Source organism: Argiope bruennichi, chromosome 10 (assembly GCF_947563725.1).
Source record: "Argiope bruennichi chromosome 10, qqArgBrue1.1, whole genome shotgun sequence".
Classification (NCBI taxonomy): domain Eukaryota; kingdom Metazoa; phylum Arthropoda; class Arachnida; order Araneae; family Araneidae; genus Argiope; species Argiope bruennichi.
Window position 1 is genome coordinate 3,974,779 of NC_079160.1, and position 253,408 is coordinate 4,228,186.

General features: G+C 30.6%; 4 protein-coding genes across 8 annotated transcripts; 2 read left to right on the forward strand and 2 right to left on the reverse strand.

Moving 5' to 3' along the window:
- Window positions 1-2,038: 2,038 nt before the first annotated feature.
- On the forward strand, window positions 2,039-6,798 carry LOC129987656 (uncharacterized). Its single transcript, XM_056095613.1, has 5 exons — window positions 2,039-2,364; window positions 2,454-2,584; window positions 2,661-2,832; window positions 4,734-4,947; window positions 5,491-6,798. Exons 1-5 carry the CDS (start codon window positions 2,311-2,313, stop codon window positions 5,592-5,594), a joined length of 675 nt encoding a protein of 224 aa, XP_055951588.1. The 5' UTR covers window positions 2,039-2,310; the 3' UTR covers window positions 5,595-6,798.
- Window positions 6,799-7,270: 472 nt separating this feature from the next.
- Window positions 7,271-53,091, reverse strand: LOC129988337 (YEATS domain-containing protein 2-like). The gene is made up of 18 exons (XM_056096539.1): window positions 52,818-53,091; window positions 50,824-50,923; window positions 45,069-45,166; window positions 43,805-43,888; window positions 41,032-41,223; window positions 39,941-40,035; window positions 35,721-35,885; window positions 34,466-34,577; window positions 33,317-33,361; window positions 25,180-26,000; window positions 21,938-22,014; window positions 19,217-19,296; window positions 14,956-15,100; window positions 14,830-14,865; window positions 14,122-14,342; window positions 13,369-13,443; window positions 12,200-12,273; window positions 7,271-9,698 (listed from the first exon to the last, which is right to left on the reverse strand). The coding sequence occupies exons 2-18, from the start codon at window positions 50,915-50,917 to the stop codon at window positions 9,581-9,583; spliced, it is 2,532 nt and encodes an 843-aa protein (XP_055952514.1). The 5' UTR covers window positions 50,918-50,923; window positions 52,818-53,091; the 3' UTR covers window positions 7,271-9,580.
- Window positions 53,092-53,395: 304 nt separating this feature from the next.
- LOC129988353 (uncharacterized) lies at window positions 53,396-77,147 on the forward strand. Of its 4 annotated transcripts, none has more exons than XM_056096558.1 (6): window positions 53,396-53,456; window positions 57,193-57,352; window positions 62,495-62,774; window positions 70,312-70,496; window positions 75,088-75,294; window positions 77,008-77,147. In XM_056096558.1, exons 2-6 carry the CDS (start codon window positions 57,215-57,217, stop codon window positions 77,038-77,040), a joined length of 843 nt encoding a protein of 280 aa, XP_055952533.1. In that variant the 5' UTR covers window positions 53,396-53,456; window positions 57,193-57,214; the 3' UTR covers window positions 77,041-77,147. The 4 variants fall into 4 exon arrangements, 3 of the variants coding, with proteins under 3 accessions (XP_055952533.1, XP_055952534.1, XP_055952532.1); XR_008785645.1 differs by lacking the exon at window positions 53,396-53,456 and adding an exon at window positions 53,864-53,982 and having other exon boundaries at window positions 75,131-75,294; XM_056096557.1 differs by lacking the exon at window positions 53,396-53,456 and adding an exon at window positions 53,865-53,982.
- Window positions 77,148-77,788: 641 nt separating this feature from the next.
- Window positions 77,789-236,475, reverse strand: LOC129988352 (laminin subunit alpha-1-like). Of its 2 annotated transcripts, XM_056096555.1 has the most exons (65): window positions 236,350-236,475; window positions 201,542-201,671; window positions 196,562-196,745; window positions 194,112-194,354; window positions 193,889-193,948; window positions 193,382-193,498; window positions 191,500-191,589; window positions 190,398-190,515; window positions 187,811-187,929; window positions 186,814-186,975; window positions 182,845-182,889; window positions 176,774-176,926; window positions 174,589-174,729; window positions 172,166-172,321; window positions 170,822-170,923; window positions 169,778-169,992; window positions 166,989-167,100; window positions 165,695-165,808; window positions 164,931-165,157; window positions 163,405-163,613; window positions 161,747-161,853; window positions 159,856-160,033; window positions 158,607-158,713; window positions 156,865-157,048; window positions 155,248-155,387; window positions 152,429-152,656; window positions 151,419-151,559; window positions 149,407-149,577; window positions 148,251-148,430; window positions 146,743-146,867; window positions 146,535-146,643; window positions 142,984-143,124; window positions 142,073-142,185; window positions 141,850-141,933; window positions 139,692-139,885; window positions 136,589-136,731; window positions 136,311-136,418; window positions 136,102-136,213; window positions 133,706-133,856; window positions 130,523-130,721; window positions 129,066-129,182; window positions 127,210-127,370; window positions 126,164-126,302; window positions 123,557-123,665; window positions 123,047-123,163; window positions 121,542-121,718; window positions 119,053-119,207; window positions 115,882-116,037; window positions 114,254-114,405; window positions 107,939-108,095; window positions 106,721-106,842; window positions 105,497-105,665; window positions 104,047-104,194; window positions 103,355-103,478; window positions 102,504-102,624; window positions 101,489-101,656; window positions 98,174-98,313; window positions 96,521-96,709; window positions 89,210-89,422; window positions 86,670-86,859; window positions 85,988-86,110; window positions 84,751-84,886; window positions 81,650-81,783; window positions 81,095-81,314; window positions 77,789-77,922 (listed from the first exon to the last, which is right to left on the reverse strand). In XM_056096555.1, exons 1-65 carry the CDS (start codon window positions 236,435-236,437, stop codon window positions 77,789-77,791), a joined length of 9,471 nt encoding a protein of 3,156 aa, XP_055952530.1. In that variant the 5' UTR covers window positions 236,438-236,475. The 2 variants fall into 2 exon arrangements, with proteins under 2 accessions (XP_055952530.1, XP_055952531.1); XM_056096556.1 differs by lacking the exon at window positions 182,845-182,889.
- Window positions 236,476-253,408: the final 16,933 nt, after the last annotated feature.

Sequence of the window (253,408 nt, forward strand, 5' to 3'; positions counted from 1 at the left end):
TTTATGTTCATTTTGTATAGTATACCATACATACAAATTTATAAAAATATACTACCAGCTATAAAATAATTTTTAACTTAGTTTTATTAAACAACTTTTATTACATGATTTTTTTATTTATTTTTTGATGTTTTTTATAGCATAAAGAAGCTACCTATATACATTTTATTTGCTTTTCTTCAAAAAAGCAATCTTGCCACAATAAGGGTTAATAAATATCATACATACTGAATTGAACGATTTAACAAAATATTAATAAATATCATACATACTGAAATGAATGATTGAAAATGATGAATCAAAAAAATTTAATAAGAACTAATCATTTGTAAATTGCAAATAACTACCTTGCAACGTTTTATGAATGAAAAAGTGCTTTAAGAGGTCCTCTTTCGACTTAAAAACATTATTACATACATTACAAGGATATGTTTTAGAACAAATATGTTTAGTAAGACCTTCTTTACTTCTGAATTGTTCATCACATTTATTACATGTATAAATGTACAATCTGTGTGATTTGAAATGCTCCTGCAATGAATGAACATTATGGAAATTCTTTGAACAAACACCTCATGTTGTATGATTTTGAAACAAATGACGTTCACAGTGTCTTCGTAGAGCACTTTCATTAGCACATATTTCTTGGCACACATTACATTCAACATACTTTCTCTCTAAGCTATTATAATCAATAAAACTTTCAAACTGATACTTTTTTTTAAGTGATTTACTAACAAGATCATTACCATCATTGTTCTTTTTAAAAGATTTACATGGTAGTTCATCATCATCAGTTCTTGAGGGCTTTTTGTGACTCTCATCATATATTTTTAATTCCATGGTATCAAAGCATTTCTCAAAACAGATCTTACCATAAATACTTTCATACATCTATCAATGTTTAATAGCTGTGATACTAACTCAACACTATGAGAACATTATTCTTTGCTGAAAATGACAAACATTATGTTAACCTTTGATTCCAAAATAAAAAATAGAAAAGTATAAAATAACATTTATAAATTGAAAACAGTTTTTTTTTTTTTTTTTTTGCTTTCAATAAAACTTCTATATTCTTGTTTCAGTAAGAATATATCAAATGTACGATCGTTGAATATATATATAATATTTCAATATATACGATTGTAGAATTCGTAAAACTAAAATTCGTTTTTCTGTGTCAAGTAATTTTGGGAGAATTTTTTTCTCCTTTATTTTGGTGTAATAATTCTTGCTCATGGAATAAGTCTTTACAATATTGACAAATTATATTATTTCATCCCACAAAGGAAAAAAAAAAAAAAAACTAGCTTTTTACAAGCAGCAGACGGGTAAGCATTACCATAAACCTGGGCCTGCTATTCAATGATTTTTGAGTAAAAAATTAAGTTAATTAATATAAATTTCACTTTTCAACGTAACCAAATTCTGCATACTCTCGTTAATAATTTCAATGCTTAGGCGGAGGAGTAGGAGGGTTGTTTTTATTTCAAAGGCGATGCGATCAATTCATTTTTATATCATAGTAATTTGAATATTTTTGCTTTATAACTAAACTAGGTGACTTCTTGTACAAGGAAATCTTTTTCTCACTCATGCATTTTAATATTGATATCATTATTGGCAGAAAAACGACATTTCTTTTTAAGAGACGGATCTATTGATTCTTCTATGAGTGATAGGTGAAATGGGAAAGAGAGAGAAGAAGAAGAAAAAAAAAGTAGAATTTTGCTTTGAAATGGCGATTTTTTTCTATTAGAAAAATTTTCTTATTAATTTTAATGAATTTTTGCTCCAAATATTATTACTAGTTTCGGGACGGATGGTACTGCTACAAAACGAAATTTTTAAAATCAATTATTCTCCAAATTTAATATTAGATCAACGCAATTAAGATATAATTATTAATAAATAAGTTATGAACTCAACAATGATATTGCTTTAGTCTTTTGAAAACCAAATTTCCACTCCCATTTCGATAAAGTTCACTATATTCTCTGCCGATAGCGGTCAACTAATCACATCTCATTGTTTGCACACAAGTAGCACGAGCCAATAAACTTCAACTTCAATTTCATTGTTTGCAAACAATTTTTATTTTATATATGTTAGGATGCTAATTGGGATGACAGCTTTTGTTGCTAAAAATCCCTTAACCCTTTCATTCAAACAAACAAACAAATAGGATGCGATTCTGGAGCATACGCCGGAGAACACACCTTAATACCTTTCTATTAGGATGCTAGCGTTGTCATCATTTAAAATTGTTTCGTAAGGAAGATGAAATGTTAAAATATTCATCTAAAAATGGCACAAATGAATTCAGAAGAGCTGGAAACTGGCGCTTTGCAGGAAAATAAAGTAAGCTTGCATTAAAATTGTTATGACCTACATGTTATTTATATAGAAAACAAATATAGGATATATGGAATCTGCTTTTATATGTTTAGTTTCCATCGGCTGAAGAAGAAATTGACAAAAAGTTTGTTAGCCAAGCAGTTGCATTTGTTATAGGACACACTCGTAATGGTTTTGTTGCTCTTTGTGCCAGTGTAGCAACTTTGTTGAAGGAGCAAGCAAAGTAATTGTATTTGTGAATTTTTGTTATTCATTTAAAAAAATGCCCATTTTAACAATTTTTTTTATCTTTTTTTTAGACTAAAATCTGAAAATGAGTCGCTGAAGCAGCAGATCAATCAGCTGCAACATAAATTAGAATCTGAAAGGTTTGATTTACAAAAGAAATACATTTTGTCAGACCATAATGAATGCAAATTACCGTCATTCAACGAGCAATTCCCATTTGATTTGTCTAAAATGAAGAGAAAAGTAAGACACCCTCTTCTGTATTTCATATGAATCAACAGTAATTTAGTGTGTATATAGTTGTATAAACACTGCATATTTTAATTACAAAAAATTGCTTTGTTAATTGATTTGATTAGTTAAAATTCATTATTTTAATATCTTGTTGATCTGTGGTGGATTTAGGTCTTTTGCAGTTCTAGACAATTCACATTATAAGGGGTTGAATTAATAAACTAGTCAATTTAATTTAAGGAATTTCCAGATTTTTAATTTAATCATGTCAACAATTCATTTTGGGTTAATTTTTTATTAACTTTGAGCAAATGTATTTTTTATTATTTATGTCTGTGATGCATCCATGTTTGTATAAATAGATGTTTGGCATTTATAAATATTTTAATAATTAAATAAAAAAAAATAAAGACTTGAATATATCTAATTAATAATATATTAATACCCTTATATTTTATTATCAATTAAATTTATATTTTTTATAAATTTATTTAAAAATATTAATTTAATAAATATATTTCACTTTACTTTATTTTTCCTTTTTAAATATTCAATATCTTAGTAAATTAAAAAATTTGTACTGGAGCAAAATTTTGCTTTTAGAATATATATATGTATATATATATTAGAATGTATATATGAATATATATATTAGAATATATATATATGTAACATATTTTGTTTGAAGCAGAATGTAGGTTGAATACATAAAATCTATTTTTAATTTCGTTTTATTCTCTCCCGGCAGTTTTGATACAAGAAGGCACTGCGCCGCACAAAAGCAGAAGTAAGAAAGAGCGCAAAAGAAATGATCACTAGTCTTATATAACATAGGATTTCTGGCCACATGCCGATGGAATACATATGTTGACCTTTGACAAGGGCAACAGAAGTACCACTTTCATTTGATACGTAGTACTGATGGCGCATTATTTTTATCGGGATTAATTAAACCGAAAGTGGAATTAGATCACGAAATAAGAGAATATTTTTAGAATGAAGTTACTATGGGCTAAATTAAGATAAAATCTTGGAAATTAATTAAATTGAAATTAGAAGTAAAATATCATTATATATATATATATATATATATATATAATGATATTTTAAAATCTGATTTCCTAATTAATTTCCAGTTTTATCTTAATTTTGCCCATATCATATTAATTTTAAAATATTCTCTTATTTCCTGATCCCATTCCACTTTTTCTGTTTAATTAATTCAACATAAGCTTCGTAAAAATGTTTTTGTTAACAGTTGCCATGCTCTGAGTGAAGGGATAAAAAAATTGCTGACCTAAACAAATTCCTCTAAAAGATCCCTATGATTCCTGCCTGGGTCGATGTGTGTCGAGAAATCCCTATCAAAATCTTATAGTATATAAGCACTGGGAAAAATATTCTCCCTTTCTTTTATGCTAATCTGTTCCTGTATCGCGCTGTGAACGGACGTGCTTTGTACATAAATCATGCTGCCCGGGATGAAATAAAAAGTTAAAAATTCAGAGTGTGTCTTCCCTGTCTTCCGCCACAACTCTGCTTCAAATAATATGTTTACACACACATATATATATATAATAAAAAATAAATGTGGCCAGTTAAAAAATTTCATACATATTTTTTGTGTCAAAAATTAAGATATATACATATATGGCATTATAACCGTCAGCATAAGTTAGAAATATTCAAGCTATGGGTTCTGTGTTACAAGGAAAGGCTAAACAAGTTATAACAATCTTAAAAAAAAAAAAAAAAAAAAAATCTTTGTAAGATTTTCATTATTAATTTTTGATTCTGGTTTGTTAAATTTTGCTTATATTAAAATTATATCAATATTGAGTTAACAAACAAGAAAAATTTATTTGTTTTCAAACAATAATAATAATTAAAAAAAAATGTGTTATCTTTAGGGCGTCCAAGGAAGAGGTTACAAGGCTTTAAGTGGCTGCATTTGTAATAGCTGTGCAAACATTCTAGAAAATACCGATATACTTATTGCTCCCTTAAAGAAAGGTGAACGAGTTATCATCTCTGGAGAAATCAGTGGAACTGTCTGCTATGTTGGACACGTAGAATCATTATCATTTCCAGAAATTTTCATAGGATTGTATCTCGATGAAGCAGGTTTGTATTTTCTTAAGGCGGGGGATTCTGATATAATTCAATGAGTTGATATGTTTTATTTTTAAAATACATCTAAGTTTCATTAGTATATTAAGACAACTGTTCTATTCAAATAAATTGATAATTCGATAGTATGTAGTTACAGAAAATTGAACCATATTCTATTTAGTAAACTTTAAAAGCGCTATTTAAAACTGTGCCTAATATGAGCACTTTGTGTTCGTAGTAGTGGAATTGTGATAAGTTCTAACTTAATTTTACAGAGATTGAATAATTGATTAAGCAAAAATGTTGCCTTAGATTTTTTTTATCCCATAACATTTTGTGAAAACTACAGCTTAAACTATATTATTTTAAAATTTATTGAATAACTATATAAAATAGGAATAATGTGCTTGTATATCTACCAATCTGTTCAAACAATAAAAAGAATATTTATAAAAATATAACTTTTGTGTGGGGATCTTCAAATGGTTTATGAATTATTCAAATGTTTTTATTCTATTTTACATCAAATTTGGTATATTTTTTTTTATTTTTCAGTGGGTGATACAAATGGATGTGTTGGAAAAAAGAGGTACTTCTCTGTCCCTTACGGTTATGGTATGTTTGCACCTCTATGGAATGTCTGCTGTATCATAGAATAATGTTAGAATTCATAATTTTTTTTTCCTAAATTAGTTGTACATATATATAGATACTAACCTGAACAAATGTATATCTCTGTGTTAATCTATATTTTGTAAATATTAATTTATGGATATAATTGTATATTTACATGAAAAAAAGATAAACTTTATTTCATAAAAATGATGCACTGATGAGTATTATAGTATTTAAGTTTTCTGCTGCATTATAAATGTATGAATATTGTTATAGTTTAACTTTTATGACGTACTTTATCATTAGTAAGGACGATAAGCAAAAGCCAGTTGACGAGATTTATGTGCGAAAATATTATTTTCCTTTAAGCTTCACAGAATCTTTTTCATTATTAAATAATTTATTAGGATTTCATCCAATTTAGTCAGTTCTTAGTTGATGGTAGATTTATTGTGAATGAAAGTAAAAAAATATAAGCACTGAGGACTGAAGATGACCATAGATACCATCTTTAAATTACCGAAAGAGTAGAAAATAATTCTGTTTTAAAAATGTTAAATATTCTGTGTTAAAAATTCCTGTTTCAAGGTTACTAGTAACCTTACAGTACAAAAATGTACCTATATATTCTATAAAAAAAATTATGTTTGAAACCAAATCAGCAAAAAGTCAACTATTCTGCAATTTTAGTAATATTATTAGCAAAGCTTCTTATTACTAGTAAGCTCATTTTGATTGCAAATATTTTACATTGTTTGTCCAAAATGATATAAAAGTATTATACAAAGAATATTTTTTCACTTATTGCCATTTTTATAATGCAGCAAACATATCAAACTGAAAGAAGAATGCTGTTAAAGCTGAGCCTAATTTTGTGTGGGTTGCGAAAGATGCATCATAAGTACATATATATACATATAATATTAATAATTTCCTCTTTATTCTTGACATTTTCTTCCCTGTGACTATTTTATATCGGAAGAATCACAAGGCTGCGCTGGCAAGGTCTCGGCTTCGGAATCAGAGGGTTTCAAGTGCAAGACACGATTGTGTAAGCGGATCTCATGCACATTCATTCCATCTGGGCAAACATCCTCCCTCTGGTGTAGTGAGGAAGTCTGGAGAGGGGGTGCTGGCTCAGGTTTCATAATTTTAAACTGCTGTCATCTAACAGCGGTTCAAAATTATGAGGTTTGTCCCACAATAGCCCTAGTGTTGCTTTAAAATGGGACGTTAATGTACTAAATAAAGACATCAGAAGAATCATCTTTTGCCAAGGTTATTTTTCAAATCAGTATGAGTATCTATAATTTTGCCACTTGTAAGAAACGTCCCATTATATCTATTTTAAACTTGCTATAAGTATAAAATTTCTAAAGCATTTTTAAAACCAGAATATAAATATTCATAGAATTTAGATTGTAAGCATAACATTTTTCAACTTAAAGCAAAGTTTAATATTCACCTCTAAGATTGTGGTTTTATTTATTTAAGTTAACATTCTATTATAAAATTTCTATTATGGAAAAACAATTATTTACCATATTAATTGCACAGTTAAATCATGAATCCAGCATAAGAATTAAAAAAAATTTTCTTTCAACAGCAGAATAATACATTAAATAATATTTTGTAAAATTTCAAAATTCTTCATACGTTTCTTTTAGAAAAGTGACATCCATTTGAAAGAAACAAAAGAAGACTAATTAAGTATTTTTGTTTATTAATACAAGGTTGTATTCAAAAAATGCCTGTTACAACTTTACATTCATCTTTCACTACAAACTTACAATCAGTCTAAAACTTGTATGTACACTATATGTTACAAACATCTGCCAAAAAAAAAAAAAAAAAGTCTCCCTGATGATGTACAACTCAAATATGTACATTTTCAAATGACAGAGTTGAGATTCAGGAAGCACAAAACATAAATGCACTGATATAATACAGTGAAAATTTTGTACACTTTTAGTCATTATCAGAAATGGGAAAAAGAAATTTTCAATATTTAAATTAACTAAAAATTTTAAAACCTATTTTAAAAGTATTGGGTACTGAGGGAGAAGAAAAAAAGACAGGGGGGAAAAGCATTTTATTTGCATAGTCCAAACGATGAGTGTAAAAATATAAAGCTTATCTAAATTTTTCTCCAGGTTCTTGTCAAATGCATTAATTTTGATGTTTAAACACACTAATGTGCTACACATTTCCTGCATAAATAAATATGATGAGAAATAAAGCATATCTGTAAGAAGTGGATTAGACATAGTGGTAAAGCTTGCTGTATAAATTTAAATTATTCAAATTTCAATTGTAGTGTGATTTATATAATTCACTCAATGCAAGTAAACTATAAAATTACTATTGATTCATTTCTCTATTGGTATAATTTTTGTATTTGATTTGTTAGTACTTTAATAATTAATATAATTAAAATAAAAAGCAATGAGTCCAATGAAATTTTTGTCATAACAAATGAAACTATCTGTGAATTTTAAATTTAGCAATAGAATTTACCTCAATGAATTACTTTAATACTAATTAACTATAGCAATTTAAATTAAAAAGGAAAGAAAGCATAATTTTGTTCCTAAAATATATGAAGCAAATGGGTTCAAAACCCATAAGAACTGATAATTTATTAAATCATGTAGCAGTTATTAACACAGATCAGATATAGAAAATTAGATCTGCATGTTTCATGAATTTGAAACAATAACTAAATTAATTATTTCAAATAATAATTAAATATACTAAAAAGTAATAATTATTACACATTTCATACTATGACTTATAATGATAAAAAAAAACACATTCGTTATTATAACGATAAAAAATGATAATAAAGGTACTCGCAGAATATTGGAACTAAAATTTGTATTTAATCTGATTTCAAAGACAATTCAAATAAAGCTGTTTTTCTTCCATTTTAATGAATATAAAATGATCAAAATTTTGCATTCTTCATTCATAATTGCGCACAATATATTTTACAGGTCCCCAGATTTAAAAAATTATTTACTTTGACACAGTGAGAAAAAACATTGCAAAAATTTTTTCAGTTTCTTTTGAATTTCATTTTTCTAAAGAATCAAAATATCTGTTTGATCAGAATATTAATATTTTCTTGAAATATCCTTTTTCATATCATTTGATTAAGCTTTTGCAAGTCATATCTACATATAAATACAGCAAACAGCAGTCAAATTTATTATAAATATAATACTTAGCATTGCATCTAAAATTAATGTGCATTTACATAAATTATTTTCACATCCAACACATACTGCAGAAATATGACAATGAATATTTATTGCTTAGTTGCAACTGATCAAACAGATGCAGCATAACACATTTGTTAAAGGAAGACAATTGTGTAATCAAAATTCGAAATAATTCAACAATAACAAACATCATTATGTATTTTCATTAAGAAACTACAAAGGAAAATTATTAATATTTTTAGTAGCAATTAGCACCACTATGTATGTAGGTGACTGCCTTTAGCATTTATAAGGTTAAAATAAGTGAATTTGTTTGGCACCAAAAAAAAAAAAAAAAGAATATCACAGAAAAGTAATCACATGGTTTAAACAACCATAAAGTGAGGGAAAACACAATAATATAGTCTTAAGAATTAAATTTAAAAGAGGGGAATTTTCATCATATATCAGAAAAGTGGAATTATATACAGATGGTTGAATGATTGCTCAAATCATTTAAAGTTATGAAAATTCCCCACTTTATAATTTCTTGCAAAATGCAGATTGAAATTTATAGCTCAAAGTAAACACAATTATTATGGAAGATTTATACTTATTTCAGATTATAGTGAGCAATATTATGCTGTTTCTTTCATTTGTATAATAGAAAGACAGCAGGAAAAGGTCTTATTCATAAAATGCATATTCATACTGATCTATTTTGTACTTTTAACTTCTGATGCATCACACAAGACTGTAAAAGGTTAAGTTAGTTGAAGTGATATATAAAAAAAAATGCTAATAACATAAATAATGTTCAGTATTAGTCAAGTATCGCCTTTAGCTTCTTTAGGAACTCCTAAATAACTGTTGGTCAGGAAATCAAACTGCGGAGTGTCTTTGATAGCAGAATACACATCTGACACTGTTATTTCTTCTGGACACCTGAAATAATACAACTGATGAGTAATGTAAGAAAATTTTACTTTTCATTATATTTCATTAAAAAGTGTTCTTTTTACAAAGGAAATAATATATATATTTAATATTATATATATATTATACAAAATTTTTACTATACAAAAGCTATTCCTTTTTAACCTATAAAATGATGTTAAAATAATTTTTATGCAATAATATCTTTGATGTTATGATGAAAACACATTAAAATTCCATTTTTAAAATTAAACTTCAAATTAAAAGTTTGAGAAATCCATTCTTAGAGTGCCATAAAAATAATTTGCCAAACTTCATGCTCCTAACTTCAATGGCTTTATGCTAGGCATTGCTCAGGACAACACTTTATATATAAAGAAAGATTTTATTGAGGAAAAATATTTCTATAAAAATTATAAAAAGAAAAAAAACGTTAAAAAAACACTCTTTTTTTAAAAATTTCTTTAAAAACATTTAAGCACCATTATGCAGCAGTTTCTTTTTTTCTTAATCAAAACAAATTTAGCAAGATTAGTCCAACAAATAAAAATGTTCAAATGGATAGGGACATACAAAAAAAAATACCGAGAAAATATAACGATCATTGAAAATTTAAAGCTTCAAGTTAAAATTTCATCCTACGAGATTTTACACGATTGACAAACGTAATTACATACCACATTTAATTATGATTCAATATAGTACAGTTGAATACCTATAGTAGGTTTTCCAAGCAATTGCTCCGAAACGACATATTAATGAGAATGATCGAATATGTTGCTGTTTTCAAAGCAGCCTTTACCAAGTTCAATAAACCATTTTGGCGCATCAAATTTATCCTGCTACTTTCATATTTTCTGTTGATCGGATCATATTGCATATTCTTCTTTAACAACACATAAAAGTTTAAATATATACATACCAGGCATAACTTCAATAAATTCTGCAACTTCTAAAACATTAAAAATTGAAATTCAAAATTTTTTAGATTCGCAATAAGTATAACACATTATGTATTTTGTATTGCCCTTTCCAGATAACTATTCCAGTATTTTAATAAATGGTAGTGCTCATTGTTGAGCACTACCATTTATTAAAGAAAAAGGGAGAAAAAAAGTTGGAAAGTCATTAAGGGTCATCTTAATATGTGCTGGAACCCCTGGAATACTTCTTTGAATTCTTCCCTTTTGTTGGTTTCCTTTTTTGATACATCCGGTAAATAAGCCTTTATGGCCATGATTTCGAATGATCATATTCAACTTATGGGAAACAAAACAAAACGCTTTCTTCGTCTTCATGAGAAAATTAAGCACTTTTTAAGAAGCACTTTTCACAACACTACGCATCCTGTCATTTAAAAACTACTATTTATTTTTTAAAGAATTTCTCTAAATTTCAAAATGTATCTTCTAACGTATAGGAAATTTCCCTAAATGGCATTATGTCCAATTTTTAATAATTTTTCTAGAAAGAAAAAAAAAAAAAAAAAAAAAAAAGATTCATAAAAATTTAAATAAAAGGACTTTTTTAGATTTATTTTATCTTGTAGTTATCTTAATCAGAATTTTTTTAAACATGATTTCAAAGAAATCTATTAAAATATATACCTTAAATTCATTTGAGCATTAAGAGATTAAAAGTTTTTTAATTTATGTCAGTTTAAATAACTGATAAGTCTGTCTTCAGTTTAAGCAAAACATCTGAGAAGCCAACCAATTGTGAAATACAATCAGTGATTAAGTTTTTGATGGCAAGGAATTGTTTCAGCAATGGAAATTTATCGGCAAATAACTGAAATGTATGGTCCCAATTCGCTGAGTGATAACAAAGGGTAAGTAGGTTAGAGCATTTATGGGCAGACAAACTATTTATGATAAACCAACTGTCTACATCAAGAAGATTTGGTCAACGCTGTGGATGAAAAGATTCTGGAAGATTGGCGATCCAGAATTTCAATTCTATCATTGGAATTCCCAATGTGAATAGAACAATTTTGCACAAATTGTCTATAAAAATTTGAAATTTTGTAAACTGTGTGCATGTTAAGTTCCCAAGATGCAGACTGAAGAACACCAAATGAAAAGAATGGCTTTTTTTGGAGTGGGGGGGGGGAGGCTGACATCATTAGTAAAGTGATAAACAAGAGACATAGCCTTCTGATGTCTGACCCAAAATCTGATTGGGTCTTTTGGATGGGAACAGATTTACCACCCACCATAGAGTCCAGACTTGACGCAAGATATTTTAATTTGTTCTGCTACTTAAAGCAGTTCCTCGGCAGCAAGAAATTCACCATGCATGAGAAGATGAAAGAAACATTTAAGTTAGGCATGTAGAAATTTGCAGAACATTATCAGAAATGTTTAAACAAATATGGAAACAATGCAAATAAATAAAATAAACGTAGAAAAAGGAGTTGGGGGGGGGAATCTGCAATGGATTATGTTTTATAAGAAATCAAATCTTACTTTCCAAATAATCAACATATCACTAAAATAAATTACACTTACAACTGGCCCCCCATTCTGTTGTATCCAGCATTTACAGATGATCTTATTATATCTGCTGCAAGCTCTCGACAAGCCTAAAAAATAAAAAAAATTGTAAAACATTTTAAAACTTTTGTACCAAAAATATAATTAATAAAAACAGGCCTAAAATCACACTTTTAATAATAAGTACTAAAAACAAAACTTTGATTTAAATAATTCTTCACTTTTTAGTCTTAATAATTTATAAAAAATATTAAAGAACCCTATTGTTCAGATAACCCTGAAGATTCGTTTTTCATCAAAGGCACTGTTGCCTGACAGAAGTCAAAAGAAATTAAAATCAATTAATTAATTGACCACATACCTTCCAACATCAGTTGCATGGTCACCGATAGCAATTCCTACCACTGTATAACATATAATGAAGTATCGACAAATTATTAAAGAATAGATATTTCCAAAGAAATTTAATTAATTATAACAAATATTTTCAAACATTATTCAAAATTATTTAACAAACATTTATTATTGGTTAAATATATAAATGAATTTTTTTAAATTTATTTATTCATGTGGCAGATAAAAATAAATGATAAAACTTTACTTTTGATGAAACCGGATAGCTGCTTACAAAAATTTTAAATCCCACAACACAATTTTGTTGATCAAAAAAATTAACACTGTTTTTGTTAGAGATTAAAAAAATTTTTTCATAGAATAACAAACTCTCAAATATCAAAACAGTTTGTGGTATGAGGAGTGATTCCAGTTTTTGCATTCATGCTGGAACAAGATTCCATTTTCTTAAAAAAATAACCATGCTAAAAACTCTTTCATTATTGACATTTCTGTGAACAAGGATTTGGGAAGAAGACATTTTTGACATTTGTTATAATAATCCATATTTTTTTACTATATATCTGTAACTCTGTAAGTTTCACCTAATTTCTATAGCTGTTGGAGAGTATGTATTATGTAATTCTAAAATATCAAAATAATGTTTTATTCTGAGAAAACACTAAAGCACAAATTTTTAAAACTGGCACATCAGAAAATGTGTGAAAAATTGATTAAAAATTTTTATCTTTACAAACAGGTCAATTTGAAAAAAAAAAAAAAAAAAAAAAAGTTAAATGAGTCAATTTGAATCAAAGAGAGCAACTATTTTAGATTATAGATATACTTACTGCTAATATCATTTCTTCAATAGTTGGCATGAATATAGATGGTTCCATTTCTATAGGCTTAATGTTCACTCCCATCTGTAAATGCAACAGAAAATCATTACATAGAAAATTAAATCATAGTTATACTATATGAAGGATGATTCAATAAAAAGATACAATGAATTAATTTTCCAAAATTTCTAAGCTTCAAAACAAATTTACTTGAATATTATTGGAGGAATTTATAAATATTTGTTTCAATTTTAAATTTTTATTTAAAATTTTAAAAAAATTGTTGCTGATCCTTTTACAATTAAGTCCTGGTCCTTGACCTCAGCAATGTCTACAAAATTTCTAAAACTGTTAAATGTAGCAATATATTGAATTGATTCTAACACATTTTTGCACAACAAATCTCACATTTTAAAATGCAAAAATCAAGATGACTAATGATCCTGTGGGGGAAAAAAAAATCTTTCAGATAAAAATCATTAATGTCTTGAGAAACTTAAGTATTTAGTTTAATAATTAGTTTCAGTATAATAAGACTATATCCACAAATAATAATAAAAAAAAAAGACTTTATTTATTTTGGCTTATAGCATGTAAAAGCAATTCTTACTAGGAGAACCTAACATTTCCCTAACCCAGACAATTCTTTCAGATAAAAAAAGATTGATTTTTGTAATCTGTTAGCAACAGAAATTTTCCAATCAAAATTTAGTTTTTTTTTTTTTTTTTTAATGATTTATCATTTGTACCAAAAATATTCACCTGTGATGATACTTCTTTCACAAAAGCAGCTGCTGGATGGATATAGGATATACGAGTCAGGGGTAAATGATTTTGGTTATTTTTAAGTATTGAAGAATCTGCCTTGGTATCTTCAAGAATATCGATTTCTAAATCATCTTCAGTTGAATCTAATTTTGTGTGATCTTCATGTAAACTACAAAATAAATCATTGGCATTGCTTACAGAACATAGCTCAACACCTGCAAGAAAATAAATAAATAAATAAACATGTATGGCACTTTTATAAAAGTAATGAAAACTTCTGATCCGAAACATCATAGCCTGAAAATATTATAAAGCATTATTTATTTTATCAAATATATTTTTAAAATATTTTGTAGCTGAAATCAAATTTAGAAATTCAGAATAAGATATCAAAATAAAACAAAATGCCAAATACTTCTATTAAATTGGAAACAGAAATATAAAAGCAAGTTTTGAAAATTAAATATTTCTGAAGCATAAATTAATAATTCTTTGAATTAAAGATTATATTGGGAAGGCCAACCAATTATCAAATAGATTACTGATTGTTTTAATACAGAATGAATGACAAAAGCTACAATACAAGGCATTAAATAATACATTAAAAAATTTCTTAAAATTAAGAAGAAAGAAATTGCATGGAAATTAAATCAATGTTATTCAAAAGTTACACAATCACATTTTAGAAATAATGAATTATACCTGACCACTTTGGTTCTGGTAGGAGAGTCATCTTTTCTAGAAAAACAAAATTTTAAATTCAGAAATCTTATAAAAAATAAGGTTAAATATTCTTTTTTAAAATGATTCAAATAAAAAAAGAATTACCAGACACCATTGGTACAAAGCCATTTTTTCGACACCAAGTCATAATGACATGCCTTGGCCACACACTTTCTTCTGTAGCGTAAGGAAATTTATTTTTCTTAAGAATGTTCAAGATGGCTGTTCGCACCAAACCAGCTCTCTTCCACTAAAAATCATATTGAAGGTAAAATAAATCATGCAACAATAACTAGCTATATTTGGAATAAATAGAATTAAATGATTTCTCAAACTTTCAAACAGATTCTTAAATGAGATCCTTTAAGAATGCTGCTTCAAATCCTAATATGTCAGAATTTTCAGAGTTAATAAAATTAAAGAAATTTTGTAAATAACCTTGGTTTAAAATATTTCTCAAACAAATGCTAACAGCTCAGCTTCACTTATTTATCATCAATATTATTTCATATGCTTTCATTATTTTTCTATGAACTATTTCACTAAGTGAAGTTAATTTTTATTCAAATTCACACTATTCCATATAATATTTTTTGAAATATAAAAAAGAATACTATTGCTTCATTTTGAAATCTGCAACAAACTTTGAGGTTACTCTTGTTATAAAGATATGCTTCCACCATTAAAGTATATTCTGAAAAACTGAATGTTTCCTTTAAGCAAATTGCATTTCAGAAACAAAAATTATCTTTTTCAAGCAATGGTTTTTTTAAAGACTACTATTACATTGTTTACTCTATTGGAAAAATATACAGTACTGTGTTAGGGTTCAGACGTAGCAAAACTGCAAAAAAGCAACCTGGTTACAACGGAGAGGATAGATCACCAATTACCACTACGGGCGGTCGAAATTGGAAAGGTTATTTCCTACAATCACCTTTAAAAGAAGGGGAAAGCATCTTCTAGCTTTTCTCATAGAATGCCCGTATTCAAAGTAACTTGTCTGAGTTTGGGCTCCCGAAACTTAAAGGTTAAATATTCTTCAGAGTAATAATTGTTGAAAAATTTTTGGAATTTGCACCAGAAAAAAAATTGATTGATAGATGGCTTCTGAACTGCAGAAGAGTCTATAAGACAAGTTTCAAGATACAAAATCATGCTCCTTCTGTATGTTTCCAGGAAGAAATAGATAATATGACAGAACCAATAAAAACAGATTTGTATAGTAATATGCTATACATCTCTTAGTCTCTGATTATTTAATTATTTCATCAGCAGAAATGTCCAAGAAATCAAAATGCATGCCAAATGGAGTACAAGCAGTAAAAATTGATAGGAATTTAATTTTTAGAAACAATTCAGATTGTTTTGGGAAGATATTTCAACCAACAATAATTATTAAAAAATTAATTTCTCAGAAATTATATATTCTGATTATTTATGATCATTGAAATAAAAATGATAACTAATTTCAGATACCAAATATTTCTATAATTTTGTTATTAGAAATGAATGACATACAAATATTAAGTATTAAAAATCAAAGTTTTGAGATTTAAAAGATATTTTTAAAAGCTGTATCTGTGCCCCAATATGTTTAAAAAATAATAAATCATAACAAATGTAAAATATGTATCTTAAATATTCCTACTGATAAAGAATTTAATATTCAACATTCTTAGTGTCATCAAAAATGCTACTAAATACGTGAATTTACATTAACGACGACGTGAATTACACAATGTGAATTTACATGTACACGACCACGAGATTCTCCCTTCCCATCCCATGGTATCATATATGAGATGAACTTTTCCCTCTCCAGGGGTTCACAATCACGTAGGCATGATTTCAATTTGGAATGTTTTGTTAAAATTTTTAAATAGCATTAGATGGCAGTTAAAGGCTATTATAATTTCAAAAAATGTTTCACAGGACACAGACCTTCAATATGCTCATTTGGCTCCGAGTTCTTTTATTTGATCTGGGTACTGAAACATATAAACAATTACACTTTTTCAGTTCGCTCAAGAGGTTTGGGCATTTAAAGGACCTTGACTGACTGCGCTCTGGATTTACATTTATATTTTGACTAAGATGGATAAAATATTAACTATTGGTTTATGTAGGTGTAGATTTATTGTTCACATTTGGGATTTGCTAGATAGTTTTTATCTATTTTTTATATATAGATATTTCGGGTCAGTTTTATTTTAGTCACTATGGTAAAAAGAGCAAAATATTTAAATGGGGGTAAAATTTCTAAATTGATGACTGAACCAGAGAGTGAAACAGAGAAAAATTATTTTTTGAATATAAGCAGTAGAGAATCTAACTATTCAGATGACAATGAAATAATTATTATGGTGATAATAGTGCAGATAATTTAAATACCTATGATTTGCAAAAACACATCAAAGAATTACCATCCCTGGAATTTTCTAGAAATAGAGTTATCCACATAAATAGTTCGGGACCAGTTGAAGAAGAATTATACTTTTTTAAATTTGCTTTTCAAGGATGAAATTATAGTTGATGAAACAAACAAATTTTTGAAAAATCTAAAACAGAGCCAAGTTTATCAAAATCACCAGAACCCAAATGCATTACAGAAGTGACGGGAAATGAAATAAGAGTTTGTTTATAATAATGAGTATAATTAAGAAATCTACAATTAAAATGTATTCTTCTTCAAATCCATTACTTTGCACTCCTTTTTTTTTAGTTCTGCCATGTCAAGAAATACGTTTTTGGAAATTTTGAAATGTCTGCACTTTTTGTCAAAACCAGATGCAAAAAAAACCCAAAAAAACTTGAAAAGGTAAACCTTGTTCTGGAAAAATAGATAAAAAATTTCAGAACTCTTTATATTCCTGGAAGGTAAAGAAGTTCGTTCTTTGGTAAGGAAGACTTGGCTTCCATCAGTACATTCCTTCCAAACGATCTCAGTACGGCATAAAAATTTATAAATTATGCGCTTCTAATTCTGGGTACATTTGGAATTGTCTTGTCTACACTGGCAAAGACACTGAGCTGATGGAATCCGGTGCACTTTATGGATAATGTGTTACAAAAACTTTGTCGGCCAATTTAGAAAATAGAGGATGTAATGTATACTTTGGTAGATTTTTTGTTTCTCCCAAACTGGCCATTCATCTTTTGCAGAAAAGAAGAAAACAAATATCTGTGGCACTGTGCAAAAAAACAGAAATGGTACGCCAACAAATTTTCCTGATCATATTCAAAAGGATTCTATTTCAGTGTTTCAGAAGGAGGATATTAATGTGATAGGATTCAAAAATAAAAGGATAGAAGTTATCATGCTGAGAACATTTCAAAGAAAGGGACTACTTCCTACGGGGGGGGGGGGGGGGGGGGCAAAAAAAAAACGGGACAGGATGTAAAGAAACCACATAGCGTAGTTCATTGCAATAAGCACATGAGAGGAGTTGATACCGGAGATTGTCATTACTCAGCTTTTTGAAAAGCTATAAAGTGAGGTTGCTGGATATGGTTGCTTTGAGGTTTTTGGATATGGCATTATTAAATTTAAACATACTATTCTGCAAACAAAAAGGCAAAAAAATTTCATCTCTGTAATTTCAAACATATATTGTTCAGCAAGTAATCCAAAGATACAAGGAAACTAATCCCACAAAAGTGCAAACTGTGTCACGAGTTGACAATTGTTTACGATTAATTGGATGTCATTTTCCGAAATTATATTTAGATAAAAATGGTAAAAATTCAAAAAGACAGTGTGTAATATGCAAAAAAAGTTGCTTAAAGGAAGGAGCGGGGGAAACGAAATTTATTTTATTATGAATGAAAAACTTGCTAATAGGGCTTTGTCCCAAACAACGTTTTGAAATGTATCATAAACTTTAACAATTTTAAAGACAATTAAGTAATTTTTTATATTAAGTTTTTCCATGTTTTGAATATTTGCATGCAAATGCATGTCATTTTCTGAAAGTATATATTATACATAACATTTTTTAATATTAAATTGTTATTTTAATAAAAACGTTTCTTTATTTCATTTTCTGTTATATTTCGCAACTGCTTTTTTCAATATTGCAACAATTTTATTACAGAATATTCAACTATTAACAATGATAATAAACTGTAAATTTCAGCACATTTAACTGCTGAAATGATTTTATATGAATTTTTAAATAAAATTAGGCTTAACGGAAAAAATTGCCCGATCCTATGGGTACATACACTCTTGGAATGTACGGGCCTGGTGAATGCTTCTTTCTCCACCTGCCAGTCCTGAACAGGTTAAAGCATTTTAAAACAAACTTTTTAAATTGCATAAAAATTATTTTAAGATTTCATTCAAAAGAAGAATTTGCAATACCTCACAAGCACGTTGTTTACCAATAGTCCACCTTAGAAACTCATCCATTGAAGATGCACAAAATGGATATAAACTTCGATCTAAAAAAAAACAAAAAAAACCTAAGAAATAGTTTAAGGAATGTGACTACATTCAGGATGAATTTTTTGAAAAACATAATTATATTTTTGAATTAATTTAAGTGACAAAATCTCTTAAAACCTGGAATATATTATATATATATATTTCTAAAGAGGTATAAAACTAAAATCTTCTAGTTCAGATATTTATTAAGTGATATGCTTAAAATTTTGCAGACAGGAAGAAATATATTATCTAGTTCCTGAACTAAAAAGTAAGACGTATTTCTATCTACAATTTAAATATTGGGATTCAAACATGAAATTTTAATAAATAACATGGCATATTTTTTCACAATGTTAAGTATTAAAAAAATTATAAAATACTTGCAAATGAATAGATTAATTATTCTATAGATCAGGAATTGCAGATCATATTGAGAAATTGTTGTACCAAATTTAAACAAAAAAATTAAAATTTCAGAAAATAGTATTTAATTATGTAAAATAGCATTAAAACATATGTAAATGCAAATATAAAAATGCAAGTAACAATCCAAAAAATAGATTTAGAAAAAAATTCTAAAGGTTTTGTAAAGAAACTTATTCAAATATTTAAAAAAAATTCATAATTCCACAAAAACGATTTTTTAACGTAGTTGCCTACTTTAAACCAATTTCTTCTTAAATTTAAATGATTTAAGATCATTTACAGGAATGAATTTTTAAAAGCTTATTTTTCTACTTCAAATCACAAATATTCTAGGATATTACTAATTCCATATGAAATATCTCAAAGGACAATTAAAAAAATAAATTATTGGCTGTAACAGGAAATTTGAATTTCATATTATTATTAGTTTTGAGTAATATACAAAATATAGTAGCTATAGATTAGTTGCATCTAACATATTTCTTATCTCAGCTTATTATTGTAAACATCAAACAAATATTTTTAATCAAAACTGAAATTTTTTTATTTAATATTCGTGATACAAACTTTAGTAATATCCTGCTTCTTGAAGCAACATACAGACTATTCTGTGGCATTGCAAAAAGAAAATCTATACAAATAAATCTGAATATCAAATCTTTTCTTGCCTCCAGAAATCCAAGCAACCCAATAGATTTACCACACATTTAAGTCACAAATATTATGAACTATACGAAAAAAAATTCTGTTATTTATTAATTAAAAGCTATGTTTATGTGCATTATTATATAAACAAACAACAAAGCAACAATAAGATTTGTTTAATAAAATAAATTTAAAATGTCCAAAAGAAGGGGAAAGAGAGATATTGAAATAAGATTTTTTTTTTTTTTTTTACTTTATTTGTATTTAAAAATGTTTCTTTAATTTGAAAATTGTTTTGAGAATTTCTAATGCTTGAAATTGACCCAAAACTTGATTACATACTTTTAATGATAAATTCAGATTAAAATAATCAGTTAAAAATGGCTGTTATCATATTCCATACTCTAAACATACATTTAAGAACAACCACATATGTTAACTAAATTAGTATTCTTCAAAAATGCAGTTTATAAACTATTATTTTTACAAGTTTATGCAATTATATATTATTGAAAATTATATTATATAAAAGATAAATTAACATTTAGTACATATCACTTAACATATAATTAAGTACCTACCAGATAATAGAGATTCTGTATTCTATAATATTTTGTATTGGAATAAAGTTGATAAAAATAAGAGCATCTTATGTAAATTTTGTATAATATTTATAGTTTGCATTAAAAATATGATATATAGTTAAAAAGTGTTTATTTCTGGATATATTTTGGTGTTTGAGTGTGTCATTAATAAATTAAATCGACTGTAGAATAATTAAAACTTTTTTTAAAGATCCGGTTAAGATTAAATCAAGTTAATTTAAAATTAAACTATCTTGCATGGAAATTATGTCAAAAAGAAGGAGTTTTTTCTAGCTTTTTTATTAAATGTTTCCTTTCTTAGTATTGTTCTATTAAAAAGACAGTTTCTCTTAACTTTTCCAATAATAATAATCTGTTCTTAAATGAGATCTTACATTTGACACTCATTCCAAAATGTAACATTGAAAGGCATATGACTGGTATTTTCAATAGCAACATATTTTAATTTTGTGAACCTTCTTATTCTAAAGATGAATATTTACATATAAATATATTTTTATCTACAATAATTATTCTAATATTTAAAAGCATGTTAAAATTTGTTTGCAACTTGGAGCTCCATTGATCAAAGTTGATTAAATGATTCATAGGAAATACGAGTTTTTATTTCTCTGGCCTTTCAAAATATTTCCAATTGAGAATAACTAGACTGTGATATCATGACAGCACAATTGAATCAACTTATTACTGACAGTTACTAACAATTTTACTTTACATTCTCATTTGATCTTTAAAATAAATAAAAATGAGAGTTTGCTAACTGTTATTCATATAGATATTACAACAAAAGAATTGTCTTTTTGTGTTCCATGATACACAATGAAATTTAAAAGTTTGATTTCTTTCCAATAATTGGTGCAAAAAAGCTTGATTCATTATTGTAAATATTCTGTTCACATTTTAAACTGATCCACAAATTAAAACAGCTACCAAACTGGAAATATTTTATTAGATGATTATTATATCAACAATAACTTACCAATATTTTTCTTCACAAGAGGTATTGCTTTGCATACTCTCTTCAATAAATCCACAAATGACTTATAGTATTCAATCCTAAAATAAAACAAAAAGAAATAATGCTCAATTATTAAATTTCTAAGATAGCAAACCACAATGTTTTTAATAAATTAGACCTAACCATAGAGTAACAGTTTAGTCAGATAGATAGTTGCAATTATTGATTAATTCTTAAAAATGTATGTTTTTATGTTTTGAAAATTTTAACAGTATCAATATTCAGTAAAAATGTGTCAATCAAGTTTCAAGGAAATAGCCTTCTAAATGTTGCAAGTTATTTCCAAGCTTCAAACAAAACTAATTTAGAAGTTTTCAATGAAACACTGGAACTAAAACCAAACAATTTTCATTTAGTTTTTGAGATTATCATAAAGAAACTGATAAAAACCTCAAGTGGCAATTTTCAAAGTTTAGACATCTGTCCACTAATTCTCCAATAATTTCTTATCAAAAATCTAATAAATAAGTATGCAAAAGTTACAAGTGCATTCAAATATTTAAAATAAAAATATAAAATATGTTTTATATTCTAATGCACTAAATAATTACTCTGAATATAAGAAATCATTAAATAATAAAAGGTATTTTAGACTGCCAATCTTTCAATTGTTTTTTTTACTTTTGTTCCCAAAGTAATTTTTTTTTAAAGAAAAACATTTGATAATTTAGATAGAGAAGTTGCATTCATAACAATAAATGAAGTTAACATTTTCAACTTAAATAAGACTTGCCTAAAATTCTCTAAATTATAATTATTATTAATAATAACATTGATTCTACACTGATATTTGATCTACAAATATCTTTCCAGATACTTAATCAAAATTCAACCTAGATATAAAGAGCTAAGGGAACTTATTACATCATTCTAAAATTAGTCTTTCAAAATATGAGTGGATATTTGAAATCATATTGTTGAAAGGAATATTATTTTGTCACTTTTGAAATATCATTTAAAATACTATACAAAGTTTCAAGTTATTATAGATAACCGCTATCAATGCATGTAATTCAAATGATACTCATTTCTATTACAAAAAAGAAAAAAAAAGGCACTTCGAAATAAAAAAATTTTTGCAAGAACATAGAACAATTTAAATATTTATAAATATATATAACTACAAATTTGTAAGGAAGACAATATTATACAGATAGCTCTAATGAAAGAATGAATCAAAAACCTTCTGGCCTTGGTAAAAAACTAGCCAAATTTGGTGACAAAAAGGATTCCAGAGTTTATAGGAATTTTGGAAATAGCTCCAATAATTTTCTATGGCCTATCTCAGAAACTATTAACAGCCAGGAGACAGAGCTGAAGTCAGTCGAGTATTGAATTGTATGCCCAGTTGTCCCTCAAGTATTGAGCTGTTTGGTTACTATTGTGTTTGTATAGAATAAATTGCTATTGATGCCTTTGGTCAAATTCATCAAACCCTTCGATTTTCAGATGCTGGAACTTTCCTCAATATTTGGTCTCAAAGTGTGGCGGCGTAATCTATAGTATATGATGTTGATGAGGTCTCAGGTGAAGATGACTGAAAACATCAATGTGGTTACTTTGCTTAATATATGGAAGAAAATTTAAAGAGATCTATGCGAGAGCCCTAATCGACGGAATCAAGGATCCTGTTGACAGATGTATAGTTAAAATAAAGGAAGATATACAAGGAGAGAAAGAAAAGATTACAGGAGTTCATGCAAAGAACAGTAGTACTGAGAAAAGACTGAAAGAAAAAGAACTCTCGAAGTTAAATCAGATGACTTCTTTTGGAATGCATGTCTGGAATTTGCATATTCCAAACCAACTGTAAACATGTGATGGACAATCATCATGAACTGTCTTCAAGATTCAGTTCGAAGTCATAAGCATCCAAAAAGTTGGACAGATATGATGAAAGGACATTAATTAATCTCTCTTCGAAGAACAGCAGCGGAAATTCTACTAGGAATTCTAACTGGTAAGCTGATGGATTTAGCCACAACTGAGAAAACTCTACAGTTTTAATTCACAGACAGTCATTTTCACAGTTCTACAAAACTAAGTTGAAGATGAGGAGAAAGTTTTCAAGAATTAGCCACTGATTTAGAATGTCTATTGAGTCGAGTCCATTTTGAGTTCCCTCTGCATGTTTATAAAAGCCTGTCGGCTAAATATTTCATTGTTACTATTAGAGACAGAGATATACACCTCTGAGCAAGACTGATGGAAGTAAAAGATTTGAAATGAGCCCTAGCTTACAGCATGAAATATATCTATTCTGAAGTCACCTACACAAGCAAAATCTACAAAGACAATGCTGGTATTTTATTTTATTTAGTTTGGAATGGAATGCATTGTCCAGATTTGCACAGATTCTTATGGAAAAATCACTTTACTTAACTAAAATTATGCATTATGAGTGAGATTAAAGAACAAATTAGGCTTGATAAGCTAAGTTCCACAGTACAAATCTACCCACAAATGAATGCTGTAACAGAAAATGGCATTTTAGATTAATTTCATATTTTTAATACTGATAATGTCTAAATATTTTAATAGCTTTAAAACCAAAACATACTAATCAATGAGTAATTTGAATAAATCTAGCAATAATAATTATAAATAAAAGATTTATCAATGCATATAATTGGACATTAAAAAATAAGGTCTAAAAATAAGCATTATATAACAATTTAAATGCAATAACAGTAAAATAAAATCTCAAAGTAAACAATACAATTAACATTAACATGTTCAAAGTTTGCTTTTAATAAAGATAGAATCTTTTTTTAAATTTTTAATATTAAATACGTTCTTCAATAATAAATCAATAATCAAAGAAGGGCCTAACAAATCCATTTATTTATGATTAATGAAGATACAGAAGTATGGAATATTTAACATAATTGCATTTTATATAATAATTAAACTAGATCCATACATTATTTAGGTTCGACTTAAATTTAATCAAAATAAATTCGAAATATTATGAAATTTTGCATTATGTTGATAGAAAATTCAAGGGAATCAAGAATAAAAAAATTAAAACATAAATTCATATTAACAATGTTTGAAATAATTTAATAATTATAAGTATATTGTGAAATTATATTAAGTAACAATATTGCAAAAAGAAACTTATTTTGAATTATTTTCACACATAGAACGTCTGATTGTATCAGATATTCAGTGTGTGAAACTCAATAAATAATATTACTTACTTAATATTATTGAGTTCTTCATCCCAAAAAACACCAGGCTTTAATTTTTGAGAAGAATCTGTACTGTTACTATCATTTGAGAAACCAAGACCACTTTGACAGGCAACTTCAGCAGACATTTTGACATCTGTGCATTGTATTTTTTTTTCTGCCATGGCAATGAGAAGCAGTTGGTTTTGGCCACTGTCCTGATTAGGAACAACTTTCAAGAAATAAGAAGGAACAGATGTTTTAGAATTCATCAGTTTATCAGGAGTTGTCTGGACAGTTGATGTTTTTCCTGATAACTTTCGAGACTTAATGCAAACCAAAGAGGACTGCGGAACTATAAGTACTCGGCCTTCTTTATCTCTACATTTTAAATAAGCAGTATTTACACCATTTGAGACAAAATTATTTACAGGTTTCAAGTCTGTATCAGTATTCCTTGAAAGAGTCACGATAGGAACAACTGGTTTAGGGATAGTAGTTCTATCTGGAATATCATTTGTCTCTCCATCAAATAAGCTTCCATTTGAAAGAGCAGAATTTGAAGTAATATCTGGGCTATTTTCTTTTGGTAATTTTTTATTTGAAATATTTTGCACAGGGGGAGGAGACATCAAGCTGTCTGTACCAGAAACATCAACACTATTTTCAGATTCAACATCGGGTTCTGCTTTGATTGCAATAGTTGAATCAGCATTTAATTCATTATAAGATACATGATTTTGCTGCAAATTATAAGATGATTGCAAACTTGAGTTTGATAGAATGGTAGATAGACTGGCACAAGGATTGCTTCCACTGGCATCTGCTTTAAACAGTTGCAAATCTACAACCTAAAAAAATATCAGAACATTAACAAGAACAAGAATTTTTTCCACCTTGCATAACACGAACAAACCATGATGTGGATGTAGACATTTTTAAAAGAATTGCAGTCATTCCTAAAAAATAATTCTATTCTTTACATGGTATTTTAAAAACTAAATAGTTTCTTGCAGTAGTAGTACTGCTATTACTAAACAACTCTAAATTTTATAATGCAATTTTAAAATATTCCAATTGATGAATATTCTGGAATGTAGACTGTGAATTTGTAAATCTCCATAATTTTCTTTTTCTTGATTGTTGTAAGTTTATCAGTATTACATAAACATGAAACAGAGGATGCTTCTACACAAAATAAGAAATTTATTCACTTTTTTTTGTTAGTTTTTACTCATGCAGACAAGTTTCAAGATCTATGAACATGGATAGCATTAATGAGTGTAGTTCAGATCAAAATAGATTGCACAAGTGTAAATGTGTACATTTACACATAAACATTAAACTGAATTTATTGTATGCTATTTTATAATTGAAAATAAATATGCCAAAATTCATTCAAACAATCATACCCTATTACTTCTTTCATGATTTATGATAGGAATGGAGATATTTTTCTATCTTTAAAAATGTACCCTAGCACTTGCTTAATATATAAAATTATGCAAAAATGCCAAGATACACTGATATCATTAATTTGAATAATTATGCATATTAAATATATCTCTACTTTTCATTCCTTCATTAAGGTAGAAAATATTCTTGTAAAAACTTGTATTTCAGTCGGAGAAATTCTCTGCTCAAGCATAAAGATTAAAATTTTATATAAATTGTACACATGATATGAATCTGTATAAATTATATATTAAAAAAATCTGGACTAAAAGTTTAAAAAATAAAGAAAGATTGTAAGAATAAATTAGTTTAATCTATTATATATTCTGCATAATACAGGATGCACTATAAATTCATGCAAACTTCAAAAAATCATAATAAAAAATAATGCTAAAAAAAATTCGCTTTGTAGGAATGTGTTCAGAGAGACTTTAGAATGTTTTTCCCATTAAAAATGATTCAAAAAATAATGGATAGATGGCACTCACACATCAAATTGAGAAGATTTGTGCAAATAATAATAATAATAAAAACACAGTATTTTATTTTACAGAAAAACATGCTCAACATGACCACCACCAAAATGTATTGAGCAAGTGAGGCATGTAACTATGCCTATTACAACTGACTGTAGCATGTCAGCATTGATGCTACCAACGGCAAGAAACATTGAATGACATCTTTCAATTGAACCAAAGTGGCAGGCAGCCCTGATAGACAAGAAAATTCAGGTATTCCCGTGACTAAAAGTCTGTTGAAGTTTGGTCTGGTGAAAGTGAGGGCCAATTAATCTTATATCCTCAGCTTATTCACTTGGTCCATAGTGAAAATGCCTTGGTGAACATCTCGATGGAACGAGCAACGCGAGAAGGGACACCATCTTGCATGAAGGTAATGCGCATCTTTGCTGCAAAGCTGGCATGACATAGTCTCATAAGATACTTTTCTGCAATTGTGGAACAGGTTTTTCAGCAAGATACAGGACATGCTCTTCAAAAAAAAAAAAAAGAAAAAAAAAAGGCTCAAAATGAAGGACGCAGTGAAACCACACCAAACAGTCACCAATAGAGAATATAATACTATCAATAGAGAATATTCAGTTGTGTACTTACAAGAGTTTGATGTCATCCAGGTACGTCCGTTTTACTTATTGATGACACCATCCAATGATAAAAAGGGCTTCATCTGTTCACATGATGTTCAGTGACCATTGTGGGTCACATTCCATTTGTGCAAGCACGCATGTTGCACAAGCTTGTCTTTCATTGAAATCTGCTGGCAATATTGGTGGAGTGCCTGTTTAAGATTCTGTACAGAATGCATTGGATCAATGTTTCCGGAATCCCCATTATTCTCTCAGTTTCAAGTGCATTGCTATTCTCTGTTGATGTCTTGACTGCTAAATTTCACACACTACTGGTGAGCAATAATGAATGATCAGCCACTTCGAGGATGATCCTCCAAATTCCCTGTTTCTTCAAAATGGAGAGCTAAATTCAATATCTCATTCAATGAAACAAGACTTTTTTCATCCCGACTCTTTTTACCGCTAGGAACTTTCGCAATGCTTTTAGTCGTGGATTCACCATTTTTATAAAAAAAAGTTTAATTAGTACTTAATCTAGTAATGATAGCATGCTGCTGAGATTGAATGATGGACCTATTTCTAGCCTTGTGTATTGTACCTATCCTGATTTGCATAAACTGTCTCGATACAATGTGTTAACGCCATTTATCGATCATTTTTTAACCATTTCTTAATGAGAAAAAAAATTCAAAGACTTTGTTAATATATTCCTGCAAATCGCAATATTTCATCTGAGATTATTTCTTTAAATTATGATATTTGAAGTTTGCATGAACTTATGGTACACCCTGTATTAATGGAACAGCTAAGAGGATGTCAATTTTGTAGAAGTTGTAACTGATTAAGTGTCTCAGTTTCATTCTTTGTTTGGCTTTGATATGTCACATTTCAAAACTTCACAAGGACTATCAGGAGATCATAATCGATGACAACACTAGAACTGTTTACCTCATTTTCTAAACTTCTACTTCAAATTAACAATATAAATTTTTAATTCCACTAGACCCAAAACACACTGGTATTTTTGTCAGAATTAAATTTTAAATGCAAGATTCTGCCTAAAAGATATTTTAATTCTGCAGAGAAACAATATAATTTCAAAACAAATACCATGAGAAAGCAGTGAGCTATCTAGAGAAATATTGTATTTCAAACTCTATTCATGATCAGTGTAGCCAGTATTTTTGCTGTTTGATTTTTTTCTGTTCTTTCAAGAAGATTAGAATGATTTTATTTCCTTGTTCTTAGGTATTGCACAGTACATTCTTAACAGTATGCTAAAAAAGGTGTTCTACTCTATCTTACTAAAATCAATGTAGAATAAAAATTTAATGTTTAGGAAACAAAACAAAAAGATGTGCTCATACAGATGGATTTTTCTCAGAATTGGTAATTCAGATTTATTCACGAAAGATGCAATACAAAATTACATGCATATTGTCCGATTGCATTAAAGGAAATATATTATTTCCTTTTAGTGTAATCTTCCTACTTACACTGTTTATTAAGACTCAAATCAAGACAATAATAATACCAGGAGCAGAAAAGTTATCATTTAGGAAACACAAAATTAAAAGCAGAACAACAAAATATTGGCAGTAATAGTATGCACTCTTAAACTAAGAAGGAAATGTATTATTTCAAAATAAAAGAAATTATGCAATGACAGTACAATTGGATTAACTTTTAGATCACCAAACATAGTAAAAAATCACATGGCACATGGGCACATAGAATGATTAACCAATTTATATTATACAAAGAAAAGTGGAAATTTGCATCTTATTTTTACATTTTTTTTTTATTACATGAAAACAATTATTTCCATTAAATGTTTAAAAAGGTTTAGAAAGATGAAATTGATGAATTCTGTAAATTTTTATCAATTTCATGAACTTTCTGTTTGCAGATATGGAAATTCTCTGCATTAATGCCCAAGAAACAGAAGTAGTTGATTTTACCTAATTAGGAATGATATGAAAGATGGAGAGAGGATATTTATTTTCTATTTAATAATGTAATAAATTCTGAATCTTAGAAAGAGTAGCAATTCCGGGTTAACTGCAAAAATAAACCAACAAAAGCATGAATAAGTACAATTTTTTTTTTTTTTTTTACTAAATGTGAATTTACTACAGTGTGAATCAAAATGAAAAGGGGAGTAAAAAAATATGCAGAAAACACATGTGATGGTACAAAAAAAAGTTTAATAAACAAATAAGAAAACATGCTAATATTATTTATTCATCAAAAAGTGATAGTCATGGATTGCTGAAACGAACAATATATGAAATAATATAAGAAAAATTTTAATATTTTTTATATTATTTCCAGAAACTGAAAAATAACAAAAAAAAATGCATATATATGCTTAACATATACTATATCAAATAACAAATTTAAATTAATTTAATGCATTTAGTATTATTTTAATTTCAGAAGTTTTTTTACTTAATGTAAGAAGCTCTTTAAAGATATGCAGATTAAAAAAAAAAGAAAAAAAAAGAAAAGAAAAGTTTAACAACTTTAAAGATTTTATAATTTAACAAATGATTTGTATTGTTTTCCAATACTCAGAGAGAAAAAGAAACACACATGCAAAAAATCTTTCATGAAAATATAAGTTATATGTCCGATACTATCTAATTCAATAAAAAATTTGCAAGGAAATACAAAAATTAATTAATTTTTGTAACAAATATATTTATTTACAATAAATTAGTCTCAGACTATAATGCTAGGTAATATTTTATATCTAATTTAAAATAATTTGGGATATTATCATACTTTCACAACTCGAAGTATGATCGACTTGACATTCAAAGATGAAACTAGCTGGACTGATCCTCTAAAAGTTACTCATTTACTCCTTTAGAAAGTGTAATTCACTCCTTCCCCCACAAATATTCAGACTCCTGCACATAAGTATTATCTGCTTTGCAGATATGGAAAAAAAAAGGGGGGGGTATGTGTTTTGGTACATAATATATATTTGTAAGACTGGTAGGTATTGAATCCCTAGAAGAATTTGGCTCAAAATTTGATATTTATCAATCTTTTCAACACTAAGTAAGTCAGCATACCAGATGTTATCCATCTAGCTCAAGACAATTTGGAGCTATTGTATTTACCTATTTCCAGACTGACAGACTTCCTGGGTAAATTTTGTACAAAATTTAATAGAATACAAATTTGGTTAGACCACATACAAAATTCATCCATCTAGCTTAAAGCATGTTTGAGGTAACATGTTCACAAGCAAACCAACATAATTCCAAAAATATGTTTTCAGACTCGGGAAAGTCACAAAGGCATTTTCTGGATTCAGGGCTAAAGATTTATAAAAATCTCAAAATAAAATTTGTCTGATGACTACAATACATTTTCTTTGCACACTTTGTACATGAAAAAGAGTAAATAAATAGGATTGCCACTCAAATCTAAAAATCCTTGTACATATATGCAACATACAAGAAAATGCGAGAATAGCGATTATGTTTTAGTTATAATGGCATATAGTTTTAAGGAATGGAAAAAGCAAGGAAAGGAAAAAATGATTTAGCATTATTTGAAATAATAACATATAAAAAAAAATTTATATTTGTATACAAAAAAATAAACAACTTATCTTTATTTATTATCTATAATTCAGCAAGACAAAATTTATATTTTAAAGAAGGCGGGGGGGGGGGGGTATATTACCTCTCATCCTCTTTAATTTTAAATCACATAAAATTAAGGATTCAGTCAAAATAAAACACAAAACATTTTTCTTATCATGGCACAAATAATTTATTGATCGTTTAACAAAAAGCATTACAAAGTAAGATTTCTTTAAAATTTATTTTTGTTAATCCCAAGTAATTGGGCATGAATTTCTGCAGAATTTTCAGCCACCAGTTTCATGGAGCTAATAAACCTAATCCATAACAAATAAGGTACAGCATTTCTATACAACCTAACATAAATTTGTTAACTATTTCACTTTCAATGAATATACGTGAAAATATTTCTGATATATTATTGAATGAATTAAGGGTGAATGTGATGCAATCATTTTTAATGCTCATAAAAACTGCTTTAAATTATTGTTTTTGAATTTGATGTGCTATTTTTTTTTTTTTTAATATTAAGTCTAATATCAATGATGACTATTTTGAACTGGCACACAGTTTTGAATCTTTAGAGATCAGTATTCTTCAGATAGGAAAAAAAAAAAAAAAAAAACTAAGAAACTTAAAATCCCCTATATTTTCCCATTTTTCAAATTTCCCTGATTTTTTCCAGATGATTTTTAAAATTTCTGAGTTTTCGTGGTTGCATAGCAACTCTTCAACCATTTTTAGGATAAAATCACCATTTTAATGAATAAAAGGAAAACTTGAATTTAAAAAAAATATATTAACAGACCTATTTGCTATGTTTACATTTATTAAAACTTGCTTTAAATTATCATTATTTGCTTATCTTGAATTATATACATTTGAATTGTTCAAAAGATTATATCTGAGGATTTTTTATTCTATAAGATTATTTAAAGGATGACAAATTTTGGCAAATTCAATGAAAATTCAAAAATTAATTGAAAAATTTGAATAAAGTGCAAATACAAATATACAAAATATCTTCCCAAAGTTGAAAATTACAATAGCCATGACTTTTCCTGCTGGACTAGAATGCCCTCCCTTGTATGTATTCCATAGTAATGTGTTTTGTTGTGGCGGAGAAGTATTAAAATTATGATTCGTTCTCAATGATTATGCAATGTAGAAGTTTGCTTCTTTTTGCAGTATTGAATTGTTGCAGAATGTAGAAGAAGCACAACCACCAATATTAAGTGTGGCAATCAAAAATTGAGGCACCTTCCTTACACACATTTTTTGGTATTGTAAGTGTTCATATATAATGGAAAGTACATTTGCATATGAAATGCCCGCATACTTGAATAATTTAACTATTAAAAAAAAATCAAGCATAAAATTTAGCTGTTTTATGTTTCACATGACAATGTTCCCAAATGAGTAACTCAATAATGACATACATTTTCAAAAATGAAGGAAGTTGCAAGTTGCTTGAGATGATCATCATTTGTGATATCTATGTGACATTTGTGATCAGCTGTGATCTGTGTGACAGCTGTGATATTGAATACTTGATATAAACAGCAACAATTTTAAAATGACTTTCAGTGCAATTCACGTTTTACCCATAAGAAGAATATAAGAAATCTTATTCCCAATTTTGTGTATAAACACAGGTCCTGCACAATTACATGCAGTTCTACAAACATATTTGCTGGAAAATATAACCACTTATTTTTCATTCAAAGTTTTTTCAGTAACTCTGTGAAATCACTACAATCTATTTACAATGCATCACTAATTGCTGACAAAAACTAATTATTTGATCATGTTATATACGCGTGTTCATTTATTTAACACAAAAAAAATTCTTTGATGTAAAAAAAAAATGTTTAAAAATATTTTTCAAAAGGTTTTATTGATACATTTATCAAATATTCATAATAATCTTAGATAACATATATGAAATAGTCTATTTTTACAAAGAAATCAAATATTATATATATATATATATATATATATATATATATACACATATACTTACAGTTTCATTTCCAAGAGTTTGTAGACCAGTGAATGTCTTGTCCAACTGCAATTTTAAAAAAAGTATTTACTGATATATTTACAATGCATTCATTTACTCACAGATCTACTTTACATGAATCAAATTGTAGCAAAAAAAGTATAATTCTTTCAAGCAACTCAAATCTTTATGGATATTTTTTTTTTTTATTTAGCATGATTGATGCAAAAATAAATTCTAATTTTAGCAAAATAATATTGTTCATAATAAATACAAATATTCAGTAAAATAAAATTCACTAATTTTCACACATTTTCGTACATTAAGCATATATTTTGGATGGACACTGACAAAACTTTAATCACGGATAGATATCTAAACCTAGTAAGCCAGAACTCACAAGTGAAGCATTAAGGAATAATATGTATGGATGAAAGAGAGAGAGAGAAAAAAAAAGTTTCTTACAATGTACTCTATTTATCAACCCTTAAAGTTTGTTCTATTAATTCTCATTCACTGAATATAATTGACAAATTGAAATGGGTTCTTTTACTGAAAAAATTTACAAAAAATTATAAGTAGAGATCTAATTTTCAAAATGTATTCACATTACTTAAAAAAATATATTTATTATTCAATATAACCTCATACCAATTCTTTATTTCATATAAAAAATTTTTAAAAAAATTATTTATATATAAAAGCAAAATTTTTAATTAAATTATATCATAACCACACAAATAAATGAAAAAAAAAAATTTTTTTTAGCAATACTTTCAAATTTGCAAATATATACAATGATTGTTACACTGTTTTGTTTTGCATAAGAACACATACTTTCTATACAAATGTTAAGTAATAAAAAGATTAAGAATAAAATTGTTTCTTTACACAGAAACATAGTTTTTAATTATTACAAATTAACTATACAATCAATTGACATGTCATCTTCACTAAAACTTTCCAAGTATTTCACAGTATTTATCAGAAATGAGTAATACACTATTCAGTGTTTGGCATTCAGTAGCGTTTATTTTTATTTAATAATCACACTACTCCTATAAAATGGAAATATTATTGATAATTTAAATATTTTTATTGGTTTCCGAATTTCCATTCAAATTGTTATAACTAATCCACTTTCCAAATACAACTTAAGGTGGTCTTTACCTTTAAAGTATGCTGTATATCAACAGGTTTGTTACGAGGATCGTGAAAAAATATTTGAACTCGAACTTCAAATTCACCCCAGCCTCTCTTTATGAGATGAAATGGCGGACTACTAAAAGAGAAAATTGAAAAGTTTCAACAAAAGTTTGTCTGTTTTTTAATAAAATAAAACCAATCAGAAATCTACACACAAACACACACAAAAAAAAAAGAGCAATTTTATTCATTCTACTTATGAAAAAAAAAAAAAAAAAAAATTCAGAAATGTCATGAGCAACAAAAAAAAATCCATGATTCTCTCTGATTTCCTAGAATTCCATGACCAATCACAGTTGTTGACTATCTGTATAATGAAACAAGAAATCAACCAACAATGAATTTTAAAATTAACCCCCCTTGATAAATTTTAAAAAAATTTACAGATGATACAAGAATAAAACTGGTATACTTAATTACAAAGTATGCCATTAACTGTCTTTTAAGATAACAACAGATATCAGAAATAATAATAATTTAGACTTTTATGATTTTCTAGTTCATTATATTCCAACTTTATCACAAAAGAATTTACAAAATAAATATAATCATCTTGAAATAAAATTAAAAAAATTTCCTGAATAAGAAGTTATGAAATAACTTTAATCAAAATAAGTTATTTATGAACTCTTCTATTAGCAAATTAAAAAACAGAAGTCATTTTATTTTATTTTAATTCTCTCAATATTCCATTTTTATAAATATGAAACCCAAATTAAATACAAATGTGCAAAAATTAGAACCTACTTGATGTTAATAAATAGAAAATTATCAAATATTAAAAACAAAACAACTGGAAAAGTCACAAATAATAAAACTATTTAATTAACAATGGTTCATAAAAATTTTGAATATATTTTCATGACAAAAATTGTTTTAAGATTATCTGCATACATTTTGATTAATACATATATAATCTCTTTAATATAATAGATATTTTAAAATAATTATGAAAAGGAAACTCAATATTCTTATGAATTAAAATAAAGCTAAAATCATACAGGAGAAAGTTCGGAATTTAGAGTAATAATTGTTCTGAGCGTTACAATGCAATTCCAAAATTCAGAATGTCAAACTGCAACATCATGAGAAACTTTTTTTTAAAAAAAGGAAAACTAGTCAATAAGACAATTATAAAATAAAGTTTGATAACTACTACATCAAATTTGAAAGTTGTAATTATAATATCAAGTTCAATACTCAGTAATTTCCAACTAACCAGATTTCAACAATATCGTTAGGTCTGTAACTGGAATGTAGGAAAAATCTAACTTTCTTCACAAAACTTTCAATGGTGGGGCCATTTTTATCTCCTCTGACATAAATCATCCATTTATGTGTTATATGTTGATCACTCTCATCCCGCATCCACACTGGAATGAATCTGAAAATGAAATGATTTTGAGCACAGACCTTTATGCGTTCAAGCAATGTTGCAATAACTTGTTCATTAATAAAATAATAATAAAAAATTAAAGAGAATTTGAAATTTAAAATATAGCATGTCCACTATATGTTTCTTCATAACTTTAAAAATTTAGTTGATATGCTAATCGAAACTGTTCTATGCTCCCAAAATTACCTATATAAAATGGCTACTCCTCAAAGAAAATAATAAAAAAAATCATGGTTTACTGAAACAAAACTAAATAACACTCTCAAGGAAACTACAAATATGAGAAACATTTAATGTCAGACTCATAACAACATGACCAAAATATCAAACTCCATCCCATTGTGTAAGTTAGTGCTAAATGACAAAGTGCTAGACAAATAATGGTGCACATATAGAATGATACAATGCACAATAGTGCACAATGAAAAGAGGGAAAATTTCAATATTTACTCTATGTTTTGATAATTTATGTATACACATCTATTCATTCAAGAAATTCTTGAAAGTGTAAATAGAGTTAGTAGACATCTTGTATATTTCTATTAAAAGTTATTCTCAAAATGGCCATCATAATTGCTATTTGAATTTCCCTGATATTTACAGGTTTTTAAAGAAATTTCCATGACTTTTTTCGAATGTATCTAATATCATCAGAATGATGTTCCTTTTTCATATTATTGCACAATATGTTCTTAACTAAATTTGAAAAATTGTTCTATTCTTTTAACTAAAATCAATGTTAAAAAAAAAATTATCAGAAGAAGAAACATTTTTACTTATTGTCAGATAAGTTTTAATTATGTAAAATCTTTTTTGCAAATATATTAACCAACACTAGAAGATACATGTCCATCTAGACTGATTTTTAGCCAACCAGTTATATCTCAGAACTGTTTGTTAAATTTGTTTATGAAAAATGCAGTACTAAAACATATACACACTGGCAGACTGCTTAAGAATATAATGATTTGTTTTTTTCCAGTGGATTCTTCCCTACCCATACTGTTTACCAATACAAAAATCAGGACTAAACTTGGCAAATTAAGAAAAATTCTTTAATTATATTAAAATTGCAATGACTTTTAGCCCACCAACTATAATTAAAATAGACTTCACCTTAAAATAGATAAAAGTGGTAAATTGGTCCTTATTTTTTTTCTTTACTCATAAAAAGAAAAATGTTTCAGAGGTATAAAATTCAAAAGGGTAGCATGAATGAACTTTGTAAATGTTTGTGGCAGTCAATTTCATATACATCAAAACATATAAGGGGAAAAAAAAAAAAAAAAACCAAGTAGAGAAGACAAGGAAAAGAAGCAAAAGTTGAATATTATTTGAAATAATAGTATATTAAAAGGTTTCTATTTACATACAGAACATTAAACAACATATCTTTATTTATTATTTAGAATTCGGGAAGACAAAATTCATACATTAAGGAGGGGGGAGGGAAGATATATTATCTCTCATCCTCTTTAATTGTAAGTCACAGAAAATTAAGGACTTGAGTGAAATAAAACACAACATTTTTGTTATCATTAAATGATTAAATCTTTCTTAAATTAAATTATCATTAAAATGATTCCTTTAATCATTTAATAAAAAAAAAATTTTTTTTTTTTTCCCCTTCATTTACTCATTTTTTATTTCAAGTATTTGAGTATCAATTTCTGCAGATTTTTCAGTTTCAACAAATCAGTTTTTGTACACCTAATGCACACTATTTAGCTATTTCTATTTCAATGAACATATGTGAACATTTTTCAGATATCACATTGAATTCATTAAAGAAAGAATGTGACGCAACAAGTTTTAATGCTCATAAAAATTCAGCTTTAAATGATTGTTCTTGAATTAAAAAGTTTTAAATCGGTTTATTTTTTGGATGCTTTCAGATTTGACATGTTATTCATTTTAGATACTAAGTCCAGCATAAATGATAACTCTTTTGAACTGCTGGGCAGTCTTGTATGTTTCTCCCTTTAAGCATGCCCACTAACCTGCTACCTGTTTTCCCATATTACTTAGGCTTATTATCTTCTTACAAAGCGAGTAGTACGTCACAAATTGATTTTGTGGTACTTCTCGAAAAGGGCAGATTTTTTTTTTATCTGTTCCAATTCATATTACAAACGGATTTTGATGAGCTCATTGATTTAAAAATAGTTTGTAATCTTCTAATCTTGTAATCTCTGAATACGCTCACAGTTTCTTAAATAATAAACAAACCATTCAATAAACTCAAGTACGGTAGACAAAACACCACCGACTGCTTCTGCAAATTGAGTGCTGCTAAATCCCACCACAAAGTATCTTCTATTCTTTCACCCAAAAGTTGTGTGCATCCTTATTAGCTGCAATTCAGGAATCTCATAGAAAAAGAACTGCCTTGCAAATTGAAACTAGCATGATCTAGACAGAAAAAAAAGGAGAGAGTGAAAAGGGGTGAATTTCTGCATTACACAATTGCTAATAGTATTGTTTAGTTTTTGGAAGCTACGACTACGATCTTTTACTCGTGCAGTCTAGAAATTGGCATTTTTTGGATAGGGTGGGAGGACTAAGAAAAATAAAATTCCCTGTTTTTATGAAAATGTTCAAGTTTCTCTGCATTTTCCCAGTTTTTTAGATGACTTTTTAATCACCTGTTCTCTCGATGATGTGGAAACTCTGATATTACCAAATCAGATCCTAGGAAACAAAGGATAATGGAAATTTATTTAAAAATTAAAAATATTTATGTGGAAGCAAAATCGTATTAAAATATTAATCGTCGTTTCGCAACAAGTTGCAAGTACAAATTATTTATATGTTTGAATTGGCAGGAAGTCTGGGACAATATTCCATTCAGTTTGAAATATATATTGAATTTAAAATCAAGGTGCATTAAAATGTTGTTGCGAAATTTAGCTCCAATGAAAGATCTGTCTGAACTCAGTTAAGTGTAATCGAATTGCAACACAAATAAGAGGAGAAAAAATTCTTTTTGTAAGGAGTAAAATAAATTTAATATTCATATTTCTAATAAGAAAGATGGGAGAATTTTAACAACTTATCAGGGAGTCATGAGTATTGATATGAAATAATGAATTTCTAAATTGGTACAATGGCTGTAGAGGAATTCAATTGATGTTTTACTACCTACAAATGTAAGTAAAGTAGTTTTATCAATTTCTCTAGAAAATGGAGAATGGTGAAGGATAGAAGATCATTAAAGACATACCTAGAAAGTGTGAGTTTCCATATAAAATAATTTTTTAAAAAATATATTAATCTGTTAGTTCAGGTTTTGATTTTGCTAACAATCATCATGTCACGGGTACTGCTAGCATTATAAAAAGAAATATAATCAAAATAATTTTAAATTAACAAATGATGAAGAATACAAACTATGAAGTGATTAAGAAGAAATATAAAATAAGAATAACAATTTTTTTAATACAAGAAACCTTTTTTTTTACTTTAATATGTATTACAACACTTGAACATAGTAGTGCTATAAGGAACCATTTATCATTCTAATAATTTTGGCTTTATTATTGAAATGTACAACTTAGACATATGCAATTTTCCAATCTGAATTGAAGCAATTGCAATCCAATGCCTACTGCAGAATACTTTAATGCAATAATTAAAGATGGGAAAACATAACATTAGAGTTTTGTTATACTCTGCGAAAAAAGCTGTAGCTCAGTGTCCTGATTTGTAGTTGGAATCTTATTGCAGAACTGTGTCCAACTATCAGTATTCAAAGAACTCATGCAGAGCAGAAAATTTGAAATTAATATCCATCTGGATTATGCTTGAATATGATACTGAGTAAATTATGTATAGAGACCGGAATTATTTACCCATCTCCTAGTTCCATTTGTATTCTTTATTTCCTGAGATTTTGAGAAATATTTCACCAAAATTTAGAATTCCTATATCATTCTATCTTTGTCTCTCTCTTTTATCATGCTCAGCACAGAGTAATTTTGACTAACCACTTAGTATAATTGATACATGAAACAATCAAATTGATAGAATGAAACAGTACATACTTGGAAATATTTCCAATAATTATTTTTACTTTGATACGAGGGGCTCGAGAGGAAATGTCTTTACTTGGGGATAAATAAGATTTTATCGCTTCAGCCTGAAAGAGGAATGAAAAATATTCCAATAATCACACCACTATAGTGAACAATTATATAGAAATTTTTTAAATGAATAAAGTTTCTAGAACAGCATATAAACATAACTATATAAATTAATTTATGGTATTAACAGAATATATGAATATGAATATTCTATAAGAAAAAATATGGTCAATCCACAATGGATATCAATGTAGTAGTACTTTCAAAAATTTCAAACTTCAATAAAAAATATTATAATGATTTCTTACAGAAGTTAGAAGTTAATACTAAATACAATGAGAAAATTTATCTTTATAATACCAAGAAGCAGTAAAGACAAATAACATAACTTTTAACAGAATATTAAAATAAATAACAAAACACTTTTTTTAATTTTATTCTTACAGCAAGCACACTTCTTATCAAATTACAGACTTTGAAGCCATTAACAAAAACTAAAGCTTTTTTTTTTAAAGAAAATTTCATTTATGTTCAGAAACATGTGGATGATCTTGAGAGGTACAGCAATCACTTAATTAAATGAATCTCAATTTTTCAGACCAAGTATTCATTTTAAACCCTATTAAGTAAATGTGAGATAAATCTTTATTGAAATCAGTTTTAAATATGTATATTTTTGTTCATGCATCAAAATTAAGAATTCTCTTTCCTTTAAATCATTTTTCTCTTTTTTATTTATAATTCATTTTACTAAATATTACAGAATTTTAAAAAATTTCATGTACTCTCATGTTTACGCCATTTACAGAATGGTATGGAATTATAACTGACTGCTTCGTTCATTATCACCTGACAAGCAAGACATCTTATTTGAATTGATATTATGAATTTTGTGATGCATTATCAGTGTAATTTTAGTGAGAATACAAAATTTCAAAAGCATAATCAAGAAATAAACATATATACATATTCCATTTTTGCAAATCATTAAAAGTCAGGTTAAATAATAGGATGTAATGAAAAAGAAAACACACAGAAAAATAATAACCTACCTTTTTAGTAACTTGGTTTGAAACAGGTGATTTATAACTTGAAAGTATTTCAGAAGTGCTTCCTTGACTATCTGCACTGTTAAAATTCCCTTCCACCATAACATTGTTCAAATATTTAGGAGATTTTCCCAGATATTTTTTAGATGTAGGATGAATAGAAGGAAAAATATTTTCAGATGATGAAGAAGATGTCTATAAAAAAAAAAGGATTATTTTTAATACAAAAAGAAGCACACACCCCCCCCCCAACACACACACAAAAAAAACTTTCCTACTTATGTTACTGCTTACTGAAAATACTCAGTAAAAGAAGTATCAGATGTTCTTCAATGGTCAATTGAGGCTAAAAAAGCCTTAAAAATCAGAAATAAACTCATCAGAATGCTGACTCTACCTATTCCAGATGTCAGTTTTGGCTGTACACAAATAAGTCAGCAACTGCAGTACGATTGTGTTTGCTGCAAGATGATGATGCTAGAAACGATTTGTTACAGTTTTCTTTAGTAAAAAACTCTCTTACCCATATGTAAGGACTGAGAGAATTTTTTTTGTGTTTTAGAGGAATTAAAGAAAGTTAAAACTTTGGTATTTGCAAACATTTCTGGATTTAAGGTAAATTTGTTTTTTTTAAAATTAGTTTATTTGCTATTTCCAACAATAAATTATATAATTGATCTGAATTTCAAATCATTTTAATTATTTTGAAAGTAAAATTCAGGTTGTTTCAGGTCACAACCACTTAACTAGTAGTATCCCTGAAGGAAAAACTTTGTCAAGATGGAACCTACTCTGCACTAATATAATCTAACAACCAGAAAGATCTACAACATGGAAATGCTAATGCCTTACCCAAACTAACTATAGATTATGTAAATTGCAATACTGTATGTTAATTGATAATATTATACTTATGATTTTAAATATGACATGATTTTCTAATGTTAGTATTAGATGTTTCACAGGAATGAATTAACCAAAAGGCACAAAAGAGAGAATCGAAAAAGCAACAAGAAACAATGCATGAAGAAGAAACATGAAAAAAAAAATGAATTAAATATTCTAAGTACAAAAAAAAAAAAAAAAAAAAAAAACTATAATCCAATTGAGTTTTTAATTCATTTCAAAATATTTATAAAAATAAGAAATCAACAGTATATGATTTTCCGAAAAGCATTTTAAGAAGTATATTGCTCAGGATAAATTTAAATGCATATACAACAGCAAATTTGTGGGAAACGTCAATATTTTATTGTAAACATACCTCATTAAGATATTTTAGCAAACATTTCTTTGATATTCAATGAAACTTTGTGGCATATCTCACACATATTATTGCTTTTTTTTTATATGTCTTTCATAAACATGACTCAATAGGCATTCTAAAATTTGCTAATAAGCATCAGTCACTTTGCTGAAACAAACAGCTTCATTCTGAGTACAAAATTCAAATGAGAAGGATATGTTTGAGGCCTGGAATCTCATCCCCCCCCCCTCCCCATTAATATTTCTCTGCAATTTGGCAAATATTTCCCTTTCACATTTCTTTGACACTAGCTTTTCCCCTCAGACAGCTGAGCTCCCCCCCCTTTTTTTTGTTAGAAACATTTTCTTTAATTACTGTTCTGAAGTTTTTTGTTGGAGATTTAATGATTTAAAGAGAGTTCTTTCAATTTTCTCTTTAAAATAGTCCTTTATATAAAATTAAACTGCAGAATTTTTAAAAAGAGAGAGAGAAAGATGAGAAATTCAAAAAAAGTGAATCTGTGAATATCATATACATTCCAGATTTCATAAAGCAAGGGTTTTTTTTTTTTATGTGTATGCCATTAACTTTTTTTATGGTAAATTTTTTGTAGTGCACTTTTATAAATAATATTGTATATATAAAAATTTGCTAAATTGAATTGTAAATAATTTTTTTCGTCATTATGAGATTGTCTATGGAAAAAAGTCATATATTCTTAAGAGTTCTAGCCTCAGTTATTATATATTTGTATATGTATACTTTGTATTTATATATATGTGTATGCTTTTATTCAATCCTTCATTTTTTTTAAAGTTTAATATCAGGTATCTACAACTGTCGCTAAGACAAAACATAAGTTTCTTTTTTTTAGGGGGTAGGGTAAGCCTTGATGACTTATCCATCGAACCACTAAGCCACTCTCAAAGTCAATGGCAAATCATATTAAATAATTTTTGTAAACAGTTTCTGCGAATTAGTTTTGATTGGAGATAAAATATGACATGATTGGTAATATTTGCATTTTTTTTAAATATATTTTTTTCAATAAAAGTGTAGTAGAATTTTTAAAGTATTGAGAGATTTGTGTTCAGTTATTTGATAGCAATTTTTCTTAGAGGATCAACAAACCTAATTAATTAGATTAAATGAAAGAAAGAATAAGGAAGTTATGACTTGGGAACTAATTATTCCTGAATCAAAAGGATAAATTATGTGAGAACAAATTATTAAACAATCCAATGTTGTTTTAGCAAGCCAACAATATTGTTAAGGGTTAAGGGAGGACTAAGGGATAAATAAATTACAATATTAAACTATAAAATAATGAATGATTCTTTCACCTATTATATTACATGCTTAGTTTTAAAGAATTTGATGTCAACTCTTTTTCTGACATTTTCAACAGCAAATAAACAAAAAGAAAACATAAGTAGTTTTCAGAATTCCTGCCACAGAGTGAAAAAGAATGAAAGTTTTAAATATGCATTTCATTCTAATTGAATATTATAATTATAAAAGGAATGATACCTGCTCTTGCCCAACATTGGCATAATATTTTGTAATAGCACAAGCCCGCAAACGATCCAAAGTGGAGCGTGCTTCATATAAATACTAAAAGCAAAACAGGAATATTAAAACAAATATAGACTATAATAAATTAATAAAATTAAAGTTTTTTTTATTAATGAATAAAATATAACAAATAAATGATTTAAATTCTTTTATCGTTTAAAAAAACATTTAATAACATTTCAGTTTATTAGTAGTCTTTCAAACAATTCATTTTTTATTAAAGATTTCAGACTGAATCCATATTTAACATCATACTCCATACTTTCTTCCAAAAATTTCCTTCATTTGTTCAAAATTATATCAGCATAAATTTTATCACGTAATTTATATGAATAAAAGTGAAAAATCAGGAATAGTTTGAACAATATAACAATTGAAAATACTACATAAATTTTCTACAAATTTTGTTCACAAATGGAAGAAAAGATTTTGTTATGATTCACTACTCAAACAAAATCTGATTGTCAAGCAGACATCTAATAGCATTTCACCATTAAAATTGAAATTCTTTAACTTGCTAACACTCCACTTGAATTTCAGCAAAAAATTCAGAAAATTTTTATTAAATTATGTTAAAAACATTAAGATTAAGATTACCATAATGCAAAATTAAATTTCGTAAAAAAAATAATAATAAGCCCCTGGAGGCTAGTAAAATATTACTTAATTTTTTTTTTTTTTTATAAATATATGAACTGTTTATTGTTAAATAATCAGAAAAATTGTCCTATAAACTGCATCGTTTTTTCTCTTCTTTGCACCCAGACAAAATTTTTCATCGTTTAAACAATTTTAAAACTCCTGCTGCATAACCAGAGCTAGGAACCTAATATTATGTAATCAGCACTAATCTCAAGGGAATAAAAAAAGAGAGAGAGAGAGAGAGAAATAAAACTTTCTGAACATTTGAGATGAGGGTTTTTAGGAGAAAAAGGAAAGAAAAACCTGAAATGACATGTTTTGGAAACTTGCGATTTTTAGCAGATATAGCAGCTTAACATTGGACGGTTAAAGTTATTTCCTTAACCTGTATGACATATCAAAATACCTTAGTGTTTATAAAATGCATGCTTATTATTCTTAAATACCTATATGTTTAGTGGTGATTATGAATAATTGGATTAATCATTTTTTCTATAATATATATATTCACAATTTTTTCTGATTAGAATATGCACTATTAAACTAATAGTACAAAATATAAATAAAATATACATACATCATCCAAGCAATCTAGTTCAGCACCTTTAGAATTAATTTCTTGATTAAAATTTGCAGTTATAATTCCCTCAATTTTCTTTTTTGTGTGCAGCCGTCCTAAAACACAGTCCATAAAAGAAAAAAAATTTAGTTCAGATTTGATCAAAATGAAAATTAAACTTCCATGCTGATTTCCTAATTAATTAAAAGATTCAATGAAAAATAATAGGAATTATATTTTTTAACCAAATATACAATTTTGGATTTCACATAATATAAAACAAATAGAATTTCTGACACACCAATTATTCTTTACTTTAAGTCTTTATTCCTAATTTAAAAAAAAAAAAAAAAGTGGACTGACATGCTACTAATATCTAAACTGCCCTGGCATTGTGTGCATGGCCTGTTTCAAAATGTTAATTGCCTAGGATATCTAAATATTTTTCAAAATATTTTCAACTGTAATATTTTGCTAGATACTTGAACCAAATTGATTTTAAGTATGGTATATCCTGGATCATGCCAATGTATTAAATAAAGGAAGGTTTTGTTGTATTAAAGGCTACAGAGAAAATTTGTAGCTGTGGTACAAAGAGCATTTGAAAGTAAATTCCCTTAAGACATTGCAAGCAATTAAAAGCTTAAAGTGGGAAATTCATCATTCAATAAAAGGAATTCTAATAAGTTAGAAATGAAAATATAGAAAAATAACTTACATATTTATTTTTTAATTAAGGAATACAAAGGTTAAGTTGCAAAAACATGTTATAGGTAATTTCCCAAACTATCTGGATAGGGTAGGAAAATGCATAAAAGTATTATCTATCCATTTGATAAGACTACATATCTTAATGAATTTATTGAAGCACATAGTGAAACTAAATATAAAATAGCTAAGTATGTAAAAACAGAAAAATATAACCATCATAAAAAATACATAGATGAAATCAATAGCTCATGTCCTTTTATATAATCAAAGCATGCCAAGAAAGAAGATTGCTAATAAGGACAATGTAAGGAAGTAAACACAACTAAAGATTAACAAACTAAATCTGTTTTAAATTTTTATAGATAATTGGTACACTGTTTTTAGTTTAATTTGTATAAACTACATTTGCTCTATTTGCTGATTGATTTTTGAACTTTCATGCACCATCAGAATCCACCCGACAAGAGTTTGCAAGAGCATGATGACAAATGTTTCGGAGAGCCTCACAACACTATATGTTTTTGCAAAAGGAAAATTCTTTTTTTTTAAATCCAAATATTAATAGGCATCTCACATCCATCAATCCATGCTTTGAATCTTACTACATTCACTGATAACTAGAACCAATTTCTTGTTCTAGTCATAAATGAAATAGTCATTTTGAAAATTATCACAAAATTTAAGACATCATATGGTTTTTAAAAAATAAATTCAGAAAATTTCTCAAGCTGACTGAAAATGATGTTCTCGATTGATGAAAGACTTATAAGTGCCTTCCCAAGACATTATTGATTGCATTGATTTATTTAATAAAATCAAAGTAAGTTTTGTTTCCAGGATCACAGAAAAAAAATGCAACAATTCTTTTTAAAAAATTATTTATATTTAAACTTTGTTATGGTCTTAATATTTATCATGTCTATTGAAAGACCTTTATCAAGATTGAAAATATTAAACAACTTATAATCCAGCATTAATCAAAAACAATTTACTTCTTCACAGATTTTAATTAATGATGTAAATTAGACAAAAACATAAAAATATTATCAATGAATTTGCTGTAAAATGTGTAAGAAAATAAAACAAAAATATCATTGTTCATTTCTAATTCAATCACATAACTCATTTCAACCAAATTCTAATTATTTGCATATCAAATTCTATTTTATAACTTCATGATTCGCTTATCTTTATTTTTTATTCATTAATGATTATTTTTAGGACTAAAATGGTAATTTATTAAAAACATTTTCATGAATTCCTGTAGACATTACACTAATTTGAGCAATGTAATAAATAATAAAGTACAAAAAAAAAAAAAGTTTAATTGTTTCAAGGCACAACAAATCAACTTTGTACAAAAACCCAGTTTTGTTCAGCCCAAGCTGAGAGCCATGATGGCTGTAATTATAACACACAGCTCCAACAAAAATTAAAACAAATCCACTGCATCTGAAGAGGACACCAGATTTTATTATGTATGATTTTACTAACAGATCTAAAGTTGTGACGAATTGAAATTCAAAAATTCAAAAAAGAAAAAGAAAAAAAAAAAAAAAAAAAACCAGCATGGTGATGCAAAGAAAGAAATTTTATTAATGAAATTCTCTTATTTCTACATTTAAAAAAATAATAAGTAATCCACTCTCCTTTCATTTTAATACAGAAATAAAAATGTACACAATTTCTGACAAAGTCTAAGAAGGCAAAATGGAGACTAAAGTAAGCAAATAGTGAAAAAGCTAAAGTAAAAAATTTTTATTATTCCATTTATTAAATTGTATACATTTTTATGATTTTTCAATACTCATCAAGAATCTCCCTTAATGGATTACAATAAAATTTTGAAAAGTAAATTGAAATTCTCTTTAAAAATCATTTAAATTATTAAATAATAACATGCCATTAATCTAGTGGAGAATTGGCAGTGCAACAACTCTTTTCCATATTTTGTCACAACAGCAACAAATGAGGGACATTATCTTGTGGATGCAAACCACTATTTTTTTCCTATTAGCTCAAAAGCAGTTCCTATTATTACCACAGTGCAACACGTATTATAATATTTCTTTGTGATGCTGGGGGGGGGGACAATCTTATTGTGTGGCTCAATGTGAGATTGCTACCCTTGTCCCTTATAATCATGACTTGGTATCATCAAATTTCTATGTATCTAGATGACTCTACTTCATGATTTGGAAATACTAAATTAATTTAAACAAGTATGAAACCTACTATTCAACAAATAGGCCCCATATTTGTTTTGATTAATTCTACTACAAAACCTAATATAAAAAAAGGTTTAAAATACTTGGTTTTAAAATCAAATATTTTCAAACAAGTATGAAAACTACTGCTAAAAGGTTCATTCCAAAAGGACCAAAAAGCACAATTCACCAATGCAAATTAATGAAAAGCTTTACAAAAATGAAATTCTGCAAGTAGAAACATTGACCCCTATAACTTCATCTATACTAATTTTTATTTCCTGATGTTGCTAAGAAACTATAACCTCTTCAGTCCTGAGGTACACATATGTGTACCTTTAATTTTTTTCATTTTTCTTATCCAATAAAGTAAAATTTTGTCGAAATAATGAACGCAGTTCAACATTTAGGAATGTAGCTTCCATTTTGCATCAATAAAAAGCACTACAGTTCGATATTTTTTTCATATCCATCGCTATTAATTAGACATAAAAAAACACAACAAATATAAGTACATTTTTTAATATTTATTATTAAAATAAAGGCTTGTATATTTTTTTTATAAAATACTAAGTGTCTGGTTAAAGTCATTACCAAATTATATCTTGTTATCTATAATAGAATCAGTGAAAATACAAATTTTACTAAGGCACACATATGTGTACCTCAGACATTTTTCGCTTCCATTTCCTGACTGCTTGCGATCCATTGCGCTGTTTATTCTTTAAGCGTTTGTTTTCAAATTGTCATTTCTTGCACTTGAATATATTGTATATTTTTTAATAATAAATAATTCTTATGTTCTGTAATGTATTAAGATATAAATTTTAAAATATTTATTTTTTAACTTGAGTAAGAAATTTAATTTTATAGCTGTCTTGTAGTCAGTAATTGATATTTCAATCCGGCATTATGTATAGAATATACGGAATTTTATAAGCTAATAATAATTTTTTTTCACATCAAGTGGCTTTAACTCAAAAGGAGGTTACTAAACTTTTAGACAAAAGTGATTTTAGGGGAAGCCAAAGAATTTCTCATGTATCGAAAATTATGGAACCTGACAATGGGATGAATGGGTCACAGATAATAGTCAAATGTGCCTTGTCAAGTAGAAAGATAATAAATCCGTGACTCTATTATCCACATGTATAGGTAATGAGCCAATTGGAATAGGCAGAAGACAGTCAAAATAATGGAAACAAGAAGCTAATACAAAATAATCTGCTATAGTAAAAGCATATAATATGGGAGGCATCGATCATTATTTTGCATATTACCAGTATGCAGTAATTACAAAAAATGACCAATGCAAGCATCACACATTTTGTAGATTTAGTAGTTGTCAATTGCTTGATATACTATAAAATGGTGGCAAAGGGATAAACAGAGCTATTAGGAATGAAGCCGAAAATGCTATGAACTTAATGCAATTTTGAATGCATACAATCCGGTCCCTGTTGAAATATGAGGGAATTCTCATCATCAGCAAGAAAAGAAATCAAGAACAAGTAAAAAATCATCTTTGATTGAAAACAAATTAATAGAAGAAGGGTCATCAAATGATGGAAATGCAACCAAAAGACCATTGGAGATTTCATTACCACCATCTGGTGAAAATACCTCTAAAAGAGCAAGAAAAATTGTCACTTCCCAATTAAAAAGAAATGACTAGATATGTCAAACCATCTACAACATTATATGGACGATAAGTATGAATCAAAATGTAGGTATCTAGGATGTAAATCTAGAGCAGTCAAGTGCTCAAAATGCAGTATCTACTTATGTAATATTTTTAAAAAAATGAAATTTCATTCAAAATATGGTTTAATAGATTATTAATATAATAAATTTTGTATTTTTTCATTTATAAGGCCTTAGAATAGGAAAAGATAGCTATTAAATAACCAGGAAAATTAAATAATTTTTTTTGTTATTGTGGATGCTTTAACTTGCTTAAGACCTGAGGTATACATATGAGTACCTTAATATTATGAGACTTAAAATTGTTTGATCAACAAATATTTTTTTCCCCACTTGAGATGTAACAAAGGTGAAAGATCTAGAAACCAAATTTTTAAACCAGCTTAAAAAATTCAGGACTGAAGAGGATAATGGATGATTAATATGCAGACATTTCACCACATAACAGTGAGGAGCCAAGTAACGAACATCAAGTTGATCATACTAATACAAGACTGCACAGGCATCAATGCAGAAGAACGGCTAATTGTTGAAATGGTATCATAATATGCAATAGACCCAAATTAGTGTCATCTATTATTATTTATTTTGGCAACTGATATATTATCTGGATGAGAAATAGCTTTAAGAACATATTGTAAATATGGAAAAAAGATGCAATTATTTGGGCAACTGACATATCCGAATGAGAAATTATTTTAAGAACATATTGCAAATATGAGAAAAAGGTGTAATAACTAAATTCAAGAATTTTACAAATATACTTCTGAAGTCATCAAAACATAAATAACTGTAGCACAGTGAGGTCAAATAGATCAGCAAATGGATCATATATTGTGTGATATTTCTCAAAAAATGCTGTTTCCATGCACAAAATATCTTTTCTCTACCATGACAAACTGCCATGAAATTTGTCACACTTTTTTAGTTACAGGTCAAACACAAATTTTTGAAACAATAAAAATTTTAATGTAAAATTTTTTTTGAATACCAGCTATATTTGCAAGAATATATCAAGATCATTTAAACGAGAAAGTGTACTTCAGAAAAATAAAGAGATGAAATTCAAAGTAAAAAAAATAATTACCACAAATAATAAATTCTGACCAAAATATAAGCAAATAAATGAAAATTCTGTTTAAAAAACATACCACTATCTTCCATCAATTTAATTCTTTTTTCTTGAAATGAAGCTGGTATAGCTTCATACTCTGGATCTTGGAGATATGCATTTTTAGCTGCCATATTTTACTGTGAAAAGCACATAAAAATACAATTCTGTTAATGAATAAGTTTGATTATATGTTTAAAAAGTAATTATAATAAGTAAAAAAAAATCATTTGTAAAATGTTTGCTAACAAGATCACAAAAATTCTCATAACAGAATACCAAAATCTAAAATATAATAAATCAAATAAAAACCTTACCAATAACAAAATTCTAAAATAATTAAATGTTCAATGTAAAAACTCATTTTCACATACATCAAGAACCATATATGATAGAAAATTTTTTAAGATCTAATGATATTAAAATATTAAATTAAGATTTTATTTACAATTCAACTTCAATTAAATCTGTTTTCAATTTTAATATTTGCTTCTTTATAAAAAAAAATGAAGCAGAGCAGTAATAATTAATATAAAACAAAATGAAAATGTATAAAAAAAATATTTTAATTCTAGAGTGTAACAGTTATAAATAAAACTCCTAATAAGCCATGGAATTGAATGGTGTGCCAATCCAGAGAAAACAAAATGACTGAAAAAAGATAAAAATCAACAGGAAAATACTAATAATTTTTTATAGCAATAGATATATAAATATAGTTATGATTTAATAAAAAATAGATAGCAGGTTAAAATTAAAGAATATGGTATGGATTTATTACCAAAGTCAATAAAACATTCAAAAATTTGCCAAATATCAATTACAGATTACAGTTAGGTTTACTACATTTGGCAAGTCACCACCATTAAAAAAATTATAGCTTGGCATTCATATCAAATTCTTTAATCAGATCAATATATGTATTTAGAAATTGGATTAAAAGAGTATTAATTTGTTTTTGTTATTTGGTATTAAAACAGAATTTCATGATTAAAATTTATTTTACAACATTTTAAAAATAATCTGATACTTCCTATGAATACAAATACATCTAGTTGTCAGAATTAAATTATGAATGATATTTTTCATCAACCTATAATCTTGATTATTTATGTAATAAAGTTCAGATCATTCCTGTCAACATAAATTCATTCCCTTCTCAGAATTAGAAGTATGAATGATATGTCTTTAATAGTAACATTTGTATTTCTGAGCTAAGCATAAATTAGTGATATGATCTTTTCAATCATTTGAAATATACCTAGATCTTAAAATTTGAGTTTTCAAAAATATCTTTAAATTTTCATGAGAAATCCCTAATTTATCACATGCATCTCATCAATCATACTAAATCAGCACTGTTTAGTTCAAGATTCTATGCAGTTTTGTCTTTTTTTAAAAATGCTGCCAGGAATTATTTAAACAGAATTCTGACGTGAGTATTTGCACTTACAGGTACTTTTACTTAGAAAAATGTGGGTGATATTTTTATTTTATATGTCTGAACAAAACTCAGATATTTGAAATATAAGAAAGTTGTTGAATATGTAAATTTCAAACTTCCCATTCCTCCAATACTTTTTAATTAGCATATCGAATTAAATACACATTAATCAAAAATTAATATAAAAATCTAATGAATTTTCTAATATTTCACTATGTTGCTGCAATGAAAACCTTTAAACAAAAGAAAAATTTTAACAGGAAAACTTATTGGGTGAAAACGCACGCCACGACTACAACATCGGCAGCTAAAATTAATCAAATTATTGTACAAACACAAGAAAGGTATAGAAAGTAAACACAAGGAGATAACAGAATTTTATGAAAATTACAAATAAGATTAAATAGAAAACAAAATGGAAAATGCTAGTCATCTGACTATTGAAAGTTTTATTTGTTACAATAAAGTTTTCAGACCTATTCGAACCACACAAGAGCATGCATAAAATTATAGACCATGCAATGTGTATAAATGGTTAAGCGAAAGCTTTAACCTTGCAGAAATGTTAATATTGTAAATATATAACTAACCTGATGATCAAAACAGTTGAGTAAATGGGCCTAATTTACATAAGTCCATTCAAATTTCATTACTAATGTTTACTATGGAGATACCGGTTCTTTTATTTACACTATTTTGTTGGATTGGTATTTTTAGCACTGAGAAAAAAGTACAAAAAATTATTGAATAATTTTATTTAAAATATATTAATTGTATAAAATATCCTTTGTAGAACAGGAAAAAAAATACACAAAAAAAAAACTGGTGTATTCATTTTTGTTCACAAAACTTATAACATAAGGAATCCGCCATGTTTCAATTAAAACTAAATACAACTCAACTCTCACCAGAAATCTCTCTTTTTTTCTTTTTTTTTTTTTTTCTTTTCCTTGCTCATTTATTTGTATAAGTTAACATACCAGAGCAAGAGGGAACTTAATTTGTTTGTGCTTTCAAGAGCCTGATTGGAAAATTACTTCTGAAATTATATTTAAATATTATTATTTTTAGATACTACCTATAAGGAAATGTTTTTCAGACAGCTTTGTTAACAAATAAATAAAAAGCACCTCAATGAATGAAGAAGTGAAATAATTTTTTTATATCTGTTTACAACTTTGGCCGGTTGTGCCGCATTGTTACAGTTTAATTAGTTTTCTTTTTTACGGGTAAGTTTCCCAAAATATATTTTTCACGATGACGATTTTAATTTTCATTTTTTTTCCATAACGTCTTATATACTGTTTAGTAATCAATCATGTTATATTAAGTAATTGTAACGTAGTTGTGTCTTTGTCAACTTCACTCTTGAAATGACAATTTTTTCTTTCTTTCTTTCCCGTAAATGCGCAGGATTTGGTGGAAAGGGGTGTTTGAATGAAAATAAATATTATTAGATAATTCAAAGGCTATTCAAAATGTATATTATCTTTTTTTTTTTTTTTTTCATTCCTCTACACATATAAATATTTACGTAAGCAAGAGAAAGGCGATGGGAGACTGACCGGCTTTGTCTTGAAATTATACAGGGGTTTAGTTAGCGCATATTGCACATCAAAATTGTAAATAATATTCTTTAAAAATTCTTTACATTTTTTAGGAAGTTATTTATCGCCGCCAAGCATGAATGTTGGTACGAATTCGTCTAATCAACATTCATTACTATTTGATGATGAGAGCTTTGACTATGATTTGGTAGGGTTTTTTTCTTTTACAACACTAACGTAAAAAAACGTAACGTACTAAAAAAATGTATAATTAATTTAAGTTGTTTCTAAAATAAATATTTTTATTCCTAAACTATCATTAATTATGTGCTATTAATTCATTGTGTCGTTACTTTATAACAAAAAAAAAAACGCTTTTTTTTGTTGTTGTTAACTAAGTTAAAGATATATAAATCGTCTGAAAAGTCAAGGATAGTTTAAATACATAAAATACTAGATGCATATCTCTTTTTAAAAGTTCAATGGACGAAATAGCAAGGAGTAGGAAAAAGCAAGCAAAAGTTATTTTTGAAATCAGATAAAATATAAACAGAATACTACAGGTTTGATGAAATCTGTAGTACTCTGACTGCTGTACTTCACACGAGCATATAGAAGTGCAAGTTTGAAAACTCGTTTACAAGAAACATGTTATTTGAATCTGTTCTTTCTTCTGAATCAACTTTTATGAACAGTATTAAAATTTTTGATAAGAATAAACCTTCTTTGCCAATATATGTTTTCTTATGAAATTATATGAATGTTGATATGGGATTTTTAAAAATATTTGGTACTGCTGTTACTATTATTTTTAATATGCATATGTACACTTGGTGATTTTCAGATTAGGCCAAGATCAGTAAACTCCCTTATAATAATGCAACCATCTGTGCAATGCATGTTGGTTGTTTGACTGTAATACTTGGGAGCTTAAAAATAAACATGTACATCAGAAATATAAAAAAAAAAACAATCAAACTTTGGTCATTGTTTGGCCAAAGGCTGGTTTATATCCAAAGAATTTTCTTATGGCTTACTAAATGGAAATATTGAATTATTAGAATCAAATTCATAGTGGTAATAATGTTGTTACATGTTTTAGATTTATTTTTATAATTTTGCATTATGATTTCAGAATGTGATATTTTTTTACTTTAATGTATTGTATTTTCAAATTGTGTGGTTTCCACTGTTCTTGAATTTTTATTATTTGAGGCTCTGGAAAAAGTGTTTGATATTTGTTTGGTTCTTGAAAAATAAACCAAATACCTCTCCATTATCTTTTCGAAGAAATGAGAAAGCCAGTTTGTGACATTACAAACTCATTTGAATTGTTAGAAAATTTTATATCAAGTTTAGACATATAGTTACTTTTACAAATTAGTATGGATGGTCCAAATGTAAATTTAAAATTTTAAAAATATGTCAAAAAAGAAATTCTATGCAAAAATGGCTGTAAAATTTTATGTTTAGGTACTTATGGATTACACATAATCCACTGAGCATTTCAGTTTGTATTTTAATCTACTGAATGAAAGGTAAATATTATTTTAAGAGTAATATATGGAATATATAAAGATAGTCCAGCTAGATATGCTGATTTACTGGAAGTTACTGGCTCTTAATTTTCATTGAAACTTTATTCTTTCCACTGGGTAGAGAATATCAGTGTTTGCAAAAGTACTCTAAAGGTGTTTGACAAAGAAATACATAGATTTCAATTAAAAATAAAAACCTTTTCTAAAATTAAATTCTTTATTTTCTGAATTTGCTACGAATGATAATATTATAAATGCTTGTCTGGATAAATTTATTCTGAAGTTAGCTTCTTTTATATTACTAATATACTTCAACTGTTTCTTACATCTGAGTCAATTCTGACATCTGAATCAATGGTGCCTTTCTTATATAAAAATCTTTTCATTTTTGTTAATCAGCTAATGAAAAACATAGTTAAAAGAAGCATAATCATAGAAGCAAAAACATTACATACTTATTTTTCATAGAATTTTATGATCCTAAAAATCTGAGGCTGAAAAAATAACATTGGAAAAATGACAGCAAGTTACTTGATTACTAGTGGAGTTACTAAAACTGAAGAAAATGAGGCTTTTTTTTATATTTGTTTAGAATATTATAGGAATTATATGTTGAAATGCATGTCGAAAAATTTTACTGCATCTTGTTTAAATTTACATTTATTGAAGAACCTTTCTTTTTCCACTCATTAAAAATATGGAGCATTGTTATTCTATTATAAATAGCACATGAGTTGTGTTCGGCCGTTTTCTTTTATATTATATATATGTACAGGGAAAACGCAAAGTATTTTTTTTTTTTCGAGATTTCGATGGCAACCCTTATGTATCTTATTATCAGTTTCTTTATTCATATACTCTACACCTTTACTACAAAATACACTACAGCATGACTAAGTGAACATCAACCAAACAAAAAATTTATATCTTTAGTGTTTCACCCCTGTCTTTTACCAATTTTTTCAAACAAAATAATTTTTTGGTTTAATGAGTAAAATCAATAGTAGAATATATTTGCAGAAATTTTTCCAAGATAATTTGAATGAATTGTCTGAATTAAATAGATATTTCCAATAACGTTTAAAGGTATGTGTTTATTAACTGCACATCATTAACAGATATTGGTTATAAAGCCTGCAATTGCCCATATGGGGTTAATAAATACTAAAGTATCCATTTAAATTACAAAATCTTTTATCTAAAGTTTTAAAGTATTTAAATTCACCTTCAACATCTCTTGAAGGATAATTTAGTTCATTTCAGATTTTCAATAACATTCAAATGAACATTTAGATAATATTATTCTTTATAACTGTTAGAAGTAGGCATAATATTCCCAATGTTATTATTAAAGAAAAGTTGGAAATTTAAACTTTATTGAGGTAAGCTGCACATCAAAATTTAGGTTTAAAAAAAGAAAAAATTCTATATAAACTACAGACATTGATAAAAATAAAATGAATTTGTTTTTTTTTTTGTTTTTTTGTTTTTTTTTCCCCCCTTCTAGTTTTCATTTTTTTTTTTTTTTTTTTTTTTTTTTCCCCTTAGAAATTTTCCTAGCTTTCTATTTCTGGATTCTCTCATTACTTTCTAAGTTTTGTAATGATTTATGGCACAACAATCAGCCTTAATTACAATACCAACAATTTTTCTATTGTATTAGACAAGTTAAAAAATTTTTAAATTTAAAGTGGCAGCATTCATAACAAGAATTTACATTTTTTGCTTTTCCCTTCCCAGTAGTGAGATTCTTGCCATGTCCCTGGCAGCTTCAGAACTTTCTTTATCCTGTTTATGTATAAAATTTGTGAAACATTTATTGAATAGTTTAGATTTCTATGACATACAAACTATTTACATAGATTGATTAATTTTTTCAGACGATACTTGAAGCAAGTCTAGATGTCTGCTGGAAGAGGCAGAGGTTTTGCTATTAGCACGTCTCAAGACACAGAACTTCGAAGACCTGGTGAAGCAGGTCTGAAACAGAGATTTGGTAGTTGTTCAATGTCCAATGGTCAAGTATCTGAAGCTCATAAGGTCCATAATTCTATATTGTTTTCTCTTAAAGACACTACATATTAATCTTTTAATTAATAGTGGAAGTATATGGGTTTACAAAAGATTTAGCTTTTATCATTTGTTTTAAAAAATTTATGTCTGTATTTAATGTTATTTTATGCCAGGAATATATTTTTGTTCTATTTCAAGTAAATTTTTATTCAAGATTTAAATAATACAATTATTATTGTAATTTATAACTTAAAAAACATTTTCTATGTATGAATTTTTTTTTATTATTATTATTAAAAATAATTCAAAGGAGGAAATTTTAGCTTTCAGTTGCAAGAAATATATGAAAACTTTCCTAGTCTTCAGTATTCTGTAATAATTTGTTTTTTATGATGAATATACTTTTTTTTTTTTTCATTTTTGTATTTTATGTTTCTTATTTTACTTTTGATGTCTTACTTAGAAATTTTTATTTTTATTATTATTATTTAGAATACATTCTGTACTGTAGTGAGACAAAACTGAAACAAAAAGCATTAGGATGCTTGAAAGATACAGGATGCCTGAAAAGTATAGCTACCTTTTTAAAAATGAATTAAAACTAAACTAACAATGATTTTCAGTCATAGTTTTGTCTTATGTTTCGTAAAGAAAAGAAAAAAAAGGAAGTTTTTTTTTTTTAATGAAATCTTAAATGTAGATACCACCACGTTTAATGTTTTCAAACATTCTTGTTTCAAAACAGCTTCATTGCAAGAATGATTGCAAGTTGTAGCATGATTTATCTAATTACAGCATAAATTTTGAACTATATGCAATTGAAGTCCGCTGGGAAGATCAACAATTTCAAAGTGGCATGAAAGATTTATGACAACAGGTAGTGTTTTATCAAAACCAAAATCTAGTTGTCTTTGCATAGGCTATAATGACATTACATGAATTAAAGAATGCTTTCATTATAGTTTTCGTAAATCAATTTGTCACACATTCCAGCTATTACAAATACCAAGATTAATTGTGAGTGATGTAGTGCATAAAAAGTTATAGCTTTATATGTATAAACTTCAGTTGTTGTATGAATTACAACCTGATAAGCCTCATTGTTGAATATTTGCAGAAGAAATGTTACAAAAAAAAAAAAAGGAAAGATGGTGGAAATTTGCTACAACATATAATGTTTTCAGATGGGGTGGTGTTTCACTGTCAGGTTATTGTTAACTCGCATAACATTTGTATATGGAAGTAGAAAATTCTGATGCTGTGCTGCAGGAAGCAAGACACAACGCTAAAGTAAATGTGCAATTTCTTATACTGTATGATCAAATTGTTGGGCCCTTTTTCTTTTTCAAAATATCTGACAATTACCTTGATATGCTTGAAATTTTCACATTTTCTCAAGTAGAGGATTTGCAACCCATTATCTCCCAAAACACCACAACCCTGAAGTTTGGAATTGCAAAATGTTTTAGATGAAATGTTTTCAGGCAGTGGATGGAAAGAGAAAGTACGATACAGTAGGCTATCTAGGTCTCCAAACATAACGCCTTTGAATGACTTCTTATGGGGATATGTGAAAAACATAGTTTTCCAATCTCCAATTAGTGACACTGATGAAAGTTGAAGTTGAAAAGTTGAATTCCAGTGATCATTCAAAATGTCGATCCTGTTTTACATCATAGAACATGGCTAGAAATCTAGTACTCGATGTTCTGTGCTCAGACAATGGTGTGCAGAATGAAAATTGCAATAAATAAATAAAAATACTTTTGATGTTTTCTTTATGGAACATAAGAAAAAACCCTAAATGAATATTTTTATTTATTTGTAACTAATTTTTGAAAGTGTAGTGTTTAGTAGTAGGGTTTTAATTTTAGTTTTTGTCATTTTTTCTAAAATAAGTTCCGAAAGTATTACAATTAAATGAAGTCTTGATATCCTGAAAATGATCCCTTGATCAGCCTGCTAATGGTACCCAAAGCACATACCTCGTCTGTTCCTAATTACTCTTTTTTTTTTACAGATAATACATATTCTATGACAATATGTTCCATCCACACCCTTTTTTTTTTTTCTTTCGTCCTATGACCTAGTGCATGTATGCTGCATATAGCTAACCAATGGAATTTTATTTCCTGCTTATTGATTATGTTAAGATATTTTATTTCTCTAGCTTATTGCATTTTGTCATGGCCAAATGCTAAATTTATTTTCATTGATGTCCCCCCCCCCCTTCCTTTGAATTTGAAATTTATGAGTTAGAAAATAAATATTTTGTAAGAAATGGCAGTTAAGAAGATATATAAAAACTTCCTCTTTTTTTTTTGTTAGAAAAATATGTCAAAGATAAATAATAAAGATGGTATATAATAGAGAAACTAGTTACATTTCAGATGAGAATTAAATGGACTTTAATCCTTGATAAGTACTATATTAAAAAAGGTTTTTTTTTCACATTAAAAAATGAATAGATGAAGTTCTGTATCCTGAAATACTAAAATAAAATATTTTACAGCTGAAAATTTTTTCCTGCCTTTAATTTCCTCACTATGCCCTTAAGGGAATATTCTCTGAAGCCCTCCCATGACTGCTGCTGCCAATTGTTACCTTTCATTTATACTGGGAGCATGAATGTCATTTTCTGGCCCATTTTCTTCAAAAATCTAGAAATTATGTGCAGCTGTAATAGTAACAGTAAATTTTCCTGTGATAGTAAAATTAAATATTATCTTCTTTGAAAGCTTCATAAGAAGCTGGAGGTTCCCACATTCCATCAATAAAATTTTCCTAGATTTTCTAGATTAGATTTCTCTAGATTTTTTTAATGTTGCCACAACATGTATTTATAATTTATTGAATTCTGACAAAGTAGCCAGATCCAAAACCCCATTAACAGACTCTAAATTCAATAGAACCACTTGAAATACCCCCCCCCCAACAACACATTATAAATTATAGGAACTACTACATAGAAAAGCACTGCCAACTTTCCCTTTGATGCATATAGCAATAGATATATGTTATACACAATGAGATAGATTTTCAAAAAGTAACAGGAAATGGAAAACTGAAAGGAACATTCAAATATTTTGAGAAAACAAAGGAAATTTTCTTCAAAAAGGAAAGAATAAAAAATGAACTTAGGCATATGCTGGGAAATTATAAAAAATAAGAATAGTTTCATTTTAACAATTCCAGTTGAAAAATTCAAGTCTATGACTCTTTAAAAAGTTCTTTTATAGAAGATACATTAAAAAATTATATGAATAAACAAATCGAAATAATTCATTAGTGTTCAGGGAAAACTAAAAACAACTGATCCACATATTTATGTGCTGCCCTCTATTGGCCGATTAACCTTAAGCGGGTGGTGGAACAAATTTACCCCATTTTTTTAAAAAATTTTAATACTTAATAAGGAAATTTACATTTTTGATTAATGAATTAATTTTAAATGTATCCATTGAATCTTAAAAATTTCTTTTGCAGTATATATTTATTTATACGGCCATTTTCTTTCACTACAAATTAAAAAGAATTTGATGGTCTGGAGAGATATGAATTTAAAATTATTTTTAAAATATTCTAATTTTAAATGAAATTAATTTTTTAAATATAAAAAATTTTCAAATATTTGTTAAAATAATTTTTGTAAAGGAAAAACACCATCGTTTGTTTTCAAAAAAAGATCATACAGAAACTATTCCACCCACCCTCTAATTGCAACGACAAAAGCACAAATTCATTTACACTTATTTGTGTGTTATATACAAATATTATAGTTAATGCAACAAAAACAGTTCAGTCTTCAATAGGCTACAACCACAATGCTCTAGCTCACTTGCAGATTGCAAGATAAACTCTAGATATTATGTGATAATTTACCTCAGATTCTTGGCTGGTTCAGTAATTTCATCATGATCAGAAAAAATACCAATTGCACCCCAGAGTTATTCTATGAAAGTACAGCAGTAATTCCTCCCATTAGTGATTACAGTCAAGTAGTTATTGCATTCTCAAAAGACTCCCGCATTTCCCAAAAAAGAGAAGTTTTACGACATCAAGTTCATTGCCAAAACTTTTGCGAAGAACCCAAAATTATTTTAGTTTACATAATTCATATCTTTGAATATTGTTAACTTTAATGTTAACTGTTTATTAAATATTATTTACTTTTATTCAAAATATATATTTTTTCAAAAATCTCTCAAAAACTTATCATCAGAGCTTTTACTTATAGTGAATATTGTGAAAGTAATTTATTCAGTTACTCTAACCTTAACCAAATTCCTTTTATTTTGAGGGTCATTTATTTTCTGCCTTGCATATCTTTATCTATAATATTTGTAAATATAAATATTATTATTTTAAGCCTAATACTTGAAATATCAAGTAAAATATCATTCTTTGTATCAAACTAGCTAATTTTACTGAATTAGTAAAAGCCAGTTAAACATTTTTCGATTGTTGAAAGGTAAAAAAAAGGTAAACAACTTTGTGAAATGTCATGATACATAAACTGCTTTTAAGTAATTACTTTTTATTTTGATAATTAAAATACATGGGTGTGCCATTCATGTTTATCCCAGTCGCATCTAGATTTATTTATATTTATGTAGGGTTTTTTCTCTGAGTAATTTTTTCAGAATTTTGAAATAGTTCAATCAGCCCTGGAAAGCTTCATAATCCTAAATATTATTATGTTGTTGTTTTGTTTATGGTGCTTAGTCGGTGTACAGTCTATTTTGGAATTGATCATTCAAATTTGATAAGGAAGATTGCCTTCTCCATTGCTCTGTATATTCTATTCATTTTTACTAATTCATGAAATATGTGTCAATTCATGTTACCATTCTGAAGACAACTTTGAATGATGGTTAGTCAGACAAGTTTGAACGGAACAGAAGAGAAGTCGTGAACACATCATACCGTCTATTTTGTGAAATTGTATTCGTTTGCTATTTGCATCCTCCTTACCAAATTTGAAAATTTAATCCAGAATTGCTCTGTATTTGTTGTTGTTGTTATTACTCATCATGGTATCTTTTTTATTTAAATATAACAGCCGAATTCTGTAATTAAATGAGATACATTAATATTTTCTAAATCATTATCCTTAAAATATTGTGTAAATTATTTATCTAGCTAACTTTGTACTTTTTAATTAATCAGATTTCTGAAAATCCATATGCTGAACTCTGTAATAAAATGGGACAGATTAATATGTCAACTCTTGATGAAGAATTACCACAATGTGCAACACAAATAAAGACACTATGTGACACAGCTGAGAAGTTTGAAAAGTGTGTTGAGGACATCTTTCAGTTCGCACTAAAAAGTAAATGGAATGCTCATGCTGTCGCAATTTTCTGTAATAATCATGGTGATATTCAAGTTGAACAATCCAAATTCCGCAATTTAATATTACGAAAGCTGCAACAACTATATAAAGGTAGGTTTTAGATTTAATTTTGCACAGTTATTGTTTCCTTAACCTTTTTGTTTACTAGCTGATATAACTGTTGTACCAGTTATGATATAAGATTTCCTTCCCCCAAGTAAACTTTCAACAGTATTCTAATTGTCCCATAAAATCATTTTGCTATTGTGTCATATCACATAGGGTCAGGGGATTTCAACCAGCAGAAACTCAAAATCAGTGTTGACACTGTTGCATTTTGACTTTTTTCACAAAAGAAGCAATTTTAAGATGTATAGAATGAGTAAGCTTAATTTCATTCAGGAATTATGCTACACCAAATCATATTGCTTTTTTTTTAATACACATTCCATTAACTTTCATATCAATAATACTAATCGTTAAGAGCGAATGGTGATCTATATCGAGAATTTGTGCAGGTTAAAACTGTATGATGTTGATTTCAGAAAAAAGAAATGAAAACCTTTCAGAAATAAATCAATTTACTTTTCATTATAATAAGGTGAAAAATATATTATGTTGAAAAGTAGTAATTTGTATACAAATTACCGATTATTCCCACAAATTAATGTATAACTGATAATCAACCCTTGAATATCAAATTCTAAGTAAACAATATTCAATTTTACTTTGTTGAATTATATTTTTAAAATATGATGATTATTTGCATTTTAGAAAATTTTTTGGATGGAAAAATATGCTTTTAAATTCTAAGTATCTTTTTCGAAAAAGCGATACATGTTATAAAAAATTGAAATTTAATAAATTTTAATAGCATTTTAGATTAAAATAAAGATAAGATATCTGGACTAAACATTTATTATCAAAAAATTGCTTAAAAATTGGACCACGGCAATCTAACAACATATCGATAGAAGTTTGCAAAACATACTGGCGAGCAGTGAAACAAATTACGCACTGATATCAAAAAGAACAATATCGGCAACCACAACCAGAATTGGCGAAATATCTCCCAAATACAACACTCCTTTCTGATATTTAGGCCAATTTCAAAACATCAGAAAATTAAACAAAAATATACATCACAAAAAGGAAAACACAATGTATATGGAACAATTAATTATCAAAAGCATTTTTTTTCCGACAAACACAGATTTTAACAGTCAGTCAGTTTAGCTTTTAAACTAAATTCTTCACTAGTCCAAGTCCATCACACAAGTTCATAAACTAAATACTTGTGGGAGGTTTAATCATGTCAGCAGTTTGTTCTGATGATGGAATATATCCCATTTTCAAAATGCCTCGTTTAACCTTCTCCCTAATTGAGTGAAAACATACATCAGTGTGCTTGGACCTTCGGTGGTTTTGAGGATTCTGGATAAGTTTTATGGCATTTTGGTTGGCTACAAATAGAGTGGGAGTGCCATCATATTCAATTAACTCCTTAAAAAGTAACTTGAGCCAAACGAGCTCATTAGCTGCTTCATCGGCTGCACAGCATATTCTGCTTCAGTTGATGAAATTGCAAAAGAATGTTGCAATCGAGACCACCAAGTTATTGCTGCACCTGAGTTTACTGCAACCATACCAGATGTTGAACGTCTGGTCTTTTCATCACCGGCATTAATCAGCATTTCTGAAAACAGAAAATTCAGTTTGCACAAGTGACTTATATAGAAGACCAACATTGCTTGTGCCATGTAGATACCTATAAATTCTTTTTACATGTTTCCAGTCATCTTTTGTAGGTTTGCATAAATCTCTTGATGTCATGGCAACAGCAAAGTCAATATCTGCTCTAGTAGCCACTGTAAGATATTGTAAATAACCTACAGCCTCTCTGCAGTGAACATCAACCATGGTTGGATCTCCTTCCTGAGATTTAGCCACATCACATGGTGTATAAAAGAATTTTCTTAACTGAATCTTTGCATTATCTTTTCAGTATATAAATGTTGGGAAATAAATATGTCACCATCATCTTCCTTTTGGTTAATTTGTACTCCTAAAAATCAACCAAAGGGACCATCAGTAATTTTAAATTCTTTTTTTGTGTTACAAATTAGTTTTTCTATTTCCAAAATATTTGATATAGCTACAAGGCCATCATCTACATACAAGGCAACAATCGGTATAAATGAATTCTTTCTCCTTGTAAATAAACACGGATCAGCATGTGACTGTTGAAATTTCAGTCTTTGAATTGCTTGAACAAAGCGTCTATTCCAACATCGTGGAGATTGCTTCATACCATAAATGGAGTGAACTAACTTCATATTGAACTTTGAATACATGACCATAAGCATCATCAAAGCCCTCTGGCTGTTTCATGTAGATCTCCTTGTCAAAAAAAAAAAAAAAAAAAAAAAAAACATACAGAAAAGCTGTCTTAACTTCAAGTTTATGTAAGTAGAATTTTTTACGAGGAAGCAACACTGAGTATAATGTGCAAGGTGTCAAATCTGGCTACTGGTGTAAACAATTAATCATGGTCAGAACCAGGTTTTTGAGAAAAACCTCTTGTTACAAGCCGTGGTTTGGCTTTATAAGGGGAACCATCAGTATTTGTTTTTATTCTATACACTAATTTATTATCAAGTATACGTTGATTTTCTGGAAGTCCTGTAAGCTCCTAAGTTCCATTTTTTTCATAAAACTGCAGTTCTTCTATCATGGCTCTTTCCCACAGCTTGGATTCAGGTGATCTCATTGCTTCACTGTAACTAACAGGAGTCTCAATATCAGTAAGAGTACTCACAAAAAGTACATATATTTCTGACAGAAACTATGACATGTTATGCTTTTGTTCAGGGTAGCGTCTTACAGGAGCAGGTTCCTCTATGCATTCCTCTTCATCACTCACTTGAGTTCTTCCATTTTCTTCCTCAGGACTTATATCATTGAAATCATTAACCTCAACAACTTCTTTCCACTTTATTTTTAGAAGGTATAAATACTTTATATCCATCATAAGCTTCATAACCAGCGAACAATCCTTCCACAGACTTTTTATCCCATTTTCGGCGTCTTTGTTTTGGCTCATGCACATAGCATTTTGTGCCAAATATTCTTAAGCATTTTATGTTAAAATTTCCAGATTTTCTGTGCCATAATTCACAAGGAGTTTTGTTTTCTACTGGAGTGGGACCTGTGTGATTTAAAATATAGACAGCTGTATTACAAGCTTCCGCCCATAACTTCTTTGGCAATTCCTTTTGGTGAACCATAGTGTAAGCAGCTTCAACAATGGTGCGGTTCTCCCTTTCAGTGTGTCGCGTGGATCCGCGATCATTGACGAAGCGAGTAACAACTCAACTCCGTATTGGAATGTAAAAACTTGGAATTAAAAACTTGAAAAACAGAAAAATGTTGTAATCAGCAGCTGAAAAGATTCTGAACTATTTTCTTTCGGAAATGCAGTCATTTAAATTTAATATGTATATAGAATAACTTGTCTTGTCGTGGAAATAAATGTTATAGTGTATTTTTTCAAGGAGAGTAGTTTTTCAATCACCGTAAAAGAACCCGTGTACCAGAGGCGAGTACACGACACAGTGGCTCCATTTTGTTCCAGTGTTTCAAGCATTGCTACACGTAAATCAATATTTCGATCATTCAAAATCGTTTTCACTGAGTGATTAATAATCTCGGTACTTTTGTCTAACTTGGCGACGGCGCTTGTTACTTGGATTGAATCTGCAAAGCTATACTTTCAAACAATTTTTGTTCCACTTGTTGGTCGAAAGCGCATAATCTTTCCGTTAAAAGTTTGATAGAACGATCTTTCAGTGGTATTCCGTTCCATACTGTCTTAAAAGCGATATATTCCTGCGGTAGCATTGAAATTTTACGAAATAACATTGCTTCGAGAACAGCACAGTTGAGAATGCGTTTCAACTTGTCATTTGCTTCAGTGAAAATATTTTGACATCGGCTTATGAATGATGCGATATTTTCACCTGTTTTCCATTCTAGGTGGAAAAAATCAGTCCACAAGCGGTCGAGTCGATGCGTCGATGACTTGTCATAAATAGCGACTTTTTCATATGCATCTCTTGTCATCGAGCACGTTTTGATATAATCAAAATTTATGTCATCTAGTGACTGGGAAAGAAACAACAATGCCTTTTCATCGGCCAATTCGAACTTTTTCGCTTCTTGTAAAGCAATATCATCGGCTTATCCTTCCGCCATTTTCGGCAAAGTTATATTTCCTGTAAAATAGCTCAATAAATCATGTGTAATAATCAGTTAATGTCCCCGTTGAAGAGATAACTAAAGAATTACACAATCAAGATGTGACTCATGTGCGCCAAATTACGATTCGGCGAGACGGGCAACTTTTGAGCTCCAAGCATTTTACTCTAACATTCAGAAGTCCAAAATTACCAGAATGCATCAAAGCCGGATATATGAATTTACTTGTCCACCCTTACATACCAAACCCTCTGTGCTGTTTTCAATGTCAACGATTCAGACATTCTAAATCAAACTGCCGCGGTACTATTACTTGCGCCCGATGTGCAGAGAAAGATCACGGCACCCGAAAAATGCGGTGGAGATCACACTGCTTTCTCTCGTTCATGTCCCCGTTGACAATTAGAAAAACAAATTGTTGCAGTAAAATTTAAAGAAAATATTTCTTACCCAGAGACAAGACGTAAGTTTTTAGCTCAAACCCCTGCTCCAGATACCAGTTATGTCCCCGCTGTTACAACAAAATCTTCACCTACTGCTATTTCTACAAATCGTTCAAAAAATTTGAAACAATCCAACCAAGAACAGTCTTCCTGTTCTGATTCTATTTGAAATAGTGCACCTGAATCAAGTAAAACTCAGAGATGTAAATCAAAATCTCAATCCTTCTTGGCGCTAAGGCTTTCTAAACGGGGCTTATCACAGAAAGATTTAGTAACGAAATTAAAAAAAAAAAAAAAAAAAAAACTACCGTCAAAGACTCAACTGCTATGGGACTAGCCAGTAAGGGTCTTGTCCATCAGGACTTACAGTCAATATTTAGTGACTCTTCTAAAAATCATGAGCTCATCTTCTTCCATCCATCAGAGGAAGAGGATGGAGACTTAAAAATGAGTTGCGATATTGCAGCAACTCCATCTTCTTCTACTAATCCTTTTATTAAAACATTTTCTTGATGGGTACCTTCCTTTTGTGGAACTGTCGCGGTATAAGATCCAAATTGCAAGACATTAAACTTCTTATTAATAATTTTCATCCTGTTTGTATAGGACTTCAAGAAACATTCTTATCGTCCAACATCCCTCTTAAATTGAGAGGTTATAATATCGTCCGAAAGGATACCGCCTCTGAAACCAATGATTCAGGAGGTGTCTGTATCCTTACATCTAATCTATATCCGAGCACCCCTCTTACTTTACACACTTTGCAAGCTGTGGCTGTGCAAGTTCATGTTCGAACTTTAGTCACAGTTTGTCGCGTCTATTTATCATCACATGAGATGATTAACCAATATGATCTTGATACCCTTATAGACCAGCTGCCTACGCTCTTTTTGTTAAGTGGTGGTTTCAACAGCTATAGTACTTTATGGGGTTCGGATATCACAAATTCTCGTGGGCGACAGATTGAACGGTTAATATCTGATAACTGTCTCTGTTTACTCAATAATGACAAGAAAACCCACTTTCACGAGCCCACACGTTCCTTCCATAGCCATGATCTGACCATCTGTTCTTCTACCCTGTTACCAACACTTAATTTCACTGCTGGAAATGATTTATATAACAGTGATCACTTCCCCTTAATAATCTCCTATGTGGATAGCGGTGGTGCGACTCAATTTTCAACCGCATTATTTATTCCATAGGGCAGATTGGGATAAATTCACGCAGCTAGCAGACGCCAATGAGAATATGATCAATACTGGAGACATTAACAGGGGTGTTTGTGCTCCGGGGAAACCCCGGAATTCCGGGGATTTTGAACTTCGATACCCGGAAATTCCGGGGATCGTCGTTCAAAAGGAAGTAGGAATAATAATGAATTATTTATTTTGATCTGGGTAATTTTGTTTGCTTTGAAAGCAGAAAACGCAAGGTCAGTGTGTGTGGTGAAAACTTTTCCTTTCTTTCTCCAAAGGCAGTGATAATGCGTGAAAAGGGGGAAAACTTCTTTTTTGTGCTTTCCTTATTGCGAGTTATGACTCATTCCCCCGGTTCTCGGACATTCTCTTCTGGATTCTTTTCGGCAAGTAGGCGCGGCAGAAAAAAAAAGGGAGACTTCGTTCGACCAGATGTGCGATCACGTGACCTGGGTTCAAAGGTCTTAATTTTGCAAAAAAAAGTAATTCATTGAGCTTTTATAATTAGGTTATTCAATACTTCATAATTGTAATTTTTCATTTCTCCCCCCCCCCCTTCTCGAAACTCCAAAATGTCGGTAGTAAGTCCGTAAAAGTTTCAGGGGATTTTTTGGGGTCCCACAAACACCCCTGCATTAAGGAAGCAGTATTTGCCTTGGAAATACTAACTGCTTTATAGCATCTTCAGAATAAGGGATTCAACATAATTTTTTTGTTTTGTTCCGAGTCATGTGGGAATTTATGGCAACAAAGTGGCTGATTATGCAACAAAATCTGCTTCTTCTCTTTTATCACATGAATTGCCATATGCTGATGCCAAGAATTTGCTAATTATATATATTTTTTTTTCTACTTCGCAGGCAAATTGGGATCTGCAGATCCATAATAAATTATATTCGATCAAACTTTCCATTGGATTCTGGCCTGTTCTTCTTATATGAGAGATCAATGTCAAATTGACTCTCTTCCATATAGGACATACACGTTTCACTCTTAAGCACCTCATTTTTGTAAAAAGCGGGCCCGTATGTCCCACTTGTCATACTAATTTTACTTTTAACCACATTCTGATTGAATGTCCTTTTAATTCCCATCGTCAGAACTTTTTTAATTGTTTGTCTGTAACCTTGTATGATTTGATGGATGAAATACACCATCCAAACCTTTTTAATTTCTTGGAAGCTATTTGTTTATTTCCTTATATTTGACAACTTGCTTTTTTAAACAATTTTGCCAAGTTTATTAAGTTTTAGTACACATTTAGAAACTGCTGTTTCAGCTTTTTATATCATTGATTCTAACTTTTAACCATACTCATGGCACAATTTAGCCAAATATGATTCTTGCGCCAAAAAAATCCCAAAGAACCAAACTTGTTTTACAAAGGCTTTTGGTTTAACAATTTTCTTTGGCAGGGAGAATGATTTGTATAGCGATATTCTGGTTTTTCTTTTCATTAAGAAAAAAGAATAAGGGGATAAAAAATTATTTGCTTGAAATTAAAGCAAGAGAAAGTTAAATTCATTTTATAGTAGTACAAATAAACATATTTTAGGTAAGAGTTGTTTATTTGGATAAGAATAATCCTATTCTTTATTCATGTTAAAGATTTTGTTTATAAATCCATTTTATTTTATTTACTCGGGACCCTTGAGACCTCCCCTTTCTGCATCAATACTCTTCAAAACCTATATGATACTGAATAGTACCTATTTGTATTTCATATTCTTGTTCTTTTTTTTCTTTCAGAAAGAATTAAAGCGTATCTAGAGAAGGAAAAGTTTCTCATGGATGCCACTTTTTCTTGTGAAATATTTTACCATGTACTAGTTGGTGGTGTTTGTTTGACCAAGCTGGCTCCTCCAATTGTAGATTATTTGGGAATGTTGGTAGATGGAGCCTCTGAAAAGGAGATAGAAGTTTTTGTGGAACAGGTATATCAAAATCTTGATCTTAAGCTAATATATTTTTTAACTCTTTTATGTTATTTGACTTGCCATGTTTTTAAAGATGGAATTTTACTATCAATTTTTTTCTCACTTAATGATGATATTGAAATGTTGTACACTTCTGTGTCTTTAATGACAATAAGCAATTTCTGTTGATTAGATACAACTTAATATATAAATATTCTAATTAAATAAATTTGAAATTAATTGCTATGATCTTGAAACTTAATGCACAAATAAATATTACTGAGACAAATGCTTTACTTTAAATTCATTCCTCTAAGCTAATTTTTTCTTGGTAAAGGGATTTAATTTTCCTCAATGAGTTTCTGTCTTATATCTTCAAATGAGCAATTCTTATATATATATATATTGTGTGTGTTAGAAATGGCTCTAACAATTTGGATCAAATTTTATATTTAGATAAGGTTTTACTTTTTAAGTTTATATAGATGACTTTCATGAAAAAATATGATTTCACCCCCCATACAAAAAATATTATAACTAACTGTAGGAATATGTTTATTCAACTTCCTCTTTGAAGTGCAAGAGTGCAGTATAGTGGTCAGAACGACATGGCTGACCCGTGTATTCCGGGTCCTAGGCTCAAGTCACACTTTTTGGTTTATTGTTTACTTATGTACTTAAACTTAAAAAACAAAAATATTAAATGTATCTATATAGGTGTCCTTACTGAAAAAAACAAGATTTTACACACACACACACACACAAAAAAAAGGTTTTTTTTTTGTGTTTTTTTAGCTAATTATTTGAGCCTTTTTTTAATATTTGCTATCATGTTGACAATGTCATATAGTGCCATCATGGACCCAATTTCACAATTGTAAAACTGAGTGTAAGTTCAAAAATATAAGTAATGATAGATAAACTGTAAAATGAATACTGTAATATAGCATATTGTTTCGAATACCATGTTAAATCAAGTGTATTAACGATTTTTTTTTTAAATTTTAAATAACCAGTTCATAATTAGTTAAAACTAAGAAATATTCATATGTAATCAGTATGTGATTCATATATACATATATTCTCCAAAAAAAAACAAAAAAAAAAAAACTGCTGGACTAAATTTGGCCTTTCTTGTACTTTCCTTTTATATGGAAAGAGCAGAATCTTATGATAAATTATAGTTTTCAAATGGAACATATTAAACTAGGTGGTTTATTTTTTCTCATTACTGCCTTTTAGAAAAGTATACTTTGATCTAATGAAATGAACAATTCAAAAAAATTATATAATTGCACAAATTCCTTTAATTATCTGAAATATAAAACAAATTGCCTTTAAGTACAAAGCATTTTTTAATCTTAGTTTCATAAAAATTACCGATTATCCTAGTGACTTCCAAAAACTGCCAAAGCTAATAATTTTATCAGTTATTATAATTTTCAAAAGAATGATACTTAATGTTGGCAGTTGTAACTTAGAGAAAAATAAATAAAATAATATTTTTTCATTGAACTAAATGGCAGCATTAAAAGCTTACTATATAAGAAAAACTAGCTTAACTAAACTGGCACTATTTATTTTCAGAAAACCTCCCTTAGGTTTCAAAATAACTGTGAGTAAAATTAAACATCCATTTAGTAATTAGCATTATATAGTTAACTATAATAATATATTATGACTTTTATTGTGTGTTTAACATTCTTGTATTTCTAAATAAGTGTATCTAGCAATTTAATTGTGTGTGACATTAATTAAGTTCCTGCATGATGTTTCATTGTGTTTATCTTCCCTTTAGTAACATACAAATTTATTAAATGATGTCAGAATTTGCTACTGAAAGTTATTTGAAATAAGAACTCTTGAAGTATTTTTTTAAACATGCCTTGTTAAAAATAATCCTACTTCTCCTTACCTTTCTCATGAGTTAGTGATCACAAATGAAAATTTGTTGATTTTTACTTGTTGTGTTTTTTATTAAATAAACCTGCAGAAATTTTTATGAATAGCTGTAGAGATTTTCAATGACTTTGGATTATATAATGTGCAGGAAAAGAATTTCGAAATAATTAAGCAAAAATTCAATTGAAATTGAATGAGACTGTATGTCTTACTTGTTTCTCAATTATTTATAAGGCAAGCATGAACTTTTTGATTTGTATTTAAATTAAAACTCAAAGTTTGTAAACTGCTGTTTCATACTTTAATAGTAATGAAAAATGTTATTAATTTTAAGCATTTAAAGTCAAAACTGTAACACACAAGCATAAATTTAAGTTAAACGATAAATTTTCATATACAAAAAAAATATATGAAATAAAGAAAGCTATTTCTAATTATGAAAATCCAACATGTTACATAAGTGAATTGCCAGATAAAACCAAAAAGGAATTCAATAAAAATTATAATTCATAATTGTAAGATTTGTTAAGGAAGTGCTCTTAAATGTAAACTTGATACTGATACCAAGAGAAATATTATTACTAAGTCAGAATTGCATAAAGCTTGTGTACTGCTTCAAAAAGCCCCCTTATGGTATTGAAAACTTTTAATAATAGTTATATCTAGTACTTTGTGAGATATAAATCAATTGCTTCATAGAAAATAAATCAACAACTTAAGTCGGGTTGTTTTTTCTTGCTGATATTTTACATTTATTATTGCAAACAATATATTAATGGGGGGTGCAAAAATTGCATTTGTCCTGACAAACGTAAAACATAAACCATCAAAATTAGGAGCATGAAATTTGGGAAGTTATTTTTGAGATGGTAGATGCCCACTAAGAACGAATTTTTTAAATTTTAATTAGAAGTTTAATTAAAAAATAAAAACAATTTTAGCATGTTTTTGCCATAACATCAAAGCATATGACATGAAAGCTATTTTTTCATTGTTTTGAAAGGTATTTTTTAAACCAATTTTGTTTGAATGAATGCATCCACCACCCCCAACTTTAACAAAACTTTAATGAAATAACCTGAATTATCCAAGTTCCATTGTATTGTGATTATAACATTCGAATGGTATCATCAATGTAATTAAAATGTTTGAGTAATTTAATAAATGGCCACAAGGTATGAATATAATGAAGAATTAAAATATACTATTTGATATTAATGATACCATTCAATCATCAAGTGTGTTAAAACTAATATTCTGTTTTTCAAGGGCTTTATGAGTTGTGAATACTGTTTTTTCAGAGATTCTGAAATACACAAAATTTAATTGTAATTTCAAAAAAAAAAAAAAAAATCTTTTCTGAATATTTTAAAAGTAAATTCAAAACATTTCACACATGTTTAAGTGTTATGCAGAGTATGTCCAATATTGCATTTCACATTATTTTAGTGAAGTAAAGATAGATGTAAATAAATAAATTACATTAAATTAATGGAACTATAAGTTGTATAATATCCAAATCTCTTCAGCTTTCAGAACTTTATCCTTAATTATTTTACTTTAAAGTGACTAGCTTTTACTTTGTACTTTAGAATTCACTTGTTAATTGTTTAAAATTTCAAATTAATTATATACTATTATCAATTATAGTTGAAAACTATTGTTATAATATTTGAAGTAATATTTTGAACTTTGATTTCAAAACTGAAATGATAACAGTAAAAATTTATTTTAATCAAAAATTCTAATTAGGGGAACTTGATTTAAAAAATTATGCAGTATCAGAAAATAATTTTTAAATTTAAAAAGGCATTAAGGGTTTATTTAAAAAAATTAAAGTAATACATAATAAATAACCAATGAATAATTGTAATTATTAAATAATTTCAATAAATAAAAATTCTTATAAATGGTATCCATCACTTATATATATGATTGTACAATAAAAAAATACAATTTATATGTAAAATGTTATTTTAAAAAATGAATAAGGTTTCCTTTTGTTTTTTGGAATGAATACATTATACAACGTAAGTCCTTGAATAGAGTAAAGGTTGTTAAAATTGATAACTTTACTATCATAGATAATGCATTAATGAAAGAAATTTAGAAACAAGAATTGAGATATTTTAATTTTGACTTAGAATGAGCCTAAATAAATTTGATTTATATGATATTTCAATGTATTTTATTAGAAAATTTAAAGCATAAAAGAATTTTCATTAAAAAAATGCTTTAAAAAAACACCTATTGTATTGATTTATTTAACATGCTTTCTTGAATTGTAGTTCATTTATGTTAAGTGTTGGCATTCTTACTGAATGAGAATACTATATATATTTCTAATAATTTTATTAATTTCTAAGTTCCCATTTATAATATTTAATTAAGTAAATATAAAAATTATTTGGCACAATTAATTTTGTAAGAAAAAACCAAGTTAATAAGTACCAAAAAAAACTAGTATTTTTATTTTCAATAATAAAATTCTTGTTAAAAATGGAATTTGGAATGTTAGAGTATTTTATATTAAAAAAAAATTTAAAAATTTCTTTTTTTTTTTTTTTTTTTTTTTTTTTTGAAAATATATTTACTTGAACATTGGCATTCTATGAAATATCTATATGCATTTGTTTTACATCTTTTAAAATTATTGCTTAAAAGTGGTTTAATTCAAAATATCAGGTATGTATTATTCTTTTTTTAGTTTCCAAAGTGTTACATGCATCTGAAAGCAAATCATTCTGTAGGCATCGATACACTCATTGGAAAAATACGGAAACAGATTGTCTGCCAATCCACTGCTATTCCTGTGAGAGCAATGCTGCTTGAAATATTTGAACTCATATTAACAGATTGGAAACCTCTCAATGAAACTGCCAAACATTTTTATGAATCTTTATCAAAGCCAATAGTAAGGATCTGTCATTGAAGCTATTTTATAAATATAGTTACTTTATATTGTTTTCCTTTGAATCTCATTTTTGCATGTATTTGGAGATTTTTATGTAAAAATATCTTGTTACTGAAATTTTTTGTTTTGGAATTTTTTTTTTTTTTTTTTTTTTGTCAACAATATTCTTTCTTAACACAGTTTTGTCACAAAAGAGAAACAAATCTCTCCCCCAACAAATTGCCTTGTGTTCTTAACTTGTACTATAAACTATAAAACAATGTAATCTATTTTGATAATGTATTGCTCTCTGTGATCAACCAGAATTTTATTTAAATCATTTGATGTAAGATCCTCAAAGAAAATAACTTATGCCAAAAACTAAATATGTATATTAATGTATTAAAATTAAATATCTGAATGTATGATAAGTAAAAGAATCTACTAGAATAGAGGGTTTTTTTTTTTTTTTTTTTTTTTTTTTCTTCCATAAACTAGAGCTTATATTTCTACTTCAGGTCATTCTTTTTAGCTTATCCTTTATCATGAGTTTTTCACTTACAAACTCGTTTCACAATACTAAAATGTGATATATGAACACATAAATATTGGTTTGCTTCTTTTTATTGGAAAGAATATCAATAGACTTACAAATTTAATAAGAGTATGGAATTTTTTAAATTTCAAAAATTGATCTTTTAGACTCACACATAAAGAACAGGGATATATTCATATATTAATAATAATAATGCTCTCTGGTTAAAAGTAATCTCAAAAATAAACATTATTAGCAAATGTAATGAGCATATGGACAATTTGTGTTATGAGAATATCAGTAGCAACGATTATTCTGAAATATTTATTTACTTGAGTGGTATGCATTGTTATAATGTATTTCTAGAAATACATATAAAATTGAAAATAATTTGTCCAATCTGAATCAACACATTCTTCTAAATTATATACAATATATGTTTTACCACTAACAAAAAATCTAGAATAATTGGAAATTACAAATTTTGCCAATCAAAAATGAGAAGTTAAAAATCCATAAACTTAGAGATTAATTTATTCATTCCAAAAAATGGAAAAAAGGTGCAATATTTTGCAATTCTTTAAAATAGATTTCTAATTTAGCATATATCTTGAGAGAAATTCGGTTATATTTAAGCTAAATTTCAGGTGTCAATTTGTCTTTTTATATTTATTAAAAAAAATTTTTTTTTTAATTTAAAGTTTTTTATGACAATAAGATTCATTTAATTAGGGTTGCATTAACTTCTTACTAAAAGTATCATTACAGCCATGACAGAATTTTTATCCTAGTAATACATATTTTTTTTCTTAGACATGTCAAAAGAAAATATTTTTGCTCAAATCTTGATTTGAATTATTCCATTCTGGTAACTAAGCGCAAGATCCCTTTCTCAATTAGAACAAATGATGACCATAATTATGAGTATTCTGAGTAGAATGTCAAACTTAAAAATTCTTATACACTCTATTATATAGGAGCAATGTTCTACAAATTTTGTTTCGATGAACGTATGTAATTTAAGATTATAATTACCTTCGAAATTGAGTAATTTTTCAATGAATACAAAAAATATTTCTATTTAAATAGATTCACCTTTATATAAAAATATATCACAAAATTGATTTTTTTTTTGGTTTTTTTTTTTTTACATTTGATTATTTTTTTTAATATTTTTTAAACAACTTTTTTATTTCTAGGCAAATTCATTTTCATGCTTTGAAAACTCCTGACTATAAATTACTACGCACAAGTGATATAAGGTATCTTATTTTGTATACAAATTTGCGAGACCACTCATTTAGTGTTCTCTATTGAATTATAAATTGCATATTTGTAACAATGAAGATTATTGCATGCCAAATACTTTCTTTATCTAAAAGTATGGTTCACATATTGAAATATTTCTTCTATAGATTATAAGTTATTGCAAAATTAATAGAATATGTATCCTGATGATAAAGAGAAGCATGATTTAAAAGATTATTTCTTTTGAAATTTGGTCTCTCCAGGAGTTCTTGAAAATATACTCAATTCATTGGTAGCTGTTCCTCAAGACAAATTTTGGCTTTAATGACTTTATAAGAATTCAGTTAATTTGATTAGCTACTCTTTTTTATTTTATTATTATTTTGCAATAAAGTTCCAATTATTAACAATAACCACACATTTTATATTATTTACGATAGAAACTTAAATGAACATTTGCATTTGATAAAGTCAATTCATTATTGTGTTATTTAATGCTTTCAGCCTGATACAATAGGTTACTTGCTTTTCTATTTAATCCATTAATTTATACATTATAGGACATGAATTCCCCTGCCCCCAAACTCCTTTAGGAACTAAATGCAAAAAAGCATAAAATTCTCCTCAATAAGTTTTGTGTGGGTGTATGTATTAGGAATCTACATAAATGTTACATTTTGCAAATATTGTTAATAAATAATATAAATAAAGTTTCCATCATGTAAAAGTTCTTCATAGTTGCGGACATTCATGCCGCACAATATTCTCAAATTCTGAATGAATCTTCAGTCCAAATCCATTTAAAGTCATTCCTTTGATGCAACCTGAGAAATAATCAACTTCTTCTCTATGGTGTAGATACTCTTCTAAGGAGGGGAAAAACAGCTTTTTAAAACATTATTTTAATTCATACAGAACAATTTTTTTTAATATTTGCTTTATCATTTGTTATTGTGAAAACTACAAACCAATTTTTCTTGAATTCTCTGTTGCTGATATGAAATAAAAACTTATTTTTGAATATATATGTACATACATACAAACAGGGTGTCTCAAAAACCTTGACTGCGGTTTTTATTCCTTAAATATTGATTGTAGACATATACTGTAAATTACAAAGTTGCATAAAAAAAGGTGCAAAATGTTATGAAATCGATTAAAATTTTCAATGGATTAAACTTCAAAAAATACAAAATTTAAATTTTTATACAGATCCCATACAAAAAAATTCCCCGCAAGTAAAATGTGTCCCATCCTAATGGTCCATCCAAAATTTCAGAATTTTATTATGAAAATTCTCAAAGATATGTGAAAACAAAGTTGGACAAGAATCAATCACAAATTAAAATGCATCATAAGAAAATTAAAATGCATCATAAGAAAATTAAATATGCTTCATATCTTTAGTTTTAAATACAAATTTTAAAATCTATGCTTCCTGAAAAATGCTTTGTCATGAATTACAGAATATAACTTAAAAATAGCACAGTCAGTGAACTTGTAAAAAATCTTATGCAATCATTCCTTTATGTAATCTTTTCTTTAAGTTATTATTTCTACAAATTTTTAATACCTTTTAATAAATAATTATTTTACTATTTATTTGTTCAAGCATTACTTTCTTTGTTAATTTGTGTACGAACCCTAAAACACGAACATCCGATATGATTTTGTTTCTTTGCAAACTCATATCCAGGCATTGAAAAGTGGTTTAAGTCAGCATTTATGTAGTTTCATATCTTTGAGACTTTTTGTGATAAAATGCTGAAATTTCGTACATGACTTTATTAAAGAATGTGGCACATTTTATTCACTGGGAATTTTTTTGTATTGGGTCTGTATAAAAATTTAAATTTTGTATTTTTTAAAATTTAATCCAAAAGAAAACTTTGATTTCATAGCAATTTGCAACTTTGTAATTTACAGTATATGTCTACGATCAATATTTAAAGGATAAAAGCTGTGGTCAAGGGTTTTGAGACACCCTGTATATAATATGCAAGTGTAAAAAATTTGAAAAATTGAGCACATCAAAAAATAATTGTGAATTTTCAAAAGTGTAAGAATTATTAAAACAGGGGTGTGGGGAGGGGGAAATGGAGAATTTTTCAAAAATGCAGTTCCCATGTAATAGTTCTCCATGATTTCATAATACTGGAAAGAATACTTTCATAATAAAGGTTCCCACATTGTCTATTTGATTTTCATAATACTGGAACTGAATATGCATTTTTGACATGTTTTCCTTTTAAAGTTTGAATTCAAATCATGATATGTATTTATAATTTATGTGACAAAAAAACATGTCAAATTCTGTTTACCTAAGAAACTCAGTTATTGCCTTCACATGGTATACAGAATCACAAATATACACATAGACAGTTAGCCTGTCAATAGGTTTTGTTCAAAGTGAAGATTCACATGAGGCATTTTTTAAACATTTTACATTCTCTATATTAAAATCCTCTTAATTTTTTTTTTTTTTTTTTTTTACAATTTATTTTATGCAGTATTGGCAAAAGATATATTTACATGCATTATATCAGTAGCATAATAAAATAAAGAGTCTTGGCAAGTGTTTCATGTAAAGCACTAAGAAAGCAAAACTCAGCACTGTTATTAAATATATTTCATTTTTGAAGTGCTTAGTCACTCTTTATAAAACACTGTTTATTGATTTGACTGAATATCATAATCTAGAAGAAATAAAGTAACGATGTTGTATTTATTTGTTAACTTAATTTTTTACTGTTAACATTTTCCAATTTATTTTGGTCTTCAATTTGGTCATATTTTGGGTAGTCAAAATGGTGGGTTATAATTTAATTTTGATATATTTGGCATGACATTATACACAGCCCTTAGCCTTTTGCTATTTTGTCATCCATTTATGCATATAAGGTTTTTACTAGTGATTTTCCATTACAAATTTAAGATGTATCAATAAAAAATGAATTATCATTTACATTATTCAAAAGTAAGACTATTGTCAATATTTTTAGTTTTCACTTTTTATAATGTTTGATGTCTGGTGTTGAATGGATCTGCATTTAAAAGTTCAAAAATCAATGTATAAAAGTGAGATGCAATTGAAAGAAAACTGTGATATACTTGCAGACTTATATATTTTTCTCAAAGGCAACACAATATGGAAATGCAAAACAAGTGAAAAAGATTCAGAACTTTTTTTAATACTTGATGAACATTTTGATGCAATAAACATTTTTTAAAGTCAGTTTTACCAAAAAAGGGCATTTACCAACTCATTTGATAGTACTGAAATGACAGATGACAATTAGTCATTATTTGCCTTTTGATTAGCACTTATACCATGATAAATCAAGCCTTCCATTATTAATACATAATTTTGTTTCCATTATTAATGCATATAAATAATCTTAACAGAAAATGTTGTGAAATCTCCATAAGCTGGAATCTACCTTATGGTGATTTATTTTCCCCCATATTTTGAAATCAGACCCACAGGTCAGAGATTTGAGTCACTGGTGATTACATTGAAGAAGGAAGAAGCAGTTATAAACTTCTAAAACTGTTAACATATTGGATCAACTGTATATGACTTAAAGGGGAGTATTTCATATTGGTTTCTATATCTAATATGCCAATATACCTTATTTTCATTCGTATTAAAAAATTTTGCCAGAAATGAAAAGGAAATTCAAACAGTTTTCCTTACAAGTAAATAATATTTGCCACATCAATGCAATAGGTGAATGCTTTCCATAATAAACAAGTTTAAAGTAGTTAATGTAATAGCCTTCAGTCCTGATTCTCAAGTTCAATAAGATGGTAGCAGAGATATGTGTTATCCTTCACAAACCCTTAAAGAATTCAAAACAATGGGTTTCAGGGTTTAAAAAATACAACAGGCCGAGTTTACATATACAACTTCAAGAGAACTAATGTAAAAAAGATCATATGGAGTTGAACTCTACGTAATGTATTTTATGAATAATAAATGTATTATATGAGGACCATTGAAAAAAGAACAAAAATACACACACATAAAGTACTCACCTGGTTTTCCTCCTATATATATTTCAGCAAAGCTCAAATTTGCTGGAATATTTTGAATTTTCTCCTCAAAAGGTTTTGAACTGTCCACATGCAGGACAAAAGAGTTTTTGATGAAATTCATTCTGACATTATGCCATTTGTAATCGCAAGTGGAATCTGATGCAAGTTTATGCGAAACCTCCAGATTTAAGTTGTCTTCGTCATACATCTTAGCAATAACCTAGAACAATGAAAATAAAAATTTTGTAAAAATAAATGTGATGCATAAAGTGGCAGCAGATGAATTTTGAAATATTATAATATATATGATCATAAAATATAATTAGAAATGCTTCTTTATATAAATCATTGTATAAATAGCTTATTTTCTTATGTCTAATGGAGCATAATGAAATCATATTTGCTCCCAATTTCAAGTCATAATCAAGCATCCACAAATGTGGGAGGACTGAAAGAAAAAAACTGTCTCTAAAAGAATTAAAATAATAGAAGAAAAGGAATAATTTCATTTAAGATTATTTTTCTTAGTAAAACAAATGACAGTCATCGACTTACCGCCCCGTCTTTCAATGATAATTCAAACCATATTCCGGTAAATTTAGAAAAAATACTGAATATAATTCCATTATAGTGAAAAGTTCTAAATTGAAAACCTAAATCTAATTTTTCTCCTAAATGGAAAGAAGCATCTGTAAAAAAAGAAACAAAAAGTAAATAAATAAATTTACTAAAAACATATTGGTGTAGTAAAACACAAATTTTATTTATTTTAATTGTTTCTCAAATTCACTACCAGATTTCACAACTCATCTGTGTAGATTTAGAATTTAATTAAATTAATCGATTAATTGATAGTTAAGTTCAGAAATTATTAAAATAGTATATTATCATCGATAATAAATATCAGCATGCATTTTCAGAAACAGCACATTCTAATAAAGATCAATTAATATATCCCAAATATTGCATGAAAATAAGACTTGAAAGATATTTTTATAGTATAACATTTATAAAAACATTGGAGAATTAATAAATAACATTAATGGTAATGGAAAATGCTAAATTCAAGAACTTCCATGCAAATCATTCCATTCTAATTTACTAATGGAAATTAATTTTCATTCATTGTAGATATTTTTAAATTTTTCATATAGAACAATATATAAAGTAACACATTTTTTCTCTGAATTTTGAAGTATCTCTACTTTTACTTTTACTACTTTTTTGTCCAAAAAACTTTTTTTTTTTTTTAAATTTTGTCTCTAGTTGAACATGGAAAATTGAAAGGCATAAACAAGCAACATGAAACACTCAGTACTGAATCAAATCCATGTGACATGGCAACTAATAAATATCACAACTGACATAAACAAATTTGGCATGTGGTCTTACCATCAGTATTGTAAATCTGTATAAATCGTTGAACAAAAAGACACTCAAATTTATACTCATTTTTCTTTATAAATCACAATGCACACCATCCTGTAGAAGTAAGCAAGAATGCAAAGGAAACGCTGAGCAGCATTTCTTCAGTGCAGTATATTTCTGTTTTATCTTTTAATACCAGAAGATATCTAGATGTTATCTTGTTAAAAATATTTGATATAATTGTCACAGATTAACTAGCAGAAAATCTCGTGCACATTGACTGTGCTTAGGAACGAAATTATTTGCATTACACATTAAATGTAAATATATAATAACATTAGTAGTTTTGTTTCCTTATAAAGGGATGTTCACAAACATTCAAATCAAAATAATCACTAAAATGGAATTGAAACAAATAGTGATCCACTAACAGGAAATATATATATATAAATAATAAAAAGTAATGTTTATTCATGATTAGATTTATTGGCACACCGATAAATCTAAATCACTCAATTTCACATTAAATAAAATCTATCAATTGCTAGATATTGAAATATAAATTGAGATTTGTGCAGATAAAAAGAACATGAGTAATTTTAAACTCCGTCCAACGTTACAACGTCGACGGTTATATTACATCTTATGCCCATTAAAGTCCCTTCCCACCTTTTAACTGCTATTATATTCATAAAAGTGGTGTCTAGGTATAGTAAAATAGCCACACACTGCTGAATGAAACTGCCTACAGCACCATCTAGTGGCAAATTGCGGAGATAGCATTCTTGTCTCGGGGGGGGGGGGGACGAGGTAGAGAAAAAAGGTGGTTTACAGATGTAGAGCGTCATCGATGTAGTTCGAAAAGACCCCTTGTGGACAATAATGGGAAGAATAGAATGGTTAAAATGGGCATTTATTTTTTCATGATTCCCTACACTATAAAGTGACAAAACGACCCGAGAAAAAAAATTAGTTTAAACATCTGAAAGATATATTGTTATAACTTCTCCCCGTCAGTTGCAAGGTGCATTTGGATTGTCATTTCAATTTCACATTGCACACGTTGCAACATAGAGGGTGACACGCCGGCATAAGCGTCCGTAATGCATCGTTTACTGTACTGCAGTGTTTGCGGAGGGGTCGCATACACTTGTTTCAGTTAGTGGAGTCAGATCAGGTGAACGTAGAAACCAGGTGTAGGACGCAACCGAGTCCTTTTAATCTCAAGCGATGCCACATTTGGTGGCGTGTTTTGCTCGAAAGCTAATCATTCCTCCTTCCATTCAAGCTTCGTTACGTCACAGTGTAGGAAATCACGAAAATACAAATGTGCGTTTTAACAGTTTTATTCTTTACATTAATGTCCACAAAATGTCTTTCCATACTAAATCGATGACGCTCTACATCCTTTGTATATCACCTTTTTTTTTTTTTTTTTTTTTTTTTCTATTTCGTGTTTTTGAGATAGGAATGCTAACTCCACAGTTTTCTACCAGGTAGCGCCGAAGGCAATTTCATTCACTAGCGCATAGCTATTTTACTACACCTAGATACCACTTTTATGAATTTAACAGCGGCCGTTCCGAAGTTAAGAGAGTGGCAAGAGACTTTAGCGGGCATTTTGTAGGTTATGATACTAAGACAATTTTTAATTGCTTTAAATTATGTCTATCTCTGGGAAAATACAAGAAATCAAATTGGGCTAGTTATATGAATCTTGACTTTTCTAATGCTAATAAACCGGGAATATTCATCCTTCAAACTTTCCTCCAAAAATACGGCGTGTTTCAAATGACACTTAATCGCATAGAGAAAGGAACGGAATTTGCACTTTGGGAAAATAATTTTCCCATTGCTTGATTTGGTTCAAAATTTAAAATTTCTCTATATTTTTGGTGATTACTATTCGATCGTATTCATGCAGTTAGCTTAAATTTTTATGTAACCTTGTTTAAAGGCTCACGGGTGGGCAGGCACATTTCCCGCACACTGATTTCGTCCAAAATTCGACAATAATCAACAATTTTAGCGTTAAGACCACATTTCAAATTTCGTCAGATTTTAGCTTTATGAACTCATGAGGCAGAATTCCAAAAGCGTTTTTTTTTTTTTTTTTTTTTTTTTTTGGATTTGAGATTCTAAATGACCTACAGATTTCTAAGCAGAATGTTTTGATGATTACAACACTTTCTCTTTGCATTTATATGCAAGATGCCCGCTTTCTCTCATGAATAATAAATATAATTTATTGTGAAGACAAATGAACAAAATAAAACAGTTTAATTTACCTTGTAAGATGGATCCTGTTCCAGTAAAATAATTTCCGAATTCCACGTGATTAGCGCATGAGATATCAGATGGAATTTTCTTATCTATTGCATTAAGTTTCAGATTTCGGAAGCACCCCTTGAAACTTTCTTGGAGCTATAAATACATTTATTATATATAATTTTATTATTTATACATAATATGAAATAAAATAGAATTAAGTTTAATTCTCAGAGGGGGGTCTTTAAACATTACAGTAGACTCCCGATTATCCGCGGGCGGGTTATCCGCGGTGCGGATTATCCGCGCCTGCCGCACAAAGTTTTTTTTTTTTTTTGACTTCTTGTTTCAAAAAGGTGCAGTTTTACAGTTATGCTTTTGTAATTACATAATACATTACAGTATTAAAACAGTGCATATGTATTAATTTTTCTGTGTATCCTTGACGCCTCTCGTAAGTACAAAGAACTTTTCTGTTTTCATTAACAAAATGCATTTTAGGTTAGTTTTGAATGATATACTAAAATATTAAGCGTTAGTTAAACATTTCCTGCTGTTTATTTTACGTTTTATTGTACATAAAATGATTTTTCAAAGTTGGAATAACTGTTTTCTCTTTTGCAATACCCGTTTTTAGCTTTTTTTTCGGATTATCCGCGATTTTTGTTATCCGCGGCGGCCGCGCCACCCAATTCCGCGGATAATCGGGAGTGTACTGTATTTTCTGTTTTTCCACAGCTCAATGTCCATTTCCTTTTTCTCCAAAAAATGGCATGAGCAAATTAGAAATAACTCGATTTAAGTAGTTGACTATGCGCTTTCGAAAGTGGCAAATTACAGCACCATGTCACTACTCATCAAATGCATCACAATTTTACAAGCGGAAGAAAAAAAAAAATGTCTTGAAATCAATAATGACTTTTTTCCATGCATCTGATATAAATGTCATGATTCCACTAGATTAAAAAAAAAAAAAACATTCGTTATTATTTGTTCTTACATCCTCTTGTAAAATTCGGAAAATTAAGATGCTGCTGCATATTGAACGATGTTATTCTATTTCCTTTCCTTATTTCTGTTTTTTCAACAAATTTACATACATTTAGTACGAAAGTCGTTGTAATGTCATTTATGCAATTTTTTATTAAGAGAAATTTCTGCCTACTTCTACTCGTCTATTTGAGATCGAAAGTCAGCAACCCACTCGTCAGAGCCATATTACAATTTAATGCCATTTATAATTGAGATGTTCGATACCTCATGAAGTGCACCTCCAATGTCCAGGGTCTTGAATGACAGTCGCTTCGGCACGCTCAAGAGAAAGCTCTTCTGTTTATCTAGAAACACCGTCACGTGTCTTCCATTCTTTAATAAGTTTATCTGAAATCCAACATCTATAATTATTGAAGGAAAGCAAATGCGCAAAATGCAGAGTAATATTTTCAACAACAAACACATTCTTTTCATAAAACAATTTTTATAAATACTGTCCTAGTAGATTAATTTCTACTATTGTCTTTAGTTTATTAATATAAATATTATAATAGATAAATATTATTGATAAGATATATATTTTCTTTCTAAATTCTTTAGCGGGTGGATACATATGGATTCAAAATTTAATGACTAAACTAATAATTAAATTCTAAAAATATAAAAAACGTTCTATTGTTTTCGGTAACATGTAAATTTACTTAATTTTAAAACTAGTAAATCGGGTAAGATAAAAAAATCCATTATAAAATTATATCTTTATACACGTAAAAAAAGTAAATTAAAACAGTATTACAAGAAAAATTGAATTCAGATATTACAGAATTTTCAATGCATATTAAAACATTATATATATTGATTATCTATAGTGAATCATAAAAATAACGAATTTTAATAGCTGATATCAAAAATAAATTTAATTAAAGAAATACGGATTATGCCTTACCTCATGCCATTTACCAATAGGCAATACAGTATTTCTCTTCTCTAATTTCTTTTCTTTCCTATGCAGGTAATACAGATTTAACAAACCTTTTTCTAAAAATAAAGACAGCTGCAATTTTTTCGGATTGTTGGAGAGAGAAATTATGTTCCCAGCTCGGTAAAAAGTTCTGTATTCGAGGGACATGTTGAAGCTGAAATGCGTAAGGAAATTTCATTATTTGAATTTTTAAAAACAACCCTTTTTTATATATAAAACGTGTATTTCCTCCGTCTAAATTTAATTGTCGGATTCGCTTTTCCCTATAAGTTAAGGGGAAAAAAAATAATGCGGAAATTGGATGACTCGGCTGATATAGATAATGGACATTCATATTTAAATGAACAACATTATGCATGATTAGCAAATTTTTCGAAACAAATCATGATTATTGAATGATGCACTACCAGTTAAATATTTAAATATGACAGTTTTTCTGTAGTAAATAAATTTGCATTTTTGAAATAAATGTCTTCATCTAACGGCACGATTAGTCCTTCTAAATGTCAAAATAAACAAATCTCTGAAACTTTTGCAGGCAGCGATGTGAAACTTTGTGCGCACATAGATGAATATAAGATAAACATTTTACTAACTCACACTTTTACACTATGGAAATATGGAATTTAATTTGTTTCTAAGTATTAATTACCACAAAAGTCAGTGTTTTCATACAACTGTTTATCTTATTTTTTGGAACCTTTGAAAGTAAAAGCCTAGATGCAATAATTAGGGAAATTAAAGTTTGTTAGACCTTTTTGGAATATTCTTATTATGTGTGTGTGTGTACTTTAATTATGGCCTAATAGCTAATTTTTAAGCTAATAGCATATACTTATGAATGGAAAAATGCTTTAAATATTTTAAGCTGCATGTCAATAAATACAATCATATAAGAAAGAAATGCTAGTATTACGAGGGCAATTCAGAAACTAACCTCCGGTTGATTGAAAAAAATACACCAAGTTAAGTAAAAATATTTTAATATATACATCTTACAACTACATCTTTGCACTATTTTTCGACATAGTCTCCATAACGATTGAGGCACTTATCGTATCTCTTCACAAGCTTTGAAATTCCTTCTGCATAAAAATCACCCGCTTGTGCCTTGAGCCAGCCTGTGACCGCATCTTTGAGCTCTTCGTCGTCATCAAACCGCTGGGACCCGAGCCATTTCTTCATACTCATGAAGAGGTGATAATCGCTTGGCGCCAGATCTGGGCTGTAAGGTGGATGGTTGAAAACGTCCCACTTGAAGGACTCAAGAAGGGCTGTTGTTCTGCGAGCAGAGTGAGGACGGGCGTTATCGTGCAAAAAAACGATACCGGAAGTCAGCATACCACGGCGTTTGTTCTGTATAGCCCGTCGTAATGTTTTTAGTGTTTCACAGTACACGTCTTGATTAATGGTCGTCCCACGTTCCATGAATTCAACCAACAACACCCCTTTGGCATCCCAAAACACCGTTGCCATCAGTTTTCTGGCAGAAAAATCTTGCCGGGCTTTTTTTGGTTTGGTAGGCGAATCTGAATGTGCCCACATCTTTGATTGTTCTTTTGTCTCAGGGTTCACGTACTTAATCCAGGTTTCGTCACCGGTCACGATTCTGTTTAACAATGGTTCTCCTTCGTCCTCATAACGTGACAGAAAGTCTAATGCAGAGGCCATTCTTTGACTTTTGTGGTGGTCGGTAAGAATTTTGGGCACCCATCGTGCACAGAACTTACGGTAACCCAATCTTGCTGTCACTATCTCGTACAAAAGAGTCTTAGTAATCTGTGGAAAATCAGTAGACTACTCCGCCATTGTGAAACGTCGATTTTCACGAACTTTTGCATCAACTGTCTGAACGAGTTCGTCAGTCACCAAGGATGGTCTACCACTCCTCTCTTCATCATGAACGTTTTCTCGTCCACTTTTAAATAAACGTACCCATTCACGGACAACTCCTTCACTCATAACTTTTGGTCCGTACACGGCACAAAGCTCACGATGAATAGCTGCTGCAGAGTATCCTTTGGCTGTAAAAAACCTTATAACAGCACGCACTTCACATTTGGCGGGATTTTCTATTGCAGCACACATTTCAAACTGCCACAAAAACTAAACTAGCGCAGGTACGATGTTCACTCGACTACGGCTTGATGCCGACTGACCTGCTGAGCGTGTGAATGCACAGATGGCGCGCTACTCCCCCCACTACCCGCACTGTGACCAATCGGAGGTTAATTTCTGAATTGCCCTCGTACATTCGACAAAAGACGAGAAGAATAAAGATGCATACAGGGAGAAAAGATATATATTAAGAATAACCATTTACATATTACCACCCATACATCCATTTAAAATATCTAGGTATTTGAAGTGAAAAGGGGGGAAGGACCATAAACGACAGGAACGTTAATGCGAGCTAATCATATTTGAAGTAAATGTCAGCCACTCTATATTCAAACTGCTTTAAATGAAGCTTATACCGTAAATAAATATTCCAAATTGATTACGTGTTAGGGACATCTTTCTTAATTAGGCGAAGTTCAACCGGCTTTTCACGCTGCAGATAAACAGCACTGTCTTCCATTTGCACGTAAGTTGAGCAACTATCGCCTGGGGGTGACGGCGCCATTTTTTGGAAAAACTCCTCGGACACGCTCTGGAGATCTGGTTGTCCAAAATCGACTCCTTTATGACTCACTTGTTCGTCGAACCTCAACAATCTGAAAGGAAAGAATAAAAGCACGGATTTCAAACATAGAAAGCACTTTCCCAGATAGATGACAGAGTTTTTAAATCCTTTTATTCAGCTCTATTTATTTCATGTTTGCACTGATGGTGTTTTGTAATCAATTTTTCACTTACTTCCTGATGTACAAAGTTCTCAAATTTTGCACAAGTGTGCGCTCAAAAAAATGTTTTTAAATAGAAAAGAATAAAAATAATGACAGTCTTTAAAAATAGGCTTCTATTAACATTCAAAATATTGAATAAACTCTCAAGATACCATGAACAATACTATAAAGAATTTAAATATGTGTGTGTGCAATGATTTAATTTAAATCCTAATTATTAAATCCAAATTTCTATTTTAAATTAGTCCACATTGTTTTTTCTTTTTAAAAATTTATCACTTCCTGATCTAAATCTGATTATTTTTAATTTTATTATTTATAATATGTGCTCTGAAACATTACTGACGCTTTTGTTTACCACCCACCGAGTGTAGGGTATTTACAGATACCTGAGATTCCCTTTCCTAAATCGGCACATGTTCAAAGAAATCTTTAAAATAACTCTCTTCGTAAAATCACTAAAGGGAAAATTTTCTGTCAATTTTCTCTTGTGTTCAGGTCCGAACGAACACATTCCCATGTACAAAACTTGTCCTCCCGTAGGAAAATAAATCGAAACTCGTTCCAAGTATCTTTTCGGCCACGCATCTGCCAAAATTATGCTATATATACATAAAATGAAACTTCAGTAGGAGAAGTAATATCTTTAATTAAAACCATTTTATTTATCCGTTTCTTCTAAATTTAGCAGAATTCATTTGATATTACTCAGTGATTCCAACAAGCCGAAAGAGGGAAAAAGAAGACCGCGCGAAAGCATTCAGAATTGATACTATTTAAACAGGGAGTTTAGCAAAGTCTCAGTTGAGCAAGCACTGATTTTAACCACGTGTTTTTCCACTTTATATCGTAGTTTAATATTGGACAGTTAAAGTTACAAAAATTAGAACTCGGTAAGCATAGAAAAGCTAGATCTCAGCGAAACTCAGAAATTAAACTGAAATCTAAATTGAAGTGGTTAGAAAATAATTAATTTTAAGAATACGTATAAAATGAATTTATTATATGAATGCGATTAAAACTCCAATTCACTTCTAGATTTCTATCAGAGTCTTAATGTTTTTTTGTTTTTTTTTAACTCGCTACTTATTTACATGTTTTTAAAGATTCTTTTGTAATTTAATTTATTTAGCTCATAATTTTCTAGGTGAATTATTTTTCCGAAAACAGCATTGAAACTGAAATTAGATAATGAGTTCTACATTGAAAACAGATATGTAATATATTCAATGTTTATTTTTCAAACCAGCAGGGGTCTACTCTCCTCGCTTCGATCTACCAATACATCTACATTAAATGGTGCATTTTCTGTTAAGATTCGTACTGCAGGGAACAGAATCGTGTATACATATTGAATCTCTTCCTTCAAATCGTTTGAGTCAAAAATGTGGAACAAAACTAAAGTTTCGGTACCAAGACGATAGAGCATACCTTTGGTACCTTATTATGCTTGTTCACACATACTAGAATGGATGCAACAGACTTCTTAGTTATAACAGAATGAATTTGCTGACAAACTTTCGATATATTAGTTTCGAAATATGATACAGATTTGCAGGTATGATATTAAAGCATATGCATCTAGTTTGTTGCGTTTTCGAGTTATGTTCGCATCCACAACAATGGGTAAACAGACAAACTCCAAGTCAGAACTTTGATAAGATCTGCAAATTTGCTTGAAACGTCACATAATAAATATCGTGCTTGCACTTCTGATTTATCTTCACAGACAGAGATAATCCAAACAATGCATTTTATGGATGTCTGAAAAGGGGAGGGGATTCAAAAGAATGTCAAATTTTTCGATGATTATAATACTTTTCTTTTGCATACTTAGTATGTCAGAAAGAAATGACTGGAAGTGATCTTCCCGAAATTTCTCTTTGCTTTCTAAAAAAAATTTCATCCCGTTTGAGCTCAAAAATTGTGGATGTTGAGCTACACCGTGAAGGCTGATTGCTCACATTTCATGACAGTTTTGTGATTCGCAGTAGAATGAAGAAAGCCAAATGTACATTTTGGAAGCTCACTTTTTCCCCCTCTTTGACCGACTGAAATCAAAATATGACTCGGAACTACAATGTTAGTAGAAGATCACGTGGCAAACATTCATTTAATTAAATCTGAGCTATCGCTTTTATATTCATGCGAAAATACCTACCAACACAGAGTCAAAGCATTTTATGGATTTTGATTCAAAATTTGAAGTATCTACACTTAAGATACTGAAATTATCAGCAAAATTCCAAATCAATCTTCTCGAAACCTTCTCGCATACCCCTAAGAAAAGTGTTACTTTCCTTCTCCAGTCGGCACAATAACTGTGAAACTTGAGGTAATCCGTGAACGTCTCAAGTAGTTTTAAGAGTTCGATTTTGTACTTCATAGGATAATAAAGAAATCAAGTTGGTCAATTCGAGTTTCAGACATTTTTTTGTCTACCTATTAGAACTGAAATTTGACAGAGAACTATAATTTTAGTAATAATTTCACAAACCAAATTTCATTTATATAAGCCACTGCATTTTTTTTAAAGTTATGTTCAACTGCATAGACCGACAGCCAATCAAACCGTTGAACAGACTTAGTTCAAATTTAAGATACAGGTCTGCACTTCCTATGCTAAAATTGTGTATTGTTATGAATTTTGTGTAATTAGATGTAAATTTTGATGTAAACTTTGTAAACAGTTTAATTGTATAAAAATTATTTGTAATGGAATCGCGCGTCAGCGAGAAAAGACTATTCTAAGGGGATTTCCAACAGAAGATCGCCACATTTGACTAACTTGGCGATGTAGGTGTTGGTGACATAATGAAGTTGCTAAAGGTTTTTACTACAAACTAAAATGTGCAGTGGAAGCCGAGAAATAAAGATTTGTTCCTAGGGAACATTGGAGAAATTTCCACGCTTGCCCGGAACGTCCGCGCAGTTTCTGCGTTTGCCCCGCCCACTTTTGAGGGACGCTATATAAGGCGCGGCGTGGGTGGAATTCCAAAATGAATAGGGAAAATAAATTACTTATTTACACAGCCTATTTGCGTCCAGTACTCACGTATGCCTGCCCAGTGTGGGGGAATGCTGCCAAAAGTAACTTCAAATTATTAGATCAACAACAAAATCAAATAATTAAAAATATCTGTAAAGCACCCAGATTCTTTTCCAACTCCGAAATTTATGAAGCAATTGATTATCCCCCACTCAAAAAATTCGTTAAAAAATAGCCACTAACTTTTATAATAACCTTGCAAATAGAGATAATGAAGCAATAGAACTAATCCCTAAATATGACCCCAATCCGCTAATTGAAAGACCCAAAAACGTACTCCTTTAAATCCATAACCATTTCGCTAACAATCCTAACCCTTTAACATTACCTGTTCAAATAAATGCAAACAGACAATGCCCATGGCGCCATCTAGTGCTATAAAAACCACCCTGTAACGTACCCCATACTAGATTCATATCGTAAAGTCCCGTTTACCTTCGGCAGCATACCCACTCCACCAGTAACAACCACTAGCATTACGCCTTCCAATAATCCACGTCAACACAGCCAATCAGAACCCTAGCTTCACCCAGAACCACAATTTTCACCCAGAACCACAATTTCCACAACCAAAGGAAATTTCTCCAATAATTCAACAAACTCATGGTAATATAATAAAAGTAAAGCTCTATCAGTCACATCAATAAGGGGATAGTCCTTCTCCAAGGACGGGAGCCCCGACAAGCCTATCATCGAACGAGAAGTCAGTTCAGACTTTTGGTAGTTAAGTTCGAAAGACAAATCAATGACTGCCAAGATAAAATACAAAAGGCAAAACCTTGCATTAAACGAGACTGCGTAGTACATAATGGAAATGAAAACCTATGCACATATATCCAAAACAGCCAAAAAAGGATCCAACATTATAAAGAAATATCGATAACCTTTGTCGACACACTAGAACAGATGAAAGAAAATAACCTAGAACATACCACCCAATATATCGACGACTTCGCAAAACTAAATGAAATCCAGACAGACATCGAAAAAATAGAAGAGAAACTCCTTGATCTAGGCCCATGCTCGAACCCACATTGCAATAAACACATACCCTCAGAAAAAGATGGTGCTATGGAAACCGAGAAACTTTTTCAAATTATTGATAAAAGGAAAAACTCAACAGAAAACATCGATATCACCACAAGCAATAAATTCCTATTCCTGGAAAAAGACACCCCCCCCCGAGAAATTAAAGAAATACCACCAATACTGCAAAAGTTCACAGAAGACTACAACAACTGGTTTTGTAGAAAATCTTCAAAAAATAGCACTGACAACAGATACAACAACGGATTCATAAGAATTACCCCTGGAACAGAGGATGAAAGAAATCAAATAATAGAGCTACTCAGCGCAAAGAAAAAAGAATTTATCATCTGTGAAGACCCCTCAAACAGACCTATCAAAATCATTATTAAAGGACTCCCCGGAAACATGTGCAAGGTAGAGTTGAAAAACGAGATAGAATCACTGGGCTATAAAATTGGAAAAGTTTCACAGTTTAAAAATTTCAGAATGCAGACCATGTACCCTATCTTCCTGATGAAAATCATGAAAATAGGTAACTTTCAGAATCTACACAATTTAAGCCACCTGTCGTATATGAGGATCAGAATAGAGACTTACAGAAAGCCTGCAAAAGCAACGATATTTTATAGGTATAGGTGTTCAAAATTCTTCCACAGCGTGCGGAATTGCAGATGCAATCCGCGCTGCATTAAATGCAATGGAAACCATCCAACGAATGAATGCCAGAAGGAGAAAAATGGAAAAACCCGTCGGTATGAACTGCGGAAAGATAGGACACCTAGCTTCTTGGTAAGGGTGCCCTGCCTATCCATCGACAATCCCCACCACAAGACCCAGAAGAAGTTATGCTGAAGCCTCAGAAAATCACAGGAAGTAGATCCGTGCCTGCTGCAACTCCGAAATGAGCAAAACAGACCCAGACAAAAAGACAGCCCATGTGAAAACGCACCAATTTCAGCAGTAAATATACCTTACTCTCCAGTATCACTTAGTTGAAAGAAATCGCTGAAGCATTTAAAGAAATAAAGAAAATAATAGAAGAATTCCCTAGTTTATTAAAAGCAGCTGCTAAACTTAAAGAAACAAGCTCCAAAGAAAAATGGAAACTCATCCTCTTAAATGCTCTTCTGGACTAAGTCCCAACTCATCCGCCCACCTACCAAAAGCAAGCTCCCGATTCGCCCTCCAAGAATAATTGGTCGTACCGGAAATAATACCGGTACGAGTAGGTACGAGTACCGGATTGAATAGTGTTAATTCGCCGTGTATTTGTAGTTTGTGTTGTGTGTATTTAATACACGTTTTGTAGACAATAAAGTCTGCATCTTCGCATCGTTCTTGACAGAATTTTCGTAACAGTATTAAATATTTTCCTGCTAGTTATTCTTGTAATTATAGTGTCACCGTGCCATGAATACATAACACACTCCTGCGGGTGGAGTTTGTTCAAAATTTGGTAGGGATCTACAAATTCAAATACGTCCTGAAAATTGCATTTGATGTTTCTTCCATCGACCTCGAAATGTTTTCGAGTCATCATGTTCACAGACATAATTATAAAAATGGATTTTTTCTGGAATGTTTGAAACTGAAGATTTATCAAAATCTCAAGTTCAATTTTATGTATAATACAATACTTTCATTTTGTATACTTTCAATACGAGAAATTAAAAATAAGAAATGTTACAAAACTGACTTTGAAAATTTTATTAATTATCCAAACAGATTCCAACATTTTTTTTTTTTTTTTTTTTTTTTTTTTTTGCATTTTTTCTAATAAAGGTAAAATTTCTGGGTTTTGGGTAAGGCTACCAATGTTAAGAATTCAGTTAACCACGTGGTCTTCCTGGGCGGAGCTAGCTGCCAAATATCACGTGGTCTCCTTGTTGATGTTAGTATTTTTTTTTTCCCAATAGAAGCGAACTTGACTCTTGTACTAGGGGGAGTGATCTCGGCTCTCTCTCTCCCGAGAAATTTTATGCGTAGTTCTTTCTCTAGGCCTATTACACTTTGGCGTAATCATGTGCCTTTTGTTGTTGATGTTACTAATAAACCACATAAAAGACGATATGTGTCCAAGTCATTTCGCCCAGACCACAATCTTCACTATCAAATAAATTATTGTGTAATCATGAAATGCAGTAATTTGCAACGAATGCCTATATTCAAGCATTAGCAAACAATAGTTACAAAATATTGATCTTTGGAGCGAATTTAGCTACTTTACAGAATCTATCCTGTGATCATTGACTTTTTTTAAGCAATTAATCCCTAATATTTAGTAATAGGCAGTCAAAAAGTCACATACCAAATTTCGTATATTCAAGTCATTGCGGTTTAGAATTATCGCGTTTACAATCTCGTAAAAGTACAGACAGTCAAGCCCTTGAGGCATCTGGTTCCAAATCTGATATGTATCTACACAATTATTGTTAAAACTGTGTACCAATTTCATCCATCCAGCTTTTCGTTTTGAAATTATCGTGTTAACTTAAGTTTAGAAAGTTTTTTTTTTTTTTTTTTTTTTTTTTGGATAGCCGAACAGACTTCCTGTGAATGGATTTCGCTCAATATTTGATAGAAATTTACAAATTTGACGTAAAGGCCATATACCAAATTTCATCCATGAAGCTCAAAGTTTTTTTCAGTTATGTTCACAAATACAGAGAGACAGGCAGATATAATGCAAAAAAATTGCTGTTCGGACTCGGAAAGATCTGAAATGGGCAAATTCATGGGGAAAATGTGATGTTTTTTTTTTTTTTTTTTTTTTTTAGAGATTACAATGTTTTTTCTATACTTCGGATACAAGAAAGTAAAAACAGTTATAGTTTTTAATGTCATCAAAACTTCTTATGCCACAATAGGGAATCGTTAATTCTACTCACTTATCATTGAAAACTGCATCTTGGATTATACCAACAAATGGCTGTTGGGTTGCTGTGATACCACTCACATCGATGCCTCTTTTAACTCCTCCAAAGAAGAGGCCGCCCTTCTGAGGACTAGGGATCTCCGCGGTGGCACGTGGTAGAAGAATATCGGCTTCTTTTTGATCATCCAATCTCAGTATCAAACTAAAAAATCACAAGTATCTGTTTTTATATTCAATGGGTAAAATCTTACCTTCATAAATTACTAAAATATGCTTCATTTGAGTCTTTAGAAAGAATTTATAGTAAATACGTATTTTCACAAAATGCTGCAAGAGTTTTATTTAAATATTTAAAAGATATTGCAAACTATCATGCAAAAACTGCTTCTGTATTCAAATTAATCCTGAAATCTTTTACGACTGACTAAAAGTAAATTTTCGACACAGAAACTTTCGAAAAGTAAACATTGAGAAAACAAGACTTTTTTTTTTTTTTTTCAAATTCCATCTTGAAGATTATTGTCCTAAAATGGAAGTTTTTAAAGCTATTCGTGATTCAGTAAGAAAATGATGGATTATTTATGAAAAATATTATTAAGTTGCGAATAAATCGAAGTCTATCGTACAATATATTATACACAGACACCATGAGCCCTTTTCCCTTTTTTCAAATTTTTGAGGGAAAATAGTGATTCGGAAGAGCTCCGATAAAACGCCGATTGCATAAAAGAAATATTATGCATAAAGTAATTCACGAATAAGTGCACTTCAAATCGCATCTCACTTAAGATTGATTACAACATTAAAGTGGCACTTCAAACGGCGAGAAACTGTTATTAATAAAGTAAGTTATAATGAACTTAACTATTCTGAGAAGCGATTCTTTTTAATAATATGGAAAAATTTAATATCCATAGGTCAACTAGTCGAGTTATGGTCTGTAGAAAATCAAATCAATAGATTTTATCTAAAAAATCATGTATGATTGTCGGACGCAATGGCGGTGGCAACATGATGTATAGAGTATGTGAGTGATGATGGTGTCGACAATTTATGTTTTATAGAAGGAATTACTGATTCATGTACGTATCTTGACATTCTAAAGGAAGACACTCAATCAGGGCAAAAATTGAATTCTGAATGTCATTTCCAATAAGATAACGATCCTAAATGCGCTATACAGGTACTGTTTATCCTGATGCCTCTATAATGTTAAACAGTAGCTTCATAGTCTATTTTAGTCCCTTGATTAAACTCCATCGAAAATATATATTAAGAAATCGGCCATGAACTTAAAAGAATATGACATTCAGAACAAGATGGAAATAAAAAATGCTCTCTTAGGACATTTGGAACAACATTTTCTCTGAAACAACAAAAATGTTTTTGAAAGTTATGTAAATTATGCGATATCATTATCAGAACGTTTTGGCACGTTTTGAGCAATAGATGCTCAATGCGAGAGAGCTTTAAATTAAAAAAAATATAATTAAAATATTCAGCAAATATTAAATAATTCAGCAAACATTAAGAAGATTATTCGATTTCTAAACGCATAAAAAAAGCAGATCACACATCCGCTGATTAATTATTCGAATAGACAAATATCTTGATTCCGCGTGCATTTAATGACTAAGTCTTTCTGATAAGAAGAATCGGACCTTACCTCCTGTTTTTCCTAATGATATTTACTGTATGGAAAGAGTTTCTAGTGATCGTACGATCGGATGTCATTTGTATTTCGCCGCTTCCGCTGTTAAACATCACCACGATACGCTGGTCTTTAAGAGCCACTGAATAATAATTCTGAAAAAGAAAATACAAAATTTCTTCTTTAAAATAGATTATCTAGAGATTGAATGAGAGGCAAAAAGCCTCAGTAGATAAAGACATTGTACCTACTTGAGCGTGTGTAAGTAGAGGTGTAAGAAAAGCGTTGAAGCATAAGATGAAGCATATCCTGTTATCTTATAGCATCGTTAACAAGTGCTTCACGAGAACGCTATTAACCGATAGGCTTGCCGAAGGAATAAATGTACAGCCAATTACGGTAAAAAAAATCTGCAAATTATCTATACTGGTGCAGTTCCGGTGGATCGTTACTTATCGGACAATCCGAATATATATAAGAGCATTCTCCTTTCAACTATCTCATATACTAATATGGCACATTACGTACTTCACTCTGGGTGCAATTTGGGCTGTCTTCCTTGCACTCATCAAAATTTGATACAAGGCTAATGGTAAGACCACATACCAAATTTCATTAGTCCAAACCTCTGAATTTTCGAGTATTTGCTTTCAAGCATTCATAAATAAACAGGTCAGCAGACGCTCAACCCTTCGTTATATACGCTTCGTTTCATTCATCCATCCATCTACTGGCGTTTTCTGAATGATCATACTCACATGGATCAGCAAGCAAACTTCCCACAGACAGATTTCACTCTATATTCGATAGAATGCTGCGTATTTGGTGAAAAGACGCATATCAAATTTCACGTATGCAAGTAACTGCGTTTTTGAAGGAATCGCGTTCACAGATGGACATGATTACACAAACGGATTTTTTCGGACTCTAGAAAGGTTTAAAATGTTGTGATAAATTTTAAAAATCTCAAGACCTATTATTTTGAAAATTAAAATACTTTCTCTCTGCAAATTTTGCATATATAAACAATTTTTAAAAAATGAATAAATAAAAATTTTATTGTTGTGATATCAAAATGTCATATATTAAAAATCACAAACCAAAACATATGAAACACTGATGAAACTATCAGCAACATAACGGATTTTTGTAGGAACATGCAACAATTTGCGAGCAGATATATCCAGAGACGGATGCAGACTTAATACTAATTTTTGGGAGGGGGTGGGGCTTGCTCAAGAATATAGTCTTGGGAACGAAAATTTTTGGAAATGTTTTGTGGTCAATAAAAAGCACCAAATCGACCGGGTATTTGAGATTAACTATTATTATTATACCCATTATCTTAAATGCATAGTTAGAGCTGATATTTTGAAACTTAAGTTAATTAATGCAGTACAGAATAAAAGGAAGTACTGATTGAAAAAGAAGAAAGAATTTGTTGAGAAAATGTTTTAAAGGAGTTTTTAAAAATTATTAGAATTTCTTAATTTAAATTATCCATAAAACTTAATGTATTTTTGAAGGGTTCCTAATAAATTTGTTTAACATCTTAAACAAATTTTTTAAAAAAACCCAAGTTAATAAACTTGTCTTTATATTCGGAAAATAAGAATCTATAAGGCAACAATCATAACGATCAATTATTGATATTTAACAAGTTTGTACAGGCTTGTTCATTCTAAAAAAGAATTTAGTTAATAACAAAGTAAACAAATGTACAAATCTATTCCAACTTTCAATATAAATTCTTTGTACTCCTTGGTTTAGCGAATCTAAGAATAAGTTTTTAGATCCAGTACAATTTCTAGATGTACATATATGAAGGAAATCATGTGACTCTTTCTTCATTTAGAAGTCAAGTCCTCAGCAGTCGAAAGAAAGAAAAAACTGTGTTCCGTGTGAGTTGCATAGTCTGAAAGTGCCGCAATAATACATAGAATTTTGTAATGGTCGTATACATAATTTCATAATTTCCAAAAAGGAAACTAGAAGTTTTTCTTAGTTAATAAGGATTCGCTTCCACTTTTGAGCCCATAATGTAAATTCGTTGGAGACAGAATATTCGACGAAGTCTTGTTAAGTATTTCCTTCAAGCAGCTTCATTTTCTGTGCGAGAAGACTGAAGTTGAAACAGATCCATAAGCTCTGAAGAAAGTCTCTTTTATAGGTCTTTGATGACATGATCAAAGATTGGTATATCTCTTAAAATGTTGTTCACAAGACTCAGAAGAATTGATTTGACGGTTTATTAGCACGAATACAATCGTCTTTAAATCAATACACAACTTTTCAGCCACTTGATGTATTTTCTCGCTTTTCTTCAAATACATTTATTGTTAGAATTTGGTATCTTGTTTTGCCTCGGTACCCATTTTCAAATCAAGTGTTGGTGTTAGAAGGGGGCAACTAGGTGACACGGTTATTACTAAAATACAGGTAAAACAACTGAGGCGAGAACTTCAGATGGCATTTTTCTTTCTGTCCTGCAATATAGAAACTTCTACTAAAGAGTTATGAAACTTAGTATTCAATTCTTCTTGGAAATGAAGATGCTCCTTATGCCTCTTGACCCAACGAGTATCACAAATGCTTTGAATAGAAGAATCTTCTTAGAAACATTATGTATCTCCAGCGTTATCAAAAACCACAAATTTTTTCAGACCCATTTCTGCACCTTTGAAAGAATTCAAAATGAATTATTAAAAATGTGATTGTTGCACAGACAATTCTGGAACGATACCATTTGTTTCTGAAATCATTACTAAGCAATTGCCAACCTCAAAATCTCTATCAAGATGTCTATAATAAAGATGATCAAGATGTCTATGATCTTTTATAGACACATCCTCTTGACTCGACTTTATAGAAGGTATTACATCTCAAAACATAGACTTCACACCAAAGTCTCCGATGGCAAATGGACGATCCCTTAATGAAATTGAGCATTTGTCGAATTTTTAAGAGGACTGGATATATAAGGCCACATATACAGACAAAATAAGAATTATAAAAATAAACCAATTTGTTTCATTCTTTTACTTAAAGCATTTCAATTAAGGATTTTTTAAAAAATCAAACATTAATACATAGCCCGATCACCTGTTCAAATGTAATTAACACTACTGCAACATTTCTTCCAAACTACAAAATATTGTCAAAGGTTTTGAGATACTAATCATGACCCCCCCCCTCCTATTTCCGCTCTGGATGTAGCTAACTTATAATTTACATCAATAAAATATTTTGGCAAACTCGATTATGATATTTTGATACAGGAGTGATGAGAAGACGTTATTTCATGAAAAGAGCAAGATAAATTATAAATACCTGTTGCTGATCTTGTTTCACTCCCGGCTGTCCTTTGAAGGTAGACACAAGTAAGAGTCCATCACTTTGGCTAGTCAAAAAGGAGAAGGTGATGCTGGAGTTTCGTGGCAGAACTTGGCCATTCAACTCCAAGTAGCCTTCGCCTTTGAAAGTGGCGACTTTTAGAGGCTGCAAGCATCCATATGCGATTAATCAATTGTGTATTCATCGCAATATACAAAAGGTTTTTTTAAACACACTGTTATAAGGATATCCGATTTTTTTTTTATCTTTATTATTTCTACTTTTCAATCTTTAATTTATAATTCATTATAACAAATATTATGAAGTCGTGAAATCCATTTTTCACAAATTCACTACCATCAATGGTATGGATTCAAATTTAATTTAATAAATCTACTAATATATTATTAAGATATGAAAATATTAAAAAAAGTGTGCATAAAACCGAAAGCACAAAAACTGTGCAGAATTACAAAACTAACACATCAGTCGTCACTAAACAAGCAACAGAACCTTTCTCAATTTTCGAAATTCCGTATGAGAAAGAAGAAAGCGAATTTTTAGCGCTCAAAAATATACGACGCGATATAATATTAACTTTTTTTCCACACCAGACATGACCATTTAATTTTATGTTCACACCAGGCACAAAAAAAAAAATCAGAATTGGTCGCTGACTACTTCACTTTCTTCTACCGCTGTAATGTTTGAAAAAATATATAGAACATTTTTTCTGCTTAGCGACCAAATGTTAAATCAGTAACAAAATTTTACTAGCAGCTATTTTTAAACAAAACAAAAAAAGTGTATGAGGTATTTAAAAAGCGTTAAAACTGCAAAAAACCCAAATACAAATTTTTTTTTAAAGCAGGATTGTCTTTCCTTTGACTGTCTGTATTTTAACTCAAAATTGCACTTATATTTGTTTCATATAGAACGGTTTCGTATTCTTAAGCTAACCAAAAATTTTATTGCGAACTAAGGGAATCCTTAGAACAAACGATTTACTTACCCTATTGGAGCAGCCAATGTTCATTCCATAGAAACTACTTTTAAATAAATCGATTGGAGTGGAATCTATCTGCAAGTCTTTCATGCAACCAAAGAAGTTGGAAAATGTGACATCAGGCCAACTAATGTAAACAGAAAATATATCAAGGAATTTAATAATTTTACAGAAAAAATATTCATTAAAAGTATTATACCGGAAAGAGAGGAAAAATCGAGTTAGTCCAATCGTAATCAGAAATAAAACTGAACGATATTTTAAAATATAACAAAAGGATGGGGAACTCGATTTACATTTTTAACTTATGGAATTGGGAAACGATATTTTTAAAATTATTTATGATAATATTCTATTTAGAGAGTTAAAAAATTGAAAGAATCGATATCCCCATTCAAAATTCATTCAGACTTTTATTCATAAGATTACTGTTGACAGAAGACGAATAACATTTTATATTTTTCATTTATAATAATAATAATAATAATAAAAACAGTTCTTCACGTTTTTACAAGTTTACCAAAAAAAGGATTTTCAAAAAAAATTTTTTTTAGTGGTTGAAATATAATAATAATAAAATTATTAATTCTTTTTTCTCAGATTCACTAATTGTATGCATTATTAGATTAACGGAAAATTAAGTTCTAAAAATATTAATCGAAAATTAGTATTTTTAATTCTCAATTAATATATTTTTAAAAACGCTTTAAAATATTAATACAGTTAAACAGAAATGCCTTCGTACACAATTTCTCAGAGGTCCCTGCTATCCTGAAGCGAGTGAAAAAATCAATTTCGAAATCTCATCTTAACAAATATAAAAAAAGTAAGATAAATGTGTGCAAAAAGATGATTACCTCTCTTTGGTAAAGTTGGGTGGAACACCGCCATAGTACATGTAACTATCTCTGAATTCTAAAGATGATGAGGAACTCTTCGAAAATTCTTTAAGCAGTTCCTCTTCTTCCACCAATAATTGAGCTGCAATTATATGAAGAAATGTATAAAAAATATATACTAAAAGGTTCCTTTTAAAAATATCATTTATATCAAGGTACATTCAAACTTATTGAAAACCAGTCACTTTTGCTGCCATCTGGTTCGGTTGTCGTATTCATTCATCTCTCAATTTTTTTTTCTACAACCTGCAACTTATCTTTGGTTAGGAGAAAGCATTCATTTCTACAACTGATATTGGATATTACGTAGAGTTTTAGTACCAGGACACTTCTTCAGATAGCGTCAAGAAAAAAAAAAAAAAAAAAAAAAACATCCATGCATTAATACCATAGCTGAAGTAGTGATAAGCAAGGAGATGTGAAGCCTGCTTCGATTAAGTAGAGGAGAAGAAACTGGAATGGGAAGAATTTTAAGGAAGCTTAAGAGAGAGGCTTCACTTTGTAACAGCGTGAGCATAGAACACGCAAGCATCACTGGTTGGCTGACAGAGCTGAATGAATGCTATTGAATATGAGCGGCAAGTCACTTTTATAAATAAAAGTATATTCAAGAAAAGTGTATTCATGATATAAACTAGAATAAGAGAAACCTTCAGAATCTTCTGTAGCCGCTTCGACTCGGATCCACCGGCCAGTGTTGTACTTCTTTTTAGTTTCCAAGCGAATGTGAGTTCTGCTATCAAATTTTAACTGATAAACCACTTTACCGCCTTTTAGCTCTAATGATATCATCTGTCCCTGAAAATAAAATAAAATATATGTAATGGTAATTTTAATTCAATGAGCCACTTGCAAAATAAAAAAATAAAAAAAAGTAAGAAAGAAAAGAATTTGAACCTCTGATTCAAAACATTGCAATAAAATATTTTTTAGATTTGATTTATCTGTCTAGGCTTCATCTGACTTGATTTTATCAGCTGTTGCATTATATGTGTGACGATTTTTACATCACACAATTTATAGAAAGAATGCCAGCTTAAACATTATCATTAAAAGGTTGCACCATTTATTTTATAGCCATCATTTCTAAATTATGTTTATAAATTCATAAAAAAAATTTATAAAATGCAAGAGCTCACATACAATTTGAAACAGAAATTTTAAGTATTAAATATTCTTAAAATACAAATTTTAATTTTGAAAAGCATATTTATTTATTAAATTAAAATAGCATAAAAATGTTGAAAAAATCTATTAAAATTAAAGAAAAAATAAGAATAACACTGAAATGTTTACATTTTTATTTATTTAATCTTATTTTAAGGCAGGGAAAAAATGAGATAATATATTTCAAAATAAATGACAAAAAACATTAAAATTTCGATTACTTTTGAATTAAAATTTTTCATTGTGAATACCCATTACTCAAGAAAAAATTACTTATTTAATTTGGAGGTTCTAGATCTGTAATGCACATAACCAGTGATTCGATCTTTCTTGCACCATGCAATTTTCGATTACTTTTGAAATTAATCGATTAATTTTTCAAATTGCAAGCGAGTCTAAAAACCTTATCAGGTAATAAAATAAAACTTTTACTACACTGCAAACGGTTTCAGCATCTAAATTTAACAAAACATACATCTGTTAAGATTCAGTTCGTCAAATGAGTGTTTATTTTAATTCAATGTATTAATAAACATAAGAATAAAGAGCAAACATGCATAATACTCATAAAACAACACTTTTTCGTCTATTCTATACGTTGCTGAGTCGATACTGTTAATTCACTTCTTAATAAATTAAAATAAAAAACTTCTTAAAAACGCAGTTTTATTCGTTTACTGAAAAGTAGATATTTCTAAAAAATTTGATTTTTATCCATTTTTCTGTCTTAATTCATAGGCCATTATTATTCAAAATATAGTATCTTGAAATAATATTTTTCTGAACTCGCCATCCGGTTATGCCATTTGTGATGAATCAAAATTTGTTTAAATTTTACATTAATTAATCGCTAAGTTTCGAAAATATTAAGACAGCAAACACATCGTGAGGATACAAATGAAAGAAAAAAGAATTCATGAAATCATTCATTACCCTTTCTTTATTAGAAAAGAGGAACAACAGCGCATCTTCGTTCAATGTCTTGAAACTTACAACAGAGTACAGATCGTTCTTTTTATAAAATGGCACTTGTGGAACTAGACTTGCATAACTGGAACCACCTTGGAATTCGAAGGCACTTGTATCAATATCTTCAGTAGCTCTAAAATGATTTTTTATTAGTAAAAAAAAAAAAAAAAAAAAAAATGAAAATCTTTTATACGAAATTTACGAAAAGCAAGTCAAAAAAGACTGAGAATACATTTATTACTTTGAAATAGAAAGGATTTCTAAACGAGCATTGTAACACGCTAATAAAAAACGGAACACACATGGTCACAAGAACCATTACAATCATAAATCATTGCATCAAGAGGCATCTTATGTATGATGTTTTATGGAGCAGTTATTTAAATTTCCATAACTCAACCAGTTTGAGTCGCAAAAGAATACACTTTTTTTTATTTAAAATATTAGTGTCGCAATTATTAAATATGATTCATAGGACAGAGGGTCTACATAAAAATTTAAAATTCATAATTCATTTGAAATTTCATTGACTCAAACTATATAAAATATAATTATTTACTTCATTTAGACTATCTTTTTATGAGATGTATATACCTATTAATAAAGGAAATAATTAGAGTGGATATTTTGTATATATTAAACCATGTTTGCTTCAACTGAATAACCGAATTAATAATACAGCTATTTTAAAAGGTCGTAAGAAACTTTTTCTTGTTTTTATTTTCTTAGAAAATATCACATTGCGTATTTATTTCAATTCCTACAGGCACGTGCAGAAAATTACACTTTTCTGCAAACTTCTTTAACTTTAAACTCTCATTGCAGATCAGTTTGCAATGAGAGTTTAGTCGAGTTCACTCTATTAAAAGTAAATTCTTCATTATTATAAGTAAAGGTTTTTGTTACACTTCGCACATGAGAAAATAAAATAGTTCTTTTAAAGACCATTCAGTACATCTCTTAGTTGTCAACTGAATTTCTAATAAACATTTATTTAAAATCTTTGCACCAAAAATTGACCGATACCAGGTAAAAAATTTAAGATTTAACTTAAATATCGAAAATCTTATTATGACAGAATTCCCATGACGTATAAACTGCCATTGATATGTAGCATCACAAGGAAACACAATAAGTCGAATTATAATTCTATTTTGACATGATATGTTTTACATCTATGATACATACCCCTCTTTGCAACCATCGCAACCTACATTGGTCAAGAAATTCCACAACCCTACAGGCCTTCCATCAAACAAAACTTCGTACAAACATCCGGAGAAGGAAGACGTGCGGATTTCACTGGGAGCCTTAAATAAATAAAAAATTTTGAATGAAAAAAGTTGCATGAAATTATACAGAATGATATGGAAGTCATGGATAAAACTTTAAAGGGTAGCAAAATACACTTCGACTAACATTTTTTTTTTTTTTTTTTTTTTTTTGTACGCGGTTGCATGAACGAAAGGAACGCGTTGAAGGGTAAAGGCAAGGAATCATCACAAAAGAAAACATTTTTTTTCTTCTAATAGCACAGTCGACAAGTTTACAGATATTACTCGTAATTTTGCCCACTTAACAATGATGCAAACCTGAAAGCATCGACGGAATACTCGGCATATATTTTTTGGATGGGTTCCGTTAAAGACTTCTTGTTCTAACTATCCAAGTCCATGAATCATAATCATGCAGGGGAAGAGGAATAATTTCTATCATTCAAAGAGACTATAGAAGGATACCTACCATCAGAGAGAAGTTTGACCCTAGTAAATCTATGCATCCATGTCACGCCCATGGAGTAATGCCAATCAAATTTTCGTTTTCAAAACTTATGAATTTTTTTACGAATTTGGTATGGAAATTACTAGACTAAAAGATTAGAAGATTGGCTATCCAGCCCAAACTAATAGACTTTCATTTCATTTTTAATTGCGCTAATTGAATTGGTAGCTCACTGAATGCGAGTGAAAGGTAAACTTCAGATGCATGGAGGGGTGGTGGTTTTGTGTTGCATTCTTGCAAAGGAATTCATTCACCCATCGGGAGGGGATTTGACATGGAGTGAAGCATGCATGCGGCCAGTTTATGTTTCTTTCGTGAGTATTTCTTAAGCCAGTAATTCATTTTGGTTATTAGTGTATAAATTGAAGAGAAGCAGCAGTTGTAATTGGTGCTACTAGTTAATAATTTATGTTTCCTTTCATATTCATTTCATGTTCTTGTGTCTCAACAGTTTATATGTACCCACACATTCTTACACAGAAGGTATTTGTAGCAATGCATGTTACCATCCATTAAGTAATCGCCCATGCGTTCAGATACACCCTGTATAAACAGTTATATCATTAATTCAAATCATGATGAATTAATATAACGAACAATAAATTATTTTTGAGTAAATCTTACCAGGAAGTTATCCGGGAATCCACCAATAAAAAAGTTGGAAGACGAATCCAAGTCCATTTTCGTGTAACCTGCAGGAGAGGCGCCAGTCACTTCGAAAGGATCCGGTCTCTGTCCGTCTGGAGTTCGTTTCACGCTCAGAGTACCGATGTTGCCAATCCTGTAAAATTGTTTCATTTTATTATGAAGAAAGATCTCAAACATTGGGTCAAGATCTCAAACTAAAGGAAAAGAAATCTTTTGCGTCATTGTGTCGAATCATAATGGATAATATGATTGCCAAAAGAATGCAGAGTACCGGATTTTTTTTTTAAGTCGGCCGCATGCAGAAAAAAAAAAGAAAATGTTTTTCATTAAGGCAAACAAAGTGAAAATAACTTTTTCGTCGAAGAACCCTTATTCGTCAAGTAGTTACCGTGAAATAAAAAACTTAATGCTCAACAGTATTGCAACAGACTATGAAGTATAGAAGTCTCAACAAACAAGTTACAAAAAAGAGCAGAGGCAAGTTTTGGAAAACGATATTTTAGACAATAGTAAAACAAATGAGGCTAAAAATATATTCTCGAAATTGCAAACAAAATTTTAATGAGAAGATCTCAAATATCCTGTTCAGATTTGCAGAAGTAAACAGCAGACACTGATCTGCTGTTTACTTCTGACAAGAATATGCATGGAATAACATGGAAGACTGGATCCATCAGCAGTTCTAGAGTTTCTACACTGAGACCATCCACTCTTCTCAGATTTAAAGAAATGATTTCCAAAATCAAAGAATTAAGGTCAAAGGCATTTTTGTGTAAATGCCACATTATCCATTAACTTGTATTAAAATAAACATTAGAAATTGCATAATCCTGTTTACATTAGGGCTCATCTATTAGGATGAATATTTAGCACACATTTTCAAGCAACCGCAAATTTAAAATATTGAGTCGTAAGAAGTCATACATTTCGCATAGAGAAGTGACATGAATTCTACTTTATAAATCTACTGCAATAATAATAATAAAAAAAAAATCAGAAATGTTATATTTAAAATGTATAAGACTAGAACTCGTTTACATATTTTCATGATTTGTATAAACATCTGATAATGTCCAGTATTTGATTTCATAATATTGCTTGAAAACAAATGAATTTTTAAGGAAATAAGAATTTTAACTTTATTGATTTTCCAAATTAGCAAATGCAACCGAGCAAAAAATTTATATTAAAATTTATTTTCGCGGTACAATGACAGCTGCAAAATCTGTGAGATGTTGCGAACGGCCTTTAAAGACAAATCAAATGTTTATCAGAAATCTGAAGGGTATGAAATGTTTGTTTTTTAATGTCCGTCACAGATGAATCACGCTCTGGTAGACCCTTCTTTCCATCTCATCATCAAATCTGAAAATTGGTGCTTAGTGATTGTCGTTTGATGATTAAAAAATATTATTATATTAATAATATATTGTTATTATTATATTATTATTGATATTATTATACAAATTCCTAAATCGAAAACTACCAGAATTGTAGCGAAATAGCTCCTAAGTTTTATCCTACAATACAAACGTCGTTGTCGCCCCATCATTGTTCGTGAATAATTGAAAAGAAATATTAACAAATGCTGCTTCACAACCGCCATACTCATATTCATCAGATACAGAATTTTAAGATTTTTTAAAACTTTATTTGCGAAATTAAAACTGTTTCTCTGGGTTCCTCGTATAGAGTCTGCTGAAGCAATAAAAAAAATCATGGCGAATCCAAAAGGTGTTAATGAAAACAAGTTCAAAGTATATTTTGAAAAGCGGGAAAATCTTGGGAAAAAACCATTATAATCGGAGAAAATTGCTTTGTAAGAGAGGGTATGTAATTTTCCCGACATATCGATAAAGTTTCTTTAATGATAAAATTCCCGATATTTTTTTTAATCTTAGTAATACATTAAAAATATTTTTAATAATTTCGATATAATTAGCAAACATTTATTTTACGATTAAAAGGCATATATGTGGCAGTTATTTTTAATATTACTTAAGTTCAGTGAAATTGGATGTTTACCCATCAAAGACCTCCAGAGATCCTTATATGCACGAATATGATGTCAACCAAAAATATAAACGAATATTTAAATCAGAGAAACCTGTTAACTCTGATTACAGCAAAGCACTCACTAATCTTTAGTTTTCTTTCTTTCTTTTTTTTTTTAAGAGTACAACATTATTATGACATTGCATTAGGGTAGAAAGAACCATTGTTTTGTATTACGTGATTTTTTTTCATTTCAAAAATTGAAGAGAATGGATGTGAAATTTTATTTATTTGAAATAAGCGATTTTATTTAGCAGAAACTTTTTATTTAGACGTCGCAACTTAGAATAGAAACAGATTATTATAGCCTGTGGCAATGCTAAGAATGTATTTGGAATTGAAAAGAATATCCAGACAAAGGCGGGTTTAGCAAGGGGACAATTGCCGACCCCCCCCCTTCCGTCGGCGAGGGATTGAGAGTTTCTTCTGCAAAAATCTTCATCATTCCCGTATAGTTATGGAGAGCTGCACCTTCTCGAATATAATAAATTAAAAATTACCTTAAAATTAATATGTTGTAAACAGTCGAAATATCCCTGTTACAGTTAAAGCAGCTTGACTATATTTGGCAAAATAATCGATAAGGTGGCAGGTCAATAAAATGCCGCATTTTGTGGACAATTTTGGATCGGCTGATAATGAAAGCAACGCGATGGATATCGAAGAAATTAAATCTGCAGATTTTTAGGCTTTTGATTGAAATATCGTTCATAAAGCTTATAATTTGCATTATTTTTGGAAGCATATCTGACAAGGTGAATAAGGTATAGTATTCCGCCGACAAATTCTGGACTGCCGACTATGTACTAAATGCGACGGAAGTCCGCAGATTCTTAGACATCTGATTAAAATGTCGTTCATTCAGTTTATAATTTATACTGTGTTTTGCTGAATAACCGATAAGGTGACAGGTGAATGAGATATCGCATTTTGCCAAAAAGTTTTGATCGGGCGACGAAGAACTCATGCCATGAATGCCGAACGATGTTAAGTCCGCAGATTTTTTGTCATCTGATTCAAATGCCGTTCATTCAGCTTATAATTTGCTCCATATTTAGCAGAATAATCAATAAGCTGATAAATGAATAAAAAGTCGCATTTTTGTTGACTAATCTTTGACTTTCGGCTAAGGTGTTATCATAGGTTAAGAGAAAAAATAGTACTTACTTTTATATTATACAAATACTTTCATATTATACAGGAACCGGGCGATAGATTTGTTTTTCCTAATTCAGAATTCAATAAATAATAGTTCTACAATTAATCGTAATTTTTTTCCAACTAATTGTTACTTCCACGGTAACGAACTGGTAAATTTATTTTATTTATTTCACTACGAGATTTCTCCGACTAAAATCTATTTAATGATTGGATTAAATAATAAAATACTCTTTTCTCTGGACACTCTTGTGCAATATGCTTGTTAAGAAGAGTTATTTTTTGCTGGAATAAGTAAATTCTATAAATATGAATTAAATTTATTTAAATTAAAATATCTGCTTTTTGTAAGCTAATTTACAGGCTGCAATTATTGCACTAAAGAAATATTACCGACTTCAGTTGACAAAAAATAAATCTATGTGGTATGGTAGCTTTTCAGCTGCACTAAAAGAGCTTATCCATGTATGCACTAAATTTATTAAATAAATTACTATTTAAATTCTTTAGATTCTGCATTCAGTATTGCAGCTATGTTACGAGAGAATGCATTTTTAAAAAATTTCATTTTTTCTTTCAATAACTTTTCACAGCAAAATCTCTATAATTCCGGGTACTTCTAAATTTTTAATGGACTTAGGATAAAGATGCTTTGATAAAATGATGATTAAAATAGTTATTCATAGAATATTCATATATAACACATTAACCCCTTCACATACGAATTTACTTAACTTCGTATTTAGATGTGACATCTTATTTGTGACAGTTATTATTATTTTAATCCCTAGAATAATATAAGGGCATTTGAGATAATGATACGTTTCCAATTGACTTTTGCATTTTAAATTATTTAATATTTTCTCTTAATTGCAAATTAAAAATTTAGCAATTCGATGCCCAATTCAGATTTGTCATTGTATGCTAAGGAATTAAGAAAAAAGAATGCATGCAACCGAGAGGCTAAAATTCATTTTTTGGAAAGAATATTAGCTTGCAATAACTTAGAGGAAAAAAGTATTTAGCCATTAGAATACGTGCTTAAAAGTGAAGATGGAGAGTTCATACTTATGATCAATTGTTTTTTAATAAAATGCATTGATTTTTAAATTCTCGTTTACATAGCATAGAAAAAGTATAATAATCGACAAAAAAAATTCGAACTCGAGCTTTTGACGAATTTCCACGTTTTAGACCTCCCCGAATTCGTAAAACACACTTTTAAAAAATATCTGTGACAAAGATAATTGAAAAACACTTTGGGCTGGACGGCTGAAATTTGTTACATGGTCTTTACATCCAACTTTGCAGATTTCTATTAAATTTTGTGTAAATTCTGCTCAGGGGAAGCCTCTCTATCCGGTTGTTCGAATGTAAGCTAACACGATAATTACAAAACGAAGGATGCTAGATCAGTAAAATTCGGCACATAAATTCAAAATATGCAGCCTAAATTCCTGTCAAATTTTAAGCCAAATCCAAAATTGATTGTTTATCGATCTGTTCAGTAAAAATGCTAAATTCACACCAAAGGTTATTATTTCGTAACTATTGTACACGAATGCCATGTAAGGCGTTCTATGGCATGCAAGTTTATTAGAGAATGTGTGAGAAAGTTTTGGGAAAACCACTTCCACTGGTTTTATTCCTAAATATATATTGAAAAACAAATACATGAGAAACCTAATAATTATAGTCCATTTTTTACTAGTACATTTTTCATATCTACATTAAATGGTAATTTTGCATTTATATTTACAAAATATTTTCTCCAACCATTTTAAGAAACAACATCTTTCTATCTTTTCAACGATCTATTATTCGTGTCGGAACTATAGTAAATCTTTGTTGTGCGCGAGTGCGCTTATTCGCCTCAGATTCGAAATACATCTGAATTCCTGCTCGTTTTTGCAATTCTTAAAAAAATGATTTTAGGTAAGGACTATTTTTTTAATTTATTATTTTGGATTTCTAAAACCTTTCTTTTATAAAACTTTTTGAATTTAATTTCTACATTTATCTTATATAGCTTCCGTGGTAACATTTGTGCATTTAACATGATATGGCATTCTGGCAGAAACTGTGTTTCTATCTATATAATACAATTTAGAATGAAATAGTTATATTTTTTTCCAAAATTAGATCTCAAAGCGAGCAAATATCAAGAGTATCATTAAAAAAAGTAGACTAAAATATTGACTATCTTTTGATGGTCAGTGAAAGAAAGTAAGAACAATAAGATAACTTAATAAATTTTTGATAATGAAAGAATGGGTTAGTAAATGAATAAAAAAAGCTAAATAATAATAAATTTTCTTTAATTAAATGCAAAAATTAATTATTATGAGTTATTTCGAAGCCAAATTAGAGAAATTGTGCTTGCCCCCCTGTCAGATTTGTCTTGCCCCCCCCCCCTCCGTCGGCTAATCTCTGCCGCTGCCCCTGTGTCCAGTATGACGACCCAAAAATGGGCAATTTTTCCACATCAACGGGTAATATGCCCATTAAGGAAGTGCCTCCGTTACATTTTGAAAATTGGGAAGCAAATTATTACACGGTGATCGTTTAAATGGCCATAAGACTGCCGAAGACCTGAGTAACAACAAAGCTAATTCTTCAAAAGTGTAGCTGTAGACATATCTCACGATAGGGAAACCTCTGGCTTATCTTTTGATTGAGGAACAAAACATGAATCATATCATAGTCAAGAGCTGCTGAATCGTGTGAAGGCAACTTATATCAGGTAATAACTCACCAAATTTCATCTTATGGAATTTATTTGTTCTAAAAACTGGAATTTACTTTGAAAAGGAAGCGATTTGAAATATAAGGGAAAGACTTAAGAGCGAACTTGTAAAAGGTTTCTAAAAATCATTCCAACTGCGTTGGATGTGGTGTAAAAAAATGGAAAAGATGAATATTTTAAAGGAAAAAAAATTATAAATAGAAGGTGTTTTAAGCAAAAATTGTTGATTCAGTTCAAAATTTTGGCAGACCTTTTCAAGCATTTCAATTTTTTGGGCAGAGATTAATACCCATCTTCTGTTTCATTGACACTGTCATGAATGTTAAACTCACCTGTTGGCTTCAATTTTAAACCATTGTTCCTTCTTGGAAAGTTCATCATTCGTTTCTATTTCCTTGGGGTGTGTAATGGTGTGAGTGCCCCCACCAACATTCCATAAAAATCTTATTCTTCGGTTGACCATTTCTAATGCCATAAAATCTTCCTGTAATTATAAGGCAGCATAACAATATAGAAGGAAAATGCACTATAATTTTATGTAGCATAATGTTAAATTCTTAGAATTTTCAATCTTTTTTATCTGATACATAATGTTTAATTCCTTCCTAATATCGACTACACATATTAAATTCATAAGTAGTTCTAATCTATTTAACAGATTTACATTTTTCTCACTAATTTTATGAACAATAAGTGAAATTTTAACGAAAATTCCATGATAATTAAATAAATAATTAATCTTCTATTAGTAACAACTTTATTTCTACACATAGAAAAGATTATGGTTAAAACATTAAAATACGATATTTCCGCAAAATTAATTTTTTTAGAGATAATTTGCCAAATTTACAAACTGAAAAACAACTGAACGAAATGGAGCAGTTATTGGCTAGCTTAGCGGTAAATAAAATGCTACAAACTTGATGACAGAATCATCCAGCATATTTTGACCTTAATGTTTCCATTCCTACAGTAAGAAAATATTTTAAATATTTCTATTCATTTCATTTTTTTTTTCTTTTTTTTTACCGTATAAGTAGCGACCCAAAATGTTTAGTTACATTTAACATTATTCTTTAAATTTCTACGAAAAATGTAGCAGTTTTTAAAAATCGTTAATTCTTTAATGCAAAAGTAGTAATAATATTGTAAAATAATTGTGTGTAATAATTGTAATAATAAAGTGTTAAAATGTTTCGTAAAATAATGTTTTTAAACAAAAAATTTTAAGTGAATTAAAGGAAAATGATTTCCTTTGTATGAGCTTTGGTCTTCCATCAAATGCAAATATTTACCAGCTCAGATAAATTGACGAGCAGCATTAATAAATAAGACAATGTTGGCATATTCTAGTTTTTCGCAAAATCTCGTTTGATATCTTGTCTTGGCCAGGAGAAGTCAAATTTGTTTTCACGTTCTCGAATATAACGTTTACAGAAAACATTTACTACTGCAACATTTACAGCATCAGAATGGACATTTAATCTTTGCTATGATACTTCACATTTTTCTCAAAAATATTGAAACTTTACATCAGTTTTAATGGCAATGAATTAAATAATTATTTTCTATGTTAATGAAACATTTTCATGCCAAGCAAAGCTGAGCATATTAGTTCGTATGGAGTGGAATTCATTAAATACGAAACAAAGCGATTAATAAGGGCATCACTTTTCTCATCAAGGGTATCTGATTAAATTTGAAAATTGTTTTGAATCCATTTTATGAATTTCTGTGCTCAATATTTCGAATGTACAATAGCATTTGGACAATCTCGGGCACTTATCTTCTTCAGAGGGACGGTTTTAGAATAAAAATTATTTAAAATAATTATGAAAATCATCCTATTGGAAGTTTCATTCTAAATGAAAAAAAATATAATAAAGAAATAGAAATCAATGCGCTGTTCGTAGTTATAAACAAATAGAGCTGATTGTACCATTCAAAGAAAATATCTTACCTCTTTGGCGCTTCCGATGAAAAATAATAGACTGTCCTTTGCATTTGATTTTGTGGCAAAATTTAAAATAATATTGTTTGTTGTTGAAGGCTCCACAGCAGGACTGTATGAACGAATACAATTACCATTCACATCAGAAGTCAAACCAACTCTTATCTAAAAAATGAAATAAGAAATAGGTATTGAATGGATTTCGTAAAAACTGATTTTAAATTTTATTAGTGCATTTAAAAATAGAATACTTAAAAAAATTATTTTCCATTTTTTAGTATTTAGGATTGTAATTCTTTATTATAAATAGAATGGAATCTTAACGCCACTCTAGGAAATAAAATATCAGTTATCTTAACGTCTTCAGGGGTATTGATACATATGCGTAAGTTTAATTTTTCTTAAAATTAAAGTTATTCTAAGTGTAATTCTGATCTAATTTTATAAGTGAAAAATATTAAAATGTGTTGGATAAAGTTCTGAACCAGTTCCTTTTCTTCTCATCTCCTTAAATTGTTGCTAATATAAAATAAGAATAATATAATGAAATAAAAAAATAAGACATCATATTTTTTTTTAAAAAAATTCGCCGTTGAAGAAGTTACTTGACAATTAATTTTTCCAAAGATTATTTAAGATGTTCAGTAATTAAATCTCGAAGAGCACAAAAACACGTGCAAAAGAATACGAAAGGTATTACACATATTTCTAAGCCTTTACAGTTTTAGTGCGTGGTAATTACTTCTGGAATGTGGTGGAATGTGTTTTCGTGTGTCTTCCACGACTATTTTTTCCTGCAGTTAATAACAAAATGAGTGCTTATGAAAACATCAATTAAATAATTATTTGTATTGTTATTTAAACTTAATTTTTTTATTCGTTCTGAAACCCTTAAAAAATATCTATGAAAGGTTTGTTTCGTATTTATATTGTATCTAAAACATCTATGTAATGAAAGGCAAAGAATGCATTTTAGATAAGCGATGTCACATTTAAAAGTTCTGTACAACTGTACTATACTATTCAAGCTATTTAAAAATAAAATGGCGCCACAACTTGTTACACTTCCGGCATGGCTAGTTATTACAGTGTAAAAGTTTTCTCCAAGTTAAGTTTTAATTATATGTTTTCTTTTTAAAGTTGATATGAGGAATTATAACATAAAATATACACTGCTAGTAATAGTAGTGATTCTAATCAATATCATGTTCTAATATAACTAAGGTGGTAGGGGGTACATTCACACACGAAATATTTCACGAAAAAACGGAAGAAGTTATTATTCATTGTGAAAGGCGGCTAGTTAATATCGAATTAACTAGTCAACATTTCAAAGTTTCTTTAGAAAAATGTAAACTGCTAGTAATAGTAGTAATTCTAATCAATGTCATGTTCTAAAATAATTAATTTAAGGGTAATTAATTAAATAAATAAATACAAATAATTTTATTGCAAAAATATTTTTGGAGATGCTGCATATATGTCATATTAATAAATTGTTTTTATTTCAGATCAAGAATCAGTTGCATCTAACGTTGTGTACCACGGACAAATGGGAGTCGAATATTCAAGAGTACACAGATCATGCTCAAAAATATATGATGCTTCTTCGACTAAAGAAGTATAGACATTGGTGTGTCAATACTCAGCTAAAAATCTTAGTCACCCGGAGTGAAAGTTAAAGTTCTTCAAGTGACTGACTGTCAGTTTTGCTAACGGATAAATCTCGTCTTCTTACTCAGTGCAGGTGGACAGTAGCGCAACAAGCTCTAATAGGCACAGTATAGACAAGTCTTTACAATCTTTCCGATGGCTTTGGTAGATTCAAGTTACTTACAACAATGAAGAGACTATGTTGGCAAAGGCTCAGAAATCAAGAAAGATAATTGCCAAACAGGTTGAAACTGTAACGTAAGAGGGGCACTTTGTTAAGAATGGTTCCTATTGTTAATGGCACCTCAATTCTTTTTTTTTTTTTTCAGGAAAAATTTTAAATATTACTTTCTTACAAATGCACCTAAATAAAAGTAGGCTCAGCGAGTAAATTTATATATATATATATATATATATATATATATATATATATATATATATATATATATATATATATATATATATATATATATATATATATATATATATATTTGGGGAATGAGATACCAAAGAGAAGCATGCCCCACTTCTAGACAAACGTCAGTGTCATTTCGACACGCTATCATAAGAACATGGAAGAACAAAGCGTTGTGAAAGATGTGCAAAGCAGTGATACAAAACAACACTGCAACATATTGTAAGGAAAAGAGCATAGATTATATTAAATAAGCGAAGGAAAGAGTCTGCTTAGCAGGTGCCTTTGGACAAAGAGGACGACGATGACTTGACTAAAACTTTATGAGTCTTTCTCAAACATAAGCATAGCTTCAATGCCACAATTTGGAATGACCTCACAACCAAAGAGCTACCAAATGTTATATATAGAAAAACTGCAGTTAAGATAATAATTATGATTATTGATCAACTGAATGGCTTATTAAATCAAGTGCAATATGTACAAGTTCATAAACTTATTGCTATTAAATAAAAATTACAAAAAAAAATATGCTATGTTTGTTTTTATTGCAAATGTATGTAACAAATAACTTCATATAGTTTAACAACATGCCTCATGGTAGGGCAAGTTGTTACAATATACATATATGTATAAAGCTGTTAACAATGTTGTTCTCTAAGCGTTGTTTTTAAAAATAAGTTATGGATCTTCAATAATTAGAGTAAATTTTAAAGATTGTTTCGTAAAAGTGCTTGTAAAAGATTTTTTTAAAAAAAATCTTGGATAAAATGGATAACAGCTAGCGCCGGTCTCGCTTTGGATTGCATTTAGCATACATATTACCCTTATTAATTACATATCTGTCTTGCTGACTATTCCAACTGATCAATCCGGATGCACATTCTCTCGTTTGCAGAGCAGTTGCAGTGTGAAGTGCAAACGGATCTTACTTTTTGAATCACTCACGCAAGTTAATGCTCTGGCATTTCCTGGCTCTAGTCCGCCAGGAAAGAGATGAAAAAATCATTGACAAAATTTCATCTCAACACATATATACTAAATAAAGTTAAATAAAAGCGCAATAATAAACGAAAAAACAAAATGTTATGATGAATTTGTTATGCACATACGCTGGAAGCTTTCTGTCGTGCCAAGAGAATCTTGTCCTTTAGTTCTTTCAAATTCAACTTCGTCATGTCGTGCAATTTTCGGACCCGCTTTGCCTTGGCGTCTGCGCTGTCGGCCAACCTGGATGCTTCTCGCGTGTCATCTCTTGCTTGCTGAACTATGATATTGAATTAGATGTGCTAAATGTATCAAACATAACAACACATATAAAATTAAACACATTCACAATATTTATAATTGATATTTTTGCAATATGCGAGGTGTTTCAGCACCAGTTTACAAATGTCTCGGGGAGAATTTCCGAATCCTCTAGAGGTGCACCTAACAAAATAAGTCAGTACTATTGAATGACACTGGTCGCAAGCTATGAAGAATGGTGACGATTTAATGCGATTAATATTAGCTCAATTTTAGTTAAATTATAGATATTTTAGATGAAGTATATTGCATTATGCAACATTTTGATAGTTGTGTCATTTAATTAATAGGTATGTCGGCGAGGAAAATGGCACTGGTCGCAAGCTATGAAGAATGGTGACGATTTAATGCGATTAATATTAGCTCAATTTTAGTTAAATTATAGATATTTTAGATGAAGTATATTGCATTATGCAACATTTTGATAGTTGTGTCATTTAATTAATAGGTATGTCGGCGAGGAAAATGGCACTGGTCGCAAGCTATGAAGAATGGTGACGATTTAATGCGATTAATATTAGCTCAATTTTAGTTAAATTATAGATATTTTAGATGAAGTATATTGCATTATGCAACATTTTGATAGTTGTGTCATTTAATTAATAGGTATGTCGGCGAGGAAAATGGCACTAGTCGCAAGCTATGAAGAATGGTGACGATTTAATGCGATTAATATTAGCTCAATTTTAGTTAAATTATAGATATTTTAGATGAAGTATATTGCATTATGCAACATTTTGATAGTTGTGTCATTTAATTAATAGGTATGTCGGCGAGGAAAATGGCACTGGTCGCAAGCTATGAAGAATGGTGACGATTTAATACGATTAATATTAGCTCAATTTTAGTTAAATTATAGATATTTTAGATGAAGTATATTGCATTATGCAACATTTTGATAGTTGTGTCATTTAATTAATAGGTATGTCGGCGAGGAAAATCTTCCGGACCAGACGGCAAGGTACACAGATGAAGAAATATATTTAAAGTACCTTTTCTTATTAATCTAATAAGAAAGCAGAATGTGTGTGTGTCGGCGCTCTCAGAAGCCAGACCGTTTGAACTATAGCTTCAAATGTGCCACATGTATATGTAGGAGAGTGGGAATGTGCTCTCCTCCGTGCAGTTTTTCTTGAAATATTAATTAAAATTTAAGCTGAATTGTGACATTTTTCGGTGATAATTTCCGAAAATATGATCGCAAAAAAGTAAATTTTACGCCATTTCTAAATTTAAAAGATACTTTTTATTATATCAATTTAATAATCGTATAAATTTTTCCTGCATTTTAGAAATGTTTTAAAATTTCTTTTACCCGAAGTCCAACCGCTGTCATTGTTTCGTTAACTATCTGATTGTGTAAATTTCTTCCCACTGTTGAAAGACACTGAACAAGATTTCTATTCAATATCTGGATAGTTTATGAGACGTATAAAAAAAGAAGTTACAATATCGTGAAATTTAGATGGTAGATGAACTGGATATTTATGTTTAATGATGCCATTATGTCACGTGACTGATCTCTATTAGAGCGGTACCAAAAAAAAAAAAAAAAAGATCACATCGAAAGGACAATTTAAATGATACGTGCTTCTCAAAAACTCTTCAGTTTTCACACAACATGCTTATATCAGATTACAGTGTGCAAAATTCATTACATTTTCATGCTTTTATTTTCCTTCAAGTTTTAATATCTTTGCAGATAGGGGTTCCAAATTACTTTTTCGTTTTCAGTAATTTACGACATCCAAATCGGCATTTTATCTACATGAAAACAACAACAACTTATGAATGTGCTTTCATTTAAAGTTATAGTTGAAACATCATTAGTTCATTTTTTTCATAAATTTTTTGCAGTTTCCAACAATTTTAGGGCATTCTATATTTTAGCGATTTTCACCTTCTAAACGTCGTTTGGGACCCTTTGTTGTATCTGGATTTTTTTATCCATTAGATGCCTAATGTCACTTCTCTGAATTTGTCGGTCGAATTCGGCAACACCCTGTATACCACTAACATATTGTTTTTCATAATCCGTAAAGTTTCCTTCCATAACTAAAAATTTATTGCGCACACAAAAGAGAAGCAATATTTCATTTTAAATCACAATGCAGTTTTTTTGCCATGCAAAATGTCCGAGAAAGAATGCAAGAAATTTCTTACAGGATTATACAGGTTAATAATATGCATAATTATCTATATAAAAGATGACGAGGTTAGTTTAAAATATATTAAAAAGTTACTTAAGCATCACTTCAATATAATTTAAAGTCATTGAATCGTTCACACTTACTTATCCTAGTCAAATTTTCCAATCCACCTACAGTCCCAGCCCGAATCGATTCGAATTTCGGGATGAGATCATCGTCCAATCTTTGCAGAAGTACATCAGCTCTAGCATTAGCGTCTTTGGCTTGCGCTTCGGCTCTTCTTACGGTCCCGGCTGCATCTTCGAGAATATTTTTCACGCCTGGAATTTCAGAATGAAAGTGAAATTTGCGCGACTTAAAAAAAAAACGTTATTTTCATGCAGTGATGCCAGACTGATAGTAATATTCTGTTTAATAATGTCTATTAATAGATTAGCATAGTAAACATACTTTATTTTCATATCGCCTGTTTGTTTATAGCAAAGTGTTAAACAGCCGAAAACCTTCTTTATTTAAGTCCATCATGTTTCTCCACCTGAGTCCGAAAATAAGCCTCGATATGATTTCGAAAGTTTCGATGTTTGAATTATAAGCATCATTTCCAAAATAAGCATGGTGAATATCATCCACTTTCTGGACGCTACAGTTATTATCGAAGGGCATCATGACCCTGATCTCTGCTTGCGCGCAGCATTTCAAACCTTCCGTGTTTATAAATATTGTAATAGCTAAGTAAATGTAATGGAACAAATCAGAACTTGAACAATTACACTTGACAAAAGTGAGTATTACCCTAATATTTTTATAATTCCCGGATTAGAATACATCAACTGTGGATGGGAAAGAGTATCTAATTGCTTGCCGAGGCTGACATTACAGTACGGTACCACGGTTAAACATTATATCAGAAGAATTCAAAGTTCGATGGATAGCTCCTTTCAACGATTGCTTTGCAGTTGTTACTGCTCCAGAAAATCTCAATAACGGGTAAAGACGCTTTCTTCGACACGAAGGCACGATACACAGGTAACAAAGCTTAGACCAAGTATATACAAAATGGCACTTGCAGTAAACAACAGTACAAAACAGAACATCGCTATTAAAGAACGATAACAGCACAAAGCACTCAGAGAAAAACTCAACAGAGCGAAATCTTTCTCGAAAGGATGGAGTTTTCACTCGATTGCTCACATCTCTCGACTTATCTGCTTCTCTTACTGATTCAGCACCGACTCCCTCTGACAACTCTGTCTCTCGGCATTTTACAACTCCCGTGAGAGGGCAAAGAAACTTTCAGAATAATTATTCGAAATCAAGTCCTAATGAAGCTACCGTCATGATTCTGGAATATTTTGATTGCTTTATTTTGTCGCCAAGTTTATTGCTAAAGCCAGGAGTCACCCGGCATCCATTCAGCAGTCATTAGTACGCTGAAAAACTATCTTCCTTGTCAGGAGACTTAATTTGTAGGGAAGTAACATTACTAATTTGTAACAATATTATAAAAAATAGGATCTTTTGGTGAAAAAATTAACTAGATTAAAAATTAAAAAGAAAGAATTAAATAAGTCTTCTTTTCTGCGAGATATAGCACCTGAAAAGCTAATCAAAAAATTAAGCAGATTGAGAATTAGCCTGTGAATGATACCTTTTGGTAAAGCATCCAGCTCTCTGTTAATGATGTCATTGTTTCGTTTTCCAAACGCCAGATCTTCTGAGAGATCGTCCAGGGCATTCTTTCGCTGCCGCATTGTTTCCTCCAGTTCTGAGAATAAAACAAAAATGATTCATAAACAAAGAAACAAACCTAATAAAAACGGATTGTTTTTTAAAAACCTTTTTGAATTTCGTTATTTTCTACTTTTAATACTTATAATGTATATGCTATGAATATTATATTAAAAGAATATGCATTATAGCATATAATACATTTAATTACATACACTAGTATGGAACATTGAAATTAATTAACTGAAATTTAAGTAACGAAAGCATTACAATTATGTATCGATATCGAGAATGGCTGAGTGCACAAAATTTCAAAATTCTAATGCAACATGAAATGAACGAAAGATCAACTCCAAAATTTCATTTTTAGAAACACGATTGGAAAAAAATAAGTACAGTTCTATTAAAGTACGTAAAAGCTATTCATTACCGGGAACTTTCTCGTCGTTTAATTTTTGAGCTTCAGCAAGCAGCTCGAGACTCCTCGCTCTGGCCTTCTCCGCTCGTTCGGTCAAAGCCTCTCCAACCCCTGGATAAGCCTGCAAAAAAATATATCACATTCTGATTCAAACAAATACAAGGTGTTAACCGACATTGCCAAGAATGAACATATTACGTGTAATCGTAGCTTCGTAGTGCATTTACATTAAAAAACTAATTTTCAATGGAGTTTCTTTGATTTGAAACTTTTTCGATCAAAGTTTTCGGAAATTCAAATTTTTCTAGAATTCCTTGAATTTTCAATTAGAATAATTTTCAAATTTATAATTTAACTCTTCATAATATTTTAGATTTTGGTTTCTTTATTATGATTCTTTCTTTTGAAATTTGAAAATATTAAAATTTGTTGTCATTTCTGAATATTTTCGTTCTTTTAATAATTTTGTGATTGATGTCCTCAGCATAACGATAAGTGAATAAATTCATTTACTCGAGGAATTTACTGCTGAAAAAAAAAAAATCTTTTTTTTTAAACGTTGATTTTGCTATTCTATTGATTACAATCACTTCAAAAATCGATAGTTTTACAGTTTTATCGTATAATTATTGTATTCAAGGTGCTCTATACTGTTCATTAAGTCATAGGCTGACTACTATGATCCGCCCAAAGGCACACGGAAAAACTTAAATGACCGGACCGCAGCGACAGCAACACTGGCGGGAATTGTGGTTGAGTCCTAAGAGCCATCACCGGCCACGGTACAACTCTTCCCTAAGGAAGTACGTCTTGTCATCAATGGGAGGAGCCAGACCTTACCTTTTCGTGTACCCACAGTGGTGTCGAGAACCAACCATCATGCCGGAAGCTTCACATCCTCAATGACGAGGTGCCTCCCCTGGAGATATATTGTTCGTTAATCAAAATTTCTTTTTATAATTCAACACTTAGACAATCTAGCCCCTCATGCAGAACAGCGACTTTCTCACTTTAATCGTAACATTCACAATCTCATTGAACGTGAGGGATTATGAACGTGAACATTCATAATTCCTCCATAACACGCCAATGGAATTAGTGCCAATCTAAAATCGGCAATTGAAAAAAAAAATGATAAGTTTTAGCATGGTCTTGAAATAACATCCAACTCATATTAATATTCGTTTCTATCGCGCCAGTTGGGTCGGGCGCTCATTGAATGCAGATTCAGAAATTGAAATTTATTAAAGAGTGTGCCTGAAAGTTCCGGGGAGACTACTCCCGCTGGTTTATGTTTTGAAGTTATCAACTTCAATTATATTTTAACAGCTAGACTAGTTCCGAATTTCATCCATCTAGCTCAAAACGTTTGATTTACCGTGTTTACTGACAAACAAACGGCCACACTGCCAAAAAATAATTTTTTCAAATTTAGAGAGGTTTTAAATAGTGGCATTTAGTTCAACATTTAATCATTATTTTGATTTCTTTATTCGAACCCTGACCAAGGACAGAAGCCGTTCGAATAGGAAGCAGAAGGTAAGAAAGTTGACATGAAGGACCAGATAAAATAAATAAACGAAAGAATAGAATGGCACGGAGTGAAATCGTGATGAATGTCTGGTTGTAAAGGGTCAAAACAAGTCACTGTATGCTGGTTTCAGTGACCTGCGCTCTAATTAACTAACGAAAGTTGCGTTAAAAAAACCCCATGAACATTGGCGCAGTGTTTGAGAAATAAAAAAAATTACTCTTTGCAGTATATCTTAAATGTAAATATATAGACGTTCCGTTGCTTTGTAATGGGATCATCTGTATTCATAATACTTATAAACACTCAAATCAAAACGAATCACTAAATTCCGTTTGAAACAAATAGTAATCCATTAACAGAAGAAAAACAAATGCAATGGCGAATAAAAAAAATTTTTTTAATGATAAAAGGAACAGAAATGCAAAATGATAACAATTGCAGACCTTCGTTATTTATTCATGCTCAGGCTCATTCGCAAACACAAACTTATTTAAACAAACAAAAACAAATGAATCGCAGCTTCTAGAGCCTAAACAGAAGTTGGAATTCGCATCCAATGACCTCGCAGATCAAAAGGAAGGATTTTTTTTTTTTTTTTTTTTTTTTTTTTAACTTCGCGCAACATTATAGAAGGCGGTGGACAATTACATCACAGGACATTTTCCAAATAATTTGAAACATTTCATGAAATAAACTTATGTTTTGTTTCAAAAAGCACTTCCATAAACGTACTTATGTTTCATTGGAGCTTTTATTAACCATAGAATGTTTATCTGCTCGAGTACTGTATTAAACCATTTATCACAATTATTAATAATTATTGCTTCATTTGCTCAAATTAATATTTATTTATCAATTGTTCATTCATTTTTAGAAATAAATCATAACTGCTCATTCATCTATCAGATTTTTTACAGCAATAATCCATTTTAAATCAAGTCGCCCTCCCCATTCAAATATTTCGATGAAACGAATTTTGATCGCTTTCTAAATTTCGAACAAACCACTGCACTTATTACAGCACCGTATATTTTAGCAAAACGACACATCATCTCAAAAACTAGGAAGATCGAAAGGCGAGTTACTTGTTGGTAGGCATTCTCAGCTGCGGTCTCAGCTTCCCGGGCTGCTTTTTCTGCCGCCAGAATGGCGTCCACAATATTCTGATAGGCTAAGGCGGCCTGAAGAGGAATGTCGGAAAGCTCTTTCGTCGCTCGAAATAAGCTAAATGAAAGAGAATCAGAATGCAGAGTTAGAAAAAAGAATGTTTCGTGAATAACACATTTTTTCCAATCAAGTTTTATGTCATGCGATTCAAGATAGATTTTGTACATAATTTGTCTTCAATATAATATGTTTTTATAAACGGTCATTTGTTATTTTTATTTAGTGTTAGGATAATCAATATTTTTTCTTTACACGTTCTCTCTCAGAAAGAGCACTTTATTTATCCTAACCGAAAAGCCGTTAGAATGATTCATATTTTTAAAAACTCAACAAAAGTGCCAGCAGCACTCGTTGCATCGAAGTCAATTGAGCAAATGTTTCAAATATTCAGAGTCTTCTTTCATAGAGACAGTATTCGATTGGAACAGAAGGAAGTTGGCTTCCATCACGTCTTGAAACTTGTTTAGAGGAATAACTATGATTTCGAGTACTTTCACTCAGCAATTTTATAAAGTTACGTTCTAATTCTATAAAAATGACGTTACGAAATCGTACTTTCGTAGATATTTCATACTCAAATATATACTCATTTCATGTATACTCATTATAAAAATAATAATTACACATTTCTCTTTTATAATAATTACTATTTCATTTACAAGTATAATTATTTTTTAAATGAAACTGTAAAAACGTGCATATTTCTATATTCCATTTCCCATATATATTTAAAAGAAAATGTCACCCTATTTCCTAAATAGAACAAGTTGTTTGTTGCTACTTTGTGTTCAGATGAATTTGTCTGCAATGCAGTGTAATAAATAAGAAATAAAAGACTAACAAGCAGTAAATAACTAAAAATAGAAAGAATTTATACTTTTAATTAAACTATTTAAAGCACATATTTTTTTTTAAAAAAATAGTATGCTCTTAATTTGCCTCCATTTTGAATTTAGATACTCACTTTGCTAAATGATTGCTTTGTCTCTCCAGTTCATCAGCATGTTTTTGAGCAGGAATGACGTACTTTTCCTTATACAAAGGATTCAATCGAGCTAAAATAGCTCGGTGTTCATCCAGTTTCTCAGTTGCATTTTCAAGGTCTCTTAAAAGTCTTGGTAAGAACTGCAAAGAGTTATTATTAAACAAGGTGCGCAATTACAAACTGTTGCAAAAATCAAGCGTTTTAAGCACCTTAGCTAAAAAATGAAGCAATTTTGCGCATGCACAGCTTCGAATATCTTCTACATTATAACAATGTATTGTATTTATTGAAAAAAATACTTAAAAATTTTAATACAAATTTTTAAATTTTGCCATTTATTTCTACATTTGCCCAACATCTGAAATTGTAAAATAAAATATACTTTTTGGTTTCACAAAAAATGAAATAAAAATAAATGACAATGCAAATTTTCATTCCAAAAACTCTAACCAACTTTTATAAAATTAACAATAAAAGTTTGATCTTTTCAATATTGTTTTAAAAATTTAAAAATTACCAGTTAATTTGAATGGATGCACCATTTCTGTAAATATCGAACAATGATGTAAAAACATGACATGATCAAAAAATTTTAAAAGGGAACAAATAATTTTTTATCATATTTATGTAAAAAATGAATCAAAAATTAAAGAATGCTTTTAAGAGATTAAGTTAATATTTAATCCTGTATTAAAATGCTTCACAAAACTAAATATAATCCACGGTCATTTTTATTTGATTTATACTAATTTCTTAAATTTCAATAAATATGGGATTAATTAATGAATTCATATAAACTAATTGCAGAATCTACTGTTAAAAAAAATAACTTTTCATATTTTATTCCAAGTAACTAACATGATATGGCGAATTCTAAAAATGTTTACAACTTTGTTTAAAGATCGAATCTCATCAATTAATGAGGATGTCACCATTATCTTTAAATAATAATTGATACAAGAATTGAAAATTCTGAAAATTTGATTTATAAGGTATTAGATGCCATCTATTTATATTTATATAATGTTGCAAACATTAAAAATTTATATAACCGGTAAATTAAACACATCTTTGATAAATATGAGTTAAAAGATTAATTGCTCAAGATAATGGGAAGGGGATTTGTAATCGGCCCTGATTCTTAGGTAAGTAAATTACACAAACGAACCACAATCAATCAACTGCCAATTTCTTATTAGTTCCGTATAGAGAAGTGCAGAATTCTGAGTAGCATTTGACTCGTTAAAAGATTCCATTGGGAAAAAAAAAAAAAAAATGCCAAAGCAGAAAATAGCACCAACTGTGGAATAATAATAATTTTGAAGCGAAATATCTTTTCATAGCAAGGATTCATCGCGAGCTGTACGCTTTATTAAAGGCGTCGAAAAACAAGTGTCGTAACACATTAGTTTCCTGTGCGGTTTAGGTGCATACTCTCATCTTTTTTACATCTTCCAAGCAGCCAGGGATATGTACCGACTGATCATGAAATTTCATTTCCCTTCAATGCTCCTCGATGCTGTGACAAGGTGGTTTTATTCCTTGGTTCTTGTGAAAACATTTCATATTCTGTCAATAGTGGCAACAATTGAATGACGATTGTGGTGATAAATAATGTAGCGTTTATTTTCAATTGTGTATGATAAAAGTTTATTAACAAGCATCTGCCACTGCTTTTGAACTGTTCTCATACTCTTTAAGAAATTGAAATAAAATAGTCACATTAAAATACAACTGAGCACTGCTGATATTAAATTTTGATACATATGTGACTGAAAGTATTTAAAAGTTTCTACAATGTTAAATGTATCAGAAAACAGATTTAAAAATCTTACCTCAAATTTAACAGCGCCATCAATAATCGCAGCTTTAGCAAGAGTCAATAATTCATCAGCTTCTTTCAATGTTAGGTTGGCACTATCCACGATGCCGCCGATCTCACTGATTATTGCCTATCAAATTATATTGAAGTTAATGTAGTGAGCATAATTTTCAGTGATTTTGTTTAAGTAAAACTTTAAAAAATTAAAACATTGGATATTCGATACGCTAAAAACAAGCTTGGATATATAGGATGATACAGAACGCAACATACAATCTTTTAAGGGATGTAGAAAGCACAAAAACAAACTAGAATCGTTTAAGAATGCATAAAAAAAATGCAGGCCGTATAAACCAGAGAATACCCGAAGATGCAGAAACGATAAACTAATAATAGGTGAAAAACATTGATTTTGCGAAACTTTACATTTAGACAATGGTAGATTATTAGCAAAGTAGCTGCCTACGACCACTGAGTTAAGGGGGGGGGGGAGGTAGAGTTATATGGATTTAAAAATGCTTTTGCACTGTAAACAGATTTGTAAAAAATGAAAATGCTATGAATTATAAAGCAATTGGCCAATAATATATGCGTACATTGAATTATTAAATTAGTAAATAGTTATTAAATTAAAAAAAAACAACTGCTTATTTATTTTTAATCCATGAGAATACATTGAATATTTATTTAAGTGGTTAAATTATATTCTTTTTTAAGAAGTTTATTTCCATGTCATATTTAATTATAATTTATTATTTCCTTTAACTTTATCGTAATAATTAAATGCTTTTATTTGTAAATTAGGAAGTTAATATGTAATAATTACATTTAATTTTTCAAGAATCTTATCACAGAAGTCATTTTTTTTATAATATACATATTAAAAAAATAAAAAGTTACAAAAGTTTACAAACTTTTAGACTAAAATAAAAAATAAAATTAGACTAAAATAAATCATTAAGTAGTTGATTAAAAAAATTGTTGATATGCAAAATTAAATGGACCGATTCTTTAAAAATGGAGTTTCGAAACGTGTGCTGCCTAGCGCCGCAAAATACTTAAATCAGCCACTTTAATTGGGCAAAGCGTGCACATAACCGATTGCACAATATCTGTTTAAAGTTTCACAATTACGCGCAAGTATTAAAGTGACGGAGCATGAAAAAGAAGCATCTGGACATTTGCAGTGGAGATTCTTGTGAAGAGGGCATTCGTTACGGCACTCCACCCCAACACCGTGCACGAAGCACATCGTTGGCTGTGAAGAGGGCAGTCAGCTATCTCAGCATTCGTAATCTCTAGGTAATATTGAGATCCAAATGCGAAGATGGTTAACAGCGCCCTCCAGCTCATCCGGTCAGTGTATCTGTATATACTGCTCGATCCAGTTTTAAGATATGTGTTAAATTTTGAAACGTCTTTAAACAGTCAGCTAAAACACAGGTACATTTAAAAAACTGATTTACTCACTTGCACTTCTTTCTCCCTCGCCCTACCAATCTGTAAGGTTTGTAAAGACCGTTCAACAGGTTTGCGCACATTCTCATCTATTTTCTTGATCAAATCAGACAACAGTTTGTCTAAACGGTCAATCTTTTGCTTGAGATCATCCACATGAGCACGATCCAGTGTCAGCTTTTTCAGATTGTTCAGCAGGTTTTGGGCTTTTCTAGATATCAATGCAACAACAACAACAACAAAAAATGTTGTTATAACATACAGTTATTTTGAAGAGAATGCAGTCTTACCGATAAGCAATAACTTGTTTAATTTAACCTGCAGCATACTTTTTTAATGAATTGAAAATTAATTTATTACGTAATTATATACATCTATATCAAAATAGTTTTCTTCCCTTATTTTTGAATTATTATTTCCGAACCATTCAAAAATTGCATTCATTACTAAATTTATAATTTTGTTCATGCCGATTCAAATTACCCAGACTTCTCATCTAATTCACCAATTTGGCTTGTAAACCATTGGTTTAGTATTTCAGAAACTTATAAGATCATTAGTTAGCATCCGCTACGGCATCGAAAAAACGACGTGAAGTACAATAACTGCAATTTGGAAATGTGCAAATACCACCATATTAACTAGTCTATGATTTCATCCCCTCCAAAAATCTTTTCGCACAAAGACTAGATTTTTAATGATAAAATTCTTGCGAAAGGGTAAGATTTATTAAATTAAGAATTAAAAAACTCATATTAGGCTTAACATATTTTTGGGATTCGCACATTTTTTTTTCATATTTTTATTTCATTCATTTTCACGTTCTATAAAATAAAAACCACTATATAATAATTTCACATTAATTTTTGTCGGAAATTTACAATTACTCAGCATGACAATCAACTATTCAAATGGAAGAGAATTTCAACGCAAACCCTCATTTTACTTCATGGAGTTAAGCTGTATTTACAGCCTGTTTTAAAGCAACAATAGGGCTACTTTGTGATTGACCTCGTAATTTTGAACTGCGGTCAGATAACGAGGAATCGGATCTCGTCTCGACTTCTGAACCGGAGGGTACCTTACCATCAGGCTACCACGCCTTCTCTTTGCTTCATGGAAATGAGTTCTATAATATTAGAACTATAAAATTAGGCTTAAATGAAGAAATCAATGAATGCCTCGAGCAGTAACATTTGATATTAATATACTAATAAAATGAATAAGCCCATGAGACATCTTAAATATTTTGTCACTTTAACATTGTTTGCTTTTGACTCTTCTTTTACAACTACCCAGTAGAATTGCTTGCTAACTTAAAACTCTTATTATTTTTATTCCATTTTAATCGATTATGTTTTGATTTGCGGAAATTATTCACACTAATTTCGATTCCCACTAATTGTTCAGATTAGAATCTATAGGGATATGCGTGCCACAAATTAAAAACTTCTAAGTTAGTGAATCAAATTGGAATATGTTGCTGCTTATGGCACTTGTCAGAGACAAATTTTAAACCGAGTTTTAGCGTCTCTTGTTTCAGTAGCGCCATCTAGGGCCAAGAGTATGTCTTAGTTACTCATACGTCACAGCCTTTCCATTCAAACATTTCATTCACATATCGTAATTTAGACCTGAAACAGAGAATGAACATTTCTGATTCAGTACTCTCAGTGGTATCGTCTCGACTAGGAGGACTTTTCGGCTACGACAAATTTATACGCGCACCTGCCAACATGTACACGGAGAGTCTTCGGCCGGTGGGATTCGAACTCACAACCCAAGGGATGCAAATCCAATGCCCTACCAACCAGGCTCTCTCTGCCCAGAATGGAAACATAAACTACATCAGCCTTGAACTAGGGATGAAAGATTGATAAAGTATCAAAATGCATTGATCATTCCCGCAAATGCAGTACAATTTTTCGTGTTTTTAATAAAATCTTTTTCTTTTCTATTTTTATTCATTTATTTTCTTTTATAAACCGATTTTTGCTTAGCACCTATTATTTCCTTTAAATTTGAATCATAATTTTTCCTAAATATTTTTGACGTTAAAATTTAAGAAAATCTCTGAAATCCGTCATGTATTGGATCTGACACCAATCGGATTATAGAGGAGCTTATAGAACATCACTGAACTATATATTGATACAACTTCCTTCACATGGCAAACGAGCCAACAATATGTCGGGAAGAAAAATATGACGCTAAGGTGTTGAATAGGAGCGTATTAAACAAGTACAATTCAAGTATTGAAGGGATGAAGGAAAGAATGGCTCATCACCAAATGGTGTGTTCCAACAGGTGGGGCGTCGAGGGTTGCATTAGAGTCTATTGTACCATAGATAAGAGGCTAAAGAAGATGTTTTTATCGAAGGACGCGGTGAGAAAAATCAAACTATAAAACAAAAATGAACTAGTTCTTTCACTATTACTTTTTAATTACGAATTATTATTTTTAATATGATTCCTGAAACTTGTTTATTTTATTTTGATTATTTACTTTCCTTTATACTTTAATTTTTAATGCCAGTTTTATGTTTTTAATTATTAAAAACATAAAATTGGCAATTATGCCAATTTTATCTTTTTATTTGCTGCCTAGTGATACATACTTTCATCCTGAGAAGAGATTAAAATGTAAATGAAAATTTAGAAAAAGATATATAAATAAATAAACAAGAACTACCATTGAACTAAAAAATTACAGAAAATATTTCGAATGAAGGTATGAAGAATTCATCAGTATATTTTGTAAGAGAGTCTTATGAGGAAACTGGAGGACTCTTTCGGAAATATTTGAAAGCTCGTCAGAATTTACTCATAAATCACCCCCCCCCCCACACTACCGATCAGTCTTAAATCAGTAGACGGATATACTTAAGATATCTGTTCTGTTTTAAAATGCATCGGATAAGCAACCCTTTCTCCCTTCCGATAAGCTTTATATTCATATATGTCCGAAACCGTCATTCACGGACTCTGCCACGGTGGTTTTGCAAAATCTTTAAAAAAAAATGCGCGCAAGCAAGTCAGTCAGATAAGCTGAACATAACATTTTGAATTCTGAATTTGAAGCTGAATTTCCAACATTTACCAGCTAATAAAAAAATGCCAATTAAAAAGGTCAAATTCATGAGTTACAATTCAAATTTTTAAAAGTCTTTGAATAAAAAAAATTGCATCTTTCACCTTAATTCTCGTTCGGCACGTTCCTTATCCGGTCCAAAATCGCGAGATTTTATTTCTTGAAGCAATCTCTCGGCTTCTTGCAGCATGCGTTGCACAGACACAGCCGGTCCAGTGGGATCCAGCCCATGAGTGGCCAATTCAGCGACTAAATCTACAGGGGCAGAAAACAGAAATTTTACCTCATGTGCTCAATCAATAACGTATGCTTTCTTATAGAGAAGCACATGTACATCCACTTTATCCCATAGGACGATCCACAATTCGGCGTAAAAAATCACATACTAAAATTCATGCATAAAAAAAGATAAATCTACAACACTTTTTATTCCAAATTCAACACAGAGCTACGATTTTAGCGATAAAATAATATGGTAAATTTCATTCGTTTAGCTTGCTGTGTTTTCAATTACCGTGTTCACGTCAACATACCAAATTTCATCCATCCGATTTTTTGCATTTTAATCGCGTTCAAGCTCAGCAGAAAGTCATAATTCCAAAAAAAATTTTTCCACGGTTTAGAGAAGAACTATATAACGCTAATGCACGTGGCACAGAAATAGCTCTCATTACTTATTGTTGAATGGCAACAATCTAATGTAAACAAATAATCGTACTCATTTCAGAATGCTTCATTGAAAATTTTTACAACTTCATTTCAACACTTCGCTTTAATGGTGGAAAATATTATGAGAAACTTTCTGGAGAGAATTTGCCAAAATTTCCATTAAGTCAAAGGAAAGAAGACGTAAAAGCAGTCAAGACATAAGATTCAAATTGGAAGCTTAATTGAGTGCAAAAATACGCTTAGTCATTGCTGCAAGGGTAATGGCGATGATTTAACTTTGGAAATGGATGACCATGTCTTCCAAAATAGTTATCATAAAAAATCGAATAAGTCTTAAAAAGTTGTAATGGAATTAAAAATTCAGCCATCATAGCATTCAATTGCGTGCTTTTGCCAATAGTTAACCGAGCGGTTGGAGTTTCACTCGCCCTTTTATTTCATAACGTATACACTTTTTAATTTGCAGTTAACATGATTCATTTGAATACGTGATTTTAGTCGTAACAAATAAAAAAAAAAGTGAATTTCTTTTCAAATTATATGTGCATTCTATATGAATAATTTAACAGTCTAAAAAGCCAATAATCTGGGCGGACAAGAGAGTCGCGAAAGGCTGGTAGTTACACTTGACTTCACTTTTTTATAATTTTATAATATTATTTTGAAATTGAACTGCTTTGTTTATTCTTTTGAGGCGGAAACTTTATAATCCAATTTTACCTTTTATCTAATTTTTACTATATAAAATTTTAAAAATACATTTCATGATTAATAAAGTTAACAAAACTCAAAATAACACAACACAGCCCAGATTCAGAAATGTCTAAAGCAAGGAAATTCTTCAAAATATCAAAATCAAATTTTTGGCAATTACAGTAGTTTTTTTTTTCTTTTCCTTTTTGGTTGCTTCTTGTAAGAGGATAAATAACATCTCTCAGAAAAGATAATTTTAGAAAGATCGAAAAAAAATGTTCTAATCCTTACTCGCCATTTCTTTCCTCTTTCTTGGATTAAAAAAAAACTGCAAACAATAATGATATTTTATATGGTGTTATGCTTTTGCCCAACTGATTTTAATTGTATTCTGAATTGAATTGAATATAAAAAATAAACTAGTGGAAGTGGTCTTTCAGAAACTTTATAGTATATTCTCTAATAAAGGTACCTTTTGTATCGACGAACAACAGTTACGAAACAGCCTATTAGAGTGCAATCTTTTGGTGATTCATCACGAATATGCTGTTGGTACACAAATACTAGATAATCGAATGTGTAATTCAATCAATTAAAACCAAAATTTGGCAAGGGCCTACAATTATAGTAACAAATTTAAACTGACTAATAATTTTATTTGTCATTATATGCCAATGAAATTACAAACTGAGGTCAACTATTCGGATTGTTTTGATTCAAAATTTGATACGGATTTATATTTTAGATGCTCCATTTGTATACCAAGTTTCATTTATCTAGCTATTTGCGTTTCCTAGTTATCGAGTTCTCTTGCTTTCAGACAAACGGGCGCATTTCCTCTCAATGGATTTCGTTCAAAATCTGATGGACACTTAGAAATTTAGAGTATAATCCATTAACCAAATTTCATCCACCAAGTTCAAATCATTTTTTGAGTTATTCACACAAACAGACATGTTCCAAAAATATGTTTTCAGATTCAGGGGTTTTTGAAACGTGAGGATAAACAAGAATCCTTTGAAGATTCTAATACTTTCGGTTTACATACTTCAAATATGCGAAAATAAAAAGCAATGATAATGAAATTCTGTACTAGTGATAAACTTTCTAACATTACAAAAAATATAAAAACAATTACCTTTAAGATTCTGCCATATCTTATTCAATTCATTTAACAATTTTTTAGCCTCTTCAAAAGTATCTTTGGAATCTCCAGACACTCCGGTCGCCTTCGTCACGTAGTCTTTGGCCTAATGGCATCACAAATATTAAGTTAATGCAATGCAAATTATTTAAATAAAACATCTTTATTTCTCGAGATGAATTCGTATGAAAGATGAGCATTACCCTCACTAAAAGCATGTCGACCTTAGCTTCGAGATCTAAATAAAATGTGAATTTATCCACAAGTTCTTTTCCTTTCGTGACATTTCCTTGATAATCTTCCACAAGAGGCTGAAAAAGATAAAGAAGCTATAAATTATGTGAATAAAAAAAAAATATGAAGCTACAAATGAGATTCGAATCTTTCAGAAATAATAATTATAAAGCTACAAGTAAAACTCGATTGCATCGGGTTCTATGTGAACAAAAGCAACAAATGAGAATCAAATGCATCCATTTACCTTCAATCTCATTTCTTCCTTCAAAATTCGGTCCAAATAGCCCCACGGCAGTTTTGGCAAGTCGGTCAAGTTGGTACCATCAATACGAAGTTTCATCTCATAAAGTTCTTTTAACAAGATTCCAGTACATTCATCTTCACACGCTATTGGTTTGGGAATTCGGAATAAAGAATGAATGACGTGCAAAAATAAATTTCTGAGAATAAAAACACTGACACACCGTAAAAAAGCGCACAGAATTCAAACTATTGCTCCAAATGTCCACTCCACTGTCGAATCTTGGTTCAAAAAAGAGATAAACCACTTGGCACTAACCGTTCAATAAAATGGTCTGAATTTTAATGAAATTTCATTTCCATTTTCGGATACTTACAGGCAAATGACAATTAGCAATTAGCACGGTCTATCTTAGTTTCAGTAAAAATCTGCATTCGTTGTTCAGTTAATATGAAGGTTGACTCTTAAGTTTAAATTTTTTAGCTAAAAATTAATTCTTGTAACAGATTTATCTAAATTAACTTTATGAAAAGTATTTAGCATTAAATTAATTCTCTTTTTTGAGCCTTACGATTCATTGATTGTAGCTTAAGAAAGACCAAATAAAAAATTAGTGTGTACTATTTCTACAATAGTAATATACAACTTAATTTGGCAAATAATAAAAATCTCTTTTATATCAATGCATATATCAGATCTTTAATAACTATTGGCGTATCTCTAACTTTATCTATTGGCGATCTACAGAACAGAACATTGAACTTATCGAATTTCAAAACTTAGCTCAGATTTTGAATGCTAATATCTCATACATATTTTCAGCTTTTCCTTATTTAAGGATTAATGGAAGAAAATTAATGAATCCAAACCGTTTTACTTACGGACAATGAAGAATTAAATTAATTAGGAAAATTTGCTAATATATCATTTATTATAAGTAAAAATAAAGCTAAAATAATCAAAAGTATTCGATACTGTGATATTAATTATTTACCTTAAACTACAGCGTCAGTTTGATCAAATCTGACAAACGAAAGAGGATAACAGGAGAGCCCAAGAGGATCATAAAACACTACAGCAACCCCGTCCCATCTCCAACTGTTTGCAAATTATGGCGAATAAATTTATTTTGCTCAAAATCGTGAAAAAAAAAATCCCAATTAAAATTTTTTTTGGCATATCCTTATCCAAAGTAAGCACAGGTTTCGAAAGAACAGTTGAAAACCCTTAAGAAGATACCTGTTTCAAGAAGTAATAAGTGCTGAAACGTTAGCGAAATTCAAAATCAAAATATAACTAACATTTTTCATTCTGAATTCCGAAAAACCATCGACTTTAGAATGAGACCACTATAAACCATATTTGCCAAGTAAATCCAATTACGAATAAAGGAAAAAGTATGCAAATCTGTTGTTTAATGAACGGAGCTGCAGGTGTGTTGTAATCTATCTGCGGGAGCATCTCGCACACAGGTACAAAAGGCAAGACAATTCATTGATTACATCATTAGCTTGTCAACTTCTTAGATGTTTGTTACTATTATTGTTTCAACATTTCAAGACGTGGCTTCAGCACGACCGAATTTTTTTTCACATTGTGCCTATTACTACTTGCCTCTTAACGGATATGTCTTGTTTTACAAACGAAAAGTACACAGTATTCAGTTTTTGGAAAATCTGACAAATTGCAACTTGCAGGTTTTTTTCGGAATTCAAAATTCAAAATTTTGGCGATATTTCGATTCTGAATTTCGCTAACGTTTTCGCACTTATTACTCGGCTGTAAATTCATGTTTTAAAAATTTAATATATTATCACTGATTATAAAATTACTTGATGATTAAAACTGATGCAAATGCAAATAATAATAATTACACGTAAAGCTGTTTAAGGGTTGTTTTTTTTATGTTGAAGTATTAAATGAGAAAGGTTTTATATTGTGGTAATTGTAAAAACTGCTTGGTAATCTTCTATGTAATTCAAAAGAATGTGTAAAACATTCGTTAATTTGTTCTGATCGAGTTGATCAATCAGTTAATTTGTCAAGATTTCCGAACATTTTTGTTTTTGGTATTTCAACATTTACCATTTCTAGTCTTCATTTATTATCTTGTTAAAAGATTTTCTTCAAGTTCTGGAAACAAGGGCAGTAGTAGTGTTTCGAAGATCTCTAAAGTAGTGGGCTGAAGGAATTCCGATATTCTTGCAACATTATAGTTATATCATTGATTATATGAATACTAAGAGAATACACTGAAAAAAAGTTATAACTTCATTGTCTTTATATTTCATTAATTATCTATACACTCATTTCCAACCGAAATCTGCTATTACAGAAAGTCATGCAATAATAATTATAATAATAATAATTAATATTACAGCTCATTGTTTATATATCTCTTAGATCAACACCATCTATTTGCCATTACAATTTTGAAAAGTTACAGCATAATATATCACAAATAAACAAAATTTATTCAACAATATCCATAATCCACCCAACTGCTGAGTGTAGAGATTCATGACTTTTCGTGAAGCACTAAATCTGACAGGTGAGTGGATTTTGGATAAGCAAAATGTATCAACCCTAGAATGCATGAACTATTAATTTTTCCACAGAAAATATGTTTTGTATAACTACATATAATTAAAAAAAAAACTAAAAAATTGTAAAGTTTTTTTTTGGGGGGGGGGCGGGTGCCTTTAAAAAAATTAAAATGTGTCAGATGAATACATTATGAATTAAACAATATCCCAGTGACACAAATTGTATTATAATAATTTGGCTCTTAAAGCAAGTCTCTTTAAACCAATATATCCATATATCCAATATAAACCAATATATATGTTTTAAATGAAAAAAATGGTATTTTTATTGGTGAAACTATTTATACAACAACCATCTTGGTATTTCCCCAAGTTTCCAATTTAAATCTAATTCTAGTACCGCTATTGCCATATTTCGGTCTTTTTTTTACAAATGTTTATTTGTAAAAAGCATTTAAAAAAAGGATTTCCAAACACTCAAGCTTGATCTTTGGAACATTCACGTGAATTTTGAAACAAAAGTGTTGCACTGAATAGTTATTAAAAATGACAAATCTTACATTTGCATCCATATTCTGTCAAAATAAAGCCGTGGCTGCAGACAGTGCAATCTCGCCCGCCTACGCCTTCGTTGCACTGGCACTGTCCAGTTAAGGCATTGCAGTCCCGACTTTTGGAGCCGTAGGGATTACAATTGCACGGCGAGCATCTGCCTCCTTCATGCGAGAGGTCGCCATAGAAACCGGCATCACACCTGGAAAGACGAGCAGATATAAACATACAATTAGATAAACACACTAATCCAGTGAATTAGAGAGCGTCAACATTTTATCGGATGTCCTTCAGGTCGAATTGCAGCGCGTATCAGCTTACTTATAGTTCTACAAGACGCTGCATTCAGCATGATATAACATAATAGACAATCAATTTTGCAAGAAGTAGCAGAATTGATTCATGGCAGCTTTGTGTAGTCACAAAACACAAGTGCACGTCTTTTGTTTGTAATCACAGTTTTGGATACGATTCAGCACGATGGCTTAACCTTCAAGTTCATGCGACTTCAAATTTCGGAAGAACTTATAAAAACTTTAAGTTCTGAAGAATCTTCTCGTAATATTAAAGTATGAGTTAATAATACAATTTCACGTTCGATATTTATGAAAGTGACTTTCCTACAATCATTATTTAACAACTTATGCAGACAATACCATTCTTCTCACGCAACATTAAAAAAAAAAAAAAAAAAAAAAAAAAGGAAAAACATCACGGCACGATGTTTCCAATGAAAGCTCTGCCTCGTTTTTTAGAAACAGAAAGTTAATCCGATGAACGTGCCTCTTTTCTCCAGAAAAATATTAATGTGGGTTTTGGCCAAAATACCGAATTTACAGCTAATCATGTTCCCTTAAGTAGACGGATATAAATGTCTGTTGTTATTGATATCCTTTATCAACTAAACTGAACTTGCCCTGTCTACAATATTGAATATCGATAGTTTCTCGATGAAGTAAACTACTGATCAGACGCAACTGCGCAAGTCGGGTAAGGCTAGTCATGATGTATGATTATCTGAGATTCTATACCAACAACTAATGTTAGAAAGTTGCACATTTTCCAAAACGAACTGATGCACGCGGCTAACGCTTTCTGTGAGACGGACCTCAAAATTGTATTCAAATAGTTTGTTTCAGAATTTATTAGGAAAAAATTTATTTTTTTCAATAATAAAAAAAAAAAAAAAATACCACACATTCGTACATAGATCAACTTACGGTCTTGATCTCTCCTGAAGACGGGAAAGAATGAGATAGGCTAGATATGCTTTTTGATAACTTCTCGTCTATAAAATAAATGAAATTCAATTCATTTTACCGATATGGTGGATAAAAGTTTCTCAAAATGTTGACTGTTTTAGCTGTACATGTTACTGACGTTCCTACATTGGATAATTCTACCAAAATTTTATCTAAACAACAAATCTATTCGTAAAAGAAAGGCATTACAATAATATTCCTTCCCCCCAAAACTATATAATAAATTTCAATACTATTTTACATAATTGTAGGTACAGTTCGTATCGTGCTCAAGGAGTTAAAATAATCACTTAAATTTGTTTTCTTCTCAAAGTTAAAATTTAAATTTTCCTCTATTTCAAATTCCTATGTGGAGGTGAATATGAAAACTTTTCCCATCGCGAAACTCCGTAAATTAAATTCCGTTGCAATTTCTGCCGGACGCGGCATTGAAGTCCAGAGAACAAAGCAGGGAAAATTGAATTTACGCATTTGAAAGCAGGTAGTGACTAATAAACAACGTCAGCTTATTTATGACAATGCTAAATGGCGTTTATAAGTGATATACAGCAGAATACACAAAATGGACACATTATAATTCAGTTAATTCAATCCTGTGAAATGTAATTAGAACATTTTCCATTTTTCTATTATTTAAAATAAATTTTACGTAATATAATAATTTATTAAGAAAATTATTTATTTGAAACGCCTCAGATTTGAAGAAAGAATCTTTAACAATGAACATTTAAATTACAAATGACTTATTACACGCTAAACAGAATGCTAATAGAAAATTAAAGAGGCCATAAATTTTTTTTTGAATCATCGATAAATTATATCAAAACAAAAATATTCCAGTTAGCCACATTTCACTGTAGTAATGATCTTCTAAAATGCTTTCAAAGGAAAGTTCATTTCTTACTTCTCACAGTGCCTGCCGGTGTATCCCGGTTGACAGTTAACGCATACATAATCTACAGCATCAGGAACACACGTGTCACTGAAGCTAAAAGAACAAAAATAAAATTTCGAAATGAAGCGAATTAAAAAAAGTTTTAGAAAAACACACTTTTATTCATTTACTGAAATGTAGAAATTTTGAATAGCTAAGCGCATATCTAAGCATGAAGACAGATTCTTCGCACCTGTTTGTTGGATGAGGACAAGCACAAGGCCTGCAGGGTCCTCGAGTCGGATCGCCATAGAATCCCTTCATGCATTGATCACAGTGATCCCCCATCGTGTTTCCACCACAATTCTAAAAAGAAAACAAGTTTATATTCATGCAGGAATCATAATACAATTATGAATGAGCACGAAACCACCCTCAAGCTTCAGTATTTATGAACACAATTTGAGGAATCAAAATTGCTGCAAAACAAATCAGTGCAAATATCACTGACGAGAGAGTAAAGGTATGTTTAATACTCGACAGAATGCCTAAATGCTAACTAAATACCTAAATGCAGTACTAAATAATGCGAAAGTAAACGCATTCTTTAAAAAATATTTATCATATTTTTCACGTAAAAAAACACCCACTTTTGCACAAAACATTACGGAGGCAAAATTCCCTCATCGTCCACATATTTTATAGTTAAATCCTAATAAAAATATCGACTTCACCAAAAAAATTTAAATCCCAGAAAATAACAAGATATACAGAACTGCACTTCAACACAAGCGAGAGGCAATTTTTTTTTCATGCATTATAGATTTTTTTTTAATTCTAAAGCACATAAATAAAACGACTGAAAATATATTTACATTCAATAGAAATGGTACTCACTAAAATTAAAATAATATTTTGAACAAAAAAATGAATGGACACGAAATCACACTTCACAATAATTGTAATTGTGAATAAAATTTGAAGAATGTATATTCACTAATTAAGATTTCTATGAAGGAGAAAATATTTACAAATGTTCACTTGTATTTGCAATGATAACAACGTATATCTTTTCTTTAATTAATTTTATAGCAGAAGCAAAATTCTTTTTCATATAAAATAAATGGAAAAAATAGAAAAAAATGGTGGGTTGAAGTAACATACTATGCAGACGCCGGTTTCTTTATCGCAAATATTCGTATGATTGTTGCAGGAGCAGGGTTCGGCCCATCCGACCAGGTCCAAGATATCTTTGCTGTTCAGAAAATTGGGTTTGCGTCTTCTGTAATATCCGGGGGCGGGATCCTACGATTAAATATTCAATGATTTTATCCAACAAAACTGCTTTGTATCCAAATTTTAAAAAAATAAATCATTAGACTTGTCATATCAGACACTTATAAGACAAATAACATATACACTATAAATTTGAGCACACTTTCATATACTAATTTAAGTTGTTTTACAGGAAAAGCTTAGTAAACCATGGAATCTAAAAAAATTCACGAAAACTCAGGGTGGCAAGCATTTCTGCTGTTTCAATTTCCCTGACTTTACCAGAGTTTTTATGAAATTTCTCTGACATTTTTCGGTTGTTTCTAATATCTTCAGAACGATGTCGCTTTATTTTATTCTCTTTAGTTATCGTACAATATATTCTTAACTGAATTTGAAAAATTGTTTTATTCTTTTAACTAAAATCAATGTAAAAAAAATTAATTAATGCTCAGAGGCGGGAAAAACATTTTCGTATATTCAATTTCAGATAAGTTTCAATTGTGTAAAACCCTTACTTTTTTTTTTTTTTCAAATATATCAACTAACACTAGAAAATACATGCCCAGCTAGATCGACTTTTGGCCAACCAGTTATATCTCAGAACTGTTTATCAAATTTACTCACAAAAGAAATGCAGTAGAAAAGTACAGGATGACCAAGAAATAACAGTAGGTGTTCGGAGCCCTGTAGCGTGCTATGTACTGGCTGAAAGATAACAGAATTTGGTCACCATACACATTAAAGTATGCGGTTTTGATTTATCAAAAAAAAAAAAAATAGTACCAAAACACGCTAATAGGGAAAGTTCTGGCGCTGCAAGCGCATAATGTATGGAAAAAGAATGCATAACTGCCAATGGAAACAGTAAATACCAACACACCAAATACCAAAGAAAAACGTTAGCAACTTACAAATTTGGCTCAAGGTGATGATGCTCCAATAATTGCATTGCACGACGGTGGCTCGCAGCATATCGACATTTATTCGTCTGACATGTAATATTCTTTGATCTTTTAAAGTAGGAATGTCAGGAACATGTCCTTGATACACAACGCCTTTCAAGTAGCCTCACAGCCAGAAATTGCCAAGATTCAGATCAGTGATATCAGTTAATCGGTGTTATCTTATACGGATAAAATTTCAGGATCTTACACAATATCTTCTTCACCGTCGAGAACGGGATATCTGTCGTGATATTGAACGTGCACTGCTGGTAGCCTGCTTATTAGCTCTCACCTGATCCATAACGGCAGTTGCAACTTCTTCAACTTGTTCCTGCTTGATACCTTTATGTCTTCGACCTGGTTGCACACCAAGAAATCGTATTGTTTCAAATCTTTCAACCGTTCTTCGTAAGTTAGTTATGGTTATCGGTCCTCTACACAACTGTTTTAACCGCCGATATTCACGAAGAGCAGCACTGGCATTTTCATCTCGCTGATAAAACAATTTGTCTAATAAGGCGTGTTCAGGTAGTGACAACGCAATCGACGGGAGAATTCTTGCAGAATGACTTAAATTCCCGCAACCTTTCCTTTTATCTTCGATATCATGCCACAAAGTACCCGTATAAAAAAATTACATAATAAAGTTTTCGATTGCAGCGCCAGGATTTCCTCTATCAGCGTGTTTTTGTACTAATTTTTTTTGATAAATCAAAACTGCATACTTTAATGTGTATAGTCGCCAAATTTTGTTGCATTTCGTCCAGTACATAACATTCTACACCTCCTGTTATTTCTTGATCACCCTGTAAATGCACATTGATGGAGTGCTCAAGAATGAAATGATTTGTTTCCTTCCAGTGGGATCTCCCCTATCCCTGTTTACCAACATGCCAACAAAACTGAACAATAATTTTACTAACAGAAAAAAAAATTCATTTATAAATAAAAAATGAAATATCTGCATGAAAATAAGAAAACATTTTTCAATGAAATCAAAATTGCATTCACTTTTAGCTCACCAACTATCATAAAAAATTCGTTTACACGCTGGCTCAATGCTTAACCCTTAAAATAGAGAAAAAAGTGGAAAATTGGGCCTTTTAATTTTTTTTTCTTTATTGCACAAAAAGAAAAATGTTTTAGAAGTATAAAGTTCGAAAAAGATAGTATGAATGTATTTTGTAAATTTTTGTGGCAAACAGTTTCATATACATCAAACAAACCGTATAAAAAATTCTGCCCTTCCCTTTTTTAAATTTTTTTTTTTAAATTACAAGAGACATGTGTACCTGTAATGCATGAAACAAACTAATTTCTCATGTTTAATATTATTTTTAAATTTTAGAGTATTTTGTTAAAGGTATCGGGAATTTTAAACGAACATAAAAATTAATTTTAAAAAATTAAGAAAATATTAGTAATAACGCTCATTTCATGTTATCAATAGCATCATTCATTTGAAGAATTTAAAAATCCGCGTTCATAATATTTTTTAAAAAAATGTTTTACGGAAATAATAGCAATAATGTCCGATACTTCATAATTCAAAAACATCTCCGAGAAGATGGAAAAAATTATTGTTGTAAAATACTTATTTAATTAAAATAAACAAATGAACTGTTTGGGAATTACAATAATGAATAAATATTTTACAACCAGTCTTGAATATTAATACCCAAAATTCATACTTCGCTTTCATAACACGTGATATGATCGATTTGACATTAGAAGGAAGAAATGGAGGGGGGGGGGTTATAGCTCCATACATATCTTTTTAAATAAAAGAGACCCATTAAAGCTTAAAATCATAACAGTTACAGGAACTGTTCTTTGGTAAAACTGCCTTTTTCCTTAGTACACAAAATTATTTTCGATAATTATGTCGATAACTTGTCGTCCTGAAAAAAAAAAAAAAAAAAAAGCAAACAAAAATTTCGGTGAAAATATTATATATTTATATGTATATGCAATAAATTAGAAATAGTGTATCATAATATCGATAATTTTCGGAAAAAAAAATCGATTTTTCAAAAATATTGGAATTTTTTGTTCGATAAATAAAAAATCAGCCAGCCCTACTAGGCATATATCCAAAGCCCAGGGGACTAGTGAATCTTTGCATGAAAATAATGAATACAGATATGAGAAATTATTACATACTAAAGTTATTTCTAGCATTTCCTATATCAAATAAATAATATAAAAAAGGCTATAACTTAAAGCTGTCTTTCTTAGAAAATAATTATATTATAAGAAATAATTCTTTTCTAACCAGATGATGTATCCTGCATTGTACAGGATAAAAAGTATTTTCAAGTCTATGTGCTTATAACTTTTTAAATTTAATAAAAACGATTTTTCTATGTTATTCTTTAGAGTCGCATGAATTCGGACAACAAATGAAGAAATCACTTCTTTTTATTTCCATAAATGAATCAACGGGCAAGAGTTGATTCATTTAACGGGAATTCAAAAACGCTTAAATCTCACCTGACATGAAGTGCCGACATATTCTCGAGGACAACGACACATTTCAATTCCTTTTGCGGGAATATTTGCGTAGGTGGATGATGCAACGTCTAAAGTCACGTTATGCAACCTAAGAGAAAGGAAATTTCTTGAACATTATAGAAGTATGTTTATGACATGAAATTTTTATTTGAATGCTCGAATAGAAGGAACATCCTTGAGATTATACCTGGCATACTTGACATCAGGTCCATCAGTACCTCGAATCAGGATGTACTGCAAATTTTGCAAAGCGACCATCAGCATACTTTTCGTCACTATGGCAAGCGGGTTGTCCATCACTTTCCATTCTTCCTAAAATGCAACGGTTCGCTCAAAATTTAAAATTAGAGTGAATATTAATTTTATTCATATAACTCAAATTTAATACAATTTTTAATACTCATATAAGTACATAGAAACAGGGTTATTTTTTAAAAAAAGGAAATATATGAATGTATCTTCACGCATACTCTGTCAAATAAATAGGGGTTCCAAGAATGCGATGATAATCAGCAATATGCGCAGCTAACTCGCTTCCATGGGAAAGGGGCACGACTGCAGGGAACTCAAAATCAAAGAGCTGGTGAAACCTCGGGGAAAGGTTCAGAAAGTTAAGTACCTTTAGGGCTGTTTGACGCGAAGAACCACTGAACAAAATTATATACCCAGACACAGACTGCGTAAAGCACTTTTACTCAATTTTAAATTACTTTGAAATTCTCAGCTAACTCAAGTTAGTTGAGAGTGGTAAAATATTTTTTGAAATGTTGACGTTTCTGTCTCAGGCAACTCATGCATTTGTTTCTTTGCAATAAGAAATGGCATACTACGAAAATTTCAATTGCAAAACTTTGCAGAACTTTATTTGATTTTGTCAATTCAAGGCTTAAGTGGATAGGACCATTTAGTTGTTGATTAGGAAAATATTTATATTCCATTATTTTCAGTGAACATGAATTTCGTTTCCTGAAATGGTTGGCAAAAGCAAAGGAAAATTCTCTTGATAGTTTATGTATGCGTGACTTCTGCCAACACTCTATTGTTTCTTCAAAAAGCTCCATCTAACCTGGATTTGTAAGTCGCTTTTGAAAAATTATACCTTTTGCCTTGAAAGAAACAATGTTTTCCAAGTCGGTAAATTATTAGTCTGGAACCACGGAAAGAACAACAATAATGCCAGGCCACGATGATAAGGCGATTCAGTGCCATGACCACTGCTGAAGGAAAATGCCTGAAAACGAAACATTTCGGGACTGAAAAAGTCGAGTGCAAATGTCAATGATTGGACTTAAGTTTCAGATCACTATGATAGATCACTCTTCCCAATTACCATATTTTGTCTCCTGTACTTTTTTTCTTTTCTGTCCGAGTGTTTCTTAAAATGTTAAAACTCCGTACAATTGGAAGTGGTCATATGAAGATGATGTAACGTGACATGATGAGCCATTTGAAGAGATTGACTTCCTAGGGGCATTTACAGCAATAAAAATTGGGAATAGGCCCTCGTGTTTTTTCCCCGATGAGGAGTATTTTGAAGGAGAAATAATCGAATCAATTTAAGTCTTTTAAAAGAATGGTTATTGGGCCGAATACATAATATATATATATATATATATATATATATATATATATATATATATATATATATATATATATATACACAAAATGAAATTTAAAAAAAAAAGAATACTTTACCTCATGGATACTAATTCTGTGATTGCTTTCCGATTTTGGAGTGCTGCCAGCATGATACAACACTATTCTGTGATTTCCTTGAATTATAACGAGAGGATACTTTTCCAGAAGTTTGTCGGGAAACTTTGAAGAGCCTCGACTTTCCACATTGAAATTTAGATAACCGTTGTAGGATAAAACCTAGCAAAAAGCAAGTAAAGATAATTAATCAACTAAAACATTAGACAATATACAAATGCGGACATATTTAAAGAGAATATATACAGACGGTTAAACCCAAACCAAGATTATATGGGAAAAAAATACATTAAAAAAATATTAGATAGCAACAAGAGAACTTTCTGTCAAAGAAAAATGCAGTTTCGCATTTTTCGAAAAGCAATCATAAAATGAGAAAAGGAAAACTCAATACTTCTTCGAATAACAATCAACTAATGAAGTCGTAACAATATCTAAAAATCAATAAAATCTGCTATAAATAAAATATTTAGCTATAAATTACTGCTGCGTATTGTTCCTTTTCTGTAACAAAAGTTATGGATTTATTCCGTTTTTGCACTGCGTCAAATTACTGTGATTATCTGAGTTGTTGTTGTTAAACAGAAAACTTTTACATGAATAAAATAGGCATTGTGTACCTGACTAGGAGGATATCGACAAAAATAAAAAACAACCACCATGTGAATTTTAACTTAAAAAAATTAAAATTAAATTGGAAACAGTTACAACATTTTGAATTTCTCAGATGAAACATAGATTAAATTTCGTGCGTATTAATTAATGTGGCACTTGTAAGTATTACGGATACAACTACTCGAAGTTTCAATATATAAAGATGCACATTATACATAAGACATCCTATAAATCGTGCATAATAAATTACATATTTTAATTTTAAATACATTAAAAAAATTTCATGAAGTCAAAGTTAGATATCGAAGGAATTAATGTAAGAATATAATGTAATAGTTAAATAAATTTAGTTTAATTCAATCACTCTAATATTCTGTTAGGCAGCAACGCGTGGATAATTCTAAGACAGACCTATGAATCGCAATTGGACGGCGAGGCAAATTCCCTCTCCAATCAAAATTTTTACGCCGTAAAGAAAAAATAACATAAAAGTTTAAACAATAAAAATCAATAATTTTTGTACCTTATCTCCCAGATGCTCTTTAGGTACGCTCCAGTACATGGGCTTATCCAAAACGAAAGGTATTCCAATTCTCTTCGCAGTCAACTCTTCTGGAAAAATTTGAAATCCAAGACGAGTCGGAATTTCGGTAGTTCCAACTTCCATGAATATGTCTCGAGAAGGCAATAATATCTAAAAAAAAAAAAAGTATCGTTTTAACGAGAGAGAAAAAGGCTTCATGTATATACAAATGTTTTTTCTAATGATTTTTTACCAAAGCTTACAAATGTTTACGAATATCGATGAATTCGAAATAATTATAAAATTTTATATGCCATGAAAACAGTGGTGTTATGACAAAGGGTGGGGGTGAGGGGACAAGGAAGACATGGTTGTCAACCTTGGATACCCTTAATGAAACAAAACATTTCTATATGTGCGCCATTTTTTAAAGTCATGGCCAACAGGTGAAAAAAGTACATTTTACAGAGGACGCCATTTACCGTTGCTAAGTCTCCAATGCAGGAGATGCAAAAATAATATCCTGTTCGAAACGACACTTACTATTGCTACTCCAGTAATTGAAGCAGTAATAGATCTTTAGACGACGCAAAAACAGCAGAAATTTGGAAACTTGTAATTAGCAAATTCCAAAACCAGATGTATTTTATTGTTCTTATTTAATCCTTACACTTGATATTTTTAAATGCAAATATTTTATCAAAATGAAATAACAAATCATTTCACTGCAGGAAAGCTAGTTCCAACATCACGTGTATATAAAAATAACCAGAAATTAAATTCAAAAGCGATTTTACATACATTGGCAAAATAAAATTACAAAACTTTTTTAATAAAAATAAAACACTCTAATACAAAGTTTTCTAGAACTCTTCTATCATAGAAAGTTCAAGAAATTAAGCATCCGAACAATACAATCGGAGTAAAAAAAATTAAACACACTAATCAGCAATTCTGAAAAAAAAAATCCCAAATTCTGAAATTAAAATGATATTTTGAATTAAAAAGATACTAAAACAAAACCATTTCATTTTGAATAAATTCATGAGCTTTGTAAATCAAGTGAATGCACAAAATAAACCACTCTAAAATTACCGCAAAAAAAGACAAACTTTCAAAATTAATGAAGTTACTTGGTAGTTGCTTACTTTGACTATTTTATATTTCGATCTTATTGATCCTTTATATTCTTCGTGATGTCTTTCTTTTATTTCAAAGCTATAACGACCGCAAGTTTATGCAGTTGAACGTCGCCAGGGGCCGGAAATATTTTTGAATTAACTAAAAACACTTGTTTACGTTCATCAATCACACACAAAAAATATGTTACGGGCCAATAATCGGTAGCATCACACACATGTTGTGCTAATTATTGTTCAGTGAATAATCGAAATCGGCCTAAACTGCAACAACTTTGAATTTACCGAATACCGCTTTATTCACTTGCGTTTCCACATCAATTTGGAATAAAAGAGTTAATTAAGAAATAGCCAAAAAGAATATTTTATTTGGAATAATTTTTAAGGTATGACTATGGTCTTATAAAAAAACTTCTCTATAAGGTCATTTAAAAATTACGGGAAGATCTATTAAGAATAACTTAGAAATTTTAATGCGTTGTCAATGTTTGCCCCTCCCTTTGAGAACTATTCAGCTGTGAAGCATTTTATTTTTTGCATATTCTCATATGTAATATACTTCTATTAATTTTAATAACAGCATTAATTTTAAGAGTAAACAGATCAGATTAAACTAATCACAGATTAAACTAATTGTTGAAACAAACAGTTTTCAAACTAGCATACTATATCGAAAAATTCCATTCATATATATATATATATATATATATTTTAATAAATTCCGAAATAAGTTTGATTTTGAGATCGGTATCATTGATCTTATATCTTATGTTCAAGGAGTATTTATTACATGATCAATTGTTTATATTAGAAGGCCAATAATTTACAGTTAATAAGATAAACATCTTAATCAGATAAAGTAAAAGTTCTCACCTGAGTCCAGTACATTGGAGATTGGTTACAAACTCTAGTTTTTCCAAAACAGAAACATTCATGGCAACCCTTCTTCGATTCCCTGCTGAGGCCAAAGGCACCATCCACACACTTGTCACACTTCTGTCCAGTAACTAGCTCCTAAAACATTAAATAGCAAAAGAAAAGCAACCTTTAAGAAATGTTACATAATTTAACAATGATTTTTTTTTAATTTTTTGTTCCTGTAATTGAGACTATGTGTTAATCCAAAACGCAACAAGCCTCTGTTCCCGTAACCATGATGGCTATTTACCGGTTGTCAGAATATATATGTTATATTCTCATCATACTTACTTACATACATCTTAAATACAAATACGTTTTGTATCAAGTTTCATAGCAAAGTAAAAAAAAAATTGACTTCGAATTTGGAAACGACTTTCACCAATTACGCTGATACTGCGTGCATGTGAGTTGCTTGATTCTCAAAAAAAGCAACATAAGCTGAACCCCAATTATTCGGGGGTGGGTATAATGTTAAGTGTCAAAAATGAAAGCGTATTCAGGTCTCCATTCATAGTTTGATCAACGGTTTTTTCTGAACGCAAAGTTTGCAGCATTTACAGTTTCCAATACCTTATGCTTGTTAAGCTTATATTTTCACGAATTAAAGTTAAATTCTTTCTATATCTGATATCTTTTTTTTAGTTTAATTTCTAAGCTTCACACTATCATCCAAATTTCGACGCATCTGAATTGACCCAACTCCATTAAATTAAGATAGCCAGAGTTCCATTGTACTTACGTAAACAAAAATTGGTATTTGATTTTGATATCAAAATTGTATGCTTGTATCGAACTTTGAGCCTAGTTGGGCAAAAGAGAGATGACCGAACTCCATATTCAATTTTCATCTCTATACTGAGAAGTAAAAATAAACGCCATATTGAATCAGTACACAGCAAAGTCAAGAGAAGAATATTTCAACTGGATTTATAAAAAGTAATTAAATAAATAGATTCCCTTACCTTGCACGGACAATCTCCTCTTTCATTGCACTGGCAAATGTTGTTGCGGCAGTGAGTTTCGACGCTGCCTTCCAAATTGCAATCGCACTTGTGACAGTTGGGAAAGCTGTAAAAGCCCATGCGGCACTGATCACAGTGCCTACCTTCGAATCCTTCCAGGCAAATGCAGTTCCCAGTGTCTGGATCGCAGTTCTGCTGTGGAGAGCCTTTTCGATTGCAGTCGCAGGGCTGGGGGAATTCACAATAATACATTGCAAGCTTCATCACAAACAGTTCAAATACAAAAAAGAGTCATAAAAGAAGCATCCTGTATTTCAGTTTAATCACAACCATGGATTTATAAATTATTATAACATAAAGATTTAAATCATGGTCTTAAATTTTTTTCATTGTGCAAGATACACACACAATGATAACTATAAACTATAATATATATAACTATAAATGCAAGTAAAAATATTGCCTTAATCGTCCAATTAGCCTTTTTCTTCGAAATTAAGATCTAAGCGAAGGTGAGAAAACTCGGCTCGGACAGATGTCAATAAATTTTTAATAGCGTGTATTTGTAAGCACCGTGTGATTTTAAAAATAGAACTGAGAGAGCCTATACGTTAACTGATTTTAGATTTTAGGCAATTTAAGTTGCAATATTACATTTTATTTTCTCACCATTTTTCTTTTTTTTAATGTTTTTTTTTTTTTTGAGTAAGTTTATCAACAGTTACGAAAAGATTTTAAATGTCATTTGGAAACATATAGTATCTAATGGAAACTAATGGGAATTATCAACACTACTTGCCCCAAAAGCAATCTGGAAAGGAGAAATAAATCCTTTTAAAAATGGTAATAAAGACACATCAAATATATTTCAATACTAGACTTAATATGAACTAGAATTAAGTTTTTATACGTCTTCATACATCTCAAATAAATAAAGGTTAAAGATATTTGGAACATTGCACTTTTTCCCATAAAGGGCAATTTTTTCTTAAAGAAACATTGCATATGTTTTCATACATCTAAAAAAAAAAAAAATTATTGGGACAATTTTCATATAGAAAAATGGCGTATTTGACGATTAAATATTCATGGAGAAAGTAATTCTTTTGCTTGTAAATTAGTATCCATAGTCAATGATGAATGTTAATTGAATACCCCAAAAATGCATATAAAAATTTAGAAGTTACTCTGGTATTGTTTGATATCTCGAGCTCATACATGAAAATTGTATACCACTATATCTTATATATAGAAACTGTCCTACAGCGTGTTATTAGCAAGAGTAATTTACATTGCCACAATAGTCAAGTTCCAAGATTACCAGATGGTGTATGGGTCTTTTACACACAGGAACATATTGTTTCTGTGCATAGGCTCGTATTGCATCATCGTAACCAATATTTTCAGACCCACTTCGCCATAGGTAATGCATACTTTTTCAATCAGTTCAACTTTTATTATGCTCATTAAAAATCTGAACACACAAATATTGATTTTTTTCCCTCATTCACTGACTTATAATAGATCAAGTCATTACAACAGAAACGTAAAAGCGAGAAAAAAAAGGGGGTCATAATTCGAAAGCAGTCTTCTTTTCGCATGTGCAAGAGAGGGGTCAACAACGCTGCGCGCAGTTGCTCATTACACGGTAAAGGAAATCAGAAAATTGTAGCAGTTCACTCGACCGTTAGATAAATCGAAAAAGAAAATCACGCTAAATGTGAAGTTTCTAAAGTATTTGATTACTGCAAGCAGGAAAACTTGTAATTCAGATTTTTCATCCAATGTTTACCATTTGTTCAGATACATGAAACAGTGACTAGCATCACACCACTTCGACGATAATAATGTGCTATTATAAGATATCTTCACTCCACGGTAATAAATTTTCCTTAAAAAAGTTTGAAATTGTAAAAAGTTACGAGAAATGCTTCGATCTGTGTATGACGATTATGCTGGAAATTAATGCAATGTTGCATTTTTCAGACCGCATAATAAAAGCTCTGTATTAATGAAACTATATCAAGAGCCACTAAATGGGGCATATTTTCAGAATGGTCCTGGTAATTCATCAGTTCTGTTGCGCTATTGTTTATCAAAAAGGGATATTTAAAAAAATAAAAAAAATCTTATTTCTTTAAATATAAAATTGTAATAAATGGAACTTCCATTTTAATGCAATCGTTTTGATAATCAACAACAACAAAAAAAAAAAAAAAAAAAATGAGCAAGGCACAACAGCTAAAAAAGTTTAAAACACTGAACTTCAATTTCTGTCAGATATGTGGAAATTTTTAAATGTTATTTATTTGAATTTGGCTTATTCGAAATTGATGGAGACAATAAGAATTCAATTCTTCCAAAAATTCCAATTCGATAAACTGGTTTTAAGATAAGAACAGAGAGAGAGAAAAGTAATTATAAACTAGAATAACGATAATGATCTACTTTTAATATTTTACAACTTTAATAAAAATATTTGAAATATAAATGAGCAGTTAGTAATTTCAATAAATAAAAAGATGGTAGTTATAACAGTTTTAACACATTTGAAAATATTAATTTCAAACAAACAATTTTTCGAATTCAGAAACATATATTTTTGTTTTGGTTTTTGACTTATCTAAAAAAAATTTGAATTCAAAATGGTACTTTAAAATAATGTTAATATGGAATTCAAGTGCCTAAGAAAGAAAGAAATTAAATATGTTCGAATCAATAAAGTTCCGCAACATCTTCGAATGATGTGATAATCAACAAAATTTTCGCTATCAGATAAAATGTTTGGAAAAATGAAAGTAATGCAGTTAGTTTCTTACAGTGCAGCCTCTGATACGATCATATCCCCAAGCATTGCGAACACACTTTTGACACCTGTTTCCGGTGGTGTAAGGAGGGCAGACACAGCGGCCATTTCTTGGATCGCAAATGTGGCCAGGCTTGTTGCAGGGGTCGCATGCTAAAAATATTCAAAAGGAATCAATGCGGAGAAAAAATTCACGCAGAAAAATAATTATGAAGTTTAAATTGCATTTTCTAAGACAGTCAACAAATAATTACATCACTAATAATTTATTAAAACATGTTAAATAATACATTGTGATAATATATAAGACAGACTGACTCATCACGAAACCACCAAATACAGAAACTTGAAGTATGACAAATGGTTATTTCTTAGGTACCAGGTGCTCATTAAAAAGTTTAATTAGTTGAAAATTAATCTAAATTTTAAAGTTTTTCAATTCTCAAATGTTAATGTCTCGTGCATATTATTGCATCAAACTGATTTTTATGCTATCTTAATATTAATCTATCTTTCTTAATATCTTAATATTATCTATCTTTCAATATTTATTTTAAATTCAATTTGCAAGAATGCTTTTATTGCATTGTGTTAATATTTTAAATAAAAACATTGTTATTTGCAGCGATGTTTTTATTTTATGATCAAACCAATTTTATTGTTTCCTCAAATCTCTCGCTCGCTTGGCCTTGCCACAATTTAAGTTATTCTTTCGGCATGGGCCCTAAAGATTAATTTTCAGTTTTGCTTTTATTTCATTGTGTATATGGAACTTTTAATGTGCACACACAGTAATATACTTTTTAACCAGCAGAACAAGTTTCTCAGCAAGTTCAGCACATACTCTCTTATAAGGATCTTATACTCCTCCCCCTGCATAAAACTATGCTACCCTTGGGTACCTTGCATGACATTGGTGAACGATAATCACGAAATATAGACTTTTGGAACAAATCTAGTATTTTTACTGAATCTATCGCAAAAATATGCATTTTGGACGCCATTTTGATGATCAAAATTTGGCACTAAACTACACTTTAATTACAAGATAACATACCAAATTTCATTGATTTAAGTCGTTGCGATTATAAATTAGTACATTTACGTGTGCACGAAAGTCCAGACCGACAGAACTGATTCAAAACTTGAAAGAAATCTACATTTTAAATGCTATTACCTGTGCAGTAAATTTTATCTACCCGGCTCTTTTCGTTAGTAGTTATCGAGTTCAAAGGCACTTGAACAGACAGACTTTCTATGAATGGATTTCTTTCAAAATTTGATAGAAAACTACGAAAACTTGATAGTAAGTCAATATACTAAATTTCATCCGTTTAGCTCAACGTAATTTTAAGATATCGCGTTCACAGACAAACCCTCAAAATGCCAAAACTGGCTGAAGGGAAATATGTTTAATATAATATGTACTCCTAGCCTCACCTGAAAATGACATACATTATTTCATGTCTATCTTCAAGCAGCTATTTTTTAACTCCTTGTCTTAATTAAGTAAATCTCCATTGTGTCAACGTGCAAAATCAGAGCTCGACTCATGCGCCTATCTCCTGTATCAAGTCAAGTTACCATGGTACAAATGAAAGCATTGCTCTAAAAAAGCACTGGTTCTTACCTCTACAACCTTGAGGAGAAAACATGAAATAACCAGGTTGACACTGGTCACAAAATCTTCCTCCAATGCCTGGTTTGCAGGTGCACTGGCCAGTGTTTTTGTCGCAAACTGAAGCTGTAGATCCAGTTCTGTTGCACTGGCACTGTTCACAACCGTTGCCAGATTGCAAATTCCAGTATCCATCCTATAAGACATTAAGTATTTTTAAAAAAACCTCTAAATTTTTAATTTAAACAGAATTTGAATGAAGGACTCGTTGTTCAAGCTACATTGTAGTGAGGAGAGAGACTTTTTCCAGCTTTCACCTCTAGAGGGTAGTGCATACCCGAAGAGGAAATGTTGCAACCATCGAGAGTAGTCTCCTCAAAACTTCCACGCACACTCCCTAATAAAGGTGAATTTGTGATTTAGACACGTTTTTTCCCAAACCGATTGAAACCAAAACCCGACAAAGAATTGCGACTGCAATCACAAAATCGTATGCTAAGGGGATAAATTCAAGTACTTGCATTTTTGAGCTATCGCTTTTACATGCTTCTTAAAATACAAGTCGACAGACGGTCTGACACAGCCTTGTTGGATTTGGCTCACAATTTTATAAGTGCCTAAAATGTAGATGTTAAATCTGTGTACCGAATTTCATCCAACTAGCCCTCTCGCTTTGGAGTTATCATGTTAACTCATATTCAAACAGCAGGACGGGCACATTTATTTTGATTAGATTTTACTCAAAATTTGATCGAAATCTACAAATCTGTTGTGAAGGCCTTATACCAAATTTCAGCCATCTAGCTCAAAGCAATTTTAAATTATCTTGGTCACAGACAGGACGTAATTTTCAAAAACATATTTTTTTTCGCACTCAAGGAGGTCTAAAACGCGGTGGTTCGTCGAAATTTCAATTTTGAATTTTTCGATGATTTCAGTATTTGTATACGAGAAAGTGTTTTGTGGTGTTGAATTCTTTGAACATTGGCGTCTCCCGAACAAAATCATCCAATTTTTACTGGTAGGAAATGTAGTGGGAACAGACGTATTAAGAATGAATATTTAAATCGTTGCACCATAAGAAAATTGTACTGCATGAAATACAATCTGCAATACATATCCGACTGCTAAGGCAGTTATTTGCGAGCAGTCAGCACCACGCAAATCTGACTACTCCTCACCAAACTCGGAAACTTTAAATGAGGAAACAAGTCAGATCTGCGTGGCGTGGGGCAGACAGTTGGATATCTAATCTTCCGAAATTACCGCTATTTCGCGCCATTTGGAATGGGTGTTATCGGCTTGTTGCGGAAATGCTGTGAGGACATTAAGTGTGAAGGAGAGGCTCCACACTATACTTCAATGTCATATTCACGTGCGAGGAAATAATACGACACGGAGTATTCATGAATATGTGGCGAAAGCGGATGAGTTAAAAAATATAATGAGGGTGGAGTAATTGTGAATGAACGGCCGTAGTGTCGATTCCAATATCTTTTGCCGAAGAAAAGTGGACCACTGCGAATTTAATCCACTGAACAATACCACCTGCTTTTATTCAGCTCTTCGAAACACAGATTTTTTGACATACACATTCGTCCACAGGAAACTATCTCTAAGAAATCTGAGGCAATGCCGCTAGAATTAAAGTTCTAATTTTTTTTTTTTTTTTTTGGGGGGGGGGGTGGCTCATAAAATAAAAATAACTTATTCAAGCATAAAAATCTTTAATATTAATTAGCGAGTATACGTACTTCACATCTATCACAAGTTCTTCCAACAACATGTGGTTTGCACGCGCACTGTCCCGTGCTTTCATCACACTGAACGCTCAATGAACCAAACCGATCACATCTGCATTCTACGTAAAAGAGAAAAGAAGTTTTTAAACTCACCCATTTGTAAGTGAAATCGAATATATATATATATATATATATATATATATATATATATATATTATTATTATTATTGAGATTCACTTGTTTTCTACTTTTTAATCCTCAATTCATAATTCATTATTATAAATATTATGGATTCACTTTCGGATGCATCAAGTGAATGGAATCAGAATTTAATTAAAATGAGTCGATTCACTGACAGTGAGAGTCAGAAAATAGTACAATACAGTACTGTTATAGAGCTATTCACTGTTTCAAAACCCTAGCACAAAGGTTCTGAACTGGGGCATAAAGCGTAACAATGAGAGGTATGCGAAGATAATATTGATAATAGTAGAAAATACGAAGCGTAAGGAATTAATGTTAAAAAAAGAAATAACGGTATTTGGATTCACTGAAAAAAACAACAACAGATCTTAAAGGAGATGAAAGAAAAATAATAAGAAATCGGTGTTTAAGTAAAAAATAAATAAATAAAAAATAATAATTAAATTAAATTCCGTTAATGAACATGAAATGTATAGAAATCATACTGTTGTTTATTCATAAAAAAAAATGTTGTCCTGAAACTAACGCGACTGCAGATATATCACCTGTCTGCATTTGAACTTTATTTAATGAAACTGAAATCCATAAAGAAAGCTCAAGGCTTACATTGGAAGCGTCTTCTTTTCACTAATCAATCATGAATCATTGCTCACTTCCATTACAAGTTATTACGAAATTATTTCAATGCTATTTTCAGTTTGTATTGAATTAGTAGAATATTTTTTGAATGAAATAAAATTCAACATGAATAATAGATCCTCCAAATAATGTTAAATTAATTCAAGTCTTTGAATCTTAATTAATCTAAGCACTTAATATTCTTTGGGTGGAAAGGTGGTTCCGAGATGTGCGAGAATAAAAGAAGCAAAAAGGATTAAGGAAAATAAAAAATATTGGGAACCGCTATTCCAGTATATCAAGAATTAAGTGAAGTTTGATTTCGAAATGCAATCGATAAAAAGATTAAAACAAAAATCTAGGAATTTGAATTATACGTAAAAAGGAGAGATTCATCTACAAACATTTGCAAACTTTTCAATAGAAAATCTGAACGAACCACGACAGCCTTGCTGAGAAAAGCCGTAGTATCCTTCCAAACAGGAATCGCAAGTGATTCCGAACACCCCCGGCTTGCAGTTGCAGTGTCCAGTGGTCGGGTCACATATTTCCGACCTCGAGCCAATCCTATTGCATACACAAGGTTCACAGCCAGCTTCTAAATTGCCAAATCCATCCTAAAATTTGTAAAACTCAAATAAGTAAATTTAATTTTCATTACACTTGCAAACATATTAATCTACAGAATGAATCAGAACTCATGGCAGAAGTTCCAAGGACAATAAATATATATAGGAATATTTTCTACAAGGAATACTTTTTATGAGCGAATGGGTGGGTGCCAAGAATTCATAAAAGCACACATGAAAGCACACATGAAAGAAAACGCAAATTGTTTCTTGGCATCAAATACTTCTTCGCAGCAAGGGTTACAATAATTGCTTCGAATTGCCGCCATCGGTTTTGATACGAACTTACAGAGGTGGTGTTAGCAGAGGGGCAATTGTCTCGCCCCCTGTCATCAAACACTTGCCCTCCTGTCGGAGAGTCTTTACTATTTCAGGAAGGTTGTGGAGAGATACAATAATTTTCAGATATAATAATTTAAAAACTACCTTAAAATTAATATGTTGTAAATACCCAAGTAATAGTTGAAGCGGTTTGACTATATTTTGCAGAATAATAGATACAGTGGCAAATCAATAACATGCCGCATTTTTGATCGGACGACTATGACTATGAACGCAATGCAATGGATGTGGAAGAACTTAAATTCGTAATTTTCAGGTTTTTGATTGAATCTATGCTGCAATTGGTGATTGCAGTTTCGGGCTGCATAGACATTGCTCATTTCTGATGTTATGCCACTTGCGCTGGTACAGGATAATCATAATCAACGCGTTCAGTATAGAATTAAAAGCAACATCACTACGTACCCATGTGATTAATTAGATTTACCCGCGTTTTCAATATTAATTATTTTTTACACCATTTAAATTTAAACTTAAAAACTCTAGGTCTAGCGGATTTTGGGCTTTTACACGCTCCGCAAAATTTAATTACCGTAACTGTCTAATATTGATCTAACCATGTGAAAACATTAGTAAAATTAGCAATTTTATATGGTTTCTGTTTCAAAATATGGGAAAATTCTGAAAGCGAGTGCATAAAAATTTAAGCTAATTGCCAACCATCTGTTATTGTTCTTGGTGATAGCACTCCTCTTTACTTCTTGTTCATGGAAGAATAATGTCTCCAAAATTTCTACAAATTGCTAAAAAGAGAATGTAAGAGATATGTCTCAATTGACAATTCTCATCCTTAAAATACAATGCCAATAACACTTTAATACAATCGAGATTATGAGAAATCGACTAATAGCGGGAAAAGATAATTTATATTTTCGCCGCCAGAGGCTAAAGCAGAAAATTAGAAAGTTTATAAAATCTTAGTCAATGAAATGTAACATTCTTTTATATAGGTTACTTTTTGAAGGGGGGGGAGGGTTACTTAATTGCTCAATTCAATCTGCAGCTTCGTTTTTATCTAATTACGAAAATGGGAACTCTTTTCTTTGTAAGTGGATTCCCCTCAGTCTGACAGCATGTATACGAAATGGCCTTGCTTTTGTCCAGAAGTAAATAGAGCACTAAATACCTTTACTGTCATTATCGCATGTCAACACACACAAAAATATTTTTGCGGTATATTTTATCAACCCTTTGAACTTTGTGTATGAGTTCAGAGACACTCTGAATACAATGCATACATCTAAAGACTCTTAAGAAATATTTAAATTTAACTATAATATATATTTTGGAAAATTTTAATTATAAATAATAATAAATCTTCTTGGTTAAAAAAATGTGCCCTTTGAGAACAATACTCACTGCACAGCGATGGCAAGTTCTCCCTATGACGCCAGGTTTGCATACGCACTGCCCAGTTGTTAAGTCACATTGAGAACTCTGCGAACCTTTTGGATTGCAGGAACATGCTGAAATAATAATAAAAAAAAATCAAACATGTAAAACTATCTGTTTAGGTGTAAATGCCATTTAAGAGTTTGTAAATATCAATAATGCAACTTTATTTCATTTCGAATAAAAAATACAAGATTCTATATGACTCTCGTACTCATATCTTTAATAGAAATTTGGGATCATTTTATTATTAATAAAAATTTCTAAAAAAAATATCCTTAGTGACGAAATACTAAAATTGCGCAACCCGTTAACACTCATACAGAATTTATTATATCGTTTGACAAAAATTTCAAAGCATCTAATAAATTAAGATAAAAAAAACTTCCACTCACACAAAAATATAATATATTTAAATTAAAAGAACAACTTTACAAGAGAATATCAAATAAATTTATCAAATTCTTTTCTAAAAACTAAATAATATATAAATATATTTCTCATTTAAAAACTCTTTGTTTCAGTTTAAATTAGGAATTATCTATTTATATCGCATAAAAAAAGAAAAGAAAGCATAATAACCAAAAACAGCGATACGATTTTGGATTTTTACAGAAATACGTAATCTGTACAATAATACACTGATTGAAATATTGTTGTGAATATTGTTTTGAAACATAAGGGAATGTCGATAACTTTCCCTTCGAAATACTATTAAAGTCATAAGCAGTCACATGTCCAAACTCTACTCACATAATTCAAAATAACACCGAAATTTTAGACTCTCCAATTACATGTGGATAATGGGGCAGTAAGTAGATTTATAGGCAATATTCTGGATCCCTCAAATGTTTGGCGAATTAATAAATTAAAATAATTTATTTGGCAGCTTTTAAAATCTAATTCAATCTAGGAGATTGTTAGCTGAGCACTCCTTCTGTTCCATCTATAAAACTCCATCATTGTTAAGAGCAGAAAATAAGGTGACACAAAATGAACCCCGTCTTTAACCTGTACGTTTGCACCGCCAGATTGAATTTCGCAGCAAAGGCCAACGAGATCTCCTCTATAAAAAAAAAAAAATAACAAAGCATGCAATGTGTACAGAGAAATATCATCTAAAGGCCTACTCTCTAACATGATTAACGAATCATCAATAGCACTTCTTACTTTAACATAGTATCAACACATTATTGAAGAATAGAGAATTTTAATTAATTGAAACAAATATTTTCAAATATTACTTAATACTATTTAACAAACATTTATTATTAACTAAATATGAAAAAAAAATCTTTTGTTTTTTATCATACAGCACAGTTTTGTTGATCAAATTACTTGTTAGACATTCATTTCCCCACCCACCCCTAACCATAGAACAATTTTCTGACCTGTAAAAGTTTTTTTTTTTTCTTTTTAGTTTTCGGTGTGTGTGTGTGTGTGACCGAGGGTTTTTTTTTTTTTTTTTGTAATTTTTTGTAGTTTTTTACTATATATATGTAACACTGTAGTTTCCATCTAATTTCCGTAGCAGTTGGAGGGCATGTACAGGGTAACTCTAGAAGCTCCTTTCATGTATTTATTGTACAAACTACGTGTGCATATCAACAAAAAGTCCTCCGTACGTTCACAATATCGTTGTGCTGCGTTGCCAAAGTGTTCCGGTGCACATTCCCCACAATTCCAGCCAGCCGTATTTCCAAGACATTTCAAGCACTGTCCCGTTAAACTATCACACCACCCTCTCTGGGAAGTGTCCGCGTTTCCACTGCAGTCACACTTCTGGCAATAACCGCCGGGCACCTGCGGGTTCCCAAAGTAGCCATCAGCACATCTGGAATAAAATAAAATGAAAACTATATCAAAATCATGTTTCAAATTATTATTCCCACATTAAAATGTATATATGTGTAATAATTTCTAATTATCTACGTTGAAAAAATAATTTCCTAATCGCTCTAACTGCGGCTTTATTTTAACTTCTAAATTGTGCGGGCAATTATTTTTCCCACAAAATAAAAATGAGGTGTAATAACTAATCATTTTTCTTTCTTCCACCCCTTAGCTGAGTGGAAGCGTCGGAAAGTGCTAGTCTCGGAATCCTGAAACGAACAGTAGTATATGCTTAGTTATGCTGATTGAAAGACTGAAAAACTGTTAAGATGCAAGTCGGAATATATGAGACGCTTCCAAACGGCACACAAGAAATATAGCACAGAGGTCGCAAGCTTACTTAATCTGGCCTTACATGAATATCTCAAGGGAACTGGAATGTTCTCGACAACGGAAGTAGTCAGAATTTTAATTATAAATATAGGGAATTTTTCTCAATTAAATTTTATAACCGTTAGAACATTTGAGACATAGAATGAATGCTTTATTTAAAAAATAAAATAGTACAATATATTTGTTTTTTAAAATATTCGTTTTTTACTGGCGAATCGAATCTGTGTTGTGCTGCAATAGTTTTCAAGTTAATTACCTCAAAATGGTACGCTCAGACAAAATTAATTCGGTGTAAAATCACTCCAAAATTAGTATAATATATGGGCACAGGTTTAATAATTACAGTGAACTTATTTTCATTTAAATCAGCCAATAATAAAAACTTCAGAAAAAAATAATGAATGCCGCGTAATTTGAAAATTTAAAGAATATACATCTTGCGTGCTAAGAAACTTCTAGAGATTAATATTACTGCGCAGAATAAAAATAAAAATTTGTTTAGTAGAGGTATCATGTTTGTAAATATTATTGTATAAAATTTTATACGATTGTAATGGATGAAATGTGTTTTATGCGCACTGAAATTCCAAGAAAACGTGTTTCGAGGGGGGGGGGAAATATCATAAGGGTTTCTGTCATATTCAGTGTTAAAAGATAATTTATAAACTTTTCAAATCCATTCAAATTATATATTTTTATAATCAGTGACGTGCTCCCTATTTTATTAGACTATAATTTAAAAATCAATTTTTCGAAAGTACAAATGTTCCCTTCACAACGAAACCTAATTCCAGATGCGGAAGGCGGATTCATGAATGAAAACAGAGCAAAGACCACCCGAATGAAAGAAAAAAATGAACGCAGAGCCTGTACTGAAGGAGCATGTGGCTTAGCAACCCTGGGATGGGAAGAGCATTCAATATACCTTTCACACTTGTTGCCTTCGTAACCTTCGGGACACTGATTGCATATATAATCGCTGTCTCCAGTCGAGGTTTGTATGGCGTAGCAGGTGGGCGAGAAATTGTTCTCGGGATTTTCCAGGGGGCAGGCACAGGGCTTGCAATCATCAGGGGTACCGACTGTAGCATTGCCGTAATAACCTCGAACACAGTGATCGCATTTCCGACCCGTGGTGTGGTGCATGCAATTCTAAAATGTCGAAAGAAAATAATTCATAATAAAATGACTACTAATATCTGTCAAATGGTTTTGAGAAAATTTTAACATCGTAGAAATGAAACACAAACTGGGTTCCTAGTTAAATAAGATTAGTAACTTTAATAAGAAATAGGTTTTTAAAAATATTAAAGAGTAGCAATATAAATTTTAATAATTTTTTGATTTAGAGTTTTAAAATTATGGAAAGGATAAACGTTAACGAAGCTCATAAATATTATGAAAATTCATAAATATTATGGATTCTACAAATCAATTTTCTAGATTCCGTAAAGTACTGTGAGATGCTGCTACTCGTATGGAATCAAAATTTAATTAAATGAATTAATTAAATGATATTATAATTCTGAGGATAATAAAATAGTGTAACGCCATCAAAGTGTACTTGTATGAAAATTTTTTTTTAAAGTGTGAGAGTAAGATCAACAGTATTATTTTTACAAACAGGAAACACATTAAAGAAAAATAAGTTTCCAAAAATGTTATAATAAATATGAAACAAAAACTTACTTCACAACGCCCATCAGGATTGTCACAAGATTCAGCATGATTATAGCAGTCGCATCTTTCGCAAATATGGCCAATTTTGGGTCCAGTTACTGATTTGTATCCAGACGCACAAAGCTGCACATCAAAAAATAATTGAAAGCTTCGTATGTTTAAATACTTTCTTTAGTTAAAAAAAAAAAAATGAAACGGACTCGTAATATACTGGAATGACGCGATAGGTCGAAACGATGAAAACAACCGAGAAAGGGGGTGATTATATATATATATATATATATATATATATATATATATATATATAATTTATAACATAATTTATGAAGCAAAATCGTGGCCGTAGACAGAAAAGACACTTCGAATTTTTAAATTAGTTTTATTCTCTCCCGGGAGACATGATTTATTTACAAGAGGCTCGGACAAGGCACTTCCGCTCACAGCGCGGAACTAAAACAGAAGAAGAAAGGGAAGATAGTTTTCCCAGTGTTTATATAGAATGAGATTTTGATGGGAATTTCCCACACGTGTCAACCACAAGTATGGGAATCATAGGGATCTTTCAAAAGAATGTGCTTGATGGACAGTTTTTATCCCTTCACTCGAAGAGTGTAAAAGTACAATTTTAAGCATTTTTACAAAGCTTCTGTTGAATTAATTAAATAGAAAAAGTGGAATGGGATCAGGAAAGAAGAGAATATTTTTGAATAAAGCTAATATGGGTTGAATTTTATATATAATCTTTGCACTCCGAAAAGTAATGATATGCATTTTTACACATATGTGAGTATAACTATTCCTTTTAGTGATTAGGAATAGGATGCAAAGATTATTCCTTTAGTGATATTAACTATTCCTTTTAGTGATTAGGAATAGTTACAATTAAAGTTTTTGTTATAATACGGCTTTTACAATTACCATTATTCAACAAGAACGTGAAAACGATGTATCTTGCGCAATGGCAATCAGATTGGCCACTAGAGTAAAAAAATAAAAGTAATACACAAAATGAAATTACTGCTTTGCCGGCACTTAAAAAATGGATACATTTTCAAATTATTTAATTTTTTTGCTGAATTTCATTCCTAGAATGTCCATTGAATCCCATTATACAATGGAAAATATTCGAAAGAAGTTGATTAATTCGAATTCATGTCCGTATAGGTAGTATTGCAGAAACATTTAAAACCTTTACATTCTTTGAATATCGAAAAATAGAAATGCAGTTTCAAAATAATGTGTACAATATGGCAGTCTTAGTGAGAAGAAATAATTCTTAAATTAAAATAAATGGAAAGCTTACTTCGCAAGACAAACCAGCATACCCAACAGGGCAAACGCATTTTTCCACCGAGCCTATTTTCCTTAAGCTCTTGGACTCTTTCGCTGCGATTTCCATTCCTATATTGTGCAACCTACAGAAAAAGTGTTTAGAATCATACATTTTTATCGGCTCCCAATATTTTTCTCAGTTTGATGGTTACTTCGATATTAACTCAACAAACAATTATAAAATAAAATATAAATTCTCTTTCTGCGAAACAAATGCATTCATTTATTATGTGCAACAAATAAAAGGAGAATATAAGAATTTTTTAAAATCTGATTAAAACGGATGAATTACATAAGAACTACCTATTACAAAAGCTTTCGTACTTGTTCGAGAAAGTGAATTTAAAACAAGTCATCCAATAAAAATATTGTTACAAATCTGCAATATTGCTTCCCAGTATGATTAGTTCAATCACTGGAGATAACGTTTTACGATCAGCTCTGTTGGATGCTGATCGGATGCTGAATCTGTAATTCCAGGGCTTAGCAACAAACTTGGCGACCATTTGGAGACGAATTCGACTTCTTTGCAAAATAGATAATACTGGAATCTTCAAGAATTTTGGCGATATAGCCAATAGGAACCAACATATACTTGATTGTTCCAGAACCATCTCTGTCGTGACTCGGGAACTATAAAATGCCGTGAGATCGAGCTGCTTATCGTTTTTGTGCGTCTTGCGTACTGCTAGAAGCGCCGCTGTGTATCGTTTGTGTGCGTCTCGTCTGTGTAGTCGTGACTTCGTGCTAATAAAATCGTCTTTTGTTACTGAGGCCTGTTGACTGTGCGTCTCCATACACCCATTTCAAGCGATCCTGTTTATTTACATTTTATTACAGGAACTTTTCTCAACGTGAGATAACTAAAAATCATTTCACTTTATCGAGTAGTCAATTCTCCTGCCACTCTAAAATAAGTGCACTTATATACATTTATATAGTATGCAGTTATATATATATATATATATAAGTAACATTATGCTGTTAAATGGAAGAACCAATTACCAAAAATATTGAGCGCCATGAAATTTACGTGAGTTCTGAGCACCAGCGCATTGAATCCGACCCCGAAAGGAAGACCGAAACAACATTCAGCAGAATTGCATAAGATTCACAAGAAGGTGCAGCTGGGGATATTCACGAGATATAAATTGGAGACTTCTTTGACACATGGTTTAATGTGCCTGAAATGATCCGAAGCAGCGTGTCGTAGAACGACACAAATACAAACAATAACAAATAGCGTGGAATTATAAATCAATTCAAACAACGTAACGTAAGTTTCCACAGACAGAAGTGTTACAGCAGACATTTGAAGTCCAAAGAGAAATTTTTGACTTTCAGTGTAAGTAATATAATGCAATTTTCCAGTGGCACTGAAATTCCAATCACGGAATTGTGAGCACAGCTGAAATATCACATCTAATCATTAATGCAAAAGCCATAGCTTCACTTGGAGCATGCACACGACACATCTATCGTCCGTCTGTATCAATCCCTGTGGCAATTTTTCCACTTACGGTGGAAAGACTTGCCACACACATCAGCAAGCAACTGTAATGGAAGTAAAAATGATATTCACGACCCGTCGACTCAGACTGCTTGCCAGAACACAGTTCACGATAGCACAGTCTAAGGTCAAAAATTAATTCATTAAGAAGATATAAATTTTTTTCCGATTTCTATAAGGTATCGGATACTTTTTGGTTTAGCTGCGAGTTACAGTTGACTGTTTTTGGCCCTCGCATCTGTGAATTTCCTTCACCGCAAGTGGTTAAGAGCCGGATTATTACGCGTTGCACCTGTTTGGAGCAACCCATGTCCTGGCCGTCTCATTTCTTTTGGTTTACTCAACGCACGCAGACACGAAATGATTTATAACGGATTTCTACCAAGCCGGAAGAATCTATTCTACCCAACCGAGGAAAAGTTCCATCATATGAAATAATGAAGCACCTTCAATAAGGTGAACCTTTCATTAAACAATGACGCAGTTGAGCGTTTTAAAGTAGCGAAAGCAGCAACATATTTTATTTTATTTATTTATTTACATAAAGTTTGTTTCTAAAATTTTCGAAATAAGTAAATTTTGTACTAGAAAAAATAATATACGTGAAATGAACCGCGGTGTTTTCGACCGACATGTATCGTTATATGAATACGAATCTCGTTGACATGCGTCATGCTATGAACAAAAGCGACAAATATCGAAAGGAAGCAGTAGAGGCAGTCTTGTTCTACGATTCTTTCTATTACAAGAATCGAGCTTGGATTTTTTTGCTTCCAAAAGTTAGTTATACCTCGATAGTTCACTAATCCTTCTTGCTCACAAAAAAAAATATTTGTTTATTTTTCTGTGAACATGATAATTCAGAAATGGACAACCTAGATGAGTGACATTTCGTATATTGCCTTAACACCAAAAATGTAAATTCTTATTAAATTTAGAATTACACTTTTCCACGGTCATCTACATATCCCCGCATGTGCAAGCAGACACAAAAACTGAAAAACGGTAGAAGCTAGACAAGCGAAATTAAGCAAATAGTTTTATGATTAGAATTTCAGTAATGTATCAAAATTTAATACATCGACAGACTGGGAATCTATCACTCTGCCTATAAGTGAGCATGTAAATCGATGTACGAATTTCGATATATGACCCTTGTAACAAAAATGCAGATCTATGTACGATTTCGGACCCATTCTGTCAAAGGGAGCGAGCAAGTGGGGAAACAAAAGAGGGAAAATAGGACTCACCGGCCTTCGATCTGATCGGTGTGGAACTTGGCGCGTATCAGTAGTTTAGTGAGATCGTTGAGAATGAGCGTGAAGTCTTCTCTGCTCACAGAGTTTGTGCCGTCTTCCCGAGGAGTTAGCATGAACCAACCCTGTTCGCGAAGAGGTACGGAAATGGCCACTTCGTCGAATTCAGGCCGAATCCCCCAGTTGTAGCCGATTTGCTGTCCATTGCCCTACAATTACAATAAAGACAGTTTTCTAATATACAATTCTGTTAAATATTTTTACAATATATTTTTTACATTTTAAAACTTTAATATATAATTCTAATAAATTCAAAATATTATGGACTCCTGTAATTCAATGTTTATGAGCTTATATTTAACTTGGCATATTTCATATCCGTGAAGACGGAATTTTATCAATGATTTTTTATTAGCTTTCTGATGTGCTCGAGTTTTTAAATTTTTTTAAATGTGGTCCGAAGTGGTGTGGTCTTAAGTTTTTAAGTCCAGATAACAAAACAGTTTTTTTTTAATATTTTTAACTTAATTATCCTTTAATAAGTTAATTAAATTTTGATTCATACGAGTGGTGACACTTGTAAATGAATTTGTGGATAGTTTATTTTTAAATTCCATACTACTTGAAAGAATGAATTATAATTTAAAGACTAAAAAGTGAAAAATAATTAAATTGAAACACTCTACCCTTTAATAGTATTTTTAATAGAAATTTATTATCCACAAATTTATAACAGAAAAACCGGAATAAAATTTATTTAAATTAATAAATTAACTAATAATTAAATACTGAAATCATTATACTTATATATTTTCCTGGGGAAATACAAAGGAAAATATAATGAAATATTTGAAAATTCAAAGCAGCACATCATAAATTGAGAGAAATATCATATGTTAAATTCTATTTTTAAAAAAGAAGAAAATAGAGCAAATTTTAAAAAATGAGAAAAAAAAAACTAAGCCTGAGTTTTGAATCTGAAAACATTTAACAAATAGAAATGAACTTGTCATCAATCAAATCTTGTCATCAACTCACCTCTAACACTACGTCAGCATTTTCAGTATAAGTGCCAGATGTATCACCACGAGCAACCACGTAACTCAAGGTGAATTTTAAGTCTGATCCGTATGAGTAGAGCTAAAAGGGGAAAAGTAAGCATAAAGTTTAGAAAGTAAACTAAATTATACAATTAAACTTCATTAATTCGAACATTTCCAATGCAATTTTGCATACTTTATGGGCGAAACTTCCTTATTGGCTTAATGTATATATATATAAAGGTTAACGTACGTGGCACAGAAACTAGAAATGGTCTGGATAAAAAATCGATTCAATCAGAAAAAAGAAGATGTAAAAGAAATCAAGAAAAAGACGGCAAAGTTTGATCGAGCGCAAAAATAGGTTTAACCTTAATCTGATCAAGTAATGGAAAACTGCTGACCATATCTTCCAAAACTATTATCTCACTAATATCATTTTTGCATTCATAAAATTACCATTTTAATGATATCCATTTTATCTCTGAGCAATGTTTCTTTATTTTGGATATTTTTAATTGTAATAAAAAATTTGCAACATATTTTCTAATGTTATGAAACAAACTGATCCATCAAAACACTCACTCACGTGTTTTTGCCAATGTTAAAATTAAAGTTAGAAAATTGCTTTCTTTGGAAATTAATTCCGAAGTTTGGTTTTCCCTTCCGCTTTTATTTCATAGTATATGTACTTTTTAATTTGTATGTATGATATTTAATTTTGATTTATTCAATTATATTCATGTGTTTTTTTTTGTCTTCAAATAATAAGATGGTATTTTTTAAAATATATATTCAACTTATGTATTTAACAGCCTAAAAGGTCAATCATTTAGGCTGACAAGCTGGTGGCCACAGGTGACTCATTCTTTATATTTCTGAATTTGTATCATCAGTTAAACATCCTGCACCGCATATCTTCAGTGATGATCGGCGAAAAATTTGAATAGTAACGTTCCTCGAGGACTACTGACTACTGTGTCGTAAACTCAGACAAAAAAAAATAAAATAAAAGCGTTTAAAAAATAATTTCAACACGTTAGGTATGAAATGGTAAGTTGTTTTAAACAATTCTTGTATTCAGCATTTTCTTTATTAAAATTATTCACCTATTTATTAAAATTATTTCATTTATTTATAATTTATACATGTTTATCAAAAATTAAAAAAAAATATTGCCATTTTTATGTTGACAATTGCCGTTTTTATTTGCTATATTCATTTTCCGACTGAATTCAGATTTTTGAAGAAAACGGATTTTTAAGTTTGTAAAATCTGCTTCAAAGCCACGAAGTTCCATTATATTACAAAATCTAGAGTTTTAAAGAAAATGACTGCTCACCTTCTTACCCAAGTAATCGGGCGGTGCCAGCCAGTAGTAAGTGTTGAAGTTCGAAACGTCATCATTAGCAATCACCACATTGCCATTCTCTGGAAGGGGCTTGACGACCCTCGTGCCTTTGAGGTCAGTCACACGCCAATCTTCCACATTTTGAATCTGAAATCATGTTCGTCCTTTAGCATTGGATGCATTCACAGAAATGGAAGAAGAAAATAAATAAACCGTGAAAATAAGCCGAGTTATTAATCTTCCACCTTTTTTTACAGTTTTCCTGTGAAATAGTACGATTAACTATTTCACGGTATTTGGTATTAATGATGCAAAACCTCCGATATGAAACAAAAGTAAAATCATTCATTCAACCGTTTTTAATTGCATTAATAAACAAAAACGAATTGCCGTATACAAGTAACATAATTTAGCCGACACGTGACTGAAAAAAAGACACATTTTTAATTAACTTCAATTTATTTTTCAGCGGGGAGAACATGATTTGTACAATGTATAATTATTAATGGGCGTATATATCTAATAAATAAATGGTCAATATTAAATAAGTAATAAAATTGTATGCAGTTTGAATCAATAAATGCTCTGATGAATTTCGAATTTAAAATTTTAAACAGATCCTATGTTCTGTGAATCATGTTTAATAAAATATTCTTGAGACACTAATATTTTAAATAAAAAAATTCCACTCTTTTGCTATTAAAACTTATTGAGCTATGAATGCCTCTATTTTATTTCTATAAAAACGCGTGATTTTAAACCTCTCCAACGACCGTCTTGAAAGAAACAGCAGCCAATCAGAGCTTGAATTTATCCCAAAACAATCTAAATGAATGAAATTGTTAATTGCCCGAAAATAATGATATTCAAAGCTTTATAACTCGATCAGGTTTGATCGCCCAAGACTGAAAATCAGATTGTCAAGATAATTTTACTGAATATGATTTATACAAGCGAAGGACTGTTTAAGATTTAGACTTTATTTTATTTTTATTGATGAAAATAAAATAAAATATTATTTATTACATTCAAATCTTTCTGAAGGTAAATATGAATTTTACGATAAATCACAGAAAATTTAATCGAATAATCCTTTGAAATATTATATAAATTATATATATATATAAATTATATATATATATATATATATATATATATATATATATATATATATATATATATATATATATATATATATATATATATTGTGGTACATGTCAGATTACATTGCTGGAGGTTGTTCTTTTCTGTAGTCTTTATTAAAAAAAATTTGCTTGGTTTCAGCAAAAAAGTTTTCGTATATATATATTAAAGTTTTATCTCTTCCGTTTCAAATTCAAATTTATATCTTATGGGAGCTGACAGAAAATTAGAGAGCTATATAGTGCAATGAACAAAATACCGAAAGTTTTCTACAATAATTTGAGTTATGTGATTATCGAAATATGAAACAAAAATATTTTGCTGAAGAACCTATTAAGAGGCCAGGGCACATAAATATTTAATTGAAAAATTTAGGAGAGCATTAATACTGGAGAAACAGCTAGTCACCAAGGGTGACAAGAAATGCATAATTTTCTCAAACAATAAATAGCTTTTATAATTAGGTACTGTGACTAATTAAATCTTCTAGTGCCATAAAACTTACTTGGATATTACATAAAATTACGTATTTAATATTTTCAAAATAAAATAATTTTATTGTAAATAAAATAATTTAGGAGAGTCAGATTCACTCAGCAAACTTAGAATATACATAAAAATTTCAATGAAAATTAAGAAAGCAATTTTATTTTTTCTACATTTTTTCCATAAAAATTTTTTGATTACTTCTTCTCAAAAAGTCTTAACTCAAATAGAAGAGGTATCTTTTTGATGAACTGCTGTTCCAATTAAACATATCTCAGGTATGATTGCATTATATTATCTAATGAAAGTTACTGTAGAAATTGAATATTGGCAAAGTATTTAACATAAAAAAAAATAGTATTTTTAGCCCACTTTAGATGTTAATATATAATAATATTTTTCCTTAGATGGCATTTTTCCTATTTATAATATCCACAAACACTCTAACGAAGACTAATCACTAAATTCGGTTTGATAATTTGAAAATAATAAGAATTGCAGATCTTAGTTCATATATCCTTGATACAAACAATATAAAAATGTAAATAAAATGAGAAGTTTACAATCTCATAACTTATTTTTATTCATGCTTAGCATTATTCACGTAACGATAAAATACTTAAATTAAACAATAAAAAAACTATCTTAATTGCTAGGGCCAGAATAGAAGTTAGGATTTCGCAATCAATAATGACATAAATCGAAATAGTGGGGTAGTCTTTAACTCCGCTTAGTGATATGGACAGCGGTGGAGATTATATATACTAAAGGCGACTGACACTTACAATGGTCACGCCCCAATCCGACTCAGCACATTCGTCACTCATTCCAAAGCAGAAGCACTGGGAACAACCATCAGGATTGTCAGCAGATAAATGGTAGAAACCTTGTTTGCATCGATCACATCTCGAACCTTGGACATGCGTCTGAAAAATGGAAACTAGTTGAAATTACTGAAAATCAAATATTTTTTTAATTAAAGTATTCCCGAAATTATGCACTAAATGAGATCAATGAAAACCGAGCAAGCTGAATTCCATTATATCAGATACTAATCTATTCATTAAAAAAGGACTACATGTCTACATGTATGTTTTTTATAAACTAAAGAACAACTGGACTGATTTAATTCGAGTTTTTTGTAAAATTATCCGCGCTGTCTTAAGAATGTATAAAGCTACTGAAATCATCCATCTGTCCATTACGAAGAATAACAGGAGCTTAATAATATATTATCAAATCCAGCAGTACTATTATTTAAATGTAGATGACGCCACTAGACAGTACTTCTCATACTGAAGTTCACAAAGCAAGAAATACTTAGGTAGAAATAAGTTTGACTGTGTTTACATTCTGATTTTTATGAAATAAAGGTTAAATTTTGTAAAATTTCGTAATGTTAATTTTTTTAAATTTTTACAAGTTTCTTAATGTTCAGTATAAATTGAAATGATTTCGCTGTATTATGAAGTGAAGCCAATCGCCGAAAGTAAGTGGGCTGAATTTGGAGAATCCCTGTTCTTCTCGTGCACAAATCTGCTTTCTCTTGTGTACGAAAACCAAGAGATTTGTTTGCATGCACCAAATAAGATAACCAAAATCATTGTATATCCAACAGTATTGCAATGAGCTGCAAGTTGAATGAAACATTAATTACCATTTATGCATTCCAAAACACGAAAATAATAAAATAATCTAATTTTAATAATTGAGATAAAAACTTTCAATTATGTTCGTTTGATCTATAAATACACTCAAATCTAGTGATAGCAAAGTAGTGCCGAGTGCAAATACTATTTGTATTATGCAGCTTTTATAAACATATGAATAAAAAACCGCACATATTAAAAGTAACACATTAAATGGAATATTTTGATGTCTCAATGGCAACATAAAATTTAGTTAATTCGTTAACAACTTTCCTTTAGACTTAAAATTTCTTCTAAGGAAATTATTAAATTGATAATTTTTTTCTTATCAGTTTGCATACGCAGGATGTTTTTAAATCATAAGATAAATGTTAAGGTTATGCATACAGAGAAACAAATCATTTTTGCAATGCAAACAAATGAGATAAGGGGCGCTGCGGGGTATTGCAATCAGTAAATTGATTAAAGCAAAGGATACGGTAGATAAAATATGCAACAAAGATTTGGAGCAATACAAATTTACGATGATACAACAATACATCAGTGCGAGTAACACCATTATCAGTGTAGGGAGCTTGAAAAATACGATAATCTTTAGGATAAGTATTCAGAGAACATGCCGTTTGAAACAGTACACTCTTAATATGTTGTTATTCATACAAGTGGATTGTTGCATAATTGTAAAATTGTATTCTATTAAATCTATATTGCAAATTCCTCTTTTCTTTCCTTTCCACTTTTACTTAGTTCAGTGAATAAGAAACTTGTACAGCGGGTTTCCTCTCCGATTGTGATCCTATATTCGATTGTTAAAATGATTTGTTTCTAGCATATTGCCTCGTCTTCAGACTTATAAGTGGTCCTTTTCAAGTGAGCCGATAGTTTCTGACAAATCTGAATGCCCATTTGTTTTTTTCGGTAAATCTATTTTTGAAATGCGATTTGATTACAAATCAACGATCATTAAATCTTTCAATGGAAATCCAACTATTCATTCACATTACTGCGATCAATTCTGAGGTAAATGCATCGCCAACTTCTTTCACTGAATGAACGCTTTGATCAATTTCTGGCGTTGCTTCTGCCTCACTTTAAAAAAAGAAATGACAAATTTTCTTTTTACACCTGTTATTAGTTTTTATTTTTTGGATTTTTTTTTTTTTATCCATTCCATATTTTAAAATGAAAAATATTCGAAAGGAAATTTTTTTTAAAAAAACTTCGCGCATTGTATAATATTACTGCGCAACAGTTACTCCACAATTACAAAATAAAATAATAATAATGAAAAGACAAAATTTAAAACATTGAAGATGGTAACCTTGCAAACACAGTCGCCTTCACAAACTGATCCTATTGTGCCAGCGCTGTGGCAGGGACAGGGTTCGCAACGAGGATAGTTTTTGTAACCGATGTCACAACTTTCACAATTTTTTCCAGCAAATCCAGCTTTGCAAAAGCAGTCGCCAGGTTCCTGCAAATAGTTTGGAGTATTAATTAAAGCAGGGTTATAATTTTACCATACATGAATCACTACAAACAATATCTAAACATAAAGGTGAATTTCTTTTAACAAATCTGTAGTTCTATTTCAACTGTCACTTTGCACATCAAATGCACAAAACAAAAAGAAAAATACTGTCAACTTTTGAAAATGAAAAAGTTAATTTGATTTTCAATCAAAAACTAATTGGAAACAAAACGGAAATTTTGTCAATGTTAAAACAAAAAGATTAAGCTACAAAGAAACTTTTTCGATTAGAATTCCCATTTGATTATTTTATGATTAAAGTTCGTTATCTGAACATCGGTAAACCAACTGTAGGAATCAGCGAATTATGAAAGCTTTTGCAAATTGAATAAGTTTAAATTAGCTATAACTCAAAAATACAGCTATGGACTTGGTGGCATGCTTGAATGCTAATGATTTCATACGTTTGGTTGGTTGTTCGCCAATAGCCAAACATCGCTCAAGGATGATATTTACATTATTTCGAAATAAGAAAAATTATAAAGCCGGTACCATTGCTTGAACGTCCGTAGAATATTAAAAGAAATGTTCTCAAACGCAATTCGCAAACATCCTGTACCGCTCGCAACAATGATTAATAAATTAGAAAAAATTCGCGAAATACTGTTCTTTCTTCACACAGTTGCACTTTGCTATTTTGATTCTCAATAGTCCAGATAGAAGAATTTTCTTCGTGCAACCAAAAATTCCACTTTTTTTTTTTTCTCCCTCTAATCAATTTTGGATACATAAGATTTTCACAACTTTTATGTTTATCGAAATGTAAGGATACGACTGGCAACGTTTGTTACATTGGCACTGCAATTTCATTAGCTTCCTATATATATATATATATATATATATATATATATATATATATATATAGGGGTTCTAGAAACCATGATTGGTGAACTGAAGAAATTTTCCCGAATTCTGTTGCGAAAACCATTGCAATAGGTAGTTTTCCTATAAGTAATCTACCAAAAAGAAAGTGAGAGAAGAGAAACTGATCTTTTTAACATATTTTAAGAAATACTGAAATGACCAGATAGTAAATAACAAACTTTTCTGGCACTTGCGTGCTCCTTGAAAGAATGATGCGTTTCAGTCACAAGGAAAATTCAGATATACTGATGATTTATGCTGTATGTAATCATAATGCAGGTCTAGTTGTAGAAAAATGCCAACGTCGTTTTCCGAATTTTCAGCATCTTTTAAGAAATGCTTTTACAAAATGGTTTAGTGATTATAAACGACAGGATTCTTACTTCTACGGGCGGAAGAGGAAGTTCAGGCGTAAAAATTGTCATTTTTACTTGTTTTTCAAGTACCTTCAAGCTAGACTACGAATAGTTAATCCAGAACTCATTCATTCGAAATGGACAATATAGAGAATATTTCAACGTAAGAACTGACATTAATACAATGTTTGTGGAGTCTTTCGATTGATACTCAATAACATGGACACGATGGACATCTAAAATTTTGCAATCGGGCTTCATATTAGATAAAATCCAAATCCTTCTTACCTGATAAATGCAATCTCAAAATATGAATGTCGCTTTAATCACGATAAAAAAAAAATGTCATGAATTTTCAAAATTATCACTTTCATTTTAGAAAAGGTAAAAATTTATTTTTCATACATGAGGTCCAGCGACAATTTTATATAAATATGTGGTATGGCATTTGCAGCGTACTTTTGTACAAAAATACGCTGAATGGTGACATATATTAACTTCATTTCGCATGACCTTCTGTTTGAACTAAGGGATGAGTGGTTCAGCTCTGTAGACCTTTGTCGATGAATTCGAAACGCCTTCCTTTGAATTACAATGACATATTCGCAACATTATTAAGAGAAACTAACTTTTGATGGATGTCGAAGATTTTCGTCTTGAATAAGTTTTTAAGCACTTCAATGAACGCATTATCTCACCATTTTTTAATTTAATGAAAATTAATAAATGCGTTATCCTTTTCTGATTCTGCGCTTTTAATAACCATCCGTAATGCGTATATTATCAATGAAAATTATATCAAAAAGTCTCTTTCAAGCAAAGGTCAAAAGTATGGAGATACGGTCCATATTTTTGTAAAGTCTGCAATGTTTTGAAATTGTTTATGCCAGTCATTTTTTAAGTTAAAAATTAATTAGCTCAAACTGTAACATATTTACTCTATTTTAAATCTATAACAAAATTTTTTCCGTAAAACCAAAATTTCAGGAGACATTATGAAAAAACAAAGAAATTATTTTTTTAAATTGTTATTTTTCGATGCTAGACGACGTACGTCCAAACGCCGAAGTAGGAAACTTAGATACAGGCCCGATGCAAACAACATATCAAATAATAATAATAAATATCCGATATAGTCTGTTGTATCCGATTCTAATTTCCTCAAAGAAAAAATATTAGTATAATTTTTAAAATTTTTCTTACAATTCTTGCTGTAGTTAAAACAAATTACTCTAACAAATTCACGAAATGTATGACTCGGAGTTGATTATGGCACTGAAGAATATAAATCGCTGTATATGAAATTGTGCAAAAATACAAAAATCAGTAATATAAACAATAATTGTAAACTTCAAAGCAGAAAGTATTGAGCAAGGCAGAGAATATCTTTATATAAGATATGTCAAACATTCATCATAAACAAAACACAGAAACAGCAATATTTTTACAGAAACATATAACAGAATTTTACATGCTACAATGAGAAGCAAATTTAAAATAAGCATAATAAAGAAATTTCCGATTTGGAGTCCCTGTGATTAACCGATCTTGAACTATAATTATTTGCATTGGCTGCACCTCATAAAAAACTGATATTTGCCAGTAGAGTCAAAATTCAACATTCGTTCCGAAGGACTTCCCTTTCTCTCTCTCTTTCTACAGAACTGCTTTTATTGTACCAGAGATTATTAAATAGAATGCTGCCTTAAAAGACATTAATCTGAAATCATGCATTTGAACGTTACCTTGGTGATCTGCTTTTGGTTACCCAAGAACTTGATTAATCCCCTGAAGATATGTAGCTATTGAAACGTCCAATGATAAAACTTTGCCTCAAATTTAAACAAAAATTAAATTTTCAACCCTAAGGCATAACATATTCTAAAAGCTGTACATTATAAAAGCAAATTTGTGTTACCTTTTACAATTATCTGAGATCCAAAGAGTTTAAATATATCAACAACCCCATAGGTATTAAGTAAGTTTTTACTAAAAAAAATTAGTACATTAACTACAAATTTTTAACAAACAAGATCTGCTTTTTAAAAAGACTTTCCCTATAAATCATTGACAACGCTTGCGCTAGTTGAGTAAGCGCTTTCTTTTGAACCTCAAGTTCCAATGTCCTTTCTCTTGTGCATCTATAATGCCTTTTGTCCCCTCTCATTTGCGTGGTTGAACATTTCGAGAATTTGAATTTCGGTAAACATTTTTATAAAATTATACTTATTTGTCAATACAATAATCGAAAAAAAAAAGTAACTAGCTAAAAATTTGAAAGCGTCTTTATATCAGGATTATAAATTTCTATTAAATTTTGGATATAATCCATCAAAAGGAGGTTTTTTCTATCCTTGCGTTTGAGAATGAAGTCAGGAATAATGAGTTTTTGATCACAATTCATCAAAATTATAAATCAATTTCAAAATTAAATTGAACATAAAATCAAAATTCGGCAAGAAACAAGCATTCAGAAATCTGTCACATGCAATGCAGGAAAAACTAGACATGCAATAACAAATTGGAGAGAAGCAGTCCACGAAAGAAACATTCATTGGCCATGCTACACGGGAGAGAGTTCGGCGACGCAAGCAGATACACATTCAAACTATAGGGTGACTCTCAATTGATCTTGAAAATTTGGTAAGGAAAAAAGGAACATGATTTCGTAAAGAAAAATAAAATTTGGAATTATGTCCGAAAGATGATGGAAAGGAAACAATATCAGCAGGTCAAATAATATTTATTTGCTTTTTCATTACTTCGAGATTACAACTGGTGTTCAAGTTAAGACTATTTGTTAGAAGGATTGGTAACTGTACTTCATTGAATGGCGGACATTTTGGGATAAGTGTATCTTTTTATTCACTTTGACAGCGACCCATTCTCAACAAAAGATATAATGCAATTTTCTTTGTCACGAAGTAAAAAATCGATAAGTGATAACTTTGATTGCTGGGTGGCAAAGAAATTGAATCAACTCCAGGAATCTATTAAGCTTCGAATTTTGTGTCCAAGAAATCATGTGTAATATTTCTGCAATGTTCCTTGACGAACAATTGCAGGAAAACTGCACATGGAAATCAGTGTAACTGTCTTCAAACATATTAGATATTTCGCACCAACCAGTGGGATGGCAATAAGTTCAATCTCTAGATAATCGCCATGGAGCCTAGACAACAAACAGACGACGAAGTTGTTACTTCTGAGAATTCAAATTGTCAAAAGTAATGAAAGCAGTGTGTTGGTCACAAAATACTTCTCATTGCATCGTGATCTATGAGCAACTTCTCTCATTTGAATAGTCCTTTCAAATGGATTAATTTTTACAAATTCGAATTAAGAATGTGTTTTGAATAAGAAAAAGGAAGTCATTTTTGGTCGTCATTAGATTTGGTGTTAGAATGAATTAAAGAAATTATTCTTAAAATAAAAGTTGCCTTACAAAGTGTGAGACGTAAGGAATATTAATATTTTTAGGAAACCATATTTTTAGGCTGGGTGATTTAATTTACGAAAAATAAGATATGAATTGTATCAAATAATGAAGCAGAATTCTTGATAAAACACGAGTTGTCCATCTTAGTTCTTGACGGTTTGCAAAAATAATGGTGCTTTGAGAAATAAGTGCTCAGATTCTGATCGACTGTGCTGATATCACATCGCCTTTTGACAATCACAAAATTCTCAAATCAGCAAAGTTCTTAAAATGACTTTCTCTTAAATTTAAAAGTGCCAGATTATGGGGTGGCACCTTTGTAAATCTTGGCTGAAGATTTATTTTTAATCCACAACAGACTAAGTTTTGAGCTCATTGTCTCCGATCCTTTGGTATATGCGACGACATAATGTGCTAAGATGAGGATGAAAAGAAAGCAGTATAACAAAATGATGTTGCCGTGTAATAATATCTTTTATTTGTTTAAATATTTTATTGATGTGAATCTCTGTTACATATTTTAAGTGCAAAAATTTGTAACCATTAATCAAAACACGGTATTGACAGCATTGCATTAAATGAATAACATTCACGTGCAAGCCAGCATGTCCGCGTTAGTAAATATTCGTAGTACAATGCCTATGCCCCTGTAGTAAGCAAGATTTTTCATGTCCTTACTTGTACACACACATGCGAAAAAAAAATGATGGCCAATAAATTAACCCACCTCCCCCAATCATACTACAAGCCTTCTCGTCAATTATTCGTGTACAGCATATTCACTTTTCCTATTGTATAAAATGCCGGACGCATATGAGATAATTCATCCAATTATCTCATCAGCATCCGATTCATGTTAGATACGTGACATCAACTTGCCAAAAGATAGGTGACTAAAATAGTCAGATAACTTTGCTTGTGAACAGAAATGGACTTCGAGCGCCCTCTGCTATGCCATGCGGATGCTTGCGATCAAGCCTGCCACCATAAAATCATGTTCTTTTGCTAATTCTCCTCACCAATTTCCACAGATTAACCAAGAATCACCCTGTGTTGGCCATGCTTGACAAAAGGATGCAATTTGGCGAGGCGAGTCACCGTAATTGTGCACATTCAAACAGAACTTGGTGCAACATCGATAAAGCAGGAAAGAACAAGTAAACTTGCAGAAGCAAAATAAAATTGAAAGTCTTCCACCTTACCCCACAACGAAATGAGAAACTGGAAATTACAAAGTATCCAGGAGGCTATATAATATGAAATATGTTAGTATCTTTCTGCATTAAAAAAAAAAGAATTGAGAAAAATTATAATCACATATATAAATATAAAAGAACATCAAGGTAAGCCAAAAAAGAAGGAGAATAAATTTATTTCTCATAATATTTACTGGGTAAAAATCCACATGTTATAGTTTTTATCGAGATAGTCTTCATTTAAGTATGAGCTCTCAACCTAACAAGCCTACCAGTTTTCAAACAGATACTGGAAACGACCTTTTAATATTTTTCTTCTAATCACTTTTATCTTCTTCAAGCAGTCAATTCTTTGCCAACCAACTTCTGTTCGAAAAAAGCGAACATAGATTTAAAATGAAAAAAAAGAGGAAGCAGCGATGGCTCATGCGCAGTGGCCTTTCTTACGTCGCCAAGATGCCTTTCGGCATATTTTAAATCCTTTCTTTCTAATTAATTTTAAATAATTTTATTATTAATCAATAAAAAGATAAGAGTTTTGACTAGATACAGGTAGTTTAGTTATTACTTTTAATTCAATTTAAAGTAAAGTATAACTATCAAAATAGGCATTTTCGATTATTTTTCTAGTCCTTTTACTCTTTTTTAAAAACATCAACTGCGACTGATTGATTAAAAAAATCATGAAATTGCAAAGGTAAAATGAATGCATACGTATGGATATTATTTTTATATTTTTTTACGAAAAAAAATGTAATAATATATTAAAAATTTAAAAAAATATAATAATTTATAGTACATTTTTATTTATCAATAATAACCCCTTATTTTTTATTTATTTATAAACAAATTTCAGGCTTGCAAAAAAAGGAATTCAAGCAGCAAAAAACCTATTTAATTTTTACCTCTGAAAATAAAGAGGTGATGTACTTTTGATGTTTCTCCCTTCACGAACACTGGAGAAGAATGAATATACTTGTTTCTTACTCACATACAGCAGTAGATAGTAGCACTTCTAGGATGTTTTCTCTCAGAGAAGAGCTATATATTGCATTTTATTGCACTCTTCTAGAATACTGAATCCCGCTGGTGTGCTGTGAAGTTTGGATAGGGAAGTGCCAACTCAGGTGTCATCCGTCATCTGATCGCGGTTCTAAATTACTAGGTCCGTCTCAAAATAGATCTAGTATTGCTTTAAAATGGGATGTTAATATAACTAAACTAAACCCTGAATACTGAAAGCCCTAAAAAATGCTATTCTATTACTGTATCGCTGAGATTAGGTATCGCTTGCAAAATTAAATTATATTATTGTTATATTTGAACACACAAAAAAGTTGATTTCACTTATGTTCCGATTTGCTTACACACACGACGTCCCCTACTCAGATCATATTGTATTTTGCAATTATGTGTTCAAAAAAATTATTCTCCTTCTTTTTTAGCGTGCATTCGTATGTTATACATATATTTCGGTCATGAACATTTTAGACATCCACTGAAATTCTAAAAAAGAAACAACCGAATAAGATTTAAGAATTTTTTGAGATTTCTGTCTCAGAAAAATATGATTATATTATCTATATTATCTTTTATTATTGTTTATGAATAAAACCAAATATTTATAATTTATATTTTGAGATGTTTAAAACTTGCAGTAAAACATCATTTATGCGTCTTTCAACAGATTGGCATAAAACGAAGGATAAAATAAATAAATGAAATTTTAATAAACAACTTTGATTATTATTTATTTAATATTACTAATGCAAATTTTTAAGATAGATTTGATATATTACTGTACAGTAATTAGAAACTGATACGATTTTAAAAATAAACATTTATGCAAAAAATAAAAACAATCCTACTTTTTTTGTATATCTTGAATACAAATTATATATTTCTTACTTTATACGATTTAACTGAAAGTAGATAAACGTTCAATAAAAACGAAATTAAAAAAAAAACTTTCCCTATCGTTGAACGTGCTAGTTATTTGTGAGTATTAAGCACAATATTAAGTATTCAATTAAATGTTTTTCCCAAGAGTTTTGACAAAAAAAAGCTCGGAAGAAAGATGGAATTACCTGCTTCAGATGTTTCGTATATACGACCACCAGATAATTTGTCTTCTGTTCATCGACAACTGTGAATAATTTCAAAATTATGATATCACTAAACATACTCCACGAATGTGAGATCTGCTTATGAGAAATTCCAATCTTCTCCGACATCAAAACGGAAGCGAAGTTTCGTATCAAATAAATAAATTATTTTACAACAGTTACATATGAATCGGGAAGAAATAACGTATAAATGATGCTTTACTATTTTCAAAATTCTATATTCAAGAGTATAGCAGGGGGAAAAATTATTTCTATAAATATTTTAAAAGCATATGCAAATATTTTAATAATTGAAAAAATTACAAATATGGTACGAAGAGACAAAAATCAAAAAGTACCATAGCGGTAAAATTTGTATGAAAGTTCCAAATTCAGTTTTCACTTCAGAACAGTTTACAGCAATAATCATTCATCTAAAAAGAGTGAAATTTTTGAAGTTTTGTCTAGGATTTGTTTTGTCTGGGAAGAAATTTTGTCTGGGATTTTTTTTACACTGACACTTAATCCTTTAAGAAAAAAACGCTATGTTACTAATTAATCACTAAAGCAAGCTGAGTTGTACAATTAATCTGACAATGCTTATAGACTAGATACTGTAAATATACAATATGCAAATCTATAAGCTGGATACCTGTACACTCTACAGGACACATAGTTACTTCTTGAGTTAGAAGGAGCTCAATAAGAAATGAATTTTCAAAATTTTAACTATGTTTTTTAAATAAAAATGAAACAAAATGTTACCATTTTACTTCAAAAACTTTGAAATTTAATACTGCACAAAGAAACGTTTTTATACCACTTTAATTTTATTTTTTTACCTACATTTTTTTTCTTTCATTTTAACAAATTTTTCAAAAATATTTTAAAATTATTTTACAACAATACTTTTCATTGTTTATTGACCAGAATTTGCTTGATATAAAATATACTTTTTGAGCGCACATTACTGTTACAATATAAATAAGATTAAATGAAATTTAACTATTTAAAAAATAGAATAAAGGTTGACAAATTAAGCTGAAAGCACAATCATGATGTAAACTTCGTACTAGAAACTCGTATCTCCTTTAAATTCACAAAATATTCTAGATTACACTTCGATTCTCTTGCATTCTCTCTTCAAGGAAATTACAATTTTTAATGTCAAGGTGAGTACGCGTAAAAAGCGGCACGGAGAACATACCAATTGAACAAAACGGACAAAAAAAAAATCCTCTAAAGATTTTCTTTTAAATCACAGTTTCACATATGGCCACCGAGAGATAGGAGTTTCATTAATAAATTAAGTTACTGCTTATAATATATTAATTGAAGTAAAACGTGTTCCCCATGATCTGGATGATTGTTAGCTTAATGCACGAATAAGCTGAATTACCCTGGGTAATGCAGGGAGCTGATATTAAGATCCAATCAACTGCCAGTTACATATGCATATGAAATAATAAACTCAAGGCACACTGAAAAACAAATATGTTCGTAGAATTTGTAACAGTTATTTTAGCAAGTCGAAATAATTAACGTATTACGAGTTTTAACGATGACACAACGTCGTAACATTGTGGTAACTAGTTGTAAAACTTTCCTACAAACGCTTACTATCTGCCCTCAAGAAACAATCATTTTATTCAATTCTATTCGTTTTACTATTTATCGTTATTTATTCGAAATCAAAATTATTTGTACAGGAGGATGCAAATCATGGCACAGCTTCTGAAAATACATTTTAATTTGATTCTTAAAATGTCATAAGCAAAAGTGTAAAAATATGTAAATAAAAAAAAATCATTTGAATTTCAAATGAATTTCCCAGAAAAAATAATTTTTTTGCTGAAAGTAAAGACCATACCAAGCCTTCCAATAAATGCGAATCATCCTTAACGCACAGACCGGTCATTCCTGGACCCGAGCACTGACATTTTCTGCAGGGTTTAGTATGGTTCCGGGGAACTTGCGACGGCCGATAATATCCATCCTCACAGTGCTCGCAATTGAGGCCAGCAGTGTGATGCTGAAATGGGTGCAAAAATATTATTACCTCTGATGAAAAGATATTTGCTAGACTAAAAACACAGTTACTGTCCCCATCGGCAACCGCACAGGTGCATCCATTTATTTCAGGGTTACAGATGATGGTGAGTTATTGTGAGGAAGAAACTCACGTTTGGCGGCATTCTTTTACTTTTAGAAACAACAGCAACAAAAAAAATTAAAAGTCAAAAACAATAATTAATTTATCTATATAAATAAAAATGAAACTTTGTAAATAGTACGCAATAAAAATCACACTGTAAGTTTTGTCCAAATTGTATTGAAAATTACTATGAAATGTAAGGAAAGTTTCGAGACAACGCATTAAATAGTTAAATTTTATACAGTTTCGAAAACTCATAAATGTCACCATTCTTATTGAATAAAAATAGACTAGGTAATTAAATGACTCACCTCGCCATTCTGAATGCAAGTTAAATTTTGTACCATTCGGTAAAAACCATCAATGGGAAAAAATAGCTTTTGAAAACTTTTGGTAGCTTTCGAAAAGCACAAAGATTTTAAAAAAATGTTGATGTTATTGATAACCCCATAATAATTAAAAATAAAATGGCTGGCAAGTGGATTCTTCCGCAAGAGGACTCGGACATGTCGCCGAATATTAAAATTAATCATACTTTTACTTCCTCACGTGAGACCCTCACAGCTGATCCGTTACATGTATTTCATATTTTACTCACAAACGAGAAGTATATAGAGGGTTTAAAAGAAGAGTTTATAACAATTCAGCAGGTATCTTAACTTTTCTTTCTTAAAAGACCTGGCACAAAATACGCAGAAAACAAGAAACTTACTTTACAGCTGTCGCACACTCCGCCTCCTTCGTACTTCCCTCGAGTGTTAATGCTCAGCCTCTTGTCAGCAACTATTTGTTCGTAATGGCACTGATCCGAATGCCCGTAGCATTCACATTCTAAAAAATGAAAAAAGCTAAATCAGTAAAAAAAAAGTTTAATTTTTAAAAAAAAAGTTTTTATTGATACATTGAAAAACGTTAAAAGTCCGTAAAAGGTGAGACACTGAAAGAAAAACTAAATATACGAAAGGATTAATGTCATTTTTAAACATATTTTAATTTTTGGAGGTATATTTCCTTCCATTCCATGATGACGTGAATCAAAGACCTCCACGATTTTATTTGTAGATCAAACATCAATTTTCTTGTCAAATCCTCGTTCATTCAGTTTATCGAACGCAAATACGAAACCAGTGAAGAACAAGTTCCCCAGAGAGGGTTCATAGCGTCAAATATTTTGCATTAATGGTTGATTATATTTGTTTCAATGGGGTGGGAAAAATGCGTCTGAAACACAAATTCGATTCTTCGATGCTATTAGGGATACCGGGGATTAATCTCGCCAAGGATCACTCGATAGATTAAGTAAAAAATCTGAACTCGGGCTAAGGGTTCATATTGAAGCCAACGTCGTGCGAGGCACTCTCCGGCATAACAGTTTTATTAGAGAGTATGCAAGAAAGTTTAGGGTGGACCATTCCCACTGGTTATTCAGATATATATATTGGTTATCAATGAAAAGAATAGTTTCAAACATTCACGGCCAATTTTCAGAAATTGCTGTCGTAAATTTCGTACCTTTTGTTTCCTTAAATAGAAATCTCCTACTTATGTGTAGGAGCTAGTCAGCTTAGATTTCGCCGAAATAGGAGTGGGATGAAGTGTACGAGGGAAACGGTTTATTTTAATTTTTAAAAATGCATAGAAATGTTGCGCATGTTACAACTGCAAATAAGCAGCACGATTCACGAAGAAAATGATTACCAGTATCGGAAAAGAATAGTTAAAATGGTATAACAAAAAAAAAAATCCAGAAAAGCGCTCTTTTTCCTCATTATGTGTCATTCCTCCGCTGTGTAGATTCGTTCAATTGATAGAGGGGGGGAGGGGGCCTCTTGAACAAAAGATAGTCAACGGTATTCCGTCTTAGATCTAAATGACAGCTGTAGGATGTTCGATGTATTCGCGAAAATTGAAAGGAGTCTATTTCTTTCCACAGATTTCCGAAATATCCCGAATTCGGAAAATTTGGATTTATAAATGCAAAAGAATGGGTACTTCAGCATAGCAAAAGCCAGAATTTGTTGTCAGCGAAAACGATTATTGCTGTAATTGGAAATCGAAATTGCTTGATTTTCCTGCAGAGAGAGAAATTAAAGTCTATTTCATTTGCCATCAAATGAAATGGAGATTTTCGAACTTAATCAGTTACAGAGAAACGTTCTACATGAAGTCATCTGAAAGAGACAGGAAGTGATTTTTCGGAAACTAGCTTTGGGAACTATACAAATCGACGCCATCGAAAGAGGAAATATTTTAATAAAACGCATTTCATTATAATTCAATTTGTTTGAAGCATAAAATTAATAATTATGCAGCCATTTATTACTAATGTAATAAATTTTCATTATTACATTTGTAGAAAATTTAATATTAAATAGACAATTTGTTTTCTGTTTGTAAAAAGGCAATACATATATTAAGGATGTAACACATATATGCAAACTATGAACTCTGTAATAAAGGATTTAAGGTTGTTTTTTTAAATTAGTTATATTTATTCATATTTATTAAAAATTCTAAATTAGCTTTTAGAATTTTAATTCCCCTGGGATAATTTACTGAGTTAGATTAAGTCAAATATAATTCTGTTATTCAAGCGAATGTGCATTTAACAAATAATTTTTTTTTAATATTAGGTTTCTTAAAATCTGTCCATTTTTTTAACCAGAGACGCTTTCACAAAATTATGCAAAAGATTAGAAACTTCATTCTTATTTTTCTTATTCTTAGAATTCTTATTTTTTGCATAAAGGCCTTATCTTAAAAAAGATTTCCTTATCAATAATTCAAATTTTTGTTCTTTTGTATCGTTTAACATTTATATTCTACAAAAAAATTAGGCAAAAAATTTTATGTTTCTAAAAAAACTTCTTAAATACAATATTTTGGATATTTTGTTAATATTAACATCGGAAGAAACCCTCATTCATTCGTTCTCATAAATTACAGGAAAGGAATTCATTCTCTACGAGTTTCACTTTTCTACTCTTCTGCTTATTCCAAATCGGTTGCAATTCTTCGAAGAATGTGCGATCCAATTTTAAAGATTGAGTAAGGTTATTTCATTCTAAAACAATTGAGGCGACAACTAAATAGCAACAACTTATTTTGCATTCACCTTCCTCACATATTAACACAAAACCGAATCAAAATAACTCTATTCTACTCTAAAAAGAAACAATGAAAAAAAGCGGTCATTGTAAGTAACGCACATAAGATAAAATTTCGTATGATGAAAATCGATATGTGCACTTATTACAATAAAAGATTGAGAAACAACCCATTTAAATGCAGACGCTTACTTTCGCATATCGCAGCATTGTCGCTGGTGCCTTGATTAAATGGTTTCTGATTGTAGAGAGGGCAACACTTGTCACAGTTCTCCCCGCAGGTGTTGTGTTCACATTTGCAGAGAAGCCTCTGGAATGCAAAGAAAAGCCCTTATAAGATTAGCTTCGAATATATTTTACAAATATGAATGGCACGAAAATGTTCTAACAATTATTGCAACCATTCATTTAAAATTCCTTTTTCTCATTCGAGATTTTTTTTTAAATGTGTAATGAAAATACGATGATTCTTTCATGTCTATTTGCTTCAGAAAAATATCATTATTTATGTAAAAATTGCAACATTTTATTACTTAAATATAAGATCCAATAAAGGAATGTTTACCTTCTGAAATATTTTTCAAAATATCTTTCACACAATTAAAGCGGTGATTGATAATATTAAATGCTAAATTTCTTTGCTTATTTGTTTTGTGGCGGCAGGGAAATTTCTTAGAAAAATATTTAAAAATTATTCAATGACTATATGAAATGGTCTCTAAAGTTTAAAATAGAAACACCATATTAATAAAAAAATAATAAAAGAAGCTTTTAAAAAGTTTATTAATATACTAAAAGGTAAAATGTTTTTTAATTTAATTATTTGTTATTTTTTATTATTTAATTTAATATTATCATTGCTATAAAATCCTGAAATTCACTTTTCCCTTCATTTCTTACCAGGTAATGTCACGACACAGAAATCAAAATTTAATTAAAATAAATCGATTAGATTATAATATAGTTCCAAAAATATGAAAATGGTGTTACTGTCATCTGGAAGAGACAAGTGAGAAGAGTTTCAAACTTGCAGTACATCACTAAATGAGAACAAAAAATGGATTGAAAAATTCCATCTTCACAAATATAAAACATTCTAAGAAGTGCAGTTAAGAAATAACAAATGTCGAAGTAAAAACTGTAGATCGGACGAAAAACAGGCCCAAAATTATGACTAAATCCTTTTGATATTAAAACAATTGAATAAGTCCAATAAAAAAGAAATAAAAAAAAGACAATTTTCGATGTATCCTCCTACACGAAAAAAAAAAAAAAAATTATGAAAAGCATTTACCCCGGTGCTGCCATCAGTGGTACAAGTATCTGCATGTCCAGAGCACGCGCATCGCCCGCCGACTGAGATGTCTTTGATGGAATAGAAATACTGAAATAGAAAATATTATATGCCTTTACGAATACGAAATTTATTTATAAAATCAATATCCTGCAGTGAAGTGGGTTCATTTAAAGTTGATGGGATCGCCTAAAAATCTATCCTAACCGAACATCAAATTAAGAAAAGGTGGAGTAAAAATGGAAACAAGAAAGTCAATTTTATACTAAAATGGAAGGGGGGGATTATTTATAATATAAACATATATGGTTTTATAATAAATACAACGCAGTTCATAAATAATCAGATGACTCTTTAAAAGTAAAGCAACAATAATTATAACTAAAAATGTATATATAATTTTAAATATAATAGTTCCAATAATAATCAACTGCATACAACATTTTCAATAGAAACATAACGATATAAAACTTCAAAGATAAGCGCTATTTTGATTCCGAACTAACTAAAATAAATTCCAATTACATCTAATATTTTTAGCAACGCGTTAATAGAAACTTCAAGAAAACATTAAATGAGGTAAAAACGCTCCGAATTATTACCTCTGCATTATTAATAAGGATTATAAATGAGAAGCCTTTCGCGATCAGCTGGTTCTCTGGGAATATTAATTGAGCATAGTTTCAATTAAATCTCTTATGCATAAATTTATGTCCTTGATATCTACAACAATAAAAATGACGCACTTTTATGACACAGGATAGAAATAACCAATGACCAAAAATAACTACTTTACAAAAATAGAAAAACAACTCAAGAGAAAGATCGATTTTGTTTGCTTACATAATAAATGATTGATGCGACTTTTCTTGGTCATACGGACATCTATTCGTTTCGTGCTAGATACTACGAAACACATCCGTGGCCCATTCAAAACTATTCGATAGTTGCGTAGATGTTCTGCATGTGATCTGCTATCTAAAACTTTTGAAATTATTTCTTACGTCTTCATTTCATTGGGACCTCTTTTTCTGATAAATGCTAAAATTGTAGTACTCATAGAATACTTCAAAAATTTGTGAGATCGTGTGACCAAGGATACTCGCATGCGGGGATTATTAATTATACAAATAGAGCTTCTTTCTTTAACATTCCAATTTTTGTTTACAACAGAATTCTAAGAGTAATTTAAAATCGGGACGCCTGTACATTAAACAAGCGTACTTCACTATATTGGAGCGGTTACTTACCAATACCAGAAACAAAAAGAGTGGATATAACGTTGTTTGATAATTCGCTAGATTTCAAATAATACTGAGGTGTCCTGCTTCAGAAGCATTAATAATAGAACAAGGAATCAAAATAAGTAAGGTGTTGACTTAAGCAACTTGGGAGACTGATTTCCGGTAAAAACACTTAAATTCATTCTTATTTTATAAAAATATCCATATTTTAGAGAAGCATTTAAGTTATATTCATCATGAATTTAGATCAAAGTACCACGCATATAATTCCAAATGAAATTACCATTATTGCATTTCAAGAATAAATACTGCTTTCTACATTTTATTGCTACTAGGAATTAAAATGGTTTTTAACAATTAAAAAAATTGTAACATAGAAATGTTTTTTGCAATAAACTTTCTTGCTGCTGTTTGAGAAAACTTTTAATTTCGGAACAGCTTGTACATGTAAAAATAAAATTTAGTACATTTTCAGCACATTTTAAACAAAATGGCGTTGGCAGGCTTTCTAAAGGTGTCGAATTTCACAAAAATAGGAGTTTTAATTTTAGCAGACCGTGTACACGAATACATTCTATGACCGTTTTTTCATGAACATAAGCACCTTGTAAATCAAAATCTTAGGTTAAAAGACTTACTCTTCTCGAAACCGAAGGATCAGCATTTTCTCCTCCAATTTGAAGAGACATTAAGTCCGCATGCAGTGTTCGAATTTTTTGAAGCCTCAGTCTGACATATCTGGCTTTGGTAAACTCCTAAAAAAATGTTTAATATTTTTCTCATTTTTTTTTAATTTCATAAATATAGTATACATACAAAGTGTTTCAAAAATCATGAAATAAACTTTTGACCCTCCCCTCCCTCCTTTTTTTAGCTTTACAAGATACCTCATGGTAGTTTTTTGAATTATTTATTCATCCTTTTATTCGATTAAGGATAATTTTCGGTTTAATGCAGTTTTAAATCCACAGTGTAGGGAGGGGAGGGGAGCAATCCACTTTTAAACCACATATGAAACCATTTACGATGAAAACATTATGTTTTGAATATCATAGGATATTTCCCCTCTCAATGGGGAATAATCCACGGTACATTTAATAAGAATTAGCAAGTTATTACAATTTATTCTGTATGATTATCTTTACCATTAGCTTCGCGCTCGGGCCGTCAACACCTGGTCTCCCATTGACGAGTGATGTGTGGATCTGAAAAACCAATACATAAATAAATAGTTTATCAGATAAGAGATTATGTTTCATCAAATATCAGTTGAAAGCACACAGTACTTTAAACAGACATTTGATTGCTTTAAAATTTGTGAATCACAATCAGCTGTTCGCCTTGAATAAAAATAGTGGATTGCAATACCTCCCCATTCTCCAAGGGATCTAGTTTGGAATAGTATGACGTGCAAATGACATCGTCATCATTTCTGTAGTGCGGCTGTCCGATGGTTGGCGTGATGCCGTACACATTCCAACATTCGCCGTCGCTGAGTGCATAGTACTGCCACGGCAGGTAGACAACGCCATCCAATGACCTCTCGAGTATCCAGTTGCCAGGTCTCGGAGATACAGCAGATTTGACGATAACGTAAGCAATTTGATATACCTACAAATTTGAAAGAAAAAAATATTGATAAAAAATATTAGAATTGGGACATTTTATTAGATAAGAATCTCTGTCTCTACTAATAATACAGATGTTGTGTATGAGAGAAAGAGACCGATTACTATCTAATTTATTTATTTATTAAAAATGCCCAGAAGATGACTGTGACGCCATTAGATATCTAGCCTTCCAATATTTCTGAACTTTACAGTTTAAAGTTCCAAGTTACCAATATACTTACAGTCCAATATACGGATATTATCTGGGTATTGTCTATTTGCAAGAGATCGAAGAGCAGACAGGAAGTCTGACAAAATATTTCTATCTACTTAGAAACAGATATACTTTAAAGTTTGGGAGAGTTTTTTTAAAATTTTAATTAACGGAAGTAATGAAAAAGTAATTAAGATTTTAGAGTTTTCCCGCTAATACTTGCGAAAATATAACTAAAAGAAGATTATTTTTAACATCATTTCAAAATTCAAGAAATTTTTTTTCTTAATTATGCCAATTCAATTTTCGTGCAACTTCAAATTAATTTCAATTCAATTCAGTTTTAAATTCATTTATTTATTTGTTCAATTTTCAATAACAGGTGCCATTGTTGAACTGCAGTTTTAACTATTTTCATTGTTTCATCAAATATTTAATTGCAGGATTTTCTTCCATTTTTGGATTCTGTTTAAAGAGTTTTGCTCAGTTCACAAGAGGAATAAAACATTCCCGCGAATAGCAGAAGAGAGATTATCTCGAAAATTGCGTTTTCAATCGAACTGAGATGACTTGAGAGACTATCAGGATGGGTTATATATACAATACTCAGAACAGACATCAGGTTATTGAAAAACGATTTTGATCCCCGTCATAATATGAGATGCTTAAAGATGGGAATCATGAATATAAGCTAGGTGTAAGAAATTTAATTGAGAGTGAACACAATCAATATTCCCGTCAAATCAGCTGGTAGCCACAGATGGTTAATTAAAAATAAAGAAATGAAAGAATTTTGAATTTAAAATAAAGAAAACAAGAAAGAAGAATTTTGAAAAAATTGATAAATGAATTTTGTGTATTTTATTTTAAAAATATAAAAGTACTTTTTTACATCAACAACTGATTTAGAGAGGGATAATTCAGTTTTTGTTAAATTACACGTACTTCAAAATTTGTATTTAAATAATGAAGCATAATAAAATTTTCTTGGCAATTATAATGGCAACTTAATTGTATTCATAATATAAATAGTATCAGAACGCTTAACTTATAACACACGTTAATCCAAATTTTAACTTACATCACATTTCTTGCGAAATAGGTCTAGATAAAAATTAAGGAGGGGCTAATTTAAGTAGAACTCGCCCGTTCAAGTGCTACGACGCATAGTAAAATGTCGTGAGTTAATCGATTATCCATGTATGTGCAGTAGCAATGCATCACAGACGGTTGCTCACATTCTCCATTCGCTGTTTGATTATACAAGAGATTCTGAAAGCGATAAACCCCTCCTATATGGACTACCAACATAACAGATACTTCTTCAGGTTTTCTATAATTTCATCAAGTTATCGACAACACTACTGATTACATCGAAAATTTCAAAGCGATTCTTTTTAATATCTAAATTATGTCAGCTGCAGTAATATTTTCTTCTTAATTGGCACAATAGTCGTGGATGGGCCCTGGCCTTCCTCATAATTCCACTCCCTGCCATACAGTTCTTAATTACGGTTTTCCGGTTTTTCCCCTAAATAATGTTCAAGTCTTATCTCAGGCAACCAAGTTTTGATCTTCCTCTTTTTCAGATATGAAATGGTTTCGCAAAATGATTCTTAACTAATTATTCTAATTTAAAGATTCCAATCTTATTAAGCCCATTTAATCCTCTGCATTGCAAAAAATTTAACAATATCCGGCTGGTCATATAATTTATAAATTTACGTATTGCTTCTTTTTCTCCATGCAATTATATAATTGTCATCATTAAATTTCCACCCCTCATAATAAAATAGGTAATATTTTTAATAATATAAGACATAAGAATGAGGCACGATCCGTCGCCAAGTCAGCAACAATTTTGCCAAACATTAGATCTTCAAATGTAATCTTGCACCAAATTTGGCGAGTTATGGCTTGAGAGCGACGACCACCGTACCGTGTTTTATGTCATGTCACTCACTAACTAAATCAAAAGGTTGTGTTCTACTCACTTGTTTCAGATCCAGAGTAATGGTGACCCATTCATACTGTTTACCATTCTGAAGGGTTGGGCTCTGCCACCAATTGTTTGTCCCGTCTATCGCATATTCGATGGGATGCTTCTTATCCGGATTGGAACTTCTCGCATCACATTCGCCGCACTGCTCCTGGGATTCTCTGTCGCGTTCATTTTTCCTGTCATCAAGAAAAATAAGTAAGTATCGCCACAGATATAAACAGCGGAAATTTTCTCTCGCGTATTTCATGCTCTTTTCAAACTTTTATTGGGTCTTGTCAAAGTATGGCGTATTCAAAAAATATCTTTACTCAAAACTTAAAGCAGCAGAAATCATTGATCAAAAGAATGTGAAACTGGCTTACCAATTGAATAAAAAAAATGTCCAGCAAACCAAACAATCAACATCTAATATAATCATCAGATGATGCATTACCATGTGATACAGTAATTTCTCAATAACCCAGGAATTCAAACTAGAGCAGATGTGATGTTCTTATTACTTATTGTCGAATGTAAACAAATCACTATACAAACGTATCAGATTGTTTCGTTACACGTTTCTACAGCAGGACTTAATTTACAGTTTCGCTAATTAATGAAACCACAAAATACTATTAAAAATAATTGGATATGGCTTACTAAAAACTCTGTTCACTCAGAGAAATAAAAAAGCAAAAAAAAAAAAAAAAAGACAGCAAATTAAGTTAAATAGAGCTCGAAAAAAAATCTTATTCATCGTCAGATTGATAATCAGTATGACTTACTTATGGAAACTGATGACCATATCTTGCTAAACTATCATCTCACAAAAATAGTTTTTGCATTATCTTAAAACAGAAAGAATTGCCATTCTAATGACACCCATTTCTTTTCTGTACAATATTTTCTTTTTTATATATATATATTTTTTTTATTGTGCAATTTTTAATTTTTAATGTTATGATGAAATTCAAACTCACTTATCAATACATTAAATCAAGGGTGTGTGTGTGTGTGTTATTCCCCTATTAAAATTAATTTTTTAAAAAAATGCTTTCTTTGGACATTAATTCCAAGACAACAGTTCCCCGTCCGCTGTTATTTCGTATATATATACATTTTAATTTGTAAATATTTCAATTTGTATTGACTTCTTCAATTAAATTCATGTTTTTTGGAATAATTTAATAGCAAGATGATTTATATAATATTTCATGACATTCTTAATATTTAACAGTCTAAAAAGTCATTAATATAGACGAACAAGTTGGTCGCCTAAGGTGGCTAATTTCTTTCATGATGTATTATTGTATTTGTTGTACTAGCTATATTTTTTAATATTTTAAAATTCGTTTAACGCTGTTAGACTGAGCATCTGAAAATTTATTTCCTTGGATTCGTTCCAAAATTCCTGCCAGATTGCAAATTTTGTAACTGAACTTCCCCTCGGTGCGCCTTCTTCGTGTTTTCCTCCTGGAGGGCCAATGAATGCTCTAAAATTGAGCTGGTTCTCGGGGAAATTAATAAAAGTTGGATAACTATATTGCATTTTGACTTTTTAAAATTCTAGGGGAGACGTTTGGTTGGGAAAATTATCTCCCCTTCTCTCAGGGATGGAATCTTCTTATTTTTTTTTTTTTTTCCCCTCCTATCTCCCATTTTTTTGGTTTTATTCCAACGGGTTGATTCAGCTGCAGAATAGAGAAATTTCCATTATGGACACCCATCAAACTGACGAGAATACATACGAAGAACATTTTAAGTGTATCATGAATGATTATTAAAAAAAGTAATTTCCCCTTACATTTCTGATGAAATAATCTGAAAACGGTTCAAACTGACCCGATTTTGGCATCAATTTTCATTTCGAAATTTTTGGATTACTTTTTCAGAATGCTTTTTTAAGATCACCGTCTTTAAATATGGTAATGGGACGCTTCCGTACGAGGCATAAAAATCCAATAAATCATCAGCAGTTAATTGCAGATAGGAGTTACGGAATGATTAGTTTAGGTTTGCTAAACGTAACATAAAAACTGTTGGTAAGTATTTCCGGCGTGGTATTGGTATTTTAATTAAATTCTGATGCTTAAACATAAGGAAAATGCTTTGATTTTAAAATTAGCAAGCTCTTCATTTTCTTTTAAAATACACGCCTAAATATAAATATAACAAAAATCTTTGTAAGTCGTAACAGCTCCCTGCATTTTTCATTTGAAGTTAAAGAATTTCAAATACAATTATAAAACGAAAAACAACAAATTGTAAAAATAAGTTTCAAGTGGTAAAGTTCTATTCTAAAAAATACACCTGAAATTAACTATTACAGCCATTGGCGATTCCAATAGATTTTATATAATTGAATAATTTACATTTTGATTTGAACTATGAATTTTTTAAATTTTGAGTGTTATAAATAACTTTATTTTTTAGCGTTATTATATTTGGTTATAAGTAAAAAAGACAAAATTTGCTTGATTTTCAAAAAATTAAAACTTGGAAAAATCGCTCTAAATTCCACATTCCTTTCTCCAGCTTATATCTATACTTAATTTAATAACTTTACGTATTTGGTAAACAGACAAGAACACAGATACGCATTCATTTTCATTCGTTGTGAATAAAAATTCTTACATTAATTTCTGAATAATCGATTTTTTAATTTTTAAAATTTCGTAATAATTTTAAACTAAAAATTTCCTCTCTGCTATCAGACATCCCTTTCTGTGCTGTATCTGAAAGAATATTATTTTAATTTTTATTTTTAAAGATTATTATTAAGACTCTTTTTGTTTTATTTTACGATAATTAAATTGAAACTGGAAACATTCAAGTAGAACCTAACAACTAAAAATGGAATAAAAAACAATAAAGAAAATATTTTTATCTATTTTTATTAAACTTTTCAAATATTTAATGTTTATTTGTACTTTGTAACATTTGCAAAGTATCAATTATTATTTTAAAATATTTTCCATATAACTTCTTTGTCTTTCGCAGCATTGTTACAAATTTAAGTCATTTTGAAATACTGTATATCTTGATTTTCCTTTATAATTTTTGATGATGAATGTGTGGAAATCATTTGAAGGATACTTTTGATAAATATCACTCACTGAAAATATATTCAGGTCATCTAACATGGGTTTTCAAGTGGATTGACTGAAGAAGTATTCAAATATGTCATTGCCAATTGAAAGACAAATTGTAATAAAAATTGATTAGCCAAGAAAACAAAAATATTTCTCAAGTTAAAAATTTAAAGAAAATTGTGATTGAATAAAGCCTGGGGGAGGGGAGAAAGAATAGGATAAAAAACTGAAGAATATTAGAGAAATGCCCTTCTTACTTAGCAGTATTAATTAAAAACTTAAAACTTATTTTATTAAAATGTAATTTTTTTTCATAAATTTTTATTTTCAAACAGATAGTTAAAATTTTATTTAAAAAATCGGTGTAAAATTTGGCAAACATTTAAATCAAAATACTCCTTTGACTATAAACCTAACATCCAACCGTTTGAAAGAAATGCAGTTTTGAGATATTAAAGGAGGCTTTACTCATATTCTCGTATTTTGTGACATCCGCTCAGGAGATGTCTTTGTGAGTATTATATTTCATATACAAAATGAGAAGTTATATAAGCAATAAATAATTTATCTTAATCAAATTAAGAAAACAAAAAACTTTACCAGAAAGATTTAAATTTGTGATAGCAGTGCTATTTTACAAACTGATGTTTTGACGTTGATACAGCACGTCATTTCATAAAACTACAACATCCGTACTCAACGTCCATTTCTTAATTTATTTATAGCATCTCAAGACTATCCTTTTAAGAATTATCCCCTCCTTATAAGTTATTTCAACGCCTCTGACCTCACTTAACTGTACTTCAAGCTTAAGAACCAACTTTTTTTTTTTTTTAGTGGCCGTAATAAAATACTATAATTTTTTGTATTCGAAGTCACGGAATTAAACAAATGAGTCAAGAAGAAACATTCAACAATGAGTTGGAATTAAACAATGAGACACATGAAACATTCAATAGCTTTCAATCAACGAAAGTTTTTATATTTCAATAAAATAAGGATTTTATCATTCAAATATATCTAAGATATAGAAGATGTTATTGTTTCGACATAAGTATGATATTTTTTGACAAGGAATATTATTCGTTCTGGATTTTCTTTAAGCATTTTTGCATAAATTCATTGAAAACCAATTCATCTCTCATAAAACACACTATGGAAATTATACAGTTGTATTATAAGCCATGCCAATATATATTTAAAAATATATTGTAAATCACATCAAATTTTTCCAAATGTCACTCTTGTAGATTATGTTTAAAATGGTATAATCTCTTCTGGAAGTAATTCTTATCAGTAACACAACCGGTTTTCGAAAGATCATTGACTATCCAATTTATGCCTAGTACTGAAACCTCCTGTACGGAAAAGCAATGCAATCTTTAAATATATGCAATACAACATCGCAGGTATGTTTCCTTTCTTACTTTTTCGAATGCAAGCAAAATACGACACGTTTTATGTTTAGCTTTGTCGTGCAATGAGCAAATCGACTCTATATTTCTCGATATGTAACCCTTTCACAATTTGGTCCGAAATTTAATATCATCTTAAAATATTAATGAACTACAATTTTGATATAAGATGACACATGCAATTTTGTTTCGCTAGTTTTGGAGTTCATTGGCAGACACAGACATGATTCCAAGAATTCTCCCAGATAACATGACAAATGTTTCGGGTAAAATTCATTTTAATATCTTGTAGGACAAGTAGTAGCTCCTACGTAAATGCAATACATAAAACAGAAGACCCTCAAATCGAGGGCCCTAGGCGTTTTGCTACACCAGACAACCAGTAGTTAAGCCATTAATATTTCACTCCTTCCAGGAAAATAATATTTGATAGCCATTTTTTCTAGGTTTCGTGCAGAATTTCGAAGAAATAAGGCATATCCTCACCTGTACACATGTTCCACGAGCTTACAGTATACTTCCGGACCAGTTTCTCCACAAGTGGCGTTGACAGTAATCACAGATGATGATGCTAAATTGAATACGTTGGGAAACAATCCTTGAGATGTAAGCTCTTCTGAAATAGAGAATGACTCTTCTTTTAAATCACATACACGAAATATGATGATACTGCATAAGTAAAGCGATCATAAGCTGTTGAGCTTTAAAAAATGTTGATATATGAAAGACAGTTATTTTGCAATTGATACTTGGTATATAAGACAAAAATAAAACCAATTCGGGATTATATTACAAATATTTCAGTCAGATTCGAAACACACTTCTTCGGGATTTCGCAACTTGCTTCTGTTTGAAAAAGAGATTTCGTGGATTGCTATTTAAAAAAACTCCTTTTGCTAAGAGAAGAGATGTTGACTCACCCTCAGTTTGAATCACTTTTTGCTATTTTAAGTTGTCCATTTAATATTTTACTCCTTCTTTTAAAGGACTTTTTCTTTTTTGACATCGTGGCACGGAACATTTCTTTTTCTCAATTTTGCTCCACTTTTCTCTTTTAATTTAACTAACTGTTTCAGTATCTTTCAAATCCCCTTTTTCTAAATATTAAAAATAAAAAATAAACTCTTTTTTTCTTGGAAGTGACCCTCACAAAAGTAATTAAAACCCTCGGATTCTCAAAATCAGGTAAAATCAAATTCTATTTAAATTTACTTGGAATAAAAAACTTTCGATCAAATTAACTCTGCTGTTCAAAAAACATTCATATCATTTCAATTTTTTTAAAGTATAGAAATTTTGCACCTTATTATTTTAGCGATGACTAGGAAAACTAAACGACGAAGTGACTTTAAAATACGATGTCGCTGGCATTTAAAATTCACGTTTATGTAAACTACATGAACGATATTTCTTGCTTAATTCCTTAATATTTGAGACGATAATTCTAAACAGTGCTCACAAATTAACGTAATATTCGAATTTGCCACCATTCGTGCAGTCAAGTGTTGGCAATCCTGTTACAAAACCATTTAACAGTTGATAGTTCCGGGTGAGTAAAAACGAAGCGATACAAAAACGTGTTAGCACAAGATTTGAATGAATGAAAAACAGTTTTCTTTAAATTGTTATATTTTTATTGAATCATAAAGGAAGCAGGATAGGGTTATGTATGGAATAACATGTAGGACAAATAGCCTTCACGTCTTTGCTGGCACATACGCACTCTTTTGTCGAAATTTTTCATGGCCATTTTGTATAAATGTGATTGAATTTCGTTCATGCAGCATTGAATTTCCACCTCCAATGCATGCGTACTTGTGGGCTTGTTGGCATAGACTCTTGACTTCAAATAACCCCATAAAAAGAAATCCAATGATGTTACATCACACGATCTAGAGGAACAATTCTCAAAGTTTCGAACCGTGGCCACCAGACTTTCATTATTTTTGAAATATTGTTGAACAATGAAAACATGTTGTTCTATCGTGTAACGCTCCATTTTTACTAACCCTAAACTAAATATAAATAATTATATATATATATATATATATATAGAATTAGTGCTCAAATCTTCCTAAACAATTTCCTTATATTCATAATTACCTTATTATGTATTGTCTTAAGCTACAACAAATTACCTTTTCATTGATAACAATTGTACTTCTTCAGAATTTTATATTTCATTTTAATATTCTTTTAATACAACTGAATTCATGTTTTTTTAGTCGAATTAAGAATCAAAGTGAAATGATTTTAATGCATTCCATAAATCATTTAACAATGTAAAAATCAAATTAATCTGGACGAACAATGTGGTCGCCAAAGACGGCTAGTTTAAAATAAATAGAATTTAACAAAGATATATAATTTGGGTTCAATGCTTTAGATGAATGAAATTTATCTAAGGTGTTGCAATTTAGAGTAATCACACTCACATGCATATACGAAGAATCATATGAAAATTGAAGAAATTTCTGCAACTCTGATGGTCTTCATTATTTTCGTCAATAACCTTTGAGAAATAACCAATTATAAAAACTCTTTTTAAATCACTTTATTTTCAATAAAAAATTGTATCAACCTCAAAAAGCTTTTTGCACCCCTGTTGGAATGTTCTCTTCTCGATTTTAAAATCTCGGAAAAAGTTCCAAATTTCATAGAAATTGATGATTTTTGTATAAAGGTCACATTTCGAATTTCATTTTCCAGATATAAAGATGGTTAATAGGCCAATGTTAGACAGATTTCCAAAATCTGCCACATATTTACAATTGTAGTGATAAAATGCAAGTCAAATTTCATTATTCTAATTCGTTGTGTTTTCGAACCGTCGTGCTCCAGAAATGATAAAATTATAACAAGAAAAATGTACTTTTCTGACTCAGAGACGTTTGAATTTCGAAATCGAATTTTTTGATAATTGCAGTACTTTTTCTATACTTCGTATATGAAATAGAATTAAAAATAGTATAAATGTATATTTAGGAAAGTTTTTTAACGTAAAATATTTTCGTTTTTTATCATAATGAAATTTAAAAGAACTTTTCTACCAAAAGAAATTTCTGCTTTTTTTATATTTATTTCGTTTTACGAATTGGTTTTAATTATTAAATCTTATCCTTAACGTCGCTGATAAGGATCCTCTTTTATTAAATAGCAGTAAAATAAGTTCACAAAAAAATTCCATTATTCTTTAAGCACAGACCAGTTTTTACATCTTTGACGTGAAGCTAAAAGAGAATTGTATTTTCAAATTGGTCCGGGAAAATTTCACTGTGTAGAATAGTTTCGTGTTTTCTTATAAGGATGAGATTATTCTCCATTTGGAAAATCTTCGATGACGAAACAAATTTTAATTTTATTACACACTTTCACCTATTGCAAAGAAGAAATCTGAACGGCTATTTTTCACTCACTTCTTGAATGCTAAAGATTTGAAATTTAGAGAACTCAGGTGTTCTCATTGACAATATACTAGTTTAACCCATTAGTTGCACGATCTTCATTTGGTAATTTTGGAATTTTTTGTACACCATTCTGCGCTAAAATTCAATTTGGCATGTCTGACAATTAAGTTTTATTCTGTATAAATCAGACAATGTTGTGTGTAGCAGAAAGTGTGTATTTTTGTGTTTCGTTTCTTTACAATAAGCAAACAAGTTTGAAATTTGTCTGTAAGTTGAAAAGAAAAAAAGGGTCATATTTGAAGCATAATATTTTTGGTTCGGTTTTAATATTATAATCAAATACCACACATTAATATGTAATTTAGAGGTTCTAGTAACAATATATTATTTTTTCGTTTTTTTATTAATTATTTTATGATGACGACTTTCTTCAAAAATATCAAATATTTTTAAGACATAATTGGAATATAATTATACTGCGCATATATATAACTATATAGCATAACAAAAATATATATATAAAAAAAACTGGAAGTTAATGGGTTAATATTTTCAAGAGTAAATTATCAGATAATTGATTAATTCAACTAAATGTTGATTTCATACAACTACTTCCAAAGTAAATAATAAAAATATTTATTAATTATTTTTCAGTGCACTAAGAAAATTAAACATTACAAAATTATTCTTATAAAATATATTCATTTTCCATTTTTAAATTTCTTTTGTTGATTTTCATTTCCATAAAGAGTTGCATAACGCAAAGAATTTTTTTAAAAAATAATCGGAAGTTTAAAAAATATACATTTCTATAACATATTTAAAACTTTCCAAACTATAATTCTATATAACCGGAAATATGACATACTCAAAAAAAAAAAAAAAAAACAATCTTTCGGAATAGAATTTGAAGAAGGAAAAGAATTTTTCTATCACTGCTGACTTCTCCTATGTAAAAATTAATAAACTCGATGTAATTTCCGATTTATTTAATGAATATTGAAAACAGCTGTCGATTTAGGGTAAATAGAACAGAGGAGCTCCCATCTGGTGCCTCCTTGGTCATTACATCCCAAAACAAGCGAGGTCTCCCACCTACGTGCAGCCCAAGAACCTGTTGATCTCCGTCTTCGAAACTCACCTACTCTCCCAGATTTGGGCATGTTCTTGTCTCTCCCCACCCCGTTGCGTCACCAAGGTGGTTTCGAAGTCTTATCGCTTCCTTTTCGAACGTGCGAAATCCAATTTATACAGCACGTAGGTAGCATGCGACGCAAGGGGGTGGCAGACGTGAAAAATGTCATTTCTTCATCGCAAACGATACGTTAATGAAATTTGGGTGGGGGGAGGCGCCGAGATGTGAAGTAACTTCATAATCAGCAATCTACATCTGTCTCGTAATGATGAAATTTCAATGCTAAGTATTTTAATAAAACCAAACCATCATCTGGTGACATCAATATAACGCATACGGGATTCGTTCCATTTCGCAGTTATAAATTATATATCTCTATTGGGTTTTTTTTAATTGCGCTTTATATATAAATGTAATGACACCACATGCGTCTATGTGGCTGACAAATATTTGATTAAAATAATTAATTAATTATCATGCAATCGATTGATTAAATTTTGGAAAAATTGATTTTAAAATGCTGTAATACTTTGAATAATGAATATTAAATTTAGAGAATAATTTAAAAAATATATATTAAAATAAAAATCTATATTTTATGTACACTAATAAAGCATTTTTTAAAAAAACACATTATTATTATTCTTTCTAGGGCCATTTTTCATTCTCCGCTCACAACAATAATTGTGGAAGAATTGCGTGAAGTTTTTACATAAACCGCAATAGAAAATGAGATGGGGGGATGACATCTTTGCATCAGCTTCCATCTGGGTTGCATGAAACAGCAACGAAACAGATGACCATTTACGTTTAGAATTGCAATAGAAAGAAAATATAAAGCAGCCCACAAATCAATGTCTTTCGAATCCCGCTCCGTGAACTTCGAACCAATATTTTGCTTTCCAGAACAAAGTAAGTCGTTCCATTGACTTCGTTCGGAACATTTCAACAAGGGAAACGTTGTGCGGCGGATGTTTTGTGTATTTGTCTGCGAACAAAGCGGGTTGTGGGAGAGCGGCCCGACGCCAAGCTACAGAGACACAACAAGAGACAGACGTTGTTCGAAACGTACTCTGAAGAATCTTTCTTTCGTGAGTGAATCATACAGTTAGGTTCGCTAACGCTGGGATGCCATTTCCATATTTTGAACGTTACATAGTCAATTATCGAAATGATGCTTCTCCAAATTTGGCTTGGGCCTTTTCTTTAAGGTATGACTACGTTAAGGATAAATTGCTTGAAAATCTCTCTTATATTTTTGTATAAAAAAGACTAAACAAACATGTATGAAATCAAAATATAATAAACGACTATTTGATCACAAACAAAATATATCAAATAAATTATATGACAGAGTTTTTTTCAAATTAATTTTTTTTTCTTTTTTGTTAAAAAGATTTTGTTTTTGTAAAAGATTTAGAAGTTTATCAAATAATTTGCTTAAAATTCTGCAGATAGCTTAAGAAGTATATGCCCAGTTTTTGAATTAAAAAAAATAAGCTGTACTTCTATCCACTCTTTAAATATTGGGATTCGACAGGTAAATAACGGGAAATTTTCCGATTTCTTTAGCATTAGAATTACCTAATTTAGAAGCAGCAGAAAATATTGAAAAAGTATACCAAATCTGTATAAAAAGTATGAATTATATTTTAATTTATGAGGTTTCCGTAAGAAAATTCAGCTAAAGAGTAGAATTTGAAAAAAATAGCATTTAATGAAATAAAATAGCATTAAAACGAATACAAATGCAAATATAAATATCAGTGTTAACCCCCTCCCTCCAAAAAAAAAAAAAAAAAAAAACTTTGAAAAAAAAATGTCAATGGTTTATAAGAAAAAATGTTCAAACGTTAAGAATATTAATAAAGAAAAATTTCATATTTTCCCAAATAATCCACTTTTTCATGCCGTCACCAGCAAGAAGAAAGCTAATAATAACGTTAATAGACGGAGCTAGTTTCATTTGATAATTCTTTTGTTAAAGTGTAACAGAAAAGAGAAATGACTCCTTATCAAAAGTAAAACAAGTTTTTCCCCTATTCTCTTCTCTGATTATCTCAATGGTAAACATTTTTTCGTGTGTCACCGAACCTCGACATCTCAGGTGGGTGAGCTCACACCGGCGCCTACTCTTCTCTAAAACGTATAAAAAGCTTATCTGAAGGCTGAAACTTGATGTCGCGAAGCCACTTGATGTGAAGACGTAAAAATATCTCTATGGATGATCGCTTTTTTTTTTTTTTTTTTTTTTTGTGAGTGTGTGTGTGACAAACAACGTTGTATCACTGCAACTTGTCTCCTTTCACAGTCGCAGAATATTGCTGAGATGTCACATGCCACTTTTTTCACTTTCTCTTATACAAAGTATTATAACCGTCAAAAACTTCGAACTCGAGATTTTGGCGAATCTTCAGTTTTCAGACATGCTTTTAAGTCCGAAAAATGCATTTTTGGCATAATGTCTGTGTCAAAATTAATTCAAAAACGCTAGGAGGTGGACGGATAAAATTTGGTATCAAAACTTTATACCAAATTTGAAGGTTTCTATCAAATTTTATGCAAAATCTATTCGGAGGAATTCTGTCTGTCCAGCTGTTCGAATATAAATGAAGACAACAGCAATAAAACGAAGAGAGTCAGATGCGCAACATTTGATTCACGAATTTAATATCTGTAATGTAGACACGTATCAAAATTTTTAACTAAAACCAACAAGGAGTTCAACGTCTGTACCTTCAGATGCATGTAAATACGACAATTGAAAAACGCAATAACTTAAGTATATCAAATTTCGTGATTGCAATTTTGATTCTGACACAGATTTTGGTTTCAATCCGTAGGGAAGAAAGGCTTTTAAAGTTCAAATTCACAGAAGGCATACAAATAGAGAGTATACGGGAAAGTTTTGGGGAGACATTTAACCGCTGGTAGTGTACAAAGCTAATCGCATACTTTATTGGTTGGAATAATGTCTAAATCCCTCAACAATTTGATCTTTTGATGCTTTCTTTTTTAATCAAAAAACAGAGAAAAATCAAAGTAATGAAAGAGAATGACCTCCTATTTCGATGAAGCTTTATCCCTCTCAAAGTATTTTGATTTCTCCTTGTCCCCATTTCTTTCTGCTCAAGCATCCGCATCTGCAAATAATTCTCAGCATTTCCTTTTTCTCAGTACGGCATTTAATGAACCCTTTGACTGCTAACTGCTCTAAGCTGAAACACTTCGTGCGAATGGCCAGCAATAGGGATCGATGGAGACTGTTTACTTTTTCGCGCAATATGGATCTTCTCAGCGGCGTATTAATACATTATAATACAGTGCACAATCCCATTACTATTACTCTGACCTCACCAAAATGGATATGAACATTTTCTTTTTTTATTTTCAAATATATTGTTTATTTACTAATGATAGAATTTTAAAACACTAAAATTTGATAAAGTACATATATTTGAATATTGAAAATTGAACAAATAGTAAATAAATAACATATATACTCTTTAAATAAACAAAAACTTTCTCTCTCGAGAGAGAAGAGCAATAAGGAAGTTATGATCAGTTGCTTATGGTAAATGGCAAAACAAGCTTCAACACATAATCCAACATCGCATTTTGTACACTCGTATGGACTGCCCCTCCTACTTTTGTTTCCTGTAGGCAACACATTTACATCTTCTCAAGTTGCCTGCAGCATGTAACATTTTCGAAGGGAAGTATGCATTCGTCAGACGTGATGGTAAGCTGTTTCATTATATTATAGTTTAGTTTTAATTAAGCAACCAAAGTGACCAAATAACGAAATTTCATTTTTTCTCCTTGCCAAGCAATGAGTTATGAGCTTTCTGTGAAGGTTGGATATAGACGATAGAAAAAAAATTCCTAGCATACACATGAGCACACAGCAATAAACAGCCAGAGTCTTTGTTGGATTCACATATGCGCCCATAGGACACATCGATGGTTTTTGTTGGACGCTTATATTCGCCCGTAGGACATATCGATGATTTTTGCTGGACACATATATGCGCTCATAGGACACATGGATTGGTTTTGTTGGACGCATATATGCGCCCCTAGCAGTCACAGAGTTCAGAAAGTACTGTAAGCGATGCAGCATTCAGCGAAAAGGAAACCGTGTTTGAAAGGAAGAATAAAGAAAACATTTTTTTCACTTATTGCACATCATTTTGATATAATTTTATTTTTCAAGCAGAGGGTTGCTTTTTTTCTCCATAAATTTTACAGACAAATACTCCAAAGTCTGAAAAAAAGATGCATGGAAAATTTTTACAACCTCAGTATTATTCTGTTCAACCGTACTTCAGATCGAGAAGAAACTGTGACTTAAAGGAGGGAAACAGAGCACCATAGAATAAAATATTTTAACATGCCAACCCTATCCGGGTGACAGCTAAAGTTCTCATTTAGAGATGTTTCATTGAAATCTTCTGACTATTCATCTGTGATTCGCATCTATCATCTAATGACATGTTCTTTTCTGGACTGCGATCACGAGAGAGTCACCACCTTATCAGATAGTAGACCGAATCTCAGTCATGAATCATGGCAGCGAGCATGTTAAATAACATCAAATACAAGGTGATGTTAACCACTTAGAATAAAATATAGGAAATTTGAATGAATACAAATTCGTCAGGAGCATCAGAAACTGCTTCACACTTAAATAATGCTTATAGCAGCTGTTCGATTTCAAAAAATATTCTAATAACTAAATGAACATGATGAAATAGATAAGAACTGACCTGTTATACTCGATAAAATATAACTATTATCAGAATATGTTCTCATTCGTTGGATTTGTAGTCTTTTTATAAACTTATTTCTTTTGGCGAGTAAGAAAATAACGTTTTTAATCTAGCTCTTGTAACCGACCTATTCTCTGCTTAGCTGTCTAATTTAAAACTAGCCTGAATAAAACTGCAAACCAATTTTCACCGATAAAGTGTGTCAGCACGTTCTCAAATGACTGACCGTTCTCAGATTCTTGTTATTATATGAACAGGTAAACAAGAATTCCCCACGGTAGGTCTCCTACAAAATGTGCTAGAAATCTACAATTTTAAGGCAATGATAGCATAATCATGGTAAAATGCGCTTTTGAGTGACCACGAATTCCTAAAAAAGATGTTTTCAGATTCGAGAAGGTGTAGATTCCTCAACCTCTCAAAATCAGATTTCTTTCATGATTACGATATCATCCCTAAGTGTACTTACTATGAAGTAAAATGACCGTGCAGGAGAAAAAAAATATTATTACGAATAGAAACCCTTAGCCAAAGTGTCTGGAAGCTCCAATGGATAGTGCACTTATCGCAGTTCACGAATAGACAAGCCGTCCATATTTGGGAGATCGATATTGCTTATTGAAATACAATAAACCTTGATCCATCCGACGGCTTCTACTGCGGGCGAGTGTTGTTTATGTGAAGAAAGTGATCGAGGGATCTCCCGAGAGCGAAGACGATCATTACGAGCGAGCCTCTCAACTGCGCTTAGAGGTGTTGATAAGATACCGCTCGGTGGAGGTCAGTCCTTTCGCAACGTATCATCCGCATTCTCCGGTAGCCTCGGAAATCATTTAAATCAACAGGTTTCGGTTTCAGGCTCGCGACATCCTTCTTGTACTGAACAATGGCTTATGTGCACTCGTGTTAAAAAAATACTGGAAATTTTAAAACACTTTTAAAGTTAATTATCTGCATTTAATTATTACTTTCTCGCATGCGAAAATGTAATAAGTATATTGCACACAAAGAGAAAAGTATTGTTATTTGAAAGAAATCCAGATTCAGATGAACCCACACATTTCCCACCTTCCTTTATAGGAGCCAGAAAAAAAAATTCTTAGAATTATGTATGTTTGTTGGTCTGCGAAATGATACATTCAAAAAAAAAAAAAAAAAAAAAAAACTAAGTTAAAAGGATAAAATGAGGCTTTTGACCTTTGTGCCAACACTGTAGCTTTCTATCAAATATAAACGAGATCGGTACACGTCTTTCTGATTGCTCGAATGCAGATGGATGGGATAATTCGTAATGATCTAGATGAATGAAATTTAGCATTTGGATTTATCCTCGATAAATAATATAAATTGGAATAAATTAGCCAAAGGATACATTTTATGTTTATTCATAGGTATGTAAACGAGCAAACGTCACAAATTACATATAATATATTAATTACGTCCTAAATTGCTGATGTGCGAGGCATTTTATTCCCGATTAGTCAAAGGGAAAGAAGAAATACATAATCGACACTCTTTATGAATACGACATACTCAGCATGTGAGTGAGAAAGTCTAGAGAAACATTCTCATTCTGTCTGCATTTTGATTTATACAAATGATTGCATCCATCAGTTTCTCTCTTAGTCACTAGATCCACAGATCAGAATCGATATGTAAATGCGGTTTTATTCAACAATACAATTATCATTATTCTATTTCTTTGAAAATGATTTTTTTTTAACATTGAATGCAAAAATAATTGAAGAAAACGAACTTCATATGCATACTTTCATGGAAATGTTCGCAATAAATGTACTCAGTCACTAAGCATTATGTTTACAATTTCGCCCATAGTGAGATACGTCATTCAAATCCTAAGTAGTTTTGAAAGAAACAAAAACGATAAAATTCCTTAAAAGTTGCAGCCACGTTAAACAAAATGACGATATCTCTCCACTGAGCCGAGAAAAATCACTTGACTGCCCATTTCCGGATCCGCCTCCACTCCGTTCGAACGATCTCATCAAGTGAACTTATAAGGTAAGCCGTGCTTCGAAACCTGTTGGATGTGGGCTAATGCTGACATTTCGTAAGCAAAGGGAGAGCGTTCGATTACAACTACATTAATACATTCATTTTAATCTCAGCACTTTACAAATAGCCAATGTGCAGGAAAATCAACGCATTTTCAAAAATAGATTTAATATTTTTAATGCAGATAATATTTTTAGTACATATAAATATTAAAATTTAAAATCTTTTCCTCATTTCGAATTTCGTTTTTAATTTAAAATGGGAGCATAAGTGGAAATAAACAATTTTTAAATCTCGGCTTTAACATTATAAAAAGCATTGCAATGTTGCTTTGAGTTGCTAGAATTTGAAATTATTATAAAAAATGAAATAAATCGTAAAATAAAAATAAAGACTAAAAATATTATTAAGTCAATTCGACTCGTTTGAGTATTAAGCTGGGCCAAGCCCTTATTATTAATGAAAATTTCTTGATGAGAAGAGATAGGTGGGCAGAACTCAAAAATAAAAAGAATTATCAAGGACTATGAAAACTGTTACTTTAGACCATCATGAAGCCAGTGTAAAATCGAATACAAAGGTCTGAATTGACACTCATAAAATGAGTCAAATGAAAGGAAAATGAGTAACAAGTCTGTCTTCTATAAGGACCATCCACCACTTCGTGACCAGTTATGGCTTGTACTTTTAATAAGGAAAAAATAGATTTTTTTTTTCATTTATGTCAGATAAAAAAAAAACTGGTAACGTTTTCAGAATTATCGAACATAGGTTCACCGAATCCGCTATTCCCACCATCATGTCCCGAGGATTACCAGAAGCGAAGAAAATACCAGCAAATGAAGCAAGTTTATTCCGTGGTGCGATTCGTCATTCAAAACAAAGAGGGAGGAGGCGCAGCTGTACAGCTTCTCCATTCATTTCCAGCCTTCGAGAAGTAACATCCGTCCGTCAGCCGTTTCAATCCATCACTTTTAATTGTTTCAGCACGAATCCGGTAAACAGAGAAAACGGAAGTTGTTTGCTCGCTCTCGAGATCTGCATTTCTTTTGCTTTCCAGCAGAGAACGAGAAAGTGTTGGAATCGTCATAAGATTCAGACTCGGTATTTTCGTAAATCCAGTCTACTTTTTTTACTTTCTCATTCAAGTAGAGAAAGTAATTTTAACATGCAATATATATATATATATATATATCGAACTTGAGATTTGAACGAATCTCCATGTTTTAAACTTCCCTGAGTTCGAAAAATGCATTTTCGGCATTATATAATTATTATTTTTCATTATTTTTATTATTTCTTATTTTTTTTAATTAGCTTTGTCTGTGACAAAGATAACTCAAAAACGCCATGAGATAGACGGATGAAATACGGAATATACGATCTTTGCACCAAATGTGTAGGTTTCTATCAATCTTGAGCAAAATTTATTCGGGCGAAGTCTGTCTGTCAGACTGTTCAAATATAAATGAAATACGATAGCCATAAGCCGAAGAGAGCAAAAAAGATAAAATTTGGTTTACGGATGTAAGATCTCGAGCGCAGATATCGATCCAATGTTGAGCCAAATCCAAAAAGGAGTTCGTCGATCCATACTTTCAGAAGCACTTCAATGAGGTTATTAGAAAACGCAATGACTTATATCCATCAGATTTGGTACCCGATTTTATACCTGCAATTGTAATTCTATATCAAATTTTCGTTTCAATCGGTATTGAAGAAAAAACGCAAATTCATCTTTATTAGAAAGTATGCGAGAAAGTTTTTGGGAGACTACTTTCGCGGTTTAGATAAGTTTCCCAATGGCTGAACTTGCTGATGGCTTTCATATTTAGATATTTCGACCGAAAATGAATGCAGATATGCAAATTCGATTACGAAATAAAATGCTGAGTTTTATTTCAAAAGATTGTTTTGTTTATCATCTTTCAACGCTTCCGCCATCTAATCAGGTGACATCTTGAATTTAAGAAAGACAATACTGTCGCAATGATTCCATTAAAAATCCCTAGAACATTGAGATATTCATAGATACTACGCAATTTATGCATCCAATTATAACTTCTGTGAATGACAAATTTAGTTTATTTCATGAAAAATATGGTTATTCGATGCACAAATTATAATCGGGACCACAATTAAAGGGTTATGCTGTCGTGTCTAATTGTAGTGGAACGAATCTGCACTTTCCAAATAAAGATCACATACCAAATTTCATCCTTCAAGCTTTTTGCCTTTTTGTTATCATATTTACTGAGACACATCATTCTGAAAATGGTGTTTTCGAACTCAAGAAAAGTCTGTGACACGGAGACTCTTCAAAATCATGAGGTCAAATTTGTTGACGGCTACAAAAATGTCTCTCTTTGTACTTTCTATGCGCAAAAAAAAAAAAAAAAAAAAAAAAAAAAAGTTTTTGTTTTAAGGAATATTATTCAATTAATACCATCTGACGAGTTCCACATTATACATTTTTTAATAATAAATGAATTACAATAAAGTTATTATGCATATTCGAATTCCTGCTCACACACATAAACAGCTCAAAAAATTGTTTAAGAACAAGCCTCTAGAATGAGATTCAAAAATTATAAAAGCAGCTCACTCTTAAGAATAGGAAGACAGTTAACGAGTGTCAACCATTTCCCCAGTGAAAGTTAGCTCATTCAGAGCGGATGAGACCATAGGATGAGCTAGATGGATAAAATTCGGCACACAGATTAAATATCCTTAGTAAAGATATCAACCAAATGTTGAACTAAATCCAAAAAAGGGGTTGGCCGTTTGTCGGTCTGTACTTTCAAAAACATAAAAACCCAATGACTTATAAAATTTTTATATGATTTTAAGCTTAATTTTGAATTAAATTTCTGTTTAAATCGGGCGGAAAGAACGAATCTAAAACCCAAATTCGATTTTTAAATATTTTTAACCCATGCATATGGATGAATCGCCGAAACACTCGCCAAGGATCATACCACAGATTCAACAAAAATTCTAGAATCAAGCCAAAGGTTGACATTTCGTAAATATCGTACGCCAATGCCATTCATTTAAGACACTTACTGGGATAACATCTTTATGAGAGAGTACCCAAGAAAGTTTTGAGGAGAACACTCCGCTGCTTCATGTTTGAAATTCAAGCTTATCCATCAAAACTTTCGATCGGATGCTTTTTCCAGATTTAAAATGAAAGTTAAAATAACGCGTTCTTTGGACATTCATTCCGAAGTAGAATTTCCACTTCCGCTTCTATTTCATAGTGTATGCACTTTTTAATTTGCATTAGTTATAATTGGTTTTGACTCATTCCATTTAATTCATATTTTTATCTAATAGCAAGGTGAATTTTTTAAAGTATGTTTTGCACATTATTATGTTTTATTCAACATCTTAAAAGATCAATGATCTAGAACTTTTTTGTTATACTTCGCATAAAACAAAGCAACCAGCAGGAGTGGAATCTCCCTAACTCAATATCCTCTAATCACGGTGTTGTTATCCAAGAGCATTGGAGCACATTAGTTTCAAAATATTTATCATTGGCATAAATACAGCACTTTTACTAAATCCCTCATCTGATCCTTGGCGGGGTTTTTTTTTTCTTTGGCGATTAATCCCTAACATGTAATTAGTAGATTTTGAAAAATTAAATGGGTTCTAGATGCGTTTTTCCTAAACTGATTGAAAACAAAATTTAGCACAGAACTTTAAAGAGAGTTACAAAAACCAAATTGGATATGTTTCCTCTTTTTGAAACATCGCTTTTGCATGTTTCTAAAAATACAGATCGACAGGCGATCCACCCCACGTTAAATGTGGCTCGAAAATGGATAGATGTCTATATTATAGGTAAATTCGTGAATCAAATATTATGCATTTAGCCCCCTTCGTTTTATAGCTACTGTCTTAACTTATACTCGAAAAGTAAGACAGACAGACTTCCTCCGAACGGACTTCGTTTTTAAATCTGATCGAAATCTACAAATGGGTGTAAAGACAATATAGCAAATTTCATCAGACCAGCTCAAACCGTTTTTAAGTTACCTTTAAGTTAAGGCACACATAATGCCAAAAATGTGTTTTTCGAACTCAAGGAGGCCTGAAACATGGAGATTCGTCAAAAAAAAGGGGGGGGCAGAATAGGGGAAAATGAAATGCATGATCAATTGCAATTCGAAGATATTTTCTGCAAAGCAACAAACAGAAGTAATCACTTTCTAAATATTAATAAAAAGCGTGGAGAAATGCAGCCAGTGTGATGATGAGGCAGAGAAACTTCTCATGCAGCTCCGAATTGTTGGGCGGTTGATATGCAACTCTGAGTCATCAGCCCGCCTTGATAAATCGGTATCAGTGAGCACTTAGCTTAAAAGCATGCTTTACACAAAGGAGATATACATTCGCATTTTTTCGGGATGATTCGATGGGAAAATAGATGAGCAAAAATGCCAAATGGAAAAAAGAAAGAAAAAAAAAAAAAAAAAAGATGCTTGAATATTATTACCAAGGCGGAAGTTTTCAAACCAATTGCTGGATGATATTTTCTTTGAACAGTTTTAATATACATTTTTTTATTTTTTTATTGTGAATGATGCAGTAATAAAATTTAAGATTAGTTAAGATCCATTTTGTGGACTTAGAAATTGCGCAATTTGGAAAATGTGACATATCAAATGACGGCATTTGTAAACTAACTGACGGAGAAAAATGTATCGTTCTTGAAAACTTTTGAATGCGAATAGCCACGTATGTATGTGTTTCCAAGCTCTCCATTTTGCAATAAAAAGTGAAGAGAATATTTCAATGCAATTTACTGTCAGAAAATCTACAGCACACTTATTCAAAATTGAAAGTGGCATTTATTGTAAATATTAAAATAGCAGATTTTGTCAATAAATAAATAGAAATAAAAAAATATGCAGACAAAAACAATCAACCACCGAGACATTTAGTAAACCAGTCTTTTCGTTTCTGGCACAAATCGACGCGAAAAGGGCAGCGGGGGTCAAGTGGCAAGGTCTCGGCTGCAGAACCGAAGGGTTTCGGGTTCGAGAAAACCAATTCCACCGAAGAACTGTCGTGTAAGCGGGTCTGGTGCACGTTAAATCCATCGGGGTCAAACGCCCTCCACTTGGTGTGGTGTGGTGTGGAAGTTTGGAGAGGGTGTGCCAGTTCAGATGTCGCCCTCGCCATCTGTTCAAAATGACGAGGTCCGCCCCAAAATAGCCCTAGTGTTGCTTTAAAATGGGGCGTTAATATAAGTAAACTGGACACGAAAAACCTCTGTGAGCATGAGAAAGTAGTCTGAATTTTCTCGCACATTCTCCAATAAACGCATAAAATAGTGGAGAATGTGCGAGATTGTGAATACCATGAATGCTTAGACTTTTATTTTCACATATAAAAATTGCCTTCTCGCAGTTTAGCTAAGAAAATACGTATTTGTATATTAACTTCATGCCGCATCAGTGAAGGATCGATCTTTGGTGCGAAATGGAGTGTTTATAATGAATCGAGCTTGCGAACTTTTTTCGACGATTTTTTGACGATTAATCGCTGATATGCGATTAATACATGTCAAAAAAGATATCACTGGGCAATCAGATATGCACTGTTGATGCTCTTTTCAAAAAGATTGAAACCAAAATTTGACACAATTGTAGTTCATATTACATATCAAACATATTTATTTATTTAAGTTGAAGATAGAAGCAATGAAAAGGAAGTGACGAATCTATTATAACGAAGAAGGAAATGCTTCATCCTTTGATTCATATTCTTGAAATAATTGGAAATTGGCATAATAACGATTTATTTGTTGGGCCCTTAAATTTTTCTAATTCACTTAGAAGTTCTAACAGTCATCTATTTCAATACTTCATTTCATTTTTACATACGTTCATTTTATCTGGGATTTTGCTATCTGAGGCGGAATGAACCTCATCGATGTCTCTCTGCGACGATATTGCAAAATAATTTAAAATGATTTGCAGTCAATCAAAAATGGTTTTCAATTTCTGTTTTACTATAATCGGAATCTGTTTTTAAAACATGTAATACATGAGAACTTTCCCGTGACTAGAAGGGAAAAGAAAAAACCCTCATCATTCTAATATTGCAGTAGAATCGTCCGAGTTCCATTCTAGGATAAAAAATTGTTGATTCAATTTCTGGATGTTATAATTTTACATCTTAAAAAAAAGATTTACGAAACAGAAAGCAAATATGAGTTTATTAAATATATTAATCATACTGAGAAATAACCTCATACCTACACATGGAAATAAATTAGAAATAATGAAAGTAATGACTTCCTCAGATTTGTCAGATTATAATTTTAATATTTTGATTGCAGAATAACGGTTATGGTAAAAAAAAAAAAAAAAAAAAAATTACAAACGCAACAGATTACATTACTGCCGTAGTAGCTTTACAAGAATAGAATATATTTTCCTGAATATCGATAAAGTCTACAAAATTTTAGTCATCTTGCAAGTTACAAAATGTTCCACTGAAACCATACAAAAAATTTCAATTATAAAATATTTGAAATACTTCTTTAAAAATACTACATCTGAAATGAGTTTAAATGAATTCTGTATTACATATATAAAAATGCATCTGAAAGTAAAAATAGAAGTCTTAAATATTTTGAACAAACAGAAACGACGAATAAATGTCACTTTGCAAAAACTAAAATGAACAGCATTTTTTATTATACTCACATTTCTTTAACTATTTTAACTATTTTTTAAATTGTGATCATTTCTTTAATCATTAAATGGTTTTTATCAAACTTTCAATGATGTTGAATTCCACTGGCAATTATATCAATTTGTAAACAGTTTTTAATGGGAAAAATTAGATTGATGCAGCTTATTTTTTTGTTTTTATCTAATAGTTCTAAAAAAAAGCAATTACTTCTTTCACGGCAATGTCAATATACGAGCTCAACATAGGCACGCCGATGAGCAGAAGCATCTAGTATATCATCCACCCTCACCCTCCCATTGTCACTACGATCTTAAAATAGAAACGGTTTCGAAATCTATTAAAAAAGACTTCAATAAATAATTCGTAAAAAATATTTCAAATTCACAACGAAGGATTAGAACAACCAGCCTACGATTCTGCCATCTCTAGTTGAAGGGAAAAAACCACACCAAGAATTTGATATTATATCTCTATAAAAGGACGCAAAGTAATCAGAATCGATACTAATGTGCTCGATCAAGTATTTTTTTATAAATTACTCAATTTAATACCTATCTAAAATTAATGAGTCGTATCTTACAACAGCAAACGGTATCAAAAATAAATGAAAATAGTTAAATAATCTTCTGCAAAAGCCACGCGCAACAACAATCACGATAAAATTTTCTAACCTTCAGATAATTCGTTGTAAGCTTTTGATGCATTCAATAATTTTATAAAGAGCCAATGTTTGCGGGGCGTCGAAGGCCGAACCGCATGTCATTGGCATGGTGAGGACGTTTTTTGAAAAAAGGTGTCGCATCCGTCATCCATTCGGTTCAAAATCACGAGGTCCGTCCTCAAATAGCCCTCGCGTTTCTTAAAACGCGAAATTTACTTTACTAAACGAAACTTCGAAAACGAAAATCGCTCATCATAAAATTATTTTAGAATACGTACATCTTTTCTGTCAACTATGAATAAAACAACGTATTTCAATTCCTTTGTGAAATGCAAGTTCATTTTCACAATGACAGTAGAACACAGATCAAAAGTCGCAGTCACTGCCGCGAATGGAACATAAATTCCAAATTCACCACGTTACGCTTTGTAAACAGATGTTATTCGTAGTGAAACACGATCATTTGGATCCACAGATCTCTGCATCCAATTAACCTCATTTCCGTGAAGATTAAGGGGACGGTCCATCCCCAGGGCGTGCCGAACCGACAGCAATCCTATGTTTATGACTCCTTCGATAACAGAGGGCTCGAGAGATAACACAGGCGCTCTGTCTGCTCGTTCTTTATTTACTATTTGGAGATGATAGCTATCTCCCCCATCTGAGAGCTTATTTATTGCGCTGGTCTAAGCTCGGTTGGGAAAATTAATAAAGGAACCCAAAGCTGATGAAGTGTTTACAATGGAATCTTAAGCGCGTGTCATTCATTTTATGCGTCAACAGCGATTCAATTTCGAAACGCTGCGCCATCCAATTCAGAGATTATTACCGTTCATTTAGAAAATGAGCGCGATGCATTATTTGGCATTTGTGCCGTTTATTTGTACAAACACATATTCTGAAACAATTTCAACAGCGAATCAAAAACGTAATTTGACATTTTGTTTGTTTAACCAGTAAGAGTGGTTACAAGACTTTCAAACTCCCTAATAGAGGTTTTAGCCTCAGATTGTGGATTTAAGGCAAGACTGGGAAATCCTTATTCGCTTATGTTATTATGATGGTACAAAATTCTTAAAAAAATAGATAACAACAACATTTTTTTTTTTTAACGATTCTCGTTGTAAAATTTTTATATAAATAGTTTTAAAAAAATTCTCGAAACATTTCTGTATACTTATAAAAAATTATTGAAAAAACAGTAAAAATTCTAACTGACATGGGTTTTTTTTTTTGCATTAATATTTTTTAGAGCATTTCAATATAAGGTTAGTAGAATGTTGAATGGCACGCGATGCGTCGATTCGGTTGGATTTGACTAATGTAATGAAAAGGAACCTACGTAAATAAAAATATTAGAGAAACGATGCATCGTCATAAATTTGTCACGCCATTCACAAAATGGCAATCTTGAGAGAAGATTTCGATTGAAGCAAATCCGAAAATGAAGCCTTACCAGCTCTACAGATTTAAATTTCATAAACCGTGCAAAAATTCGCGGCAATTTAATATGGTGAAGCCATACTGAAAAGAGATTAACATTATCAATGATTTGGTTTTCGCTATAATTATTTATTGAATAAAAAAATATAAGGATTCTTTGTCAGTTTCTTTTCGAAGATTTTTTAAAGTGCAAAGGCATTTTTAAAACACCTTATACAGTAAAACCTGTTTTTGAGAGTAATACCACTGGGGGTTCTGGATCAGGGGTGATCGTTCTCTGATTCAGGTCAAAATGACGATCTGTGGTTGAGTGAATGAAATGCATGAATGAAGTCCGGCCCCGTAAAAAGGGTTGCGACGTGTGTATTGGCAAAGTCGTACTCTTGGCCCTAGTTGGCACCACTAAAACAAGAGACGTATCCTATAGGCTTAAATCGCTGTCTTCGTAACAGCGGGCTTGTACATGGCAAGTGCCATAAGAAATAACAACAACAAACCTGTTTTTATGCGGTAGATAGGGACCACATAAAAGAAACCCTCCCAAAAAATATTCGGAAATTTCATAAATACTTGCATATAATAATCAATTTTGTACGATATAATACAGATGTTTTTTTATCGGCGGACAGGGATCGCATATAAAAAGTCGCACTTGGGAAATACGTCAATTATTTACGAAATATACATGAAAGTGCATCCAAGTAAAATAAATAATTAAATGACACATGGAAACTTTTTAAAAAACATTTCATTTCTCGTTGTGCACATGGAGAAGTTTTCAAAATGCGCATTACACAATTCACTGCTATTCGTCGTAATCCCAAATGGAGACGGACTGCTAGTCTGTTTAATATTATAATTATTGTTTCTCTTTTCACCTTTTCTTGGCTACAGTTATTCATTGTAAGGGAGTACTTATGTTTACAAATAAAATAAAAATCATAAAATCTATATGCAAATAGAAACAAAAGTAATTAATTCCTTTAACTTTAATCACACAATAAAATGAATCCTTAATCACGTGTATCGTGGATAAAACTCGGAATACGAAGCGTATGCTGCTAGCGGGTCAAGCGAAAATGATTGAATGTGCATTGATGGAAGACCATTTAAAACCAATCAACATAGCGTCTTGAAATGTAAATGTACATGTAAATGGATAGAAAAAATTACAATGGTGTCAATGCATTTGAAATTCATATACCGCATTAAAAAATTGCACCATAAAACAAATCGCATAAAAATAAAAGGGCATAAAAAAGGACCGCACAAAAAGAAGTAGCGTCTATTTATTCATTATTAGCATCTATATATTAAATAGCATCTATGCCTATTTACTCTATGCATTCCCAGTACTCCTTCTGAAACAAAAAATAGAAAGGTGAATATATTCTGAAATTCTGCATCTTGAATTTAAAGAAATCTGAATTCCAGTTACATCAGGACTACAATAATTGTTTGGTCCCGCCCGTTGGCCGGAACTGTTTCCATTTTCCCTGAGGTATTTAGATTTTAATCAGATTTTCGCATGAAAAAATAACTGAAATGGGGTTAAAAATAAAAGTCGTTTGACAAATTGCTATATAATTAGATAAAGAATATCATAAGTAGCTAATTATGTAAATGTAGCAATTATTGAAGGTAATATTCATTCAGTTATATAAAATAGCTTCAAAAAGCCACAAAGACACAGAACTGTTTTCTTTCTATTTCAGTTTAAATAAAATAAGTGATAAACTTTACACTACTATGCAGTTTTCCTACATTAGTACTAGATTTGTATTTTCAAACCGAAACAAAAAATTATATACAATTCAGCAATTTTCTTCATCATAATTTTTTTCCCTAAAATTTCAAGATTATTCGACAACAAATACTTAATAAGTTTTCGTCATTATTATAGGAATTGCACTACATGCGATTCCGAAAATTTTTTCAAAATATTTTGATTGGGAAAATAATGTTTGGAATACCCCCCCACCACCACCACCAAAAAAAAATCATAAATTTCATAATTAAACTTAATAGCAGCATAACGTATCTAAAATACTAGCCATTCTCTTATAAAACTAACGATAAAACAAACGAACCTAACTAATAAAATTTAATAGCTATTCTCCAAGAACTTTGAGTGGTGAATTTATGCGACATAATCGAATGAATTCATATTTCATTCGATTAATATAAATTCGGAGGAAAAATTTTGAAATGGGTTCGAATTCCACAACGCGTATTTTACATTTAATAACCAAATAAGTAAAAAGAGAAGCCTTTTTAATATTGCTTTCTAATTTATGGAATATTTATGTCTCTTGCATTGCAGATAAAAAAAATGTTATAAATTTATATAATATAAATACGTAATCTTTTTTTATATTGACGGCGTAAAAAAAAAGCAGAATAAATCGCCATGTTGGTAGACATAGTGGCTAATTTCACAAGTTGCCGTAAAATGAAATAAATTAGGCGTGTATATGATTTGATGAACAGAGATTATATTTTGTTTAAATATAAGGCTGAATTGAATTCAGACTTGGGAATTATCTCTAGAGTACAAATTAGAAATAACAAGGAATATAACACTCGAATTTTTCAAAGTTCAATGAAACACCTTCCGCGAAAGAGACGCTGACTTCAGAAAAGGAAACTAGTCACAAATTACAAATATTGCAGAAAAGAAACTTTTCTTTTTAAACTTTTCTTTACCAGATGAAGCAAAATTTAATTAATTTATTTTTCATTTCCATTTACCTTCTCATTTTTAAATAAAAAATATAACCGCCTGTCACACACACACAAAAAAAAATCTTTCTTAGCATGCGAATTTAATAAAGTAAACCAGCTAGAGAAATCTTAAAGAAATGTTTTCGCATATTCTTTATTAAATATACTTGTGTATTTATTCACTCAAGCCATTAGAGAATCATAATTACGAAAAAGCCTATTAGAATGCCATCTTAGGCATTTTTTTTTTTTTTTTTTTTTTTTTTTTTTGCTGGGATGCAATAATTACACAAGCTTCGGAATACTAAATGTGCATTTTGGATTTATTTCTTATTCCACTGAAATAAAAATGTGTCACGGAATTTCAATTACAGTCACGAAATAAAATCACGTACTAAATTTCATACATTTAAGCTACTGCGTTGTTATGAGTTATCGCGTTTACGAACTCCTGAAAGTACGGACTATTATATCATTTTACCTTGACGGATTTTGTTCCAACTTGGATGTAATCTGCACTTTAGATGTTCAATCTGTGTGGCGAATCTGTCTGTCTAGCTCTTTCCGTTTCGTGGTTACCACATTAAGTTATATTCGGACAGCCGGACAATGGTTCAATGGATTTCTTTCAAAATTTGAGAAAAATCGGCAAATTTAAGGCACAATCCATCGTATCAAATTCTATCCATCTAGCTCAAAGCGTGTTTGATTTGTTATGTTCGCAAACATAATTCCAAAAATGTGTTCCTCGGATTGATTGAGGTTGAAAATGTGAAGATTCGTCAAAATCTCGAATTCAGATTTCTGATGATTGCAATACTTTTCCTTCGTTTGTTTGCAAGAAGTTCAGGTGCGACTGAAAAGTTGGTTTAAGAATAAAATTGAGATTCTATATTAAACGGAATTGCAGTAATAATAATAATAACGGCTCGGAAACAGTTAAAATCTCTAATAATAATAAAAATGAATGTGTGTTGGTGCTCTATAGGAGAGACCGCTTGATCTACAGTCCCCAACTTTGACACATTTATCCCTTAAAGGGTGAAAATGAGCACATCGGTTTAAATTTGTTAAAATTTTAATTAGAATCTTAATTTTTTTAAAATTACGTTAAATTTTGGCGTGTTTCCAGGATAAATTCCGAAAATGTAATCGCACAAAAATAAAATGTACACCTTTTTAAAGTTTTTAAAAAAAATTCCTTTTTAATGATACCAAGTCCCGCAAATTTCTGCTGAATGTTGGATTTTAAAATATATTCCTTTAAATAATTAAGAAGCCTTGAAGCTTAAATCGTTTTCAGAGCTGCAACAACTTTATGGTCGTTTAATTTTCTTCCGTTTTTTGAAAGTTAAAGAAGAAGGATTTTGCCTCAACATCTCTGTACTTTACGAGACGAGTAAAAAGATGAAGTTTCAATACTGCGAAATTTAAAAAATAGATGAACAGCACATTTGCATTTCTAGTAGCGCCGTGATATAATGGAACTGGTCTCCATTAGAAGGGTTCATGTACACAATAAACAGAATTTAAGCACGACGATTAAAATAAAACGGGGTTAATGACAGAGAATTTAGCGGAGTCTTGGCCGAAATATCAAAACGATTTATCTGAAATCAAATATAATCAGTTTTCTAGGTGGACCAGCAAATCGGCTGAGGTGACTAATAAGAAATAAGACTATTTAAAGCTAGCTGATGATACGACATGCCAGCAAGTATTCATTTAGAACTAATTTACGGGAATTTTCTACTGATATGCCTCGATTGTAGCAAGATTTAAGTTTGTATTGGCATTACTCACATGAAATGAATGAGGCTCAATGCTGATACCACATTTTCCTTCACAATTATTGTTTTTTTTTTGTGTGTGAAAATCCGTTCGTACTTAGGGATGGCACGCGCTTTACCTGCTTGTTTTGTGTATTTTTCCCATAAGAGGTATTATTTAGGCTGCCTGCCCTGCGAACAACATCACCAACAGCAAAATATCTTTCCAATTTTCTAACCGAGTCCGAAGCCTCTGTCATTGGGCATAACAAAGTGAGTCTTGATTGGAAAGATAAGTGAATTTCCCTGAACATTCTGCTCTCGATTTGTGTCATTAGGCATCAATTTGAAAGTAGTTTCAATTTTGTGCAAAGTGGTCATCTTCGAACATAAACAACTTTTCGGCAACCTAATCATTCCTGTTTTGAATGTTCTACTGAATCATCGACAAAGCTTTGTTAATTAATTTTCATCTTCGTAGTACACAAAACTTTTCTTTTTAATTAATTCCCAGATTTTTAAATCCAAAAATTATAACCTACAACTGTCCAAAAATAATGAATACCTTCCTTCGATATGCAAAGCCAAGGAATTTAATTACTCTAAACATTGCCATACAATCAACACTTATCAGCTGTCTACCGGACTTACAGAAATACTTCGTTCCTCTTAAAAATCACAGCATTTACTGTAAATATGGAACGAGTTCATCACATTCTATGGTAAATACGAATTTTAACTCTCCCCACAACTAAACAATGAGTGATACGTTTATTTTCAACATTTAAAACCAGCTTCTTTCAAAAATAGTAATATTAATAGTAATATATTTGAAATTTTTGGAATTCTTCCAAAAGTAATTCATTTATTAGAGGCATTTGTACTTTCCCGTGTTCGATAAGAGATTACCAACCGTTTCAGTCCTGAATTATGCCTTTTGTCTGAGAATAACTGAAATATGTAATGAGTTAGAGGGATGTGTGCAGTCTTTCCGCCAGAAATGCAGATTTTTATCAAATTTTGGAAAATTCAAAAGCTTTCTGCAATGTTAGGAAATAAACACGATAACTTTAAAATGCAACAGCAAAATGTACAAAATCAGGATTCTGATTTTACCATAAGACTAGGAGATGAGTTTACATTTTGAGCCAAATTTATCAAAAGGTTGACTGACTGTTCATCGATTTGTCTATCCTAGGATATGTGGACATATAATTCAAAAGGGCAACAAATTCGATAAATGATATTTGATATGTTGTCTTGAAATGTTAGTTCTAAATTTGTATCCAATTTTTTGTTGAATTCGGCTGAAAGGAAGAGATCCAAAATACTTCGAAGTGCCGACTGCGCTAGATTGCAGCATCCGCTCTCAAGCCTCCAATAAAAAAATGAAAATCCTGAGATAATTATTCAGATCTCTTATTCTGAGAATTAGATAAATTTACAGTGGCAGAACGTGTAAAAATACTATTTTACGAATAATCCAAGAATATAAATTCTATAATTATACCCTTTTCAATTTAATTTGGAGAATGGAATGAATCGTACTGTTGAAAAGGATCAAAACAACAGCTTACGGTTTGATCGTTCTCATAAGTCGTGCTACCGAATTGCTGCATTACTCATCATTCTAAACGGAGTAACCGGAAAAATATATGTAGAGAGAAAAAAATTAAAAGAGCACTAATATGATTCTGTTGGATTAGCTCACAAATTATTTGAATATATATATATTCAAACTTTACACTAAATCCTAATGCGTCTCGCTCTTTTGGCGTAGATCGAAGTGTAGTATGTATCTTAAATTTGTAAGAAGTTAGGTAACAATGGATAACATCGTCATTCCAGGTCGCATTTTTCTTCACCATATGTACACTAGAATACGCATTATGTATTTTTCACATCACACGCAATAATTGAACACACATAGATTGAATTTCTATGCTTTTTTAGGAAATTTTTTTTAACTCTTTTGAATGAAAATTTTGTCAACAAATATAAATTCGATCGATTTACGACCTGTGTATAGGGACGGACCCAGTCTAAGTCTTTTACGTGGAAGACTACGATTGAACATGTGAAAATAAAAACTCGGAAAATAAAATAACCCGAAAGAAGCATTTTGCAAATCAATTCGGAACTAGACATGTAGATATGTATCAAACTTTGGAACTATTTCCTCAAAGGCCGCTGTAAGTCGGCCTGTATATCTACGTGAAAGCGAGATTTCATAAAATTTGTAAAACTGTGTCTAATTTCAGATAGAATTAAAAAAAGAAAAGAAAAGAAAGATGCAAAAAGCATCCTCTATTGCACACCATTTCCATCTCCGTACTATGAAAGAATTGCGTCAATCGAGGGAAGAAACGATGATCTCAGCCAAATCCGAAAGAAAACTACGGAATCGTATCCAAATGTCTCAATTCTCGAATGGGCAGACAAACTGCGGCTTGACAGAATGGTTCTGTTCGACGTATTCAATGATTCAACAGGGGAATGAAGTGGAATGGAATATCCTGGCAGTGGATGGTCGTGTATTTATTTTGCGGTGCTCGAGTCAGCCGACACCCTTGTGCGCGCCGCTGAGCCGGAACCGCGGTCCCCCCTGTAATTAATCCCAGCTGCGGCCATCTGATACCTCACCTGGGCGCTGAGGGGACAGAGGCTCCTTGATCTCGACGACAGGACGCCCGTTCCAAAGAGACGTGTTCTTCAAGATTCCCCGAAAGTAGAAACAAAATTACTTTTGTTCTAATATTATAAGATCTCTGCCCTATTTTAACTTGCCAGATTGCGCTTGAATCAGATTCGCACGAGCGGCTGCAAAGGTTGTAGAACGCCCTCATTTAGCATCCGCTTGTATAGAAGGTAGAATATGAAACAAATCGGAGATTTTAACTTGTAAACAATCATTAAACTAAAGCAGTGGGTGATATCTCCACAAAACTTGATCATCTGCCTACCTACTCACCGTATAAAATTATTTACTTTGGGCAAGGCCGTGGATGCCACAAGAGCTGAGATATTTTATTTTCAAAGTCCCGTACATGAGAGACATTCGTAGATAGTGAAGAATACCGGTACTTGTATATTATCAATTGCAAACCATTGCCGAAAAATGAGTATTTTATTCAAAAGCATAAAATGTCGGACCTCTCAGATTTTCAAAGAGGCCAAATGGTAGGAGCCCATGTGTGACCGAAACATCCCAACTTTTAGGCGTTTCTTGAGGTACGGTGTCTAAAGTTATGACAGCGTACATACAATGCGGAAAGACAAGCTCGGCAAAGCAAAACAGTGGACTGAAAGAGAAGCTCAGTGAAAAAGACCGACGGGTATTGAAACGGGTTGTAATGGCTAAAAAGCGAACAACTGCAACAAAAATGACCGCAGAGCTCAATACCCATCTGGATTCTCCAGCGTCAATAATTACAGTTAGAACGCACCTACATAAACAGAACATTTACGGTACAGCAGCAATTCCCAAGCTACTTTTCACAGATGTTAATGGTAAACGTCGTCTACAGTGGTGTCAGACTAAAAAAACCTGTTCGATTGATAAGTGGTAGAAAATAATATGATTTGACAAATCATCTTTCACACTTTTCTCTACAACAGGACAGGTGCACGTTTGGAGGACACCTTCATAAGCGTATGATCGTGATTGTCTCCTTCCAACTGTCAAGCATGGAGGGAGATCTGTCATGATATAAACAGCAATGTTGTGATTTTTTGCTGGCCAAATCATAATGCTGAAAGGAAGGATCACTGGGGAGAAGTATAGAGAAATTTTAGCTGACCAAGAGCATCATATGATGCAAACTTTGTTTCCTGAAAAAGATGGAATTCTCCAGGATGATAATGCACCTATCCATGCAGCGAGACTTGTCCAATCATGGTTTGATGAAGACGAGAATGAAGTTAAACATCTGCCTTGGCCCGCACAGTCACCCGACCTCAAGATAATGGAACCGTTATAGTCCATTTTAGAGCTTACAATACGGAATCGATATCCTCCATCGGCATCTGTCCCAGAACTTTCACAATATCTCCAGGAAGAATGGTACTAACTAATGGTAACTAAGTAATGGTCTAATTGTAATGGTACTAATGGAAGAATGGTCTTCTAAACACAATGCAACACTTGTATGAACTGATTCCTAGGCGAATCCAAGTTGCATTACATGCCAAAGGTGGTCCTACACCATACTAATAAAGGATTCTTCATATATATATATATATATAGGTGTAGCAAATGGAATGAAAATTCTTTTAAGTTTTAGTTTTTATGAAAAAAATTGTACCATCTCTTGGCGAGAAAGCCGTGGCAATGTCCATTTTGGAAACCATCTTACTTAAGAATGTACTCGAGGGATCACAGTTGCAGTAACGGAGGGGGGGGGGGTTCAGCGAACTGCAAACAAATTTAAGAAGATACGGCACAAAGTATTCCCTCTTTCCAAATCCGACAGTCTGATTTGCAGTCTTTTTTTTTTTAAAAAAATTATTATTCGAAATTTTACTGCGGAAAAAAAAATTGCAGAACCCATTATTTGTTTATTTCAAGACGTAAAGAAAAATATTTAAACATTACATAATACATTAAACTCATTGGTCTCACGTCGCATATTCAGTCTAATAGTTAAAAATATCGGGAATATATTATGTTTGACAATAACACAAAATATTTCATTTATATTAATTATAAATATATGCTTGTGTGAGTGAAATTTTGCTGAATTTTAACATTTTCGCGCGAAAATATTATTGCACAAAAATGAATTTTACGCTGTTACAATATTTTTAAAAAAATCGTTTTTTTAATGACAGCAAATTATTAGTCGTGCAAATTTTTGGTGAATTTTGGGAATTTTTTCAAAATATATCTACGCCTAATTTCCAAAAGTAAATTGCATAGTTGCCCTTCACTTCAAACCGTTTCCACTGTCTCATTAAATATTCAATCGCGGGATTCTCGTCCATTGTTGAAAGCCAACGCAGAAGGTTCGTGTTTAATGCCTGTGCACTTTACAAGACAAATAAAAAAAAGTGATGATACAATATCGCTAAATTCAGAAGATTGATGAATCATGTATTTCAGGTATGTTTCTAATAGTAATCAGATGATCACTGTTAAAAAGGCTCATGTACAAAATAAATAGAACTTAATTAATGCAATTAAAATAACATGGCATTAATGTCTGATAATTAGGCGGAATTATGGACAAGAAGTTCCATTTAAACGATTTAGTTTAACCCTCCCTTTAGTTTTAACCAATACTCCCTACGGCCCAGTGGATCGCATGAGATGGCTAGAACAAAATAAATCCACACCACAAAATATTGCAGATCGCTTCTTCCCGAAATGTCTGCAGCGAAACGAAGCAGACTTTCTAAAACAATTTGTTCAGCAAAACGTTTCTTAACTCATTGAGGTTATAAAAAAAACATTAAAAAACACCAAATCTGCATATAAACTTAAAAATAATAAAGAAGGTAGAAAACAAAATCAAGCATGACGAACTCAATTAGGAAAGACGCATTGACGTATTTGAAAGTTAAAAGATACATAGTTTTCTAAACATGAGAATTGGAATGCGGCTTTATCTTAATTTGTAAAAAATGGAAATCGGACAACTGAATTTTGGCATGCACAAAATTTTCATTTTTTACTAAGTAAGAAATTGTAAAGAAAAAAAGAAAAAAAAAACTTGAAAAGTTAATTTTATATAAACTAAGATCACTAATCACTTTTTTTATACAAGATTTTTTTTTCAGTGTCTACCAATCTCAGTGAGGTTCCTTTTCGTACTTCGCATAAGAGAAAAGAATAGAAAGCAATGGATACTGCTTTCGCTTTCTAATGTTAGTTGATAGAACACAAGAAAAACAACTCTAGTTATATGATATGGATATGATAAAATCTTTGAGTTATATCTTTTTAAAGACATTTAATTTAAAAATTATGATTCAAATGTTAAAATTAGTGTTTTAAATTTTTAATAGCATTTTATATATTAAAATTATTTTAAACTGTAAATTTGAAATTTACTCAAACAAATAGCAGGGGGCGATTCCGGAGAATACCTCCAAATGAGTTTATCCTTCTCGTTCATAGTTAAACCATTGGAGACCACCGGTGAAATTCGCTCGCCATTTCTCACGGCGCTCTATTCTTTTGTGCCCCACCCTTTACCTGGTCATTTTCTTTGACCTCTGTATCTGAGTCCCATAGGTCATGAGAAATAGATGGGAACGGTCAGTCAGGTAGCTCAGCTGGACATCGCCAAAGAAACCGCTCTTCCCTCCCTGACCCCATAATACCGACTGAAAGCACAGATGGGAAGATTTCTGCTACTTCACATAAGTGGATTGTTGTAGACTGAAATTTCGTTCAGTCTGTAAGAAACCCTCTCATATTTTTTCCCCACTTTTTGAAACGCAAAATTATATATATAGATATAATTACTTCTGCATCTGTAAGTGAACACGATAACTGCGAAATACTATAAGCTAGAGTGATGAAATGTAGCACGAAGTCTTCAAACCAAAAGTATATATCTCCAACAAATTTCCGTTTTTAAAATTTTGCCGCAGTATGTATGCGAATACTGTAAACCTGGGTGGCAAATTAATATACTATTTTATCAACAGAATTATAAATGAGATTCAATTTTTAGACCAAATCCGCAAATAGATTAATCTGTTTAAGCGTAAGCGTACAATAACGCAATTACTTCGATTAATGATGCTTGATACATGGTTCTATCACCGAGATAGTAGATTTGTATTAAATTTTCGATCGAAAGGAATGCGTTCAAAACGCGTATTCTATTAACTTCACTTTATCAGAAGCACAAAGCACCAGTAAATTGTGTAAGCGCCCGAGAAAATTGAAGGGAAAACCCTCTCGTTTTTTTAATACGAACAACAAAAAAGTTCGAAATCGTGATTCATTCGGTTTGATCTCTCAATTTAAAAATAGTCAGAATCTACGAAGATTTTATCTTGTAAGAGGATATAACATAAAATCCAAAAGTTTCGAACAATGGGGAAAGTGAACTATTAAAAATCGAAGAGAAAATAAGATAAGATCAAAGAATGTTGAACATTTTTTAAATATTATAAATAAATCCGAACTTTTATGTTTTTTTTAAGCTTCTAAAAAGGATCTATCACCGACACTGACCAACTTATCTGAAAAGCCTTGTCAGTTTACTGACACCTCGCTACCTCTCTGAGTAATTGACAGTAATGCGTTCCCAAGTCCAATATGGGCATAGATTGTATTTCCTTCCTGTCAGCAGCTTTATTGTGTGACGATCAAAGGATTGCAGGATATAAAATCAAAATTACAACAGGTGGTCGATCTAGATATTGTAAATTGTAAAAAAAAAAAGAAGAAAAAAAAGAGGGGGGGGGGAAACCTAACAGTATTCGATGACTTCCTGATTGAAACTAAATGAAGTTACTTCCCTCAGCTCATGACGATCGGCCCTGACAACTATTTTTCACCCAATTTGTTTTCTCGTTACGCATGTTAATACACAGACCAACTAACGTCCAATCGTTTGATGGATTGGATCCAAAATTTAATAAGGTCTACATTTCGAACTATAGAGCCATGTTAAATTTCAGCCAATAAACTTGTAGCGTTCTTTTATTGTCTCGTATACGAAGTATAGAGAAAATATTGTACTCGTCAAAAAATTCGAATTCGAGATTTTGACGAATCTTCACATTTTAGTCCATGCCGAGTTTCACAAACACATTTTTGGAAAATGTCTGTCTGTGTCCATCTGTGAAAACAGAAAACCCAAAACCGCTTTGAGCTAGATGGATGAAATTTGGTATAGGGCCTTCACAACAGATTTGTAGATTTCTATCAAATTTTGTGTAAAATCTAATCAAAATAAATGTGCCTGTGCGGTTGTACGAATATAAGTTAACATGATAGCTACAAAACGAAGAGGGCTAAATGGATGAAATTCGGTACAGAAATTTAACGTATACATTTTAGACCCCTACGAAATTCTGAGGCAAATGCAACTAGGGTTTGACCGTCTGTCGGCTTGCATTTTTAGAAGCATGTAAAAACGATAGCTCAAAGATGCAAGTACTTGAATATATCATTGCGATTTTATGATTGCAGTCGCAGTCCTTTGTCAGATTTTGGTTTCAATCAATTCGGGAAGAAGCATGTCACAAATTCACCTTTATTAGGGAGTGTGCGAGGAAGTTTTGTGGAGACCGCTCTCGTTGCTTTAAGTTATCGTGTTCACAATCAAGCAGAGGAAAAACAGACTACCCGGGGATGGACTTCGAACCAAAATTCGATCAAAAGCTAAGGTTTTGATGTCAATACCACGACACGAAATTCAGCTTTTGCCGCATTATTATGCTTACAGAGAGAAAAACATCTATGTCAAAGAAGTACTTTTCGGACTAAGGAAGACCCGAAATCCGGCGATTCATCAATAACTTAAAATCAGACTTTTTAAGGACTGCAATTTTATCTCTCTACACTTCGCATACGAGAAAATAATAAGAAGATAAGTGGCTCAATATCATATGATGGTTCTACCATTTCTAAAATTACCGTCCACAAGAAAATCCAAACTGGATAAATATTTCTTCAGGGATCGTACAGAAATCGGCCGTAGATAAATTTGTTTCATTTTGTTAAATCATTTGTATACATAAAAAGAGGAACGTTTCATTCGAATGCTTTCTCCTTTTTATATTCACACTTAAATTTTCATTGTTTTAAATAATATCGAATGTCGATTTTTTTTTTTTTTTTTTTTTTTTTTTTCCATAACTAGGTACTGCCACTGGTAAAGAATCAAAATGAATCGATTAAATCGTGATTCAGTTCTGTAACCGTCAAAATTGTGAAGACGAATTTGAGATAAGCAGAGACCAACTCTTCCTATTTTTTTAAAATCTGGATGGAGTTTTTATTTATTTAATAAATAGTTCGGGTTGGATGTATGATTTCAGAGAATATTTATTGAGAAATAACATTAACATGAAGAAATAAAAAAATAAATTGTACTGAAATTATTATAAAAATAAAGATTTATTATTTTTACTTTTTTAGCATTTAAATGTTAATAGGTTAAAGGTTTATTATTTAAGCATGGATTTTTCTATGGATTTTTACACTCATTTTTGTTTTCTATACACGCATTAAAAATTAATTTTTTTTTTCTTCTTCTTTAATAGTTTTGATCTACTGGTAGTCGCACTCCACACTTGCCCTTGAGCTTCAAAATTCACATTTCGTCACTGAAATCATTTACTGTAAAACCAGTATGTATTGTTTTTATACGAGGATTATAAATATTCCGGGAAAGTAGATGAATTGGGAATGATAAATTAAATTAGTTGATGAATCAGACGAATGGAAAATGGTTAGCAGGACTTTCTCGCGTTGGGTTTCTTCACTATCCTATTCTCTAAATAATTAAATAAAGGAGGAACGCAGGATCATTTTGATTGACACTTATTATATGTGATATTATGTTCTATGAACAGGGACTTGAGTTTTCCGAATATTATTAATATTTAACTAAGGATCAATTAACTCAGTATTATATCGTTTCATCAGAGAACTTCTTGCAATATCACAATCATTCATTCATCTTTAAGATTAGCTTTAGGCTCCCATTTTGCTAGTAAAAAACACTTTCAGAATTCGTTAATAAATTTAATTTTTTTTAAGGACGTTTTACTTGCATACGGTGTCCAAGCGGTGTCTAATAAATAGTATAGAAAATGCTTTCCTTAGAGTTTTTAATAAATACAATGTTCGTTCAACTCATTATTGCAAATTATTATAGATATAATTATTGTACATTATATTTATTCCCCGCTGTTTTACACATAAACACAAATACTTATATACATAAACGCAGAAATATTGAAAAATGAGTATATAACATTTAAAAAAAAATCCCATCTCATTTGAAGTTGAAAACAAGTGCTTGGAACAATCTTTTGCAAAAGTAGCAGCAGGCGTCACTCTCTGAATAAAAATATCCAAAAGGTAATTTTAAAATCGTGAAACTAACACAAACATATAATTAAATAGCAAAAGAACATCCCATATACTAAAAAGAGATTTTTTCATCCCTCTTTCTAAATTTAAAAATATTTTTTTTTTCCCTTTATTGTTTGAACAAAGTATTCGTTTCATTAAGTTTCGTACGCCATCTTAAGACCACTGAAGATTTTGATATATTACTATAGTATATAAGAGGGAAGTACAACGTGCAAAAACGTTTGCACTCAAAATGAGTTTATGATGTAAAAAAAAAAAAAAAAAATTGACACACACATCCCTTTTTCTTCATTTACCGGCAAGAATACACTAGAGTACAAAATTTCAAAACGAGCACATCAGAGGGAGTAAAACAAATTACAAAATTCTTCCTTCACAAACAAGAAACAAATTTAATTATAAAAATTTTTTATAAAAATAAGACCAATTTATTTATGTATTGAATCCTGGGCTAATTTTGTGAGAACCTCTCACAACAAATGCAAATGCTATAAACAATTTCAGTCGGCCCGAAATAGGACGAGAATTGTTTGATCAAATTGAAACGATAATAATTTTTAAAAAAAGGCACGAGTTACACTCACCCAGGTACTGGTAAGCGCCCGTCACTGATAACATCGTCAGACAAGATAATATCCACAGGCACCCGATACCCACACCGCGACGATGCATTTTCGAACGAGCAAAGCCGCCGCGTCTTCCTCCGACTTCGCGAGCACGTCGACTGAGAGACTGACTATCGGATGAATGAATGGCAGAGAGAGAGAGGGCGCGTCACACGCCCGCGGCTCTAACAGCGGGCGGGCTTCTTTGTGATCGACTGGTGCATTTTGACAAGACAACCGATTAGGAAGGGGGGTTCGAGTGTGAAAATTACAACGGTTTCTACACCACTCAAGAAAAAGCCGCTGGTAGAAATAAACCAAGTATGTGGTCTATGCGTTCAGTCGCATTTGTGCACTAGATTGTTTCCTAGGGGCCCTTAAGCGATGCAAATCTAAGAGCCTCTTTTCCTCTCCAAGCTTTCAAAACCATATACTTTTTGTGGATTTTAATTTAAGGTATGAGAACATGTTCGCGATGTTTTTTTTTTTTTTTTTTTTTTTGAAATCATCTCTAAAATATTCATATTTTTGCACAAAAATTGAAAAATATCTATGAAACCAAAATATACAAGCTAAGTCCCAAATTGTTTTTAAATACTGGAAAAAATGGCTCTTTTATTGAGGGTGGGGAAGTTAAAAATAGGTATAAAAGAAAAATCTTTAGTTAAGAAATTTATCATGTGATTGCTTAAAATTTTGCTCACAGCTTAAAAAATATATTAGCTAGTGCCTGAACTAAAAAATAAGTTGCAGTTCTATTCACTCCTTAAACATTGGAATTCGATGTATAAATAACATGAAGTTTTCAATTATTCTCGCATTGTAAAGCATTAAAATAAATACAGATTGTTTGTAAATGAATAGATTATTTATTCTCTAAATGCAGAAGATATTGATTCGAACTGCAAAGCATATTGAACAAAAAATGTGCACTAGATTTTAATTTATGATATTTTTTTTTTATAAGACAACTGTGGCAAAGAGTAGAATGTCAGAAAGTAGCATTAAAACGTATATAAAAGCAAATATAAAAATCATTGTAACTTCTCAAAAAATGGTATTAGAAACAAACGAAAAAATTTACTTAAATATGAAACTGTTCAAACATTAAGAATATTAAATTTATAAAATTCATATTTTCTCCAAAAAATCGACATTTTAATGAAATAATCTACCTTAATATTTATATATAAACAAATTTTAATAAACTACGATAGTCGAATTTTTGATTGCTGATCACTTTCCATAAAAGTTGATTTCAGTATAACGCTTATAAAAAAAGATCACACTGAAATTTAAAAATAATTTTAAGCATAATAAAAAAGACAAACCTTTTTAACACAATCAAAATTAATATTTAATAACAGCAATAATTATTTTATGGTAAATATATGGCAAATTAATAATATTTAAAATAATACAACACAAAATTTTCTAAAAGCATAAAATAACATAATGCAAATGACAAGTAGAAACGTTGCTAAAATAATGTTCCAAGTTTATTGTCAGTCTTTATAATTAAAAGAAAGTACAAAATAGGGTCGCAAAAATAAATATAGAAGACTTGGGGGTCCCCAGGGTAATCGCCTACTATGCCACGCTCTATTTTTGGAAGGCAAACTTGATGAACAATTAGAAGTGCTACGGAGATTTCTTATAAAAAAGTGATTGATAGGTGAGAATTCTTTTCTATGGGACAATTCATATTCTCCAATGCGAAAATCGATCATTACTTTTAAATCCATGACTAATGTAAAGAAATTACAGTGGCTCATGGCATTATACGTCAAACAATAACATGCTAGTTATTAATAAATGACTAGCATGATAAAGTATTTACAGAAATAACATATCGATTTATTTCACATTCTCAATGGTATGTCGATATCTACTTTAAATCAATGGTCTTTCCTTTAAGAATGTCTCTTATATTTAAAAATTTGTCTCCGTTTATAAGCAATTATCTTTACGTATGAAGACCCGTTTTTTGCCTCGGGTTTGGTTCCATACTTGTTGGTCCTGCTCACGATAACTGAAATAATATCCACGTTTTCTTTACGCTATTGAATTTTTTAGCCCTTGGCGCATGGGATTTAGAATTGTACAAGTATGCGTGCAGATTGGGATACTCACCTTTATTTAGTATCCACTGGCGAACAAACTAGAATAGAGAATAGTTTTAATTTGTAACTCATCAATATATATATATATATTTAAAAAAGCAATTGAAAGTAGTTTAACAGCAACTCAATATACCGAACCAAACAAAAATTGCTTTATAGGATCTACGGATGTCTGCGGAATAAAAATGATCGATTAAAAATTTTCATTTCCAAAACATCGCTATCACTTTAATCCCTCGTTACTTTCTCATGTACAAAGTACAGAGAAAGCATTGTGATCGTGAAGAAATTCGAACTCGAACTTATGATAAATCTCCACATTTCAGACTTCCCAGAAGTCTGTAAAACGCAATTTTGGAATTGTGCCTATCTGTGACAAAGATAATTCAAAAGCGCGAAATGCTAGACGGATGAAATTTTGCATAGTCTATTTACTAAATTGTGTAGATTTCTATCAAATTTTGAGCAAGATCTGTTCAATGAAAATCTGTCCGTCCGACTGTTCGAATGCAAGTTAACACGATAACTACAAAACAGAGAGAGCTAAATAGATAAAATTTGATATACAGATTTAACATCTACACTATATACACCCGTCAAATGTTGAGCCAAATCCACCAATGAATTGAACATCTGTCGGTCTGTACTTTCAGAAGCATGTAAACACGATAACTCAAAAACGCATTGCACACACTTAAGCACATCAAATGTGGTGTATGATTTTGAGACTGTAATTGTAGTTTTGTTTCAGAAAGAAAAAAACGTGTCTAAAACATAAGTTGATCTTTATGAGAGAAAGTTTTGTGGCGAACATTCACGCCTTTTCTAATCAGTGTTGCCAGTCAATTGATTAAAAGTGACCTAGATTCAAAGAGCCTTTTCTCATCTTTTGGCGAAGTGTAATTGCCATGAAATATTTTTTTTTTTTTTTTTTTTTTTTGTAAATAACATTCTTGATCGCGGTCCTTATAATTTTAGAAAAAGGATATTTTCATCCTTTAAAGTTAATGTCCTTTCCAAGATAAAAATTATCAGAGGATTGCGCCACATCATAGAAAGAATAAACGGATAGCAAACAAAAATGGACAAAGTTTGCACAGATTTTTAGGTTATAATTCTTTTTTTTTATGGATTTATAGTTTCTATTGGACTGCAACGTCGTACTAAGTGAAGTCCTGTTCCCACGGCCCGTGACAGCTTTGCATCCGGCGCATTTTGCCCTCTTTCCTCTCATTTGTAGTTATCCGTGCCCTTTAACGTCTGTTCATTTTACCGACAATTTGTGGGGAGCTTGCGATCTACATCCACAAGCGAGAGTGATCTTACAATGGAGTTGCGAATAAATTTTACAGAAAGAGAAAATACCATTTTAGAAGAATCTACACTGGGCCATTGAGCCATTTGTTCTTCTCGGGCTTGGTGCATGGAGACATAGACTAAATCTGAAGAAAATCAGAAATGCGTTAAGTGCAATCCAACGGCTCCCTCTCTTCAATATGTCTGGGGCATTTAGAACAATTTCTACCGAAGCCCTTCAAGCGATAACGGGAATTTTTCTAATGGATCTGAGAGCAACGGAAATGTTCACTAAATTCAAATAAGTACGACTAGTAATAAAGTAAGAATAGGAAACAAATGCTTCAGTAGTAAAGATTAGGAGATATATTTTGACAAATTCGAACAACACCCTGCAGAATGGTTTACTCATAATTTTCAAATCAATATCCCACATATGGATGTGATAGAAATTTTTATAGATGGCTCGAAAGATGATAATAAAGCAGGATCTGGAATAGTGGTTTACTACTATGAGAAAGAGATCGATGAAAGTCTTCTGAAATTATCAAACCGTTCCACAAGTTTTCAGATAGAAGTGCAAGCTCTAAAAGTGGTCATTGAATATTGCGAAAGGATGAAGGACGGACAGAAATGCTGAATTTTTTCAGATTGTCTGTCAGCCCTACAAACCATACAATCATCTTATAATTGTTATAAGTAAATATGGACAATAAAAGAAAAAAATATAAAAAATGTAAAAATTAACAAGTAGATAGAGTTGAACTGGGTTAAGGTCCATATTGGAATATATGGTAATGAAAAGACGGATCAAAGTCCAAAGTTGGCGGCACAGAAAGAGAATGTTGATATAATTATCCCCAAATCAAATAGTGTCTTAGTGAAGGAATCGGTACTGTTTACCATCATTTAAGCGAATGTATAGAAGTCTCAGAACGAAGAAAGAATCTAAAAGTTGAAAATAATGACTTAAGCTCAGTACTAATGGCGCCAGCAAATCTTAAAATACTGCAAGACATGATGCTGAAAATTGACAGTTTTTAGCCCAATATTTAAAGTTTTTGCCTCTCTTCTTTAGTGGAGCGCACATTTGGATCAATACAGAGAATTTTGAGAAAGTTTTTTCAAAGTGCTGACTTGCTGCCTTAAAACAAGATGACAAATGTAGGGGAAGATGAGGAGGAAAGTCAGAGATTGAAAATCTGTGGCTTAGGACCAACCGCTATGAAGAGGATGCCGATTCGGAGAATTTGTCAGTAATATGGATGGATTATGTTAAATACAGCAGTCGGCCACAACAAATCCTGTCGATACTGCCTCGTTCAGTGGCGGAGGAATGGTCGGCTGTACACAAGAAGAAGGTCCTACAGTGGATCAGATGGCAAATTTGCTACCATATCCGTAAAGGCAACGGGCCATGGGAATGGGGTATTCACTTATGATCTTTAGGCATGGACGATTTAAACTAATAAAAACGATTCGGTGAAAAAAAAATTTTTTTCACAGTTTTTAGTTTTGACTTTCAATTAGTCAAAATCAATTCGAATTGGAGACGATATTTTTATTCTATGTATCTTGTTCTCTTGTATTATAATAGCAAGAAATTCAAAGAGTCAGAGAAAAAATTAGAATAAGAAATTCCGAATTTCAAAAGTTCTGCTGTACTGGAAAATATGATCGGTGAAAGTTTTCGAGAGCCCAGCTTATGATTCCAACCCATTTTTTTAAAAAATCGACCAAAAGTAACTTTCAATGTTTAATATTATTCAAAGAGTCCTGAGTTTGAAAACCCTGACATCAAACGGTTTGCATAAAAGTTCCATTCAGAAGAGAATACAAATAATATGTAGCTTTTTGCAAACATTGATACAGACAATTTAATTTTCTTTCTTTTTCTCGAAATCTTTTTGCTTTTCTGTACAAAAAAAAAAAAAAAAGGCAGCATCATTTTTGTCAAATCTCCGAATACGGAAAGTAGTTAAGAAAGTGAAATAGTTACAAACAGTAACTAAAACAGAATTCAGTAAAATTTACTATTGCGTGTGTGTGTATTAAGGTTATTAATGATAACCGCGGTTAAATTAGTATTAACCGATTAACAACATTGATATTAAAATACATATATTGAACTCAAGGAGGTCTGAAATACGAAGAATCATCCGAATATCGAGTTCGCCTTTTTTTGAATGACTAGAATACTGCTTTAACTTAAGTTATAAGAAATAAAAATAAATTACAAATGATAAATTGATGAAAGGCTATCATTATACATGTGTCCTCTTAATCTGGTGTTTAAAATTAATCGTTGACGGTGATCTAGTGTCCACAGGTTTCGAGAGGAACGAAAGGCTGTTTTCTTCCGATGAGCGACCTCCCATAATTTTTCATTCATTCTGTTCTGACAGGAGCAAGTGGAAGCGGAAGAAATAAGGAATACTTCTCGACCGACAGTCACGATCAAATTAATGCAAAGTGATGAAGGGGCGGCAGGCGTACGGGCGACATAGGCCTTTCTATTCCATTTCCAGGGGAGGATTAACACTAGGTTTACCATGAGTCGGCATATACCTATTTTTACCAAAAGGGTCAAGATGACCTCTTTCGGAATTTAATTATAAAAAATATAAATGGACCTATCTATTATGAAGTTAAAGTAGAAACAACTTTCATATTTTCAATCTACTTGTTGAGGTGTGGTGTGATGAAAAGGCAGTTCCTCTGTGTTTATTTACTATAAAAGTGTTTATTTTCTAATCTAGGTCTTCAAGACCATCTTTTCTTTTACCGTTATCTTTTGCCAAAACATTGACTCACACGTCTTCTTCTCTTACTAATATAATATCTATCTGACTGACTTTCAGCTTCGTCTTCTTGCTTCTTATATACAAGCATTTTACAAACACTACTTATTTCTGTATTTATACCTATAACTATGTGCGTCTCAATCAAGCTGTTACACATTTAAATATAAATGTATGAATTCTCAACAATATTTATTCGAATGGTCAAATTAAGTCCTTCGGTAAAAATAGGTACATTATACACATTCCTCCTAAACTAAAAAAAGAAAAAGATAAGATCTGCGATTATATGTCTTATAAATGTAAGTAAAAATGAATTAAACTATTCTTATAAAATACGGCAATAATTTTCTTGAAGAAAATTAACGAACAGTTTTTTTGCAGATTTGTGCCCAAATTTTACGCCGAATAAATGAAAAAGAAGATATAAAAAAAACCCTATTCAGTTTTCTTCACTGACGAACGAAACGTGCCAATTTGCATTCGTTTACGAGGGGAGAATATTCTCGCTGGTTCGACAACACTTAAATATTTATGATCCCAAATCTTATACATGGACAAATATAATTAGGAAAAGAGTGAAGCAAGTTTATGATATTCTTGCCACCCTATCTGGGATCTGTTTAAAAGCTGATGTCGAAAATTTACGGCAATAAAATACAGAAAAGTGGACAGCGGAGATTCTAGAGGGATTCTTTCCGCTCCACAGACACACCTGTTTCTGAGGGGTGGGATGGGAGGAAGGGATAAATAAAAAGAAAGGAAAGAGGAGAAGTCAAATATTTTGCGCTTCGGAAAAACCAAATTTCTTGGAATACATCAGGAGCGGGCGAAAGTGCTTGGAAGCTCTCGGAGTGATGGCATTTTTTAAGGGGTGGGGTCAGCTACAAAGTGGAAAAGGAACAGTTAAATGGATTTTTCTAGCGAATGTACAAAGGAATTTTACAACTAAGATTTTCACAAAATGAACTGCAACCTGATTATTCAGTAGAAAGCATTGTCATTTAAGGCATGTGTCTGTAATCATAGATGGGTGAAAAATCTCGACTGCATTTTATCTGTTCATTTTACTGGTTCATATCTTGGATTCTTTATTTTCGATTTTAAGAAAAATAAAAGTAAAGTTGTAGCTAATCGAAAAATTGAAATAGCGGCGAGCGTTCAGCAGAACGAAACAGAAATTGACAATATAAAGATGCGAATTGAACGGGAATTCCACCAATGTAAACAGACGTGGGCAACCCAAATTTTGTCAGTTTCCGACAAATCCCAATTGATTCCCAGTTCAGATTCAGATTCATCTGTAGTTCACCGTTCCTGAGAACTTCTAACGAATCTGCAAGGTCTAATCCGCGAAATAAGGTGAATTTTATTTTGCATCAATTGATTTTTTTTTCCCCTTTGGAATTTTCCCCCTCTAAGAAATTCTGCACATTTTTATCGGAATTCCATCTTAAAAGTTAATAAAGAATGACTTTAAACAACTAAAAGCCTTTGACGGCCACCTTATTCACCTAAATAATGGATCTTTTAAGCTATAAAACCATTATTATGGAAAGCATTTTATAAAGTTTCGCCTTGGCTTAAATTATTTGATATAATTGAAATATATAAATTAAATTGAATCAATCATCTGCAAATTAATGTATATGCAAATCAAAAAGTGTTTATAATTTAAAATAAAAGTAGAAATGGAAATGTCCAAAAAAAGCACTCTTCCTCTTAATGTTAACATTGGCAAAATCACACAAATGGATGCTTTGAAAGCGAGTTTAAATTTTATCATATTATAAATTGAAGTTTACATTTAAAAATTATTAAAAATTAATTTTAAAAAAATTGAACAGAAAGGAAATTGATACAGTTACAATGGTACCTAATTGGTTTTTATGATATTCCGAAATTATTTTTGAGAGATAAGAGTTTTGAAAAATCTGGTTACCAAATTCTGTACGTAAATCATATGTAGTCATCAGGCGGCGTTTGAGCTTATTTTAGCGCCCGATTAAACTTTCTGCTGGACACCTATCACTTGATTTCTTTTACATCTTCTTTTAATGGAAGGCACAGCAAACTCTCTCCAGAGCATCGCTATTCTTTAAAAGATTTAAAAATTCTTGGCGCTGTATCGATGAAACTGATTTTATATTGGCTGATTTGTCGTTTCGATTCCTGAAAAGTGATCAACAGTGCCTCAAATATCGAATCTACCAAAAATCAGTTTGAAGAGTTCCTGCTTCGAGATGATTATAAAGAGCTTTTAAAGCTCGACATCTTTTTTGATGATGAGCATCGTGCCCAAAACGGGTAGGAAATACAATTTATTAACTCAAAATATATTTATTCATTTTTAATTATTGTTTGTCTATTGTGAAATGACAGCTGGTTTCAACCAGAATCTGCGTGTTTTTTCTCAAGAAATGATTTGAGGTTCTAAAGGAATATGAACGCCTCAATTATAAAATTTCCATGAGTGCAATGAACAATGTTTTTTTTTTTTTTGTTTTTTTGGACATTTGTAGTAGCTATCAGAGGAATTCGTTGCGTTTTCTTGCGTTTTTTTGATGATTCAACAAAGGAAAAAGAAAATGTTTGACATCTTGATAATGAAAGAAAATAATAAACCCTTGAAATTGGTTCTAATTGAGTAAGGTGTAGTCCTTAAAAAGGGTCTGAAAGATTTTGTATAACTAACACAATGAGAGATTTTAAATTCTTGCATATAACTTCAGTTTTTTTTTTTTTTTTTTTTTTTTTTTTTTTTCAAAAGACGTGGCAGAATTGAAAGGAAATAAACGAATAGTACAAGAAACAAAAAGCAATAATTGGTCCATTGTGAGTGGTGAATAATGCAGCAGAATATGGATTGGTCCTAACGGAAGAATACAACCAACTTCAGACAAAACATGGAAAACAAACACAGCACATGTTGTTGTTAATAAAGCAAAAATATTAGTACAGCAAATATCTAAACACTACAAAATCTACATCATTGCCTTAAAAGTAAATACGGGGGCCGGGATAGCCTGATTGGTAGGGGGTTGGTTTCACATCCCTTGGGCTGTGAGTTCGAACCCCGCCGGCCGAAGACTCTCTTTGTACGTGGTGACTGGTGCACGTATAAATCTGTCTTAGTCACAAAGTCCTCCGAGTTGAAGCAATATCACTAGGATCAGAGGTGATCGTTCTCTGATGCAGGTCTAAATTACGATCTGTGGATGTGTGAATGAAAAGTATGAATAAAGTCCGTCCTGTGAAAAGGGCTGTGACGGATGAGTAGCTAAAACGCACTCCTGGCCTATACATGGAACTGAAATAAGACACTCGGCTTAAAATCGATGACTTTCTCAGCGGCCTTGTATATGACAAGTGCCATAAGCAACAAAAATAAATATATAAGCAAGTTGTAATTATTTTTTCCATAAGCTTGTTTAGTTTATAAGGAGTTAAAATTCTTTTACACTGTCATGAAATATTTTGTAAATAAAATTAGTTTAATTAAAATTAATTCAATTCTTGTTTTGTCTGAAATTCAAAAACTTTCAGCCTTAGTAGCGATTCCTAAAACTTATTTTAAAAATTTGAGAAAAATTTATAGTAATATTTTTTTATAAATTAGATCAAAATAACAAAGTACTCCAAAGAAAATTTGTTAACATTTTTTTTACTCTCATAAAAGGACCGCCCTAATGCACAGTCATAGAGAGAGAATGATCATGATAAGAGAAATTCTAAAAAAAAGCTCTATTCAGTTTCAGCTACACTATTAACATATTCGGACTCTTTTTAATGTAATATTTGTAGGCTTCTGTCAGTAGGAATAATCCATTCCGCGGGTTTGGCTTCCCATGCTGTTTAATTGTTCTTAAATGTTTAGAATTGCGTGCCATCATTAATGGCTAGTGCATTACCGAGAAAGAGGCAGTACAAAATCATTTGCGGAAAACTGGGAATAATGTAACTTATTATACGGCTGCTTTAGTCCAATACAAATTTTTGAACAATTTTCAGGATAAGGAGCCTAATTTCTGCCAACTCCTTCCATTTTAAACTCATTATTTGCTAACATAAGAAAAGCCTAGCCTTTTAAAAGTCAATGTCAAAGTGGAGAGAATTCTCTCTATCTCCTCAATTTTGGCAATTTTTATCAAAATGATAAAAGCAGATTTTTCTAAAATACAGCAAATTAAATTCCCGCTGTGAATACCAATAGTAAAGAAATATCCACTGACACTCGAAATGTGTCCTTTCTCTGATTGAAAAATGTTACAGATTAACCCTTTGCACTCGGATGGTGACTTTCATTTAATTTTACTTATATTAACGCCCCGTTTTAACGCAACACTTGGGCTATCTTGAGATGGACCTGGTCACCTTGAACCGCGGTCAGATGACCTGAGTTTGCAGCCGCTCTTCAAACTTCCACATCACGCCAGCGGGAGGACGTTTGGTCCCGACGGATTTGGCGTGCATCGAGTCCGCTTACAACCGCCGCGGTTCTTGGTATCGGGTCTCGAACCTGAAACCCTCCGCTTCCGAGGACGAGACTTTAACACCAGACCACCATGGCCCCAGGAATAGTGACTCGCATTTACCATTCAAGACGGTGCATCATTTTGATATTTTTTTTTTTTAATTTTGATTTTTAAAAAATACCGAAAGAATGGTAAAACGATGTAGATTAACTTTTCGCTAAAATGCAACTTAAAATTATAATAATTTTTTTTTTTTTTTTTTACAGCAGTAAGCAAGTTCTTGTGTCAGCTGAATAATTTTGCATCGAATTACTTTTCCGAGTGCCAAGGGTTAAAATTCCGAGTAGCACGAATCCTTACAACAGAAGCCGTTTGCGATTCCTCGCCCGGAGAGGGGAAAAAAAAAGATAGCATAAATATATTTAAGCATAACTTGCGGCATTCTTCTAATCAACTGCCAGAAATGATGTAAGCAGGGAACTGATGAGTGATTGTAGGCAGATCACCTCAGTGTTAGCACTATCTCGCGGTATTTTGGTACCGCAGAACGAACAGCAGGACTCCTCAGTCACAGAATCAATGACCTGAGAAATAGAAACAATTTTTGTTTTCATTTTAATACGATTTTTTAAATTGATTTTACATTGCCTCCTTGATGTGCAAGAATTTCAATTTATTATGTACTTACCCGTTCTTTTATGACATTACACTATTTTAATATTTACAGAATTTAATTATCCTTTAATCAATTGATTTAGATAAGTTTTGTGCGAGTGAATATTACCTGAAATTAAATTTGAGAACAGCTTTATTTCAAGATTCTCTAATATTAATGAATTAGTGAATGATTAATAATGAAATAATGAATGTAATAATGAAGTTAGAGTAAAAACAAATCAAACTACTTTTTTGAAGTCTCACTGATTCTCGAATTCTTCTTTATTTACAAGGAAGCATTGCAAAGAATTTCGTGTTTGTAAATATACTTGTTTGATAACAAAATCCAATAGTGTGATCGTATTTGCAACTTCCAGTTGGGAAATCTGAAGACATCTGCCATTTTGTTTTTGGAATTATATGTTAAAGGATACATGAAGCTATCTAAACCAAATTTTATCAAAAAAAAAAAAAAAAAACAGGAGTTCGTACTTTTTCTTAATTTAGAATGTAAATGCAATTCTGGACACTAGAACTGGACGGAGAAAACAAATCGGATTAAAAAAATTGTATTTATTTTTAAGAATTTATCTTCTCCATAAATATCTTCCGAATTTTTATTATTGTGAACAAACATGCGATCATTCGACTTAAATAAAAGAGAATGTATTTGTCTTCCAATTGCTGTAACGTTACTAGGGTGGAGTAGCATGGCACGTGCTTTGGGTGTACCAGGGGGCGCAAAATTGAGGAACTAGTTTGTTGGAAAAGGCCGCTTTTCTTTTAAACTTGATACTCATATTTTTAAAAATTAAAGTGATTCCAGTGATTTACGGGAGAACATAAGAGTCCTTTTTCAATCTGAGAGCGAATTGAAGACAAGTTTCTCAAAACAAAATGACAAATATTTATTGTTAACAGTGATATATTAATCAAAACTCCATCTCTGAAAAACGAAAGTATTTTTTAAATACGGTGTATATTAAGGTGTAAAGTATTTTTCAAAGTGGGGCGAAAGCAAAACGTAAGTTCTTTTTAGAAAAGGAAACATAATATCTGACAAACCTGAGAACTTTACAGGGACTTTTCAGGTATGCATAGCGATTAAGTGCAATAACATCCAAATTCATACTCTATTAGCATAAAATGTCCACCAATATGTATCTTCAATGTAATCTTCAGGCTATTGTACAGCATTTAGAATATCGAGTGTACTACTGAGATATAGTAGAATATCTTGCGTTATTAGAGTTTTGGACAAATGAATGTCAAATTAGGAATAAATTATTATTACGACTTTTAAAGAGCAAAGGAAAAAACTCTTCACTTGTTTGGCAAATCAGTCGTAATTATCACTATTTAAAATTTCTATGGATAAAGAAAACAGTTAGGGATTGCAATACCGAATATCGGTATTTTGAGCCATTTGTACAATTTTGTAATACCGGTATTCACAAGTTTAAATACCGGTTTTTCGGTATTTACTAGAAATTTTTAAAATTGTCACCACTATATGTTCAGGGATCGCGAACATAGCAAAATGGTATACGTTTTTGTTTTTATGTCACCCTAACGGTCGAAATTAATTAGCTAATTAATGGCTTAATTATTTGCTTAAATCTGAAGTAACGAAACCTGGATTATCTCTGAAAGAAGATATTGTACCCATAACGACTGATGGAGCAACAGTTATGAAAAAAGTTGGAAAGTTGATTGATGCAAATCAGCAATTGAGCTATGCACATGGAATTCAATTAGGAGTAATAGATGTATTATACCAAAAAAATAAAGAACAGAACAATCCAAATACTGTGGATGTAGAAACTTCGGATTCCAACTTTGAAGAGAGTAAGAGTGAGAGTGATATTGAAAATGAAGATAATGACGATGTAATTGTTGAAGAAAATATTGCTAATGAGGATGAAATATTAACCTATCAAGAATTGCTTCCTATAATTTATAAAGTTCGAAAAATTGTTAAGATATTTAAACGTTCCCCTATAAAAAGGATATATTACTAAAATATATACTAACTGAAAATAAAACAGAATATATGTTAATATTAGATTCTAAAACACATTGGAACAGTTTACTCCTAATGATGGAACGATTTTTGAAACTGAGAAATCCAATCCAAAAAAGTAATAATCGACTTAAACCTGTAAATTAATTTTTCAGATAGTGAATTCGACTTAATATCCAGAACTATAACGCTCTACTTTCAATAAAACTGACTACTGAGGCATTATATCGGAGAGATTCTAATTTAATAACAGCTAATGCAACAATGTTGCAGTCACTGAAAGAACAGCACACATCACTATCTGAAGAATTATATATTGCATTGAAAAATCGCACAGAAGAAAGGCATACCGAAATAGAAAATGTCTTGTGGTATTTCCATAATTATAATGATTTTACAAATGAAAATGAAAAAGAAGTAAATAAAATAACCAATTCAAATCTGATTAAGTTGAGAGTAAATTTTCTTAAAATTTTTTACCCACAAACCTATCCACATTCAGAAGAATTCGGTTCAATTATCGAAGATTATGATGTCACTACTGTCGATAGTGAAAAGGAATTGTCTCTTGAACAAAAATTAGAATTAGCGATAAATATATAAAAAAAAAATTCAACGAACCAAAATACAATACAGAAATCAGCTATATCCTAAACCATCCGACGAGAAATCGATTTATTTGAAGATGAGAGATTTAGAGGTAAATACTTGGAAAAAGTATATCGCGCATTGCTAACAGTACCACCAACTAGCGTAGATGCCGAAAAGCGTTTTCGGCAGCTGGTAATTTTTACACAAAATTACTTTTCAGGCTTAATGACAGTACAATGGATGTATTATGTTTTTTAAGATCACATTTCAAAAATTTGTAATAGTACCACAGACTGAATAGTGATATTTACACTTTTTTTGTGATTTAAATAAATAAGATATTTTTTTACTTTTTGTGATTATATACTGTTATAATTTATAAGTTACAAATCATTTTTTGTGATATTTACACTCTCTAACAAAACTGGCAAATAAAACAAAGAAACACCTGTGTTTTCTTTCTTTTTCTAAAATTTCTAATACCGGTATCAAGATCTAAAAAATACCGAATACCGGTATTGAAATTTTGGTCCGGTATTGCAATCCCTAAAAACAGTGTATATGTTGTTGTTTTTTTCAATATTATCGTAATAATGTGGGTTTATTTTTGTACTTTATCCGATATATTGTGTGAATTCTACCTTTCCTTAAACACGAGATAAAAAAAAACATATTTGCTTTACATTTTTCTAATGTTTAAAACTTTCACACAAGTAACTGTTTGAATATCGTATTAAAATTCTTTTTAATCATTTAAGTTATAACATATCAAATTTTCTGAATATTTCTATTACTGAAGAAGTTTAGCAAAATTTCAGGATCAATGTTATAATTTTTTGTTTTACCATTTTTGTGATATGAACTTATAATGCCTTTTATATCAAAGAATTATCCATATTCAAAGCTCATTATAATTATATTAATAATGAGAGAAAATGTATCTGTCTTATTTGACGGCGCATTACAAGCTAGATTATTTGACTTAAAAATTTGTTCCGAATACTTTGGAAACATAGAACTCTGCTTAAAAGATCAAAAAAGTGCGAACTTTTAAATTAATTAAAAAGTTAACAAAATTAACTTTTTAATAATATCATTACGCTTTTAATGATCTTTCTGAAAATATGATCATTCAAAAATAATTGTTACCCCATCTTATAATTCCAAAATTATATTTTCAATAATATAAATTTAGTGTGTATTTTTTCTGCTATTTTAACAAATTTTTAAATATCATTTAAAACAGTAATTTTCAAAGTTTAAATTTAATTCAAATTTCATTGTTTCATAAGGTTCTGAATCATTTATTATTCGTTTGTTGATAAAGATAATTATATTCCAGATAACTTTTTAATCCAGGATTTTACTTTACTCATAAGTTACTAAAAAAAAAAAAGTTGTAAGCGATTTTCTAGCATACAAATGTTAGTATTCTTTTTCTCTCTGAATATGATTTTGCTCACCAAGTCATTTTATTTCAGGATTAGATTTGTCATGTAGCATTTATTAAGTGTACACGAACTATCTAGGTTTCTAGTTATTTTCATAACTTTAAAAGTGATCGATATTTTCAACTATGCATTTCATAAAATACCATCAGCCCTTCTTATTCAAAAAGTATCTATAGCTATAAATTTGATATTCATAAATGCAATATAATTGGTTTAAATACATAAATTTTAATCCTCAAATATAATAAGAAATATAATTCTCGTAATGGCGGTCTGAATTATATGTGGTTTCAATGGTTAAAGTTTTCGAAGGGTTTTTTTTTTTTTTTTTTTTTTGTATGTATGTGTGTGTGATAAATTAGATATATTTTTCGTCAAAAATGTAACCTTTTTAGATATTTTACAATATTTAATTGAGTAACAAATAGGATAGCCCTCTAGAAGAAATATTAATAGCCAGCCTCTAGCCATCGGAAAATAATCGTTGTTAGGATTTGTCTAAATTGTTTTAAGTGTTGATTGTATTCTATGAAAGTTTTTGTGACTGTAGCGAATTAGATCTTAAATATAATTTTATTTGAGCCAGCCGGCGTCTATCATTCTTAAATCACTCAGTCGCAAGTGGTAATTTCTTTTTTTCCTTTGCTAATTATCAAGACATATGATAATTTATATTTTGAAATCTTATGCATCATATGATGCATTATTTTTTACGTGGTTAGATGGTAATAATGATTTTTTTAAATTTTTATTTTATAGATATATATGTGTTCATGCATTTCATAAGACGGTTATTATATTTAGTTTCAAAAATGTGTCTAAGACATTAATTTGTTATTCAGTTGGTAATTTAGTTTAAATATGTATTTTATAATTAACTATGAAATGTGAAATTATTGTATTTCAATGCTTGGTTAATGATAATTAAATCTCATATTTCTAAAAACCATTCGGCTTACTTTTTTTAGATGCAAGGCTTGAAATCATTCACGTAATTAACTGCAAAACATGCAAGGCATCTTCATTTTGCTCATAAACCAAAATTTAATTCAAATAGTAATGCATTTTTGCTCGTGCTGTTTTGTTTTTGGACTTCTCTCAATTCATTCCCGATTGTTTGAAGCAATGAATGCTTTCAAAATATCAAAATGAAATAAATTTAATGACTAAATTAATTAAAGTTAAGTAACATTGAGAAATTATCTGTATTTTTGAAAATGTAATCTGTAAGAAAATATAAAATGTAATGTAGTCTATGTATTATTATACAAGTCTCATTACAATTTTAATCTCAGTGCTCTCTAGCATATAGTTTCAGGAAAAGGCGGAATATGTAAATCATACTTTATTAAAAAAAAACCCGGCCGGGCGCTGTTTTAATATATGCTTTAAGCAATTTTATGCAGGCACGCCTCTGAGCAATTGGCTTTCTATACATTAGAACTTTTGACCCAGATACCATATTTGATACAATGGAAGGGGAAAATGTGCACATCGAGGTGATTTTTCTAAATTTTAATTTTAATTAACTAAAAATGGAGTGATCTTTATGGCTATTCCGCCATCATTTCAAAAACATTGTCACACAAGAGTAAATTTTTCACTGACATGAAGTTTTGAT

Bases quoted from the DNA above. Each gene is read 5' to 3' on its own strand.
- LOC129987656 (XM_056095613.1), top strand. From the start codon at position 2,311: ATGGCACAAATGAATTCAGAAGAGCTGGAAACTGGCGCTTTGCAGGAA. The intron at 2,365-2,453 runs GTAAGCTTGCAT...TTATATGTTTAG, and splicing joins GCGCTTTGCAGGAAAATAAA to TTTCCATCGGCTGAAGAAGA. The intron at 4,948-5,490 runs GTTTGTATTTTC...TTTATTTTTCAG, and splicing joins ATTGTATCTCGATGAAGCAG to TGGGTGATACAAATGGATGT.
- LOC129988337 (XM_056096539.1), bottom strand. From the start codon at position 50,917: ATGGCAGCTAAAAATGCATATCTCCAAGATCCAGAGTATGAAGCTATA. The intron at 43,889-45,068 runs GTATGTATATTT...TTTTGCTTTTAG, and splicing joins AACTAGATTGCTTGGATGAT to TATTTATATGAAGCACGCTC. The intron at 14,343-14,829 runs GTATAATTCATT...ATTTTCTTGCAG, and splicing joins ACCAGAACCAAAGTGGTCAG to GTGTTGAGCTATGTTCTGTA.
- LOC129988353 (XM_056096558.1), top strand. From the start codon at position 57,215: ATGTCTGCTGGAAGAGGCAGAGGTTTTGCTATTAGCACGTCTCAAGAC. The intron at 62,775-70,311 runs GTAGGTTTTAGA...TTTTTCTTTCAG, and splicing joins GCTGCAACAACTATATAAAG to AAAGAATTAAAGCGTATCTA. The intron at 70,497-75,087 runs GTATATCAAAAT...TTCTTTTTTTAG, and splicing joins TAGAAGTTTTTGTGGAACAG to TTTCCAAAGTGTTACATGCA.
- LOC129988352 (XM_056096555.1), bottom strand. From the start codon at position 236,437: ATGCATCGTCGCGGTGTGGGTATCGGGTGCCTGTGGATATTATCTTGT. The intron at 190,516-191,499 runs GTAAATGCTTTT...TTTGCATTCCAG, and splicing joins CCACTGATGGCAGCACCGGG to AGGCTTCTCTGCAAATGTGA. The intron at 170,924-172,165 runs GTGAGCAGTCAT...TTCCCCTTTTAG, and splicing joins CCGATTACTTGGGTAAGAAG to CTCTACTCATACGGATCAGA.